The 229,489-nt window shown below is 35.3% G+C and overlaps 3 protein-coding genes across 3 annotated transcripts; 1 reads left to right on the top strand and 2 right to left on the bottom strand.

The window, feature by feature from the left end:
- Nucleotides 1-14,126: 14,126 nt before the first annotated feature.
- Nucleotides 14,127-30,881, bottom strand: LOC149803286 (uncharacterized). Its single transcript, XM_089952974.1, has 2 exons — nucleotides 30,852-30,881; nucleotides 14,127-21,830 (listed from the first exon to the last, which is right to left on the bottom strand). Exon 2 carries the CDS (start codon nucleotides 21,828-21,830, stop codon nucleotides 20,526-20,528), a length of 1,305 nt encoding a protein of 434 aa, XP_089809100.1. The 5' UTR covers nucleotides 30,852-30,881; the 3' UTR covers nucleotides 14,127-20,525.
- Nucleotides 30,882-30,986: 105 nt separating this feature from the next.
- LOC149803287 (von Willebrand factor A domain-containing protein 3A-like) lies at nucleotides 30,987-142,785 on the top strand. The gene is made up of 33 exons (XM_089952975.1): nucleotides 30,987-31,121; nucleotides 36,174-36,335; nucleotides 36,873-36,978; nucleotides 46,384-46,511; nucleotides 49,727-49,816; nucleotides 50,953-51,007; nucleotides 53,353-53,454; nucleotides 57,020-57,126; nucleotides 59,839-59,964; nucleotides 60,821-60,929; nucleotides 62,843-62,908; nucleotides 66,693-66,824; nucleotides 68,185-68,323; nucleotides 71,305-71,408; nucleotides 72,247-72,422; nucleotides 76,508-76,627; nucleotides 78,444-78,518; nucleotides 82,965-83,059; nucleotides 83,848-84,093; nucleotides 87,116-87,234; nucleotides 90,084-90,179; nucleotides 96,031-96,121; nucleotides 96,423-96,530; nucleotides 101,866-101,963; nucleotides 106,960-107,078; nucleotides 114,381-114,523; nucleotides 115,454-115,598; nucleotides 118,338-118,482; nucleotides 119,156-119,307; nucleotides 120,722-120,848; nucleotides 121,631-121,728; nucleotides 125,218-125,267; nucleotides 132,683-142,785. Exons 1-33 carry the CDS (start codon nucleotides 31,054-31,056, stop codon nucleotides 132,730-132,732), a joined length of 3,747 nt encoding a protein of 1,248 aa, XP_089809101.1. The 5' UTR covers nucleotides 30,987-31,053; the 3' UTR covers nucleotides 132,733-142,785.
- Nucleotides 142,786-153,777: 10,992 nt separating this feature from the next.
- On the bottom strand, nucleotides 153,778-212,053 carry LOC149803288 (dynein axonemal assembly factor 5-like). The gene is made up of 10 exons (XM_089952977.1): nucleotides 211,417-212,053; nucleotides 204,171-204,413; nucleotides 185,456-185,542; nucleotides 183,124-183,356; nucleotides 177,571-177,780; nucleotides 174,037-174,180; nucleotides 172,867-173,035; nucleotides 167,183-167,481; nucleotides 159,029-159,377; nucleotides 153,778-155,597 (listed from the first exon to the last, which is right to left on the bottom strand). Exons 1-10 carry the CDS (start codon nucleotides 212,045-212,047, stop codon nucleotides 155,464-155,466), a joined length of 2,499 nt encoding a protein of 832 aa, XP_089809103.1. The 5' UTR covers nucleotides 212,048-212,053; the 3' UTR covers nucleotides 153,778-155,463.
- Between the last annotated feature and the right edge of the window lie 17,436 nt (nucleotides 212,054-229,489).

Below are 229,489 nucleotides of genomic sequence, written 5' to 3' on the forward strand. Positions count from 1 at the left end.
TTGTTGTGGTGTTGCTGTGCCTGTATGTGTTGAGGTTTGTTAGGTAGAACGTTTTAGTAAAATGTGTTTTTATTCCCCTTAATATGTTTGTCCATTTATTGATAGCTTGATTTTCACCAGTTTCTCCATAAGTCTGTTCACTTCGTGTGGTGCCTTGTGATATAGCCCTATGGTATCCACACCCACTAAGTTTGTAGTTCTTGGTCTGTATTACTTTTTATACCTATATGCAGGTGTTAAACTATGTTAGTGAGTGGTTCTACCTTTTATGTTTTGTGAATGTTAATGTTTTGTATTCCCTTTACCTTTAATGGCTATAGGGGGATATCACGACTTTGTTTCAGACTTTTTTCATGTCACTATCTTTCTCTTTTCCGGAAACCCCCCAGAGACCCTGACAGGGGGCAGCCATGTCTTAATGATCTTTCCACTTCAAAGGTTGCTGTACTTTTGAGAAGATTTTGGTGTACAATTTTGGAACTTTTACTTCGTTTTGATGATTTAATGTTTAGTCCATTTTCAGAAATTTTTTCCTTAATCAAACTTTACAAGTGCCATGTGGATATAGTTATGTTCCAATTGATCAAATGCTTTTTATTGGTCAAATATCATCACTCCATTGTCAGATATCATCACTCCCTTATATTCTTGCATGTTCAGATAAACAGTGGTGGTTCTTATCTTCAGTTTGTTGTTTTGTATATCTCTTCCCTCACCCCCCACAACTTTGGTTAATATTTCTTATTGGATTTATACCTGTTCTAATTCATGTATATCAACTCCATTAAATACAACTAAAATATTACAGTTATCTCTGATCACTTTAGGTATTTTTGTGTATCGTTGAGTAACATAAATCACATCAGTATTTTTATGCCTTCCACGGGAAAATATTCTTGCTGGATTTGTTTGTTTGTCAAGCATAACATCATCATACACAACTAAATTATTAATAAATCCATCAAGGTCGTCTACGGATTGTGCTTTATCAATATCAGTTATAAAATTAATGTCATTGCCATCTTCATTTAACAATTTTGCATTTTCATTAAAATCTTTAAGTACATTGTAACATCTCTGGTGATCAACTGACAGAGATACTAGATATAACTTGTCCCATTTGAGCCATCTCATTATCAAATTAAGTAACAATTCAGATGGACCTATTATTATCATTCTGATAGTAATGCTGAAATATGTTTTACTTGCTCTTGTTTTTGTGTCGCTGAGAAATCAATGACATCCATGCTGTAGAAATAAAATAAATAATATGAATCTATATTGTGTTCGCTATAGAGCATCCAACCCCACAAGTGGATTAACAACAATAAAGCGTGCACTTACAGGCAAATGTGTAAAATGTGGCACAACAAAAAATAAACGTATTTCTAATAATAAAATTTGTGTAGATATCGCTACTTCATTAGGAAAATTACCAGGAACACCATGGGCTATATACCCAGGAGAAAAACATCTTCCAGGATATAATTATTGTGGTCCTGGAACCCAACTTGATATTCGACTTGATGAGCGAGACCAACCAAGACCTGGTGAATATCCAATAAACGTGATTGATAAAGCATGTCATATTCATGATGTAGCTTATAAAAGTAAAGATTTAGAACAACGACATATTGCAAACGTAAAACTAATTCATGCATTAAATTCTATAAAAAAAATACGTCTTTCAGAGAATCATTAGCTAATTGGTTGGTAAGATCTGCGATGAAAGGTTAATTATTACTCGGAACCGGTAATTATTCAACCGATTATTATAAAATAATGGAATCGATTTATTATAGACCATGAGGATATTGGAGGGGTAGAGCAGCGATTAGTAAAATCGCTGCATCAGTAAACGTTACACATTTCGCTGCTGCACAATGGTTAGCACAACAAGCAATAAGGCAGATTTAACTACCACCACCTAAAAAAGTTCAGCATGCACATTTTGATGTCAGCACTCATAATGAAGTTCATAAGGCAGATATTTTATTTTTAACACATGATACTTTTCAAATTGGAAGACATCAATTAACATACAAATACGCGTTAACTGTCATTGACATTGCAAGTAGATATAAGGAAGCAGAACAGTTATCAGCTAAAACAGCAAGTTTCTTCTGCATTTGAACGAATTTATCAACGAGGACCATTACAATAGCCACAACTATTATAGGTTGATCCTGGCAAAGAATTTCTTGGTACAGTATCATCTCTGATGAAAAAACATGATGTCACAGTTAGACGAAGACATAGCGCAGTTCATCATCATCAGGCAATTGTTGAACGACTGTATCGAACACTTGCTGAGCGGTTATTTGGATATCAGTATGCGAAAGAAATAATTCAGAAAGATACGAGATCTTGCGAATGGGTTGCAAGGTTACCAAGTGTGATAGCTGCATTAAATAATGAAATTTCTCAAACAACTGCCATGAAACCCGTTAATGCAATTACAAAAAGAAAAACATATACCAATACAACGACATGACTTTTCAAAACAACCAGTATTAGGTAATATTACTGTAAGATATTAATATGAACCCGGTGAACTTGAAAGCGGTAAAAAAGAATCGAGCTACTGATCCTATTTGGAGTATCACAAAACATAAAATTTCTAGCGTGGTAAGATCCACGGGTAGACCTGCAATCTACAGATTAGATTCAATGCTCCTCAATGTGGATTTGTACACGAACACTTACAATTAATTCCTGAAGATACACAATTGCCACCGCATTCAGTTTTGTAAACTAGCACCTTGACGTCGATTACATTCATGACAGGACAGCATTACATTTTTGCGTGTATGACCAAAATTACTTGCAATTCTGTCTACAGTAATTTGTCTTGGATTATTATTTGAATACTGCTACAACATTACTGTGTTACAGCTCACACAATGATTATTTTGCTGTTGTTTCAATATCATGATAAATTCAGCATCGCGATCAAAGTTGCGCCTATTTTATTGTCACACTGTTTATAACTAATTTTTTTCTTACAATATCATTGTCAATATCATCGCTAGTACCAGTAGTTTCTGTTAAGTCTATGACATTTTTCCGCAGCTGAGATAGTCTTCTGACTGGAGACACTGCGAGATAAACAAAGTTTGACCTTTCGATACGATCATCGACTATCCAAACATTTGTATCAGAGATGGTTAATCCTTGTGATGAATGAATTGTCATTGCGTATCCTAGCATCCATAGTTAACGCGCTCTCAATAACTTAGACAGGAACTAAAACAATATCATTTAACACAAGATTTTGTTTCTGTGACGATCCTAGTATATCAACGTCAATATTCTGTCATCGTGCATCTGCTGGTAGATAACATAATGGTATGGGTATATTTGAATTTTTTTCTTTATGTAACATAAATAATTGTTGTTGAAGTGTATCAAGAACTATCTTTCTACTTGCAAATATCAAATCTTATGGTCTCCATAAATTCTACAAATTGTTAATAGGAGTTTCTAAAATTATTTCACGCATTATTTCACATTGAATTTTATTCGGTTGTAGTCAAGAAATATTTTTAATATTTCTAATGAAACAGTTTATATATCATCCCAAACAATAATCCTTGGAATATATTTCTCTCCCATTCGTTTAGGAGTGCCATTTATATCCCTTCCATCAAAAGAATTTATGATAAGTGAATGAATTTTTAATATTTCTTTCTCTCATTTCTCTTGCAAGTCTGTGTGTAAGTGTTAATACAACTATTTCTGAACAACTATTCAAGAATAATTCAATCACACAAGCTGTTTTACCACAACCTGCAGGCCTATTGAGATAAACTGTTTTATGTCTAGCTATAGGATCAAATACAGATGGTGCTGATGACAATTTTGATATTTGATTTTTTTGGTAATAAATACCTTTAATTACAATGTCGGCAGATTCAGAATAATTAAGTTAATTTTCTTGTTTTATTCTCCATTCACCCCATGATGCATAAGTGCCGATATGCAGTTGTTCTAGCAATCCTGTATTTTTTTTATTGATATAAAACGAATCCGTAGAGACTCTGACAACAAACTCAGGAACTAGATTTATCGAAACGTATGCGAGTATTGAAGATCTTAAATGAGTAAACTGCTGTGACTCACCATCAATATAACTAACAAATGTACCTAATTTAGTTCTGTTTGATAAATTAACATTACTTTGACTTACAAACGTATTTCTATTCGTTGTATCAGCAATTATAAAATCTAGTTCAGCATCATCTGTAATCAATTTTGTACAATGTCATTTATGATTAAACGATCCCCCTTGGGTGAATTTACTGATTATTTTTCTGCCAAGATCTTTTGCGATTTATTTTAAAAATCATCCAGCAAACTATGTTGCAATCTTTGGCTACTGTAAAAGATACAGAAGTTAAAAAATTGTATCTCTCTCAAGCGTGATCGGAAAAATTATATAAGAATTAGCTCACGAATACGAAACGAAGAAAATTATTAACACGATCCTGAAACAATGAGGAGAGATTGTGTCAGAGCGTGAAAATGAAAAGAACAACAAAGTTATTAGTGAAAGTAGTGACAAAAGTGAAAATAGTTAAGAGGATTTTGAAAGTATTGACAACGTCACTGATGAAAATAAAAGTTATGGCAATGTTGTGGTTAATTATCCTCTGACTTTTATTCTACCTGAGAAATAAAAAATAATAATTTGACTTGACTTTTATAATTTTTTATGGTAATATACCCATCAATCTGAAGAATTAGACAGTATTTTTAAAGCCAATCTAATTCAATACAAGAATGTGCATAATTCATAATCTGAACTCTATCGCATGTAATCATAATAATATATTCTCCCTGCAGTTCATTTAATTGTTCATGCGTCAAGAAAAAAACTCATAACCGTATTTGTCAATAATTACATTAACACTAAATTGTTCTGTATTGACTAGGGGTGGTATCATTGTTCTGATGGCGTTTTCAAGTACCCCTTTGTCGTGTATGAAAACTCTCACATGTTGGCACATTATATAAATCTCTTGATTAAATAATTAATTGTAAAACACTCTACATGATAACAAATCGTTAAGATCTTACATTTAAATTGATATTCAAATTTTCATTGCTTAAATCAATTAAGTGTCCGGATTGGTCAATAAGTTTAAAATAGATTATTAGGACATCGTAGATAAACTAGATTGATCGGTTCTTGTACGATTAAATATCCAGGGTGTACTTGCAGTGTAAATGTATATAAAATATATCCTTGTTGAGCTTGACTAGGTTTTTCAAGAGCTATTTGATAACTACCATCAGCTGCATCACATACAAGACTGACTGCAATCGTTGATGTTATATTTACAATTCCTGGTGAAATATGTCGTTTTGATCACTAACAAAGATCCAGGAGATCCACCTGACGCAGTCAGTAGATAACGTCATGAAATCGTGGTAGATATTATAAATGTTATAACACCGAGTACTGAGAGCCTGTATATACTGGTAACCTCAGCGCGATGTTTAATGGTTTTATTGAGTGGTGAGATGCTACTGTATGTACCAGGTTCATACTTTGCTTGTGGAGAATTTTAATCAGATTAATTTTTAACAATATCAGGAATTCCACTCATAACATCTTCTAGTCTTTTTCTGATATCATCGATATTACTCTGCACTATCGTGATTAGCTCTGAAAATGATTTGGGATCTCTGATAACACCTAATCTTCTATTAATCGTTTTAATGTCTGATATAGCTGTTCTAATATCGCAGAGTTTTGTTTAATATCAACGAGTTTTACGTCAACAGTCGACAGACTTCCAAAGAATTCCTCTGCGATTTCATTACTTTTTCTAACATTTCTACGAAGATTTATAAAAATACTTACGTGAGCGTCATACTCAGCACGCAGCGTGGTTAATTTAGTATCTACTGTGTCTACATATTTTTTTTGTTGCGGCATCTTCATCAGATGTTGGATCTCTTAAAACAACTATTGTTTTTCCAGTCATGCTGAGTTCACCTGTTATTATATCACCAGTAGATCGTAAACGATTAGCAACACTTTTTGCAGTTTCATTTCAAATAGTTGCGATTGATATATCTCAGTCTCTAATTCTACCGCCATCAGTAAATACTGGAATATTATCCGTAGTAGCACTGATAACTCTACGAATTATGTCATTCCATTTGATATTACTCGTCTTGAAAACACCGTATTTATTACGAAAGTAACAACTTCATCTCGGTCAACTCCAGAGAGGTTCATAATTTCGGCAAGTTCATCTTTAGTCGCGTAATTTGATAAATCAATATCATCTTTTTTTTCTTCGTGTCTTTGATAGAAGAAGATCTTCCGTAAATATCAAGCATTATACTTTAAGATCTGTTTAAAACGATTAACGGCTACTTGTATAATCATGCACGACTTGATGAGGTGGTAATGTTGATTTTGATAAAGCGTTGAGTACATTAATTACTTTACGACCGTATATTGGCGAATCAGTTAGTGTTTGTGTTGGCAATGATGAATACCAAAATGGAATGTTTTTGGCATATTTTAAAAATCCTATTGGCGGAGGAAGCCCATATGAGTCAAAATAAATAGAACTGCGTGGATCAAATGCGTATGCAACCCAATGAGTACCAGGCCCAGAATTATTATGAAGATTAATAATTCCTGTTTCAATATTATTTGGTTGTCCTGGTAATTGATCACTCCTCTAAAATTCTGTATTTTCTGTTTATTAGCTAAATCAACTAAACATGATTTGACATTGGACGGATTAACTAAGTGTTCCTGGAAGTCTTATACCTTTTCCGTATCGATAAGGAGTTCCTGGAAGTCTCAGGCCTCTTCCTCTTTTTTAAATCCTTTTCCTGTTGCTTCCTTTAGTGCCATTTCCAGCAGCAGTTCCAACAGCACCAAGTGCATTTGCTTTTGCTACAGCGGCTCTTAACGCTGGTAAAGCTGCAAGAAGTGGATTTAAATGAATTGTTAATAGCGCTGGCAGAAAGATTGAGCTTTACGCCTTTTTTTTTGTTGATTATTTGGCGCTACAGAAATGTTTAAATTGACGTTCATTGAAAGATAATTTATTCTGACCACCTGTGACTTGATCTTTTTTTAATGATATTCTTAATCTGCAATTTTTTGCTGAACTTGACTGAAGTTTTTAATCTGACCAGGAATTAGAGCATAAATATTGTGAGTGATTTAATTACATGTTTTCTATGGGAGCGTCAGTAACTCTCATTTGTCCACCAACACCTTCAAGTAGCATTGTTTTGTCGCCGAGTATAACTGCAATTGCTCTGTATGCACCATGAAGAACTGGCGGACCAGCTACGGTAATAGGAGGTTCTGTTACCTGAGCTCGAAAATCAATGTCAATAACAGATTGTCTAGATAAATCAAGATATCCAGTGAAAAGTAATAAATCAGATAAAGATTTGTAAAATCTAATTGTGATATTTGCAAACCAGTATCTATATTTTGATCACGTCCCATAAATTGCATTACCGATGATATGCACGTCCTACATGATTTTGATTACAATTTAATAATACATCCTCAGCTGGTTCTTGATGTCCGTTTATTCTTAAGGAAACTTCACTAACTCCAAGTTTGTGAAATATCATATAACTGTGTTCGTGAATGTACTCGACCAACATCATGAAAAACAATAAAAATGTGTCGTGGTGCAGAAACGCCATGCTGAGATGCTATTTGCCACATATATAAACCATCAACGTTACTTTGAACACTGTCTGTGGTTACTGTTAACACATTAACCCCTGGAGGTTTTTGCCTGAAAATCGAGTAGGAAACACTTTTTGAAAGCTATTTCTGAATAGACTCGAAAACACCAAATCCCCGGTCATCTTTCAATAACATACTGCCTAGTTGTGTTAGAAACATCGTTTTTCATTGGCTATTAGACTCGCGCATGAGCAGAAAGGTAAAAGCTGGACCTTTTTTTTTTTTTTTGTTGTGCTAAACGGAGCCATTATTTTCGTATGGAGACCACTCTTTATTCCAAATGCCCATCTTATTCCTACTTTTTGCAAAGGCTCATCTGTCTGCTTGCAGTTCATACCGGTTTGCCTTAGATCTGAGACCAAAAAGTCTAAAATCCGGACACAAAATGGGATTCCGACCACGGGCCAATTTTGCGTAAAAAAAGTCGGGTAAAAAAAAATGATGTTTTTCTATCTGTATTTTGTAGTGCAACTAGATATTCCAGATTATTTGGTATCATTGTAGAGCTACATCTGTCTACCTTTCTATAATACCATCCACTTACTGTATCTTGCATGACCATGACGCTACAGAGCTCGGCAGCAGGCTACTACCTCCTGCCCCGTAAAGTCGTCGCTAAGGGTTAATGAGTTAACCATGATAACAATGATTTACCACCTTGTTCCATAAAAGAGTAAGTTTTGTTCTTCAGCAATCGTTGGAGTCATTACAGTGAAAGTTTTGCCAATACTACTTCACTCGCATGTCGCCAGATTGCATCATTATCGGTAGCCTTTCTCACAAGCACAACTGTATGTTTCGCTCCAAAAATAACTTTTCTAACATTTCTACAGAATCCAGTAATATGTGATAATGGAGTTGAACATGAAATTATTCTACGATTTCCTTTCAGCATTAATTTACGATTAGAAAAGCCTAGGTTGTAATCTGGATTACCAATCATGAACCACCGGTCACATATCAGCATCATTGGTGTTAGCAAAGTCTCTTGGTCGTCTTATGTTACACCGTCTGTGGTCAGGAAAGTAAAAAATATCTTTGCTGAACATCATTGATGGGCTAGCCGAGTTTGTATAACCATCTGAATATCTTGCTAAATATATTATCATTGTAGCGACATCAACGTATTTTTGAACTTTTTCAATATTTCTTCCACCAATCATGTACGTAACACTGTCAAACAATGCCATAATGCTGTTATTAATAAAAGCAGCTCTAATATTGGCATTATATTCAGTATCATCTGTTTTTATAATTTCACCTTCTACTTCAATAAACGCTTCAGCAGGTAAGAAATATCTGCTTGTATCTTGAACTTGTAATTCGATTTGACCACACTGATTTGGTACACGTATGTCGTAAGAATAAACTGATAATAGCGTATAGATTCATCTTTAAGAATTGGCACATCCATATCAAACGCTGGATCAGATATACGCTATTAAATTTGCCGTTATATTTTTCTTTTTTTCTGACTGAGATATATCAGCCAATTGTGCCATATATAATTTTTCATTTGCAGCTTGATTTATTACTTTGCTGATATTTGCAGGCGTAATTTCAGTGCTTGGTAATTTTACTGGTTGATTTTTTTCCCCACACTAATTAAGCTAATCTTTCTTTGATTGCTGAAAAAACCTAACTAGCAACATTACCAACAGCACTAGTACCTTTATCTTGAATAGCCTCAATAGACTTCGTTCCTAATTGTTTTGCAATTGGTACAGCTTTTGGAGGCATCCTTCTGAATAAACCCATAACAACATCACGAAGTAAATTGCTTTGTAAGTTGGTAATTGTGAGTTTACTACTCTGACAAGACAGGTCCACATTGAGCAGTGTGTATAATCATTTTTAAATTACACACTGATTAATTAGTTGTATTAGTGGCTGTAATAATCATCGTCAATTTCATTAATAAGAGAGTGAGAAATTTTACGATCCATAAAAGTACCTGTAAATAATCTCCAACAAATATCAGATATTTCATTAATAATTTCAGGAGAATTATTTCCTGCATGTTTTTCTCCAATTAAAATTTCTAATCGATTAACATCAGCAAGAACACTGTCAGGACAAGTTCCTAGACCACTTCCTCCTGGTGTGGTTGAGTAAAAACCACTTCCTCTGGCGCTAGGAGGTGTGTTATTGCCCAAATCTTTTTTTAATTTTTCTTGAGGATTTAAAAGTTTTATTTTTACTTCTAGTTTTTCTTGTTTCTTTTTTGCTATTTATTCTTGTTCCTCTTCTTCTCTTCTCACTAGTTCTACATTATGTTTAAAATTGATAAATGCCTTGTCTTGTTCAGTTGGAATCACATTATTATATACCCCGACCCAATCTCTTTTACCTTCTATATAATCATAACTATATTCAGCTTTTATAAGCTTTGCTAATTCTGGTTTAGCACCAGTATGTACTAATTTATCATAGAGTCATTTTTTAATTCTATTAATACCTTTAGGTTAAAATCTGTTCTTAATTTCACTTACTACTGGATCGTCTTCCGCTTCCCATTTATATAGCCCCTCCGCCTTTTCATATATATCCCCATACTTCCCTGCTCTTAAAAGTTTACCTTGTAATTCTTTTTTACTGTTGCTTAATTTCAAAGTTGCTTTCTGTCTGATCTCAATTTGTTTCATTTCTTTCAATTACATTTGTGAGCACATATTTCCTTTTTTCTAACAAAATTTTCATAATTCTACAATATGGCTTTGTCAGCTTTTAATTTCCTTTTTCAAATTTTCCAATACACTTTTTGCATTAATTTGTTTTTCTCCATAAATTTTTGAAATTTGGTTTTTATCAATTCTATATATTCATTGTCTTTCAAAATTTTGTTGAACAATATTTTTTTGGTCTGGTTAACAGAAGGTTAATGGCACGGATTAGAGCAGCTGAGGTATGTAACATACTTGAAATATTATTGACTATATACTAATTATAAATGTAAAGAAAGTTTGGGAAGTACCTTGTTGTACTTAAGTGTCATCTCCATCCAGGTACAGTATACAGAGGAAAACACAATTATATAAATAAATAGCTAATTCCCAGTTGGATGATGTTGCTGTTTAGGGTCATGCACACTGATGCCCCCTCCACCTTGAAGCACACTTTCTGAGTCTCAAAAACTCCACACACTGTCTGGGAATATGTCAGGTATGATACTGAGACCTTTCTTTTCTTGCATTATGTGTGCATTGTTGTATTACCAAAATAAGTGATGTAAGAATGTTAATGCCCATTGAATGCGAAATATGTATTATTTTTTCTTTAAAATCATGCAAATAAAAAAACAATTGAGAATCTATATGATTATATGACAAAAAAATTCACTCACAAGACTAATATTATACGTGAAACCAGCAACACTTCACCTAAATAGCAAAGTCTGGAAACCAGTCCAAGCACCTCCTGCACAATGCCAAGCATTTATCTCTGCAAGTGATTTTACTACCATCTTGCACTTGAAGAATTCATCCTCTATTCTTTCACCTTTATTTACAACCAACTCTCCACAATAAATTGGACATATATTCTTGCGATAGGCTCCAAACAGAGTAGGTAAAGTCACCATCAGAAAGCACACATTTGATAATTACTAGAAAATGAAAGTATATCTGCACACAGAAACAAACTGAATTTTTTATACTTGCTTTGTAGAAACAGACCAAATGAAATAAACGTTCTGCTGAAAAAAATAATTTACTGATGCCTTGGCTGTTGGATTTTTCATTTTTCCAAAATAAAAAAGTATGCATATTTTCACACAGATTTTGGCCTTGTGGAGAAAAGCCTGATGTAATCATAAAAACTGATGTAAACTCTTATGCATAGCATTGCTGTTTTTCAACTGGCTGTGGAATTTCTTCTTCCCTGAGGTATTGTTTAAGGCTTGGTATGGAAACCCCATCAAAATGAATCAGTAACTGGTGGCACTGAGTTAGCCCAACCCAGACAAACATCAGTCAACTGGCACTAATTAATTAACATTTTTTGCACAACAGATCTTCTTCAGACATGTGTTTACTAGGGATGCTTGATCATGTTTCACACTGATGATCACAGCTGATATGCATAATGAAAGACTAGATAGTTCCAAATGTTGATTTTACTGGCTTCCTGATTGGATAATTTTTAGTGTGATTACAGATTCTGGTCATAACTCAAAGTGGAGAACTCTGAATGGCAGACATGTTGGTTCATAAATAGCAATTAAGGGTGCTCTAACTGGAGGGATCATGAGTTTGGCATGCGCTGGTTTCAGAATGTTTGCCTCAAAAACTGGTTCTCAGAGACACAACTTGCTTTGAATGGATGGGCACAACAAGAAAATATCCACATTTGAAGCTTCCTCTCTCACTGTACTCATTACCTGCAACCTTTAGACATATCTATACTTGGACCATTCAATTAAGCTTACAACAATGTGTGCTCTGAATTTTCTGCACATCCTATTATCATTATAAATAAACAGATCTTTCCCAAACTTTTTGCTTGAAAAGCCCAACGAGCATTGGTAGGGGCTTTGGCAACATTGAAACCTTGAATGGCTTTCCTCATCTTCCCCTAACAATGAGCATAGGGGACAGTTTTCCACCAGTGGCATCAACACATGCCATAATTGTGATGTTACATAGGATATTGCTTGTTTTCCCGTTTCTGGGAAACACAATCACACAATTATGAGTAAATTGCTTCCTGGTTTCATTGCTATTCCAAACTGACTCTGGTGTGTTGTGAACATTCAAGGTGTTGATGATTTTGGTGAGCTCTTTGAACTACTTGGATACAACTGTATTATTTAAATTCTAGCACAGGCATAACCTAATTACTCAGGTTGTTGTATTCATCCTCTGGATGATGATGTTTGAGGCCAATGAATCAGTCCTTTCCAGGAATCCTGTCTTTGAAAGGACTTGTAATTTTTGTCCTTTGACACAGTCACCCAGTCTTTAAAAGAAGCCATTTTCTTGATACTCCCATTCCCTTCTGAGCAGCTAACATCACTGTATTTATATTTTGCTTTACATCTACTGGCAGGACAGATTTCCTTCCAGGACATCTTGGATTATAGTATTGTGATTACTTGCAAGACTGTTAACACATTGTGATTACTTGGAAGACATGTTAGTACATGATCACACATCAGGCACATCAGTACATTCAAGACTACAGGCATATCAATACTTTCAGTGCTGGATCTTATTTTGAACACTGCTGGAATTTAATTATAACTTTATTCATTAGGACTGGTGATATAACTTTTAAAATATTCACTTTGTATTCAATGGAAGTAAATTATTTCTTGAATTTTACAAAACTTCTTGGTTTTTGCTCTTTTCTGTTACTAAATAAACTTAGTTCTGAATCATCTGCTGTCAATAAATGTGTGTCTGTGTGATTTGGATTTTTAATGTAGCTTTAAAAAAAATTCAGTCAAATCACTACAATGTCTGCAGTGTGGCAGTTTATAGTGATGTCCAGCACTGGGGCATCATGCAACAGACATGTAGCATCATGTCCCACCCAGTCACATTATCCTGATACCAGGCTGACCAGTCTTAACATTGTCTTAATGCTGAGTGCCTAGCAAGGCAGCCGTTAGTACCATTTTTATAAGTCTTTGGTATGACTTGGCCAGGGTTTGAACATGCTACCTCCTGCATCCGAGGCGGACACTAACCTCTAGGCCACTTGAGCTGTCTGTCAGTAAATGACAAGTACAGAAATGGAGTTGCTTTCTTGCATGCTTTCATGACTACATCACTAGAAGAAACATTATCAACACAGCTAATACAACTTTTAGCAAACTGCACACTTAATTCACTGACTGAGCTTGAATGGCATTTTGATACTGTGTAAAAAGAGTGGAAAAGGTAGCATCAAGAGGTTGGTCTCCCACAAGATGCAAGCCTTCCTGAGCATCCTCAACTCTTAGTACACGACGGCTTAAGCTTTTGGTGATTAGCATCTAACCAGATGGTACCAAAGAGTGAGCAGAGAATGTGGCTGTATCTCTATGTGTCTCCCCTCCTTGTAGGCTTAAATGGATGGCATTGAGAAAGAGGACTCTGGCCCATGTTGATTTGGTCATCAAAGGGGGCGTCACACCCTCCAGTAGGATGGCACCCAATCAGGGCTCATAGATCAGCAGTATGCCATGGGAGAATGCTACCCAAAGGCATCATATTCTGGCATCGGTAGGTGGCACACTGCACAGCTCAAGGGCTCACAACCTGCACCCAGTATCTCTGTGCAGATGATCAACCCTTTTTATCCTACCTTGTCGAGGGGCCCAGCATATATGAGCTTGCCAGAGACAGATTTTAGTTTGTTCTGGGAGTTGATTTACAAAGCACTGACCAGAAATAATAGGTAGGAGTTAAAATATTTATTATTATAAAATAGAAAATCAAATCAATTAAATTTAGTACATGACATGGACAGGAACAATTTAATGAAACTGAAATTAGCAAATTTCTCACAAAACTGAGACATTATGTCTGCCCTCCTTAATCAGCTTTCACTGATGGGCTGACTAAAAAATACCAGCATGAGCTGAGCAAATAAAAGTGTGGACAATTATTGTGTAATTCTAAATAGTATTAACATTTTGTACCAAATAAAAGCGTGGGACAATTATTGTGTAATTCTAAATAGTATTAACATTTTGTACCAAATAACAAAAACAAATGCTAAATGTTATAATTGTGTCTTTGTATTGCTTACAAGAAGCCAAACAAAAAGGGAGCAGAAAGAGCACTTTAATAGCTTTAAATACAAATTAAGATTTCCTACTTAAGGAAAGCAAGTATCAGTATGCAAGTAAGAATAATCGAAAAGATATAAACAGGTAAAACATCTGTAAAATGAATTATACTCAAACCCAGAAAAAAACACTTCAAACTTGTGATATAATTTGTTCACAATAAAAAGCAACATCACTCTATAATAAAATTATATATATATATATATATATATATATATATATATATATATATATATATATATATATATATATATATATATAATGGAATGTTATGTAAGGAATAACATAACAACAATTAAATAAATTATTTAACAAATATAATGAGACCATCTATGAGATTTAATCATCTGTCCAGAAGCTGACAGATTGTTATTTTAGGACACATAGATAGACAGATAGAGCATAAAGCTGATTAAGTGTGTTAGTGATATAAAATGTTTGCTAGAATCCAATGCTAAATGCTTTATTATATACATTTTGTGCTAAAAATTGTTTAGCAAAGATAATTTCTTTGCAAAAATGTTTAAAATTTTGTGCCTGCTAAAATTGTGTGATTTTTACAGTAACGGTTGTTTGGATAAACAATGTATGGAGAAAAATATATGATGCATATATTGATAAATGTTAAAACTTTTCTTACAGTATACCTATCTATCTGTCTGTCTGTCTATATACACACACATGCTTAAATGGTGCATTTAATTTGAAGTTATATATATATATTACCAATAAGCATGCATAGAATATACATGTATGTGGGGCTAAAACTCTGGGTAAAATTTCAAAATGGCATAATTTTTTAATGTTGATCTATGACATTAGTGTGACATCCTACATGTATCACTCCAGTGGAAACTGGATCCTCTAAGATAGGCACCTAAGTTGTTGCTCAGCATATTTTGTATGTACATAAGTATCATATTTAAACCAAAGTGTAATTAGCAAGTACGGACTTAGCCTCTACAAAGCTTACAGCAGTCAGCAGCAGCCTCTGCAAACCTTAATTATCATGCAGAAAATATTCAGACTAGAGAAACCTTGATCTCTGACATTTTGGTCCATGTTAAATTCATACTAAGAAACCTTGATCTTTGACATTTTCGTCCACGTTAAATTCAAAAACTAGGAAACCTTGATCTTTGACATTCTGGTCCATGTTAAATTCATACTAAGAAACCTTGATCTTTGACATTTTGGTCTACGTAAAATTCAAAAACAGGAAACCTTGATCTTTGACATTTTGGTCCATGTTAAATTCATACTAAGAAACCTTGATCTTTGACATTTTGGTCCATGTTAAATTCATACTAAGAAACCTTGATCTTTGACATTTTGGTCCATGTTAAATTCATACTAAGAAACCTTGATCTCTGACATTTTGGTCCACGTTAAATTCAAAAACTAGGAAACCTTGATCTTTGACATTTTGGTCTACGTTACAGTGCACAACAACCATAAAATAATAATATAGAAGATTCAACAATACAAAATCAGTACTCGTAGAATGAATTGATAAAATAAAAAAACTATATTTTGACTGTTTTCAACAATATCAAAGCAGAGCTCAAAAATGAGTTGACCAAACCTAGAGAGCATATTTCCCTTTTATCCCCAACAATAACAAAGCAAAGCTCATCCAATAAGCTGATACAAACAAAAGAGTATATTTCCTTTTTCCAACATCAAATCAGAGCCCACAGAATGAGCTGATACAATCTAGAGGGTATTTTTACTTTTTTTCTCAACAATATCAAAGAATAGCTCATAGAATGAATTGAATACATTCAGAGTGAGAGTGTTTCCCCGCTACCCAACCCCAAATTTTAAAAATAAAATCTGCCTCATAACATGCTTTGTGTAACTTTCGAGTGACAGTAACCAAGTATTACAAGCAATGTTCATACACATGTACACTAGTACAACTTAGGCCTCACATTAAAAGCAAGTAAAATAAAGAGCAAACCCTGCTGAGAGTAACCCATTATAATATACAATATAGAGTCATTAATATGCATAGTTTACCACAGAATAAAGATATCTGTTCCTACTTTACAACCACAGTGGTCAGGAAGGACCTTCAAGGTAGGTCAACATGTGTATGTGGTATAAAACACCCTCAAAAATGTGAAAAGGGGTCACAATTACTTTTTTTTTTGGTAAGAATGTGACACTAACAGAGATAAAGCAATCATCATCATTCCATCATGGAGAATGCCTAAAAAATTAACTTCAAGCAAAAAGTGTAAAATGGAACAGAGTCAATGACTCCTAAAATACTAGTCACAGCGAACTAATTTTTTGACATGATTATAGTACTTATCAAGCTGCATCCCCTAAAGATAATGGATGATTTTTTTATGTATGCATATATCATGCAGAATAACCCTTATGTTGACAAGAGGCCTAAGTGGTCCTGATATCACTCAGATGCTTACATTTTAACAGAACATTTCACTAAGCAGGGATATGTAGTGTGTAAGAATACATATCTCCCAAAATTTATATTAATTTAATTTACCTATTTTTCTAGATTCTGATAATAATTCTTTCTTAAGCTTTCCTTTCTTGGTATGGAACAAAATCCAATTGGAATTCAGTCTTAAAAGTGGCAACAAGTCTAGTGAATAAGATAGATTACTTAATATGCATAGATGCTGATAATAATCAAACCAATCCAACATCTTGATAGTATAAGATTATTTAACAAGTCTAATAAAAATCTGATCAGAAATACAGTCACCAGAGTGCTGACAAGTTGAGTGTGTGTGCTTTGGATTTTTAATGTAGCTTGAACAATTTTTCAGTCATATTGTTACGATGTCTGCAGTGTGACAGTTTATAGTGATGTCTAGCATTGGGGCATCATGCCGCAGACCTGTAGCATGATGTCCCACCCAGTCACATTATCCTGACACCAGTCCAACCAGTTATAACACTAACCTCTTAATGCTGAGTGCATAGTGAGGCAGCTGTTAGTACCATTTTTATAAGTCTTTGGTATGACTCGGCTGGGGTTCGAACCAGTGACCTCCAGCATCTGAGGTGGATGCTAAAACCACTAGGCCACTGGAGCGGTCACATTTTTTTGGAGATGGTCACTATTGTGATATACTGGAGGTAAGATGAGCACCATTTTCATTCAAAGGAGTTAGACATTGCTATAACAGTGTTTTAGTGAAACCCATTTAAAGAAAGACCTTCCATTCAGTAGAAGTAAGTTAACCATACAAAGATTTTCAGTATGGTCGTCATGGCAGTCAATTTCAAGGTTGGATCAGCATCATTTTAATAAACACTGTAAGGAAGAAGCATTATCATTTAGAATTAGCAAGACCTCTGGATGGATGTGTATATAAAAAATGTCATGGTAGTCCTACAAACAGTTTCAGGGAGTAGCAATAACAAAGTTATTCCAACTGATGGATGGATGACTGACAACAGACCACAGCATAAACTCTTGTGGCCTGTGACCAGTAGAACAGAGAAAAAAATCCGTCCCCCCCATAGTCCCGATAGAATATCTAATATAAACAGCCCAAATCATTAAAAAAATCAAGTTTTCCATAATTCTTTGATTTCCATTCCAAATGAAAATGACAATTCTCCACATTAGATATCTTACTATCCCTGATACAGATGTAAGTAAACTAAATAATTAACATGGACCCCTTTCATTATCTGGTTGAAATTAAATAGGATACATTTCTAAAGTGTACCTCTGGAACCAGTTTTTTATATGGATTCCATCAATATATTCAAGCATTAAGTTCTGACTGAATTTTAAGAATTACATTGGTACTTTAACAAAAAGTAATGTCCCAATAATTTACATGAAAATTTCCGAAGGAACATGGTACCAGGTACGTTTTGAACAAATATTCTATAGAGTTGTGAAACCATGGAATACAGATGTCAGGGATTTTTTCAGGGATGATTAAAAAAAACTCACTGTTTATAGGCAAAAATAGTCTAATCAAGAATAAAACATTTTAACTTTTCAAAATTATGAATTTTGCATCATCAGAATTATGTTAAATGGAACAGAGTGTGTGTGTGTGTGTGTTTGTGTGTGTGTGATTTTGATTTCAGTCATATCATTATGATGTCTGCAGTGTGGCAGTTTTTAGTGATGCCTAGCACTGGGGCATCATGCCGCAGACATGTAGCATGATGTCCCACCCAGTCACATTATTCTGACATCAGGCCAACCAGTCCTAAGAGTAACCTCAGAGGCCTACTCTCATCACCTGAAGACATGAATGCCTATGATGTCTCTGAGAGTGAGAAACTATTTAAATTGGAAAACTTAAGATGCAAAAATCTGAGTCAGAAACACAAGATCATGGCAAGTGTCTTCATAATACAATGCAGTTTGAGCAAATCTGAAAATGAAATGCACCAATGAACTTTTGTCTTTATTGTGTGCATATTTCATGACATATTCAAAATTGTCTGGCACTCATATAATTGTCACAGGACCCATACATGTTTAGTGAAGTTTCAAATACTTATTCTATACAATCTAAAACTTAGTCACTTATGGAATGTTGTTGTTGTAGGGTTTAATGCCATTTTTCAGCACATATAGGCTATTCATGGCGGCCAGTATTAATGGTAGAGGAAGAACCCGGGAAAACCCCGGAAAGAACCACCGACACACAAGAAGTTACTGGCAAGCTTTCTGCCATTGGCTGAATCTAAGACTCGAACCCACGCATACAAAGGTGAGATGGCAGTGATCCGTAATGGAGAGTGCTTCAGATCACTCGGGGCCCCACATATGGAAGGAATGAATTCAATGGACAGTTATTGCATTTTGCATCAATGCACATGAATGACCTAATACAAACAAAATTACCAATAGAAATTACTAAACTACAGGTAAAACCCATTAGAAAGCAATGGTTGGGATCAAAAGAATAACATTGCAATAAAATTTCACAGGATTGCTGTAAAATATTTTATAAAAAACTTAATATAAAATGTGCATTGAAATTTCAATGTCATCAGTTTTAACTAACCTCTTGATCATATAATTTTTTTTCCCCCGGGTTTCACCAGATATCAAATATACTTCAGTTCTGAATTGTATACATGCCAATATGGCAGAAATGGTGCATGATGAAGTTAAAGCAACATTAAATACAGTGCTGGGATTAAAACTCTGCTAGGGATACAAATATTCTGCTTTTCCAAGAGCATGTATTTAGGATGTTAAAAACAGAAGTCATGCCGCCATTGTGTTATAAGCAGAATTGCGTTATAACAGGTTTTACCTGTATTTCATACAATAGCTCTCCCCCATGATTTGTTATAACATGATTCTGTATATAATGTGGCACTAGTATGGACCCTGTGACCTAAATCATACCAATATATAACAATATTGGCTGAAAGAAAACAAGGTGAAACTTAGTCTTATATCTTCATTTCCTTTTCAAAGCAGCATTATTTGTGAAATGTTGATACTGCCCACTGTACTACTGTTTGATATATTACACTATCGCAGTTACGTACATATTGTGATTCTCAATATAATGTGTTTGGCAGTTATGGGCCCAGACTACCATGTCATAATGGGGGAGATTCGAACATGTACTAGCAGGAACAAAAATAAGTTTTTATAACCATTCTGGTAATATTACATGCCAGAAGATGGTCTGACAAAGAAAACTGTTTGGATGAAAATATAACAAAATATCCCATTTTTTTAGTCTTTCTCAACAATAAAACCTATGAAATTCATTCAAAATAAATTTCAAAATGTAGGAATAACTCTTGTATCTGCAAAACTTGATCAGGTTCAGTCTGAATGAGTTTTTATTCTCAGCCAATCAAATATGATAATACAAATTTAAAGCCTTTGATTATTGGCCGAGAAAAGTCTCAGTCTGAATTTCAAGCTTGTAGTTTTTTACTTTATAGACCTGGAAATGTAGAATAAAGTCAAAATAATGAGTGGTCATTATTATGCTGCCAGTCTGGTTAAACCTATAAAACAGAAAATCAAAGTTCAGATAGTCTTGGATGTCCACAGAGTTCATTCTTAATCTCTTTCATGTTGGAATCAATAATGCTTCGAGGAATGTGAGTGTAATAATCTGGAAATTCATTGGCTGGATCTTCATTCATCCAGTAATGGTACTTCAGTTTGCGCCAGCGAGCAAAGGCACAAAAATGTGCCTGAAGTCCCCAGTAGTTTGGGAATAACTCAAATAAAACTGCATGATGTGGTAAGAACATAGTAAAGGCATTCCCTGCTCCATGCATCGCTATTAAGATGTCTGTCTTGACCACAAGCTCAAGCTGCTGTTTGAAGGGCATTTCTTCAAGCACAACGTCATAAATTGTAGCACTTTTAAGATTTTTTTGAACTTGCTCCAGTACATCTGCTTCATTCTTTATTTTTCTGAATATAGTTCTTTTATTCTCATCGGATACAAAGTTTTTATGATCCCTTCTCCAAATAATCAAAACTGTCAAATTTGAACACTCCAGCTGTTTATCAAGATTCAGACCAAATGACTGCACAAATTTCTCAGAGAAACCTTTGGCCCAAGGTAGATGATGTTGCCAATGGAAATTTAACGGACTTTCATAACTAAGTATGCTCCAGATAAGATGCTTATAAATTGTTGTCTGTTTCAAGTCTTTCACGAAAGAAATGTTGTGGAATAGTATGTCCCATGCTTCCTCCATGCGCCCTCTTGGCTGGTAGTTTGTGAATAAAACATTCACTTTTTTCATATCAATTTTAAACCTACGACACAGAAAATAGATGTTGTACCATTCTGTCATGGTGTGGTACAAATTGTGGCTTTCATATCTCTGAACTGCAAAGGTTACTGTGTCATCAATTGGATGCCCACTAGATTCAGGAGTCTTCCATTTAGCCCTTTCCAGGTAAGACATCCAGGATATCAAATGAGTATATTCTTTCCCATATTCAAAACTATAGGAGGGCAAGGTCCAATCATTACAATGAATAGCAAAGACTCCTGGTCGTACTGGATCTACAGTAGCCATCTTGAGCCATGCAAACTCATGGCCATAACCCATAAAATTCCCATCACAGGCTTCATATGGATTCTCCCACCATTTCCATACATCAATAAACTGTCGGGTATCACGGTTTTCAATGTTAATAAGATGATAATAGATGATGTAGGCAATGATTAAGATAGGAAATAAGATTGTGATCTTTTGACGTAATGGTTTCCGTGCAGTCGTTAGTGATAACCTAGCAATGGCACGTGTCCAAGCTTTTCCTGTTTCATATAGCATCTTTATACCTGGATTTTGCATCTGCATCTGAAGAAAAAAATACAATAAATATATGCTGGGATCAATTCTCAGTTTTCTTTTGTCAGCTATGATCAATACATCATGGCTGCCTCTTCATTAAATGTTCTGATAAGGGCTTCAGTAGATTCAAGTTATGTTAATCTTACCTAGCTGACCAACAATTTTCTCCTAATTGTGGAAGCCATTAAGATATCACAATGATCATGATTACCATGATACTTAATGTGACAAATAAACAAAAATACATACATGAAGACTGAATATATTTTACCCAATATACTGATACAATCCATTAGAAAGGCCACACATACTCACCTAAAAAAAACTAAATCAAATGGCTTTAACAATTACAAAAGATATGCAATGGAAACATTCCCACAAGGAAAACAGTTCACTGTTACTCGCTTTCCTCAATGATTATTTGTAGCCATTCTAAGTATGCGATAAATATTGCTTTGCATATTTAATCTGTTGGCTTTTCTCGGTGATGATATGTTATATAGGTATATCTATACTGTGTGACTAACCTTGATTAGTAATAGAGTTAAGGGCCTACCTGACTAGTGACATTTATTTTGCAAACAACATAATATATTAGCTAATATTTCTCAATGATTCTGAATTATATATTCAGATCATTATTACTGGAGGTAAACATGTTTGCTTGAGCTTGAAGTCCTGGTGTACCTGCTGTTTTACATGTTCTTTTCTAAAATTTTAGGAAGAGACCTGACCATGTATACAACTTAGAATATGGAAAATGTCATAAAACAGTTTCACTCAAGTGCAATGCTTGTCACAACTGCCCTAACATTGTGAGCCAAAATGTACCGGTATAGCAAATTCATGTGACTCTGGTGTCACTTCCAGGTGTGCAGAAGAAAGAAAAAAACATTTTATCCAGGACAAATTTGTCTGTACTGATATGTTGTCCTTTCCCTCTTTTTGAGGGATAAGAATATGAATGATCTCACTTGATGCAGTCACTTGGTCCTTTTTAAGTACCACTTTGGACCTCACTCTGGGTCATGTAGATGACCTTGAGATGAATTGTTCAAAGTAGACGGGGATTTCACTACAAAAGTCTGATTCCCTATGAATGGAGCCTGTTCTTCACAATGATAGCAGGGCTGTCATGAGTGCTACTGACCCATCTTGTTGGAACTGCATGTATTTAAAGTCCACTGATATAGCAGTTATTTTGCTGATTCTGCCTGCCATTGCTAATGCAGTAGTGAGACAAGTCTTATATGAAAGGTGAACCAACGAGGCCATTGAGAGCAGTTTCAATGGTGTAATGTTCAGCCAGATGAGTACCCATAGATTTCACTCTGGGCACAGAGCCAATGTCTTTGGACATGTGTAACTGAAACTGGACAGAAAATTGGATGAGTCTTTGTTTTGTCAGATATCCTTTTTTGTGATGATGCACTGTGTCAGAGATTATGAAATGTTAACTTTGATTGTGAATGATGCTAACTGTTTCTCATCAGTCATACTAGGAAGTGGGCTATCTGAGGTGTTGCCTGCATCATACAATGTCTTCTTGGGCACACCACTGCGTAAAGATTTTCCATTTGCCTTCATCTGCTTTCAAACTCTATCCAACACTGGTTGTGAGAACTGTTTGTTCTCGAGGTTTGTTTAATATCAACCAGATGTGTAGGTTCAGCAACTCTGGGTTGTGATGAAACACCTGTCATCTGGGTTGTGATGAAACACCTGTCATCTGGGTTGTGATGAAACACCTGCCATCTGGGTTGCTTGAGCAGATGAGGGTATACTCTACTTTTCCTGGTGATTTCCGTTGCAAAATTGATGAGGTCATTGATCTCATCTGAGTGGAGCAATCAGGATAAGGTGACACTCCAGTTCTCTTGCCTTCTTTATCACCATCAGAATCAGAGGTGTTAGAGGGTAAGCATTTGCATCCAGGCCACTCCAATAGATGGAATGATTATTGATTGCACAGGCTTTCAGATTTGGGACGATGAGACATAGGTTGGGAGTCTGGCATTTGACCTTGTTGCAAATAGGTCCACCACTGGTCAATACCATTGGCAAACATCTGAGTGAAGACCAAGGGATAATGAGACCATTCCATTTGTGTGTGTATGTTTTGGATTTTTATCGCAGCTTTAACACTTTTAGTCATATCGATCTGATGTCTGCAGTGTGGCAGTTTATAGTGATGTCTAGCACTGATACCTCATGCCACAGACATGTAGCATCATGTCCTACCCAAACATATTATCCTGACACCAGGCTGAAGAGTCCTAACACTAACTTCTTAATGCTGTGTGCCAACTGAGGCAGCTGCTTGTATGATTTTTATAAGACGTTGGTATGACTAGACCAGGGTTTGAAACCCTGACCTCCTGCACCTGAGGCAGATGCTTTTATCACTTAGGTCACCATAGTGGTGACCATTCCATTTGTATTGGTTGATTCTTCTGAGACAGTGAGTCTACTAATAATGCATTTAGTTGGTCCTGGAATATCATGGACAAGGATGTGGATTTATCATTGAAGATACTACTACTAATACTTGTATCATGGTGCCCAAGCTTTTCTAAAGATAAATTTCCAGGTCATTTCCAGGGTTTTTCCAGGATGAGATTACTTTTTTCAAGATTCACGTGTGACCATGCATTTTCTAAATCTAAAGATGTTTCTCTTTCAAGACTCTCCAAAAGCATCAAAGTCAGAAAAGATGATCATATGCAAAACCACAAAATGTATCACACGAAACAAGTTTGATTATATTCCTATAAATTGGCATGTTAAGTCATTTCAATGTACAGAATAAAAATTCTAACTTTATTTTGCTGCATTATGTTGCTAAGTGAGAACAACATAATGAACATAAATTATGTTTTGTTTCCTTTCAAACCTTTAATTCTAAAGAATTCTAATGCAATATATATATATATATATATATATATATATATATATATATATATATATATATATATATATATGCATGCATCTCATGGAAAGTAACATTTCCTATTACAGTATGAAAAAAATAAACGCAAATAATTAGAATCTTGCCTTGTAATGAAAAGAGTTTAACCCTGAATTTATCTGTGCCAATAAAATCCCAAACATGATTTTTCAAACAACGTAATCTCCTTAAGATGATCTGGTTAAAAATATATCATTTAAAAAACAATTTTAAAAGGGTTGATTTAAATTTTGATAAAAGACCTTCAAAATTATATACTGTTGTATAAACAAGGACTGAATTTTCTGTAAAATCAACTTGTCTTCTTGTAATTCCTTAAACCAGTCCCCAAACATGTATTGATGCAGGAGCTCGTATTGTTTTCTTTTTCATATATACAACACTGTTGGGCATTTCTGTGCACCTAAGGTTTCCGTCTCCAATACTGAAGCAGAATGCATACCGAATTCAACTGATTGACTAAAATAAAATAATGCAATGCTTACCACAATATTCTGTTCAAAATAATATTAATTTTGGACACACGGGATACCACCACCATGTTTTCATGACTCGCGATATGTTTTCCAATTCTGCGCACAGCTTTGAAAAGAAGTAATATTTATCCATTGGGCTATAGAAATGAAATACATTACTTTAGACTGTTTCTGTCAGCAGTTCAGTCGAGGAATTTGATCAGGTTTATAGCTAGTTTTACAAAATTCAACATAACAATGCCAATAAATGGCAAGTGATATTAAGCCAAGTAAACCGATCTTGTAAAAAAAAAATATTAAAATTCAATATTTTATACTAATAAGAAAGCAAGCTATTATGTGGAAGAGAAACAACAATGAATAGGGTGTAATGTATTTAGAGCTTCTTGTTTATGGAAAAATTACTAAAGAATTTAGAAACAGACTATAGGCCAGGAAATTTTGTGAGAATCCCTTTCTAGGGCAAGATGGCATGTTGGGTAGCAAACGATTTTGTACGTGTGAGACAATTTCTTGCAAAATTGGAAACTTTGATTAAGATGCATAATTTCTGTAAGGTATACATTTCCATCTTTTATAAAATGTATTTATTTGTATGATTCTAACAGATACATAGTAAATAGGATTTTCTGGGTTACAGGTTCAAGGAGGTCATGGAGTGGGTCTTCATATTGACATTTAGAAATCACATTTTCATATGCATTTTGAGATATTTCTGTACACTTTATGAGTATCAATTTCTTAATTAAAATATGATCTTTCTTTCTTGATACAAAATGAACTTATGGCAACAAATAACATGTGATCCATGTTTACAGAAAGGATGTATCGTTGCACAGAATTACCAGACGCGCAGAACTGGCCGAAGTGGTGGTAATATAAGGGATGGCAATTTCTCATTTCATCTCTGAGATTCAACAATCTGGACTACAAATGTGGCTTAAAACGATTAGCAATCCATTTTTTAATCGGTTTCCTCCGAATATTCCCAACCCAACTGTCATATTTGGATGTTTAGGTTGGGGTGTCTGGTCACTGCAACTGCATATAAAATTACTTTTTTACTTTGCCGTCACCGTGCTTTAGAGACATATCGTAGTCGCTTACCTGCAGGCCTAGAAAATTTAAACTTTTGTTATATCAACTCATGCCTGCACGAAATCGATAGGAAAATTATTTATTTTTTTCAGAAATGGCAAGTATTATAATCGTTGTCATTAATCCGCAGTCAAACAAGATGAAACTACAGCGTAGATGAAACCTGACCCAGTACTCGCCATTTGCATTACTAGTCACATGATTTCACAAATCTCAAATGAGCACATCGGAAGTCCAATAGTCATGTGATATCAACAAGAAACTCCTTTATAGTGTTGTTGTACAGAAATTCAATTATATTATATGAAAGTCAGATACTTTTTGTAAAAACCAGCAATCTGGCCAGTCTGATTTATCAAGCAGAGATCACATGTCAACGTGGTAGTCACATGATGCAACAATACTCCAAAAGATGTCCTCGGAATATATAAATATGGAGAATTTGGTATTCTTTCATTTTTGTATTCTTATTACAACCAGTATACAACTTTCATTTAATATTTTTTTAAAAAATTTTCTCTACAATATTTGAAAAGGTGGGTTGTTAGATTTGTGTACTGTACTCATGCGACTAGCAATGCAAATCACGAGCACCAGGTCACATTTCATCAACAACATGGTTTTATCTTGTCTTTCAGCAGATTAAAGACATAACGATTTTAATACTCACAATTTCTGAGAAAATAGGCAATTTTCATATCGATTTCATGCATGTATCACTCGATCTAGGAACATTTAAAGTTTGCAAGGCCATCCTGTAAGCGGCTATGCTTTGCCACCACCATGTTGGCCTCTTTTGATGCTAGATTGGTTTTCATAACTTCCATGTAAGGAAAGATATGGATATTGAGCTGACTTTGAAAATAAAAGTCTACTAGACGAATCTAATCCACTGGTTATTTGGAGTGACTCAGCATATATGTTTACTGCAAGCAACCAAATAAACCATTCTGCACCCTCCGAATATTCTGGTTAGAACTCGATAAATTTAACTCACGATCAATTTAGTTAAGACTCAGTTATGTAATTGTTTTGGGCCTCAATTGGTGGTGAAAAATTCCTGGGTTTTTCCTGCCTTTCATCAATATTTGCAAAATTCCAGGACTTTTCACAGTCGAGAAAATAACTATCATTTCTCCCGACTTTTTCCCGGTAGCGTGGGAACCCTTAGCATATTAATTTCTTTTCATCAGTCTGTCAGTTAACTGTTAATTTGAATAGGTGTCCTTCATTTTTTTTTCTAAATAATTTCTGACTGACCTCATATATATATATATATATATTGCTCCAGTGGCCTAGTGGTTAGAGTGTCCGCCTTGGATGTGGGAGGTCGTATATGTAGTTTCTAAGAAGTAATCAGTAAAACAAACAACAGATTCAGATATGGAGGCTCATTATGCAATGAAAGAATAAGGGTCTATACCGCTTGCAGATGGATTCGACTTATAAGCTGAGTACAAGCTGTAATTTCCTCATGATCAAGGTATCCCATGATTCAGTTGTTTTGCTATTTTCTTCTACTTCTTTCCTGGAATGCATTCTATCACCCCATCTGTTTTTACTGGCTTTGATGTATCTAGTCTTTTACTAATTACAATGGTAATGGCAGATCTTGGTCTGTGCGGTATGCAGTTGGACTCAACTCATAAGTATAAATGGTATGCTAGCACACATTGCCTGTAGAATAATTTTGAACACTCTTGTCTATCTTCCCCCAAGAGACTGTATTGCATGGTAAGCAGTTACTCCTGTAATAGCAACAAACCCAGCCGAGTCACACCAAAGATTTATACAAATGGTACTATCTGTTGCTTCACTAGGCACTCAGCATTAAGAGGTTAGTGTTAGGACTGGCCTCCCAGGTGTCAAGATTGTGACTGGGTGGGACATCATGCTACATGTCTGCAACATGATGCCCCAGTGCTAGACATCAATATAAACTGCCACACTGCAGACATCGTGGCGATATGACTGAAACATTGTTAAAGCCACGTTAAAAATCCAAATGACACACACACACACACACACACACATATATATATATATATATAGATATAGATATATATATATATATATATATATATATATATATATATATATATATATATAACCAGACAAGTAAATTTTTATATAGATTTTATGGGATTTTTGTCTTTGATACATCAGACAGTTTAAATGCATATGATTAAATAAAATTCTTTTCAAGTGGTGTAATGTTGGTCTGCATGAGCAATTGTTTTATTTTGCTAGATCTCAATATATCTTATTTACAATTAGACTTGATTACAATTCAAACACAAGGGTAACCAAATACATCATTTCTCTAATAACATAATAGCTTTCAAAAAAGAATATTCGACTGAACTGGTCATCCGTTGTAATTTCCAGGGTTAATCTGTGCAAGATGAGGATGATCAATGGAAAGATTCTAGATATTACTGTACTATGCAGACATGCCATCAGATGAAACACACTGAAAACACTATGTATCTGCTGCATCGATATACAAGTGTAGTAAGGAGAGTGAGTGCAGCAGGGAGCAGGTTTTTTGTGGGTTTTTTTTAACGGAATCTTCGAATGGCAAAGATGTAATGGAGCTGCACGAATACTTAAGATCAGAGATTTCCTATCAGACAGATCGCAGAGAGTTATAGAAGATGGAGCAACATCAGACCCAGCACCAGTTGTTAGTGGGGTACCTAAGGGGAGTGTTTTGGGTCCCATACTCTTCCTGTGTTCATCAATGATCTACCTGCAAGCGTCAAATCCAACACAAGACTTTTTGCAGATGACTGTATAGTCTACTGGGAAATAAATGTCTTCAAGGTCTGTGAGATCCTTCAAGAAGACCTGAACCAACTGGCCCTCATCGTTCCATCCAGAAAAATGCAGCATCCTAAGAGTTTACAGGAAAAATCACCAATCTTGTCCGAATATACTCTTAAGGGGCACAAGTTAGCCAATGAGCAGGTAACAAAATATCTTGGGGTGGAATTGTCTAGAGACCTCTCTTGGAAAATGCACATAGACAAGATAGTGAAAAAAGTGAACAGTAACCTTGGTTTCCTGCGCCACAACCGCCAAATCAACAATGAAGAAGTAAAAAGTGCGGCATATTTCACTCTGGTTCGACCAGGTCTTGAGTATTGCTCGACTGTGTGGAACCCACATAGTAAAGATCTAACAAATAAGATAGAGATGGTTCAGAGGAGAGCGGCTAGGTTTACCACAAATAAATATCGTAACACTAGCAGTGTCAGTGCAATGCTCAACCATCTCCAGTGAGAATCACTCGAATCCAGGCGAACCAAGGCCCAGCTAACCATGATGTACAAGATTGCGAACAACCTTGTGGACATACCAGCAGACAAATACCTGACCCTGGCATATAGCCAAACTAGGGCAAACCACAGGAAAAAGTTCCAATTAAAGTCAGCATTGAAAATTGTTTCAAGTTCAGCTTCTTCCCATGTACAATAGGGACTTGGAACAAATTACCATCAATAATTGCAGAAGCTCCTGACTTGGTATCTCACAAGCAGGAGCTTTCCAAAATCACATTCTAATGAACTAGTCAGCTACAAGTAAGACCTAGTGATTCTCAGGGCTATGCCGGTTGAGGTTCCATATCTCATTGCCGCTACAGTAGCCAGATTGGTCTGAGTATGAAGGGACGAAAATGTACACTGACACACTTTTACTTATTTCTGCCTTTCCTATCATTACTCTTCTGGGGGCCCCGAGTGGTCGAGTGGTCTAAAGTGCTCACCGTTCCGGATCACTGCCATCTCACCTCTGTCTGCGTGGGTTCGAGTCCAAGGCTCGGCTAGCGTGGATACGTGGGAAAGCCTGCAAGTAGCTTCTCGTGGGTCGGTGGTTCTTCCCTGGGTTTTCCAGGGTTCTTCCTCCACCAGTTATACTGGCCGCCATATATAGCCTATCCTGTGCTGAAAAATGGCGTTAAACCCTAGATCAACAACAACAATTACTCTTCTGACTGTCCTATCACTTCCATCTTTACTTTATCTTTGACCACATACCACCCGTTGCTTAATAGTTAAGTGTGACTGCGTCAACGTATTTATAGACAGATAGATTAAGCTGGTCGTGACTAGCATAACCTCGAAAATATGTAACACTCAATGACACGACGCGCACTTCAGACTTTTACATGAAGGCGCCGCACACTGATCTCAAATATTTCAGTCTAATATTAACTTGTACTATTTGCTTATTATTCACCCACAACATACCAGCATAAAAGACGCTGGACTCAACAAGGAAAGTTCGGAATGCTAAGTAAAAATTACTCATAACGTAAATCATACTTAACCATTTTCTTGATTAAAAACACAAATCAAAGTAAGCTGACTTAAGTGGCTGTGAACTGTTATACCTTAAAATACTTCTTTTTTAAGTATGTGCACGTACATGTGATCCATTTATGCCAACAGATGATTATAAAATTCATTCGAAGAGCCTTACCTCTATATTCGGGATGTAAATCAAACAGAAGAAAACAACTACGTCACAAATTTTAAGCCGGTGCTCGGAATTTTAGCCAATCACAGGCGAACATTACATTGCTGCAGCGCACTGGTATTGGCAACAATATCAACAGTTCATAGAGCAAGACTATGAACTGTGAAGTTAGTCTTTTTTTTAATGAAAAATTGTATTAATCAGTATGGAAATATTTGGCAGAGGCTCGCGAGGACGAAACTCAAACTTGGATGGTTTAGAGGAGGAGCACAGGTAACTGTAACTAATGTTTGAAGCTTGCAAGCCGTCAAGAATGCTGCTGTTATTCTCCAGATCTAGACTGATCGTCCAAAATGTTGCTGTTTTATTATCGAGTTATACTGATGAACCCGTCTCGATAATTAAATTTGCATTTTAATGGAAGTTATGGATTTAACAAAAAATTGTTATTGAGGTAGATTTGTTTGTAAATCCTTGGTTGAAAACCGTTGATTAACTACAGTATTTAGTCCTACAGTGGGTCGACCAAAAACACAAATGCCAGAGTAGACGTCTTACATTGTGGGATTACAGTATAGTATGTAGTTACGAGTTACGAGTGATTGCTCCCAAATACCCTTCCCCAACCTGTTTTGGTATTAATGAATGCTGATACAGGTTTGTGGCTTGATTCATCAGACTAATATTGGGTACATACCATTAGCTAATTGTAGTGTGATTTAATTTCCTCCTATACGTTGACAGGGTCCCAAGTGGCCAAGTGGTCTAAAGTGCTCACTGTTACGGATCACTGCCATCTCACCTCTGTCTGCGTGGGTTTGAGTCTTGGGCTCGGCCAATGTCGGTGTGTGAGAAGCTTGCCAGTAGCTTCTCGTGGGGTGGTGGTTCTTTCTGGGATTTTCCTGGGTTCTTCCTCCACCATTTATACTGGTTGCCATGTTTAGCCTGTCTTGTGCTGAAAAATGGCATTAACCCCATAACAACAACAAAAACCCATCTGTTGACATTCTTGATGTGCTGTCAGGGATTTACACTCCAAACATATCATGCCTGAAACAATAGTCAAAATGTGCTCAAGTCAAAATGTAACCATGTCAATATGTACCCACAGAGCCAAAACATCACCATACCAGAACATAAATGATTCCTGTGATTTATTACAAAATAAATTATAATATAACATTTTGCAGTTCATCCACCAAATGAAATTAAGCAAAGTATATTATTACAGATATAAAGTCATCATCATCATCAGTCCTATAGTCTGGAAGACCGTTGGGGCACCACACAAGACCTAACAACCAGCTTCCTCCATTCCTCTTGATTTTCTGTCTTTCTCAGTGAGTCGCTCAATGTCAAGCCTCTGTCCACTCTCGAATGTTATCTTCCCACCTCTTTCTTTGCCTGCATCTCTTTCTTCCTTGTACAGTGCCTTGTAGGATTGTCTTGGCAAGGGCGGAGGTGGAAAGTATATGACTGGTACTCAGAACAGCAAGATTCGTGTCAAGAACAACATCACCATTGGCACCTGGAATGTGAGAACACTGAGAGCAACAGGAAAGCTTGAGGAGCTTACATATGAAATGAACAGATACTGCTGGAACATCCTAGGACTCTATGAGAAACGATGGAAGAACATTGGAGAAGACAAACATGAGCAGGGAGTTGGGCTCCTTGTACACAAGGACAGTGTGAGTACTGTCATGGGATGTCGGCCAGTATCCAGCTGGCTCATCATCATCCGCCTCAAGGCAACTCCATTCAATATCATAATAATACAGGGATATGCCCCAACATCAGACTATGATGACGCAGATGTGGAAGACTTCTATGACCAGCTACAAGAAATTGTAGATAAAACACTAAAAAAAGACATTGTGGTTGTGCAAGATATAAAGTAAAGATTTGGCCCAATAATTGATACAGTTGACCATTCTAATCATCAGTGATGATTTCCTTCTACATCTCGAGCTAGCATACTTAAGGAGTAATATAAAATATTTTGTTACTTTAAAACCAACTTGTTAACAAATTGATTTGTATATTAATCAGATTAGTGCTTAACAACAAGTGAACTGGAGAAATATAATAACATAACTGCAAAAATCCACTGTAATCCAATTTAACTTGTAGCATTTTCTCTGTTCTCAATCTTTTCTGATCATGAGTAGTTAACTATCATATTAATTGAGTGTCATAAATGACGTCAGTATCATAACTTCACAATGTTTGATCATTGTAGAAAGCTAAATATCATAACAAAGCATGATAACAGATAATCATCTTGTGACAGGAAGTCTTGCAAGTTTTGCATGGCAAACTGGTATAAGATATATAATTTACAAAATTATCCTTCAAGATTTACAGGTTTAATGTCACAATGCTGCAACAATGGATGGCATAAAATATTGAAGCTATTAATTTTAATATCATGAAAATCTGAGTATAGTTGTACACATCAATTATTATTACCAGGGTATTTCAGATAAAATGTTTATGCAGTTTTATTTATTAGATGCTTGGAAAATCTAATTTGTTTTCATAAATATAACCAAGTTTATGTCTTTCAGATTAAGTTCATCTTATTAACTATTCTGGGAGGGATCGTCACCTGTACATGGGTTCTTAATTGGGCACTTGGACTCTTCTGCTTGACTTCACCTACAAAGTACCACTCAAACACTTTGTACATGTTATTCAAAAATAAAATTAACCTATTTTTGACCAATCTACAGAACTTCTCCAAGGTATAGATAAATCTGAATTATAATAATTTTTGTAAAGATATCAAATGGATTTTCCAATACTTTGTTAGTTGTGATTAGTAACTGTGGTAATAAACTCCATTGCATCATTTGTTTGCTGGAGAAATGTCCAATTATTGATAGCTGTGGTAATGATAATCTTTCTGTGGTTTCAATTCAGGATTTTTTAAACTGGGTTTTTATTGTTCACCATTGTTAAAATTCCTTTGCAGGTTCTAAATAGAATATTTGCACAAATTGTGTATGGCTTGATCCAGTTAGCATTTGAGTTAATTTCAACAGAGTGTAGGAAAATTGGCATCAGCATTTGAGTTAATTTCAACAGAGTGTAGGAAAATTGGCATCAGCATTTGAGTTAATTTCAACAGAGTGTAGGAAAATTGGGATCAGAAAACCCTTATTTATTGTTAAAGGAGACATTTCTCTTTTCTCTTACAATTCTTTTAAGTTTCATGATACAGTATTGGTTATTTTCTTGGCAGTTAAATTCCAGACTAAAACTTCACCTTTTGAAAATATTACTCTGAACTGACTACAGCTTAAACAAAGGCAGAATTGTTCACATGATCATGTAAAAATGGGTAAACTGTATGACATTGTTAAGATAATGATTGCAGTTGTTAAAACTTCTGCAACCTGACAAATTTTACTTAAAACAGAATTTAAAATAGTAATTATTCTATAAATTAGCTCTTTATGTACCCATGCAAATCAATCAAATGTTTCAAACAAACTTTATATAACTGTAACTTGATCATTAGGGCCCATGCTAGATATAATATTGGTACATAATTATCTCTCTCTCTCTAGCTAGAATTTGGCAAAAGTTGCCAAAGGAAAATGTGAGTGTAGAAAGTCCAAAATTTATAATGTTCAAAATAGTTGGTTTTAACATTTGTTTTAGGCATACTTGAGTGCAAGATGATGAAAGTACTGATAAAATACTGTTACAATTTTTAAAGAAATGTTAAAACATTCATTTTCTTATTTTTCTTCACTGCTGTTGTTGTATAACATAATTATAGCAAACCAAAAAATAGGTTACAATAAAAAAACTGCACCTGTTTCAATTGAAGAAGTGATAATCTGATCATTTCATCTGTTTAATGGATGAAATATTGAATAAAATTATTAATGTTATTAATAATGGACTTGGATACATCCACTGTGTCATAAGTTTCTTCTGACTTTGATACAAAAAATTAATTTGTTCTCTTGTATTTTCTTAAGAACCATGTTTCAATTTCAGAATGAATTCTGAAGATAGCAGTGAAATTTCTACCATTTATGATAATCAAATTAGCACCCAAATTGACTGGTGGATAAAATTTTGTTCTCTCACTTTCCACCGTCTTCTCTGGAAGGAATACAAAAGTCAATATTGTACCCTGATTATTATTTCATTGTCTTGAAGCAAAAGGAGTTGGAAGAATGGCATTAAATTAAAGCAAGGCAAAGTGAACTTCACTTTTGGGGCATATTTAGGTGAAATGACGTACTCTAGGGCAAATATTTCTTCTAATCTCAATCACCCCTAAGCAGATCATGTAACTGCAAGTTAGACTAGTTCGTATTTAAAATGTCCACAGTTTAGCGAAATTTTCAGTAGGGTATTGTTTCAGTTTCAGTTTGGGACTTAGCTGCAAAATCAGTTCCAGTGTTAACTGGGCCAAATGCAAACAATAATTTTGAATTTTTGTTTAAATCCTGTAATGAGTGAATAATACTAAAACTAATCCCTAATGAGATTATAGTACAAATTAATGCTGAATAGATCTAAGTGTATACCAATGTTATACATACAAGAAGACATGATATGAAAGCAGGTCAAAACATACCCAAGTCAAAATGCACCCATTGATTTTGTGAAATAACTAAGGAGGCAGGGCCTAAACAACATCCTTAGAAGTCCAGATTTTTGGAAGCTTGAATATACCTTAGCTCCAACCCCTTGCCAGTTATTGGGTACAGTTCAAGTGTACTTTAACTATAGTCAGCAGCACTATATTACAGATGAACTAGGGGATGAAAGAATCAGGATTAAAACTAATGGAGTTATTTGCCTAGAATGTAAGATATAAACAAATTTCATCAATGAATAAGTCTAACTCGCATCATTCTGATAATAAATGATCAAAATGAATACATTAAAAGAGAGAGAGAGAGAGAGAGAGAGAGAGAGAGAGAGGCAAAACCAAAATAATACATATTTTTTATATTTTCTTACCAAAACATTTATTTAAAACATGCATCTGATTGCCACTTTGCTAAGATTTTTATGATATTTTAGGGCTTAATTTATCATCAACATTAACAGCTTCAATATTTTATGCCATCCATTGTGGCAGCATTGTGACATGAAGCCTTTAAATTATGAAGGATAATTTTGCAAAATATGAGGTTAATTTTCATAAAGTTATAACTGTCAAAAGCGATGATTATTTCACAGTTATATATTTCATCTTAGCATCTAATATTTGTTTCACTTCTCTAACTTTTGCATATTATCTTAGTTGCATACTTCCTGCTTCTGACCAGAGACATTTGAAAATAATTTTAGAGAACCTTTATCTCGACAAAGAGGGCATGCAGCAAAAGAGAAGGCTGATGAAGATCAGGAGAAGGAAAAAGTCTCTGACAAAGAAGAGGATGATGATGATGATAAAGTCTCTGATAAAGAAGAGGAAGATGATGACACAGACACAGATGTTGATCTACCTGAGTAAGAAATATCACATCTTTTCATTTCTTAAAACTAATGCCTCATTCATCATAGTGAATATACTTTGTTTACTATATTTTACCACAATAGAAAAACCAAAACAAAAAGAAAAGAAACTTGAGAACTTTGTTCCTGCTTTAATGAAATGTTTCAACTCTTTTTCTCTTGTATTTGTGTTGTACATATATGCATAGGGTTTAAAGGTACATCAGCACTATATTGGCTATACAGTGCAGAATAATGTTCGCAAAAAATGTAATTATAAAGAATTCAGAAAAAACAACTTTAGAAGGATAAACCCTTACAAATAAATTTAAACATGTTAAAAGATAAAAGGTAAAGATGTTCAAATTCTATAATAGGTATATAAAATAAAAGATAATAGTTGATGATAATAACAGTGATGGAGCTTGTAAATGGGTCATTTTGTCAACTCTTATTCCTTCTGATTGATAAAATTAGTGAAATATGTATTGCCCAGTGACAAGCTAGTTCTAAGTTGATGTCTTGATTATTGTTATATATATTCCTTTCCAGCAGTCCAACAGATTCTCAAGTTCCTTGGCAGGATGTCCCAATCAAGGGTGCCCGTCCCCCTCATCCATTGATGGTCACTCATGTGAATCAAACTCATGATCTTCAGGTAACATTTCTGTTTTGCAAGAAATTGTAAAACTCTTGCATATTTCTTCTCCATATATTCTATTGCTGAAAGTCCTAGAGTGTTGGATGATTTAAATTGTCCCACACTTTAAACAAAAAAAGGAATTATCATATAGCATCACATGTAATCTAGCTTCTTATTTAAACACATTACCCAATCATAAAATATCTTAGGAGAACTACTACCTCACAAATCTGGCCCTCCTAGCTGAAAACCTTTAGGTGGCAGTGAGGTAGAGTGATTTTCTTCTTGGTACAGGGATTGGCACCCATACATGCCAACCATTACACTTTTGGCTTAATCAGTAAGATTTTTTTTACCAAATTATGTCTTACACTAGACTGTTTATGGATTACGCTTTTCTCATACAATACAAAATTTAAAAAATAAAGTAATAAAACATTGTTTTTGTCATTTTATTATCATCTCATTAATTCCACTCATATAAATTTGAGAATATTCTTAAAAAGGTGACTGCTGTGTAAGGATATTGTAAGAGTACTTTCCTTATTTGCTATTTATAACAACTGTATATGACCCATTTCTACAAAAACAGATGGGTTTCTTTATAAGTTAACTTTGCCTCACAGATTCATTTTATTGATAAGCTAGTTAGGTAGTGATCCAGTCTATACTTTTAAAGAAAATGGCCCCAGATGTTAAGAGAAATGCTTTACATTGTGAGTTGTGAATGTTCTATGACAGAATATGGCAGAGCAGATGCATCTTTTCAAACTTTAAAACATGTCCAATTAGAAAAAAGGACAAATCAACACCACTTTATGAACTCTTAAAGAAGAATTTGAGAATAATGTATTACAGCACTCTGAGCCCCTGACAACAAACATTACAGTTTTCCAGATCGCGATCATTCATCAAAAGTTACACATGTAGACTAGTTACAGTGAGTGCTGAATACAAATAATTTTTCAGTATATTTTGTGCTTATATTCTGATTTTAACCCATATGGATTTTGCCATTTCTGACAAGAATTTTGACCAGCTGCACAACCAGGTTAGTCGTAACAATGTATCTATTCATCCTTGCTCTAAATTGTAATTCTGGCTTTTAATATATTGATTACACTTTTTATGCCCAAAGTTTACACTTTTTGGCCACTTATAATAGCAATAATTATGCTTATGCCTCTTGGGGGTGGGGGGTTGGCATGTGTGGACACTAAATCTATGAATATATCAGTTACTTCTTCCACTTTTGCAAAGTATCACACTCTTGTCCTGAATGACCTCTACCAAGTTTCTGGAAGCCCTACACTCACAAGTTGGAGGAGTCTTCACTTCAAAGGGAAGTACACTGTATACTCATTCTACATTCCCAGCTTTTCTTTCTTCCTATAACAACAAATTTCTGCCTTTACATTAAAGCACATTGCATCACTTGCTGGTATCTATGTACTTGCACCAGTAGCCTATTAGAAAACTCTTAATGTGTGTATAATATCCGCTATGACCGGATACATACAGGTAAGTTTTCTATACCAATGCAAATAGCATCTGGGCTCCAAGCTTCAATGAATTTTCCTGTGCAGGCCATTATAAAGAGCCTTCCTTCAAGTATTATTGTGAATTGTTATTATATATTGATGCTTCATTGCCTTCATTAGGCCATCTGCTAGCACTTTATTATTGTTACTTATAGAATATCATGGCCCTATTCCTATAGGTAAATTGTCTCAAAATGAAAATTGTAGTACCTATGTTGTATGGTGACTCATTTCCTTTTTATATGCAGGTTTTTTTGTGTAATATAGAAAACTTGTTTATATTACTGTACATCTTCCTTTAAGTCAAATAAGTACTACAGGTCAGTATATTACTGTACATCTTCGTCTAAGTTAAATAAGTACAGGTCAGTTTCAAAGCATGGTTTACTCAGCAGCATCCAGCTCATGCAATGTTACTATAATCAACTCTTTAGTGATTTTTTTAAATATCTGAATTTGGTATCTAAATAATTGGCCTTCCTACGGGTAGATTGTTACTAGAGTTGATATTTTGCTTTCTAGTTGGTTCATGCAAATACTGTAAGCAACACTTCAGTGCTTCTACTTGCCAGGCAGTCTGATTCATATGCCTACAGGTCATTTGGGACTCCAATTGTTTGTTTAGTCTCCACTTCTAATTATTAATACTGATGATATTTTTCTACCTGTACAGATCAGACGCATCACTCTACAGGTGTTTGTCATAGTGGGTAATCCTGCACAGATTGTCACAAGTTCAAAGCTGGACACTCGTTCCACTAAATGTATATAGGTCTGCTCTATTTTGTCTTGCATGTTTAGATCATGGCTAGACCTGTCTGACAATCATTCAACATTGTGTAATTTTCTCTGATTGTCATTCCTGCAATACATGTTGGTCTTGCCTATTGAAGTCAGTCATAGCTTGAGGGATGAATACATTGCTTGCAACCAAGATGAAGAGCAGCAACAAGCACCAGTTACAATATCTCCTATTGGAATTTATGCTGGATACATGTTCCTTCATGACTAGACTTGGTCATATAACTAATCACAATGGGCCATGACAACAAATGATCATACAATATCAGCCACCAGAAAACAAATTTGTCCAATTCCACAACTTACATAATATTGCAACACTCTTCCCGAGTATGATGCCCAGTTTAGTGCCATTATACCAACATCCACTTCAAGTACATGGCTTTGTTTAACTCGCACAGTGATGCTCGACACTTCCTGTGGATGATGCCCAGCTTAGTGCCATTATACCAACATCCACTTCAAATAACCAGTTATACATGGCTTTATCTAACTCGCACAGTGATGCTCGACACTTCCTGTGGATGATGCCCAGCTTAGTGCCATTATACCAACATCCACTTAAAGTAACCAGTTATACATGGCTTTATCTAACTCACACAGTGATGCTAGACACTTCCTGTGGATGATGCCCAGCTTAGTGCCATTATACCAACATCCACTTCAAGTAACCATTTATACATGGCTTTATCTAACTCACACAGTGATGCTAGACACTTCCTGTGGATGATGCCCAGTTTAGTGCTGTTATACCAACATCCACTTAAAGTAACCAGTTATATATGGCTTTGTCTAACTAGCAAAGTGATGCTAGACACTTCCTGTGGATGATGCCCAGTTTAGTGCCGTTATACCAACATCCACTTCATGTAACCAATTATACATGGCTTTGTCTAATTCACACAATGATACTAGACACTTCCTGTGGATGATGCCCAGATTAATGCCGTTATACCAACATCCACTTCAAGTAACCAGTTATACATAGACACCCTCATGGATCAATCTTACACACAGTAGTACCTCAAAACACTTCTGGCATATGATGTTCAGTTTGGGGCCTCCATTTTCAAGAGAGGTCTCTTTACTTGCCCTCAAGCCTCTGCCACCCAAGAGACTCTACTTACTAATATGTTCAAAGTATCAGGATTTTTCTCATAAGTGCTGCAAGCACTTGAGACATTGACTTCATTACCTCAATCTTTAGACAATGAAACGGGCATTCTTCTTCATTAATAGATCTTACTTGGATGAGTTCTGTCCTCATTTTTCTACCTCACCTGCTGGGTCTACAGTTCTGACATCAGGTAAGAATTATCTGTGAAGATTTTACTTTCAATTGCTTTCACAACAGGAACAGTTATTGATATTTTGGGACAGAGTACATCATCAACTATGGGTGTATTATATCACAGATTCCTCCTGTTTTCCATCTGAATACTCATGAGTTGACTTGCAACGCCTGACCGTGGACCTTATATCCAATATTTTGACAATCCTCATTATGCTGACCACATCATATATCCTTCCAATGTGAATCTAATTGGAATAAGTAGGAGCATATTTATAGGAAGGCCCACTTCATAACAAAGAGGTACAAGATACTATAGCCATAATAGCAACTATTAAATTAAAACAGGTGAAAGAGATTCAGTGCTCTATACCCCCACCTTCCAGACCAGTCTTGGCCCAAGTTATGCTTACAACCTCCATCAGTCTTACATTTATAGCTGTGGGATTTACAGGATAACCATCAAGGTTGAAGGGACATCTCTAGAGTGCATGCCACTGGGAAACAGTCATACAACTACTGAATTAGGTGGAAGAGTCAGAGAGGGAGGTCCATTGTTTCCACCAGCATTTCCACAAGACCATCCCTATCAAAATGACATTCATGCAGACCCCCCAACCCACCCTTATCTTACACCCCAGTAGGAAGAAGACTCCAATCCTTCATGGTTAATTGGGTTCTGATGTCAAACAGAAAAGCAGAACAAGTACCAGGACCTTTGTTTTCTTGTTTGAGATTTTCTAAAGCAGTGTCTTCAATGGCAATCCAGGTTTCTGTTAACATATATCATAGGCTGACTAATGTATTGACAGACTTGAATTTCTGCAAGCAGGAATGTGTACAGTGGAATGGCCTTTTCATCCCTCAGTTTCAAAATATATGTTTGACTGGATCGACTTATGATAGACATTAGTGACAAGGTGGAATGACAGCACTCCCAACCTTTGTCACACCAGTCCTGGTCTCAAGGGCCAGGCTAATTGCTGCTCCCTATAAAATGGAATGGCTGAATGTATACACATCTAAACACCTTGGGTTTTGAACAAGATGCAGGGACGAAAAGTGTCTAAGTCTCTCTACTTCCTGATTACTAAAATAGGGAATACAGGACCAACCGGGTCAATATAGGGAGGCAATGGAATATAATCTCATTGGTTCATGCCAGAGTACTTTATTCCAATCAAGACATCCATACCACAAGAGCTAACTTTCTAGGCTCTTCAGTGAGAAACAGTTAGCACCCATCACATTTAAACTTACTCACTAGCGCACTTTGCTATCATGGAGAAGAGGATATTGCATGAAACATAGACCTGTATGATCTTCAATTTATTTGGATTTCACTTGGACAATGGCTCTGGACCATCTGTCCTTGTGGACTTTTCATGGGGATTAACATGGCTGAACAAGACACCAACTGAACTGCTGTCAAGAGCTTCATTTGTTCATCTATCATACAGATCCTGCCTCTCACTGCTTTGGCAGTTGGCATCAATACATTTCTTGGTGGACTCATCCACTTTCAGTACCAACATGATGGATCAATATCAAATGAAGCCCCCAACATGCATGGGCATGAATGACTGATCTTTCATATAAGACCTGCTTCCTCATTTGCATTAGCTATGAAAGGCAGAATCAGCAAAATATATGCCATATCAATGAACCCGAATTAAATGCAGTTCCAACAAAACAGGTCAGTTACACTCCTGACAGTATCCTGTTTCATTGCCAAGAGCTCCCTTTCAATGGTTATCAGACTTTTGTAATGAAACCTCTGTCTGTTTTGGACACTTCAGCTCAAGACCACCTACAAAATCAAGTATGAGCTTTGAAGTGTTATCTTAAAATATCAGAGCCATTGTGTTGAGGGATATCACACTTATTTTGACCTCTCAAACAAGGACAGAATGATGTAACAGCACAGACCCTTTTATCCCAGATTAAGTGGATTATTCACTCTGAATAATGAGAAATAACTCCAACTCAATGAAGTTGTTACACAAGGATTGAGCAGTTTCCACAAGCATAGCCTTTTACACTTGAGGAACTGTTCTCTGACATTATCCACACCATGGGATGAAGATCGGAGTCCATATTCTCTAGCTTTTACCTTCAAGATATTTTGTTCCAAAGGGCTCAGATCAGTCTGGTGGGACCTATAGCAATGACACAACAGGTCATCTTTCCAGGTCATTTGACAACTTCATAAGATATGATTTCTGCTGGATTTGCAGGAGGGAAAATATTCCCTTTTTGAAGCCACTCCTTGACAATGGAATCTTCTCCAGTTGGATTATCTAGTAGCTGTCTCACTAACTTAAGGGGACCAGAGATGGCATCTCCAGGGTAAGGGGATGTACCTCCCTTCATCTCTTACCTATTCTTCTCAGATGTTATGAGTGGGCAACGTATTTAAAGAAGGAACTAATTTTTTCTAGTGAAATATATTTCTTTGCAAATACTTACCCAATCATAATACACATACACCCTCACCCACCCATTCCAGCCTCCCTGCAGTTACATCCATATAGAGATTATGCCTTCTGCTCCAGTAGAAGCTGATATATTCATGGGATTTGTCACCCATCACTGTACTAAGGGGATATCACTCTGCCTGACCACCACAATGGTGGGCAGATAAATTTTAACTTTTTAGCTAAATGTTTTAACCTGGGAGGGCTGGATTTGTTAGGTAGTAGTAGTTCTACTAACTTAAATTTATTATGATAGGATTAATATTCATGAAGAAACATATTTTACTAGACAAATTAGTATCAAGTTCATTCTTAGGAGAAACTACACAACCACCATTAGGATTAACTCTGAATATTGACTATCACTAGAACCCATATAACTATGCCAATAATTAGCCTGGGTTTTCTTTTGAAAAGGGGACTGTATAAATTCACTTATATAGGTAATCAATGCTGTTTCATTTTAATGATTACTCGTGACAAACTGTGTAGAACCAGATCTGCTGACACTATGTGATGTCAGATCCCGATCCATACAATTTGCAGCTGGACCTAACTTGTAAGCAAGTATTCATGAAAACCAGTATGAATCTTACAACTTTCAGATATTAGACATAGAACCTTATTATTAAGTCCACATTCATGGAATAGCGAAATGTAAAAGTCATTGTTAAAGATGCAAAAGTCAGTAAACATTTGTTGTTCATTTGCTTCTATATTTTTTTACTCTTTTATGGATTTGTTTGGGATCTCTCATGAGCAGCAAAGATAAGTTATTCTGTAATACATTTACTCACGCCTTTGACCCTGGGGTCAAGGTAACCAAATTTTCAGAAATGTTTTCACATATAGCATAGCACTTTACCATCGGTTGCTTTTTTTTTAGAATCATATGTGTGTGCATGTACTATCATTTTTCAATTACAAATAGTACAAGGCAAGTGCAGGCAGAATGGCAAGTGCTTCCATGACCACACCACTAATTTGCCACCACACCCCCTCTAATAGTATAAAAATAAAAAATACAAAACTAATAATAAAAATAAAATAGTGCATGCCATCTTATATGTCCTCCTTATTGTTCATAAAATACCTTTACTTCACTGTACTCTTTATATTAGGCATAATTTGTTGTTGGATTAACTGATTACCTTGTTCAGTGTGATTATTGCCCCTTGTTCATGTTTACACAAGAAGCATTAGTGGCTGTATATGTGACACATTTTTAGTAAAAGAGTTGTTGCATCAACAGATGGTTGTTATGCAAACAAAACAGAACTTAAGCATCCCTGGCATTTTATACGCCTGACTTCTTTTGTGGGATGTCCAGAATTCAACCACTAACAGCCTGTGGACTTCTGTTTCTTATACTTATATGCTCAAATAATATACCTCTGTTGTCTGAACTGTTAAGCAAATAACAGTATAAACACAAAAATCTAAACAAAATATATCCTTTTATGCTTTTTGGTTATGTTAGTATTTTATTCTTTAATTTTGTTTTCAATAACATTAAACATTTTATACATGTTTTCAAGTACCGGTAAGTGCAGCAATGTAACTCACTAGCTTGAGGTATGGGACTTGCAAACTTCAAGCCAAGAAAGTCCAGAATTTCCAAAAATTAGATGTAAATGGATTGACTTCCTTTATATTACTTATCCCTTGGGTTTTTTCATTGATACTTCACACTTTTACAACTGTTCTTACACTTAATAGTTTTTTAAATGTATGTCTGCAATTATAACTTAAATTCTACTAGAGACTGCACAGACCCAGATCTGCCATCACATTATCTGCTGGCAGATCTGGATCTATGCATTTTATTAGGAATATTCAGTAGAAAAAAAACAACATAGACCCAGATTAGCTATCACATAATAACTGTCAGATCAATGTCTATATTGTTTGCAGTTGGACTTGATTTATACACGATGTATATGTAGTACTCACAGTATTTTACATCAAATACTTTTGAGTAAAAGTACACATGTTTCTATCAAAAAAAAGTTATGAGCTGTTCACCAGTGTAATAATTTCCAGATATATATTTTGTATCATGCACTATGAAAACACTTTGAGTAACGTATGCACCGTCTGTGATGGATGGACTGTGCATTACAATATAAGATGTTTTTAAAACCTGCCATGGTGGAAGCTCAACATAAGGATCAATTTGACATGTGTACATGTCTGTCCATATGTCTTTACATCCACAATCTAGATTAAGGTCAATGTTAAAGTTGTTTTTTTTTTAAATATCTGTATGCAACAGAAAACATGTCTGCAGACATACAACACAAACACAAGAAATATGAATGACTCCAAAATTGGAATGATGCTGATTGCTCAGTTCTCTCTTTATATATACTGTACTGTCTGTTGCAGCTGTATTTTGTAATATTCCCCATGTGACAGAATACACTACTCATTTTGCATCAAATTGGCCTATTCATGTAACCTAGCCCAAGCAATGGGAAGTTACTGAATTATTCTAGACACATTGAAACCTCATCAGCCACTGAGAAATTAAGCCATAACACCATTTAAGTCTTATTATTAAGATTATTATCAATTGTGAACACATATGTTATGATCTATTTATAGATCCTATGTAATATTAAACTCTTAAGATACCCATGTCATGTATGCAAACTTTCACTAAAGATATTCTGTAGAATTAATAATTTACAGCCATGAATAAAAAATTTAAAAATTAAACAAAATCATGCACCAAGAGTTACAAAAATTATAGATATACATAAAAGTATTATTATTATTATTATTATTATTATTATTATTATTATTATTATTTGTCAAAAGGACTCCATGAAACAAAACTGAGGTGAAAAATGCTACCGGTATCAGACAACTGTAATGTATGTTACGATAAAGAAATTTATTATAAAGTGAGGAAAAAGGCTTTTCTCGTTCCATCTACCAAATCCAAAATAATGCTTTGATGACCACACCACCTTTTAGCTGCCAGTGATGGGCATGTAGTAAGACTGACCAGTGAGAACATTGGCTACTTCTACTTTTTATCAATTCTGAACAGACATTATAGTTCTAACCATTAAGTCCTAAAAATTAACCTTCTAACTTTGACTTGCTGTATATTCTAAACAGAACATATTTTATAGGCTAAAGCTTGTGTGGGTTAAATTTCACTGTACCAATTTAGAAAACATTAATATTAATCTAAAAAAGTATATACCTGAGATTATGATAAATCTGTACTTAGTCATTCTTTACATGTTACCTATAGTCCCAATGATTTTTATGATAAGGATATTTTTCACCATTATAGCGTCTAAGGCATGCTGAAGCAGCCATCAATGCAGAATATCAGACTTCTGAGGAATGGCTTAAAATCCATAGTGTTGAATACATGAAACTGACACTAAAAGATCTGATAGACAAAGGAAAGATTGGAAGGTAGGTTGAAAAATTTTCAAATACATTTGACTTTAAATTATAGTTTCAAGCCAAATGAGACACAAAAATGTGGGTTGTAAAGAGGGAAAATTTGAAGTTAACTCACTGTGCAAATTATAGTGCACAACTTTATAGCTTTGAAGCCTCTTTCAGTACATTTCTAGAATAAAGTCAAAAGAACTTTTCTACCCTCTGTCTAACAAAGTTATATGTGTGTGTTGGGGGGGGGGGGAGGTATCCATACATACATCCAATTTCATTTCTGAAGCATACATTTGAACCATTTAAGATGTACCTATGAATTTTGGTGCACATATTAGTCTAGTAGTCCAGATATTCCTTTTTGCTATAGACAAGTTTTGGGCTTCAGTATTTTTTCTCCACCCATCCATCCATATCTAAAGTTTCTTTTTTAATTGGCAAAACTTCTGTATTGTTCAAGATAAGAAATTTGGTATGCTTATTAGACATGGTGGAGAAGTGGTGTATATATTCCTTTGCTGTTCATGATTCTTTATGTTCATCCATTCATCCATCATTCACACTTTCATTTCTAGTACATAACTTCAAACCTGTTAAAAACATCTTTATGAATTTACTTATATTAGACTGGGTGTGTAACTATGCCTTTATGAATTTATACATATTAGACTGGGTATGTAAATTTGCCTTTATGATTTTATACATACTAGACTGGGTGTGCAAATTTGTCTTTATGAATTTTTACCTATTGGGCTGGGTGTGTACATTTGCCTTCATGAATTTATACATATTAGACTGGATGTGTAAATATGCCTTTATGAATTTATACATACAAGAGTTGGTGTGTAAATTTGCCTTTATGAATTTATACATATTAGACTGGGTGTGTAAATATGCTGTTATGATTTTATACATATTAGACTGGGCGTGTAAGTATGCCTTTATGAATTTATGCATATTAGACTGGGTGTGTAAATATGCCTTTATGATTTTATACATATTAGACTGGGTGTGTAAATACGCCTTTATGATTTTATACATATTAGACTGGGTGTGCAAATTTGCCTTTATGAATTTTTACATATTAGACAGGGTGTGTAAATATGCCTTTATGATTTTATACATATTAGACTGGGTGTGTAAATATGCCTTTATGATTTTATACATACTAGACTGGGTGTGCAAATTTGCCTTTATGATTTTATACATATTAGACTGGGTGTGTAAATATGCCTTTACGATTTTATACATGTTAGACTGGGTGTGCAAATTTGCCTTTATGAATTTTTACATATCAGACTTGGTGTGTCAATTCGCCTTTTGCTTTTCACATTTTTTTCAATACCAATGTTTTAAAAATGTTTTGAACATCTTCTAATTCATCCAGCCATCATTCACACTTCAGTTCCAGAGCATAACTCCAAAGCTTCTCAAGACATCTGCATGAAACTTGGTATTAAACTTGTGGTAAAGATGTGCCTATTGCAAGTCATCTATTTTTAATATTTTTGACATTTTTGTCCATTTGTTCATCCAGCCATCAGTCATTCACACTTCTGTCACCAAATCAAATTTGCAGTGCCAGTTACTTTCCTGTGTACTTAACAAATGTAAATGCATGCACACACACACACACACACACACACACACACATGAAATCATCAGGAAACCCTTCTGTTTCCTAAAAGACACTTTGGCAAGTAGGGAATCTTGTTTTGGATGCTTATGGGAACTAGCTTTTTTCAGCTTTGATTTTTCATTATGAAATTCCTTAACTTTGTTCTGTACCATTGAGAATAACAGATAATTTTTTCTTCTTGCCTACAATTTATTTACAGACCTAAATTTCAATAAAGAATAGATTACCATATTTGTTTCAATTTTTATCAGACCTGGCATGTTAGCTTATACATAGTGTGACAGAACCAAGGTATCAGCTAAGTAGATTTCAAAATTTTTATATGTAGATTGACTTGTAAATCAGTAGGATTTCTTGTGACATACATTTGACATGTTTTATGTACATTGGCTTCTAAATCAGTAGGATTTCTTATGACATACATTTGACATGTTTTATGTGCATTGGCTTCTAAATCAGTAGGATTTCTTATGACATACATTTGACATGTTTTATATGCATTGGCTTTTAAATCAGTAGGATTTCTTATGACATACATTTGACATGTTTTATGTGCATTGGCTTCTAAATCAGTAGGATTTCTTATGACATACATTTGACATGTTTTATGTGCATTGGCTTCTAAATCAGTAGGATTTCTTATGACATACATTTGACATGTTTTATGTGCATTGGCTTCTAAATCAGTAGGATTTCTTATGTCATACATTTGACATGTTTTATGTGCATTGGCTTCTAAATCAGTAGGATTTCTTATGACATACATTTGACATATTTTATGTGCATTGGCTTCTAAATCAGTAGGATTTCTTATGACATACATTTGACATGTTTTATGTATATTGGCTTCTAAATCAGTAGGATTTCTTATGATATACATTTGACATGTTTTGAGGTGATTGAAACAAAAATAGTTGCATCATTTTTCTTCATCTACACTGTTTGCGATTGCATACAGTCATAAATATGGTGCATTATGATTGAGGATACCAGATGTTTTGTTGGATTGGTTAGTTGGTTAGTTTCTTGTGTGTTTTCAGGGCACAGCAACACATGAAGGTTATTTAGTTCCAAGTCAGTTGAGTAAAGTGCCTTGCCCAGGAACACACCTTGGTATCCAACCCAGGCTGATCTGATGTTATTGTTTGATATATTTAAGGCACAACAACACATGAAGGTTATTTAGTGTCAGTTGGAGTAAATTGCTTTGTATATGTAGGACATACTGGCATCCATCCCAGGCTGATCCATTTTGTTACTGTTTGCTGTTTTTAAGACACAGCAACACATGGCTTACCCAAGAACATATTATGGTATCCAACCCAGGCTAATCCATTGGTAGGATTTGAACATGTGCCATTCAGGTTGCAAGTCATGCATGCAAACCACTGAGCCACCATGGTCTCCGAATGTTTTGGTTGGTTATTGACAAGATAGGTGTAAAATTCTCAATCGATTCCTGATCTAAAAGTAAAATTGGCATAAAGATAGACTGGCCTACTCTAGTTTGATTGGCAGTTCTTTTTCAGTATTACCGTTGATCCAGACTGTATAATGCTTAATTTTTCCTTACACTTATTATTCCTTGTTTCAGACTTGAACCAGACCACCGGACAGGAAAAGCTTCACAGCATATCCAGTTTGATGCCTATGATGTGAATGAATTTGAATATAAACTTAACTTGTAAGTTATATGTCAAATTACAATGTCTATATTTGTACTTATTGACACGCATAACTCTTGCATTTTGTGTGTAAATATGGAGATGGTGATCTTGTCTGTCAGTGTATACCACTAAATATGTAGATATATTTATAATGTAGTGATGTTGCACAAGTTCATCTACATTATCTGAGAAAATTCACCTGTTATTCCATCAGTATTTTATGTACATGATAGGATACCTATTGCACACCTGTCTTCTTGGTGGAATGAGGTCAAGTAGGAGGTATAGGTATTTTGTCATGCCAGTTCTGTGTGAATATTCATAGTTTGTTAGTAAGATGACTGTGATTTAAGGTAGAGATCTTGAACTGTAAAACTAGGATTAAATTGTTGAGTTTCCTAAATGTTCAAATTCTTATCCTTTCCTAATGGAATGGATTGGGATGACGATGAATAATTTGAAAAGAGCATGTGCACTCCAAGATTGTTGCAGGTTTCTAGATGTATATACCTATTTCTGGTTCTTTATTTAGAATATTGAATAAATTGACAAGCAAGTATTTCAATGTTTTTGTGTCAATATTTGTGTTATTTTGATGTTTGCTTGTTTGTTTTGTTTACATTTAACTTTGGGAATTTATTCTTTTATCCTCATTTGAGGGATTTTTTGAATGTTTTATATAACTTGTTATAATTGTGCTAAATAGATTTTATAATTTGATTAATTTGTAATGAGTTTATGAATATGGCTATCAAACTGACCATTTTCAATGGAGATAATGGATATACAGTTGATTTGGCTTCAGTGGGGGACAAACCCAAATACTCATGTAGCACATATTGGGGACAAAGTTTCTTCTAAAAGCGTATTCCCATATTCCACAGCATGTAGTCCAGTATGATGGCACTGCAACCAGATTCCAGCTACATCCCCTGTCCATCTTGTTAACTCACTGGGATATTGTGAAACCTTTCTCAGATTTTCATTACTTACATATTTGTTGCCGCAAAAGAAATCTTTCCTACTTTCATTAATCACACAATAAAAATACCAGTAAACCAGTATAAAGCATGATAGAATAACTTACATTTTCACTTAAGTTATAAATATGCTTTCTGATATTAGTTACTAATATGATCAGTATTTTTTTCAGAGCAATAGAGATGTACACCAAGAGAATAAAATGGCTTCTGCAAGGCAGCAAAAGGGTGAGCCCTGGATGCATGCTTTAAAATGCTCATAAATACTGTGAACTTATTTATTTTACCAGTTTCATTTTTCTTGACTTTATAGAAAATGTAATTATTGTTGGACCTTAAAATCTATGGATGTGTGTATGACACAAATGGCATAAATGTAATCATCAACAGAACTTAAAATCAGTGGATATGATTATGACATAAATAGTTTTAATGTAATCATAGATGGAAAATAAACTCTTTGGTTATGCTTATGACAGAAATGGCATTAATGTAATCATGAATGGAACATAAAATCTGTGGATATGCCTTTGACAGAAATGGCATTAATGTAATCATGAATGGAACATAAAATCTGTGGATACACCTTTGACAGAAATGGCATTAATGTAATCATGAATGGAACATAAAATCTGTGGATATGCCTTTGACAGAAATGGCATTAATGTAATCATGAATGGAACATAAAATCTGTGGATACGCCTTTGACAGAAATGGCATTAATGTAATCATGAATGGAACATAAAATCTGTGGATACACCTTTGACAGAAATGGCATTAATGTAATCATGAATGGAACATAAAATCTGTGGATATGCCTTTGACAGAAATGGCATTAATGTAATCATGGATGGAACTTGAAATCTGTGGATACACCTATGACAGAAATGGCATTATGTAATCATGGATGGAACATAAAATCTGTGGATATGCTTATGACAGAAATGGCATTAATGCAATTATAGATGGAACTTGAAATCAGTGGATATGCCTATGACATAAATGGCTTTAATGTAATCATAGATGGAACATAAAATCTGTGGATATGCCTTTGACAGAAATGGCATTGATGTAATCAGTGATGGAACTTGAAATCTGTGGATATGCCTATGACAGAAAAAGCATTAATAGCAATAAGGTTTTATGCTTGGCATTTCAGTTTGTAGTTTGAAGCAATCTCTGCACAGCCATTACAATTTTTATCCTAATATATAAAGTGAATTATGTATGCACAGTGAACCTGCTCCTTACAAACATCCTAGTTTTAAGGCCATCCTCTTAAAGTGAAAGAAAAATAAAAGAAGTGAATTATACCTTTAATACTGAGTAAAATTCATTACAGAGATCAACTCAGTATAATGACCAGTTTGCAAAAGTTCATGGGTGGTCATATTAGCCAGGTCTTACTGTACTTGGTCCCAATTCACACAATTACCAAAATATTCTTTTGACTAAAATAAATATTAAATTCATTTTGTATGGTAGCATATGTACTTGCTTATAAGTTGAGTCCAGCTCAAAACTAAACAGACCCTTATCTGCAGTTACATTATATGTCATCAGATCTGAGTATATGCAGTTTGTTAGGTGCAATTGGAGGAATAAGCAGCTAAAACTATGATCTGCCAGCACATTATGCAATGGCAGATCAAGGTCTATGTTGTTTACATTTCAACTTCTAAGTCTGTACATACAGCATGTACATTAACTTGCTTCTTTTTTGTTTTTCTTATGGATTATCAGATTTTCATAACTTTTTATTTACCTTGACGAAATGTACAGTGGTACCACATTTATAAGGGTTTCTTCTTGACGAGATGCTACCTCACTGAAATGTAACATTACTTTTTTTATCACACTCACCAGAGACCACCTTTTTGTATGAGGCTTTTTTTTCATTGCAGAAGTGTTGGCCTCGTGAGAGAAGTCCAACTATAATTTTGATATAACAAGTAAATAAATATTTTGTGGTATAACACAACCACACATGCTATATATACATGCTTACAAGTCAAGACCAGCTGAAAGCAACATGGATCTTCATCTGCCATTACATACTGTGCTGGCCAATGAGAGTCTATGTTGTTGATTCTACTGATTACTTCTAATAAACTGCATTGACCCTCTCATACTTTATATTATGTGATGGCAGATCTAGGTCGATGCAGTTTGCAGTTGGACTCGACTTATAAGTGAGTATTGATTGTATTTTCTATATCAGGGGTCAGCAAACTATTTTACATATCATGCCACTTTTTTCCAGATTAAATACAAAATGAATGAGCATGTGCCACCAAGAGAGTAACACTGTTACAGTTGAGATTTTTGGCTGCCCTTCACATGCCACACAAAACCTCTTGATGTGCCAAATTGTGGCACTCATGCCACAGGTTGCTGACCCCTGTTCTATATCATTTGAAAGGTGTGAAGTTTAATGCTCTTTAACTTTTAAAAATTAATTTCTAAAAACTTACAACCAAACTATTCTCCAAAGTAGATTTTAATATCAAAGACCTATATCTGTCTACATTGTAATGGTTGATATATACTGGTAACTTTATATTTACCTGCAGGTGTTTGGGAATATTCATGCCAACAGAATCGTGATACTTGCTGATTCATCAGATGCCAATACAGGCTTTGGAAGATTGACTGCATTTCAGGAATCTCTTCTTGTAAGTTAATTTTTTTTTAGGAATGATCTTAGGGGTCCACAAGGACTGAAAATGAGTCCTAAGTTTGATTTCAGTTAGACTTGTCCCAAGATTATCATGCAGAATTCTTAATCTTAGCAATATAGTCTGGAAATTGTTTCCCCAGAGGAACCACAGACACCACTTTGATTTGTTGCTTATGTGCTAATGAACTCAAAAATTAAAAGACCTTGTTTCAGTTTCATATAAATTCACTCATGAGCAAATAAATTCATAAATTTGAACCAGACAACTTATGGTTCACAGACATCTTCTGCAGCAATGATGTGAATTAGTTCCCCCACCCCAAACAATTGATGGCCTCTCATTCCTCCTTTCCAATTAATGTGGAAAAATGCCAGTGTCCATAAAAGCACGACACATTTCATCTCAGTCTTTTTTTCAGAGCTAGAGCAGTTAAGCTCCATTTATCTCTTGTATAATCCATTCCAATGCATATAATTCTAATCCATTTATCTCTAGTATACTCCATTCAAATGCATATGATTCTAATCCATTTATCTTTAGCATAATCCATTCCAATGCATATGATTCTAATCCATTTATCTCTAGTATATTCAGTTCCAATGCATATGATTCTAATCCATTTATCTCTAGTATACTCCATTCAAATGCATATGATTCTAATCCATTTATCTCTAGTATACTCCATTCAAATGCATATGATTCTAATCCATTTATCTCTAGTATACTCAGTTCCAATGCATATGATTCTAATCCATTTATCTCTAGTATACTCCATTCAAATGCAGATGATTCTAATCCATTTATCTCTAGTATACTCCATTCAAATGCATATGATTCTAATCCATTTATCTCTAGTATACTCAGTTCCAATGCATATTATTCTAATCCATTTATCTCTAGTATACTCCATTCAAATGCATATGATTCTAATCCATTTATCTCTAGTATACTCCATTCTAATGCATATGATTCTAATCCATTTATCTCTAGTATACTCAGTTCCAATGCATATGATTCTAATCCATTTATCTCTAGTATACTCCATTCAAATGCATATGATTCTAATCCATTTATCTCTAGTATACTCCATTCCAATGCATATGATTATAGTCCATTTATATCTAGTATACTCTGTTCCAATGCATATGATTATAATCATACAAGAGATATATATATATATATGTGAAATTCCACTACATTGGGAACAAAATTACCCTTAATGGTACTTATATGCCACACCCAGAAAAATATTTGTTCAAGGGATGCACAGGAGGCAATTGACTCTCCTAAAATGCCAATTTTACAGTGTTATTAATAGGTTAAACCAGCAGCATGTTTTACTTTGAGCTTTCTGTAGTCCCTACTCAAGACCTTCCAGTTTCTAGTCACAGACTCACATTTACATTTAGTCTTTAGATTTTCTGTTTTTGTAGAAATTTGGCTCCAGGCCACAGTTTTCAAAATTGCAATAAAGCTCTCAGTAAGAGCATGTACTTGAATATGTGAATCCTGTTGCACTTACTAATACATTTTTTAAACTTTTTATCAGTTATTATAGTTTATTTTGGAATTCAAAACACTTACCGTATATATTTACACATAAATCATTAGTCCAACTGCAAACAGCCTAAACCCATACACCCTGATCTGCTGTTGCATAATGTGCTTGGAGATCAAGGTCTGTGCTGTGGGTTCTGATGATCACTCCTTGCAAGTGTTAGATACCCAGATCTGCTGGCATATTATGCAGTGTCAGATCTGGGTCAGTGCAGTCTGCAGTTGGACTCAACTTATAAATGAGCATATATGGTAATCTCTAAAAGCTGTTGGATTTTCTTTAAAGAAAAACCTGAAGAAAATTGACATGAAATATTTCAGCAAGAATATGGCCTTACTGTCTGTATGAATGTTTCTGAATACTGTCATTATTACTGTAAACAATCTACAAACAAAATGTTAGAGCTAATGAAGTGAGCAAATGTAGTCATCATCATCACTTAATAGTAATCTACATATTTCACAGAATTCTTGAAGTCCTAAAGCGTGACAATTTGATTGCACAGTGCATGAATGTTTCTAGCAAAGTGATGGCTGTTGCATGGCACAGTAAAGGCTGTTGTTTCATCATGTACAGTTGGTTTGGAAGTTTCATGAATTCATAAATCCTGTAAACTATTGAGGTCAAGGAAATAAATAATAGAACTATATTTTAACCATTGTCAAAGTACACAAAAGCATTTAAATCCACATCATTATGGCATTATGGGAAACTAGAAACTGCACAGGTTTACATGTTTGCACAAATGCATCATTTCTGAAGATCTTGAAATCAACAGTCTACATAAGTTTTTCTGTGATGTTCATGGTAGGACCATGGGGTGATTGGACTAAATATAGAAACCCAGAAAACCTGTAGTGAAACAAATTCCTTGCTGGTGTTACAGATTAATAATTTTTAGTTTGCTGTGTCACATGATGTGATTTTCACCAATCAAAGTGCTTTATTAAGGCTTTGAAATCTATACTACAAGTCATATATTCTTCCAACAATGGATTATTGTTCAAATGTATGGGGAAACTACTAAATCTGAGCTTGACAGGATTTATAAACTTCAGAAACGAGCAGCACACGTAATTTTAGATGCATCTATTGATTATCCCTCAAAAGCATTATTTACAAAACTCAAATGGTTCACAATATATGACAGGATAGATTTTCACAAGCCAGTTCTTGTATATAAATGTCTACATGGAACTGCACCAGAGTATCTTCAGGACTTATTCAGGCCTTTTTCAACACAATACCAGTTGAGATCAATATCACATGGAAACCTTCTAGCACCAAAACCAAGAACAGGGCAATTTAAAAAGAGCTTCCAATACTCTGGTACATTCTGTGGAACAAGCTTCCACTACATGTAAAATCTGCTGAAAATATTAGAGTATTTAAGAAAAGATATCATGAGCATGTATGTGTTTCTAATAGATAATGGAATTATTTTAATACTAAACATGTTAAAATAAACACTAATTATGCTATCTTCATATAATGTGCATTGTTATACTCTCCTTAAGAGGATCTCAAGGGAGAATAGTCCTTGAATAATGAGTCACCCTCTATAAATAAAGCATTATTATTATTATTGTAATTTTTTTAAATATGTTGGATATCAGTATGAAAGAAAAAAACACCAAATTTTTACCAACTGACTATTAATTGGCATACTTGTTTTAAATCAGATTTCTGATAAAAAATTAACATATATTGACAACACTTTTGTTAATGCCTCCTAAGTTTAGTGAAAACTATACCCAAGGTACAGCTTTATGAGACTGGATTTCATGAGAACTGCCAAGTTTTCTGGTCCAGATTTTTGCCAATGTTTGATATGAGATTTCATTTTGATTCAATGTTTGTTAGTAATTTCAGTGGTCCACAGTCCAGTGGGATCTCTGATAGGCTGTAAGTGATTGATACGCCAATTTATATATCATCTGTTTGAAGTGTTAATTTTTCCTTTGTTACATATTAATATGTGTAATGATTTTCACATTACAGCATTTAATTGATGAGCAGGTCTCTCAAAAGAAGGGTATGTACCTGGTCTCTTTTGGAACAGACATTGACCCTTTGTGGCCCTGTGTGAGGGATGTCAACTGTAGAATGTGAGTATTACAACTATTCTTTATGTGGTTTTATTTCACCATCATCATACGACTGAGATAGACATTGGGTGCATTTGTATGCATCATACACTTCATTTGTTTGTTTCAAAGTCACCGGAAACAAAAACAGTGTCATATACTTTATTCTTACTACACAAAGTTACAACCCATTATAACGCGATGCTTGTGGTCCAAAGAATCATATTTTGATATAAGCAGGATCGCATTAACAAATTTTTGAAAAACTTCCTCATAGAAAATGTGCATTGAAATTTCAGTGTCATCAGTTTTAAGTAACCTTTAAATCATATATCATTTGTTTTGGAAAATTTCAGAAGTTAAGCCAAAATTAAACGCAGTGCTGGGATTAAAAATCTGCTAGGGATATGAATAATTGGCTTTTTTGAGAGCATGTATTTCGGACGTTAAAAAGAAAGGTCACTTTAAATAAAAACAATGGGATCCATGCTGCCATTGCATTATAAGTGGAATCACATTATTACTAATCAGGTTATAAAGGGTTTTACCTGTATAATCTATATGCAAAGAAAATAAGTTGGCTTTAGTATCATGAAGATTTTATGGTCCTGCCGTTTATAGTGGTGTGGAGAGATTTGGTCTGATCAATCCATCTGTAAATCCAACCATCTGTAGAAGCTCATTTGTCTATAAATTACTTGGCAAAGAAAAAATTAAATTGGCAGGCATATTTAAATACATGTGTAGGGACTTAATTAGATTTTTAGGCCAACAAACCTATTTTTCCAATTTTTAGAAGTTTTAAATCATGTTTGGTTTATAAATTTGTTTTTTTTTTTTAACAGGAAATCTTTGTAGATTCTTGCATTTGCATTATAAGTCATATTATGGAATTAGTGTGTATTACTGTCGTTAGTCAGCATAGTAGTGTAGCACATTAGTTGTTCAATATATTTGGTGGTAAAACTAAATAGACTGAGGAAGTGCTGTACTATAATGATGCTTTAACAGTTAAATATTTAAATTACCATATATACTCACTTATAGGTCTAGTCAAGCTGCAAACTGCATAGACTTAGATCTGTCATATGATAATATACTTGCAGATCTGGGTCTATGCAGTTTGTTCGGAGTTATCAGTAGAACTGACAACATAGACACTGATCTGCCCATGCATCACGCATAGGCAAAGCAGAGTCTATGTTCTTTACAGTTTGACTTGACTTATAAGTAAATGTAATATGGTAATGTATTATTGGTAATGATTGAAAATTCCCATCTTGTTTGCTAACAGGATGATCTCATTAAAAGTGAAACTGAAAAGTGAAGGTATCTGTAACATTGTTCTTAATGGAATTCATTGGATATTGTAATTACTGGTCTGTGTTGATACTGTGTCTTTGTTCAAATTATTGAAAAAAGTAAACTTCCATGATCATTCAGACCAGGAAAGTGACAACACAATCCCAGTTTACTTAAAAGTAATAACTACTGCACAACGTGAGCAGTTACACATATTTGGTATTCAAGCCTTTAGCAATAAATGAATTGTTTCATGTAGTCATACCCATCAGTAGCAGTCACCCATGGGAAAAGGTGAAACTAGCATTTGTACACATGACATCCAATTGCAGGCTCACTATTCAAACTTTGTCCTGAAACAAATATCTGGCACAAAATACCATTATTATTATTACTGTTATTGTCATTATGGTTGTTGTTGTTGTTGTTGTTATTATTATTATTATTATTATTATTATAGGTAATCAGCATAATTTTGGATCTAAAGAATTTATGGTATAATTTATTATTCATAAATTCTGGTAGAAAAGGGTTTCATTCATAGACTTCTTTAAGCTTTCCCAAACTGTTTTGTTACCTAAAATGTTTGGTACAGAACACGGAATGTATATTGTAGATAGCATTCGAAGTCACAGTAGTAATAGACCATGGTCAGATAAAGAAAGTGCCAACCCAATGATTGACAGGTCATATTTGTTCAAAAATTTGTTATTGTTTTAAGTAGAAACACCGTTCCAATCATATATTTACATTTCGTAGTCATCATTTCAACCTTTCCTACCAAACATAAAAGTGGGGGAGTAAGGCTTACATGATGATTATCTCTATTGAATATTTATTCCAGCAATGAATTTGTAAGCAATATTGAAGGCTTTATTCAAATTCTTAAAATAGCAATGAAGAGATTGGCCAATTTAAATGTTACTCTGATAGAATGGCATGATTGCAGTACATAAAAGCAACATAAGGCATGTTTACACATCAATTCCACATGACATGTCTTTACTTTAATAATGCCTTTCTCAGCAAACCACTTCATTGGTATGTTCTCTGTTTTTGAGTGACCACATTAAAGAGCAAGAAACTATCTTTAGGATGGGAAATGCCTGGCTGTTGTTGACAGAAAACATGTGACCATGTAATACATGACTTTTATAGTGTAAATGTTATTGGGGTAGGGGTTAGAAATGGGAATTACCATTGTAACAAGTTGACCACTAAGAAAAGGTGACTATTAAGGTAGGTTTGATTTATAGTTAGTTACTGTGTTGTTTTCACAATATTACAAGTACAGTACACCAGTCCAAAAAGTTAACATCAGATTTAATCTTCACAACTCTCCATTATCAAATTTTCAGTATACTGTAAAACCAAGCTTATAAATAATACAAATCTTTTATAAATAGATTCACATTTATTCTTATTTTTCAGCATTGAAGAAGCAAAGGAATTTGTGATGAGGATGTCTCCCAAAGGAGGATGCAATCTTCTCAAAGCCATGAAACATGTGTATAAGCTTGAAGATATTGATTCCATCGTCATTATACTGGGCAGTGTGTATGTATTTAATTAGGACAAAAACAATTAAGTCAGCTGATTGCAGTTATTATGTATTGGTGTCAAACTGTTCTTTTTAAATGTGCAAGCATATAATATAAAAATTGTTGCAATTTTCCTTCTTTATTTAAACCTTAGTAAACTGATGTTAATTAGTTTGGTCTGACAGATGTAAGTATATGCAGTTTATTGGGAGTATTCAGTAGAACAAACAACACACCCTGATCTGCCAGTGCATTATGTGATGGCAGATTAGGGTGCATGTTCTATGCAATTGGACTTGTATGCAAGTATATACAGTACTATATAGGTACCGGCAGTGTAAATGCAGACTTTTTATTGTCCTGCAGTCAATCAGCCACTTGAGGACTGAAAAACTTGGTTGAGAGAAAAGGTCCTGTTGTATCCATTAGGCAAGTGTTTATTGTCAAATGAGAGATTAACTCTAACAACCTCAGCAATTCCAGTAAGAGATTGGTATGGATGTACAGCTCTGTATGCTGGCGTATTTGATTTGTTGTGATTGCAGTTTCAGGTTTCATATAACCTGTTACAAAATACAAAAGCAGTGGCTAATTGGAGACGCATGCACATTTTAGCCACATGTGCTGGTGATGTACAACTTAAATTGTTTTGTGAATCTTCCAGTGAAATGAGGAATATAGGAAAATATATATTTCATTTATTATTTCTTGTTTTATATCTGTAACTGCTTTATAATGAATGGCACTGTAATAGAAGAAAGCTGTATGCAATGCCAGGTCTGGATCTGTGCTGATTGCATTTATATATGCTTTATAGACAAGCAAATAAAATGTTGATCATCCATTTGTACAATGTGTTAATTTTTTCACAGACCTGATCAATCAGCAGAACTGTTATGTGACTACATTTACCAGATGGGTGTTGGGCGCAACATACCTCTACATGCTGTAGCGTACGACTGCAGCAACCATATGACAAATGTGAGTACTTTTGTTCTTTTTTTAGCTCAACTGATCATAGACCAGAAGAGCTTATGCAGAATGGTGACAATCGATGTTTTGAATGGGAGCTATTGTTTGCATTGCATACTGCAATTGATTAATCAAGACCATCCACTAAAATACTGATGACACCTGAGTGAACTTGAGTTTGGTAACATAGAATTTCCTGTACAAGTTACTGACATTAGTAATTTTGAGTGAATCATAGCCTAATTATTAAACCTGTTATGTTTTCAAATAATAATAACCTGTCATGATGTGAAGGTTGTTCTTTGCTCGTGAAATGATTGCAGGGTCACATTTAGGATTTCTCAGTGACAAAGTTAGCTCGAATTATTCCCATGTGGTTGACCCAAATGTAACTTAATCAGGTTAATTTGAAAGAACTCATGACATTAAGATTGTAAATGTTAGAGGTATCACAAATACAGAGGACTGGTGGTAATATTCACATTTCTCACAGTCATTTCAGCATTGTTTGGAGCTGTGGCTCCCGTGGTTTCAAAAGAGGCTGTTATTGGCTCTTGGAACTGCAGTTAGGGGACACAGCCTCTCATAAAAAATTGAAAAAGGAAAAAATCCTTCCATTATCACACTGACCTCAAGAGCAGACTTGGCAGTCAAGGTCATCAGTTGTAACCTCATTTACAGTTTGACCAATTTACTAGCGATGGTAACATCTGTCAAACACATCTGAGGTGCCTTTATGCAGGATGAACTTGCATTGATGATTCCACACACATGAGGAACTGACATCAACCTTGATTTAACCTCTTGACTTGTATGAGTTTGCACTGCCACATGAAGTTGTTGATTGTTGACATAAATGACAAAGTCATCATCTGCTGTTTTTTGCAAAGCTGCACTTGCAGACTTGTCTGAATGATTTTATATATGGATGTTTTTTTTTGCTAAAGCATTTGTATGAACTTGAGGATTCACCAGTCCTGCAAATGATGTCAAGCTGGATCAAACTGAAAACTTCAAATGTCTAATGTAGATATTCAAGATATTGTTTTAAAGCTCTGAAGTGCAGTCACAAAATACTGGTCAACATCAACAAAATAAGGGGAATCAGAAAGTTTGGTATGTCAGTTGCATTTTTCAAATGAGGAACCCATGATGAGCCCTGAAATATCAGTACAGTGCTACCTCACGATAAAACATCTCAGTACAGCACAGTTATTCATTCAACACAGGTGAGGTCATACGTCACAATTTTGGAATAAATGTAGTTTTGGTATTGAACCTACCTCAGTATAACATGACCTCACTTATGGTTCCTCTGAGCAGCATTATCATGTGGAATCAGTGTATATACAATATGTACTTGCTTTTACATTGGGTTCAACTGCAAACAACATTGACCTTAATATACCATCTCATAATGCATTTGCAGATCAAGGTCTGTGTTGCTTGTTCTACTGACTGCTTCCCACAACCTGTATAGACCCAGGCCTTCCAGCATATTATGCGATGCAGATCTGGGTCTATGCAACTTGCAGTTGGATCCAAATTTTATGCATGTATGTATGGTAGATATCACTTAATATGGCAACATCTTTATATCAACAATGTTTAAAATTTATGTTTATATACATTTGTTTCAAAAGTTATGTAACTTTTTCATTTAGTATAGTTGTTCTATGGAACTATTACAGTATGGCTAAGGTTGATTTGATTCCAGTCTTGCCCGGTAGAAATAATGTTATATTGTTATTATAATCACTTTGAAATTAATCTTTTATTCTCTTTTATCAAAGCATTTCCCATCCTGTTCAAAGCGATATAGTTAATTTTCAAAACAGATTTTTTGGGGGACAGTTTTTCCCAAAATTTTACTAAATATGTAAACATAATATATGGACATATATGCTTTTGTTCCTGCACAGTTAACACTGAGGAGTCTGGCAGAGGCCTCTGGGGGCAGATACCATTGTTACACAGCTTCTTGTGAAGTAAGTACAGTAAATTGTATCATTACTCTTTTGTTGTCTGCAGTCTTCTTATCTGACACCCTACATTTCCCTATCTCTCCCTTATTTCAAGTGCATAGTGTTTCATTTTTGATTGCCTATCATGCTGTTACAGTCAGTATTCAGCTGTTTTTAAAAATGAAATCATAAGAAAATGTGAGAATGGATGTTCAACATACCCACAGTGAATGCCTGTGTCTTCTACCAATAACATGACCGGTTGGTGACCTTTCTATAGACTCATTAGATCTCATTTTGACACAGTTGAGAATACAGTTCTTATACATACCAACAGATGTGTAGCAGTGTATGTCTCTATGAATTATTGTATCATGAATATAGGCCAACAGATGTGTAGCAGAGTATAGATCTTTATGAATTATTGTATCATGAGTATAGGCCAACAGGTGTGTTGCAGAGTATAGATCTTTATGAATTATTGTATCATGAGTATAGGCCAACAGATGTGCAGCAGAGTATAGATCTTTATGAATTATTGTATCATGAGTATAGGCCAACAGGTGTGTTGCAGAGTATGCTTTTACCAATTATTGTATCATGTATACAGGCCAGCAGATGTTTAGCAGAGTATGCCTTTATGAATTATTGTACCATGAGTAAATGTCAACAGATGTGTAGCAGAGTACACCTTAATGAATTATTGAATCTTGAGTACAGGCCAACAGGTGCTTGGCAGAGCATGCCTATATGAATTGTTGTATCATGAGTAGAGGCCAACAGATGTGTAGTAGAGTATGCCTTTACCAATTATTGTATCATGAGAACAGGCCAAAAGATTTGTAGCAGAGCATGCCTCTATGAATTATTGTATCATGAGTACAGGCCAACAGATGTGTAGCAGAGCATGCCTCTTTGAATTATTGTATCATGAGTACAGGCCAACAGATGTGTAGCAGAGCATGCCTCAATGAATTATTGTATCATGAATACAGGCCAACAGATGTGTAGCAGAGTATGCTTTTATGAATTATTGTATAATGAGTACAGGCCAACAGATGTGTAGCAGAGTATGCCTCTATATGAATTATTGTATTATGAATACAGGCCAACAGATGTGAAGCAGAGTATGCCTCTATGAGTTATTGTATCATGAGTACAGGTCAACAGATGTGTAGTAGACTATGCCGCTACATATTATTGTATCATGAGTACAGGTCAACAGATGTGTAGCAGAGTGTGCCTCAGTGAATTAGTGTACCATTAGTACAAGCCAATAGATGTGAAGCAGAGTATGCCTCTACCAGTTATTGTACCATCATTGCAAGTCATGGGTGACAATCCGCTATACTTCTTCTTAACCTGTGGCTGCCTAAGATGAAACTTCCTCATTTTTTCCTGGATATACATAAACAAAAATACATCAACAATACAATGTAACAATCTTCTACATATCAAAGAGAAGTGCCTATTTTAATGATAGATAAGTGACTGCATTTGGAAGATAATCTTTAATTGGCTTATTCAGTCTGGATAAATATCAACATTTCAAGAATATTTTACTTGCACTCAAAATTATTAGTTAAATAGATCGATGGAAATTTATTGTAGGCAACCAAGGATGATAAGTATTTGCTTGTGGCTTGTGCACACTTGTAAGAAATCTGACATGAATCAGTCAAATTATGCCATAGAGGCATCTTGATTTGCTCCTGTCCTTCTGTTCATGTGTCGGTTCTTCCAAGTCCAACTTGTGTCTCAGTTCTGAGTGAGAAATATTATATAGAAAGACCCCTTCTTGCAGGAAAATGAAATCTTATTAGCTTGGGCATTATGCCGTTTGCAGTATGACCCAACTTGATAAATTATTGTATATGGTAGATGATCTAATTAGATTTTTGCGGCATTTAAATTTTTTAAAAATTTCAATTTCTATCTGTTGAAATGTCTGGACTTCAACCTTTCTGTCACAGTGGGGATATTTTTACAACCACAAATCAAGTCTTTATTATAAATTAATTAGCCATGCTGTGCAAAAAGTTCATGTCTTACTTATGATGTAATAAGCCATTACTTATGATGTAATAAGCCATACCATGAGCATTATGTCATGATTTTAATTCATAATATCGATTTTTTTAAGAAAGAAAAAGTAAAGACAACAAAGAAAAGATTGGAATAGACAAAAAAAATTTTTAAAATTTCTTAAACAGAGAAAATCAAATACCTTTTTTTAAGGTATATTGTAATGTCAGAAAATAAAAATATATTTTTGTTAGTATGGACCTTTTTTGCTTGGGACAGGTATTAAAGGGGACATTTGCATGTGAAGGATTGGATATTCTTGAACAGTTTTACAGTGCCCATACAAGATAATAAATACACATACGAAATAAATCTCACAATCTTTAATAAGAGGAGACAGAAAGTATGGAGGGCATTTATTGCATGTCTTAAGATGAAATTAATGCCAATTAAATAATCACAAGTATTTGTCCCTTATTTGAAACTTCTACAGGAATCATCCCTGTTGTATTTTTGTAACTTTCATTAATGTTTTGGTTGAAATTCGTCAAAAGTAAAATTGATTCAAATCTGATTTGTAACAGAATTGTACCCTTTTCCACATGGGACATTTTTGTTAGAACATGAGTGATATCATGTAAATGAACTTAAGATCTTGTTCATTAGTTGAAAGTCTAAACAGGGTATGACTTGCATAATATTTTCTTCAAAATACATTACCCAGTCATAATATGTTAGGAGAACTGCTACTACCTCGCAAATCCAGCCCTCCCAGGTTAAAACATTTAAGCTAAAGTGCTAAATGTTATCTGCTCACCTAGGTGGCAGTTAGAGTGATCTCCCCTTGATACAGGGATTGGTGCCTGTCTATTCTGGACACTTTGTATCAAAGTCATCTACAAGACCTAGTGCAAGCTCTGAAGTGGTATTCAGGAAGACTAATCCATTGCATCAAGGGATAACATTTTTGCCTTTAAAAGATGGGAAGTATGATGTATCAACACAGACACTTTCATCCTGAATAAAGTGAAACATCTGTTCCACATATCAGACTAAACCCACACCAGTGAATTTGCTTAGCATATCAGCTCAAACATTGCATATGAGTGAAACTAGCTGTAATTGTTCATGCCGTGGGATGGAGATCCAAGTACACTTCTCCAGTCTTATCAGAGATCTTTCATCCTGAAAGGTTCAATTTGATTGGGAGGAACCTTTACCCATGGTGCAAAAGGTTACTCTCTAGGTTGTTCAACAACTTGATAAAGATACAGCTTCATGACTTCTGCTGGATATGTGGGAGATAAAATATTTTCCTTTCGATGCTACTCTCTGACATGTGAGAAAATCACTCTATCTAACTGCCACCTAGGTGGGCAGATAACTTTTAGCTTTTTTGCTAAAAAGTGTTTACCTGGGAAGGCTTGGCTTGTAAGGTAGTACTAGTTTTCCTAAGGTACTATATGATTGGGTAAGTATTATTGAAGAAACATATTTTACTAGAAAAAAAATTGGTCTATTATTGAGTTTTAAACTTAAATGGTCAGCATGATTGACAGTGTAAATACTACACATCAGATGTAAGGAAACACCATATTGTACTTGTCAAGGAACTTCATGCAAGAGGTTTAGTGAATTTAACATAATATGAGCTAGTGGTTACAAAGTTTCCAATCTCTGTGCATTTATAAAAAATAAGTCCCTGTTATTATAAAAAAAAGTACTGATCAAGCTTAAAAACACATCACTCACATGATTAACTTATTTGTAATTATTTGGACAGGAGCAGATTTACACAGGTACAGACATCAGTATCATCCTGAAGGAGATACAGAAAGTACAAGACATTATCAACAGGATCAAGGAAATGAGGCAGGGAATGATGGGAAGTGCTCTTATCAGCATCATGGATGAGGTAAACTAGTATTGTGATCATTCTTACATTATTGTTAAATTAGAACATTATATTGAAATAATATAGTTTCTTTTGGATTAAACCTTTTTAAAAAATACTTATCATACACAGTTCCTGAAGTAGGTGTGCACCCCAAGTTGTATATTTAGTATTGCAGTATAGCTGAAGTGTTGATGCATAAATAACTTACAGATAGTTCACAGTCTTTTTTTTTAGTCTTTAGACCAAGTTTCCTCTGACCTTTTTTACCCCATCTGAGATATTTTCACATACATGTTTGGATGTGAGGCCGGAGTTCATAGCTTATTAACAAAAGTTGGTATTTGTTGAAACTGTACCCTGTTGGTATAGGGTAACCACTTACTACCCAGCCTATCAGATGTAAACAGTCTTGCATCAAGCCCTGCCAGCATGAAATTGATAGAAAGATGTGCTTTGACCTCACACCCCAACATGTGTCATGAAATGGAATAGGAAAGGTCACAGGAAACTCAGTCTTTGACATATAAGTTTGCCTTTTAAATCTAACAAATTTGGAAAAGATATATAAGGCCTCTTTTTGAAATAAGATTTGTAAATATCCTCATTTGTATTAACCCTCTAGAGGACCAAATGAATATCAGGGATATATATGACAAGCTCATAGAGAACTTGGATATCGTCCAGTCATTCAGACTTTCAAAAATTACATATGACAGCGTAAATAAATGCTGACTGGTGATAACTGAAACATTCATATCCTTCAGACTATTGAAACTACTTCAAGTCTGATGGTAAGTTTGCTAGTCTGACAGCAAGTTTACTAGTCTGACAGTAAGTTTACTAGTCTGACATAAGTTTACTAGTCTGACAGTAAGTTTACTAGTCTGACATAAGTTTACTAGTCTGACAGTAAGTTTTCTAGTCTGACAGTAAGTTTTCTAGTCTGACAGTAAGTTTACTAGTCTGACAGTAAGTTTTCTAGTCTGACAGTAAGTTTACTAGTCGGACAGTAAGTTTACTAGTCTGACAATAAGTTTACTAGTCTGAAAGTATGTTTACTAGCTTCAGAGTAATGAACTACTGCTAATTTCGAGCCTTGAAAGACTACTGTACATATTCACCTATAAGTCAAGTCCAGCTGCACTGACCCAAATCTGCCATAACATGATGTGCCATCAGATCTGGGTCTGTGCAGTGTGTTTGGAGTTATAAGTAGAACAAACAACTTAATGTGACATCAGATCAGAGTCTATGTTGTTTGGACTTGACTTGCAAGCATGTATATGGTATTTTTATGTATAGATAGAAGTAATCCTGCATGTTTTTTATCCCACACACTTCAAACACTGATTTTGGCAGTAATTGTTTTGTATTTCAGATATCCACTGAAGTATCCAAGTTGCCACAGTCCAGATTCTTGCCCCGACCTCCAGGCCATGACAGTCCTCTGAAGATAGAGTTTCAGAAATTCCATCCCAAAACTTCAGTTGAATGGATCAGACAGCATGGATTGAAGGGTAACATGCTGTAAATTGACTAATATAGATGACAACAGTGCCCAGTATGTACTAGGATAAATGTCCACCAACATTCGCGTTAGGTTTATTTAAAACATGCTACACTTTGTTGAACACATGCTAAATATATTCATATATAAAAAGAAAAAATTAAGTATTGCCACTGGCACATTTTTTATGATATGGTTTAGTTAAAATAAATATAGGTACAAGTCACATAGGTCATGTAAACGCAATGACTGATATAAATTTAGAAACTAATTTTTTAAAATAAATTTAATCATAACGTAGTTTTGAAAAAGTTTATTCAGTCGTGATTTTTTAGTGAACTACACATTAATTGTCATAAAAAACTTTCTAGATGAAAATTATCAATCGTCATGGACTTTTTTATTGGCAGTTCAGCATTACACTGGGTCAAGAATGTTGATATTAGATTGAACTGTTACTAGTGCAGGAGGAATCAAGGTATGATCATGTGAACAAGAAGTTGCATGCATTTTCATGCATTTCTTGTATGGATGTTCAACTATGAATGGGATAGATGAATAACATACAATGTTTTATTCTTGGTTTGTACATGTGACAGTTCTTCAAAATGATTATTAAGCATGTTGTAAAATTTAACTAAAATCTGAATCAGCAGCTGTTTCTGCTGTCTTTAACATGTATGAAAGAACATATTTTTATGGAAAAAATAGGTATTATATACAAATTGAAATAAAAGACATGACATACCATACAGAAGATATATACGAACCTGTGTGCTGTTTTGTTTTTCCCACCGGTGTTTCCCGGGCTCTGTTTATATTTGTAATACAACTTCTTCCCAACCATAGGCTCATTCCATCTTACATCATAATACATGAAAAAAACTGGTTTAAACGGGATCACCCTGCTTGCTTGACTGTGCCTAAAAATGTCAAAATATGTTATCATTAAATATGCATTTTTTGAGGAAATCATACAATAATCTTCAATGGAATTTTGATGGACAAGGCACAAAATAAAGTGAGTAATCACCATTTAAAAGTATGTGTAATCATATTCTCAAAAATGACACCTATAACTGCAAAAAGTGACTCAGAGCACATACATGAACTGTGTGTGCTGTACTATAATTACATGACAACTGCTGAGTATTCACATTACTTCTCATGACAGTCAGTCAGAACAATAACTCAATGTAATTAAATTCAAAACTGATTAAAATTAATGTTGCAGCCTTAGAGCATATAACATGTAACAACTAAATTAGGCTAATGTCTGTTTACTTTCTTGAGTAAACTTTGCATTAATTTTAATCTGTGCTTAAAGGCCAGCAGGTGCAAGAGCTGAAAAGTTTAGTTTTTTAACATTTGTTATCCCTTTGATTGACAGGTCTGACCCTGTTATGGAATATATAGAGGATCATATGAGATTAAATATAAGATTTAAGATATTAATGAGTTTCATAAATTTCATTTGAAATGAAGACCAATGTAAGATCCAATTTATCACATGAGGAAAAATAGTGATTTTTTTAAACAAACTTCAAAATAGTATAGTGAAATTACTTTGAAATACATTTGGATGCTATAGTAGTTACACCTTTCCATGGCATGTTATTATGACAGCGTATGTGATATCACGAGGTTACACATATAAAAAGTATTATATCTGTAGATTAAACTAAATAACACAGTTGACATGTGATAATTTGTTATAACAAACATCTTGCTCAGTAATCAGTGCATCACAGAAATTATTTTTCATAACTATGAACAGTTGATAAATTGCGAGTAAGGTAGTAATGGTTGCGAAAGTAGCAGTGAAGAACATTCCACTGGTACAATTTTTTACATTTTTACTATCAGATTATTTGAGGCTGATTGTAAAATTGATGTTATGTAAATGCTATTATATACCCAATCAAATATAAATTCTCTGGTTTTATTTCAGTGATATGAAAAATTTTGTTGGATACAGTTTTGTCTCATTTCCATGTCCCATGCATGGACCTCTTAATTTTGTGTGTGCATTGGAACTTTAAAAAAACTGGTGCTAGATAATGTCTTCCTATTGCATTCCAAAATTATAATAATTAAATCGTTTGTGCACTAAATTAAAAGCCTGATGTATAAGTAAAGCCCAAAAGGTTGTTCCACTTATGTTTATACTTGCGACACTTGTGTCTATTGCTTTGTATATCTGTGTTGTGTGCTCAAATTTTATCCATGATTGTAAGTTGTACTTTAAGCTTATGGTCATTTGTAAAGAATATGTTTAGATAGCTAACTTTTATCCATACTTGTGAGTTTATAAATAAGTTGTTTGCTTATATTTTTAGTTCAAGGTCTGACTTTATGTAAAAACTTAAATGTTCTGGAAGTGATCTTGTGACCTATATCCTGGTAATTTATTGTGTCTTTGGTTTTATATGCTGTTCTGATAAACAGAATTACTCATTCTTGTTTTAATATCAGTCTGTGGAATTGCTTTCAGTTGTGTTCAGATATAAATTGAGAGGAATCATTTTTTTGAATTATACATTGGACTTAAAAAGTGATGATTGAGTCTTTTGACTAAAACTACTTTGGGATTATTGAGGACTCATTCAAAGACATTCTGGATTATATCGTTGTGGCACATCATGACATTTAGGACTATATGAACTCATTAGGAACATTCTATACTTTTGGACTTGTGGTTGAACATTTAGTATTATTTGGAATTTAATTCACAATACTGTAAGTTCCTCATAAAGGTTTTACTTTGTAACTTAGAGAATTAAATTGATTATTGAATTTTACAAAACTTGTAAGTTTTACTTCTTTCTGTTACTTAGTTTAAGATCATGGAGTCACAATACTATGCTTGTTACACTTATGTCTATACTTGTTATACTTATGTCTATACTTGTTACACTTATGTCTATACTTGTTACACTTATGTCTATACTTGTTACACTTATGTATATACTTGTGTATTTGATTTCACAGCCAAAAAGCTTGATCTGTACCAGGTTCTTGCGCCTAATGCATACTCTTACAAGGAAGAATTCATCCCTATAATCAAGAAGGCTGTTCAATCCCAAGTCCATGAGGCAAGATTTTGTGTTTTCCTGTTTTTATTTGTATCTGATCCTTGTTGTTGCCATCTTAATATTATATCTCTCCCCCCTCTCTCTCTCTCTCTCTCTCTCTCTCTTTCAACCACTCCAGTGGTCTAGTGGTTAGAGCATCCGCCTTAGATTTTGGAGGTCGTGGGTTCGATCCCCCGGCGAGTCGTAACAAAGACTTTTAAAAATGGCACTAACAGCTGCCTTGCTTGGTGCTCAGCATTAAGAGGTTAGTGTTAGGACTGGTTAGCCTGGTGTCAGGATAATGTGGTTGGGTAGGACATCATGCTACATGTCTGCAGCATAATGCCCCAGTGCTAGACATCACTATAAACTGCCACACTGCAGACATCATAGTGATATGACTGAAAAATTGTTAAAGCTACATTAAAAATCCGAATCACATACACACACACATTCTCTCTTTCTCTCTTAGAACTGTTATTGGAATCTAGTGTATGGCTTTTGTTGTTTGGCATTGGGTTTTTATAAGTTCTTATTTATCTCATTAAGATTATTTCAATGCTAATGCTTGAGTTTATAAGAAATTTACCACAATCAGTGCTAATCCAAATGTCAGGAGCTTACTTCAGTAAAATTATGTATATTACTGTTACCTTTTGTATGCATACATGATATATTTGTACATTTTCTTTCTTTGTATTTCTTGAAGTAAATGGCTGAGTTTTGCAAGAAATGAAATAGTAAATCTTATGGAAAATTGAATCCTCTTGCTTGATCTGATTTATATTTGATAAACATACACATGATAATTAGATGGAATAAAACATGACCTCACATTTTTCTCCAATAAATTTTCCAGAAAGCCATGGTTCAGTTCCAATGGCATGATGGCTCGGTGAAAAACGTTCATGTAGACATGAGTCAGCTGTTTGAGTATCAGAAACAGCTGGCTGCTACAGTCTCCCTCTATGAAAGTCGTATTGACTGGTTGGCGTCGGGCAGCAGACGAATCTTTGGAACTGTTGTCGAGAAAAAGTGAGAACAAAAATTATAACATTGAAGCTCTTTACTAAATTTGTATAGCTGACACAATTACTAAAACAAAAAAATTATGAAATTTAGTTAGTAAATTACACCTTGTAAAATGTATTGCCCTAAGAAAAAGATAAAAAAATATTAGCACTTTTAAATTAAAAAGTATTATCATTTATGTTTGTATACCTAAAAAGAGAATGAACTCAATTTAAATGATACCAAAAATCAATGGAAATGTATCATCATTGTATTATTATGTTACAGCATGACAGTGGTAATGCATATGGTGTTCCCTTTGTCCATTGTATTATTATGGTACAGTATAACAGTGGTAATGCATATGGTGTTAACCTTGTCAATTTTATTATTATGGTACAGTATGACAGTGGTAGGGTATATGGTGTTATACATGTCCATTGTATTATTATGGTACAAGATAACAGTGGTGATGCATATGGTGTTACCCTTGTCTATTGTATTGTTATGGTACAAGATAACAGTGGTAATGCATATGGTATTACACTTGTTCATTGTATTATTATGGTACAAGATAACAGTGGTAATGCATATGGTGTTACCCTTGTCCATTGTATTATTATGGTACAAAATAACAGTGTTAATGTATATGGTGTTACCCTTGTCCATTGTATTATTATGGTACAAACTAACAGCAGTAATGTATATGGTGTTACCCTTGTCCATTGCATTATTATGGTACAAGATAACAGTGGTAATGCATATGGTATTACCCATGTCTATTGTATTATTATGTACAAGATATGGTACAAAATAACAGTGTTAATGTATATGGTATTACCCTTGTCCATTGTACTATTATGGTACAAACTAACAGCAGTAATGTATATGGTGTTACCCTTGTCCATTGCATTATTATGGTACAAGATAACAGTGGTAATGCATATGATGTTATACATGTCCATTGTATTATTATGGTACAAGATAACAGTGGTGATGCATATGGTGTTACCCTTGTCTATTGTATTGTTATGGTACAAGATAACAGTGGTAATGCATATGGTATTACCCTTGTCCATTGTATTATTATGGTACAAGATAACAGTGGTAATGCATATGGTGTTACCCTTGTCCATTGTATTATTATGGTACAAACTAACAGCAGTAATGTATATGGTGTTACCCTTGTCCATTGCATTATTATGGTACAAGATAACAGTGGTAATGCATATGGTATTTTTACCCATGTCTATTGTATTATTATAGTACAAAATAACAGTGGTAATGCATATGGTGTTACCCTTGTCTATTGCATTATTATGTACAAGATAACAGTGGTAATGCATATGGAATTATCCTTGTCTATTGTATTATTATAGTACAAAGTAACAGTTGTAATGGATATGGTGTTACCCTTGTCCATTGTATTATTATGGTACAAAATAACAGTGTTAATGCATATGGTGTTACCCTTGTCTATTGTATTATTATGGTACAAAATAACAGTGGTAATGGATATGTTGTTACCCTTGTCCATTGTATTATTATGGTACAAGATAACAGTGGTAATGCATATGGTGTTACCCTTGTCATTTGCATTATTGTGGTACAAGATAACAGTGTTACACTTGTCCACTATATTATTATGGTACAAGATAACAGTGGAAATGCATATGGTATTACTCTTGTCCATTGTATTAGTATGGTACAAAATAACAGTGGTAATGGATATGGTATTACCCTTGTAATGCATATTGTGTTACCCTTGTCCATTGTATTATTATGGTACAAAATAGCAGTGGTAATGCATATGGTGTTACCCTTGTCATTTGCATTATTATGGTACAAGATAACAGTGTTACCCTTGTCCACTGTATTATTATGGTACAAGATAACAGTGGAAATGCATATGGTATTACTATTGTCCATTGTATTAGTATGGTACAAAATAACAGTGGTAATGGATATGGTGTTACCCTTGTAATGCATATGGTGTTACCCTTGTCCATTGTATTATTATGGTACAAGATAACAGTGGTAATGCATATGGTATTACTCTTGTCCATTGTATTATTATGGTACAAAATAACTGTTAATGGATATGGTGTTACCCTTGTCCATTGTATTATTATGGTACAAGATAACAGTCGAAATACATATGGTATTACTATTGTCCATTGTATTAGTATGGTACAAAATAACAGTGGTAATGGATATGGTGTTACCCTTGTAATGCATATGGTGTTACCCTTGTCCATTGTATTATTATGGTACAAGATAACAGTGTTACCCTTGTCCACTGTATTATTATGGTACAAGATAACAGTGGTAATGCATATGGTATTACTCTTGTCCATTGTATTATTATGGTACAAAATAACTGTTAATGGATATGGTGTTACCCTTGTCCATTGTATTATTATGTACAAGATAACAGTGGCAGTGCATAGTGTTATACATATTCATTGTATTATTATGGTACAGATAACAGTGGTAATGCATACAGTGTTACCATTGTCGATCTGTGTAGTACACGTCCATTCCTGGTCCACCAATCCAAACATCACTCATATTTTGAAGTTCTGCATTTAGGTCAGTTTCAATCACTGTCTCACTGCTCCAGTGGCCTAGTGGTTAGAGTGTCTACCTAGGATGTGGGACATCATGGGTTCGATCCCCGGCTGAGTCATACCAAACACTTATAAAAATGGTACTAACAGCTGCCTTGCTTGGTGCTCAGCATTAAGAGGTTAGTGTTAGGACTGGTCGGCCTGGTGTCAGGATAATGTGACTGGGTGGGACATCATGCTATGTGTTTGCGGCTTGATGCCCTAGTGCTAGACATCACTATAAATTGTCACATTGCAGACATCATAGAAATATGACTGAAAAATTGCTAAAGCTATGTTAAAAATCCAAATCACACACACACACAAGCACTGTCTCGTGGTGGGGCATCCATGTTTTTTAAACACAGTTATTAGTTGAACATATTCTATTTTGCCTGTTTGTGACATAACACTTTCATTGAATGCAAATAGTTTGTTGGGTATTTTATGTACTGCATTTTAGATTCTACATGGAAATTTAGATTCAGAAATAAATTTGTCAAACTTTTTTGCTGAGTTAACTTTTATGCCGAGTTAATGCCGAGTTAACTTTTATGCTGAGTTAACTTTTATTAATTAAGGGAGCCACGGTAGCTAAGTTGGTAATGTTCTTGTTGTTGTTGTTGTTGTGTTTAACGCCATTTTTCAGCACACGATAGGCTATGCATGGTGGCCAGTATTAATGGTGGATGAAGAACCCGGGAAAACCCTGGAAAGAACCACTGACCCACGAGAAGCTACCGGCAAGCTTTCTCACATACCCACACTGGTTGAATCCGAGACTCGAACCAGCACAGACAGAGGTGAGATGGCAGTGATCCATAATGCAGAGCGCTTTAGACCACATGGCCACTCGGGGCCCCCAAATTGGTAGTGTGTCAGGCTCATAGTTCATGGGTCGTATGTTCAATACCTGCTCAGGTCATCCAAGGACAGTTGCCTCGCTGTGTTTGGGAAATACACTGAAGTTATATTTTCTTGGTATGATGTAGACAAGTATATATTAAATGTGTTGTTAAAACTATCAAAACAAAAGAAATAGACTCTCTCTCTCTCTCTCTCTAAACCAATAATATATCTTTGTTGGTTACTGTATATACTTGCATACAAGTCAAGCCCAACTACAAACAACATAGACCCTGGTCTGCCATCACATAATGCATGGGCAGATTGGGCTCTATATTTGTTCTACTGATTAATCCTAGCAAGATGAATATATCCATATTGATTTGTTTTGTTTTGTTGATTTTCAGTATGATTATCTTCTAAGCACCAATTAGTTTTTAAAAGACTACTAGTTTGTGTGTGTTCTAAAATATTTTTACTTTATTATTGTTGATATTAAATACTGATAAAGTTTTATATATATTGGTAAACTCTCTTTCCTGTGATGAAATGATGAAAGAAGTGAAACTTTATTTTCCACACTTTAACTTTATTCATGATTCTCTTTTTAAAATCTTAAACCATTTCTGTTATTACATTTGCCTCAAATTCCAGTATTGTAATACTTGTGGATGTGTCAGTCTCCAATGTCAGCTACCTGGTTCACATTCAGCACTCGCTTAGACTTCTTATGGAGCATCAAATCAGCAACAAGGAGTTCTTCAACATCATTGCGTAAGTTTTTGAAAACTTTAATTTTCTATCATTATGCAGCAAGTTGTCATATGTAATCTGGGTGATTTACATGTTGCTGAAAAGTCTTTTAAGTGAAGAAAATTATATGACAACATGCAGAAAATCAGAATTTGAATAACATTATGCAGATCAGATCCAGTACTCAGAGATGTAAAACAAATATAATGCCATTGAGTTATTCAGGCTCTGAATTACTGTGGTATATTTCACAGAACAATATTCATGTGTCTTGCTACATTGTACAACATGCTGTAAATAGAACAGCAAGCTGCCAGCAGACAGTATCCCATTATGATTGGTTGCATAAAAACTGCACATTGATGTATACAACATATAGCCTTCAAGTTCAATATTTAGTGCTCATTGTTTTGTTTTTCTATAGTATAAAATGATTAAAAGCAGCATTATTGCTTATGTATACTTGAATGGTGAATCCCAGATTAGTGTGATTCCACTCAGTGTTGTGCTTTATTACTGTATTGGATATTTAGGCTTGTTTTATTCTTTGTTGTTTATGAGATAGTTTTAATACTCAGAAATAGACCTGATAATTTGGATTTTATACTTCTGAGAAAAAATGATGGCAGTTATCTAGCATTGTGGAGGAATTGCCAATGTTCTTTTATCTCTGATTACTATAATACTCTAATAAATGACGTAGAAACTTCCAGAAAGCCTATTTTCCTGAAGGGATGTTCCCATCAGGTGATACTCTGAAATGACCCAGCAAATGGCATTTGTTTACCTGGGACATCCTGAAGAAAATGTATGGAGATATTGATGTGGCATACAGATGAGCTTAAATTGAAATGTAGTAGAAGCAATGAAGTGTGCTTGAATTGAAATGTGATGGAAGCAATGAAGTGTGCTTGAATTGAAATGTGTTGGAAGCAGTGAAGTGTGCTTGAATTGAAATGTGATGGAAGCAATGAAATGTGCGTGAATTGAAATGTGATGGAAGCAATGAAATGTGCTTAAATTGAAATGTGATGGAAGCAATGAAATGTGCTTGAATTGAAATGCAGTAGAAGCATTGAAGTGTGCTTGAATTGAAATGTGATGGAAGCAAAGAAATGTGCTTAAACTGAAATGTGATGAAACCAATGAAATGTGTTCAAATTGAAATGTGATGGAAGCAATGAAATGTGCTTAAACTGAAAAGTAAAGGAAGCAATATGCCTAAAATGAAATGTGATTGAAGCAATGAAATGTTTGAATTGAAATGTGATAGAAGAAATGAAATGTGCTCAAATTGAAATGTGATGAAAGCAATGAAATGTGCTCAAATTGAAATGTGATGGAAGCAACGAAATGTGCTTAAACTGAAATGTAATGGAAGCAATGTGCTTAAAATGAAATATGATGGAAGCAATGAAATGTGTTTGAATTGAAATGTGATGAAAGCAATGAAATGTGCTCAAATTGAAATGTGATGGAAGCAATGAAATGTGCTTAAACTGAAATGTAATGGAAGCAATGTGCTTAAAATGAAATATGATGGAAGCAATGAAATGTGTTTGAATTAAAATGTGATAGAAGAAATGAAATGTGCTCAAATTGAAATGAAGTAGTGGCATTAAGATGTACTTGTATGTATGAAACACTTAAAGTTTATTGTCACCTCTAAATTTGTTATTGCTTATCTGTTCTACATATATGTAAGAAATATATCAAATTTTATGTCTCTTGTAAACATTATTTTGTCCTTTGCTGTACATGAACTCCTACACAAGTAGTGAGATTAAATATGATGTAGAATATAATATAATGCAAATTTCTTTGGTATATTTTCAAGTTTTGGGAGTGCCACTGTAGCCTGGCGTCCTACAATGATGAAACCAACAGCCAAGAACCTACAGGATGCTTGGAGGTAATTTGGAAGATATTTCTTTAATCACAAAAATAGACATCAGAGACCACATCCTGAGTACTTCAAGTGCATTTCTTTCAGATTGAATATATTAGTTTACACCTTTCCCTCAATAACTTGTGAGCTCCATAAGTAAGGCAAGTGATAGTAAGGTAGTAGTTAACCATTGTGTTTGTTAGCTACTCTCATTGATTCATGAGAATTATAACTTACGTTGTCCTTCAGAAATATTAGTCCAATGGATTTAAAAATTGATGGATATTAGTTCTTAAGAAGTCAGTTAAAGTCAGCAAATTGATGACAGACTTAATGTAATTTAAGTTAATATACAGTACTCAAAAGGTCATGCATCAGTTACAGTGGAGTTGCCTCCTTTTCAGGATTAGAGTGTGTATCCATCATAAGCAAGGACAAGTATTAAATTAAAGCTTCGTAGTTTGAATTCCGTTCACAGACTGGTACACATAAACACATTTGCACTGATTAATTTCTCAAGATAACTAATTTAAATGTCAGAATAAACTACTCTGATATCACATGCCAAAGTACTGAGCACAACTCTATATTGTGTTTACTAGAAAACACAGTCAGCTACTAATAAACACAGTCAGCATGTGGAAGTTGCTTTGTTATGGAATAGACATTCAAATCAGAAAACATAAGAAATGATAAACAAAATGGAAAAACAAAAACCTGCAAGTTATTTTCATAATTATCACTGCAGTTTTTGAAGATCAGTTCACAGATGAATGAAAGGTAAAACCTTAGGACATGTCAGCAGTTTTGATTTTAACAAGATGTATTATAAATGGCTGGAGATACATTTATCTTTTAATTAACTTTCTTCATCATGTCAGATGATCTTTGAAGTCATCAAGATATAACTAAATAAAGCCAGGTTACCCCGATGATGAAGCATAGTTGCAGTAGTTTAACTGCTTGTTGGGTCTTTATTATCCCACCTGCTCATAAGGCAATGTGAGCTTGTGGTATGGCAATGTGTTCAGCATGCTTTGTGCATGATCTGTCAACACTGGTATATTTTTACTTCTTCTCTAGGACCACTTTGGTGGCCTAGTGGTTAGAGCATCTGCTTCAGATGGGGGAGGTCGCAGGTTCATACCCCAGCAAAATCATACCAAAGACTTATAAAAATGTTACTCACAGCTGCTTTGCTAGGCACTCAGCATTAAGAGGTTTGTGTTAAGAATATGAATGGGTGAAACATGATGCTACATATCTGTGGCATGATGTCCCAGTGAAAGATATCACTACAAACTGCCACACTGCAAACATCATAGCGATATGACTAAAAAAATGTAATGCTATGTTAAAAAATCCAAATCACACACACATACACACACATGGTAGGCCAGTTTCAATCAAAGTTTGTGGGAACGTTTCAAAAAAATTTTCATGGTGGCTTCTCTGTTAGTGTTGTGGCTTCCATAGCAAACAAAAAGAAACCTAACTTTGACTTCTTCTGCAGAACGGCTCATCCTATTTTGATGAAACTTGGTAGGAATGATTTTAGCACTTCCTGTTCCAAAATGTTATCTGGGTTTGCTCCCCAATCGGTGGTGAGGCTTCTTTAGCAAGCACTTGGCAAACCTCTAGACTGGCTGTGTCAGTTTTGATCAAACTAAGAATAAGGAAATGCTTTTAAAAAAATGTTGCCCAGGATGGCTCCACTAGAAATGGCATAGTTTCCATAGCAACCATATGGACAACCTGTTTTCATTTTCTTCTCCTGAAGAGTTGATGTAGTTTTAATCAGTCATGATAGGTGGCGCTATACAGTTTCGCATTTTCCATAGGGTTAGGATTTTAAAGAAAAAGAATTTCCCCGGCTTTCCTCACTGGTTATACTGGCTATTTAAAAAAGACCTTGTATATCTTAGGTATAATTAAAAGAACCTTTAATTCCCTTTATTTTGGTGTATGATTGATGGGTGTATTATGGGTTATAGAGTATACAGCTTGGCCTTACTTCAAATGTGTACCTTTCAAAAAAGTGCTAGCTCTACTTGGTCATTTTCACTTCCTGAACTTCAGAGGTAAATTGTATAAAAAAGAGCCGTTTACTTTTTCTTACATTTTATATATAATTGGTAATTCATTCATTGCACTTTCAAAAGCTGGTATTGTCTAGTCTGGCAAAATTCATTTTCCCTATTTTAATAGCTGCTATGTATAGTGTACTTTAGACTAATTCAGGCTGATTTTTTAACACAAGGGAGCAGTCATTTTAGTTAGCAGTGTGCTTAAATCATGTAAAATTTCCAAAAGTACAACATCCAAAGAAATATCATCCACATTACATTACTGTAGCATATAGGTATGCCAACATTCTCTCCATTGTGCATGTTTTAAATGGAAACTACTTCACCTTACATGCGTCACTCTCTCTAAAGTACATATTAATTGGTGAGCACCCCCATAGGAGTCTATGTAAGGGTATGCTCAGTCAAAATTGTTTTCAGGGTGATTTCCCTTGTAGCAGTATGGCTTCCTTAACAACCTTATGCAAAATCTGTTTTACTGGCATTTTCTCTACAATAACTGAACCAATTTGGTAGGAATGTTTTTAGGACTTACTCTTTCAGAATTGTGTAGGGTGTCGCTTCCCCAGCAGTGATGTGGCTTCCATAGTAGCCATAAGGAAGACCCATTTTAAACTTCTCCAGAACAGCTCAATCTGTTTTTTAATCTTATTTGCTAGGAATGTCAGTTGGGCTGTGCAATTTCAAAATTAACTCTTGGGTGGCTGCCATAGCAATATTGTGGCTTCATTGGCAAAGCCTATTTGACTTATTCTCTTAAGAGAAAGACTGAGTCATTGTTTATTAGATGTGGTAGGAATGTTTCTTGGGATATGCTCTCTCTAATTTATGTTGACTGGGGTGGCTTCCTTTACAGCCATATGCAAAACCTGTTTTCAACATTTTATCCAGAATGGTTTAAACATTTTTTATCAAACTTTTTAGGAATATTTCTTAAAACAAACACCCCTATCAAAATTGTGTCTGACATCACACCTCTAGCAATGGTGTGCCTTCTATAACAAACATAGAAAAGCTTTCTTCAACATTTCTTCAGAATGGCTGCATCATTTATGAGTTCTTTGGACAACTCTGTCAAATTTGTGTCTGAGATGGCTGCCATACAACAATATGACTTCCATATCAATTGAATGGAAAACATAAATAATAATTACCTTCCATCAGGTGAGGCCAATGGTTGTTAATTTACATCCTTAAAAATAAACTATAATAAAATAACTTTCCAAACCTGCCTTACCATATCAGACCATGTGTACTATGTAGAGTTCTAGCATGAATACCTTTCACATTCATGCATAAAAGATGCCATTGCACCATCTAGTCCATCTGAAATTACTCCAAGTAGAATCACGTTTAGCCTTTTAAATCCATGTGAGCAGTATCAGGCCCACTTGGACCTCATGTTATCATTTTGATCTCATGACATTCTCTGTGTCCAGTTCATTAGTCTGGAGATTTTGCAGCCTCATGATACAAAGCACAATTGTTTGATTCCAATATTTTCATTCTTTTCTAATTCACATTATTGAAACATAGATTAACATTTAAAATACGTTAATATTGGACATATGATTGGACTGTAGCAAAACAGTCTTACTTTGTCTTTGCCCTTTTCTTTATTTTTTTGCCAACCATTAATTAGTGAATTAATGAGTCATCAATGTATAGTTTAATTAGGGAGTGGTTTATGTAGACAACTATCTATCACATTTACTTAACTTACAATGTGGCAGCACTTAAGGTTAAATTTTGAGCTGTAGTGATGTAGTTGGTTGTATGATTTGATTAGCAATCAGATTAGTTTTTCTTTTAAAGGTTAAATTTCTTATGTTCAATCAATTTGATATACACCTACTTTCTGCTGTTTTTATATGATTTTTTTGACAGAATATGGTTTATACATGTCTTATGCTTTTCTTGCATTTACAAAGCTTTCAATAAAGAGACAAGAAAGAAAAAAATCCCTGAATATGGGTTTGCATAGATTTATGTGCCATTTCAAAATGTTTAAAATTGATTTTTGTAAAAATGTTAAAGTTTCATATTATTACAGAAACATGGGTAACACATTTTAACATAACTGAAAAATCTGTTAAGACCAATGTAAAATACAAACAATTATAACATTATATAAAACCATAAACCAAAAGTATTAAATATTTGATGGAGCTGCTCCCATAACATTGTGGACATTTGACTTAGAAACAATTTCACCATTGTTTTGTTTTTCTTCTGATGTTAATGAGTTTATTATGATAATAAATGTTGTCATCAGGAGCATTTTGAAAGCACCTAAATCTCATCACATTGTGTCATAATGAATTTTGTTGGGTGTAATTACACAGGTTTCATTGTATGAAATATTAATTTTCTCTACTACTAGATGGGTACTGGATCTTCAGTGTGGAGGAAGTAGGAACTTTCTGTCAGCCTTCAGAATGGCTGTAGAGAATGAAGAGGAACTATCTCACAAAACAAGTAAGTAAAATTTCATGTTGCTCTGCATTTCCTTTGTCACCAATTAGTAGACTCATTAAGGCTTGAGCCAGATATGAGAATACCATATTTGTGACATGACTGTGAGGAAAAGTTTTACAGAACTGATTCTGTGTCACAGTCTCCCATTTTGAGGTATTTATGATTAGTTGATTGACTTGTGTTTGCATAAAATTACTCTAGTTAAAAACCTAATAACCTTGCTATGGTTGTTCTGTTTCAAAACAAGTAGTAAATCTGGAAATGCTACATTTTTTAGAATAATCAAATTAAGGATTAAATTGATAATTATTATTTGCAAACACTATGTAGTACTGGATTTGGTAAATCAAACAAAAATATAATAATCTTTATGCATTTTGGACAAAGATTTGCTTTTGTTTGGTTTTACCGACTTCAACACTTAAAGATTATATTCTGCCATGTCAAGTAAAGTTCCTTGCTCAAGGATACATCATGGAAGCTGATCATGGCTGATTTAATGGTGGGAATTGAACCCTTATCCTTCTGCTCACAAGTCCAGTGTACTACCCACTGAGCGACAGTGACTCCTTTGCATCTAGGATAAGTGTACATGGAAGAATTTTGGATAGAAATCACAAAAAGTTTTCACAAATCTTACCAAATATCAAAACTCAACCAGAAAATAACATGTACAAGTCACACTGATGCAAACACTGCAGGAGAATTTGAAGAAACTAAAAAAATCAGTAAAATAGATATTGAGCAAGTGCATGCATAACCTCAAAAAATTCTTTTTTCTATTTCAGCTGTTGAAGGTATCTACTTATTCACTAGTGGAGTCCCTGACCAACATATTGATTTGTGTACAGCATACATTGAAGAATGTACTTCAGGACAAGGGATCAAGCTCCATGCGATTCTCTTCAATGTGGATGATTATGATGCTAATGGGGCCATCCCTGGACGATATGCTAACATCACCCGAACAGCTGAATGTCTCAGGAGCATGGCCCACTGCAGTGGGGGCAGATTTCATTGGATCAGAGAGACAGGTAATATTGCACATGGAATGAAATAGTCGAGTACAGTTTTTAGATCAAAGTGATAATTAGGTGGAAACATAAAAGACTTCGGAAGCAACTGGACTAATGTCACCTATGAAGCTGACAAATTAACAGATAATTAAATAAAATTCCTCAAGATCATGTTTCTCCTATTCTAGTAAAATGTATTCGGCATAATTAATAAACATACCTTTTGGTATATGATTTATACTATAGCAGTTGGTAAAGTAACAGTTCTTTCATTGAGAATGTTCATGTTAATTTTGTATATATTTATTATTGATGCTATCTTTGGTTTCTACAACCAATATTTACAATGCATTTATGTATGTTCCCACTTTGTATATGTATGGGTCATATAGTGTGTGCATCCATTCTGTCCCCTGTGTCCTATCTCATGTCCAACACAAATTTTATTTTGGCTCAGTAACTTTTAACTTATTGGATTGAAATGAAATATAGCATGAGGCTTTACATTAAGAAGACTTAGGTAGTGTTTTAAGAATGAACTCTTTTTTAGCAAACTTGAATGGGATTATGGCCCGTTTGATTTAGAACAGTATCTTTCAATTTTGTTACAATTCAAGAACTTTTGTAGGTATCATGGATTGAAATCAAATTTGATATTAAGTTTTACTCAAAGAAGACATAGATCAAGCTTGATTTTTAGCATCCAGCAAAATTTTATGAACTGTTTGTCTTTGCCCTACACTATTTACTCAGGAACTTTTGAAGGACTTAAGCATAAAATCAAATTTGAATTGAGGCTTTATGTTAGCAATGCCATGGTCAAGGTTTGGTTTTAGTACTTTCTGGCCAGATTTTTTGACATTCTGGCCCCAGTTTGATTTAGAACTTTGCCTTAATACTATCATACCGGGGGTGACATCTGTATTGTATGAACACACATCTTCAAATATGTTACCTGATCATGATGGCTTAGGAAAACTACTATTACCTTGCAAATCCAACCCTCCCAGGCAAAAACCTTTTTAGCTATAAAGGAACATTATCTACCCAACTTGGTACCAGTTAGTTATAGTGATCTCCAGTGTGATACAGAGTATGGCATCAAATCCCATGAAGTCTTCAGTTATTACTTCCGTTTTTGCCATGTAGCAGCAATCTCTGCAGACAGAGAGCTGTTACAATCCACAGACAAGCATTATGAAAGTTTTCTACCTTATAGCAAGTTGAATGAGTATATTCCATGTATAAATTTCCAACTTTAATGTTCTTTCTTTCTTCAACAACAAAGTTTCTGGTTTTTCTGTGTCATCACTTTGCCATCCTCACACACTTAGGTGCCCTTGGTATGTACCTGCATGGGTCACAATGGCATCCCTCACATTGCTTTAGCTTTGCTTTCTGCTCCAATAGTAGCTGAAGAATTCATGGGATTTAGCACCAATCCCTGTGTTAAGTGGAGATCACTCACTCTAAATGACACCTAGATGGGCAGATAACTTTTAGATTTTTAGTTACAAAGTCATGTGAGGACTAGATGTACAAGGTTACAGTAGTTCTAAGGTTTTATGATAGGGTAAGTATTATTGAACAAACATAATTTATTAGAAAAAATTGGTTTCTAGTTATCTTTGATAATTCATTTATAAATGTTTTGATTGTATCTATTTAACCAATTTATTATTTTACAGTTCAGCAAATCTATTCAAAATGCTGTAGCTGTTATATTCAGATACATACTTCTTGAGATGACCATGTTGGATTTCTTGATCAATTTTCTATGCAGATAGGTGGAATATAGCATTAACAGGAATGCAGAATTCATATACAAAGAAATAGCATTAATGGGTATGCAGAATTCACACAGAAAGAAATAGCATTACTGAGTATGCAGAACTCACACAGAAAAAGAAACAGCATTACCGGGTATGCAGAATTCATACAGTAAGAAATAGCATTACCAGGTATGCAGAATTCACACAGAAAGAAATAGCATTACCGGGTATGCAGAATTCGCACAGAAAGAAATAGCATTACTGGGTATGCAGAACTCACACAGAAAAAGAAATAGCATTACCGGGTATGCAGAATTCATACAGTAAGAAATAGCATTACCAGGTATGCAGAATTCACACAGAAAGAAATAGCATTACTGGGTATGCAGAATTCACACAGAAAGAAATAGAATTACTGGGTATGCAGAATTCACACAAAGAAATAGCATTACTGGGTATGCAGAACTCACACAGAAAGAAATAGCATTACTGGGTATGCAGAACTCAAACAGAAAGAAATAGCATTACCAGGTATGCAGAATTCACACAGAAAGAAATAGCATTACTGGGTATGCAGAACTCACACAGAAAGAAATAGCATTACCAGGTATGCAGAATTCACACAGAAAGAAATAGCATTACTGGATATGCAGAATTCACACAGAAAGAAATAGCATTACTGGGTATGCAGAATTCACACTGAAAGAAATAGCATTACTGGGTATGCAGAACTCACACAGAAAGAAATAGCATTACTGGGTATGCAGAACTCACACAAAAAGAAATAGCATTATCGGGTATGCAGAACTCAAACAGAAAGAAATAGCATTACCAGGTATGCAGAATTCACACAGAAAGAAATAGCATTACTGGGTATACAGAACTCACACAGAAAGAAATAGCATTACTGGGCATTACCAGGTATGCAGAACTCACACAGAAAGACATAGCATTACCAGGTATGCAGAATTCACACAGAAAGAAATAGCATTACCGGGTATACAGAACTCACACAGAAAGAAATAGCATTACTGGGTATGCATAACTCACACAGAAAGAAATAGCATTACCAGGTATGCAGAATTCACACAGAAAGAAGTAGCATTACCAGGTATGCAGAATTCACACAGAAAGTAATAGCATTACCGGGTATGTAGAATTCACACAGAAAGAAATAGCATTACTGGGTATGCAGAATTCACATTGAAAGAAATAGCGTTATGCAGAATTCACACAGAAAAAAAGTATAATGATTTCGCTTGTTTCAGGAATCATTGAGAGTGATGATATTCAGTATGTTACATCAGAGGTAGATAAATGTCTGAACTTCTCCAGGAAAGTCCAGATGCTGGTCGATAGTGTCAAGAAAAAGTACAGAGAGCGATATGTAAGTGATTTTATTGAAACAATTTATTCTGCAATAAATGAATTTCATAATATACACACGATTGTCAAAAGGTGAATTTATGAAAGTTGACTGTAATTGAGTCATTCAGAGAATCCAGAACAATCTGCAATATTTGGATGCTGTGTAACCTCTCTTTTTCAGATGCATATGGGTTGGATCAATTTTTTTATGTGTCAGGGAGATGGTTATCCATCAGGCCATTTTGTTTATAGAGGTCAGAATGGCCCATCAGTTGTAGAAAATTGGGATAATTTTCTCATGATTGAGGCCAGTGATATTACAATAGAAAACAATACAGTAAAAACTGAATCAGACCAATGTATGAATACCATCTCTACTTGCATGTAATTTGAGTCCAACAGCAAACTACACAGACCCAAATCTGACATCACATACTGTACTGGTAGATCTATGCTATTTGTTAGGAGTAATTAGTAGAATAAACAATGTACAATATGAGATTACAAACCAGGGTCTGTGTTATTTTTTGCAGTTGGACTTGACGTATCAGCAAGTGTATATGGTACATTGCACTTTCAACAGGATCACTTTAACAATCTGACTTACATTCAGACTTATTTGACTTTAAATTTGATGTTTTCTTTCTATTTTGTCCCCAAAAAGCCTTAGAATTGCTGCTGTCATCTGACCCAAAAGTGCCAAAATATAGAACTCAGTTTTGTTGCAAACAACATGTTTGTTATACAGCTAGTAAATATGTCTGTCTATAACTAATCAAAAGCATTATTATATCTGTACATTACTAATGACTAGGAGTGAGTGCTGTCAGCTGATATCATATTGCTCTTTTTACATACCCATTTAATCTTGCATGCTTCATCCGGTATTCAGTACAGATGTTTAATCCATATTTCTCTATCACATGCCCAGCTTGCAACTATTTATGTGTCTTCCTTGATGTCCGCACATTGATATTTTTAAGTATAATAAATCTAACTTTTGTAAGTCCCAATTAGCTTTTGAATTTCATTCATACAGTAAAGCTAAAATTATTTTGAAAGTGTAAAAGAGAAGGTATGTAATAAATGCAAAACCACATTTATTTTTTGTTCCAAGTTGGGGGTAGAAACTCATTTGATAATGCTAATGAATATGTTTTGGTCTGACACTCTCAGCTTTCCTAATGCCATATATCAAACTTGTTCTGTCCACAAACAATTTTGTGTATATATGCATTGATAATTATTATTACCAAGCTGACCATTTTGAAAACTAATGTAATGAGATCTGATAACATGACTTTCTGAACCTATAATTATCATTATAAAAATATCATTTGCAGGCTGTATTTTTCCTTATTTGGGAAAGAAGGGATAAGGATTGTGTATATGGCTAGGTAAGAGACAAGAGTTTGCAGTCTAATAAGTACTGACAAACTTTAACAGATAGATGTTGTTGGTGCATGGTCATGGTATACAGCTAATGATTTAGCAATTTCATTTCTAGACAGAGTGAACTCAAACTGCTCTTTGCCTGCTTACTGAGTACAATTTCTGGTTCAGGTTGTTTCAATAGTAACTGACTGTCAGCCATTACTAAACCACATTTGACTGGTTATGGTGTTAGTTCAAAATTTAAGAAATGTTTGGAGTAAAGAAAAATAGTTCCACAACCAGTCTAACCATTAAACAGTTCTGGTTAAACTACTACTGCAGAATTGCATTATACTAATGACTACAGCATTTGACTGGATCATGAATCTGCTGCTATTTTCATAAAAGCATTTTACAGATTATAAATATCTGCTTAATTAGGATGTGCATAAGTCTGGTTCCTTGCTTTTATTAAGCTGCAATTTTCAGACTTGTGAAAGGAAACGTAACAGCAAATATTGACTTATCTGTCTTGAGTGGCCGAGTGGTCTAAAGTGCTCTCCGTTACGGATCACTGCCATCTCATCTCTGTCTGCGTGGGTTCGAGTCTAGGATTCGGCCAATGTGGGTATGTGAGAAAGCTTGCCAGTAGCTTCTCGTGGGTCGGTGGTTCTTCCCTGGGTTTTCCCGGGTTCTTCCTCTGCCATTAATACTGGCCGCCATGCATAGCCTATTGTGTGCTGAAAAATGGCGTTAAATCCAACAACAACAACAACAACAACTGTCTTGAGACTTGATTTTCACTGATACATTCAAAGATGGTCAATAATTGTAGTTAAGGGATATTCAATCAAATATACACATTTTATTAGGTGTTACTACAACTTGTCAAAATTAAGGACATTGCATCATCTAAACAAATGTAGTACAAATGGCAAATGGGTACAACTTTGCTTGAACACTAAAATATTGTTTATATATAAAAAGAAGAAGCAAGAAAATCAGTCCTAGGATGAAGAGGAAAGGTGACTAGCTATTGAGGTTATTCTTTCTAGATGGGACCTGCATGTGTATCTTATATTGATTGAAAAATAGCATAAAAGAAAATATCACACTATAATATAATTAGCAATAAACCAAATTCTCTGGTCCCAGGAGTTTTTGATATTGCAAGGTTTTGTTTGATTTTGGTTAATTGGAATCATTAAGGAGCAAATACAAACCTATTCATCCCAAAATATTCACATCTTAATTATTCTTAAAATTTTTTAGATAACACACAGTTAATATTATTTTGGCAATTTATAACATAAGGGAGTTTTTTAAATTTTTTTAAAATATGATATATTGGTTTACATAGAAACCGTGAATATTGGTCCACACAGAAGCCAGGAAATATTGGTTTACAATGAAGCCATGAAATGTTGGTCTACTTTGAAGTCACCTTATGAAGACAATGTCTTTCATTACTGACTTTATTTGTTTCTTTTTCAGCATCACTATGAAGAAATGAAAGCCTTGCCAGCACCAGAGTATACCAAACTGAAAGCACTGCCTCCACCCCCAAGACAAACACTTAAACAAATCAAAGTAAGTATTAAGGCTGGCCAACCAGATCTAAAAGTGGTATAGATAATCAGCCTCATGTTGCTTATAAATTAACAATGTATACCCTACCAACATGTGCAAAAGGACTGGTGGGGGAGGGAGAGTAAACATAACAATACTGGACATTGCTCTTCTGATTGACATACACATGACTTAACAGGACATATGCATATAACAAGAAAAATGTCAAAGGTGGATTGGCTTTGTTTTGTCTAAATAATGTAATACTTCTTTTAAAGCATCCTATGTATTTTTAAATTATATCAATGTGCATTAATACTATCAAGAAAGAGACCTAAACACATATATTTTGATTGGAAAGCACTTCTCAATAATCATCTACATTCTTTTTTTTACACAACTCTGCAGGCAGTAGTGTCTGAGAAACTGCGCCCAAAACACAACGGATAATGCACGTCACTGTGGTGGAATCATTATCATTCAGTTTCCTCAGTAATCATTGTTATTTAGAATGAAATGTATTTCCCTTGGTTGATGGTCCTTATTTTCCTGTTACATCTGAGATAGTGTGATTGTCATTAGATTTGATCATGCATGGCCAATGCTTTGTTCAGTGTCTAATGTACCTGGTTTTTCATTCATATTGCTCCCACATTATAAGCTAGTTATTGGGTTATGCCATGGCATAAGTTTAACAAGGATTGTTGGAAATCAAACAGACTTAGCATGCATCTTTTTATTGATGAGACCTTGATTGATTTTCCACCATTCCACATCATTTAGAAGAGTTATGGCCCCTGATTGCCCATTCTCCTGAATTTGGCTTCTGTAACATTACTTTATCAAAGATTTTTAGATTTCAACCAAATTTAGCATGCTGCTTTATATTTATGAGGCCTTGAATTAATTGGATTTTGAGCATTTGACATAATCATTTAGAGGAGTTATGAAGTAGAAAATTTTGCTGCAATTAGCCAATGGTCCATTGAGCATATATACAATATTAACTTGGATAATGTTTAGAAAAATGATATTAACTTGTCTACATTGAAGGCAGGGAGTTATATCTGATGGTTCATTCAGTATTACAGATTTAGATATTCAGATGTTTGAGATACATTATTGGGAATAAAGCTATTCCATCTTTAAAAATAAACAATGTAAATTACAATAATATATCTCAGCTGTAAAATAATCACAATAATTTCAGATAGGGATAAAGTAATGAATTACAGTTCTTCTGTTCTCTATTAAATGCATTACTCAGTCACACTAACAATGAAAATTACTTCTGTTACCTCTGGAATCAGCCCTCCCATAAATGTTTCTCTATGTCTAATTTGTATAGATAAAGGGAAGTAACTCTTAAAGATTATCTCCCCTGAACTCGTTAGGTAACACTCCATATACTGGATATCGTCATTTGTAACTTTTGTCACAAACTGTCAACAGACCTCAGAGAATCTGTGGATTTCTGTGGTTTTTTCTTCTATTTCTACTAGCCATCCAGTAATCTTTTTGGTGCTACAGCAAGTCAAACAATCGTACAGTGTGGTGTATAATACATTTTCTTCTTCACATATATTACCTGATCATAATACCTTAGGAAAACTACTACTGCCTTGCAAATCCAGCCCTCCCAGGTTAAAACATTTAGCTAAAAATGAGCTAGAAGTTATTGGCCCATCAAGGTGGCAGTTAACTAGAGGTATTTCCCCTTCACACAGGGATTGGCACCAATTCCTGTGAATGTCTCTGTTGCTACCTCCACTTTTGCTGAGTCTCACACTTTCACCAGAGAAGCCTCGCAAAATCCACTACCAGTTTCTGGAAGTAATACCATATACAAGTTGGAGTAGTCTCCATTTCAAAACAGAAGTATACCCCATGTAATATTTCCAAGTTTTCTTTCTTTTGCTGACGACAAAGTTCTATATTTACAGTATTATCACTTTGCCATCATCACATACTTAATAGTATTTATGTATTTGCATGGGTAACCTATGCATCTCCTCGCATAGTTATGGCTATAGTTACATATTATGTTTCTGCAAGTCTGTTGTAAGCTAGAGAAAATTCTTAAAATATGTATAATTTCCACAATGGCTTGTAAATTTTCTATTCCAGTGTAGTCTCAGCATCTGAATGCCAAACATCACTGAATTTACCTGTACATGTTGTCACTGGACGTTCCTACAGGAAAAGTTATTAATTGATATTATTGTTCTGATGCTCCTTTGCTTTCAGTAGATCAGCTGCCATTTGACCCATAGTCCAGTTAAACAGATAACAGATACCATTTGAAGCTGTTTTCAAATGCCTCATTGGTTCACCTTTCATAGAATACCTCTTTCCTCAATGTATTTGCCAAGGCAGACAGAATCAGCAAAAGACATGCCCTATCAACGGACCCAAACCACATGTGGTTCTACAAGACAGGTCAGTTTCACTTATGATGGTATTGGCTTTCATTGCCAAGAACAGGCTCCCATCCAAGGGGAACCAGACTTTTGTAATAAAATCACCGTCTACTTTGGACACTTCAGCTCAAGGCCACCTGCATGACTCCTGAATTAGTATTTTAAAAAGGACTGAGCCATTTTGTCCAGGGAGATCAAGCCTCTTCTTACATCTCAAAAAGAAACTGGTGATTTATTAGCAGAGACACATTTTCATCCTGGTTAAAGAGGGTCATTTGCTAAACATATTGAAAAATAACCCCAGATCAAATGAATTTACTACAAATTTTGGTTTACAAGGTTATAACAGTTGCCACAAGCATAGCATGTGAGTGAAACTTTTCTCTAACTGATAATATCCATGGAGTGGGATGGAAATCGGAGTGCACATTTTCCAGCTTTTCTCTGAGACATCTTTTGCTCCAAAGGGCTCAACTCATTTTGTTGGGACCTATAGCCATGATGCAACAGGTCACCTTACTGGGTCATTTGACAGCTTCATGAAGATGTAGCTTAACAAGTTCTGCTAGATTTGTGAGACGGACAAATTGTCATTTTTCAAGTCAGGATGAAAATGTGTCTCTTACCTAAGATGGAGCCTATTCTCCAGTCAGATTATCTAGAAGATGTCTCACATACCCCAGGGAATTGGAGAGGGTTATGCTGGGCTAATGGGATGGATATCCCTCCACCTTTTGATATTATAATCAGGTAATGTATTTGAAGAAGAAACTAATTCTTTCTATTAAAATGTTTCTTTGACAGTACTTATCTAGTCATAATACACATACACCCTTCTACTCTACTTGCAGCTACATTCAAATAGAAAGTGTGCTTTCTGCCCCAGTAGTAACTTAGGTATTCCCTGGATTTGCTGCCAGATCCCTGTGTCAAGGGAAGATCACTCTAGCTGACTGACACCTAGGTGGGCAGACAACATAGTTCTTTATATATAAGTTGTAATCTACGAGGCTGGATTTTTTAGGAAGTAGGGTATTATGGTCAGGTAAGTATTACTGAAGAAACATTTTACAGGAAAAAATTAGTTTTGTGAAAATCAGTCAAATTTACGATACTTTTGTAAATTTGTTACCTCTTCATATTCATTGCGTAAAAAGGAAATTTAAGGTGGTAGAAGACAGTCATGAATCCTGCCTTGCTTATCATCCAAAACCTTCAAGGTATGCTGTATTTTGTCAGAAGATGTATGGTGCAGTTGTCTTCACAAACAGCTGAAGGGGAAGACTTCATATCGAGGAAATATTGCAGAACAGATGCCAGCAGAGGTTAAGAATCAAGGATGATCAGTATGATTCATCAAGCTTTTTATTGGAGGCATGGTTACGTACTCCAAATCTATCAGAAGAAGATTCTTACTCAAGAAATACAATCTATTTTGACAAAACATGCACTTCAACACAATGCCTCAATTAAAGATATCATGGAATCAGCTGGTTGGCATGCTCAGTATACTTTCTTCACTATTTGTGTCACATGGCCTCACAAAAGAAGGAGTTAAATCTTACTGGGTCTCTTGATTGTTGCCCAGACAGTCACCTGTCTGTGACACTCCTGACACGACTGCATTCTCGTCTAGGATATGTACACAATCGCTGGATTTGCCCAAGAAGTCATTTCATTGTAATTATTTGTCATGTGCAGGAGGCTACAGTGTAGTTCCTTGCACACATATATTACCTATATCTGGTTGTGCCAACTATCGTTAGGAGAGTGTCACCCTTCAAAGTAGAGAAACTTTTTGACCATACAGGTTGAGGTTGGATGCTCAGCACTTCCTCATCCATTTACCTATTCTCCAAAGATTAATGTGATTGTATCTGACAGAGAAGGGAAATTTGTACAGAAAATTATGTTTCTTCAAATATATTTACACATCTGCATGACTGTAAATTCTTCTCAACCTTGCCCTGATGATATTAACTATATACCTGTGGGGTAAAGGCAGGTAATCTGTAGCAGTTACTTCCCTTTTGACCATACACAGTATAGACTAAGACTTTTTCAACTCAGGAGGTAACTAATTCATACTGTTAATGTGATTGTGCAAGTATTTTCCGAGAAACAGACTTTACTATAAAATTTTCTTTTTTGCTTAAAGTTAAGGCTCCTAAATGCCTATTCATCTAACTTTGTTTTCCGACACAAGTTCTCTGTTTACGTCCTTGCTAAACATTTTGTAGTTAGCAGGTCCCTTCATATGATGCAGCCATCAGTGATACCTCAGATAGGTTCTCATGAGGCAAGAACTAGGATCAGTGAAATAAGGTGGAAATAATCTAATTAATTAAGCTTATTTAATGACATCAGTTATCATGAGTTCTTTATATACTGACTGGCATAGAGGGACCTTACAGTGAAGAACAGGGCATGTAGGTACAGTAAGTGATTCTCAGATTGTCATCACTTTTTTTATAAATATGAATAGGAGTGTAACAATTGCATGTAAGGGCATTTACCATATGAAACAATATGAATCAGAGTGTAAGAATTGCATGTAAGGGCAATTACCATATGAAACAATATGAATCAGAGTGTAATAATTGCATGTAAGGGCATTTACCATATGAAACAATATGAATTAGAGTGTAATAGTTGCATGTGAGGGCATTTACCATATGAAACAATATGAATCAGAGTGTAACAGTTGCATGTAAGGGCATCTACCATATGAAACAATATGAATCAGAGTGCAACAATTGCATGTAAGGGCATCTTCCATATGAAACAATATGAATCAGAGTGTAACAGTTGCATGTAAGGGCATCTACCATATGAAACAATATGAATCAGAGTGTAACAATTGCATGTAAGGGCATCTTCCATATGAAACAATATGAATCAGAGTGTAACAGTTGCATGTAAGGACATCTACCATATGAAACAATATGAATCAAAGCGTAACAATTGAATGTAAGGACATCTACCATATGAAACAATATGAATCAGAGTGTAAGAATTGCACATAAGGGCATTTACCATATGAAACAATATGAATCAGAGTGTAACAATTGCATATAAGGGCATTTACCATATGAAACAGTATGAATAAGAGTGTAACAGTTGCATGTAAGGGCATTGACCATATGAAACAATATGAATCAGAGTGTAACAATTGCATGTAAGGGCATTTACCATATGAAACAATATGAATCAGAGTGTAACAATTGCATGTAAATGCATTTACCATATGAAACAATATGAATCAGAGTGTAACAATTGCATGTAAATGCATTTACCATATGAAATAATATGAATCAGAGTGTAACAATTGCATGTAAGGGCATCTACCATATGAAACAATATGAATCAGAGTGTAAGAATTGCACGTAAATGCATTTACCATGTGCAGTAATTTAAACAGTGACAACAAGATAATACTTTTTTCCTTTAAGGCAAAAGAAGATGACTCTGATGATGAGAAGAAAGTTTCACCACAAAGATCTTCGAGTGCCAAGTCTCCTGATAAACCCTTGCTCTCCCTCAGTAAGTCAATTTTAAAAAAGGTGAAAGCATTTTGAGTTATGATAGGATCATAAAAACGGTAATTATAAAAAAAGTAATTAATTAAATTTCATGTAAAGATTAGAAAAAAGTATTAAATAAAATGATAGTCTTAACTTGAACTGCATTTTCTTTCTTTCGCTGCAAAATATTACTTTGATTAAAGAAGTCTAACTTAAGTTCATATATTTGTTGATAGCACCTTTGTTCCCTGACTTTATAGGTATCTGTGTAATATATCATATGATTTTTTTTAAAATCAAGAATTTTTGTTTCATTGCAGGAAGACCCATTTCAGCTAAGGACCCAATGGAGAGGGTGAAAAATAAGAAAATACTAAGGTCCAGTTTCTTCATGGATGCAACAAAAAATAAAGTTGGTGATGGAACAGGTGAGTGCGTTTGGTACAACACACATCCAGCTATGCATTAGACTTGTTTGCAATTCTCTGTTTAGAATTTTAGAAAGACTGATCTTTGTTATTTGAAAACAATGTCACGACTAATTGCAGATAAACACAGTTTGGAAACACAATCAAAAATCAATTATTCATACTTGATTAGAAGTTTAGATGTTGGAGACGTAAATGACATTTAGGCTCAATAATAACAATAATAATAAGTAAAAAAGTTACATTTTAGGTCTAGCGTACATTCCATTGGTCTTGGTAAGTGAACACTATGGATAATTGATGCACAATTAATGGATAGTTTACGTCTGTAGTTTACATTGGAAATAGACCTCTTACATATCTATATATCTATATTATGTGTATTATTTTCATCATAATAGCTTTTGTAAAGGTCATTCAGTTAATGACATTTTAATACTAATATCGTATGTTTGTAGTTTACAATTTAAAGATGAGTTATGTATCAAGTTCATTGATTTATTCATAAAGTTCCAAGGTTGAGATATACTATAATTCAGGTAAACATGACGTGATCCACCAAGGATATGAGTTCTAATGAGAGGTCAAGCTGACCTAATTCCTTGTTAGTCAGTGTTAAACTTCTGAGCTGCCCATGGATGATCGGTTTGAGACCACTGGTCTACAAGCAAATGGATATTGTGTTAAATCTTCTATCGGAATAATTCTGGAGAGAATTGCTGCTGAGCTATTAATTTTGTTATGGTCTTAAAATCAGAAGATGACATCTTTGATTTCCTTTCATTTTCTTTACTTCGTTTTCTCCATGCCAAAGATTTATTAAATTACTGTTGACATTTCTTCCTGAATCACAGTTATTCAAATCTTCTCGCTGGATGGTGATGTGAGATCAAGGTAAAGTAATTCTCTCATGCTAAGTACATGCTTGCTGGCAAGCTCATTCCCCAACCTGCCAAAAATTTCTCACTGGGTGGGGGTTATGAGTTCAAGATACTGTTATTCTCTCAGAATAGGGGCATGCTTGCTGACAAGTCCATCCCCCAACATACATAAAAGTTCTCACTGAGTGGGAATGTGAGATGAAGTTATGATAATTCTCTCATGATTGGTTAATGCTTACTGGCGAACCCTTCACCCAATATTTAAAAACATTTCTGACTTGGTTGGGATGTGAGATCAAGCTATGGTAATTTTCACAAGATAGGTGCATGCCTGCTGACAAGCCAGCTCATCACCCAGCTTGAAGAAGAAGAAAAACTGCACAAATTCTTATGTAAGAATGCTTTTTCAGTGATAAACCCACTCTCTCATTTAAGAATCATTACATTGTGGGCCCACAGTATTTACCAATCAAAAATACAGTATAAGCCACTAACCAATGTTTTAAATAATGGCAAATTACCTTCTCTTACCTCATTTAAACTATTTTAAGAAAGAGCATTATTTTTTAAAATTGTCCTTTTGTCATGTGTTAAAAACTTTACCTTTCATTCAAAGATAGAAAAAATGGTATATGTTATTTTGAATGTTCGTATTTTGATAACTGCATGCCAGATTTACAGTAATTCACCTATAAAACCCAGAAAAGAGTTGGGGTATGCTGAATAAATTTTTCTGTGAAAGTAGGCTGGACTTCTCATATAGGTAAAAGCTGTCTTTAAAAATAAAAATTCCAATATTTTGTCAAAACAGGGTTGTTGGCTTATCATGGTCTTAGTTTAGGACAAGTATAGTACTTGGTAATTTAAGTCTACTATCAGTTTAGATTTAACTTTCTTTCCTATGCACATTCTATCTTCTAAACTGTTTAGGGATTTTCTTACCATTTCTGAAGTTGCATCCAGTGCCCTGGGTTTTGTTAAAATTTGCACACAAATAAGCTAAATTTAAAATGTATGGAATAAATGAAACAAAACTGTTTGTGATTTAGTTTGCAAAGCTAAGCATATTTTAATGCCTTAAAGCAGTCATCAGCATTCAATTCATTTGTAAAGCAGTCATCAGCATTCATGTGCAGTTTTAAAGCAGTCATCAGCATTCATGTGTAGTTTTAAAGCAGTCATCAGCGTTCATATTCATTTGTAAAGCAGTCATCAGCATTCATATGTTGTTTGAAAGCAGTCATCAGCATTCATGTGCAGTTTTAAAGCAGTCATCAGCATTCATATTCATTTGTAAAGCAGTCACTAAGCATTCATGTGTAGTTGGAAAGCAGTCAGTTAGCATTCATATGCAGTTAAAAAGCAGTCAGTAAGCATTCATATGCAGTTGGAAATAGTCAGTAAGCATTCATATGTAGTTGTAAAGCAGTCAGTAAGCATTCACATGTAGTTGGAAAGTAGTCAGCAAAAGCATTCATATGCAGCTGGAAAGCAGTCAGCAAAAGCATTCATATGCATTTGTAAAGCAGTCAGTAAGCATTCATATGCATTTGTAAAGCAGTCAGTAAGCATTCATATGCAGCTGGAAAGCAGTCAGCAAAAGCATTCCTATGCATTTGGAAAGCAGTCAGTAAGCATTCATATGCAGTTGGAAAGCAGTCAGTAAGCATTCATATGCATTTGGAAAGCAGTCAGTAAGCATTCATATGCAGTTGGGTAGCAGTCAGAAAGCATTCATGTGCAGTTAAAAAGCAGTCAGTAAGCATTCACATGTGGTTGGAAAGCAGTTAGTAAGCATTCACATGCATTTGGAAAGTAGTGAGCATTCATAAGCAGTTGGAAAGCAGTCAGTAAGCATTCATATGCAGTTAAAAAGCAGTCAGTAAGCATTCCTATGCATTTAGAAAGCAGTAAGCATTCATATGCAGTTGGAAAGCAGTCAGTAAGCATTCATATGCAGCTGGATAGCAGTCAGTAAGCATTCATATGCAGTTAAAAAGCAGTAAGCATTCACATGTGGTTGGAAAGCAGTCAGTAAGCATTCACATGCATTTGGAAAGTAGTAAGCATTCATAAGCAGTTGGAAAGCAGTCAGTAATCATTCGTATGCAGTTAAAAAGCAGTCAGTAAGCATTCATTTGCATTTGGAAAGCAGTCAGTAAGCATTCGTATGCAGTTGGAAAGCAGTCAGTAAGCATTTATATGCAGTTGGATAGCAGTCAGTAAGCATTCATATGCAGTTAAAAAGCAGTCAGTAAGCATTCACATGTGGTTGGAAAGCAATCAGTAAGCATTCACATGCATTTGGAAAGTAGTAAGCATTCATAAGCAGTTGGAAAGCAGTCAGTTAGCAATCATATGCATTTGGAAAGCAGTCAGTAAGCATTAATATGCAGTTGGAAGCAGGCAGTAAGCATTCTTATTATATTTTCATTTTTTTCTCCGTTAACTTTACATTGTCAAAATCGTGCAATATTACCTGATACTGAACTCGTGTGCAAATACACATATTGCATTCACGTGCATAAAGGAACTACTTTCTATTGTAAACAAACAATGGACGCAGATGCCAGCACTTTTGATTTGTAGGTAGGTGCTTTATGTTGTGGTTGTTTAAATTTATTTATTTGTTTCTAAATGAACTAAAGCAGATGTTTCGTGGACTGCCTCATACCAGCTGCTTTGGCACATTCTGCATTAACTTTTTTGATACAATGTATCTGATTTAGGCTAGCTATACAACAGATGCAAGAATGAGTCCTTACAAATAACATACAAATGATGAGTCATATACTGTCTTCTTTAGCTGGTGATAAAAATGGCAAAAAAATATACTTACAGTTTTACATCCTGAATTTCCTCAAAATGTACTTTCTTAGTTCTGCAAATCTGAATTACATGAGTCATGTCATAGGTTCTCAATCTTGATTACACATTTCGAAATTGTACTGTAATTTCGAATATAAGTGCAATTACATCCTCCTTACTGCACTCAAAATGAAATAAGTATTAAATTCCATAGCATCTTTTTGATAATTGCAATTGAAACACTTCATATTTTTCCCACATTATGATTTCAAACATTCAGTGACAGAAACAGAAACACATTTGCAGATGTCAACATGATTCTCCCTCACTTCTTCAATCTGATGTATTTCACGTGGAATTGTCACATATAAATCCAGTCCATAATCATGAAATTTCATAGAATAAAAAAAAATACCAAAATCTGTTCATTCCAGATCAAATGGAAAAGTTGTTGCAATGCGCATTCATTCACAATATGACTCCAAATTTCAATTTTAACTAGACATGCCATTTTCTTTCGAAAGTTATGTCGAGCGCGTGACTTATTCCAAATTTATCTGGGCAGAGATATGTGCTCAGTAATATTGTCGTTGTTGTGTAATGATGAACCTGCACTTGTGTATTTAGTTTGGAATATGGCATACATTCAGTTACTTTGTTTCTTGTAGTGTTTTTAGTTAATATAATTAAGCATTAGGTAGAATTAAAAAAATGAGCATATAATAAAAAGGTTACTTCATTTGTATGGGAAAATATGAACTCGTTTTGTCAGATGGATATACTGAACTCCCAAGGTCATGCAGTATTTTCAGCTGAAAAACTCATTCATATTTTCCCATACAAATGCAGTAACCTATAAATATACAGTTGGAATGCAGTCAGCAAAAGCATTCATATGCAGTTGGAAACAAGGCTGAATTGTTGTAATGGATTTTATAATAATGTCCTACCATCCATCACAGCTAATTTATTTGACTTTCTGATAAAATTACTACAATCAGTGTAGATTATTTTACTTTCCCATAAAAAAACTACCACAATCAATATAGATTTTTTATTTTCCAATCAAATGAGCACAATCAATGTAAACTATTCTTTACTTTCCAGTAAAATGATCATAATCAGTGTAGATTATTTGACATTCCCATAAAATTAGCACAATGTAGATTATTTTACTTTCCCATAAAATTAGCACAATCAATGTAGATTATTTGAACTTTCCCATAAAATGACCACAATGAAATTTTTTTTACTTTCCCATAAAATTACCACAGTCGTGGAACATATTTTTTTCCCCATAAAATTCAATCAGTGCAGATTTTTGTTTACTTTCCCATAAAATGACCACAATAAATGTAAATTTTTTCATTTTTATTTGTTCATTTCACATTTTTCACTTATAAAAGCAATAAGAGGACAAAGATTTTATAATTTATCTTATCAGAATCTCCAGTCTAGCTCCTCTCAAGTAGGAATTTTAAGTTCAAATACGAGACAATATACACAATTTTTGGACTGGTAATAGGGATGAAATTCAGCCTTCCCAAAGGCTTTGTGAAGTCTCTGATATTTTACTTCATTTCTTCAAAAAGAAATGTTAATGTGTTACAATTAACCTATTTATTTTCTTTTTTGGTATGTTTTAGGTACAGTCTACAAGAAATACCCAGAAACAAAGTCTGTTAGAAAAATCGTTGCACGACCTACGCTACCAGATCATGAGGATGTCATGACAACAAAGGAGGTAATGTTTACTTTATGCTTGATATGTCAGCACAAATATCAACATGAATTTCAGACATTTTGTGGGGAATATTATACTTTATTTTTGTTGCAAAATGTATTAATGGAACAGATAATGGGCTTAGGTAGAATTAGGTTGGTAATACAACATATACCTATTTGTGCAATGCAACTTTTGAAGAAGAATGTTAAGTCAAAATCTTTGCTGGAAAAAGATTAACAAGTATATAAATGCATTCAAAAAGAATAAAAATGCTTAAAAATATCCAGTACCTGTTTAGTTTAAAAAATATTTATTTCATATATGACATACCCTGAAGAGAAAAGGACATTAAAAGTTCAGAAACCTTACAGATAGACTTATTAGTAATAATGCTTATTTGAGTTATATATATCTACTATATGAGTATATACTTCTCTTATGATATTATTGTTTTTATCACTCTAGGCCTTAAATTTAGTAACAGAATGAAGTGAAACCAGCAATTTAAGTAAAATAAGAAATTAAGTTATGTATTTCTCTACAATTCAAAGTGTAAATTCAAGAGAAACTTACATTATTGTGAATTAAATACTAAATAATCCTAAATGACCTATCACAATTAAAAAAAAATATGGACTGTTCAGAATAAATTCAAATAGTCTTGAATGTTCTGATGTACCATAATGATGCAATCCAGACTGTCTTTTGGATGATTTCACCATAATTCCAAAATATTGTGTAACTCCAAATTCAATGAGCACTTTAGAAGTTCCACTGAATAATCTTCTTGAATTACTGACAGATCTAAAGCAAGAATGAATTAATTATCAAATCCATATTTATACACATTTTCACTTGACCTATAATGTAATAGGATTTGAAGATTTCCAACAGAAAACATTGCCTAACTGTAAATAAGACTAACATTACAACCTTCAATCATGGACAAACGTTAGCTATGTAAACATGTTGTTTTCAACTTATAACCATGGATGAAAGCTAGGCACACAAAATAAGTTAAATATGCATAGCAATTTAGGTAGATTGTTGTGCCTGCAAAATTGTACATCTGATTCACGTAATTTAATTTTAATATCCTTGAACTGGAGAATTCAATATGATGATGAAATACTCCATTTGTCAGGAATAATGCATTGATGGCCATCATCTTTTTGCTTTTTTGTACATATTTATCAGTAGTTCCATCAGGACAAGTTAAATATTTTAAAAATAAGCAATAACCAAGATAGTGAACTGTGTATTAGAGACTAGTCACACCTCTCTGAAAATTCTCAGCTGCATGAGTAGTATTGTAATATACTCTTGTATTGTCACACTTTTAAACAGCAATTCTAATAGGTCATAGAACACCCTACTGTTCCTGCATATTTGACTAGTTATACATTTCCAGTTACAAGTTAACAAAAGGTTACAACTGATAATATTGCTTTACGTCAAGTAATATCTATCCTGAAGTCTGCAACACCTGGCTAAATTAAAATGGAAATTATTATTATGTTCCCAGACAAGTCATGTTTAAGAATCAAAATATCCTAAGATTCTTTTTCATGTTTACATTGATTATATAATACTACATAAATCTGATAATTTCTGTTAAAAATATAGATCAATAATTTAAGATACCGATCTATTTTCTGAGTATGTACTTTATGTAGTACTAATATTAATACTTGACCAACCCAGATTTTCCAGTTGTGGCTATCACATTGTAACTAGGAAAATATTACTTTCTAAACTAGATATTAGATAGAAGTGGCAAAACTATAAAACTCCATAAATTGCATTGCATAAATAGATATCTGTTATATTACGAGCTTTATTCCACCCAACCGACTACAGTATTTGTTCCATTAATGTATGTTAAAATGCAAGTACTTCTGTTGTCAGGGTACCAGGCTATTATTTTGTTCTGCTATGCATCATTGCACCAGTTGATATATTGGTGGAACATTTCTGGTCCCCAGGAGATTGGTTGTGGCTCGTTTCTCAAAAAATTCTTTTAATTTTCAAAAGAATTAGATTTCAGCTATAAAGTGGCATGTGTGGGATATGGCCTTTAAAACCATATTTTTGTCTTCCAGTGGTAGAATCACATGTCTGACTTGTAATCCAAGGATTATAGATTCAATGTCTGTCCAGGTCATCAGTCTAAGTGTGTTGATGAGAAAAGCACGTAGGTCCCATTTCCTTGGCATGATATAGACAATAATATGTTCAAAGTGCCATAAAAAACCCAGCAAATCAAACCACATTATATAGTGGAAGAAATCATTTTTCCCTCAGCACAGGATTGGTTGAAACTTTGTCTGAGCAAGTAAAATGTATAACATGCCAGGATTTTATATAAAATATAAAGTAAAAAGCTAGAATTTTGTGAAAGTTCATACAATTCTTCCTTACCTCAAGGTTGGTCATTTTAGGATTTTTCCTGTTCTGTTTATACATGCAGCAATAACAAGAAGATGCATAGTATGTCACAGATTTTTGTGTCATGACCCTGGGTCACTGACTTGGGGAGAAGGTGGGTATTCATTGGAGTTATGGAGAAGTTAGAATATGCAGTGAAAACTAAGGGGATTGGCCATGGCAATCTATTGCAGTTACTTTAACATGTGGTTGAAATTGAACCTTGTAATGCACATTTTGTGTATTCTAAAACAAAGAATAAATACAGTTTTTGGTAAGTCTTAGGAACATTACCTGAAGAATTAAAAGGACTTTAACTTTCATTGAGAATTAGCAAAAGCTATTGAAATTCTAGTTTAAATGCCCCCCCATCATATTTTTTAGTGTTTGAACATACAGTAGATTTGTCCAAGTTCTTTTATGTATATGGTTGTATTTATTCAAGTCCATTTATTAGTGTTATTCCGTATAGTCATATTATTCAAGTCCATATAATAGTGTTATCCACAGCCATATTGTATAATGTTATCCAAGTAAATGTATTGTTATCCATGTCCATCTGTTTTGTTGCTTCCCATCATGTACTCTACATTCATGCTGTCCTATTCATCCATCCTCCATTATTTTGGTTTTCATTTAATGAATTTGGAAGGACTTCTTCAATTGCAATGATGTCAATATTAAGAAGACTTTGCTTGGATTAATTTACATCTTTTTCCCTTAAAATTTTTGAGGATTGAGTTATAGTCCCAGTTTGATGCATAAGTCTTGTTTCCACTCTTTAGCGTTTGAAAGACTTTTTTGATTAAAAGAAATTAACATGCAGCTTCATGTGTTAAAAGACCTAGCTCAAGTTTAATTAGCTCTGTTTTCTTTAACATTTTCAATGAGTTATAGATCCATAACATCTTATTAGCTTGCATGTATTATGAATCTTGTTTCTACTCCACATGTCTTTTCAGTAACTTCATTGATTTAAATCAGGTTTTTTTCTTACAATTGAGAAAACCTAGCTACGGTTTTATATACATCTTTTTACATCACATTTTTTAATTAGTTATGTTCCCTGTTTTGCTTCTTCGTTTGATTGAAAATAGTTTATTTTTGTTCAATAACTTTTAAAGGACTCTATTGGTTAAAATCTAAATTTGAATTAGGCTTATTGAAAAGACCTATCTTAAGTTCAATTTGCATGTGTGTCACGAAAGTTTGGCACCTTTGTTTGACTTCAGATATTGCCATTGCATACTGAACCAAACATTCTTCATGCAGAATGCTTACAGTTTGACTCAGTTAAGGTTTCAACAGTGATACAGAACACTGACAATTAGACTAAACAAGTCTCAACAATGATGCAGAACACTGACAATTAGACTAAACAAGTCTCAACAATGATGCAGAACACTGACAATTAGACTAAACAAGTCTCAACAATGATGCAGAACACTGACAATTAGACTAAACAAGTCTCAACAATGATGCAGAACACTGACAATTAGACTAAACAAGTCTCAACAATGATGCAGAACACTGACAATTAGACTAAACAAGTCTCAACAATGATGCAGAACACTGACAATTAGACTAAACAAGTCTCAACAGTGATACAGAACACTGACTATTACACTTAACTAAGACCTCATTAACAGCAAGAAGCATAGCAAATTTGGTTGAAATCTAATAATAATGATTTGAAAACAAAAGTGAGTGTGTCAACAATCATTGTCAAGTACAGCTTAACCAGTAGTTGCCAGCCTAAGGTCATGACCAGACAGGGTCATGGGTGGTCCACAGCAGGGTCACATAGTGTCATCAGAAGAAGTTTTTTAAATCATATCGCAAGCCTGAATGTCAGGGGGTCCTGTTGGTGGCCAATTTAGGGTCATAGCAAACAAAGGTAAACATTGACAAAGAATGCTAAAATTGGGACCACAAGAGGTAAACACTGACACAGAATGCTAACATTGGGACCACAGAGGTAAACACTGACACAGAATGCTAACATTGCGACCACAGAGGTAAACATTGACACAGAATGCTAAAATTGGGACCACGGAGGTAAACACTGACACAGAATGCTAACATTGGGACCACAGAGGTAAACACTGACACAGAATGCTAACAATCAAACTCAGCCACGATCTTATCAATATCTGTACCAAATTTACATGAAATCCAAGGATAATTATGGGAGTTACTGTGTGGAAACTTGTGGAATAGACTAATGGATAGAAGGAACGAATGATGGGTGGATATTTCAAGGAGGAGATTGGTGTCTCATGAAAAAGTTGACACAAGTCAGCTTCAATGTATATTTCTTAATATCAAACACCTTTTTTGATTTTGATAAAAGTGTTCATTTGGCATATTTACAGGTAGATATTAAAGTAGCAAATGCAATCATGCTATGAAAAGTGTCAACCCAGATCTTCCATCTCATGACAAATTAGGGCATCCTTTTTGTTGGAAATAGAACCAACAATAGAACGGTATAGGCACAGACCTGCTGGCATATTATGTTCCAGCAGTTCTAGGTCAATGCTGTTTGCAATAATTGGATAAGAATTATGGTTTTGTACATTTACAGTGGATCAGGATTTACAGCCTGTCCAAGCTTAAGTTGGATCTGAACAAACTGGTTGCAGGCCCTGACTGTAAACATCAGGAAAACCATGTCAAGTCGCTCTCCAAAACTGTCTCTGCCAAGTAAGTGTCACATTACTCTAATCATATACTATTTAGCAGACTGTTTTCCTTCAGATATGTTATACAGTATCATATTACTTTAGATATCCACTATCATGCACATCCAGTCCTCTCAAGCTAAAATAGATATATTCACCACATGTTTTGACTTCTTTTAGCAACAGAAATGATAAAAAGTCATTTGGGCAAGCTGAGGTGGAAGTTCGATACAAGTGGTCTCCCTTTGGATAGAGAGTTTGGTGTCCAATTCCACCAGTCATCAATTACTGTTGTATTTCCCAATGTAGTTTGTGTGCCTCCTTATTTCACCCCACCCCACACAAGCCTTTTAAGTTCATGTACCTTGCATATATGTTATGCATCTCTCAATTCATCAAACATAGAGCTCATAAATATTAAAAATGTTGATCTGATGATAAATGGGAGATCCGTGATTATTGCAACAGTCTGCATTTGGACAAACACATTGTGTGTGTATACAGTAATGCCATGCAAAGAATGGAAGGGTTGGCATTAGTACATTGTCTTCTGAAGTGAATCATTTGTATTATGAAATGTTGTTATTCATGTGAGGCACTGTGTTAGAATGAAATAGACTTAGTATCTTGACTAAATAATACTTTAATTTGCTTAATTCTTTCTCATTCCAGTTATTTTTTAAAAATTATTCATCCACTGATTGTAAACTGTGGTCACATGAATAGCATGGCTTATTAATTGTATTCACTAATGATTATACAGCACATAGTGAATATCAGTCAATGAATATTGAGGGACTAACCCAGGGTAGTGATTGTACATGAGTTGTAATTAGTGCAAATATAAATACAGTGATGACTGACTGATGTCTAGCACTGGGGCATCATGACACAGACATGTAATATGATGTCCCACCCAGTCACATTATTGCAACACCAGGCCAACCAGTTAACCTCTTAATGCTGAGCACTAAGCAAGGCAGCTGTTAGTACCATTTTTGTAAGTCTTTGGTATGACTCAGCCTGGGTTTGAATCCATGACCTCCTGCATCTGAGGCAAACACTCTAACCACTAGGTCACCGAGCAGTCGATGTCCAGCTGAGAATAATTGAAATAAATGTGAACAGTTGGACCAACAAGTTTTGGGGTTTTGTTCTACAAATACATTACCTGATCATAATATCTTAGGAGAACTACTATTACCTCACAAATCCAACCCTCCCAGGCTAAACCTTTTCAGCTAAAAAGCTGAAAGTTATCTGCCCACTAAGATGGCAGTTAGAGTGACCTCCCCTAGATACAGGGTTTGGTGCCAGGTCCTTTGAATAATTTGGTTACCACTTCTGCTCAAGCTTCCCACCTTAATGCAAGTTGGAGGAGTGTTTTCTTCAAAGAGAAGTTTACTCCATTAAAAAATGTCCCACTTTTTTGTTCTATTATTCTTCAACAAGAAAGTTTCTGGCTTCTCAGTGTCATAACTTTGCAATCCTCACACACTTAGTATGTACCTGCACAAGTCACGTATGTGTCCCCTCACATTGTTAAAGCTGTATTTAAATAGGTGCAGGTGTGATAATATTGCTGTATAATTTTTACTACAGTCGGAAACATACAGTTAAGTTTCTATATTAGTCTAGTCTTAGCATCCAAAGAAGTTTTCCACCTTCTGTCCCCCTGCAACAACTGCCTAGTCTAAAGTTCCAGCTTTAGCTGATTATTAACTAAAAAATAAGAATCTACTTTCAAATTACTTCCTCAGTCTAGCCGAGTTACTAACATTTTGGGCTACATATACCATAAGTCAAAAGAACCAAGCACCAACTGACTCTTATGTTCACAAAGACACATTCTCTTGAACTTAGTCAGCAATTCTGTAAGTTCCGTACACCAGTTTTCCATTTGGATACCTCAGCAATCAACTAAGATATCATAGTTTTGGGGATGACAAGCTATCCACTGTATACATGGATTGAAATCTTTTAATGATGTTGGATCTAGTATCTATGGTAGTCTTTCAACAAGCAGAACACAGCCTATCTTCTGCAACCTCGAATCTGACATGATATGCAAACCATTCCCCAGATCATTTCATTCTTGTCTGGGATTTTCTAAAGTAGTGTTTTCAATGACAAACTCAGGTTTATGTGCATCATATTCAAGGCTAACTAAATGTATTAGTGGACTCATTATCCCAGAAGAATCAAATAATGCACATGAAATGATCTATTCATCTCTGTTTGCACTCAAATATGTACCCTATCAGTTTGACCAATGGTTGACTTACTTGCAACAAGGCAAAATGCCTTACTCCCAACCTTTGTCTCACCTTCTCAGATCCAAAGGCATGGGCAGTCAGTGCTCTTTCTATAGACTGGAACAGGCTGGATGTACATGCTTACTCTCCAACACCTCTGATTTCAAAATTTGTTATCTATATCTATATTGTATGTTTAATTTTTGGCCATTATTTTGTATATTGTAAAGGTCATATTTAAACAACATATTTACATGGATAACTTTTGTCCATGATTGTAAATTTTACTTTAAGATAATGATTATTTTGTTAGCAACATGTTTACTTGGATTTGAGTTCAGGACATTTGGTTTCTTGTAGGAAAAAACCATAGTCTTCCTGATGTTTGACAAGATATTGGTTAAGTAGACAGACCTTACCTTTTTACCAATTTGATGGAAATTTCCACATTTGACAAGGAATGTTTGGCTTTGATATTGGCTTTGCAGCACTTTGAAGTGTATATTAGGTCACCTCATTTGCTGATTATTGTATTCAGTGACCTCATTACTTTCATTAACAAAATTAAAAAAATCAGAGATTGTTGAGATTGAGTTTGATGTTGCAGGAATACAACATTGCCATTTGGCACATCAGGGGTTGGGAATAGATAATCTGATTGCACATGCATTTTCATATATATATATATATATATATATAGAACTGCTCTGGTGGTTTAAGTGCTTGGAGTGTCCACCTTACCAGTTATTATGTACTTTGAGAGAGTGACATATGTAAGGTGAAGTTGTTTGCATGCAACATGTACAATGTAGAGAATGTTAGCATACCTCCATGCTTCTTTCTTGTACTGTAGCTGAAATTTCTTTGGATATTGTACTTGTGGAAATTGTACATGATCTAAGCACACTGCTAACTAAAATGACTGCTCCCTTGTGCTAAAAAAAATCAGCCTGAATTAGTCTAAAGTACACTATTTTTAGCACCTATTAAAATTGGGAAAATGAATTTTGCCCAAATAGACAATACCAGCTTCTGAAAGTGCAATAGATGAATTACCAAATAAATAAAATGTAAAAAAAGTTATGTTTTTTTTATATACAATTTACCTTTGAAGTTCAGGAAGTGAAAATGACCAAGTGGAGGTAGCAGTTTTTAAAAGGTGCTCATCTGGAGTAAGGCCAAGCTGTATAATCTATAACCTATATTACACCCATCAATCATACACCAAAATAAAGTGAACTAAAAATTCTTTGAACAATACCTAAGATATACAAGGTCTTTTTTAAATAGCCAGTATAACCAGTGAGGAAAGCTGGGGAAATTCTTTTTCTTTAAAATTCTAACCCAATGCAAAATATGAAACTGTAGAGCACCACCACGTGAGGTCACGGGTTTGAACCCAGGCAGAGTCATACCAAAGACTTGCAAAAATGGTTCAAGCAGCTGCCTCACTTGGCACTCAGCATTGAGAGGTTAATGTTAGGACTGGTCAGCCTGGTGTTAGGATAATGTGACTGGGTGGGACATCATCCTACATGTCTGCAGCATGATGCCACAGTTCTAGACATCACTATAAAACTGCCACACTGCAAACATCATAGTGATATGACTGGAAAATTGTTAAAGCTATGTTAAAGTTCCGAATCACACACACACACTCATATGTTTAGAAGTACAATATTGCTTTTTGTATATTTTGTGACATTCATAGAACCTTGCATTAGTAGCAATGAATGCATATGTAAGCTCCATGACAAATAGGCAGCCATCATTCATATGCAATGCAGTAAACTGATCTAGGAAATGAAGATATATTGCTTTACAATCACAGTCAAAGGAAGAAAACATTATTTACTTCTCTTAAAGGTGTTTGTGTACCAGACTATAGATAGTAGTGGTGGTAATCTCTCCTGTTGGGAGGCATCTATCTCAGTCACACTTAAGGACTGTCATTTTCTCAATGCTGAATGTGATGTCAGTTTTAACCTAAATCAAACCCCCCATAAGTTCGGATGATCCTATGGACACAGTAAACCTGGAACTAGTTCTGTTATGCCCAGTACTGGCTATGGTAACTCTCCTTTTCCAGTCACCTGGTACCTGTCTCAGACCTTTGATGACATGCATAGTGAGATCAATAGGTATCAGCATGGAGAGATTCCAAGCCTTGTTCACCATCCCTAACAAGCTGCTTCACTACCTCACTTGTGACAACTTTTGCAGGAGGCTTCATTATCATCCCACTCTTCAGATCTTGAAAACACACAAATGTCATCTTCATTCTTCAATCGGATAATGGCTGAAGAAGACAGTCTTCAGTACATCAGATCTTCTGGCCACTGCCTGCAGAGTTATGCCCTCCTCCTACTGCTCTGCAAATGTTTCTTCATGGAATTACTGCATCCATTGACTTCCTTACCATGAAAGACTATCCTTCTTTCAAGTACCTATCAGTCTGGTCAAGTCACTGACCTCCTACATTGTTTACAAAGGTAGACCCAAGTATCAACAGGCTTTTATTTTCACAGTGCTGAAACTCATCCTTTAGTCGAGTTTTTGTTAAGACACACTTACCAGTATTTTACAATAAAGTCCCATCAGTTGATGGTAACATTATGTGACTGGGACGGGTGAAACCATCCTCTATGCACATGGACTGGAATACATTTCTTGTCATGCGACAACCAGTTTGAAATATAGTAACAGTTGAATATAGCACAGACAAGACCCCTCAATTGAGAATCCTACTGTCAGTGAATCAGTCTCATGGACATATCTCATACTGAAGAGGGGAGCTCAACACACTCTGGTATCCTGGCTGACTGCATACATTATCTTACAGTTCACAGGAAGAGATGCATTCCTATCCATGTCTATGCTTTGAAAGACCAGCATAAGGACATTCTCAGATTGTAACTGCTATCCCCAACCTATTATTCCATTGCATATACAGGAGGTCAGGAAACAGGTCACCATTGAGGAAGATGTCTTGCAAGCTCAGCGACCTAAAACCCAGCCCTTATTTCCTAAGAGAGCTCAGAGAAGTAGGAAAGATTCATTTAGGCATGCCAAACAAGAAAACCTTCTCCCAGGCCCTTTCCCTTGGTGATGGCCCTGTTTTCAAGAGCCACCAGTGACAAAACATGGGAAGATAAGTTCTTCTAACATCATCTTTTGTTGCAGAAAATGATGCCATGCTCATGCCATCCTTTTCTGACATCCTGGTGAGTGGGAGGTGGGAGAAGGAGATGACTTGAAGACTTTGCCATATACATTGCTCAAATGAGCTATGGATCTTGCAAGTCAGATTGACTCTAGATTATGTGCAGCAATTCTTCCCTGCTTTCAAGAGCTCCTTTCATCACAGATGTTCCAAAAGATCCATATAAATCCAACATTCTTCAGCAAAAAGAAAGATGTTCGTTTTGCAAAGGATGATAACGATTGTTCACAACATGTCTTCATTGGGATTTTACTTTTGCTAGTCAAAGATCTTCGCTCTCTCAACCAACACATTTGGACAACTCAATTCAGAATTGAGATGCATAAGTTCAATCTCATTGCCTTTAAGGACAGAGATTTTTCAGTCAATTTAGACCATATAACCATTTGCAGGTCTTCACAAGATTCACACCATGGTATTCCTGTTCAGTCTGAATCTCAGTCCCTGGGTCTTCACAAGAATAAGACTGAGTCATATCACATTTTAGGACCACCACCATATCAAAGACATTTCCTTCTCACAGTTACAGTCTTCTACAAAGACGAGCACATCCACACTAGCAGTAGATGACAATTGATGGGATTTTGCACCAGACCTTCAATCCAAGAGGATACCACTATTGTCTGTCTTCTTTCTTGGCAAGCCAACAAATTTCTGAACTTTTGTAAAAAAAACAAGCCAAGAGACCTGGTTAATTCCTTTTCTAACTTGTAATGACTAGATTTGTGAGGTAGTGGATGAATTCCCTCATGTATTATCTGGTTGGCAATATTGAAGAAGAAAAAATCATTTTATCCCACAAATCAGCTTTAGAGACATAAAATTTAGTGCTTTTGTCAAAAAAGTTATATTTTTGTGATTGCATGTACATAGAGGTTTTTGTTTAGCAGGGACAATCAACAGTAGCTTTTTCCCTAACAGTTTGTCTCTTTGAGAATGGGACATGCATTCATTGACACAGTACATGTTTTCACTTTGCTTATGAAGTCATGAACATCAGCAATGTTTGTCACATTTCTTAGTACTGAAATGACCAACTTAACTGGCCTTTAAAAAGTAATTTGTGTTGAAACGAATAGTGTATGTTCAAATAATTTCAAACTGTTTTGAAAATAATCTGTATTTCTAAAGCTATATGTATATAGATAATAAACAGTATTTGTATATAAATAATATACAATATTTTTATGTATATAGATAATAAACAATATTTGTATGTATATAGATAATAAACAATATTTGTATGTATATAGATAATAAACAAAATTTGTATGTATATAGATAATGAACAATATTTGTTCCCTCTGCACTTTTTCTTGTGAAACCTGAGAGAAAAATAAAGCATGATATGTGTTTTGCATGGGATATGAGAATCCTACATCTATAAATGATTGTATTAGTCCATCATAGGTTATCTATCTGGAAAAATTCCATGGGAACTTTTTATAGCATAATAATTTGCCAAAAAATAAGCAAAGGACATGAAAGTTATTATTTACCAGGATGAAAACAACTTTGATGAATTTATCCCATTTAAATCCCAGAACATGTTCTATGCAACTGATGAACAGGTGTGCATTAAAAAGCTTCCATGTCAAATGTCATATTATGTATTGGACAATGTACAGTTTTCTGTATATGCATTGAGAAATAGCATTTAGGGGAAAAACAAATTAGGTTTGCTTCCATGCTGGAATTTCTTCTTTCTAAAAGGAGCAATCAGAGTATATTGGAATTCCTTGTTGTGTATTCTGTGGACAGATATCTTATATGTAGTGAGTTTTAGATGAAATATTACTGCGTATGATTTGAGTTAATGATGTGTTTTCTTGGTATCCATTTTCAGATACTGTGACATATTTCCTAGCATCAATGTGAAGGGAACCATCAAGCACCTGCAACTGTTACCACATGAGTTAGAGGAATATGAGGTTCAAGTGGAGCGGGTCCTGAGGAGATATCTAAAGCGACTTCAGTGGTTACTCAGTGGTATGGACTTATAACATTACGTTTAATTATTTCATTGCAAACATGGGCAAGGGATTAGTATCAGCTTTGATTGTTCTGGTATTGTTGTTTTTGTCATTGTTGTGTTCAAATGCATCAACATTACATTTTTGTATTTTGCCCAATTTCTCCTGCAGTGTTCTTGCAAGGAACAGACATGTATTACTGTTAGAGATGTGAAACATGATCAGAACATTTTCTCCAAAGGATCTGCACTAAACCCCATGAAATGATGGTCACTATTTGAACACAGTTTCATCTTTTCTTATTCAACTGATTGTTGTTGACTGTGTTAGGTTTTAAGATCATGCACTGCCAGAGCAGGTGTGAGACAGCATTCAGTGAATACTGTCTCTTCCTTTCCCTCCCTCTCTCCCTCTCCCTCTCTCTCTCTCTCTCGTCATTGATGTACGGGTGCATTATGCCTGTAAAATACATGTTGTCCATTGTTGAATTAATAATTTTTGTCATCTGAAAAATTGCAGATTTTTGCCTGAAGTCTTAAGTCTTACTTAAAACTTTAGGAAATGCATTTAATGTCAAAAATGAGAGTAAGATAGATTTATTTCTTCTTTAAAAATTACTGTAGTTTACACTCTTATTTTTCTGTTTTGAATTGTGTATTTATAATAATTGTATAAGGGTTTACACAATTAGTCATTACACAAATAAATAGATGAATCCTGAAAACATAAGTATTTTAAGCAATAATGTGCATCTTGAGCATTTTTGCAAGAGTGTGCCATATTTTTTATTTACCATAGAAAATCTATGAAGTTCAGACTTTGTCATAGAAAAAACATTTGAAAATATTTTCTGTCTCAGAAACATACACAAACACACACATGCACTCAAATATATAAACAGACTCATGCATGCAAATAAATGTACATCTTGGTTGTGTTTTTGCAGGTAGCAGACGTGTGTTTGGGACAGTGGTTCACAAGAAGTGCATTTTCCTTATTGATACATCAGGCTCAATGGAACCCTACATGGAGGAGCTGAAAAGGGAGCTGGCATCCCTTATTTGGGACCAGCTTTACAGGCAAGGAGTCAAGTAGGTTTAATCTTTTATTTTACACTGATTGCATTCTACGCATTCTCATCAATAAAACAAACATGTCACTTTATAAAATTTATTATTAAAAATAGTTTTAATATCAAAAGATTAAAATTAATTTACTTCTCTTTCAGAAAGAAACTACTTATAAATTTTTCTATTGCAAATAGCTTACCTTGAAAGCCATTGCTACAAATAGACTAGTTGGAGCAGAAGCCCTGCATTGCTAAGCCAGTTATTATCATCCACCTTTACAGTGTCGTTATAATTTAATTATTTGTTTTTTGTCAGTAAGTGCACATCTTTTTAAATTTTCATACCTAGTATCTTGAAAGCGAATACATTTCAATAATTAATCTAGAAATGTAACAGGTTGCATTGGCGGTTGTCTAAATTTTAACAAACAGGTGGAACTCAGAATAACATCAAGTTGATGTTATCCATGAAATAAAAGCAGTTGCTTGTCCCTGAAGAGTGAAGTAAACAAGATGGATTCGTTGCAATTCAGGCTCACTTTTTGATTAAATGTATTTGCAAGATGATTTTAATTGTTGCTCTTCAAAACTTGCTGTTAAGTCGACAATGGTTGACACAACACATAATTATTGGCACAATACATAATTATTATAAAGGGGTAGGTATGGTAAGAGTCATTTTTGGCCCATAGTCGGATCCAGATGAAGAGTAAATAGACAAAATATGTCTCTTCTTTAAATATGTATTTGATTTTTATCAAGGACTGCTTTTAATAAAGGAAATTAACAGTTAATTGACTTAAGGTTTTCTTCTCTGTTCCAGAACATATATTAGTGGATTATTTATATGTAGGTTAAAAAGCTCCTATCATGCATGTTGCCAAAAAACCTATATCCTCAATTGTGCATTTTAATGCAATGTACATAACAGTCATTGATAAGACTTATAAAACTTGATTTTGTTTTGAAACAATGTATAATTGATGGATATATTTCCATTATGTTATGTTGATTATCTCCGACACCTATTTTTGTTGTCATTTAAAACTCTTTACTCATATATATTTGTTTAGTGCTGATTTTCTGTCATAATCTGGCCAGAATTTGACCCAGAAAAGGCAATTTATGTATTTGTTGACCATTTTCCACCCAATAATATAGTAAAGACACTTTGTGTACTAATAATCTTGGTTGTTGATAGTGTGTATAGGGAACAATAAGAAATGTTTAAAATGTCAGCAAAAAAAGCTTTTAAAAATTATGCATCATTCATGGACAAAGCTTAGTTTATATTAATAATAATTTGAACACAAATATTCCCATTGATGATGATTTATCCTAACATTTCATATATTTCTATCAATTTAATAAGAGAGAGAGAGAGAGAAAATACAGGATTGGAGGCACTCATATATAGAATGGTTTTATTACTTTACCAACCAACCAAGCATATCAGCTGTGATACATTTATTGTTAAGACATTGAGTCCACTGGCATTGGTTTCTTATGGGTCTCCAGAATGGAAGGTGTGAAAAAAAGTTGCATTAATACAAATGTATTTATTCCAGTGTGCAATGCTCCCCCTACTCAAGATCGTTTCACTGAGATCATTACTGGGGCATACCCAATTAGAACTCAACATTATCTCATCATGTTTGTAATACATGGTATTTATCCCATAAACTCCTGTAAATTCAGTGGTTAATTTAATCAAGTAACAGCTTTTTTTGGTGAAAATTGTGCTATATTATTGAATTTATTTCCCTGGAATTTAAAGCTTTTATGTTAAATGATTTTGAAATTAACTATGGTGTCTTATAATTATACAGTTAAACACTATAGCATTTTATCAATCCTGAGCCCTTGTACTTCTGATAAGCATAGAACTAAACTTTGAAAACAAATACAATCCTTTTATAGTTGAGTTAGAATGAACAATTAAACAGGAAAATCAGCAAAATTTCTCGCATGAAAAATGTTATTTTTTTATATGTGCATCAATATGGAGTTCATGCATAAGAATAATTTATGTACATTCATGTGTATCTGGCTGAGCACATACACACACACACACACACACACACACACACACATACATGCATGCATACACATGCACGCACACATACATCTAAAGTCCAGGGCCATTGAGATTTTGTAAAAGAGGCTGTTTTCTCAAGGATAAGGAGACTTTTCTACCAGTGATGAAGCCTGAATTCAAACTGCCCATTAATGATAGCTATGGTGGACCATCTTGCCCAATTTTGACAATCCACAAACACATATGCAACATGCATATATGTTTTAAGTTATAAGGTACACCATGACAAGTATATCAAATTCAAAATCCAGCAACTGAACACTGTCAGAGATGTGACAGATAGCACCCAAACAGCTCTATTCCTTCCATTTCTTTTTTTATTTTATATGGCCATTCTTATTGTACCTCTTTCTCTCTCTCTCACACACACACACACACACACACACAAATATGCATGGTCATTAGCAAAAGATTTATACCTTGGGGCCTGATTCAACCATAGTGAAGTATTTCCATACATAATCTTGAACGTATGCATCACATATGACATGATATACCAGGATGCAGTTCTTACATTGCTGGACATCACCTTGTTTTATACTTCTACCAGTTTTATTTTTGTGGCTGGAAATTGTATTTTCCATTCATGTTGTTGAATTAAAACAATATTCTGTTAATATGAGTTTGATTTGCAATACTATACTGTGTTTCCATCTGTCATAGGTTTAATATGGTCCAGTTCTCAGGTGCTTGTGAGGCTTGGAAGAACAATGTTCAGCCAGCTACACAAGAGAACTGTCATGATGCAATCAAGTGGACATCCAGGTTAGAGGCCAGTGGCAACACCTGTACACTGGAGGCACTGAAGGTTTGTGACAAAGTATTTTGAGAGAATTAGGTTTGTGACAAAGTATTTTTGAGAGAATTATGTACTTGTTTTATTTATTCCATACCATGAGTAATGCTTGAGTATTTTGCATCATCAGTTGCTGGTTGTCCATCATTCCATAACCCTGAACATTACAATGTTTGTCTGAAAAATCTTTTTTCACATATTGGCTTTGAATTGGTTGAAAAATCAGATGAGTATCAAACCTCAGACCACAATTAACTTCCATCAGTTTTATGTATAATTATTTACTTTAGCATACATTTGTTACAATAACTGATATTTCTTTGTAACATTCTGCATTGATTAACACCTTTTTGTGCATTAAGTCCTCAACATTTAATTCAGGGTCTGACCTGCTTGTTTTAGTGTTTTAATACAGTAATCATATTGATTCAGGAAAAAAACCAGAAAACCTCAGTGACATGTAGTTAGGTGACACTATGTATCATTGTGTTAACTGCACAGTAAGTGATTTTAACAATTTATACAATTTTGTAACCTTTGATGTCAGTCCTTTATTAGGAACATATCTTGTAACATTTAGTAGTTAGTCAGCCATGAAACACACCATTCAAACATGGTACTATTTTTGGGGATGTCTTCCTGATTTCGGTCAACCTCATTAGAAATGTGTGCATTTCCATTTCAGATGGCATTTGCTGATTATGACATAGATGCCATTTATGTATTGACTGATGGAAAGCCAGACACCAGTACCTCCATGGTCCTCCGTGAAGTATCCAAAATGAATGAAGACAGACATGTGCAAGTGAATGCTATTTCATTCAATTGCTCTGACAAGTAAGTTCAAACATGCTGCAAAACAGACAAGCTTCGAAAGCAAGAATGTTGTTCTCTCCAGGCCAGCAAATTTCACAAGACCTTTATGGCTTCCCGTCAGCTTCACTGTTCACCCTACACCATCTATTCCACTATACCTTCATTACATTTATGAATATTACTTGTAACGTGGTGTTGTGAGCATTTTCAAGAACAAACTGCCAGTATATTTACCACTGCAGGTGGTTTTAGCTCTTTTAATACATTCTTGGCTATATCATACAGATGAAATGGGAGCTTAATTGCCTTTCCCAAGGATACGTAGATGCCGCTGACCAGGGATAATATCAAACCCATGACCCTTGCATTACAAGTCAGAGGCTCTACCACCTGAGCTAGTTGCATCAAAGGCAGATATTTGCTAAATGAGCAGATAGCAAGAACTGTGTGTCACAAATTTATAGAATTTACCAAATTCGCAAAAGTTTCATGTCATAAATCAAATGATGCTTTTGCAATATTTCCATTTATTTTTTTAATTTCTCTGGAAAATTATGTTCAGGTTCTACATTTTTACGAATACAGAAAAGAATTGTCATTCCTATTTTCTACTCTTTGTTACTTAAACAGCGGAGCAGTAGCTAATTGTTTTTGCAGAGTTCTTGATACAGATAGATCACAAATTAAAACAAGGCTGAGCTAAAACTTTGTTCACAATATCATAAAAAGACAATAAAATAGTATAAATTACCATATATACTAGCTTATAGGTCTAGTCCATCTGCAAAGCACATAGACTCTGATCTGTCATTATGTAATGTGCTGCAGATTAGAGTCTGTTTAGTTTGTTCTTCTGATTATTCCTAACAAACAGCATGGACCAGTATCTGCCAGCAAATGCAATAGCAGATCTGTGTCTGTGCAGTTTGCAGCTTCACTAAAGTTATAAGCAAGTATTTACAGTCATTGGGATCTGTAAACCATCACACAGTTGTTTATTACTGCCTACAGAAGATGAGTAAAGAATTAAGAAATTAAACTCAAGCTGTGCATTTTATATCTTACCAATTTTGATCATGATCTTGGACCCAAAGCTATAGCTGTGAAGTTCATAATTTGTCATAGTTGAAAGAAAAAGGCTACATATTCTAAAGTTTTGATATTCTTTACATGTAATTGTAAAGGCTGTTTAAAAATAAATTCATTTAATTTTTAGAGCTAACTGTATTATGTTCACTGTAATTGCTTGTTCATCATAACTAATTTAAGACTTTTAAAACTTTGCAGAAAAGAAGAAAGGAAGCATACATTTATCGCTGATTTTAGATAGAAATAAAATCATATTTTGGATTGATACAATTATGAGAGTGCCAGTTGTAGATAGGAATAAAATATTAGGTACAATATGTTTCTAAATGAATAAGTAATTTTTCAGTACAGCAAACAACTTCCTTCGTCTTCTGGCAACTGAGACAGGAGGACGCTATCATCGCTGTCAGAGTGACTTTGATGCACAGCTTTTTGCTCACAAATTGTTGTCTGAAGGATTTGCAGACACGGAGGTAAGGAAATGTTATAGTTCAGGTTGCTGTTTACCAAATCTTTATACCTTAGTGAAGTGATTTCATACTGGGGATAATTGTTAAATACCGGATTTATATTTTTGTCATCTTCATACTCATTATTAATATTTGCTTTCTTTTGTTTATTTCTGTTTCTTGTATTGACTTACACAAGCATATATTAAGAGAAGCATACTAAGTAGAGATATTGACTGCGAACTGATATACCTCTGGATTACATACAGATTTACAACCATTGTGACTGATGTATGTATGGTAAGTGGAATGGTACCCATGATATTTGGTAAGAAAATTGGTCCAATTAATCTTCTGGATCTCTTTTTCATAAAACAGTAGATAGTAACATTGGTGCTTTTTTCAGTTTTAATTTTTTGCATTACCAACAATAAAATACTAAATGTATTTTTTATGAAACTGCTAATGAACAAGGACATGTTTTACTTCTTGGATTTATTTTTGTCACTACCCAAACTTTGTCAGTGACAATAAATACACAAGTCACTACAATAACATATGTGACACTGATCATGATACAGCTATTTCAGATTACAAATAAAAATAGTTCTAAATATTTTTTGAGAAAATAGTCCCATTCCAAATGTATGATTTTGTACTTGAATCAGTTACTTACCAAAGTTGTGGAGTAGCACCACTATAAATATATTTACCCTAAAAACAGATGTTCCTTATAAAGCCACAAGTTATAAGATGGATGGGTGGGTGTACTAGTATATACATGTGTAGTTTCTTTCTCTCTGCAGTATCCCCACTTGCCTGACTTGGAAGGTGATGATCTGCGCAGACTTGGAGAAGAAATTGCTTTAGCCAGGAAATATATAGCACAGGCCAGACAATACCGGTATCATATAAAACAGTGCAATCACTTTCTGAAGCATTTGAATAAAATCAGTTAATTTGATATTATCTCCTTTATGTAATTGAAAGTATTGGCAGATAGCAATTGAGTGATCACTCATAAAAATCTTGCTTTTCAAGGATCAGATGCTTGTGCATTAAAAGCCCAATTTGGGCCCTACATGCTTATGAACAAAGATTTAAAAAGTGAAGGGTAATATAGGTTTTGCATTTTAATTGCATTTCACAATTGATGAGTGTTATAGAAAAGTGAGCACACTGAATGGGTAAATTCCCTTATCTTAGACATGAGTGAATTATTAAACGTAATGGCTGTGGCAACAAACATAATATTAGTCTGTTTATGTTCTGAAAAATATTTATTCAAAGTTTTATGATTTATAGTTAAGAAAATGAAATAATTATTTACATTCATTATATGTTGGTAATTGAATACACATACCAATGCAAATTAAAAATTATGAGTGAACTACAATGTCGTATTGGATGAAACATAAAAATATATTTGATGTGATATAATAAGTTTTACTGTCTTTGCTGTGTCTGCCACATTTCAACTAATTCCTGGTGGAATATACATAGGACACTTTCATTTAACTAATAATTCATGAGTAACTTATTTTCAGTAATTAAATGAGGGAAATTCTTATATGTGATGGGGAGAAATTTGCCAGTAAAGCTTTATATATTTGAATAGTTCTTAATAAAGACCATTTATCTTTAATACGTTTTTCTTTTGGCCCAATAAACAGTCGTTGTGGTGGGAGGCTAATGTATAGTATATTTTGAAGCAATAATACTTTTTTCATTGCTTTTGGGTTAAATTTATTGGTGTTTATCAACAGATTTTCTTATACAGTCCTACCCGTTTATGTTGACATTCTCAGGCCCGAGGAAATATTGTCGACATAGGTGGATGTCGAGATAATTGTTGGGGGGTTGCAGGTCTGAAGAAAAAAAAATTTAAATTCATCAATAAGGGGTGACCTGTCATCAGTGAGTATCATTTACACTTTGAGAAAACAAACAATGGAAATTTTGAGTACATGAAGACAAAACTAGTGTGAAATACACTTGTATATTGACAAATTACATTTTGGTTACCTTTGTGTAATAAAATCCACAATAAAATATTGCATCGGTCACATTCTGATAATGAAAACATTCACTACAATATTCAATGTCGGCATTAGCACATGGTTGTTATTTACATGCTTCAAGTACATGTACTTAAATTGGCCTAGATTTTGGTCAGTCTATTCCCATCTTATTGAGGCTACCAAGGGGATGGGGCTATTTGCAGGGAAATGAAAACCTGCCAACAAGTTGGTTTAAACAGTACATGTATTTAGTTTCAGAAGTCATCGTGAAAAGTACATAAAAGTGAACAAGAGATATGCGGCTGATATGATTAATGAAGGCATAATATTGTATATATTGCACATGCTAATGAGATATTGAAAGAAAATGATTCTTACAATACAGTACTGTAACAATGTCAGCTCAAGTGGTATACATTTAAAATATGTCCCAGAGATAACAAGTTATAAATTCTCTCAAAATATAAGTAGCCGTCAAAGATTTTAATGGCAAATACATATACATGTAATTGAGATTATTATCTGTAGCATAATCAATGCATGAAATTACAATAAAATTTAATTTAATTTCAATTTAAATTAATTAAAATTAAATGTTGTTAGCACAACAAGTGGGCATGTGAGATAACGCAAGTACATGCATTCTGAACTTCATGCAAGCTTCTTCTGTTTGAGCCTTGATAGTTGTTCTCTCTGGGGAAGATGCTGCAACTTTTCCAAGTGACCATGCACTTCTTCCAATATTACCAATGAGTTTGATTGCGCAAAAAATCTTGTCAACCATCGCACATTGAAAAGGCCTTTCTGCATGAAACACATGGCAAAGGTAGTGTTTCCGATTCATCATTAGCATCAGTATCAGTTATGTTGTCTTCCATGCCGTCTTCTGAAATGTAATCGATTCTTATGGCAGCATTAATGTCATCATCTGCTAGGGGTGCTTGGCATTGTTCCTTGTTATCTGTTTTAATAACCATCTGAACAAACTCATCCATCGGAATTCCAGTACCTTCATATAAGCCATCTTCTTCAAGACTATGTGGGATATCTGATGGGGAGAATCCATGAAATTCCTCGTTTTCAGGAAAGAAAGCTTGCACTTTCATTTTTCTCTCAAGTTTCTGTATCCACTCAATAAAAATGTCCGACATCATCCAAGCTTTTGTGTTCGCATAATAATCCAAGAAGATTGTGCACATTTTTAAAACAGTGAGGCTTCTTAGACTTGCCAATAACTAGAAGTGGCATTTTATCATTGCCAATCATGTTTGATGTGACTAGAACAGAGATGCAGTCTTTAGGCTGTTTCCCACCAACACATGGTTGACCTTTGATGCAGTATGTCTTGTCTGGAATACACTTAAAGAATAAAGCTGTTTCATCCGCATATATATATCCTCAGACTTATAAATCTGCAATATATCTTTAAGTTGGGCTTTCCATCCATCAAGCTCTGATGTGTCTGCTGATTTGGCTTCTCCACAAATCCTTTTGTATCTGATGTTATGATGAACTTAAAGCAACTGAACCAACCACTTGTTGCAGCGGAGTTCTCCACACATAGTTTTTTTCGCAAATTCTTTCGCTTTTTTGATGATCATATCACGATCTATGGATAAGGTGGAATGTGCAATGCAGGTTTAATTGAACCATTTTGCTGTGGCCTCCTCCATGTCTTCAAATTTAGCAGTCTTCTGCTTCTTTCTTTGGGGAGCACAGTTTCCATCAACGTAGTCTTTCTTTATAGACTCAGCAGCTTTCATCCATCCTGACGGTGTTATGTTTAAGAGAAAAGTTTCACAGACATCTTTGCGAGATGCTCCATCCTCCACTTCCTTAACAAGCAGATATTTAGTTTCCAGACACTGTAAATTTAATCTGCGTTTTACACTGCCGTTGGTAGCCATAATAAATATAAATAAAGTTAAAAAGGAAACTTTCACAGAACAATAAACTTGTTTTAATCACTGATCACTTTGGAAAATGCAAGAATCGATCAGATTTCATTACTTTTATTTAAATCGCCATGAGAGGCCAACTTTATAGGACCAAACAAAAGCCTGTTTTTTTAATCTGACTGTGACATTTTTGTCAAAATAGGCAGCATGTCAACATAAGTGATATTGATATAAGTGGGTAGGACTGTATAAGTTAATTCTGGAGTTTTTTGTTTATAATACACAGGATTATTGTAACTAATCAGCATGTCAGTATGTTTTGGTCAGATATTTTATTTAGACATTTTATCATGAAGTCTGTATTAAAATTAATTTGCAACATTGTGGACCAAAAATATAATGTAGCATTGCTTGTTGAAAGAATCTGGATAGCTAGAATTCACTAATATGTGCTTATTTTTCTTTTCAAAACAGATCTTTATATAACACAAAAACTACCTCAACAGAGAAACCACAACCAAGAGGTAAGAAAAAATATAAGTGTATTGACATATCTTTAGGAGCAATTTCAAGAAATAAGGAAGTATCACTTCTCAAGACAATGCAAAATCATGAAGTCTTAAGTGTGGCACATATACTATAAGTGTTCTAAGAGCCATGCCTTTACTTGGAATGATTTTTAGCTCAACTGGTCATAGACCAGACGAGATTATACCATGACCTTTCAGTTGATACAAGTTTATTATTGCTACTGCTTCTAAACTACTTGGAGAATTGGTACCAAACTTTATATATTGATGCAGTGGCATCACTAGGGGGTGCGGATCACACCAAGTGACACCATCAGAGGGGGTGACACCAATATAACTGTCTATAAAAGTTTTGAATTTTTGTGCAGGAAGGGGGTCCATGGAGGTGATGCCATGAGTTACTGCACATGACTGTCTATAAAATTTTTGAAATTTTGTGCAGGAAGGAGGTCCATGGGGGTGACACCATGAGTTACCGCAATGGGTGACCAACCCTAGTGATGCCACTATATTGATGTGAGGTTTTCAGCAAAATGTATCTTATGATGCCAGTGGTCCCAAATGAAATGGTGCCAGAAAGAAATATTTTATGTAATCAAAAAATGTTCAAATGCAAAGGTATAGCAGACAAGTGAACAGTTGCATCACAAAGTGTTTTTGGTGAAATTCTTTGTTAGGATTTCTTCTTCAAAAATGTTACCCAATTATAATACCTGAGAAGAACTAATACTACCTTGGAAATCCTGGCTGTAAATTTTTATTTCAAAAACTAAAATGTATATGCCCACCTAGGTGTCAGAATGATCTCCCCTTGATAGAGGGATTAGTACCAAATCTTGATAATTCTTCATTTACTACTTCTGCTTGTGCTGACTAGCACATTCTCTACAGATGAAGAGCTTTTACAATTCACATGGGGCCCCGAGTGGCCGAGTGGTCTAAAGTGCTCTCTGTTATGGATCACTGCCATCTCACCTCTGTCTGTGTGGGTTCGAGTCTCGGATTCGGCCAATGTGGTTATGTGATAAAGCTTGCCAGTAGCTTCTTGTGGGTCAGTGGTTCTTTCCGGGGTTTTCTCAGGTTCTTCCTCCACCATTAATACTGGTCGCCATGTATAGGCTATCGTGTGCTTAAAAATGGCGTTAAACCCAACAACAACAACAACAACAATTCACATACAAGTACTTTGGAAGTTTTTGACCCAATAGCAAGATGGAGGAGTGTTCTTTTTTAAGAGAAGTTTACTCTGTCTATAAATTTCCAAGTTCTCTTTTCTTCAACAATGAGGACAAAGTTTCTGGGTTTTTCAGTTTCTTGGTACGTACCTGCACAGATTGCACTTATGTCCCCTTACATTATTATAGCTATATTTATGCCCTTTTACAGGTAATTGTTATAGTGTGTAGCTCTGCACATACACTCTCTAACTTTGTAAAGCAGGATGTTTACTGTGCTGTACCTGTAAATCTTGTTACAACTCTAGATCTTAAACTATGTAACAGAAAGAAGCACAACCAAGTTTAGTAAAATCAAGAGCTGATTTATTTCCTAAGTTACAAAGTGAAATTTAAGAGACAATTACAGTATTGTGAATTAAATTCAAAATAATCATAAATGTCCAATCACGTATTCAAATGTATAGAATATTTGGAATGAATTTCAATAGTCTTGAATGTCCTGATATACCAATAGTCATGAATGTGCTGATATGCCAATATTCTTGAATGTACTGATATACCAATAGTCTTGAATGGCTGCAAAAGTGATGTAGTCTGGAGTGTCTTTGAATGAGTTCTCAATAATCCCAAAAATAATTTGTTAATCCAGTCACTGAACACTTAGTAATTCCAATGAATGATTTTAATAAATAATTCTTCTAGAAATATATTTGAACACAACTGCAAACTCTGATCATAGATTCCCAAAGACTGATCTATGAAACAGGAATGAATTGTTTATCAAACCTCTATTTAGACATATTTAAATTGACCTACAATGCAATAGTATTTTATGGAAAATGAATGAAAAATTACTAATTCATAAACAAGATTAGGTCTTGAACTCAGAATTTAATAAACTTCTTGTTTACCTCTTCAAATTATAACAAAAGTCAGAGATGTAAAACTCTATCCACAACCCTCAATCACAGACAAAATGTCAAGCACACAATATATACAACACTTCCCCTCATAAAGAAAATAAAAGATCTATACATTAAAGTTTTCATCCCAGAAGGCACATCTTAACCTGGTGGGACCAAGAGTCATGACACAACAGGTTACATTCCTGGGTCATTTGACATCTCCATAAAGTTGCAGCTTAATGACTTCTGCTGGATTTGAAAGAAGGAAAGATTTTCTACTTTGTAGTCACATCCCCAGAAGATGGAGTCTGTTCTCTGGTCACATTACCTAGAAGCTGTCTTACAGACCTTAGGGGCCTCTCCAAGACAGACTGCTCTGGTGGCCTAGTGATTAGAGCATCCACCTTGGATGTGGGAGGTTGTGGGTTCGATCCTCAGCTGAGTCATACCAGAGACTTATAAAAATGGTACTAACAGCTGCCTCACTTGTCACTCAGCATTAGGAGGCTAGTTGTTAGGACTGGTCGACCTGGTGTAAGGATAATGTGACTGGGTGGGACATCATGCTACATGTCTGTGGCATGATGCCCCAGTGCTAGACATCACTTTAAACTGCCACACTGCAGACATCATAGTGATATAATTTAAAAATTGTTAATGCTATGTTAAAAATCCACATCACAAACACACACTGTCCAAGATTAGGGAATGTAACTTCCTCTAAATATTACCTATTCTCCGAAGGTATTATGAATGTTTAACATATATGAAGAAGAAACCTTATTTTTTTTAACAAACATTTTTTCCTCAATAATATTCACCCGTTATAATACACATACACCATCCCCACAATTACAGCCATATTGGAGGGCATGCCTTCTGCTCCAGTAGTGATTATTTTGTCATGGGATTTGGTATCAATCCCTGTATCAAGGGGAGATCACTCTAGCTGCCTTTCATCTCAGGGTGTCTATAAATGGGTCTCATGGTTTGTTGATGCTATTTATGATTGTGCTAGAAAGCAAATTTTACAATAAACTGTATTACTTACCCCAGTCACATTAACATTAGGGATATAAGCATGCTACTTGCATGAATCCATCCCTACTAAAAGATGAAAATTCTTTTTTTTTCTCTCTGTCTCATATAAACATGAGTCAGTAAATTGTCCATCATCTCCCCTTGCCACTGTTAAGTGTCTCTAGTTTGTAAACTGAATGAACTACCAACAAGGATACTTGCATAGATGGTTGGTTGGGAGGGTCTTAAAGTAATCTTTTTTAAGCTGAATGAACTATCAACAAGGATACTTGTATAGATGGTTGGTTGGGAGGAGCTTAAAATTATCTGATCAGGTAAGTATGCTTAAAGAACCATCATTTCCTATAAAATTTGCTTTCTCCTTTGAATACATTCCTGGATCACATTAACATTAGGAGAATAGGTAATTGCATAGGTGTATGGAATGCTGAACATCCTATCAATACCTTGGGTATCTATTTAGGAAAGAAAGATTGGATTCCTAATGTAAACAATAACCCAGTCTCCTGCTTAAAGCAACACTGCCTATGGTCACTTGATCTGAGACTGCTCTGTTAGGTTAAGAACATGATTACATGTATTGAAATCTTCGTAACCTCAAAATTCACCAGTGAATCCTGTGGAAGCTGTGTTGGTTTAATTAGGTCAGGTACTCATCTGGGCCACACCAAATTCAGATTCCAAAGCTAAATCCCTGCATGTCAGCCAATATGATGTCTTGGATTGAAATGTTGCATTCGAACATGTGACTCATAAAGATCACTATAAATTCTTGAGGTGAAATCCTCATGTGATCACTTATGATCTTTTGAGAGATCAGAGTACACCGAGCATATACTCCACAAAGACAAAGCATGAAAGGCAATATCCTGCTTTCCCACCTTCATGAGAAAAAAGTCATATGTGCTTGCCACAACTTGTCTCTGCACTTCAAGTAGTATGTGAGGGTGTGGACAGGATCTTGCTTGGTCGCTAAACTTATCTTTCGATGAGAGGAAACATATGATGATTTTCGGATTACCCACTGAACCCCAATTGTGTCATGAGGATCACCAAATCATTCAATCAGATAGTTCAGGTAGACTTTAAAGGGCATGTAACTCACTCACCCTACAAGCCAATGCAAAAGCTATCAGGAAAAAGGTATTGTATGATAACAGCATCAGTGAGGTTTGGCCAACGGCTTGAATGTCTCGAGCTGAATTATGTTAGGACCCAGGACAGATTCCATTTTGAAAACAGGCTGAGAGAATTTGGTCTATTCAGATCAAAATTGGCTAATAGATCTTTATCATGACCGATATCTCCTCTACAATGGCGCCTGAATGTGTCAGATATCATGAAACAGTATCCTTTGATGGCAACTGCATAATCATTCCTTCAGATGGCCTTGCCATTTCCATCTTGAATCTCAGAAGAATGAATTTATTGAAGCAGCTTAGATCTATGATTTGCCTTCAACTTGCTTTTGGCCTTTTTGATAATTAACAGCCATGAATAGAACCCCCAGGTGATGTTTTTGTACAATCTCCCCCCCCCCCCAATTGTCAGTGAGCAACTCCTGCTGAAGAATATGGTCCTGATCTGATGACACATCTGTATGAAGGAGAGAGAAAGAAAGTGGAGGGCAAACAACAAAATCCAATGCCCCTCCTTAATAACTTGGGTTACCTATCTCTTTTGTGGAAATAGGTTGATTCAGCATGATCATAACTGCAGAAGTCTTTTGCTCACTGGTATGGGTGGAGGGGGCATGGCACATTTACAAGTATCATTATGTATCAAGTCTAATGAGAAATCCATGTGTAATGTGTTATGGATATTTATATCATAAATTATTTTATAATATAGCTTTTTATTCAAGTCTTTAAGGTTAATGTCATTTAATCTTTTAGTTCTTTAATTTAGTGACTGACTATTTTAGAACAGTAAATGTACGTATTAATAATAATAATAGTAATAATAATAATGCTTTATTTATAGAGGGTGACTCATTAGTGAAGGACTGTTCTCCCTTGAGACCCTCTTAAGGAGTGTATAACAGTGCACATTATATGAAGATAGCAATAATTACTGTTTATTTCAACATGTTTGGTATTAAAATACTAAATTCCATTATCTATTAGAAACACATGCATGCTCATGATATCTCTTCTTAAATACTCTAATAATTTCAGCAGATTTTACATGTAGTGGAAGCTTGTTCCACAGAATGTACCAAAGTATTGGAAGCTCTTTTTAAGTTTGTCTGTTCTTGGTTTTGGTGCTAGAAGGTTTCCATGTGATATTGATCTCAACTGGTATTGTGTTGAAAAAGGCCTGAATAAGTCCTGAAGATACCCTGGTGCAGTTCCATCAAGACATTTATATAAAAGAACTGTCTTGTGAAAATCTGTCCTATCATATTGTGAACCATTTGAGTTCTGTAAATAATGCTTTTGATAGATGATCAATAGCTGCATCTAAAATTATGCATGCTGCTCATTTCTGAAGTTTATAAATCCTGTCAAGCTCAGATGCCAAGTTATGACAACAACTATATCAAAGTAGGCCAACAGATTATTTGAATGAAGGTCACATCAGCATCATGTGATCCTAGGATTACATTTGACCTGTAGAGATATCATGCATACCCTAGTTGCTGATTTGGCTGTAATAATTAAAAAACATGAGTCTGTGACTTAAAATATTTCACAATAAAATGATTTAAATGTTCTTGAATCTCTTCTAGTGATTCAGATTTGTTTATTTGATGCATACATAGTGGCTATATAAAGGAATTCAGTACATGGCATTTAATTCTTCAATTATATTCCAGTTTTGTCAGAGGCATGAGAGGAAATTAATTTGTTTATAATTTGTTCATTAAAATTACAGAGAGGAAAAGCCATTTATTCTAAACAGGCATTACTTTGCTATATTATTGTGGATATTATTAAAAGACTTGGATATTTAATAGTTTTGTTGGATTATATTAAAAATTCAAGGACTTTAGTGACATTCAACTTTCACTGGATTACCTTGAAGTTAACGCTTTTGTATATTAGATCAGTGTTTCTTCAGTGGTGCTAGCATAGAGCATAAGCACATTGGAACCTTCATTTGGAATACCTTTGGATCATTTCTGGAATACATTGAAACTGATAGTACATTTAAGAAATATAGGAACTTATACAATACATTATTTTTAATTCTTTCACTTTCTTTGATTTTTTTTATTTTAGGAAATTAAATGTATATTTTGGAAAAATGAATGCATGTTGGGTTTAACCTTGTCTTCTTACATAGTTTAAGCTCCTAGGATGTAAAAAATGGTAAACACAACAAACACTGTTATCAGATATTGGCAAAATGTTATAAAATGGTGGAGCAAACATATTTTTTTATCCAGTGCCAAGAGTTTGGTGTGATTAAAACTTTGACACCTGGTGGTGGGAAGGGGAGGTAATGGGTATGAGTTACTGTCCTTTGTCTATATTGTATGGACAGAAAAGATGAATTTTCATCTTTTAGTAGGATTGGATTTGCAGAGGTAGCAGGCTGATATCCCTTATGATAATGTAATTGAGGACTATTCAGATTAGAAAATATGATACATTATTATATACTCAAAACTCGAATCCAACTGTAAACATCATAAACCCTGATCTGCCATCATATTTTGTGTCAGCAGATCAAGGTTTGTGCTGTTTGTTGTGCTGATTACTCCAAACAAACTGCATAGACCCAAGCATATTGTGGCAAGGGCAGATTTAGAGCTGTACAGTTTGCCTTTGGATTCAACTTATGATTATATATGGTATGTTTTCTTGATATAAGCTACATTATGACTTTCAAATACAAATTCAACACTGAAGTTGATCTTAATGATAAAATTTATTTCTGATAAAAATGCCCATAATGCCATGCTGTTTTATGTAAACAAGAGTCGGATATCATCATTACCTTGTATATATCAATTAGATCAGGGTCTGCAACCTATGGCACATCAAGAGGTTTTGTGTAGCGTGTGAAGGGCAGCCAAAAATCTTGATTTTAACAGTGTTACTCTCTTACTGGTGGCACACACTTGTTCATTTCATCATTAATACAGAAAAAAGTAGCAAGTTATGTAAAGTATTTTGCTGACCCCTGAATTAGATAAATATGAACCCATCTCTTTTACTTTCATTAGCATAGAGGGGTAAAAAAATGTATTGCATCAGATTTATCATGCAGTGGAAATAAAGTGTAGAAATCTATTCAGAGTTGAAGAACTATTAAATTCAGTAATCTTACTTTTCAGAAAAACTGACACCATTCCGTGCTGGCAGACCTAGAAGCTCAGAACGATAGAAGCAAGAATGCTCATCACAAAAATATCTGATAGACTGCCTGATGTTAAGAGCCCGATTGTATGGTCCTGTGTGAGCACATTGCTGCCACTTTTCTTGGTAGTTATATCTGGACAGTGAGGATATTGTAATACATAGTTAGCATAGACAGCTAGACTCTTCAGTATTGCCTAATCTCTTTATGGAATTTTTTATAATAGCGGCTGAATGCTTCTACTGAGTTGGCAAAACATTGAAATTTATTTACTTATTTATAAAGTGTGTCTTACATCAGTTTACTAACAAACACTGCTTGAACATGCCTTTTGAAATTTTTCATTAAAATACTCTAGTTCCCTAATGAGAAAGTCATGCTCAATCCATCCAGCACTGTTACCGGATATTGGTAAGTTCTCATTTAGGGAAGACTTATCTAGTATTAGGCCTACCCCCAGTTTACAAGACAGACCACTTGAGTTTATCATGATAGAAATACTATCAAGTAACAGTTTTTTAATACACAGTGGAATATGAATGATGTACACAATTCTATGTAAATTTTACTGTGTATTTAAATTCTGTCAAGCAAACAAGCTCTTCTGCAAGCGAATAATATCTGCATTTATTGCTTGCAGTGAGCTTCCTGTCTCAACCTTTAGCTTTGCCAACTAATGTCACACACTGACATACAGTAGAATTATGAGCAGGGCACTATCACTGAATGAAGCCAAGATAGACATAGTAACAATAGGCAGGGTACATGCTGCAGTTTAGAGTTCTGCAGGAAAGGTAACATGAAGAACTTGTGGAAAGAAGTTTATCACATCTGTAGCATTCATCATCATATTTCATATATAGATGGGGTAGCCATAGCACAGTTTGCAAGCCGCATGTGGCTCACACAAATGTGTGCTGTGGAAATCTTATGATTGGAATTTTGAAATTTTTTATTTTAGTCAAAATTCTGCTGATGTTCAAGAAAAATTATTTTACATTACCACTACTCACCAAAAAACAAACTCCTCTTCCCACTCTGTCTTAAATCCTCTATTCTTGTCTTCATATTTACATTTTCCTAATGTTTGCAAAAATATATGGATAACTTTTCTACAGATCTTTTTCTTTAAATACATTATTCAATCATGTTACCTTAGGAGAACTACTACTAATTTGCAAATTGAGTTCTGCCAGATAAAACTCTTATCTTAAAAAAGCTAAAAGTTATCTGCCCATCTAGGTGCTGGTTGGTCAGTGATCTCCCTTTGGCACCAGGATTGGCACCCTGGCCAAGTCATACCAAAAACATATGAAAATTGGTATTAGCAGCTGTTAGGCACTCAGCATTAAGAAGTTAGTGTAATTTTGTCACAGTGGACTTAGCAAGTGGTTTCTGAGGGACTCCTCATCACTTTCAACACACTTTCTTGTTAGTGTTAGTGGTTAGACCAAAGACTTATAAAAATGGTACTAACAGCTGCCTTGTTTGGCATTCAGCATTAAGAGGTTAGTGTTAGGACTGGTCGGCCTGGTGTCAGGATTATGTGGCTGGGTGGGACATCATGCTACATGTCTGCAGCATGATGCCCCAGTGCTAGACATCACTATAAACTGCCACACTACAGATATCTTAGCAATATATTAAAGCTATGTTAAAAATCCAAATCACATCACATCAGCACACTTTGTCCAGAGTCCCGTCAGCTACAAATATTTCCACATTCAGAGCCAACACCTTGCAGCAAGAAATAAACAACCTTCTGCAGAAAAGGGCAGTAGAAATTATTCAAAATATGAATTCTCTGAGTTTTTATTCAAGACAGTTTTTGGTCCCAAAATCAAAATGCACTCTGCGCCCTGTTGTAGACTAAGCACCCTCAGTTAGTTCATTCATGCATTTTGAAAGCTGTACATTGTAATCAGTATGGACTTAAAAAGACAAATATCCCTATTTACACAACTTCCAGGAAGTTCCTGCAATTTGCCTACAAAGACATCATGTACCAATTCAGAGTACTTCCATTTGGACCCAACATTAGTCACTGGGTCTTCACTCGTCTGATAAATCATAGTGGCAAATCATGTCTGGACCATCTCTATGGTGGAACATCAAGTTGAGGAAAAGTTGAGGAAAACTTTATCAGTTCAAGAATTCCTTTGCCTACTAGGCTGTCCTGCTTAGTGTGGCAGAAGACCTCATCATCCTAGGTTGGTTATATAATTGCAAATGATTCTTTTATCACAGTGGTTGCCAAAAGTTTGCCCATTTGATCAACCTCTCGCAAGCTGCATAAATGAGGTACCATCTCTGTAAATGGAGCAACCTAACTTGGCTCACATTGGGTATACCTCTGCAAATACAACTACCAGAAGTCAGTCTGTACAGATGCAAGTACAGAGAGCTTGGGGGCACACCTACTTCCATCTTTTTGGGAAGACAGCAAAGTTTGGTCTCCCCCGGAATGGCGTCTACACATCAATCTATTAGAGTTGAGGGAAAGCCATTTTGAAAGAATTTTACTAATGACAAAAATACTTAAATGGGAATGGAATTCTCATCCTATTTGACAACTTTATGATGGTGACTTATTTCAAATGGCAAGGGGAATCCAAGTCCCCATTCCTGTGCATGCTGGTGTGGGACTTTCTGAAGTCATGGTGGTGTCTTGAACAACAAATCTTGCAACAGAAATTCCCAGGAAAATCTAAATAATTCCCTCATCTGATCAAACAACCACATTGGTAGTTGTTTCATCCAGTGCTACTGAATCTGCACATCTGCATCATATTAAACAGGCCCTCAAAAATTAACAGTTCTCGTAAACACTCATGGAGATAATCGTCCATGCAAGAAGGCCCTCCACTTAGAAAGCATGCTAAGACAAATAGCAAATTAACACACTGGTGTACACAAGAACATGTTATACCTGTGCAGGCATCTATATCTCAGATAGCTAACTTCCCCCTTTGAAGTGAAAGAGTAAGCACCAAGTACAATAAAAAGTCCACAATAACTGACACTTGGCATCATCATGGAAGACAAAACAAAGACTTATCTGACTTACTCACCAACTTTGATTATACAGTGCGACCCCACTATAGCACGCTCCGTTATAACATGAATTCAGATATAACACAGTCATGGTGTGGCTCCTGAAATTTCATATACATGTATTTTTCTCGTACACAAAAAAAAATCTTTCTTAAAAGTACCAAAAAAACCCCGTAAAAGTTTATTATCATTTTGGGGAAGAGATCGCGTATGAATAATACAAGACAATCGTGGCATGGCTCCTGAAATTGTATATGCATTTCTCTCATGCACAAAAAAATTGTTTTTTCTTCTTATAATTATGAAAAATAACTTGTAAAAAGTTTATTCTGGAATCGCGTAGGGTTTCACCAATGTCGCTAACTTGGATTTTTTTTCCCTTATTGGCGGCAAATATACCATCTGGCATTTTTTTTACTGGTGACATTGCTGGCTGTTTAAACTTGTATATACAACCATTGGTTTGGAGTGCAGAAATTCAGAGGCCCCATGAAAGGAAACTGCAAACTTGATATAAAATGCACTGAAAGCTATCTATTGTTATATAAACAAATTCTTTGTCAATATTAACAAACAATCTAAAGAGTGCATTGTTATATCATAATCTGCTTATCTTGACATCAAGCATGAACACTGTATGTTGTGAGATATTCGCTTTTTTTGTTGTTGACATTTCTGGACGTGGAGATCAATGGAAGAGGCATTATCTCATAATCTATCTTTTGTCAGATTTTTGGCCGCTTGCTAGTAATTAATATATTTTCTTTTCACTCAGATTTAAATCCTTCAGAACACTCACATTTTCCATAATAATCCCTGTCATCAGACCAGAACACCTCTGTCTCTATCTTCCATTGACCCATTGTTAAATTTCTGACGCATGCATGGAAGGCAGCATCACTCTGCTACCACAAATGTAAACAAAAACAAAAAAAAAACAACAACAAAAACATCTTGTTTGTTGGTCTGTTCAATAGGCAGGAAGGAACCATAACTAGAATAGACCAAATGACGGCTGATTCCTTTTGTACCCATATAAAATAGTTTGCTGAAATTTCAAAGAAAACAGATTACCTTTGAAGGACCAATTGTTATGAAAACGTGTGCAGCAAATGGAAACAAAAATCAGTCTCAGTCATGCAGTACAATTATTTGATGTTGCCACCACAATAAGAAATGGCCATTTCTTTGGTTCTTCAAAGCTGTCCTTAAGCGGTGACTTCAATAATGCATGTACCCTTTAGCAAAGAAAGCTGACTACAATCTTCAATAAAAGCAAAGAACCTTTCTTCAAAGGAAGTCAGTACCAAACTTAAATAAAAGCAATGGAATCTGATGGATTTTTTCATTTTCCAACGTGACTGGAACACATTAACTGTGCCGTGAAGGTTTCCTTTTTGCAGGGAAAAAGTCTATGCTTACGAATGCTACCAAAAGTGGCTTAAAATGCAAACTAACTTTACCAACTTGGGATGTACTGAAAAGTAAATGTGCTTCCTCATTCGTTACATGATTGTGCTGTTTTTCCACTGAATTAAGACCTATAAGACCTGTGACAAAATTATTGAATATTTTATATCTCTGTGTGTGCTTATTTTCAACGGAATTGCTTGTATTGTGGATTCAATGTATATGATGAGATTCGCGGGTGAGTACACGGTGTTGATACTCTATTCATGCTATACATTAGACATGTATATATAAACAATATGCACATATATGTACCAATTCGTTAATCTCTAAATAAAGTAAAATATTATATATGCCTTCTCTGTTTTCACTACAGGTGTATTTCTCATTCAATATGCATCGATTTAAGATGGTAATTGTGCTGATGAAGCACATATCTTACAGTCCGCATTTATTATCTAACCCCACCCACCCCACAAAATTGTTGGGGTACATGCATCATTTTCTTCAGCTAACTGACCTGGTTGCTTATAACACTGTTCGGTCCATAGCATGGATGGGTTCTGTGACTCCCAGCTACTGTGTTATAGCGGGATCACACTGTACTTCTCTCCAACTTTGATTATACTTCTGTCCAACCTTAAATATATTTCTCTCTGACTTTGACTATACTTCCCTCCAACTTTGATTATACATCTCTCCAACTTTGATTATACTTCTCTCCAACTTTGATTATACATGGCTATCAATGTTGGCTCTATGCCCAAAATGGAACCTATCATGGGTACTAACTTTGCTGAACAAGACACCATCTGTACTGTTTGCAAGAGCATCACTGGCTCACCTTTCATCTACTTCTCACTGCTTACAACATAGGTCAGTTTCACTCATGACTGTACCATCTTTCATCACCAAGAACAGACCTTCATCCATAGGTAACCAGACTTTTATAATGAAATCACTGTCTACTCTGGACATTTCTGCTTAAGACCGCCTACTATACTCAGTGCAAACTCTGAAGTGGTATCTAAAAATAACAGAGCCAATGTGTTGAGGGAGACCACTTCTCTTCTTATCTCTCAAAAAAGAACAGCACACTTTCATCCCAGATAAAGTTTGTTATTCACTCTGCATATTGAGAAATAACCCCAGTTCAAATGAATTTCTTACATAGGAAGTTAGATCAGTCAACTCAAGCATAGCATTTGAGTGAAACTGTTCTCTAACTGACATTATTCCTGCTGTGGGATGGAGATCAATGTCCACATTCTCCAGCTTTTATCTCAGAGATCTTTCATGCCAAAGGATTCAACTCCATCTGGTGGGGCTTATAGCTGTGGTACAACAATTCAACTCCATCTGGTGGGGCTTATAGCTGTGGCACAGCAATTCAACTCCATCTGGTGGGGCTTATAGCTGTGGCACAGCAAGTCATCTTACCAGGTCATTCAACAGATTCATAAGGACAGGGCTTAATGACTTCTACTTGATTTGTGGGAAGGAATTTTTTTTCTCCAATTTGAAGCCACTCCCTGACAGATGGTGTCTATTCTAATAAGGTTATCCAGTTATATAGAAGCTGTATCACATACTTTAGAAACCAGAGATGGCCTCTCCATGGTAAGGGAATGTTGCTCCCTCCACCTCTTATCTGTTCTCTTAAGGTATTATGATTGGGTAACATATTTAAAGAGGAAACCAAATTTTTCTTGTAAAATATGTTTCTTCGATGGATGCAAAACCATATTTTACACATATGGTGATAATGTGTATTTATGCAGCTCAAAAGGTAAAGTAGATTCTCAAGTATTGTCATTAATTTTCAAAACAAATATTTTACTTATGGTATTTCTGCTGTAATAAACCTAGGGGGACAGTATTGTAAATTTGCAACATCATGGAGCAGTTTAATAGCATAAGGGGACATATTGTTTTGCTGCTGTCCATCCATCCATTGTGAATCCACTTTAGTGTGATAGCACACATTATTTAACTCAGAGCCATGAAATTGGACAAACTGTAAAAAATGGTCACAAGTAGCTGATCTGATTAGACTTTCAGGCCATTACAGCATTTTTTAAATTCTTTAAACATTTGCTTTCTTTGTGGGCAAAACCCTGTTTGTATGATTTAAGTAAAAAGAAACTTGAGACCAAACTGTGTTGAGAAAATTAGCATTCATTTGAAGATGACCTGAATAGATTTTCTGGGCATGACAGCAGTCTTGTTTTTACAGTTTTAGCTATTTTTTTATAAGCAGTTGAGATATATGCTTTTTAGAAACACAAATCTAGTATTATTAGTTAATTTCAATACCCAAAACTAGTAAAATTAGGGAACATCCTAGATATAGGGAAGATAATGACTGTTTGGATGTGGATGCAAACCCTACCGTCTGCTGGGGTGTCATAGTATACCCCTGTACCGGATTGGTTTCATTACTGTTGTAACTCATCAGAGGAAATAATAAAGGTTTATTCAATTGTTCAGTCATTTTTAACCTAACATCCTAGATATAGGCTAATCACAGGAAACTTTATGCTATGTTTTTTGCATTGTACAGACATGCCAACCCTTCCAATTTAATCTTAAGTCTCCCAGTTTTATGTATGAAACCATCCAGTCGTGAGCAGGAACAAAATTCTCCTGATTTAAAAAACATTATTAGAATTTTTTTTAGTCATTCCGTGTAGACCAGAAGTAATCAGGGCAATCATCTTATAGAAGTGAGAGTCCTCCGTATACATGCAATATTTAGGCACAAATTCAAAGACTTGCCAGTTCTGCTTCAACCACCTGCTGAGTTGAAAAATGTGTTGATCACTTAATCATTTTAGCTATGCTGATATTTACAATGACAGAATTCACTGACTGAAAGGCCCCCAGATATACATGTTGTCATTATAAGAGTACATCAAAAGAACATGACACAATAACTGGGCAGCAAGTTCAAAGATTTTGACTAGCTGCTGAGTGGAAAAATGGTCTGATATTTACAATGACTGAATTCAGAGGCAGAAAGACCCAGTTTGTGGTCATTATAATATAAGAGTACATCAAATGAATAAATTTAGCTTTCATTATTGTGCTTGTTTCCAAGCATAGCTGAATAAGTAGTGCATGTGACTTCAAAGTCAAGACATGTTGAGACTTAGATAAAATGCTGTTTGCAAATTTGGATAAGTATTTTGGGTTAAAGGGCCAACTGATGAAGATTATAATGAGATTCAGAAGAGTGTTAAAGTTGCTAGAACTGACAGTTCAGATGGAACAGTAGCCAAGTGTAAGAAAGTGTGTGATGACTGGCTTAATGTTTGGAATAAAACCTTTCCTTGGATTGACAAAATTCAGTTTCACTCTGATGCACAAACAAGAGCCATATGGAAATTTTCCACCACCACATGATGCCTGAAACAATCGTGTAATTGAGTCATAACTAAACTTATGATGAGTTAAATTTATCGAGTTCTAACCAGAATTTTCAGATGGTGCAGTATAGATCATTTGGATGCTTGCTATAAACATATGTGCTGAGTCAATCCAAATGCTCATTGGATTAGATTTGTCTAGTAGACTTTTATTTTCAAAGTCAGCTCAATAGCCACATCTTTCATGGAAGGTATAAAAACCAGTCTACCATCACAAGAGGCCAATATTGTGGTGGCAAAGCGTAACTGCTTACCAGATGGCCTAGCAAACTTTAAACATCATTACATCGAGTGATACATGCATGAAATCTATATAAAAATTACTTATTTTCTCAGAAATTATGAGTATTAAAATCATTTAGTCTTTAATCTGCTGAAAGATGAGATAACATTACGGCATTGAGGAAATGTGACCTGGCACTCGCACTTTGCTTTGCTAGTTGCATGTGTACACAAATCTAACAACCCACATTTTCAAATGTTGTAGAGATAAAATAAAATAAAAAATTAAACGAAATACGTATACTGGTTGTAATAAAAATACAAAGATGAAAGAACACAAAATTTTCCATATTTATATATTCTGAGAACAGCTTCTTGAGTTTTTGTTTTATCATGTGACTACCATGTTGACATGTGCTCTCTGCTTGATAAATCAGACTGGCACAATTACTGGTTTTTACAAAATGTATCTGACTTTCATTTAATGTAATTGAATTTCTGTACAATAACATTAAAAAGGAGTTTTTGTTGATATCACATGACTATTGGAATTCAGATGTCGTTTGAGATTTGTGATGTTATGTGACTAGTAATCCAAATGGCAAGTACCGGGTCAGCTTTCATCTATGCCATATTTTCGTCTAGTCTGTCAGAGGATTAAAGACATAATGATTATAAAACTTGCCATTTCTGAGAAAATAATTTTCCTATTAATTTCAAGCAGGTATAAGTTGATATAACATAAGTTTATATTTTCTAGGCCTGCTGTTAAGCCACTACCATATGTCGCTACCGCACAGTGGTGGCAAATTCCAAATTTTCGATAGTTAATTGCAATGATCCCACACCCCAACCTAAATGTCCCAATATGACAAATTGGATGGAAATATTCAGAGGAAACCCGGATTAGAAAACGGACTGCTGTTCTTTTTAAGCCAAATTTGTAGTCCAAATTGTTGAATTTTAGAGCTGAAATGAGAAATTGTTATATATTAAAAACAATACGAGCCCCTATATCAATACAGGTTTGGGGACTGATTTAATGAATTCCAAGAAAACAAGTTGATTTTACAGAAAATTCAGTCCATGTTTATACAACAGTATATAACTGTGATGGTCTTTTATCAAAATTTATATCAGCCTGTTTTGAAAATGTTTTTTAAATGATGGATTTTTAACCAGATCGTCTTAAGGAGATTAGGTTATTTGAAAAATCTTGTTTGGGATTTTATTGGCACAGATAAATTCAGGGTTAAACTCTTTTTGTCACAAGACAAGATTCTAATTACATGTATTTGCCTTTTTTGTTTTTTTATACTGTAATGGTAAATGTTTACTTTCTATAAGATGCATATATATATATATATTGCTATACAATTCATTAGAATTAAAGGTTTGAAAGGAAACAAAACTAACTTAGGTTCATTATGTTGTTCCCACTTAGCAACATAATGCAGGTCAGCAAATTAAAGTTAGAATTTTTATTCTATACATTCAAATGACTTTACATGCCAATTTATAGGAATATAATCAAACTTGTTTCATGTGATACATTTTGTGGTTTTGTACATGATCATCTTTTCAGACTTATATGTTTTGGAGAGCCTTGAAAGAGAAACATCTTTAGATTTAGAAAATGCCTGTTTTATAATCTAAAATGTTCTTTAATTCCATTCATTAATGGTCATATGTGAACCTTGAAAAAATATAATTTCATCCTGGAAAGACCCTGGAAATTTATCTTTATATAATGTGCTCTCATTATATGGCGATGTAATCCATGACTGTCACGGACAACATTATAATGATGGAATACTGTATTTTTATAACATATTTATGACATACTACATCCCTGAATTTTGTCCTTTGTATTGTTAAACTTGTTTTCTGTTCAAATTTTCAAATATACAAAAGTCATGCAATATATTTTCATGTAGAAAGACTGAATAAAATATGTCATCTCGTAGCTGTGTTTTTACATTTGAAATTCACAACTTTGAATTGCAATTTAAGAATAAACAAAATTTCCACAAATGTTAGATTTCAGTTTCTTAAACCACAAGACCTTACTGGTGTCAATAAAAGTTTTCTAACTCTAAATTTGTGTAACATCTTTTGCAGACATTAACAACTATCATGCAGTATTCTTTATATGATTACATGTGAGTGATAACTGCCTCATCAGCTGGAAGACTTCCCTTTCTTAACTCTAAAATTAAAAAAAATAAAATCTTCCCAAAACTTGTCATTTTATATATATATATATATATATATATATATATATTTGGAAAATCGCCTGGATATGAAAAGTATCCCAGAAGTATCACATGTATGTGATCTGTTTATCAGGCTATTGCTGTAACTTGATTGTGTTTGTGACTCGTTTATCTGACTACAGCTGTAACATAACAAGGGATGAATGAGGCTCCCATCTATCAGACTACACTGTAACATAACAAGGGTCGAATAAGACACCAATTATCTGAATACAGCTGTAATGTAACAAGTGATGAATGAGACACCTGCTTATCATACTGCAGCTGAAATTTAACAAGGGTTGAATAAGACTCCTGTTTATCTGACTACAGCTGTTACCCATTCTCAGACTAAAACTAAGAAAATAAAATGTAAAAGTATGTATGGCATTCACAAAAGTTGGGTTAATTCAGCAATCAGTTTTCCTAAATGGCAAAAGTTCAAGATTGATGAGTCTAGATCAAAAATAATAAATGGTACAGTCCCAGTCAAACTGTTTTAGAATTTATAAATTTATGTGCAATAATTACACTAGAATCAATCCTTCATTTACTCATGCGTCAATTGGCTTTTGAAAAAAGGAGTTACTGAGCCATGATCTAGTCATACTGGAATCGAGCCAAAAGTAGAGGTTCATCATGGTTATATTTAGGTCTTATTTCAGTATGACTCGATTACAAGTATATATTTTTCCAGAGAATAATATATCACACCAAACTGCTTGCCATGTTTTTATTTGTTGGTCACATAAAATGTAGGTTACAGTTACCTTATTAAACAACTGGTTAGAGAATTTGCATTAGGTGGATGAAATGTGATATATTATTGTATTGTGCTTCAAAAACATGGAACAAAAAAAATTTAAGGAGAAAATTTGGTGGCTAACAGAATATGTCATACATATAAATTGACAAAATGAGTAGTGGTAAAATGAGGTTTTTGCCTTCTTTTTGGCCATTTTGTGTCCCTGACACCCATAGCCTCTACCCCCATGACATTTTTAGCCCATATGCCACCCATGTTTGTTTAGTAATATGACCAGATTTGGTTGCACATGGTATCGATCAATCCACTTGCAGACCTACATAACAATTACTGAATTTACTTTAGCAGCACCAGCTTGTGTTTTCGATCGATAAACCAATCCTATGCTTTGTTTCATATTTGTGCTCTTAATTGTCAGTAATTTTCCGTTTCTGCCAGCAAATCTCAAACTCAGCTGAACTGATTATTTTATCCTCAGTTGCCAATAAATATAGTTTACTGATCATATTGAGGCTACTCTGAGCCGCTACAAGCAATTCTAAATAGGTATAGACATGTGAATGCAGCTGCATTAAAATTCATGTGCTAGCACCACCAGAGACACCAGTTACTATTGATAACAATAATTCCGATTGGTGCAACTACTGTGGTTGATGCTGCCTTGATTCCAGTCACACCAAGATCAACAGTTGTTGCCACAGCAAGATTGCAAAAAGCATCTATGACCAAACATATGCTTTTGTAGTTTATGATCAGCAGAGTTCTCTTGGTAATTTCATCTTGCACCTGTTGTTCCACTTCGATTATTTTTTCACATCATTAAGAATGAGGGTCTGTTATGTTCCTTTTATTGATAATAAAATCATGTGGTTTAGTTGTTTTACTAGCATACCTTGTTTGGTCTCATCATCATGTGCAGGTGTACTTCTTATGTTTTACTGGTATAAATGTCATACAATTGTAAAGCCCTTTTTGGTCCTTAAGGGTGCTTACATTTAGTGTTATGTTAGAAAAGGTCAAAAGCTTGGGGTTGGGACAATGGAAGAGGGGATATATCATCAACATAATATTGAGAACAATTTGACAATGTTTAAAGAATTGTAAAAATAAATAAATATGAGCTATAGTTATTGTGTACAACCAGGTTATGTAATTCTAATATTACAAACTGGAAATGGGGCTGTCAGGTGTGGTGGGAGACAACTGTTACAATCTATTTTTGTTGGAATAAATATATTATTCTTGTTTATTTGATATTGTAAAATGTGCTATTTTTAATGATCCAAAATGTACTAACTCGACACTCTGCTTTTTCTGTCACTTTGAATTTTGGCGCTGACTGTACTCGTCATTTGTCTGACCAACAATGACAGTTTATAACCTGCCCCAGACACCATGTGAGACAATTCAACCAATCGCCGAATGCACAGCAACCCATGTTGTTGTTGTTGTTGTTGTAGGGTTTAACGCCATTTTTCAGCACACGATAGGCTATACATGGCGGTCAGTATTAATGGTGGAGGAAGAACCTGGGAAAACCCCAGAAAGAACCACCGACCCACGAGAAGCTACTGGCAAGCTTTCTCACATACCCACACTGGCTGAATCCGAGACTTGAACCCATGCAGATAGAGGTGAGATGGCACTGATCCGTAACGGAGAGCACTTTAGACCATTCGGCCACTCGGGGCCCCTAGCAACCCATGTAACCAATCAGTGTCTTGTATTGTGTGCCGCGTATTGCATTGTAAACAATACAGTTTTTCATGTTATACAATGTCAGTGTTACAAATACATAAATTATATAACAATATGTATTTGAATACTGTAGGGCTTGTATACGAAATGAATAAGAACATTTTATGAGTTCAAGTTTATGTGAAATTAAACTTTATGATGATAACTTAAGTCTTGAATAATTGAATCGATTCATGTAGACGCAGGTTCTGCACTTGATGCAGACGACCGCTATTGTTACATCAAAACATGAATTGCATACATCGATACAACGGTATTGCAATGATGTTATCACTAAAACATTCAAATTACTTTCTTTTCAGTACCCTACTATCATTAGAGAGAATAATTGCAAGTGCAAAAGTATAGAATCTCTAAATAAGAAACTCCCCTGCTAATCCAAAATAGCGGACATCATGATACAAGGATATACATGGACTTTTCTTGTCATGATTTTGTGGGTATTTTATATAAATTACAAACAGTAATAGCATAAGAGCATAACTTGTGTATCAGATAAGCTAAAATGTACACTGAAAACTTTATGACAGACTTTCAAAGACGTTTTACCGAAAGAACCTCTACTTCGAAAATAGATTACACATGTTAAGAATGGTTGCCAGGATTGGCTGCTAGTTTAACAGCCCATAGACATTAGATATAAATATAATTGCTATGCTTTGTAAGTGAACATTCTAATTCATATTCATATGTACCATATTTATAAAAACAAACTTAATAGAAGCAAAGACTGAAAATAGTGACTCAAGCCATGGTCATTACACAATTATAGAAAACCTCTGCCTCGGTAATAATTAATTCTCTGGCAATTGTGCGTTCTGATGGTCTGGTGCCCCTCTCATACAAAACACACCGATTACACCAGAACCTCTTACATCTAATGATTGTCTTTGCGCAATAAATGTGACCCAAATAAGTTTGCCCATGCTAAATAACAATCCGGATCTTTCTCTTTTCAACGGAGTCAATGTTGATGTAAAATATTCATTAGTGAACTTAACCAGGTTGGACACATCAATGAATACCATTTGGCTATTGTAGAAACAATTCTGGAGTGTTTTTGCACCTGGTGGTGCTGTCAACATTTCGTCATTTTCACATACATGTGTGATGGTCCAGGCTGTCCAAGAGTTGGCATTGGTACGTCAAGGTGATACCAGCGACCAATTTCTGTATGCCATAACATGATTATATTTGAGGGTAAAAGAGGGGCTGATAACACTACTTTGAAGCAGATTTCCTACAGAAGACGAGCAACATTGTTATTGATGTTAACATCTGCTGCCAGTTTGTCCATTACCCCATCAGTAAATTCCGCTACCTCATCACCTTGGTCAGATTCCATTACTTATATATCATGATAAAGTCTAATCTTAAACACAAATGCCAAAGATTGTTATGTATCTGTCAGGATAAACAGTGATTCCTTCAAATTGAATTTCATCTCCAGCAACTAATGTTGTTGAAAATGCAACTGTGTTAAATTCTGAAACATTGTCTGGTTTAGACAATTACCCTGATAGTGGCATCTGACAACCAAGATGCTGTTCATCATTTTTTAACATTATTATTTTACTCCACCTAGTTATATTTCTGGTTATGATAAACAAGTATGATCCAGACCTTTAAGATGTGATGTTTAGGTCTATCAAAGCCATTTTCATCAGAAGTTAAAATAAGCAGGCCATGTCCTATGAGTATGTCAGATTCTTCTTCTCCCTATTCAATTAAGAATCCTACCATTTGGAACCTAAAAGTTACTACATGTGGTGGTGCGGGCACACTTGCGATTTGATTAATTATATATTGTCTTTTTGCTGCGGGCACACTTGCAATTTGATTAATTATATATTGTCTTTTTGCAATATTAGTTGTATCAACATAGTCTTTCATAAACATGACAGAAACGCTGCTGTCTCTGGTTCCACAATTGTCAGTGAACTCAACCAGATTCTTTACCACAAAGTCGCCTTTCAGCTTGACAATACTATTCTGAATATCAACATTAGAAATGTTAAGTTTATCAGTTTGATCTTTCAAAACCACAAGCTGAACAGGATCGACACCAACCTGTAAACTCCAACAACTCAGCTTTGGTGGCAAATCTGCTAAGATCCACATCAGCACCATGTCATTGCACAGAGTTATATCCATAAATGTTAACATTGACAATGCCAGTTTCATTTCACCCGAGCATTTGTGCGAGAGAAATTGCCTCTTTTTTCCTGCAACTGAGGAACTGCCAACCACGATCGAGTACATTTTAGGTCACAATCCCCCATATTCTTCGATACGTTTACCTGAGCATTCGTCTTTGAACTTGCCAACAACCTTTTCATTGATGATACTAAAGAACAAATGTTCTTTCAGATACTGGCTGGTATCAAATTCGTCAACCAAACTTGATTGTGCCATGTCTGCATATACGTTATCAGTGGTGATATGCATCATTCCTTGACGAAGAGTTTCCATGGCTTTCCCAAACAATGCATTATTCATGAGCTTGAAAGAATCATTTTCAAAGTAACTGGAGGCCTCAGTTTTCAGAGTCATATTCGTCCAAGTTCGCTGATGAAATTCAAGCACTCAGTGGATCTTAGTTACACGTAAAACCAATCCAGATACAGCTGAAGATTTCATACATGCAGTACATAATTGTGTTTTGTTCTAAAACTTGGTACCAGTTTGGTGCATTCAGTGTATCTGCGACTGGATTCATCAATGATTGAGCACTGTTATGGTGACAACCATGTATCAGACCCAGACAGCGCTTCTGGTGGCAGCAGATAATCATTATGCACATCACTGTAAATGTTCAAGGTATTCTAGATCAACTTCAAAGATGTATTATTGGTTACTGATGATGTTGTAATAAATCATGTGTCTTTGAAGGTCATATGTGCAGGATTGATCCACTGAAATCCCTAACTGGAAGCGGTTGCATCATTGGCCACCCTTAAAGGTTAGTTTTTGTCCAGATATATGATGTAACTGTTGGCGGCACTGGGGCCATGCCCGTCCATGTTTGACTTATTGGCACGAGCGTATCTGTGACTTGACATTGATATGCCACCATGAAGTGAGTGCTCGATAAACAGATGCTGGTCAATGTCAGTGATCAATTCCAGCTCGATTTTGGTTTTGGACAGCAATGCATCCCGTCTTATACAATGTGACTAGAAGTAATGCATGGGATCGAGCTTGTAAACGTACATAACAGTGTCATGAAATTTCTCAAACACATCAGCCAACAACAAAACCTCAGTGCGCAAATAGTGATTGTGATAGTCACCAAGGCTTTTTGCATTCAAATGCTGTCCAAACTTTCTTGGCATGTTCGTAATCTTTTTCTGAGATACCTTTCTTTGACAATCAGTGGTCACCAAGTTCTGCAAATTTGTCCCTGTCACTCATGTACTTGTATGGATACACACCAATTTCCGTTAACAAATCTGTATTGATTGGACAGTATCTTCAAGTGATTACAAAGTTCTACACCTTTAGATTTTATTTGCTAACTTATTCAAGGATGAATTCATAAACTGTAATGAATCGATAAACTGCAGTTGACCCAGCCTAAATGTCATGTATTTTTCCAAGTTGCTGGTGAGTCTGATGCTGTGGCTACTGCTTGCAGTATTAAGTGGCCATCGTACTCACACAACTTATGAAGCACCACTGGATTTTTGTTTTGTTGGGAAAATTCACAACTGCAAATTGCATGCTTTGTATGCGGCACCTCTCTATGTACCAGTGATGTTGCAGTTATCACAGACTTTGGAACTTCCAGTTCTATCAATGGCTGGCAAAGCCGTCTCGATAAAAGTTTTTTCACAAATCCAGCAATGAGTGGCTGCGGCAAACTCACGAATGTTATCATCCATCATAATCATGACTGCTGATGAATAGAGCTGTTGTCAAATCCATTTAGCCGTAACTTTGACAGATTTAAGAAATGTCTCAAATGTTTTTAAAGCGCTAGTGCTCTGGGCACGATAAAGGATTGGTTGTGCTATTTCTCCATCACATCAAACTACTTACATAACAGAACCCACATGGGATTTGTTCAGTGACTTGTGCTCTTTGAGAGATAGCAGACACATTTGTGTCTTCGAAGGCAGTGCTGTCTGCTGAAATGTCCATTCAAATTAACGTAAATGATATCAGGGATTTACTTTCATTGCACTGTGCTAAATTTAACAATGTTTTTCCCATGTTCTGATATTAGTTCACTACTGTTTTTCACTGATACCACCACATTAAATGTCATGGCTGGTGAGCAGGTGATATGTCTTAAATACATGCATGCAACATCTCCATGGATATTTTTTACCCTTGTGCTTACTGTGTCTGTTAAATAGCCAAGAAAGATTCTCAATCCATATGTAGTGCGATATCAATTCTGATTCTTTCATTTCACTTAACAGCAACAAATCTGAGTTCATCCATGCTGTTTATGTAGCAAATATGCAAGCGGATAAAGGCCTTTATCATTAGTGAACATATCAACAGCAATAAAAAGGTTTAGTGTTTCAGATTTGTTCAGTTTGGCTTTGACAACCTGCACAAGAAATGTATTATCACCAAAGTTTAAGTTCACCCATTCAAAACAACAATTGTCAAAGTTTTTTTGTTTATAATTTACCTTGTCATCACCCACATTGGTGTTGATATGTAACTGGATCCATGAATCGCCTGATACGGTAAGATTTACCTCGACTTGGCCATATCTTTCGAGAGTCCATCCCGATCCTACATTGGTGTATTTCTCCCACTTTACAAAATCTTTTCAATGCCTTTGTCAATTTCATCGCTGATGGTATGACTGTCTTTGCGGTTAAGGATTACACAGACACTGCTGTGAAACCAGGGTATAGTAATCTTAAATCCTTCCTTGTCATGTGGCATAACCAAATATCCACCAAGTACAATCTCTGCTTTTAAAGCAAGAGTGACCAAAGTTTTGTAATACAGCTACGATTCCAGGAATCACATTTGTATGTGGGTGTGATAATTGCCAAGTATTTTCTAATTCACCATAACATTTTTAAAATTTGAATTCAGGTATATGTGCTTGCTTGTTTTTGCACGAATATACTCAGCCGCTTCAGTAGCGATATCAGATGCAAGATGACGACGATGGTTTTCTTCATACCCACCTAATATCACAAGGATCAGCTTTTCTTGAGTCTCTTGGTATTCACATATCATGTTCATGTTCAAATTGTTTTAGTTGTTGAACTGTTGTTTTATTAGTAATCATTGATGTTGTTGTTGCTGCTGCAGTGTCATTAGCAACCAGTGGTGGTGGATTCAGTGTAATTATGGTTCTCAATAATTTAAGTAAGCAGGCCTTTATCATACAATTTGGTATTTAAATTCCATGCTGCTGGGCGAACTGTAAGACATGGTAGGCATGCTCATACAAGAGAAAAATGCGACTCTGATTAAAAATTTGTAAATGGCTTGTTTTAATTTTTGTATTTTATCAGGATCAGAATATGCAATCACTTCAATCCTAGTTATTATTTTGCTTATTTATTTTCTGTATCCGTACAAGCACATGTGCTGGTGCAGCTACAGGTGTTTATGCTGTCAGTTTAATTTTTGCACCTGAGAGTATTCATGCGCAGATCCACATCATCTGCAAAGTTGATTATATGACCCGACTTCGATGCCACACGGATGTGAACCTGGACCATGGTGTAAGACCATCATATGTGTTTTACAGAATTCATAATGACATGTTCTTCTGCTGAGTTTGTATTTTCCAAGGCAGACAGTTTTACACTTATTACATCCCAATGCCATGGTGATTCATATGCAAATATACAAGCATTTATCTAATTGGTGAAACACTGCCACAGTTCAGCTGTATCCATGTCTTCAATGGGCACATAAAGGGCTTCATAACCTCCCCTATTTTTAACCTGATTGAGTATGGATACCTCTCACCAATCTTTTATCTCCTCCTCCACACCAAATAGTACAATGATACTGAGGCCAGGCAGATTGTGAGCCACACAGAGTCTATTACGTGACGTTATGGTAACTCAAAATATTAAATTGGGCCTTCTCAGATACATTTGTTTTGGTATCAGTATGAAAGTTTGCAAACACAGGTGTAAATTCACGGAAACGTGGATAAGATAAATTCCAGCTTAGTAACTCAAATGACCCATCATGACAAAGTCCTTCTCCAACTCGTGTGTGGCAAAACTTTGTGCATTTATATCCGAAAACATCAAATTTCTTAGAGTGCTGGTGAATTTTCCTAATATTTTTTGCCTTGTTGCTTTTGGTAACAGCTTCTAATAATTGTTGTCTGTGTCATTCTAATACCTTTTGTATATCCACTAAATAGTGAGTTAGGATGTCATACCTATATTAATGGCCCAAAAAGCATTTGTTTAATTGGCCTGCTCTTACAGCTAGAAAAAGTCTCACTAAAATCATCAAACGTCTCACTCACTTCAGAAGTTTTGGGCAAATTATTCTTTTTCTTTTGCAACTGTACTTTTTCCTGCACAATGTGTGAGTGTATGTGTGACTTGGATTTTTTAACGTAGCTTTTAAAAAATTTCAGTCATATCGCTAGAATGCCTGCCATGCGGCAGTTTATAGTGATGTCTAGCACTGGGGCATCATGCCATAGATATGTAGCATGATGTCCCACTGAGTCACATTATCCTGACACCAGACCAACCTGTCCTAACACTAACCTCTTAATGCTGAGCACCAAGTGAGGCATCTGTTAGTACCATGCTTGTAAGTCTTTGGTATGACTCGGCTGGGCATTGAACCCATGACCTCCCGCATTTGATGCGCTTTAACCACTAGTCCACCAGAGTGGTTTCCTGCACAATAATATAGATTCCTTTTACTTTTATTTTCCTCAAAAGCCTGCACAAGTTTATCTTGTTCCATTTTTAAGGTCACTCCCAAGTTAATCAATTTATCAATGTGTTCTGAGTATGTCTCTATGAACACATGTAGCATCTTTTGTGCCACTTTGATAACTCTGTATGATACATTCCATCAATGAACCATTCTCATTTTATATATTACACTTTTGATATTCCAGTTCTTTGGCAAATTAATGCCAGTGTCAGAGGCCTCCATAAATTTTTGTCAAAATATTTTGAGAATACAATTTTTTGCCATTTATATATCATGGTAATTTGTTTAATATAAAAGGAGATTTCTTCATCCAAGCTGTGCTTGTTTGAATGAGATCTTGGAATTTATTTTAACACAATTCTAAACATTGATTTGCATGAGGTTTTTATGGTCAAGTAATGAGTGCAGTCCAAATTAGTTTAAGTTATGATTCATTACAATTCAAAGATTATGCGTGCCACATATCCATCACTGATATTGACTTTATGATGATCAATTTGACTTTCATTTTCACATTTGACCCAGCAAGGACTAGGCTGTCTTCCATTTATTAAAGAACAGTTTCTTTTCACTCCAAAAATTAGACTTGATCCACCAAAGTTGTGTTTCAATGTCGGATGCCAAGACCACTGCTGGAGTTGATTTTATCAGCTTATAAGCTGAATGAAAATTCTTGTATTTAATGTCAAGAAATTGCCTGGAGAAATATGTAGTAGCCAGTCCTGTAATGAGCCAATACTGCAAGATATCACATTAGACTATTTCCAGCATGTTCACCAAAAATAATCTTGGATATCTTACATTATTGGCACATTCTGTTATCACCAGCATAAACTGAGCTTGTATATAATGATTTTGCTTTGAATTTTCTTGGCACACCAAGATCAATACCTCTAAACAAAATCAAAACAGCATCTCTCTCTCTCTCTCTCTCTGAATTTAGAGATGACCTGTTCTGGTTTTTAGTACCAGTGCATTTATATCCCTTATGCAGATATTACTTAACAGAGACCTGGCTCGTTGATCGAGAACACAAGCTGCTGCTGCTGCCACAGTAAATTCATTTATCATTGTGTAGGTCTGCAGTGTATCGATTGCCCCTGTATGCGACATCTAGTCATATGCATAGATAATTAAACTGCTAAACGTGAATGCGTCACATATGCGCTAAAAATGTCATGGGGCAGAGGCTACAACAGGTGTCAGGGACCCAAAGGAGAAAAAAAAGGCAAAACCCTATTTTACCACAACTATATATAGAAAAACAAAAACAAAAACATAAAGCTTTTCAAAATAATTTAATAATATATGCAAAAATTGCAACTACAAGATATGTACACATAAAATGAATGATCAGTTTATAAAGCATTCTCTGCTAACAAATCCAGACTTTGTGAACAAGTCAATTTATGGTGGATGGTGTGATCATCTGGTTCTAAGAACAAACTTTTTATGCGATATGTCAAAACAGGAAAGTCATAAATGAAATTGTGAAAAAGAGGGATTCACAAATATTCTGACCCATACATTTGAATCAATGTACAATGCAATCTCTAAACCAAATGATACAAGTGCTAATGGCTGGAGGCAACATATTTTGGTCATTAAGAACAAGAAACATGAAATGAATGATTAGAGAATGTTAGGGTAATTTCTGCAAACAGCAAATGGCTGTAACCATATCACAATGTCTATATTTAAACTTGAGAGAAAGCAAACAGCAGCTATTCTGGTACTGCTAAAATCTAGTGGAGATGGTACACTGGCAATAAGTATAGAGTATATGTCTTCCTAAGCATTCAAGTGGCTAATTTGTCCAAAGCTTAACCTAATTTCTTGGACATTAAGTGATTCTGTTAGTATTCAGAATACCTTCTCAATTAAATGTTTACATTCCAGACCAAACATAAACACAGGCTGCAGCCTCTTTATTGCTGGACTGATCGGAGCAATCAAAGTAAGTGTCCCGATTTAAAGGCAGAATTGCAGCAACAGATGACCTTTAACCTGTGGCCATTTTAATTTAGAGTCTGGAGTACCAATCAAGATCACACAGATTCTCTAAGAGTACAATAGCATCTTTACATAGATACACCAGCAACATCACACAATTACTAGCAGGTTACAAAATAATTACAAATCTTAATATACATGACACATAATTACAAATGTTGCTAACACTTGCTGACAAACTAAAAAATCTGTCAGATTTTGATATAAAGCCAGTTGCATTCTTGAAGATTTGCAAGTTTGTGTGAATTTTATGTTCTTTTTTTCATGGTTGATCAAGTTTGTGCATATTTTTTCTCAAGTAATTTGTTCAGATTAATTTTAAATTCATTTTTACATCAAAATAAACCAATATTGATATAATTCAGGTCTTCTGAGAACCAAAAATATTTTGATGCCCATTATGATTTTGAGATGACTGCCATTTTCAGGATGACATCATGTAAGACTGCTACAAGATACTACAAATTGTAATATCATAAAGCCATCAAATTTTCAGCATAATTCACCAAACAAAATTTTCCTGATTTGTTCCTTGGCAATGCCCATATCATATACATTACTACAATTTTCATAAATTCCAGTCAATTCCTTTTTATTATCATTTAAACAAGGAAGACATGATAGTACAGTTGGTAGAATGTTGGACCTTTGGACCTGCAATCCAAGGATCACAGGTTTGATAACATTCCAGGTAAGCTGTCTAGGTGTGTGCATGGGTATAGCACAATAAGTTCCCATTTCTTCAGCATAATATAGCCAAAATAAAGTGCTCAAGTGCCATTGCAAATCAACCCAAAACAACATAATTATTTTCAAAAAGGTGTATTGCTAAATTTGTAAATACTATCTACTTTCAAAAACTTTGTGATTTTCAGGACATTTTTCTAGTGTACTGGCGATGAATAATGCCATTTGTTGTTTAGATCTGCAGACATGTATAATTCACTCAAACTCAAGAAGCTTTAAGCTCCATCATTTGCTGCATAAGCTCATCACAATACTTTACTGAGCGATGTTTGTGCTTCACATTCTCCACCTCTTCCAGCATCAATGTCGGTTTAAGGCAGCCTGCTTTTTTCAGCACACCTGAAAAATATTTAAATTAAAATTGTAATGCAGCAGAGCAAACTCATAACTTCACAGAACAAATGACCATGACTAATGTGTGTGTGTGTGTGATTCGGATTTTTAACGTAGCTTTAACAATTTTTCAGTTATATCGCTATGATGTCTCCAGTGTAGCAGTTTATAGTGATGTCTAGCACTGGGGCATCATCCTGCAGCCATCATGCAGCATCATGTCCCAACCATTCACATTATTCTCACACCAGGCAGACCAGTCCTAACACTAACTTCTTAATGCTGAGTGCCAAGCGAGGCAGCTGTTAGTACCATTTTTATAAGTCTTTGGTATGACCTGGACGGGGTTCAAACCCACAAACTTTCTGCATCCGAGGCAAATGCTCTAAGCACTAGGCCACTGGAGCAGTGGATTGTGACTAATGAATAAAGAATAAGACAGTGATGAATAAACAAAAATGTAGTTTTGGAGGGATAAAGCTAATTGAATTAAGCAATATTTAATTGCTATCTCTTTTCTGGCACTAGTCCCCAGTCCATGGTTAACATTCCCCCTCTCTCCTTGTTGGTCTGACATGATTGGACCTAATATGTAAATACCTTCACTCTGCTGTAGAATGAAGAGAAGAGTGAGACTGCAAGAAGACAATTCTATGACATCATCCATAAATGAATGATTAAAAATGATCCAAGATGCAGCTATTGCCCTAACCTCGTGAACCATCATTCTCATAAGAAAAAAATCTTTTTTTGTGTGAGAGACTGATAAGCTCTTTTGATGGTCACAACAATCCACCTTGAGATGGTGGTTGGCAAAATATTAAAAGGACCTTTGGGTGGGGAGACCATTATGATCCTTTCTTTTCCCTTCTGATTTGTCCAAATAGAAATGTAAAGACTCACTGGACAAAAAAGTCATCATTATCCTCAACACAGATAAACATGAGACTGGGAATGTTAGCAGGAACCAAACGAAGTTGATTCTTGACCAAAAACCCACACTGGCAAAAAGAGAAACCAAATCAGAGTTACCACTGAACTGTAAACAATCTTTTCTCCTTTCCAACAATGCAGAGAGAAGGAAAACTGTTATGGGTAAGGTTGTTAAAGGAAAATTCACACAAGGGTTCACAAGAAGGTTTAGATAATAACCAAAGACGAGAAAGATTCCAGTTTGGCAGTAAAGAGAAAAGCACACAGTACCTAATCAGTTCTAAAAGCTGAGGGTCCAACCATACAGTGGAGTCCATAAAGAGCTTGAGTGTATTGGAGAGTGCGACCTGTATTGGTTAATGAACTGTCTTTTTCTTTGAAATGAAAGAGCAGAAATAATGCAATTGCTTAATGAGGACAGATAGGATCAAGGTGTTTCCTAACACACCAATCAGTTTCCACTTCGCATCATAAACCTTGGAAGCTGATGACCTTCTAAACTGGGCAATGCTCGTTCTTCTAACCTAGGCAAATGGAGAGTTTGTTGTTCAGCCTCTTAGCAAACAAATCTATAAATGACTTCCCCCACAGTTGGAAAAGTGTCTGCTTCCAACTGGTGTAATAAATCTATTCTGTGAATACCATCTGACCCTGTCTGGACAGGCTGTCTGCCAAAATATTTCTCTTGTCCCAGAATTTTGCAAACCCTGTGAGTGATATCCAAGAAGAAAGACCAACAGAGGCGATTCCAGATTTAAATGGAGAGCAAATGACACTTGAGCTATGCTATGACATATGCATCCATGGTGACCATGACTCAATATCTTAAAGAGCAGATGCTCCGTTTAAGTAGTAGAAACACAGCCCTCATTTCTATGTCACTGATATTAAGGGAATATTAAGGGAAGATTCCTCCCAATACCACAAGAACTGCATTACTACCCATCTGTGTATAGAAAGGAGTGAGGCTCTGGTACACAAATCATGACTCCTGTCCCAATTTTTCCATCAACCCAGGTGGTGTTGAAAATTTTATCCCAAGAGGATCCAAGCAAATAAAGGGTCCCTTGTGTAAGTAGCAGGAACTGGGTAGGCCCACAAATGAAGTTTTCATGTGATAACTAAGTCCACTGCTGCACTCAGATCCCCATGGTTGAAGCAAGCAGACAATGAAGTCTTCTTGGACAGACTTGCTGTAAAGGAAACCCAAAATGTCCCTTGGCAAGTGAAGACATCTGTCCTTGTGTAAATAATATCTCCATCCCAAAATGCTCTTCCAGCTGAAATTTGTTTAATAGGGAAAGATCAATGATGAGTTGAAACTGTTTCCACCTTTTTTTTAAATTTGGAAGATCCCGGAATAAAATCCCAACTTTGGATGTTTTTTGTATTCTCTACTGTACCCTTCCCTGGAAAAGTGTACACCTCTTCCCTCATGGATACCAAATGGGACAAGTGGTAACAGGGGTCACTGATAGCTAGTAACCTTCCTTTATTGTGGAAAGGACTATAGCACTGCTGATGAGCTCTAACCAAGCCTATTAAGAAAAGGCCCACCTGGCACTTACTGGAACACTGGGAAGTAGAGGACTTGCCAAGAGAGGGTGTGACTCCCCTAGTCTCACTCCCTCCCTCCTAACGGAAGTAGGAAGGGTCTGTAGATGTGAAAGATGGACAGTAGTGACATCAAAATTAGGTGTGAAAGTTCTGCTGGGACCCCTGCTTTAAATGCTTCAGAGGAAGATCCAACAACCTTTCAGGATGGGGGCATTTCTTGATTGGCTTTGTTTGGCCTAGTATCATAGCCAAGGACCAGTGTTGTTGATCCCTAAAATCTTGCTATGTTACTGTAGGAATTTAACCTCAGAATAATGTCTCTACATAAAGCTGTTTGGCCCTCAAAAGGTGTTTACTGTGCTACAGCAAAAACTTTGACATCTACAAAGTAACATCTCTATGAAGATGGAGAAGCTTGGCACAGCACACCATGGATATTGATTGCACATGTCTCAAAGTCTTGGCAATAACACAGGAAAGGGGGGGGGGCACATATCAACAGTGCCTGGTCCAAGGACCATTGTCCATTGGTTCAACCTGATGCTCAGTGCTCGGTGACCAGTGACAGACAGTGGGAAATGGGTATCAATCACCTTAGCTGGTGAAAGATGACTGGTACTTGACAAATTACTCAGTGACCAGTGCCTGGTTACCAGCATTCATGTACCCACTGACAACTAGTCAGGTGATGATGACCTGATGGGGCAATCTTCATTTGGGAACTCTAGTCTGATGAACAAGATCCTCCCAATCTGTAAATGGATCTACTCAAGAGAAAAGACCACTCTGGGAAAACTTGGACAGACTATGAGTAATATGCTAAGCCACTGTACTAAAAGTATTAATAGCCACTGTACTAAAAGTATTAATTTTGGCAAATGGTATGTTCATATGTGACAGAAATGTTAAAAGATTACACATTATTCTGAAGAAATACACATATTTACCCAATATGGCCTCCTGTATTTTGGGCTCTGGATCATCGAGGTGAATCAGTAGACCCCTGTAGAGAGTTTCTAGATGAGCTCTATACAAGTCTGCATCATAAGGTTTGGCAAAACAATCTAGATATGCCAGGAAAGTTTTTGCTACTGTGACACGAATCTCATCATTGCTGTCATCAAGTCGTTTCAGAAGGTCCAGATAAATGGAGTGAAGCCTATCTTGATCTAAAGATGTCCCCATGAGGTCAAAAATGCGGGTCAGCACACGGCATGTGACCAGACGTGTCATCTTGTTTGAGTCATCAAGGAGACTTATCATCTGTGTCAGCAATTCATCTACCACTGGCTCCAACTAAAACAAACAAATAGTTCCAGTATATTTACAAATGTAATGCACTTTTTCAATGGTCCAAAAAGTCGTAATCTCTGTCAGTAAAATCCATGACTCAGAAATTTGGACACCAATGTGACATAAAGATTCCTATTTGCTTAATTAGACAGTCCCCAAATAATGCAATTCCATAAAAGAGCACAGAAAATTTTACCCATCATTAAATACCCATAAAATAATCATTGAACGAATATTTAAAAATTAAACAAAATTTTATAAATTTTTTTCATATATATTGTTGTTGTAGGGTTTAATGCCATTTTTCAGCACATGATAGGCTATACATGGCGGCCAGTATTAATGGTGGAGGAAGAACCTGGAAAACCCTGGAAAAAACCACCGACCCACGAGAAGCTACTGGCAAGATTTCTCACATACCCACATTAGCCGAATCCGAGACTCGAACCCACACAGACAGAGGTGAGATGGCAGTAATCCATAACGGAGAGTGCTTTAGCCCACTCGGCCACTCGGGGCCCCTTTTCATATATATAAAAGTGTACAATGCTGGGTGAATACATTTTCATCGACATCTGACAGCAAATTAGTGAATATTATTAACAGCTGGCTGTTAATTTTTCATGATCACCAGAGGTTGTACTCTTTTCACTTAATTTCAGCAAGTGGTCACAGAATTGTTGTTTCTGTGATTAAAACTGCATATATTTTTTTTCATTGTTCAATAAGAGACAGAACGTCAAAAGTACATCATCATATGTCGGACCTTATTCTGAGTTCAAAATGGTATAATCTATGGAGGCAATAAGTGATTCTTATGATATAATAATGCAATGATCATGTCATTTTGAACTGCACAGTAAATGTGTATATGACCCTAACATATATTTATAGGTTACTGCATTTGTATGGGAAAATATTAACAAGTTTTTATAAGCAATACTGCATGACCTTGGGAAAGCAGTATCAATCACACAAAAAATGAGTTCATATTTTCTCATACAAATGCAGTAATCTTTTTATCATACACTCATTTTGCTTATCTACCTAAGAAATAATAATAAAACGAATAAACAAAGAAGAAACAAAGTAACTGAATTTATGCTGTATTACAAAATAAACACACGACTATACATGCATCAATACACCATAACAATATTAATATGCACATAACATGCCCAGTGACCTTTGAACTTTGTTGCTCACTAGACATTAGTTTTTTTTAAAAATGTCATTTTGGTCTAATTATAATTGAAATTAAGAGTCATATTGTGAATGAATGCACATTGCAACAACTTTACCAGTTGGTCTGGAATAGATGGATTTTGTTTATTCGTCAATTCTACTCAATTCTGCTTTTCTGCTTGTAATTGACTGAATTTATTAGCTGTAACAATTTCATACGATGTACATGTGATTTGAGCAGGGAGGGACTTACCATGAATCAGCTGCATGTGTGTTTCTGTACTGTCAACGATTGGAATCATGATGTAGGGAAAAAAAGAACTCTTTCAATAGGAATTTTCCAAAAAAAGACACCATGGAATATAATGTTCATTTCATTTTGAGTGCAGTAAGAAGCATGTGACTGCAGTTGGAAATAGTCAGAATTACAGTACAATTTCACAGTGTGTAATCAAGTTTTATAATCCATGACATAGCTCATATAATTTGGATTTGCAGAACCAAGAAAGTACATTTTGAGGAAATTCAAGATGAAAAAATGTAAGTATATTTTTTGCAATTCTTATTACTGGCTAAAGAAGACATGTTTATGCTTTGTCACTTGCATGATCTTTGTAGTGACCCAAGTTATGTAATGACCTGAATGGCTTCTAATGCTAGCCAAAATCCAAAACATTGTATCAAAAAAGTTAACATGGAAAATTGCAAAGCAACTGATATGTGACAATCCATCATGGTTTATTGGTGCTGATGCCCTTACTTTTCTACCAAAACCTTTAGCTGCATTTTTTCTAAAATTTAGTGCTTTGACTTGTAAAATGGTTTGTCTCTGATAGAGATGTGATAGCTCTTGGCCTCAATATGTTTTTCTATGATATTTTTATGTACCCCAGAGCGCACTGGCCATCGTCTGAGCCATTCTATTTGTGAGAAGTTACAAACATTTCTCCTAAATAACTGTTTCAATTATTAGAACGGTATTTTCAATACTGTATCTCTCATGTTTGTTGTGGACACTGCGAATATCATGTTCATTTGTTTGCTTGTTTGACAGTGTTACTGGTATGTCAGTAAACTTGTCCATATTATTTACTTTATCATCGCTACTTTCAAGTGGACCAAACGGCTTTAGTTCATCCACAAACAAACCTAATAAACCAAAAGCTAAAGTGTCCGCTACATAAGCATACAGTGTTTCCAATCAAAGTTTTTCCAATACATGATACAATTTTTGGACACATGCAGTGAGATGATGTTCAGTATTGAAAAATACTGCACGATTCTGATAACATCAAGTTAACAGGGAAAACAATGAGCATATAATAATGTCAAGTACAAAACCTCCAACGTGGGAACAAAACAGAATGAATCAAATTTTTAAGTTCTCTAAATCAAAGGAACAAGCTCTATTTATAAATGATGAGTGCTCTTACAACATTTGTATGTTTGACTGCAAATGGTACACGCAAATAGATTAATGTCAATATCATATAAGATTTTCTGTTATAATTTAGCAATAAAGAGAAGAGTTTTATTATTTCATTTGAAATTTGAACCAATATACTACTATACTATAATTATATTTACCGCATGGCTTTTAAATACATTCCAATGCCTTCCCCCTACATAACATCATGACATCATTTATGATGACAGGAGGTATTATTATAATGTTACATGTGTGAAAATTATGATATGGATATATTAACACAGCAGTCATGTGTTAATAAAAGATATAAATATTTAGGACATGTGAAAGGAAAAACTATTGTCCAGAAAACAACACTTATGGCTGGCTACAAACTAAATAAACAATATGATAAACAATACAATGGATAATAGTCATTTTTCTGCTTTACAGCTTTTAGTTCCATGTATTACTTTGTTCACACAATTAAAATAAGACTCTTTAATCTTTTCTTCCATATACCCTACTAACAAGAGACTGGTGCTTTAGTGGCCAAAAAGAATTTCAACGAATTCAAGATTAGACCATTTCTTTCTTTTAACTGCTAAGTGCTGAAACCCTCCCTAATAATGATATTCTTTAGCAATAAAGAAGACTTTCAAAACAGTTGCTGTGGTGGCAGAGGTCTCGCTAGGTTTTTAAAACTAGGAGTCCAGGACTCCCATTTTGGTAAAAATAGGAGTCCCACCATCAAAAGTTGCAGTCCCTTCTTTCCTACAGAATCAACACAAATGTGAGTGCATCTATTTTTAGATGGAGAGGTTTTTGTAATGTAATCACTAACTATAATATAGTTTCATTACAACAGTCCATTGACAGGATCGCAATTTATGGTTTATTTATTTGTATACATACTTGTAGTAATTTTAGGTAAATAAGTAGCATCTGATTTGCTGTTTTTCCCCCTGTATTTTCACAAATACGTGTCAAGTCAGAAAACAGCTTAGACCTTAAAACGCATCTTGCGAATTCCACTACATAGCATTGTCCTATACGTTTCTAACATACATAATTTGCATTTGAAAGTTAAATCTTCAAAAAAATAATACATGTACCTAGGCTTTGGTTTCAATGATTTGTATATTTTTTCTGAATATATTTGCCTGATGATTTAAGAAAACAGAAAATCTAATAAACTGGTACATCCCAGACTTAGCGAAGTCCGCCATTATTTCCCGTTAGGCCTACTGGTTCACTTACACAGTTTCAAACTAATTTTATGACGAAATAGTGTATAAGAGGCAGTTAATATATATCCTGATCACTGATTCTGATCTTAAAACACAAGTTTGTATGTTTTATCATCAAAGGATAGCATGAAGGAAATTGATAGTTGCTACCTTACTCAGAAAAGGGTTAATGGTCAATCAGCTATCAAAACATAATGCTTGTAAATGGGCAAGAGTTTGTTTGTCAATGTAACTGATATAAAAACTAGGCTCAGTTACTGATGCCTTGATGAATACATTTAGCTACAACACTAGAACTAACCAGGCTAAGGCAAGGGGCATTTTAAAAAAATATGGTATGGTCAGTCAATGTACCTCTTATATAATCACAGAGCAAAGTCATTTTCGCTTTCCTAGCAGAAGAAGGCAACGTTTACATTTTTAGGTGACTTGTCACCCACTTACAAATGGCATTTTGTCTAAGTCTCAACATGTCTTGATTCTGAGGTCAGGTGCACTGCTTATTCCACTACATTCGGAAATGAGCACAATAACTAAAGCTAAAGTTGTTTATTTGATGTACTTTTTTATAAATGACCACATGTACATCTCTGGGTCTTTCTGCTTCTGAATTCAATCACTGTAAATATCAGTACATTTTACCACCCGACCACCAGACAAAGCCTTTGAACTTGCCGCCCAGCTATTGCATAATGTTCTTTTTTATGTACTCTTATAAAATGGCAACATGTATGTACATCAAGGGGTCTTTCAGTCACCAAATTCTGTCATTGTAAATATCAGCACATCTAATTATCAACACATCTTCCCACAAAGCAGGTGGCTGAAGCAGGACTGGCAAGTCTTTGAATTTTGCTGCACACCTATTACATGTGTACGGAGGACTCCCACCTCAGTGATTTTCTGCATCCCAGATAAAAAATTGGCATCCAAATACGCGTAATTAAGCGTTTCCGAGATCTCTGGGTGGATACATTGGATGTCAAGATGGTACCATTTTCATTTATGAACAATAACACGTCATTTAGGACAGACAAGACATTGAAAGAAGTCTTCTGGCGGAAACCCCAGTCTGATATGACCTTCCAGTTTAGAGAAGTGTTAATAAACAAATTTTCAAGACATCTGCCATGGCGGCCTAATTTGATATCAGATTGGTTCAATTTTTATTTATGATCAACAAAATAGAAGAAAAAAAATCTTTCAGTAAAACCAGATGCCAATATGACCATTACTTTTGTAGTAGTGATAGCAAGATTTTCAAGATGACCACTATGGTGTCCAAGTTGGATGTCTGAGCAGCACCATTTTCATTTCTGAATGACTAAACATTATAAAAAATGGTTTTGTAAAAAAAAAATCCATTCTCATATGACCAGGATGTCACTGCAAAGGCAATATTAAACTACTGTGCTTGCCATCGGCAATAACAAGATTGTCAAGATGTCATTGCGAAGGCAATATTAGACTGGCATAATATCATTTAGAACCAACTAGACATCATAAGAAAACTTTCAGTGAAAACCCCATACTAATATAACCTTCCATTCAGGAACTCTAACAATAACAAGATTTTTAAGATGGCAGCTGTGGTATGCATATTGGACATCAGATTGGCACTATTTTCTTTTGGAACTTAGTAGACATCACTAGACGTCTTTTAATGGAAACCCCATGTTGATATGACCAGTCATGCTGGAGTAATAGTGACAAGATTTTAAAGCTGCTGTGGTGGCCATATTGGATGTCTGAGTGGAGCCAATTCATTTTAGGACCAACTAGACATCACAAGAAGTCTTTTTGTGAAAACAACATGGTGCTATGACCATCCACTCAGGAGGAGTATCAACAAAAAAGACTTTCAAGATGACAACTGTGGCAGCCATATCACATGTTCATGTGGCACAATGTGTGTAAAGTTTCATGGTAATCATTCAAGTAGGATGAGTACCGATAACAGAATATGGATGATGGAAACAAACTGTTTCTAGTAAAACACATTTCTTCAACAATACTGAACATATCATACTACCTTAGGACAGGTACTTCACAAATCCAACCCTCACAAGTTAAACATTTTAGCTAAAAAGCTAAAAGTTATCTGCCCATCTGGATGGGAGTAGGAGTGATCTCCCCCTCATACAGGGATTAGTGCCAAATCCCATGATTACTTCAGCTGCTAATTCTGCTTGTGCCTCGCAATCCACATACAAGTATTTCAGAAGTTTTTGGTCTTAAGAAAGTTGTACAAGTTTTCTCTTCAAAGGGATGTATATATACGCCATCTATAAATTTCCAGCTTTTCCTATGACAAAGTTTCTGGCTTTTCAGTATCATCACTTTACCATCCTCACACACTTATGTACCTTTTGTATTTACCAGCATGGATTCCTAGTGTGTCCCTCACATTGCCATAGCTATATTTTAAATATGCATAGGTCTCATGTGTGATACAGAAAACTCATGAAATATTGCTGTATAATTTCCACTTTGTAGTTATATTCATTTTACTGATTTTACTGGTATAGACCATCTTTTGGTCTTTCCTACAGGTAATGTTGATATTATAGCGTCTATTCTTAAGTATCAATAGTAACACTTCAGTGCATTTTTATGTGCATGCATCGTGTGTACTATCGAAAATTCAATTATAGTACTGTATAGTTCCCACTGCAGTTGGACAAGTACAGTAAGTTTTCTATATATAGTTTAGTCATAGCATCTATTTCACAGATACTATATGTGACATGTTGGTGATTTTACTTGTACAGGCAGAAAATTGGCCTTTCCTAAAGGATACTTTAAAATGAAATGATATTTTAGTGTCCACTTCATAAGTATTAATAGCAACTCTCCAATACTCTACCTTTGTTGGCAACCACATGTGCCTGTTTACAGGTAATTGTCATAGCTTTGCACCATATACTTTGAAGTTCTTAAAGCTGGATGCTCTACACCTGTGTCTTAAGCAAATATTCATGAATCTTAAGGAGTTTTTTATTCATGGTTTGTACTGCCCTGTAGAGGTATTTTTCAATGAGAACCTCTAAAAAATTTCAAGGAGTATTTATTCTTGCATAAAATGAACTTCTGCCATATCTCACCTTGTTTATTAATGAACAAACAGGTACAAAGGTAACAGAAAAACACATAATTGTGCCTATACAGCAAAAGGTTGCTACTCCACCAGTGTCATGACTTTTCTGAACCACCCAATTTTATCGAATCTTTTCAAATATTATAACTAACAAAACGTATGAATTAAAAATAAATTATATATATTTTACTTTGCTCTAACCTCATGCATTCCCTCAGATAAATTCATGAAGCTGTTTGACCAAATTCAAGGAAAAAACGTTTTTTATTTCAGCGAGTTTTTAAGAAGCCCCTTAAATTCAAGGATTTTTCATGGTTGTATGAATCATTTTAAATAATAATCTTAATATTGAACAGGATACACACACACATCAATGTGATCTACTTATTTAATCTTTAACCTGGTATACTTGCAATGCAACTTTCCACATTAAAATCAGGGATAGTGGTGCACATGTAATTTTGTAAGCTTGGTAAGAATGGTACAAGCAGAAATTTTTTCCATATAAAGCATTCATGCACACAAACTTTTACTTGTAAAGTAGAATAGAGCCTAGTAAATTTTCTCAGGTTACCACTTACTCACCTATCAGTTGGGTCCAACTGCAAATAACACAGACCCAAATCTGCAACTGCATAATACATCAGCAGATCTGGGTCTATGCTGTTTGTTCTAGTGATTATTCCTAACAAATTGCATAGAACAAGATTTGCTGTTGCATTATGAGCAACTTTGAGTTAATTGGCGGTCTGCAGTTGGACCTGACTTACAAGCAAGTATATATTGTATTTGTTGCTGACTTATAAGCAAGTATATATTGTATTTGTTGCTGCATCTACAGTGGTGTATAAACTGTACAGGTTTTTACCTTCTCCTTAGTGAGGATCCCACTCTTGAGCAATGCCCACATGCAGGAGACAGCTGTAGTTCTGATGGCCTCTGCCACCCTGCCAGCCTTCCACACACAGTTTGGAATTATCATATCCTTTACCACCATGACTGCAAAGTCTCCAAACTTGTCAGATGAATCAATGGTAACTTTGGAGTTCATCATTAAGTGAGAGAGAAGGGAGAAGAACTTGAGTCGGACTTCTGCATCTTTTTCTGGCTTGAGGTTGACCACTAAAATTTTCATGATCTCGTCAAGGTGATCTCCAACAACTGGACCTGTTGAAAGCAATTTACATTTATGACATGTTTACTTATTATGCTTAATGATGGACTTTATATCAAAGAAAAAGTTAAATAACAATGAAAATATAACATTCAAATAAAAGCATAAAAAGATGTTCATTGATGATAAATGTAACTTGAATTAAATCCAACAATAGAATTAAGAATTATTTTAGGTCTTACTGAAATACTCAACATTTCTGGCAGTGAATTTCAAACTTGTTTCTCAAAGATTTCATAGCTATGTCATGCTGCAAAGCACTATCCAATCAAATGTCATGCTGCATTCACAAAAACTTTCACTTCTACAAATCAACATCAGGGGTAAGTGAAAACATTAAAGACAAAATTACTAACTGCTTCAAGACTTTTTCAAACATTATACAGATGCATTCAAAGCAACCACTGGCACAAAACAACAGACAGCATTAATAGAACACATGAATAAGCTATCCACTTCATCCATGGCGTGATAAGAAAGATCTGGTACATTTTACATTTTCAACAAGATAACTATTATGAACACATTTGTTTTGCTTCCACTCCAGGGTTTTGGGGTAATGTGCAAAGCAAAATCTTTTGTAATAAACTCTCACAATGCAGTCTTTCTGGTGGTTCAGACAAGTCTTAGCCAACTGTCCTGAAGCTTTTCCAAAAAGCAAGAACAATCCAGATAATTTCAGGACAAATTAGAGAATGCCCATGACATTTAGAAGTAATAAACCTCTGATTTTTTGTACATGTAGTAGAGAATGTACCAGTAATTGACTTTATGCAAGATGATAGATCGCTCTGCCTACCAAATCACATAACATGATGCCCTGCTAACCTATGACAAACATGCGGATTTGCAAAGAAATATGTTTCAGCTTAAGTGAAGTGTTTATTAAAAATGATTTGTATTATTCTTAAAAATGTAAAATTTCAAAATTGCATAAATTATATTGCTGTAGATAATATTTATATTTGTAGTTCAAGTATGTATAATAAAAATCTAAGTGTTATTTCAGTAAATAATAAAAATCAATTTTAAAGCTGCTCGAGAACTTATTTATGTACAAGGAAATTCACTCCAAAAGATGCTAATGTATTTAGTATATAATCTTATCCTTATTAATTTTATCTGGCTTATGTTCATGCTGCCTTGCAAGTAAATGAATTAAAAATTAATAACAAAATTGTAAATAATTACTGTTTAGAAGTATACTGTGAAATATAATAATTTTAAAGTTCTACTGTTTTCATCAGATGGAATTTTAATCAATGATGTCTGTCAATGTAGCATCTAAATGCAAGCTTAATATATGGGACGATAATTATCTGAAACCACTGTTTTTGTATTTCTTTGTTATTGCATTTTTGTATCCCCACCCCTCCTTCAGCCCAATGACAAAGTAAAGAGTCACTCAAGTGTCTGAAAGATCGAGACGATAAGTCATTGTTTATGGGACAAGCCAACATTAAAGTGTACATTTTCAAACTTTAAAATAATGCAGTCTGGGGTTCAGTGCTTCCTGGACAATAAAAATAATATACATCAAAGCCCGAAAGTTGGGGGATTCTCCACATATATTCTAGAAACCTTTATTTTTACATATATTTTTAAAGTCAATTCTTTTTTTCCCTTCAAGCCATCAACGGGACATGCTTTTCAACATACTTTTATGCAAACAAACATGTTGTAATTGCCATCAGTTGTTTCCATATTAAGCTGATGGTACATGCGACCACATAAAAGTCTTTATCCATCCAAGTTCTGTATGTTTTGGGGATGGAATAAATCTAATTCCTCCATTTAGACAATCAGAATTACAAGGCTCACACTGATTTCTTTTTACCTTTATCAATCAAGAAATCAACAAATCATTGCAAAAAAATTGTACATACTTATCATAATCAATTCATTATTGGCATAAGCAGCTTGTTGGAGGAAAATGGCAGATGTAAGCAATGCCTGGAGGTGTGTCTAATTCATGCTCACTGATGGGTTAATTTATCAACATGATTGACAAGTGGCAATAAGTCAACTGTTAATTAAATGTAATTTCCTCAGTAAATAAATCAATTACAATTTCGTCTTTTTGTATTATTTATTTTTTTAAAAAAATCAAAACAAAAACAATGGAGCAATTAACTCTAATAGGCAAATGATAAAAAAGAACTCATTCATTATCAGCATGATGCATTAATTATTTTACTGCTTTCCTGCCAATAATACCTCCTTCCTGGTGTCACTGACATTTCTATATAAGTAACATCTGTAAAGCATCACATATATAACTATGAACTAGACAGTAAGATAGTATCAAAATCTAACTTACCTGTATGTATCTGGACATAGTGGAAATTATACAGCAACATTAAATGAGTTTTCTACTTCAAAGATGAAACTCCGCCAATGTCTTTAAAGGTATAAAACTTCTTATATGCTGTTGATTTTGTAAGGCCTCTCTGCCAACAGAGAGAGTACCACTCTGCACAAGTGAAAGTTGTAATTTCACAGATTTTGATGCCAATCCAGGTATCAAGGGAGATCACTCTAACTGCCACCAAAGACGGAACCTAACTTTTAGCTTTTTAGCTAAAAAGTTTTAATCTGGGAGGGGTGGATTGGAATGGTACTAGTAGCAGTTCTCCTAAGATATTATGATTAGGTAATCTATTTGATGAAGAAACAGGTGCAAACCTCTAGTGAGATATGGCTTAGGGTTATCACAAGGTCAATGCATGGGCATAATGAAGAGAAAAATGCTGGCTCCACAAATCCTAATGCACTACAGACATAGGCCCCACCAGGTCAAGCTGAGCATTCTAGGATGAAACATTTCTGAACTTCCATCATCTTGCTTGGATATGTCAGACAGCAATTATTCTCACCCATGCAACAGAGAAATCTAACTGTTTTGCTAACCTTACTTTTCCTATATCAGTCTGCTTTTCAGTCTGTTCAGCTCAGTCATGGTGTACACATGCTGGAACTAATTTTAAAAGACGAAACCATTATTGTCTTCTGCTGGGCCTGATAGAGTTGTTATTAAGTCCAATAAGAGCAACATAAAAAACATATCAAGCAAAAACAAATTCACTCATAAAGCAGTCTCTACAACTTTTGATAACATATCATACAAAACATTTTGACACACACACAAACACACACAAGTCAAACTATCTGATAGAGCTCCAGTCATGCAGGCAATACACATCACTGGCTACACAAATCCAAACTCTCTCAAAAGTAACTACAAAGCCAGCAAAAAATTGAAATGTGTTATGTCAAACAGGTTTCTTCTTTGTCAAACACCCACCATCAGTCCATGTTGAATATAAAAATTATAATGGAATTGCAAATGAAAACTCCTGCACTTAAAAACCAGAGTGGTTTATTCATCAGTCCACACACTATTCCACAAGAAGATTTCCATGTAGTGTATACTGGGTGAGAAAAAAATCTATGTCTCTGTGTTTGTACCAAGACAAGGAAATCCTAGTTATGGAGTTACATTATTTGTGTCCCCGCAAGGCTATAACACCGTGTCTTGGTTCAAGCATAAATTCTACTGAACTTGAATGCTATTCTAGTGATAAATGCCAGGACCTCATACACATATAGGTTCCATGAAGGCCAAGTGGATAAGTAAATGTATCAATGGCAAATGTGCCTGAGTGTTAGTATTGTTCCTTACTTCTTAAGATCAAGCAAAATTCCCTCTCCTGACTGGCTTGTTTCACTTGACGTACAACTTCAAAGCCCAGAATGGGTCCTTGAGATGTCTCTGAATAAGTGGTTTAATGAGGACAGCAGCTATGAAACAAAGAATAAAGAACCAAATCTGGAAATGACACAATGGACATAGTTTGTGTCTTGAAGCAAGGACTGGATATACCAGGAAAATAGAATCACATACAAGTCATGCTAGTGGAAGCAAGACATTCAAGTTATCCTGGCTATCCCCTAGTCCATGTCTGGTTGACATCTGCAGCAAATGTTCTTACTGGCTATATAACTGGAATGATAACCAAAGCAAGTACCTGGGTCTGCAAGTGATGATGGAATGTTCATGACTGGTCCAGCTGGTTATCATGGCTATTTAAAACAGAAATTGTATATCTTGGGTATAATGTTAAAAGAACATTTAATTCCCTTTATTTTGGTGGATGATTGATAAGTGTAATTTGGTTTATTGAGTATACAGCTTGACCTTACTTCAGATTTGTACCTATCCACAAAACTGCTAGCTCCACTTGGCCATTTTCACATCCAGGACATCAGAGGCAAATTGTAGAAAAAAAAGAGCTGATAACTATATTTTTATACTTTTTATAGATCTGATGATTCATTCATTGCATTTTTGGAAGCTGGTATTACCTACTCTGGCAAGGTTAATTTTCTCTGTTTTAATAACTGCTGAAGTTGGTGTCCTATGGACCAATTCAGGCTTTATTTTTCTAGCACATTATAGCAGTCATTTAGGTCAGCTGCATGCTTATAGCTCATGCACATTTTCCACAAGTATGTCAAGAAATTTCAGCCACAGTAAATGAAAGAAGCAGAAAGGTATGCCAACATTCTCTACACTGTATATGTTGCAAATGCAAACATCTTCACCTTACACCTGTCACTCTGTCAGAACTATTAAATATCTTTAGAGTGCCACTAATAAGAGAAAGCAAAACAATGGAATATACAGGTGAAATTGTTTTGCTGGGCATATAGTGAAGTGGGTGATATATTAAGACAAATGATGGAGATATAATTGAAATGACCATTTTAATTAGAATAAATGATCATTTTCATGATATAACATAAAACAGGTCGAGTACTGAGATGAACTGTAAGTACTATAAACCACTGAACAAGCAGTGAAGATGGCGCTGATTAATTTATTGTACAGTGAAAAAAGTTAGAGAACTGAAATGCAAGAGGATACAAAAAAAAAAAGAATAGCATACTTTCCCAAGGTAATAAAATATCAAAGAATCACTGAAACTAATATAAAAAAAAACAAGTGGGTGGTATTTGTGAGGCTTTGTGAAAGAGTAGGCTTACAAGGCATAAGTGGAAATAGTAAATGACAACTGATAAGACTTGATACTGATCTTTCAGTCTGAATAGGAAGATCACTCTTGTCTGACTTCTGTCTTGGCGAGCAAATAACTTTTTAAGTTTTGTTGCTAGAACAAGGCAAAAGATGTGATGGATGTCTTTCTTAGCACGGGATGTTCCAAAAGTATTATAATCGGGTACTGTACCACCACAAGAAAAGTATATCCTCAAATTTCTTAACATATTTCATTTTGTGAGTCTAAACAATCAAATTAATCACTGATAAATGCCACATATAGAGGCAACTAAGTGAAAATTAACTACAATAAACTAACCAGCTTCCTGAAGTAGTGTGTCCATGATCAGTCTTTCCACGGAGTATGTGTTCCACATAGTGTATGTGTCCTGGAAACTGTCCAGCAGAGGCCTAGTGTAAGTCCTGTACAGCTCCTGCTTACTTCCAAACTTCAAGGTTAAAGCCAACTCATCAAGCATTTTGTAGGCCTATGGACAAACAGCACATAGTAAAGGATAAAGCACTTTCAGCACATATATATATATATATATATATATATATATATATATATATATATATATATATATATAAGAATATCAGTCAATAAATATTTCAGCATTCTACATTTAAAGCTAAAAATGTTTGCCATTAGAATTTTTATTAAGACATGGCTAGTGTCAGTTGTTTTTGGCTTGGCAAGATTATTCAATTAAACAGAATCACCATTTAAAAGATACTGACATGGATGGATAGACAGAAAAACAAATGCATGCATACAAATGTACATGCATGCATATGCACACACATGTAGATGGCTAGATGGGGGATATATTTATTGTTGTTAGTAACCTAATTAGACAAAAAATGCAACTGAGAGTTAAATTCTTTATGAATACTGCTAACAGGTTTTGGAACAACTGTACAAATTAAACCTTGAACACCAGAATGATTTAAAGCTAGGTAAGAATGATATAGAGTTACATCAGTATAAATTTTGTTTCCATTACTTTCATAACATACTGTACATCACAAGATGTTATCATCATGAAATTTTTCACAACGTTGTAAATTCCGTATATACATGACACAATTTTTGCAAATAAGAACTCTTCAATATTTTATCATAAGCTCTCTTTAATACTGTTTCACATATTGTTTGGTGATAAATATTTTTTTGTGAATTTGCTTCCCTCAAAAAAATTTGCAAAGCCTTTATGCTCACTAAAATTGTCTGATTTTCAGCAGTATGTTCCATAGGTAACTTACTTCTTAAGAAAACATACATTATACATCCACTAAAAGTGCAAAAAGACTGGAATACCTGTGCTTGTTACTGACACTAGATAAAGATTACATATTTAACAGCATATCCTTTTAACAATTTAACTTCAAACAAAACTTTATTGGTCTCAATACTACTTGTTGCCATGCACACACACAAACACACACACACACACAAAGACAGACACACATATACACACTCTTTTACCTTTTCCTTGATAACTTCCCCTTGCTGAATAGCTAGGATTGTGTGGAGAAGATTGAACAAATACTGACTAGTATCAACTAAGTCTTCCTGGGCTACAGTGATCAGTGATTCCACACAGGACAGTAGGTTAATCTGCATCTTGGGCTGAAATTATGAATAAATAGATCTTATACAAAAAATTGGACCACATGCTAATCATACCATTATGATTTATATATCTGATATATATTTAATTCTTCAACAATCAATACAAATTTAAACAGTATCAACAGAGCTTACATTGTATTTGATGAGTCCAAGTGCAAAATGCACAGACCCAGATCTGCTGTCACATAATGTGCCACCAGATCTAGGTCTATGCAGTCTGTTTGGAGTAGTCAGTAAAACAAAGAATACAGAACCTGATCTGCTAGCACATTATGTGATGGCAGATCAGGGTCTATTCTGTTTGCAGTTGGATCCAACCTGTAAGCAAGTATATACAGTAACTGCTGTAAGAGTAAAAGCATATATTATCTGTTACAACTTTCTGCAAAACATAATGTAAGACAAGAATGTAATGTAAGCAAGAAGTGATTGCCAATTCAAAAATGCCTACATCTATATTCTGAACACTGGCATGACAGTGAAAAATAAATAAAAGACCAAGTTTGACCAATATAAATATATAACCAGGTAACTTCTGCTAGACCAGATTAAAATTTAATGTGTTGACAATAATTCAGAATATTTCTTTCATTTGTTTTTCATTCTTCCTTTTTGTGTGTCTTGGACACTGGTATCATTAATGCAAGACTCTAGTATTTGTGAATGTTGAAAGAAGAGGAAATCCTTTGTGAAGATAACATATATATATATATATATATATATATATATATATATATATATATATATATATATATATATATATATATATATATATATTCGGGGTGCATGATAATATCAAATACCAGTATATTGTGGTATTAAACCAACAATACAATAATTTCGACATAGCTTTCTTATATCGATATGGTGCAATATTGAAATATATTTTGATAAGAAGCAGCAAATGAACACATTATTATTATAAATTAATATTAGCCATATTTCACAACTTATAATAGTTTCTGACTGACACTGACCTATTGAATTCCATACCTTTACCTCTGGTAATCAGCTTCAGTAACATTTCTATTTCCTGAGCAGATGCAGCATGGGTAATCAGAAGTTACATGTCTGTGAATCTTCATCCTTTTTAAGCTGTAACTTATCTTTGTCAACAAATAAGCACCTTGCTGACATTGCTGACTAACTGACACTGACCTTCAGCTACACGTATTTCAAGTATGGCTGAGTATGACCTGGTGCAAAATTTAAAAGTGCAGTCTGCCATATGGAATCATTTTGCATTAAGAAAGAGTAAAAGGAATGGGAAAATTGATGAGGCAATTGCTGTGTACTGACTATGTGATGCTCATGTTAAGTTTTCTGGCAGAAATACTAATCTAGTGTACCACATGAACAAGAACCATCCCGGGAAATGTGATAATTACACTGATCCCTGCTAATGCAGTTTGTCATGTGAAGACACTTCCGATCTTTCTAAAGCTAAAACATCGCAGCCAATCCAGAGAACCATACCAGGGCTCATTGGTGCAAAATACCCCTTGCATTCTTCTTGTGCCTTATATATAACTGACAAAGTGTGCATATTTATAATAAAGGATATGTGTCCATACTGAATAGTGGATTCGCCAGAGTTTAGAGACCTTTTACATACCCTTGACCCCTGATATATATGTTCCAGATAGAAAGCAGTTTGCAGAGGTGATCATTCCTCAAAAATATGCTCAAGTCAAGGTACTGGTATCAGAAGACCTACGAAATGCTGAGAAGGTTGCTTTGACAACAGATAGTTGGACGTCGAGGTCAAATGAATCATATCTGACAATCACGTCAACTCACATTGATAAAAATTGGAAGCTGATAAACTATGTTCTTCAAACGCGGCCCATGTAAGAAGGACACACAGGTCAGAATATAGCTGCTGTGGTTCATGAGGCCCTCAGAGAATGGGAAATACAGTCTATCCCCATATCACCTATTGTATCAGACAATGCATCAAACATGAACAAGGCAGGTACTCTTTTAGGATGCAACTTTCACATCAAGTGTTATGCACATATAATTAATTTAGATGCACAAAAGTGTCTCAAGATCAGACACATCGAAATTCTCCTCAGCAGGATTTGTCAAATAGTTGGGTTCTTCCACCGAAGCACAACTACAGCAGCTAAACTGAGAAGCCAGGCTGAATTGTTGGGTCTACTGGATCATAAGCTTATAGCTGACATGCGCACTAAAACTTCTTAAAGTGGTGACAACCACCCTTTGTGCCAAGTCAGTTCCAACCATTTCTGTTATCATGCCTCTCCTTCGCAACCTTATTGACAGCATTTTCCAACATAGCAATGAGGACTCTCCAGTAATAGCTCAGACGAAAAGGGCTGTGGTTGATGATCTTCAGGATAGATACACTCATCAAGAAGAAACTACCATTGCTGCTGCCTTGGATCCACGTTTTAAAGCCTTACCTTTCCTCAGCAATGCATGAAGGAATGAAATCTTTACCAAAATTTTGCAGAATGCATCAGAAATCATTGTTAGAGTGAAGGCTGAACATGACACTGATCACTCACCTGTGGGTGATACTGGGCAGCCAGAACTGCCACCTTTACTACAGCTAACCGAGCAGTTATGTGTGTCTGCCAATTCTGCTGCTAAGGATACTCAACCAGTTTGCAAGAAGCTCAAGTCAGACATTGGTCAGAGTGATGATAGATAAAGGTACCTGTTGTTCTGGCATGCAAGAACTTCTTGGTGATGTCTACATAACTGGTGTTGAGACTTCAAAAACAAAAATGGAAGAACTAGATGAAGAGCTTAAGAACCATAGAGTGTTTCTGCCAATTCACTTGACTTAAAATCCTCTTTCATGGTGGAAAAATCATGAGCAAAGATTTCCTAGATTAGGTAAGCTTGCTAAATCCTTATTGTGCATCCCAGCAACAAGTGTCCCTTCTGAGAGGGTGTTCTCCACTGCTGGAGACATAGTAAATGCACAATGTTCAGCCCTAAAACCAAATAATGTTGATGCTCTAATCTTCTTTAAAAAAAATACGATGTAAGTTCCATCATGTGATTTTCAAGGCAGTTCAGTTTGAACTACACTGGGTAAAGTGACAATGAAAAGACCCACCTGCAGTTTTATACATTTTATGTTTTTCAAATAGTAAACCACAAACTGTGAACCATTCAGACAAAAGACTTAAATTGTAACTCTATTTCTGTGTTAGACTGCAACTACTGTAGTGCATTTTATTCATTTTCTCTACTGTATTTTAATTATGTCACTAAATAATTTTAAGTAATTTTTTTGCAGTTTGCATTCATTATATTTCAATAAATAGACAGTAATCTGTAATTCTTCCTTAAATCAATATATTGCAATATAATTTTTAATTCAATACCCACCCTAATATATATATATACCTGTAAAGAGTGGCAAATATCTGGCAGTGTGATGGCGTCACAGATCATGGGTAAGTACGGTCTCAGTTTTGTCCTCTCAGAGCCATAGATGACAGGGGAAAGAACCATAAGTCCAGTGTATGACTGGGAACTCTTCAAGTAGGAAATAATCATTTTGCACCAGACCTCTGGCTCAACAAAGTAACCAATCAACTCAGCTGCCTTCTGTATCTGAAAAAACAATTATTTAAAACATAAGTTCTATGACTCTTTATGGTACAAATGACAACAAATTGAAATCCAGTGACCACAAATGGAAGTTCACATTAATGTCCTAAAGATTAGTAAATGTAATAAGAAAAGAATACCAAAGTGATCACCATTAATCCTATGTCTACTGACTGGTATATTTTCCATACTGTGGAGAATTATGTAGGAGCAATAACAACAATATTGTGTCATGTAATGGAAATGGGCTTTACAAAAAGGCATTTGCACATTCTTTGCCTGTGCAAATGGAGTGGTTTTCTATTGTCTGATTGAAATATTTATTTCTTCAGTGAATATTTAACAAATATTTTATGTTACGAAGATGTCATAAGGAAGAATTCTACTTCACTGCCTTCTTTAATTTTACTGTTCTGAAATTTCCATCTGCTGTCTAAATACTCATATGCAGTAAACCATGAGGAAGTAAAAAAATAAACTGAAAATGAAGGATTTTCAGTTGGTCCATTATGAAGATGATACATATTACAATGGAAATTTTCTTCACAAGTAGTGCTTTGCACAGCTGAAGCTGCACTTGCTATAAACTGACTAGAAAAATATTGTGCAATTGACTCACATAATTATACCCATGCTTTTCCTGCATTCTGTCCCACCTCTACCCCCACCACCACAATGGAAATAATTCTACAGTCAAAACAATGAATAAACCCTCTGAAAATTGTGTGGGTATACAAAGAATGATCAAGATGCATATCTACTGATAATGACCATATTATGTACACATTTTCAAAGCAATCATGTACACATTTTCAAAGCAATCAAATAAAAATTGCAATAGTTACATTTGCAAAAAACTGGCAGTATACTGCACCCAGCTACAAGTAAAAAAGGTCAATAACCTGTACAAAATAATGTGGGAGCACAATCATGTGGCAATATGCATACCTTTTGATGATGAAAACAATGGGAACATAATTTCAAAGTAACTCATTAAAATAAATTTCAAGGCACACTGAGTTTGCAAGATTCTGTCTTACATTACATTCAGCAATTAGGGCAATTAACTCTGACAGAAATTATGAGAGCACAGAGATTTGCTGATATAAGCATTTCTAGAGGAGGACAATATCATGTTACAAAGTTTCATGGTGATGAAATGAAATTTATGAGACTATTGACATTCACAAAATTCTGTCATACACTACAATCCAACTCCAAGTCAAAAAGACTAAAAACTTGGACAAAAGTTATAGGAACACTGTGATTTGTCGACATGAACACCTTCAGATGCTGACAACAATATACACCAAGTTTCACAGTGATACATCAGAAACTGCTGGGCTAGTTGCATTCACAGACTTTGTCATACACCTTATTTAGCTGCAAGACAAAAAATGTAATAATTCCAATAACAAGAGTCCCTCAAAGGGACTGACACTCTTCTGGCCACAAAAAGAATTTCCAGCATTTTAAGGTAAGACCATTTATTCTTTTTAATTGCTGAGTGTTCAAACCATTCCTAATATTGCGAAGCAATAAGATTTTCAAATAAGCCACTGTTGCTGCCTATTGGATGTAAGATCAGCACCATTTTTATTTAGGAAACTGGACACCATTAGAAGACTTTGGTTGAAAACTCCATATTGATACAGCCCATTCAGGGGAATTAGAGACAAGAATTCCAGCATATTTGTTGAGACAATCATATCTGAGGTCAGATCCGCATCATTTTCATTCAGGACCAACTAGATATTATAACTAGTCTTCTGGCAGCCAGTATATTTGGTGGGGGAAGAAACCAGAAAAAAAACCAACAAACCACAGGAAGCAACTAGCAAGCTTAATCAAGTATCCACATTTAACTGAACCAAGACTCAAACCCATGCAGATAGAGGTGAGATGTCAGTGATCTGTAAAGGCAAGTGCCTTACACCTCTCTGCCACCCAAGCCCCAAATAGTCTTCCAATCAGAAGTAGTGACAAGATTTTCAAAATGGCTGCCATAGTGGCCATATTAGAAATGATACTGGCACACTTCTGATTCAGGACCAGCAAGGCATGATAAGTAGTCTTCAAGGAAACCCCATGTTGATATGACCATCCATTCAAGAGGAGTAGCGACACTCTTTTAATTATGGACCAACTAGATCTTGGGATGAATGTGTGTGAAGTTTTACTTAAATCCTTCAAGTAGTTTAGAAGCAGTAGCAATAACAGACAATCAACCAACAAGCCATCCCAATAGTTTTCCTGGTCTATAAACAGTGAAACTAAAAACTGGAGGTCAGTAACTTCTTGACATTTACATCTTCACAAATGGTAATTATCGGTAAAAAATTTGGTAATCCAATGAAATCTAAGACCATTAAAATTCAACAGATTCTTCATACACTACATTGTGCTTCAAGCCAGAAAGGGCAATAACTCTAAGAAAAATTGCAATAATTTGTTGATGTGTACATCCTTCAATGATGATCATTTACCTAGTTTCTTGAAGATCCAATGAAAAATGTGAGACAAGTTGTATTCATAAAACTTTGTCAGACTGTATTCAACTGCATGTCAGAAAAGCCAATAAACCTTATACAAGACAATGGAGCATAGTGACTTCTTTATTTATATATTATATACATCTTTGTGTCATGACCTTAATATTAACCTAGTTTTATCACAATCATCCCAATCCACCAAAAACTTGTCCAGTTTGTTGCATTTTACATGACTGGAAAGACTGATACTTGAATAAAGTTATTCTATCCAGCCAATTTCTTCACTTCATAAATTCCTAACAGTGTCCCAAGTATGTTAAAATCTTGATTGAGTTCCAAGCATTTATTCTCTTGGATACTTTCAATGATACCTTAATTATTAATGTATGACAAGGGGCCTTAAATTAATCAACATTAATTTATGTAGCTTTTTATTGAACATTTGTCAACCAATGAACTAAACTATACAAGGTTTCCTTGTCATGTTTGATTTCATCTAGAAAAATGAGACAATGTCAACACAAATCACAGACTGCATTTGTTCAGGACAAGTTTGTGAAACAACAACCTCCCTGACAAATTTCCACCATTAAGCTTATGAATATTCCTTGTTTATATGTTTAATTATATTGAATTTATCACTCCATGAAATGGTAAATATGTCACTTGTGATATTCTGAAATCATGCAGCAAGAACCACTGTTTTAAATTTAAATACAAATTGTTTTTATGATCCATGTTATAATGTTTTTTTTTTGTAATTATTACTAACTTACCTTTATAACTTACTAAAGCCCAGGGAAAAAAAACAACAATAATTTAAACAACATGACCAATTAAATATATACAGGATCAGTTGCTTTTCAAAGTTACTGCAACTGCTGGCCATTATAAGGTTTTCATCAGTTTCACATACTACAGAGACAATCCAAATTTTGAACTGTGAATCTAAAACAAGGCACCAGAATTTTAGAAGAAGGGATTCTACAAATTTTATGCAACAGATTCTGTAAGAAACATGATTTTCAATATAAGCTTAATGTATATATAAGTGTATACAAGCACTGTGGGCAATTTCTGTACTCATGCATGACATGATTTGTATAAAGCAAGTCTCAAAATCTGTTCAGATCTCCAACATGAGTTTCTCATACACAATTCATTTGGCATAAAAATATGTCTCACTACTTAAAATGCTATTTTTTCAAGGAAAACAATACAAGTTGATGTAGTATTTATAGGTTCTTGTAAAGGAAAATATGAACAAGTTTTTCTGAGCTATACTGCACAATGTCAGAAATACAGTATTGCTATAATAAAAAAAACAAGTTCATATTTTCCCACCTTTTATTATATACTCATTACCTAAGACTGAATTTCTGCTATGTTCCAAAGTAAATACAAAAGCTTAGTTTGACAAATAAAAAGTAACAGTATTCATGTGCACATAGCACCACCCTGTGACCTTTAATCTTGGTAGCATACCACACACTGAGCCATTCGTTACAAAAAGTAATCTTACTCTCATTTGCTCAAAACTGAAATTTAGAGTCATAATGTAAATGATTGCAACTTAAAACAACTTTTCCAGTTGCTCTGGAATGAGGGGAATTTTATTTTTCTAATGATCCTGCAAAATTCTGCATTTTTAGTTGTGATATATTCAAGTTATTAGCTGGATCGACTCCAAACAATGTACATGTGGCAGTGGCCTTGATTCAAGCACATTTCTATTCTGTCATTTACAGTTTAGAACCGTAAGGTGGGAAAAATATGAATTGAAACACACAAGATGCAGGATTAAATATTGTTTGTTGAGGAATATCAGATTAATTTAGTTTTGGAGTGCAGTAAATTTTCTTTTGGAATGTGATTTGTGTTGGAATCATAGTCTAAATTTGCAGTTCTGTGCTGTGAATCAATTTCTGTAACCTATGTCATTCTGAATAACAGAAATAACCTAGAATGTATATCTTGTGAAAATTCAAGATGCAAAAATGTAAGTATATCTATTGCCATTGTTATTACCAGCTATAGATGACATATTTTTGATACCATATCAACTGCATTCTCTCTGTTTGAGGGATCCCAGCTATTTACGTAATGTATGACTTGTACTATAACTCCAAACATTTTCTCAAAAACAAGAAAAATGGGGAAAAGTGCAAAGCAGCTGGAGTGTGACAGCCCATTTTGTCAATGGAAATAAGGCTTATTTGTCATACTGGCTTACTGGCTCTGAGGCACTTGCTTTTCTGACAAAATCTGCCTCCTTCAGTTGCATATTTTTTTTAATTTAGTGCTTGGACTGACTTGTAAAATGGGACATCTCTGAGGGATGACAGGATAGCCCTTGGACTTACTATGGTATTTTGTTTAGCCTGAACCATTCAATCTGCAAATAGTTAAAACAGTTCTCCTAAATAAGTGTTTAAATGATCATAATGGTATTTTCAATACTGCATATCTCAAATTTATTGATGACATCACGAATATCACATTCAGTTCTTTGCTTAGTTGAAAGAATCTTTCAACACTCAATGAACTAATCAACATTGTCAACTTTATCATCTCTACTTTCAAATGAAGCAAACAGCTAAAGTTCATCCACTGACAAATCTGATAATTCAAAAGCTCTGGCATCTGCTGCATGAGCATACATTTTTTGTTCACATTCAAAAGGAGTTCCTAACACATGACACTATTCTTTGACACACAAGTTGTGCAGTAAGAAACAGTGCAGTATGGAGAAATACTGCCTGATTCTGACAGTGCACAGTTAATGGCATAAAATAATTGCAAACGAAGAAGGAAAAAGTCAGGATAAATTTACATAAAAGATACCATTACATACATCATTAGTGACTCTCTGATCTTCATCTGCACATGCCTTGTACATGCCTGACAGCAAAATCTCCATGTGCTGGGTTATGTACTCCTCGGAATTCAGCAGTAACATGTACAACAGTGAAGCAGACTTTATGCGTGTCTCCAGGACCCAATCTACGACATCCTTCATTAAACCAGGCAGAATACGTGACACATTGCGGAACATCAAGACCCTGCATCCTAGATTGGGTCTTTCAACTGAAATATAGAGAATTCGTATCAAAACTCCATGAATTCTTAACTATATTACTTGCCTTAGAGTAAATCAGAATACCTGGACATCATTCAATAGTAGCAAAAGGCAGTAGTGATCAGGAACAAATTTAATGTGAACATTTTCAAAAGAAATTCTTTGACATAATCATTATTCTCATATCTGTAACTGTTTATATTACTTTCGATGCATACATTCAGGATATTACATGAGTACTAAACTGTAATTTCAAACTAAATTTATGAAAAGAGACAAATAATTTCTATATTTGGCAAGCAAAAAGTTGAAATTATTTGAGTTTCATAAATTTCATCTGAAATGAGTGAAAATGTTAGAGTCTGCTTATATCATGACGAAATATACTTATTTTATTTGACTAAACCACAGAATAGTATAATGAAAATTACTTTAAAATACATTCAGATACCTTGAACATTACAACTTTCCTCTGGATGACATAACATCATTTGTAATGCATGAGGTGATATGACATTGTTAGAAATATGACAATTATGATATGGGTATGTTAACATAAATAACAATGCAGTCATGTGATAATACTTAAGCAGGTATGCTCCTTGCCAAATTCATTAAAATTTCTTCCTTGCTAACATTTTTTGAATTTATTTAGCAATATTATCTCACATTCAAATCCCATCATTACACTTTTACCCTGCTGTTGTTGTTGTGGGGGTTTAACGCCATTTTTCAGCACAAAATAGGCGTTACATGGCAGCCAGTATGAATGGTGGAAGAAGAACCCAGAAAAACCCTGGAAAGAACCACCGACCCATGAGAAGCTATTAGCAAGCTTTCTCACATACCCATATTAGCCAAGCCCGAGACTTGAACCCACATAGATAGAGGTGAGATAGCAATGATCCGTCACTTTTACCCTGAAAAGTCTACTTAAGGTACATCAGCAAATTTACTCTCATTTAGATATTGATTCCAATATATGATGCTAGAATTCCAATTTTACAGTGCTCCCTCTAATGTGTGGATCACGGGAACCATAAAAAATGCAGTTTTATATGTAAAGTCACCTTATACTTGCACAACTGACTGATATAAAGGAAGGCTGCACTGCATAATGGAATCTGTTTCTTCACAAAACCAACCAAAAGTCACCATTTAAAATGAGGTGAACAAAAATGTAAAACTAAAAGAAATTTCACAGCTGTCAGCATCAGCAAAGACCTACATGTGACATCAAACAAAATAATCAAACAGCAATGAAAAAAGTAAATTAGTCAATATCATTGATGCACTGAAAATACCCAAATTATATGAGGTGCGATGGTATACTTAGAAATTTACAATACCATGGAACTATACTGTAGTAGATAAAAATATATTTCACATTTATGCAACAGATTTTTGTTCATCAATTAGGTAAAATTAGAACCAAGAGATAAATTATGACATAAAAAAACTTAAACTACAAGAGCGGCTAGAAATGTGTCCATAAAACAAAAATGTCCATGCCAAAACGATTTAAATAAATGGCATATTTTTAAGTCAAATAGGGGCATACATATAATTTGAAAAATGGTGAAAATCACACTTCACCCAGACCACTGTAATATAAAGCCTAATATATGTGTGAGTGTGATTTGGATTTTTAACGTAACTTGAACAATATTTCAGTCAAATCACTACAAAGTCTGCTGTGAGCCAGTTTATTGTGATGTCTAGCAATAGGGCATCATGCTGCAGACATGTAGCATGTTGTCCCACACAGTGACATTATCCTGACACCAGGCTGACCAGTCCTAACACTAACCTCTTAATGATGAGTGCCAAGTGAGGCAGCTGCTAGTACCATTTATGAGTCTTTGGTATGACTTGGCTGGGGTTTGAACCTGTGACCTTCCCCATCCAAGGTGGCTGTTCTAACTACTTTGGCCACTGGAGCAGTGAATAAAAAGCCTAATGTAAAATTTGCTTTAATTCAGTCCCTCACAAATTATTGAGTGTAAACTTAATTAATGACAGACATGATATGACAGACGGATATATTCTCCCTCCATATGTATAGCAGGATATAAAATTGGACATTATTTCGTCACATAAATCTTACCTTTTGGGGGATAATGTATTGGTACTGGTTTTGCAAAATCAATTTTATCTTTTAGTTCCTCTTCATTTTCCTGCTGGTATTTCAATCCTGGATAAAATAAAAGTATTAAGTAAAGATAATACCAATGCTGATCTCTGAAATACTTTGACAATAAAATACTGATCTGTGATGACATTAAACCCATATACCAGTATCACCATACTGAGCAAAGTCAAAAACATTGGAAAACATGACGTGTATGTCCTCTATAATGTAGTATTATGTTACATCATATATTTCTACTGTCTGATGATGTGTTGATTAGTTAATTTAGTAATATACCTTAGCCTTAACAATGACTCAATTACCAGTACAAGTAGTGATGTTCTTGTTGTGGATTTAACACCATTTTTCAGTACATGATAGAGCATGCAAGGCAGCCAATATATCTGGTGGAGGAAAAACCCAGGAAAACCCCAGGAAAAACCACCAACATATGGGAAATTACTGGCAAGCTTTTTCACATACCCAAGACTCTGGCTCATAGAACTTTTCATTTTTAATTATGTTTAATTTTTTCTTCTTTTCACAAAAGACATTTCAACTTAAATGTAATGCAATTTGGGCAACTAGATATCAACACTAAACAGATATGGTTTAACAAGTACAAACTGAATTATGCTCAGAAGGAAAAAGCCAACTTTAAGGATGGTGAGGAAACATACATCAGTTTCAAGTCTTGCAAATGCAAGCAATAGCCCATTTGTTCATACCCTGAGAATTTGGTGGTAATGAATATTCAAAGATGGACTAGGGTTTACATTCACAACCCTAGCCATGTACTCCATCAACTAATCTGCTTTAGTCAGTGCACAGAGGTCACAAAATTTCTTGAACAAGTTCTACAACTTAATCTTAACCCAAACAAGCTTATTTACTTTAGATTTTTCCTGATAAAAAATAAAATATAAATTTCTGGACTTATTTATCTAGCTTAAAGGAATTCAACTTAAACATTTGAGTTTTATTTAATCACTAACTTTTGTACAACCAAAACTCAAATTACTATCACACTAAGGATTTGTTCCCAAACCATGGATAGAAAATAGCTAGGTACTGATTTCATTAACAGCTTATGTCAAAGAAAATGTCATACCTGCCCTTGTTAATTAATTTGGAAATATCAGATATGGGGCAATTTATTTCCACATAAATTGAGATATTTCCTCATAGGTAACAGTTTTCGTTAAAAATTAAAATGGGGTGTGTGTGTCCAGAAAACAATGTCATGAAAGTCACCAACAGCATCACTGTCATACAATATTCTCAACATTACTGAAAGTGTGATAACAGACACCAAAGAACCAATCTTACTTATTACAGTGATGACTGAGACACCAAAGAACCAATCTTATTATAGTGATGACTGAGACACCAAAGAACCAATCTTACTTATTATAGTGATGACTGAGACACCAAAGAACCAATCTTACTTATTATAGTGATGACTGAGACACCAAAGAACCAATCTTACTTATTATAGTGATGACTGAGACACCAAAGAACCAATCTTACTTATTATAGTGATAACTGAGACACCAAAGAACCAATCTTACTTATTACAATAAGATCAATACATGGAAACTGTATTCATTAAATGGTTGGAGATGTAACAGGACATCATGTTTGCTGTTCACCAAAGACTATGAAATATGTTAGAGGACCCTTCGAATGAATAATCACTAACCTGAAACATTTGAGTTGAAAGAATTTATTTGCTAATATTCTTTGCTTGGGTAATTTAAACTGTCATGTCGTTTGTTAACTTATTCAAAGAATTTTTCTTTAACATCTGACATTTTGGGAATCACCCAGTCTCATTACATCATCTAATACAATTAATGCATGATGGGACAGTATTCTACATTTTCTGTTGTTCTTACAGGTAAGTCACTGCCATTCACACTTTTTTAATTATAAGAAATGTGATGTCAAAACCACCAACACTCTATCACTCAGTGGACTGGGGACAGTGATGTACATTATTCCAATATGCCTTAACAGAACGTCTTTACTTTTATTCATTGCAAATGACAACTTCCTTCTTTTCTTTTTCCTCAAGAACTACTGTTATGAAAGCATCCTTTATCCAAAATCAAAAAGTATATTTTAACTTTAAATTTAACAAGTACCAGGTAAGTAACAATGGACTGGTTATCCAGTAGGAACAGGAACTGGAAAAACTAAAGATAGAGAAAATCAGCTGCAACACTAAAACGTTTTCTGAATAGCAGCAAGGAGGGAGAATAGACCTCTTTTTAGAAGAGTCTATTCATGAAAAACAAAACTTCCTACATAATTGAAAAATACAAGGTCAATAACACCAAACTGTCTCTAACTGAGATTTTCTCTAATTGGGTTAGCTCATTTTCTGCATCTTTGTCATACATGTTTTCAAATTTATGTGTTTTTTTACCTTTCAGACACTAATTGTTGGTCGTACTCTCCCTGCTGCTGTAGCGTGTAATTAATTCATTATTATATCAATAATGGAATCTTGCACAGCTAGATTAGCTCGAGAGCAACTAGAGGCATTTAAAAAATATATTCCAGTCCATGATTCTGTCAGACAAAAATTACAAGTGCGTCAGGAGTCTCAGGTGGAATTCGCAGAAGGTACAGAACAGGCATTCAAACCAATTGTCAAACCAACAAAGAAAATTGTTACAGCAACTGAGGTGGTTCAAAAAGCTCTCGAAACTTTGCCAGTTGATATTGCTGGCCATCTTCAAGCAGCTCAATCACCACCCCAGCAACCTCCTCTACCACAACCTCTGCCAGGAGTCAAAACTAAAATCATGGATAAATTCACACCTGAAGGTACTGCCGCTATCAAGGACGAAGACCAAATACCTGATATTGCCACATTTGGATATCGTGATAGAGATAAGTATGCAAAACCTGAATATGTTAAAACTCTAAAAGATGCTGATTGGATTAGGGATGTATATCGCGTCACTACTAATACTCACCAAATCAAATCTGAGGAAGATGTTAATAATTTTAATATTTTTAACCAGACAGTAGATGAGCATATTTGATGATCAATTTTGGAAAGGAGACAAAAAGAAGAAGAAATGAAGTTGCAGCTTGAAAAAGCAAAAGCAGAAAGAAAACAAAGTGAAAGAGAATGAAGTCAAAACTTAAAGAGGTTGAACGAGAAGGAAAACAAAAAGATTTGGAATTTGAAAAAAATTAGACAATGGATGAAATTACGTTCTTCACCAAGTAAGAAAGAAGCAGAAGAAACAACTGGAAGTGGTCTTGTTACTCGAGGAAGTAGTCTTATTACTTCAAGTTGCAATAATTTAATTGCCGATGTTGAACAGTTAGATATTCTGATGGCAGAAAATGAGCCAGCAATAATTCCCCAGAAATCATTAATGAAACAGCTGATATCTGTCAATCATTATTTACAGGTGGTATCATGGATATCAATGTTTATCGGTCTCTCATCGATGAAATCGTTGATGATTAAGGGTATGCAATTAAATACAATGACTAAAATAAGATGATCATACATAATGCTCAATGTGGACCGATCATGGTCAGGGTGATATATTCACAATACAAAGCAATCTACGATGATGGACTCGGTGATGTTGTTCAGGGTCTATTTAGAAGGATAACCCCAAAAGCAATACCGATTGCATAACAATTATCAATGAAAGCTACTGACGTTGTTCGTGATAAAGGTATTGGTACTGTTGGTGATGTTGCTAGTAAAGCATTCTCAGCAATCAAGGACAGACTAGCATGATTAATACAACGAAAAGTGCAACCAGTAAAATTGTCCAGTACTAAAGTTATGCCTGCAAATGTCAGCAAAATAATGAATCAGGCTGCAAATCAAAAATTAGCAGAGTTGGCTGGTGTACCACTATCAGAAAAAGATATAAATACAAGTCTCATAGCAGGAAATGGTCTTCGTGTTAGAAGATAGCAATCATAATAAAATGTTTAAAAGTGTATCTGATCCAGTGTTTGACATGGATGCATCAATTCTCAAAGATGAATCTGTGCGTGATTATCAGTATTATTCTTATGAAGCATGACAGCCAAATCAGCATGGTCGAATTGAGCTGCATGTTCAGGATACATGCAGTCATTTCTTACCTGCTGAAGCATTTGCTGAAATAGAAGGAGAACTTGTAACAGATGCTGTCACTAATACACCATAAAGAGCTGATATCAGAGTTGTTTTTGTTAATAATGGTATAATGGTGTTATTCAGAAGTGCTATATACATGACTGATGGAATAGAATGAATCAATTCAAGATAATGTTGACGCTGCCACAATGATATTGGGTCTAGCAAGATATTCAGATCATTATAAAAGATAAGCTAGTCCGTCAATGATGTTTGCCAAGGATAATTCTGACCAACCTGATGGCAGACTGTACAATATAAAACGACCAAGAAACAATGCCAACAATGCTGACGATTATGTGTGGCCAGTGGTTCATGGAGCCAACCCAAATTTCAACTTAGGGTTCAGAACATGTGAATTAATGTTACTGGGTGAATGTAAAAGATTTTTGTGTGTAATTCCATTGTCACTAATCTTTGGATTTTGCAGAAATGTCAGAAAGGTCATTTCTGGAGTAAAGCATACATTGTACTTGTGAGAAAGAGTAATGGTAATGATGCTATCTGGCGTGAAGGTGGCGCTGCTGCTGCTGGTAAAGTAATATTATTTAAACTTTCATTGTGGATGCCAGTAATGACTCCATCGATCGACGAAGAACAAAAGTTACTTTCTTTTATGAGTCAGCGCGGTAAATCAACATTGTCATGGTTGATGATGATCACAGACAGTACTCAAAGTGTAGTTAAACTTTTATTCATATGGCATATAGCATCACAGCAAGGTGTTTCTGCACCAAGACATATATTTATTGCTTTTCAAGATACTACATGATTAAACTCTCAAGAACACAGTCCAATGATAGTTGACAAACTTGGAGTTAGTGAAGTTTCCTTAAGATTAAATGGACATCAAGAGCCATCTGAAGAAGTGTCATTAAACTTTGCAAATAATCATGTTGCACATGCACAAGTATACAAGCAGACGGTATAATCATACACCATCGTTTTAAACAGATCTTAAAGTATAATAGTAGATCAGAGGTCTCGCTAGGATTTTAAAACTAGGAGTCCAGGACTCCCATTTTGGTAAAAATAGGAGTCCACCATCAAAAGTTGCAGTCCCTTCTTTCCTACAGAATCAACACAGACATGGGTGCATCTATTTTTAGATGGCGAGGTTTTCCTAATGTAATCACTCACTTCAATACAGCTTCATTGCAACAGTCCATTGACAGGATTACAAGTTTATGGTTTATTCATTTGTCTACGTCCTTGTAGTAATTTTAGGCAATGGTTAAATAGTATCTGATTTGCTGTTTTTCCCCTGTATTTTCACAAATACGTGTCAAGTCAGAGAACAGCTTAGACCTTAAAGCGCATCTCGCGAATTCCACAACATAGCATTGTCCCATACATTTCTGACCTATATAATTTACATTTTAAAGTTAAATCTTTAATAAAATAATAACTTTGGCTTTGCTTTCAATGATTTGTATATTTTTCTGAAAATATTTGCCCGATGATTTACAAAAACAGACAATCTAATCAACTGGTACATCCCAGACCTAGTGAAGTCCACCATTATTTCCCTGTTAGGCCTACTGGGTCACTTACAGTTTCAAACTAATTTTATGACGAAATAGTGTACAAAAAGCAGTTAATATATATCCAGATCACCGATTCTGATCTTAAAACACATGCTTGTATGTTTTATCATCATAGGATATCATGCAGGAAATTGATAGTTGCTACCTTACTTGGAAAAGGGTTAATGGTCAATCAGCTATCAAAACATGCTTGTGAATGGGCAAGAGTTTGTTTGTCAATGTAATTGATATCAAAATTAGGCCTAGCTAATGATGTCTTGATGAATACATTTAGCTACAACACTAGAACTAACTGGGCTAAAGCGAGGGGCATTTAAAAAAAGTATGGTCAGTCAATATACCTCTTAAATAGCTCTTGTTCATCCATCAGAGTGATACTGAATTTTGTCAATCCAAGTAAGGACTTGTTCCAAACACTAAGCTAGGCATCACACTTTCTTACACTTCGCTACTGTCCTATCCGAACTATCAATTCTAGCAGCTTTAGCACTCTTCTGAATCTCGTTATAATCTTTATAAGTTTGCCATTTAACCCCCAAAACACTTATCCAAATTTACAAATGGCACTTTGTCTAAGTCTCAACATGTCTCGATTCCGAGGTCATGTATATTTGGAAATGAACACAATAATGAAAGCTAAAGTTGCTTATTTGATGTACCTTTATAAATGACTGCATATACATCTCTGGGTCTTTCTGGCTCTGAATTCAATCACTGTAAATATCAGTAGATTTTACCACCCCGCCACCAGTCAAAGCCTTTGAACTTGCTGCCCAGCTATTGCATCATGGCGTCCAGCTATTGCATCATGTTTTTCTTAATGTACTCTTATAATGGCAACAGGTGTGTTCATCAAGGGGTCTTTCAGTCACTGAATTCTGTCATTGTAAATATCAGCATAGCTAACTGATCAACACATTTTCCCACAAAGCAGGTGACTGAAGCAGGACTGGTAAGTCTTTGTATTTTGCCGCACACCTATTACATGCGTACGGAGGTCTCCTGCCTCAGTGATTTTCTGCATCCCAGATCAAAAATTGGCGTCCAAATACATGTAATTAAGCGTTTCCAAGATCTCTGAGTAGATATTTACGGAATGTCTTCTCTGAGTAAGACTCAGAGTATAACTCAGCGATTTATCTAAACATGCAACCCTTGACAAGGTCAAGGATGAACTCACTAATCTTTTGAGTCTCACAAATGTGGATCAAAACGAAGTCATCGTTTATCAGGATAAACAAGGACAAATAAAGATAAGCAATATCCCGCTGACAGATATTATTCTGCGGGTTCCACATGTGACCGATGATAACTTAGTGGTGTTTGCTAAAAGCAGTAAAATTAAAAAATCGGAGGAATCAGTTCTATCGATCATGGGAGAAATTGCTGGCCGTATCAGAAGAATTGTGGATATTATGTATGGTGATCTCAATATGAGAAAAAATACAATTAATAATGTAAGAGAACCAAAATCAGATGATGCTGTAGTAACAAAAAGATATGCAGACAGCAACAACAAAATGATCAGAACTGGGATCAATGATCATTTATTAACTGCAAGTGATACAATGACTGGTTCTCATATGACAAATAATAAAATTACTGGTCTTGGAGAACCAGAATCAAGCGATGACACTGCAACAAAGAAATATGTTAATGATAGCAACATTCTGATGATGAACTTGTTAATGACAATCAATGATGGAATGACCACATTTAGATCTAAATATTCTAATCATGTACAAACATTTTTAAATTTTAGAAGAAACATAAATTGAGCCATTAATGGATTAAGTCCACCAGTCATCAACATTAAGCTCTCTGATATAAAGAAATTACCCACAGTGTCGTATATATGGTAGCATCTGGATCAACATTATTGGTCACCACTTAGTAAATCCATTAAACATCACGCTGAGGTTACCAGGTTATACAGATTCTCAGTACTCGGTACTACAATAAAAGGCAACATTTACGATATCCACCACAAAACCATGGAGTTATCCAATTAATGATTTTACTGGATGTGTGTTAGTTATATTAGATCAAAATGACGAGGGAACATTCTTGGTGGAACCCGAAGAAAAAGGCAACCCCTTGTTTTATTATTGGTGTCTTGAATTAATCACTAAACTACCACCTACTTAAAATATAATGAGCTCCCCAATCAACGTTCAACATTACAGATACAATCAAGTATGTCAGTGGCAAACCAAACTGAAAAATATCGTTGATAAATATACTGTAAAAGTATAAAAAAAATATTGCAGACTTGTAGTTGTCGTTGACATAATTATGTATTCGGCGTCTGCTGTTATTGCTGGAACTGGTGTATTGCTTTCAACAATAACAATGACATCACCAGAAGTTATAACAATTTGTGTTTTAGCTGCAACATTAATTGCTGGTGTTCTTGATATCATTGCAAAAAAAATATCTACATGTCCAAATACAAAATTGCATGAGTATACAATAAAGTTGCACACAGTAACGCTAGCATACTCCAAATTATCTTCGTTGATATCATCAGGCCTTAGTGATGGAATAATATCAGATACTGAGTTCACATAAATTATTAAAATTTACAATGAGGCAATGACTGTATCAGAATCTATTTCTGATTTAGAAAATCGGGATTAAAATCATGATTTAAATTCAGAGGTTATAAATAACGTCAACATCGAATGAATTACTAGATCACTGCTAAAAACAACTCCATCAAAAACAATGATGATATCAGCAAGCTCCACCAATCCTGAGTTAAGCATTAATTTTGCAACTGCAATTCCAGCGAAAGAAATAGCACTAGCACAATTACGAGTATATCATAGTTGGCCAAATATTAGATCAATTCATTTGGTGGGTTGCAAGCAAATAATTCACTGGTATTTGCAAATAAAAATAAACCAGATGGAACCCCTGATTGGCAAGTTGTTGGTACTCCCACAGGTAATTATCAAATTGAACAAATCAATGATGAATTCCAGTGCAGAATCAAATATATCGCGGGAAAAGAATCCAAAATTGCTATTACGGTTCACGAACCAACATTATCAGCCACAATAGAAATAAACTCTCTAGATTATGATGTAGATATATATCAATCACCAATCAGAACTGTATTAGGATAGCCAGAGATACCACCTGTTTATCAGGGACCATTAGAACCACAACGAGATGATTTCTCTATTAACAATTTTTTTTAATAAATCCTCCAGAATAGTGAAAAGGTTATCCATGGCATCCTGCTCTTTGTTATTATCTTATTCTACACAAATGTGATCCAAAAAACTGTTATGAAGATGAATTTAAATCACTGGCTGATGAAATTAAAACTGAAGATATAACTATGTCCACTACATTAGTACAGTTAATTAAAAATTATATTCTGGAATATACTAATAGTGATCTAAAAAGGAAAATCATTGAAACAATATAACATTTAAATCAAATTGTATCAGATCTTGAGTATGTTAATCAAATTATTATGAGAAGGCAAATGTTGGTACTCTGTTAAAGGCGAGGGGGGAAATAATATATTTTTAGCAACTATTTGCTAATTATTATAAAATAGCTGAAGCAGATTTACTAAATTTTATATTACCAGTACCAGGATTTAATACCAACAAACTAAAAATATGGGTCAATGATATTATCAATGAATATTTTCCACAAACCATAGAGTCATGGAGAAAAATAATCCCACCATCAAATGTTCTCAAGTATAATAATGATCCATATGGTGGAGGTCATCATATTCCACCAGCTATTGTTAATATAACAACAACAATCGCAGTTAATCTTGTATGTGATGCAACTGATGGCAGCTATCAAACTGATCTTGAAAAATCCAGTCAGGGATATATTTTATACACATTTACACCTCAAGTACCTCCTGGATATTTCATTGTACAAGAACCCATGAATCCAGTCTATCTGCAATGTCATAATCCACTATTATCAAGGATACATTTCAAACTTACTGACCAATCCAGACGCTTGCTTGAATTGAGATAAGAAGTTTTGAATTCGAATCTGTATGTAAAATCATAGATCTTCACATTAGTGATTGATTTCAATCCTGATTCCTAATCAGGGGAAATAAAATATATTATAGCAGAATTTTTTTTTTAACTGATTCTCATTCTGAATTCAGGTAAATAATACTCAAAATAACAAAAATTAGTTATATTTTAATGGGGTAAATGTGACTCAAAATAATGAAAATCAGTCAGATTTTATAATTGATGGGGTAAATGAAACTCAAAATAACAAAAATCAGCCAGATTTCATCAAATTGATGGGGTAAATAATACTCAAAATAATAAAAATCTTGTTGAAAACAGAAAAAATAAAAAATTACATAATAATTTCATCCTTGACTTTGTCAAGGAACAAATCAATATATTATAACAGAATTTATTTTTTACTGATTCTCGTCCAGATTTCAAGTAAATGGTACACAACTTTGACAAAATCAAGGCAATCAGATTTTATAATTTTCTGAGGTAAATGGTACTCAAAATTGTGAAAATCAGTCAGATTTTATAATCGGGTAAATGGTACTCAAAATTTTGAAAATCCTACTGAAAAACAGAAAATTACATAAATATTATTATTAGAAAAAATTTTATAATCAGAATAAATATCAGAATGAAAATAAATTTTTTATTCTACACTGTTTAATGAATTTGCTGAGGTAAATAGTACTCAAAATTGGGATCATCAATCACAGTTCATAGTTTGATGGGGGAAATTGATACAAAAAATAATTATAGGACTGATTTCATAATTTGCTTGGGTAAATCATACTAAAAATAATATTTATAGGACTGAATCTGAATAAACATTATAATCTGAATAAAAATAAATATGAATCTGAATAATTATTATATTATCCGAATAAATATAAATATGAATCTGAATAAATACATTATCAGAATAAATATTATCATCAGAATAATTTTTTTCTTCACTGATTATTGAATTTGCTGGGGTAATGGTATCAAAAATTATGAAAATCATTAAGATTTTATAATTTGATGGGGTAAATGTTACCAAAAAATAATAATTATAGGACTGATTTCATAATTTGTTGGGGTAAATTATACTAAAATTAACCATTATACGACTGAATCTGAATAAAAATAAATCTGAATCTGGAAAAATATTATAATCCGAATAAAATTAAATCTGAATAAAAACAAATCTCAATCAGAATATTATCAGAATAAATATTATAATCGTTTATTATTTGGTGATAACACTTTTACAATCACTAATAACTTTGTCATTGTTTTCATCAGAATCCATTACCCCAGACAAAGCTGAAACATTCGCTGTTGCTGTAACTTTCACAATCCCCTTTAGTGACATTTTCATTACTTTCACAATCACTATGGGCACTGGTGACAGCGATTTTATTTTCATGATCTGACATAATCTTTCTCAATTGTCTTATGTGTGTATTAATTTTTTTTGTTTTGTATTTGTGAGATAATTCTGATCTAATTTTTTCAATTGCACATGAGAGAAATATGAATTTCTCAACTTCTGTATTTTTGACTGTTGCCAAGGACTGAAACATAGATTGCTGAATCAGCTTAATGAATCGGTATTCTGCTGGTAGTGTATATCTATTTTCAAAACTTTGTTGTTGTTGTGATTCAAAATAATAAACAATTTTATCAGGATTCAGTTCATCACATATTTTTATCTTGTCATGTTTTAATTTTTTAATTGCAAAAATAGTAGAATTAATATTTTCAAAATTCATTATATAATAAATAGCTGTTTAAATTGTATTCCTCAACCAGGACGATATAAAATTGTACAGTATAGCGCAAACACAACCCCTAGATTACTAAATTAATGTTTTACTTACCTGTTCTCTCCCACGAATACACTTGCTGAATGACACCACGAAGAATTCTGGTTGCCTTTTTAGTCATTTAACGCATACACAGAATGTTCTAGAATGATGACAGAGTTTCCAGAAATGACTCAATCACGTGATTTTCTGGAACATTCATTACATTTGCCTACGTGGAATAATCTAGCATGACTCAATCATGCGATTTTCTAGAACATTCTCAACATTTCCTATGTGGAATTTCCAGAATAACTCGATCACACGATTTTCTAGAAGATTCTGTGAAGGTGTTGAAATGACTGTAAAAGGCAACCAGAATTCTTATGACTTTCAGCAAGTGTATTCATCGGAGTGAACAGGTAAACAAAACATTTTCTTGAATGTGTTATGTTAACTACCACAAAGATAGTTATTACTGTATATTAGTTACTGAATGATGACACAAAATTAAATAATCGCTTTATAGTCACATAATATTACGCAGTGACAAGCGGGGGAACTACTTAATTACTCTACTGGAGCAAGCTTAGCTTCACAGAGTTCTCTCCCTTCATCTATTTGTATCTAACACAATAGGGAGATACTGAAATATTATTTTTTGTTTATACTTTCTTGAATATGCCGATTTAGTAATATTATCTATGACATTGTATAGAACGCATGCAAATATCAAAATGTTCGCAGGCTGCATTCATTGATCAAAATATTATTTCTTCACCTGCCTCTGTATTTACGGATTTAACTGCCCTTTTGCAATTATTTTATAATTACCAGTACCACCAAATTTTCTATTTTGACTCTGTAATTATTCATAAATTACACAAAGAATTATTTTTCAGATCTGAATCAATAAGATCAATTACAAAACCTTTTCAATTAGTCCATGCAAACATTCGTAAATAAATTTATGAGAGAGATATCTTTTTTCCAACACAAAATCTGAGATAACCAGTATTATCAACAACACCGACTCGTTTTTTTTAGCCGACAGTTCCTGATGATACCATCTTGAGATGCTTCATAATTCTTGATGACAGAATGTTTTATAAAGTCATTTTTGCTCCATTTATAGAATAATATTATTTGTCTAAATAATTATTTTGAAAATCTGGCTAGATAATCTTCAGCATTTTTTATGACCTTATCACTGCTGGTGTTATTTTTTTAATCATAATATCGTTTCAGCTCTCCTAATTTTTACCATCACATTGCACACACAACTGCGTTTCTCCCCTAACCCCATCACCACACTTCGAACATGGTTTTGATCCTAGTCTCCCTCTTTGTACGCTTTGTAGGTGAAGCCCACCGAATTCATTTATGCAGGCTTTGTTACAGGGAGTTGCAGAACCTATAATTAATCATCTACAGCTATTCTTTTTTGAATCATTATATATATATATATATATATATATATATATATATATATATATATATATATATATATATATATATATATATATATATTTAAATATATATTTGTCCTAATTATAATATAGAAGAGTTTGAGAGATTATCTATAATCGAGCCTTCTAAATCTAGATTAGATTTTGACAAGAGAACCCCTGACTTGCGGAGGCAAGCTCTGGTTGATCCGACGGAAACTCTCATTAAAAGTATTTGTGGTGCCAAGAAAGAATTTTGCGACAATGGTGCAGCTCATGTGTGGTCAACCTGCACAATACTGAAGGTGTTGTCAATGCTACAATGAATGACCAACGAGCAGTGACAATTATTAATTATCTCAAAAATCAAAGATATTTTTTTAGAATAAAATTTATTGCGGAACTAAACAATACTTGGATTATCCATGACAAACGTGGTCGTGTTTTATTACATCACACTGGAAATATTGTTACATTAAATACAAATTCTAAACCAGGAATGTTGACTGGTATTGATAAACCATATTATGAACGAGCATATCCTGTGACTGCAGTTATTTATGCAATATATCCAATAAATGATAAACCTAGTGTTCATGATCTAAAACCAATGAAATTTTTGAGAAAAAAAATTGTTTAGCCTAGCGAATTACAGAACACTTCACAAACGCGAAACGTGGAAATAAACTAACAGATCTAAGATTTAAAAAAATAAATGAGTGGGCAGAAACAGTTAAAGATACTGGAGCATTTATCAAAGATAATACTAAACTGGGAAAGAAACTAAAATTCCCAATAATGGAAAAAACAATAACCAGAGAGATTTTGTATGAATCAAAATATAAATCGAAAGGAGCTCTGATAAATATTATTGATCATAATGCGCATGCGTGGGTGGTGACAATATTTCCTTGAGACGGAACAGTCAAATTTTATCAAGGAAATATTTTTGATTTTATTAATCAGATTAGCAAATGTGATCCTGTATCTGTGTGGTTGTTTCAAAGCTCTGAAGATGACAGTGATCCAATAAGGCCTGATGGAAGTCTTTGTTTCGAAGAAAAAAAGAAGAATTGATCAGTTTGTAAGACCTAATGGTGAGATTTACTGAACAGAGTTTCTTCAAACAAAAATGTAAGATCTTGCATTAAAGTATACCAGTGACTATGAACATTTACTCAGTAATTGTTTTACTATTCCATCAGTCATTTCGCCAGGAAAAATTTTTGGAAACCTACATGGTTTGATTTTCTTAATGTAATATCAAGTTGTGTCAAATATGGACATGGTGGAGTATGGAATACCAAATATGATTGCAGAAATATGATATCATTTGATATGGCAGTGTTATCCTGGAAGTTTTCTTGGAATGGGAGAATGTTCTGAATATTTTAAGAGATTCTGACATCTAACCCATGAAATGATTTGAGTTTCTGTATACGGACCCCTACCAGATTTTGACATAATGGGTTATGCACGAATTACATCATTTAAGCTTGCTGAAAATCTTTATCCGATTTTTGTTATGTATGGTTTGGTAAACACTTTTAGAAAAAATGTGTGCACCAACAGTATTGTTAAGATACATGCCTGATTCAGGAATTTTATCATTGCTCACAGTGAGTGAAATATTAATGTCATATCTTCCAAAAACAAGTCTGGTTACCAGAAGAAAGAAAAAAAAATCATTGGATCCATTTGATGATAAAGATAATATTGACTATGAAAATGAACAAGCAATGGATCTCGGTAGAAAGATAATTATAAAGTTTATGCAAGGTGGGTCACGTGATCACAAATGAAGCTGTTGTAGGTTAGTTATTGACGATGCGGAATTAGATTTCATCATTGCCAATACAATAAAGAAAAATACATGATATTAGCTGAGAAACAGCTTTCTTGTCAGATAGAACTAAACTAGGTACAATTGTGAGTTACACTGGTAGCGACTCACCCCAGTATACTCATTTAAGATCTTCAATGCTCACGTATGTTACAATAAATCTATTGGGGATGGTGAACAGATTCCCTAAATTAGCCATTAGAGTAGCGACGGATTCATTTTATAGCGATAAGGTGGTCGTAGTTAAATCTGCCATATTGCCTGTCATGCTAACCAATTTACAGCAACAGAACGTGTGACATTTGCTGCATCAGCAAACTTTCTAATCGCTGCTCTACCCCTCCAATATCCTCTTGGGCTATAATAAAGTGATTCCATTATAATAATAATAATCAGTTGCTTAATTACTGGCCCCTAATACTAGTTTACCTTTCATCGCAGATTTTACTAGGAAGCTAGCAAGTTTTGCTCTGATAGATTTATTTTTTATGGAATTTAACAAGTGAATCAACTTCACATCTGCAATATGTCATTGTTGTAAATCCTTATTTTTATATGCTACATCATGAACGTGATATGCTTGATCAATCGCATTTATTGGATACTCTCCAGGTCTTGGTTGATCTCGCTCATCATGTCGGGTTACAGGACCACAATAATTATATCCAGGAAGATGTTTTTCTCTTCGATACTTAGCCCATGAAGCTTCTGGTAATTTTCCCAGTGAAGCAGCAATATCACCACCTGTCTTCATACGAGACGAAATAAATTTGTACTTTTTTGTACCTCATTTCACACACTTGCCTGTAAGTGCATGCTTTTTATTTTTTGTTATTATTGTTGTTAATCCACTAGTAGGGAGGGATAAACTACATCAAACACAGTATAAATTCATATTATTTATTATAGATCTACAACATGGATATCACTGATTTCTCAGCGACACGAAAACAAGAGCCAGTCAAGCATCATCCAGTGCTACCAAATTTTATCACAGCAATTATCATCGATCCATCTGGGTCTGGTAAAATGCAATTATTACTTAATCTGATAATGAGATGGCTCAAATGGGATAAATTATTTTTAGTGGCACCATCTGTAGATGATCAGCGATGTTATGATGTGCTTAAAGATTTTAATGAAAATGCAAAATTATTGGACGTGAACAGTGATGATGTTAATTTTATCACCGATATAGATGAATCACCATCCATAGATGAACTTGATGGATTTATTAATAATCTTGTAGTATACGATGATGTGCTGCTGGACAAACAAACAAATCCAGCTCAAATCCAGCTCTGATATTTTCTCGAGGCAGATATGATTTAATTACTCAGCGATATACTTAAATACCTAAAGTGATCAGAGATAAATGTAATATTTTAGTTGTGTTTAATGGACTTGATACACATACTATGCAAAATATTCATCCGACTTGGTGTTCAGGGGATATGGATATGATTAAGTTCAAAAACTTCTTTTCACGTGTGCAAGCTACTCCACATGGGTTTATAACAATAAATTTATATGATCCTCGGTCACGATACTGTGTAGGTCTTGATAAAATCTTTGGATAAAAAGACAGCAGCAGGGATGTTCTAACCAACAATGAGTGTCCAAAAGATAAACAAAACACACATACAAATTTGAAAAAACGAACGACAAAAATGAAGTAACAAAATGCACTAACCCAATTAGAGAATATCTCGGTCAGTTAGAGGTTTCGGTTTGGTGTTACTGACCTTGTATTTTTCATTTTCGTAGGAAGTTTTATTTTTCATGAATAAACTCTTTTAAAAAGAGGTCTATTCACCCTCCCTGCTGCTTGAATTAATTTAAAGCAAATTACACTCTGAGTTAAACTCGTTCACCAATTTATAAATATTCATATCATTTTCTATCTTTACACAATAGAAAATTCCTTAAACACAAGGTTGTTTGCACAGACATAACTGTGACGAGAAAGTAGGCATACTTCCCTTTCAACAGCTACTCAGCAAAACAGCAATGTGTTGTGCATGACGTCAGCCTTTCATAAATGAGTAGGATATTTAAATGCTGTAAAATAAACACTGCCTGCTGTAGACAATGTGAGCTATTTTTCCAGTTTCTGCTAACATTTTGTAAGAATCCTTAATCAGAAACACATGAGACTGGTATAAAATTTATCCGATATTGGAATGAAACACTAAAGACATGAATGTAACATCTAAACATGGTGAAGATTAATTTAATTATTTATCATTTATTTTGTTCTCAGGATCTCTGCATAATTTTGGATTGATATAGTTATGCCTTTTTTTAAGTAAACTGAATGACTGCTGTCTTACTGAACAGCTGGTTATTTGATGACATTTAATCATGACAATCTCACTGCTGTCTTACTGAACAGCTGGTTATTTGATGACATTTAATCATGACAATCTCACTGCAGACAAGATAAAATTTGGGAATATCCATAACATTTTACTTGAAAAGTTTGTTTATATATATTTATTGACTAACAATCAATTAAATATATCAATGTTACCACTCTATTGTTGAATGTAAATGACATAAGTACCAGCTTTAAGTTTTGTTTACTATTTCATGAAATAATGCCATTATAGAGAGATGTAAATAATTTTATGACACGTAATTCTCTACCATACTTTTGGAGTCAGAAGTGCTCTTTTGAGAGGAAAATTACCATGCCCTTTTAAGCACTTGGTGAAAACGTTAGCATGATTGGCAAATCAGTTTATTTACAGATACATGCACATTTTAATAAGTAAATATTTCAGGGCACATGTCAGGAGTCCATAGAAAGAAATAATTTACATTTTAGTATACTGATATTTTAAATCAGTATACATATGTAAATGAAAATTGTAGATTTACTTCTGCACTTCTCCCCTTTCCTCTTTTCATCTGGAGGAAAAAGATCCTTCTCCCATTCTTCTGACCCGAGCCTTTTTGACTGTGTTGGGCAATAGTCGCTAAATGTTGTTCCACTTAACAGTTACATAAACTCATTCCAACAAATACTGCTGTAGCCATGTTATGTGTAAAACAACTTGTAGGACCTGGTCACTACATTTGCCCTAAGAGCTCCACAAGATGACCAGACTGTTTTAATATACTAAACTATGCAATCACGCATACCAAGCAACAATTGGTAGCCATGATATTAGTCATTACTAATGAGGCAAGGGGAGTGGGGGGCACATATCGATACTAAGGTGGCGCTCTACAGTTTCATATTTTGCATAGGGTTAGAATTTTAAAGAAAAAGAATTTCCCCTGCTTTCCTCACTGGTTAAACTGGCTATTTAAATAAGACCTTGTATATTTTAGGTATAATTCAAAGAACCTTTAATTCCCTTTATTTTGGTGTATGATTGTTGGGTGCAATATGGATTATAGAGTATCCAGCTTGGCCTTACTCCAAATGTGCACCTTTCAAAAATGTGGTAGCTCCACTTGGTCATTTTCACTTCCTGAGCCGATAACATTTTTTATATTTTATATATTTGGTAATTCATTCATTGCACTTTTAGAAGCTGGTATTGTCTAGTCTGGCGAAATTCATTTTCCCTATTTTAATAGCTGCTATGGATAGTGTACTTTAGACTAATTCAGGCTGGTTTTTTAGTACAAGGGATCAGTCAATAGTTTAGTTAGCAGTGTGTTTAGATCCACATTACATTAATGTAGCATAGAGATATGCCAACATTCTCTCCATTGTGCATATTTTAAATGCAAACAACTTCACCTTACTTATGTCACTCTCTCAAAAGTACATAATAACTGGTGAGCGCCCCCTAAGTCCTGACATAGGTCATCAATTATGTAAGCCTGTTGATTAGCCTATATCTATTAGCTTGGGTCAATTACCTATATCATGCCATAAGGTATCCGCTACTTCTCTAATTTCTGGCTGTTCATCTCGGATGCTGGTTAAAAGGAGTGGAATCAACTTGTGATGAAAGGAGTATCTGTCAGGGAGGTCCAGAAGCCAGTTTCCCACCACACGTGTGACTGCCGCTCGTACTGCTGGTGTCTGATCGAACAACCGCTGTGCTAAATGTGAAACAACTGTGTCTACGGATTTTCCATGCCCATACTGAATAACCTCCCCTGAAAAACAGTTTTTGAAACTAGAACCACCAAAGTACTATAACAGGATGAATAACTCCTTAATTACTGTTAACATGACTAATTACTTATGCGGTATACATCTGTACATCTTTATACACCTATAATTACCATACATATACCATAAAGGCCCTGTCCAAGTATGATTACAAGTGCAACTGATAATGCTTTTGAATTTTCAAGTTGTTTGTTAAATGTACAAAGCTTAATTAATGAACCAATTTAATCCTCATTTAACTTAGGCACTTGTGCAGAAAGTGTCAACATAGCTGGTATGTATTTTACATATGTCAATCAGATTACACAATTATGGTCCAATGTAGTTTCAGTGACCTGATAATTATCTGCAGAAAGGTGAATTCTCCCCAAGCTGAAATAAGTGGCTAAAAGAATGTCATTTTGGATGATGCAAATTCTGAACACAGACTTTTAGCAGGAATTTTCAAAGCAAATGATCAGAATACTTTGACTGGTTGTAAATTTATACTGACTCTATGGGTAATGTTTGCCAAGCCTAAAAAATATCAAATGCCTTTGTTGGTTTCTAATTTGATGATTTTCATGTACTTTTGTTATATCAGATGTACTGGTGAACTGTTAAATAACAATGGCTAAAAGAAGTGTATTTTCTTTTCTGTTGCAGTCTCAGAAATGACCTGCCAGTGATGACAACTCCAACATTGAGACTCCAAAGAAAAAGGAAGTTAGTGACAATTCTCAGGAGAATGAGAATAATTCAACAAAATTATATAAATCTTTAATGATGAGTGAAAAAGTGAATTTTGATGGGTTAAAATGTTGTAAAAGATGGAAATATGGTGATGATACATGACTGGTGTAAGGATGCGGGGAAAATCAAACCCATTTGTGACTGAGAGAACTAAATCAGTGACGGCTATGTCTATCTCACTTTCTGCTTGTTTGTTTCATACAAAATACTGTACATGTGTTTCTCTTTATTCTACAAGAAGCAAGAAATATTAAATATAAATTTGCTCCAGGAAAAATGAACAATCCCAGCTATCAGCCATGACTGATTCATTTTTCAGCAATTTAAAGTTTTCTTTTCAATGTTCTTATATAGGATGGCATGATAAATACAAACAGCTATTAACATCAACCTTCCATGTTATTTCTTAAATCAAAGGTAAATTTGCGTGCTTCATGAAACCGGAGAATTTCATGTTATCTGTTATGGCTAACAAAGTATGGTTAGTGAAAATATGTAAAATTTACGTATACCAAATGTTTTACCTTTTATAGCCTTAAAAGCATCACATCAACTTATGAAAAATATATCTCTACTTCGGTAGAAAAATCTGTACTAATATATCATTTTTACGTCTATAATAGTTTCCTCTGCTCAAAGAAATTTTTTTACACACGAGCCTAGGGCTGGTGACTATAAACAAATCACATGCCCTGACTCAATTTCCACAAAACTGCACTACAATTTCCATTTGCCCAAATGTCCCCTATCTTAATATCATTTGTCACACAATTGCTACACTTTAAGCATGAGTTCAACAGGGTTCAATAGGGGGTTTGAAGGTAATGCAAGTGTCGTTAATATTCATCACTACACACACTAGAGACTGGATGGTGCTGGTGCTCTAACTTCTCTGCTGGAATTTCTAAGCAAAACCTGGTCAGAACAATTTGTTCTTGACAATCATAATGTTAGCATTGTCAAAACTTTATTTGATGTAGCATGATCACAAGATCTGCTTGTCTTTCTACAAAAATGAATATACAGCCTATTTGGAACTGACCAATCCATTGGGGAAAGGGGGGGGGGTATAATATATTCAAGGTTAACTGGGGCTTTAAGGTAATACAGCAGTTATAAACACCTCTGTCCAGTATGGGTGATAATGCTGTATCTTTAACCTGCTATCAGATGAGATGATACTACAGCATTAATGAACTCTGACCTGGTATAAGCCATTTATCACATGATTACAAAAATCTGGCTACCTACATGTCCATGACATCGGAGGTCCAACAGTCATGCAATATCAACAATAAACCCTTTCTAATGTTGCTGTAGAAAAAAAAATGAAAATATTAACTGAAAGTCATGTAATGTTTTTAGAAAAACAAGAGAACACAAAATTCTCAACCTATTTAGTATCAGAATGGACAGAAACCTGCTGCTATCGCAGCCACCTGGAAAAAGCCAGATTCATCAAGCAGAGAGTACATGTCAAAGCAGTAGTCACATAATACAAACAAAAACATGCTGGACTCGCAAACGAATTTCTGGATGAGAAGTTCAGGACCCTTCACTGACAGAACTTTGGAGTCCCCAGCATATTTCTGAGAGTCCCTGGGATAAACTAAGGAGTCCCTCATATTCAAAAGGATAGAAAGAAAAATGAAAAAACACATGCTCATTATTGTCAAAATATCATGATTGAAATCTTAACCATTTATAATGACACAAGAAGAAAAAATATTTTTCAGTAAAATATTAAGTTTAAACATTATACGTGTAAAATTTTTTTTACCTTTACAACAATGCTCAAAACAAAAAATAAACCATAGAAAGAAAATTGTCAATAAGTTTCAATCCCAAAAATGACCACTTAGAATGATGTGTTAATCTGCATGTAAAATAACATCTCCAATCCAACCAACAAAACTAAAATCAGTAAACATCTCTTGCCACTACAAAATACTGTATATGTAAACATAAATATAATGAAATGAAGAAAAAAATGAATGAAAAAATATACCATGCAGAATATGTGCACAAAACCAATTAAAATAAAATTAATCAAAAACAGCAATAAATGTATGTGTGTGTGTGTGTGTGTGTGTGTGTGTGTGTGTGTGTGTGATTAGGATTTTTAATGTAGCTTTAACAATTTTTCAGTCATATCGCTACAATATCTGCAGTGTGGCAGTTTATAGTGATGTCTAGCACTGAGGCATCATGCCGCAGACATGTAGCATGATGTCCCACCTGTCACATTATCCTGACACCAGGCCGACCAGTCCTAACACTAACCTCTTAATGCTGAGCACCTAGCGAGGGAGCTGTTAGTACCATTTTTGTAAGTCTTTGGTATGACTCAGCTGGGGTTTGAATCCACGACCTCCCGCTTCCAGCGATAAATGCCTCAAGATTATACCCTAAGGAAAAATGGTGGGACATAACATGGTCTCTGCAGAAATAATGACAGTGCTAAAAAAATCTGATAGCCCAATGCCAGTGGCACCTCTAATTTTAGATCAAGCTCATCCTGTATTCTAAGTGAGGTGCCCATCGAGCTTGTTGAAAAAATTTCTAATTTGCCTGCAGAAACTGATCGCACTGATGAAATGTGTAAATGCTTTTTCAAGATGTTGACATACCTGCCATAACATGTCACAATCTAAATCAGATCACCACTGTCCTACATGAAATTGAGATCTGATTTTAATCAAAGTGAAGGATGGCATGCTAAAAATATGATTTTGTATTCCCAAACACCCTGACAGGATAGTGTGTTGAGAAAACACAATGTTCAGTAATCTTCAGAAATAGAAACAAAAAAACCCCAAAAATGTCAGTATATGTCTGTTACATCGTAACATGTAACTTGTACAAAATGGTAAACAGTTATGATTGGAGCAGTTATAAAACTATCCCTTGGGCAGTTTAAATAGCAGCAATTAAAGGCAAAGATGTCAGGTATAAATAACCATTTCATATATCATTTAAATGGCTGACAATAGCTAGTGAGATGTGTTTGAAGGCTGCAGTGAGTGAACCCATTATGCTAATTTGCATAGGTAGGAAAAGGAAGTGGAACAACCCATTATAGGTAAATCAAACAGATGCTATCATTGCCTTAAATGAGAATGTTTAAGCCATATGCATTATATTTTTGACAAGTTTGTGAACAACAGCAACATTTCTTTGAAGTCAGATTATATTAGATATATAGAATGCAAAGCATGATCATTTCAGTTGTCAGAATAGTGTTCAAGTGTAATTCATTTCTAAAGTTGATTTAGGCAGCAATTAACTATCAGCAAAGCCCAACAAAACTAAAATTCTGAACTCTTGGTTCATTGAGTTTTACTTTGTGAAGCATGTAAGCAAAAACAAAAAAATATGGGTGGGGCATGGTATAAATTCTTTGCACATAATGCAAACAACACATCAAAATACCTCAACTCAGTTCTGGCCAGGATTTACTCAGAGAATCCAGCAGAGAAGTCTGAACACCAAGACCATCCAGTCCCTACTGAGTGTAGTGATGAACACTAATGACACTTGCATTACATCCTACTTAATTTATATTTGAATTACATGTATAGCTATTGCAACATTCTGTGACAATATTAAAAAAGGAGAAATTCTGGGCAATTGGAAATTGGAGTCCAGGCTTGTAAAATTTAAGTCTGGGCTTGTGAGTTTATTTAAGTCACCGCCCTGGGTCTGTGTCTAAAAATTTGTTTCTTTGAGCAATGGATGAATTAAATTTTTTATATATGCAGTACCTAAATACATGCAGCTTCAGACAGCAAATCTGAACTGTTGTCAAGATGAATTCACACAAGCTTTAGGTACTGATACTCAAGTATCACCAGTCAAATGGAACATTCAGGTATTGATTATTTTGTTTCCTTTTGTTGGCATTAGTGCCATATTTTCATCTCAAGTCCATTTCCTGAAAAATTAACCAATTTTGCCAAATCATATTTATGAGTTGATGTATTTACCTGCACTCTTTTAAAAAGTCTCTACTGATGCACTAGTGCACTACAGTAATCACACATACAGTGGTCACCCTTCTGCACCAGGAAAGTAGCCTTATAAGATGGGTGGTATTTCCAGAGGGGGACTAATTTTTTTTGTGAGAAGTATATATAATGTACTTACTAAGAAAGTAACATACTTCAAAGCATTTAAAATCTTCATTTAATATCTTCGTTTAAAAGTAACATTAATTATTAAAAAGGTTCTTCTTGTCTCAAGAATAGACTTATTTCAACTGAATATACATTAATAATTCTTATTCTTGACGTAAGCGTGATATATTATTTTCATGCACATTGTAAAGCCATTCAAAATGTCATTTAAATCTTGGTACATACATAATTCTCTTTCCATTTGCTACATTTTCCCACTGCTGCTGAATATCTCCTGATTGGTTATGACATTGTTTATTTAAGTCTTTTCAGGATATAATTGTTTCATTCAAGTCTTTTCTACCTAAAATTGTTCTCCAAGTCCTCCCTCCCCACCCCCGATGTCGTCGAGTAGAATAACCAACTTTCTTCTAAAGCAATACGTCTCCATTTACGTGATGAATGTTAATATCTGGTAATGATTTATTCTGATATTGCTAACTGTATGTGATTTAATTACGCAGACAAAACTTTTGTAGTGTGGATAAAATGCCTTCTTCGTAAAGGAAGCAATAGATGTATTGACATGTGATTTTTCAGTCTTTGTCTGGTACCCTGTTTTGTTCAAGGTTAATTTCTGTGTGTGTGTTAATCCACAAAATCTATATTTTGCCTATGCTGACCATGTTATGATCCTGACAATTACATCCGGTCATATTCATGAAAGTGAAGAACTCGACAGATGTGTGCGGCCTAAAACTCTATAACAACATTGTTAAGTCCATTTTCTGTAAACATTGGCTTCTATAGATAACGATATAATATTAATCTTAGTGGTACATGTACTTTAGCCAACACTTCTTTCAGTAATGGAAACCTGACATTGGGAGCCAGATATCAATGGTAGAGATAATCTGATTATTTACCTTATGATATGAATTAATTTATGGTTCTGGACACATCTGAAATAAAAACTGGCAACTTGTGAAGGGAATATTTTACATTTTTTTAATAATATTACTGGCCACTGGCTGCATTAGAAGGGTAGCCATTCTTGAGGGGTACTTTTGAACACAAACTCATCAGTGCCTAGGGATTCTGGCCATAAGAAGCTTGGGGCCACTGGTCAGGGTGGGGCATTGAAAAGGGGTACCATTCTATTTAAATAGCAGTTACTAGTATGGCATATCAACAACTTGTCAATTTTGTTCAAGTAAAACTTTAATTACTTTAATGTTATATTGATGGTGTCACCAATTTAATTAAAACAATGTTACAATATATAGTGCATTGTTTACTTGCCAATCAATTGCAGGTGCTTACATGCATACCCACAAGAACATGGTGTCAGAGTGGCATTTGAAAGGGGAAGTCCTTACCACAAGATAATTATAATGATAAGGATTAACTATCATGGTGGCATCATGCCTATTAACTCAAGTCTAGCATTTAGTTATTCTGCAGACTGACCAGAAGATAAAAAGGGGCATCATCCTGGGGGAAAATGAGGCACACCAAAGGGACATACTACATTGAGAAACAGTGCATCCTTTAAGAATTTCACATGTATTTGACCCAGATGCTTGAGTTGCTGAGAGTCCTGACATGTTTTTCTCTGAATAAATATGTGGAAAATTTTGTATTCTTTCATTTATCTACAAACATTATATGACTTTCATTTAATATTTTCAAATTATTTCAACACAGCAGCGGAAAGGAGTTTATTGTTGATATCACATGACTACTGGACTACTAATGTCATGGACAGTATGTAGGATGTGAAATTTGTGGAATCATGTGACCAGCAATGCAAATGGCAAGTACCAGGTCAAATTTCATAAATACTGTAACTTTCTATCATATGTTAGTGGATTAAAGATATAATGAACATTATACTCTCAATTTTTGAAAAAATAAAATCATCTCCCTATCAATTTCATGAAGGTATTCTTAATGTAAGGTCGTTTAAATTTGCTCTGCCATGTTATAAGCAGCTATCCTATGCATATGGAAAATTCCAACTGACTACATCACCCTCAGGCTGTCAAATTTAATTACTCTCAAAGTAAGAAGACCATAACTGCTATAATCCAGTGATTACTGTTTAATTGTTAAACAAGCAAGAGAATCTATTATTTACCTATTGTTTCTATGACAACAGTTCTGACCCGAGAGTGTTGATGAGATATTGACTGTAACAAGGGTTTAATCAAATGTTCGGATTGATGATAGAAATAATCTGGAATTGATTTCCCCAACTTTGCTGCACATGAACAGCTTGTTTTCTTGACTTCTGGATAAGGGTCAACAATAGTCCTTTGAAGAATCTTAATCATATCCTCCAAATAAACGGCAATATCCTTTCTAGAAAATTCCACAATTTCTACCAGCAATTCCACCAACTCGAGCCTTACTTCTTCTGATGGCTCCGCTATATCTTGCTGTCCCAAGCGCTGTGTGATGAGAGGCATAACATATGGTAAACTATCCACCGGGTCAGGAACAACTTTCAAAAATTCCCTGATAATCTGCACTGATAGCTCTCGGCATTTTTCAACTGGATCTGAAAAACCTTTCAATAATGGCTTAAGAAGTTCATTGAAAAGAGGCTTGAGCTCTGATGTTTCCAGAGGAGGTTTTCGTCCAATAGTTTCTTTTTTGATGCTCTCCAATGCTCTTCGTCTCGACATTTTATTTTCTTCGTCTAGACAATTAATCTGTCTCGCGATTCCTTGCAGAACCGCGTTGGAATTCACATCAGTTGACGCCATTTTGTTGATCGCAACGCCTCGTTTCGGAAATAGCATCTAACACCGATTCCTGCTCTAATTCCGGAATGTCGTAATCCAAACCGGGTTATTGAATTCGCTAAATAAATAAATAAATAAATAGATAAAAGAAGATAAATGAACGATAAACGACCATGTTTAGTCGGATACATAGATAAATACCACTATAACGATGATAAAAATATCGGTGTCAAGCATAAGCTTTTCAAAGAGCTCGAAACCTCCGCAAAATTAATTCACTGTTCGGTTAGATAAAAAACACAAGCTTTTTTTTAATAAATAAAAGAATACAAAAACAGTGTCAGGAAGCAAGAGAAGTATGTCAGATAGTGATTTAAGGCAGGAATGTAATTCTTGTCATTGTTTCTTCAGATGTGAGGTTTTCCTTTAGTAAGAATATTGCTGCAACGAGGATGAGACCGCTGCCTGCTTTTCAGACTATAATCATTGGATCACATTTCTGTCTCAGCTGTACTGCATTCACGACTTCCATCGCATTTAAGGTAACTGAAATGTAGGCCATTGGAACATGGAAACACGTCCATTTTTCTTGAGTGAGAATTTGAATTTTTTTATTAAAAGTAAGTAAAGTCTGACTAAAATAGCCATTCCTTTACTTTGTAGAAAAGTGTCGATATTGTCGACAAGTATGTGAGATTTTCACGAAAAGTTTACTTCACATTACACATGCAGTAAGAACACACATCCGACCCCACCCACCCCCAATCTCCAAGCTGGATAGGTTAGTACTATCGCAAATTCTCTCCCTTATACGTCTGTTCACTATGTCATGTGATGGAAGTAAATCGTATATGTCTATTCAGCGGCAGACGAGAGAAATGGGAAACAATAATGTTTTTTTTCTTTGTTTTTTTTTTCTTTTCTTCTCTTTTTTCTTTTATTTTTATATAAGACATACGAGGGCCAGGATATTTTATTTTCAAATTATCCCCAGACTTCCACCTGGCTTCTCAAAATACAATCGTATCCTGGACCACTCACATTTTCCCAGTTTCCAACGTACTTAAAATGCAAATCGAGTTCCTACAACGCACTTTTAATATATTAGTAGTGCACTGAGTAAAGAGCAAAGTTAAGATTAAAACGTTGAGCACTAAATAAATAATGACACAAGGATAATAACGTGATAGAAATATTTCATGACTTTAACATAAAAGTAAAAATCTCAGTATAGTGGTAACATGTATTTGTTGACAATTTGATGGGATAAAAGTGTGGTCAAATCTTGTTGTGTTACAAGATACCAATCAATGAATAAAAATGTTTCTTTGTCAATTTATAATACTAAAAACTTGTTCTGCAATGTTATACCTTATATTACATTCAGTGGTGATACAGCATCGAGATACGCACCATCAATCCGGATAGCAAGACTGTTCAAATAGTATTGTATCAACAAAAAGGAAAATTAAATATTACGTATTTCGCATAAGATTGAACAAATTTATTCGGATAAATTTTCGGTATAGATTCAAGGCCTAGTAAACATTATATTGTCGAGCTACAACAATTCGGCAATATAACACAGATCAAATTTCTGGAAAAAAAAAGTTTTAATTAAAACAACCTATGCTGCTACAGTACGTGAAGTAACTTTTCTGAATCCACCGTAGGAATGGCAAAATATGTACATGAATCTGTAACCATTCATACCTTATAAAAGACTGAAGAAACAGCAAATTGCTAAAACGAACAGTTCCCGTTTGCTATGTTGCGTATATTTAATTTGTATTATTTGTTATCTTTCCTTAATAATTATATGTTATTTAATGATTATTTGTTATATACATGTGTATTTTGTACATATATATAACTCAATTAACAACGCATTCCTTATAATTCCGAACTTTTACCCATCCAAAAGTATATTACGTTTTTTGAAGAGTGGCAAAACAACAGTACATTGAAATTAGGCCTAACTGTTCCAGGCTGGATTTGGACGTCTAGGGTTAATGATGATCGGTGTAATTTTATTTGTGACAAAATATCACCGCTTTTCTCCTTCCACTGACCTCTGATTGAGACCTTCCAGGACAGCTCATAACGTTTTGCAGATCGTTCTTTCCAAGAAGTTAATTACGTTTAACTTCAAAGCGTTCTTTTTTATTTCTCTTTATCATTCCCGAGCGGCATTGCAGAGAACATATTTTGGGTGGAGTTTAGAGTGATTTCCATCGATATGGGGCCAGTTTGATTTTATTACTAAAGTTTTCTAAAATCGGGTTTGACTAAAGGACTCAAAATGCAGCACTGAATGCAACAGGTACATGTTACCTTTGGTTGTACTTTCCATCCTCATTGGGGTCTTCTCTGTTCATGATGTTTACATGTGATTGTATCTGTTTCGCTGTACCCAAAGAAGTCCGGTTTCAATGTAATTACAACCACAAGATACTTTTATGGGTGCAGTCATAAATATTTAAGGTGAATGCACATGTTAAATTTCATGACCCTAACTGCAAATTCTAGGAAACTGAGCAGCACATGTTATGTATACTTAATTTATATTATGCACTTGATCTTTTTCTGAGGTGAGAGAAGAGTTTTTGTCTACCATATTTTTCCTCGTGATTATTAGTCGCAATCAAGCTGTTTGTTTGGATTTGAGTTTAAGTCCTTGGGTTTTCCCAAGGAAATTCTGTTGTGTTTTAGGCCAAGTGAAATATATATATATATATATATATATATATATATATATATATATATATATATATATATATATATATATATATATATATATATATATATATATATACAGGATTTTGTAAACAAAGTCGTCATGCCAGTTTTATGACCAGTATATGGAATCACTTACAGTTGTATTCAGTTTTAATGTCAGAGGAATTATTTATTACAATTAATGATTGGAATTACAAAAAGCTAACTGACTTCCAATCTCTCTTAACCATTATGGACTTTATCTTTGAAACAAAATTTTCCATTCACTTGATTAATTTACACTCTGTTATCACGTTTACAAATGATAAGGAAACATTACTGATTAAAATATATACCTTAATGATGTTATGAACGTAAAATTTGTAACTAGTCAAATAAAATGGACTGACTTTTGAGACACGATAGTGATCAACAGAGCTTATGCATAGGGCCTGATCGGAGGAGGGGGTCTGCCCTCATACTGCTAAGAAAAACAAAAACAAAACCGTACACACACAGATGTAGTCTTTTGAAAATTGACCATCTTTCTATTCTCAAGCACGTTAGTAGTAAGGTGGGATACCCTAGCCTCAATGGGAATTAGCATTACAGGACCCCCTGGGACAATCTAGCCTCAATGGAAATTTAACATGGAGAAAAATCGTGGGACAATCTAGCCTCAAGGGGAATTTAACATGGGAAAAGTCTTGGGACACTCTAGCCTCAAGGGAAATTGAACATGGGAAAAAAGTTTTGGGTCACTCTAGCCTCAAGGGGAATTGAACATGGGATTTTTTTTTAAAAAAAAAATTTTTAAATTTAAATTTAAATTTAAATTTAAAAAAGGGGTAGGCAATTGAAAAGTCATTCTCTTTTCGAGAAATATGGGTGGCCCTGAAAAGGGCCTTTGGGTTTATTGTAATGTATCTATTAACATAAAGGGCACCGCATTGGTCTTCTTCTTGTCCTTAGGCTGCGTCTCACTGTTGGCCCGTAAATCAGCACTCTTTTGAGGCATCCTTGTCTTTCGACGTAGATCCTACGTATCCACAGACTGGTGTTTGTCCTGTGGACAACGGTCCACTTGGATCGGACATACATGAGCATGTCCGTCCTGAACATCATGGAAGACACAAGCGTAGAAGATTGCACATCGGTCCACATCTTGAAGCGACGAGAACAGGTGAATCAATGCAGTGAACTGCGCTTATTTATAGGTAGAGGTAGGATTGAAACGGATTGAGTTCATTCACCAATCCGAACACGCGTTACAAAATTCAGTCAGCCCGCATCCAATTCGAAGAGAGCAGTCTGTGACGTCACGTAGTCTATATAGATTCGCTAGCGCTTGTGTGCAGTCAATCTATGCGACAGTGATTCAACATGACGGAAACTCAGAAAACGATCCATTTGGGTGCACCAACAGGGGAGACTGCCCAAAGGAACCCGGACTTACTTTCAGAAGAGGTGAATTGGGATTTTGTGGATTTTCTCTCCTCGCAAGAATTTGTTCCGGAACCTTCGTTACCTTCTTCATTACCGCAAGTGGAGAATTTTAGACAGAGACAGAAAGAAGAATTGGAGAAATTTATACAACGACAAAAGGAAGCGGAACAGGCTTTTCTCCTACAGCAACAACAGCAAGAAGAAGAGGTAAGAAAAAAACAACAGCAACAACAGCAAGAAGAAGTAGCAGCAAAGAAACAGGAGGGTGAAAATCAAACGGTCACGGTACTGTTGGACATTTTAGCGGAGTTAAGAAGTCTGAAACAAATGTATCAGACTTCTTTATTACGACCGAAGAGAATACGACCTTCCCGAGCTAAACACGTCAACCCTGTGACTAAGCCTACCGTACCACCCTTAGTGATTTCAACCCAATCATCATCATCAACATTACGCAGTCCAGAAGTAGGCCTTGGCCGTGGCAAAGGCATAAGGCAGTTAAAGTTGATTGCTTAAACTCACCCCTACACCGAAATAAAAAGGCCCTTTTCAGGGCCACCCACATTTCTCGGAAAGAGATAGCCCTTCAATTTTGCCAATAACTCAAAAAAATAACCCACCCATTTTACCCTTATAGTACGTGTCTTTTTGTATGAGTGCGTGAGTGTAGCTTCTTATTTTAAAATCAAAACTCAAAGACACTTACCTTATATCATTAATTTATTCTTTTATCCATTTTTACAATCCAATTCACAATTCACAACAGAACACTTTAATTAAAAGTTCATTGACTTCTTCTTTCTCCTTATTTAGTCTCTCTGTTTTTTTAATTTCTTCACCGTTTTTTCCTCATTTTCTTCCCTTCTTCTTTTCTTCTCCTGTTTCTTTGCCTCTTTTAAATAGAATTGTCTTCTTTCTTCCTCTTCTTCCTCTGAAGAATCACTCTCTTCTTCCGAAGAATCCCTCTCTTCTTCCAAAGAATCCCTCTCTTCTTCTGAAGAATTCCTCTTTTCTTCTGACTCCTCTTGTTTCTTTTTTGGGCAATCTGGAGACCAATGTCCTTTTTCTTTACAATAATAACAGGTATCTTGACTTTTGTCTTTTTTAGCCCCTGTTTTTTTTCTTTTTTGACGGTCTGGACACTCTGAAGACCAATGCCCTTTCTTCTGACAGATATAGCAAGTATCTTGACTTTTATCTCGAAAGGAAGGAGAGTAGTCCGTCGGCTGGTCTGAAGAGAATTTTCTAATGACCCCTCGCAAAGCTCTGACGAAACGTTCGATTTGGTTAGTCTCTTCCATCGTTGTGCTCGGCTTGAGAGTGAAATGAATAGTGAAATGACAAGACACACACCCTTTTTATATACGCTGGTCTGCCATGACTATAAATTAGTCTATGGTGTTTAAACTTGAGTCATTTGACGTTTTGCACTCAAGATGAAACGATCCTATTCATTCGAGAAGAAAGAAGAAGAAAGTAAGAGGCAGAAACGTGATCTATCGCCTCGTACCAGGGCTGAAATCTTGGCACAAATTCATGCCAGTGATTTTGAAGAGGACATGAGTGAACCAGAATTTGAAACCTCTAAACCAAGTTCACCACCCTTAGTCAACCCTGAAAAATACTATTCCATTCGAGAGACGGAAAAGCGCTCCTCTAGAAAATTTAGAACCACGGCTTACACCTACACGGTGAAGTTTAAAGATTTCAAGGCCGACGTACCCTTGGAGAAAGCAGAAGGGTTTATCACCGAGATGTGGGATTCTTTGCTCACCGCACTCAAGCGACAATGTCAAGCCAAAGAAGACGATCGCTTGACACTATCCATAGATCACGACGGTTTGAAATCCCCTGTTTGGATCGAGTTTAGCAGACCCGCAGAACTAACCCCTTCCAAAGTCATGGACAAGATTCAACACGTACAACAATCTAATGACCAGTTTGACATCACCGATGGTAAAGCCACACTGAAAATGGCCCACGTCTCTCCTCCTCAAGGGACTGGACGCAAAAAGATGTTATTGGTGGACGACCTTCGCAACACCAAAACAAGTCTCGTCCGAATTAACAACCCTCAAGACCAGATGTGTTTAGCTCGAGTCATCGTGGTGGGACGAACCTATGCCAACAAGAACGACACGACAGAATGGAAAAGAGCCTGGAAAACTATTCGACAATCGGACCGAGCCAAACAACGAAACGAAGCAGAACTCCTGTTGCAACAAGCTGGTCTGTCCAAAGACACATCCTGTGGCATTCCTGAGATGCAGAAATTGCAAGATGCCCTAGCTCCACGCTACACCTTGAAAGTTCACCCTCAAGAAGTGCGTGGGCCTCTGTTGTTTCGAGGCCAAGATTTTAAGGATGGAAAATACATTCATGTTTATCATCACGATGAACATTTCGATACCATTACCAGTATCACTGCATTCCTGGGATACGGTTATTATTGTGAGAAATGTGATTATGGTTATAATAATCGAGAGCAACACAAGCATTGTGGATGGAAATGCCCAGGATGTTTGGCCTCTCCACCCTGTCTGAGCGAAGAACCAGTGCCTTGTTCAACTTGTCTGCGCACGTTTGTTAGCGCTACCTGTTACCAACAACATTTGAAAACACAAGGTTCACAGAAGAAATGTGCTTGTCAACTCCTGAGATTGTGCCCTACGTGTGGACAAGGCATACTTACCAATAATGCCAAGGCACACGTATGTCGAGGAAAGAAAAAATGTCACATTTGTCACCACATCGTGGACTTGGAACACCAATGCTACATGCAAAAATACCAACCCACACCAGAGAAAGAGGACGGTCACAAGAAGAAAGGCAATTTCATCTTTTTCGATTTCGAATGCATGCAAGAGACCGGCATTCACATTCCTAATTTTTGCGTGGCTCATCGAGCGTGCGAGAAGTGCATTCAAGAACCTATCTTCAGTCATTGCCCTCACTGCAGCAAGATTCCTGGAGGGCGTGAAAAAATCTTTCGGGGACCGAACACGTTAGCCGATTTTGCCCAATGGGTTTTAGACCCCATCGACAAGACGTGGAGCCAAGAGGACATCGAACGTTACGGAGATTGTCATCGTCATGCCACGGTGATGGCTCACAATTTCTCCGGATACGATGGACAGTTTCTTCTCAGATACTATACGGAACAAGGCACCGAACGTCCTAAAGTGACTTTGAACGGAGCCAAAATCATTTTCATGCAAGTGGGACAAGTGCAGTTTAAAGATTCGATGAGTTACTTGGCCATGCCTTTGAGTCGAATGCCTAAAACGTTTGGAATGACAGAAATGGCTAAAGGGTACTTTCCACACTTTTTCAATACGGAAACCAATCAACATGCCGTTCTACCCCATTTGCCTGAGGCTCACTATTACGACCCCGACAACATGCGTACCGAACAACGAGAAGATTTCTACGCTTGGTACCAGGCTCATGCCTCTGACTCCTTCGACTTTCAGGAAGAAATGTTAAAGTATTGTCGTTCCGACGTGGACATTTTACGGCGTTGCTGTGGAAAATTTCGAGAACTGTTCATGGAACACGGAGGGGTCGATCCTTTGAAAGAAGCTTGCACCATTGCCAAAGCGTGTTCCTTAGTGTACCGACAACGATTCATGCCTGAAAACACCGTGGCTGTCATCAGTCCTCAAACGACCAACTATGTCAAGCGTCAATACTCGGTCAAAGCCCTACGTTGGTTACATTACTTGTGCGACAAGGAAGATAAATGGATTCAGCATGCCCGCAACGGAGGAGGCGAAAAGACCATTGGAACGTATTCGGTCGATGGCTGGGACATAGAAAACCCCAAGATCGTGTACGAGTTTAACGGTTGCTTATTTCACGGATGTCCCGTCTGCTACCCTGACCGTGACACTAAAACTCAGTTTTTACAACGGACCATGGAAGACCTGTACCAGGACACTTGTCAGCGACGCCTAAAGTTGGAACAGGAAGGATACCAAGTGGTGGAAATGTGGGAACACGAGTACGATCACCGTATGAAAACCGATCCCGAGTTTAAACGCCTCGTGGAAAGTTACCAGTTCATGGACCCGCTGAACCCGAGGGATAGTTTGTACGGAGGAAGGACCAATGCCACCTGTTTGCTGTACCAAGCCGACGAAGAGAAAGGAGAAGAAATCAAATACTTGGACATGTGTTCGCTGTATCCCTACGTGTGCAAATATTGTCGCTTTCCCGTAGGGCACCCGCAATTGCTGACGGAATACATCGACCTGAAAAACATTCGACAATACGAAGGCTTGATCAAGTGTAAAGTTTTGCCTCCCACGAACCTATACCATCCCGTCTTACCTCACCATTGTCAAGGCAAACTGATGTTTCCCTTGTGCCGTACTTGTGCCGAAACGTGCAACCAAGACCAACCTTGTCAGCACAGCCAGGAAGAACGGGCCTTGACGGGAACCTGGGTCAGCGTAGAATTGTTCAAAGCTCTGGACATGGGATACCAACTGTTAGAAGTGTACGAAATTTGCCACTTTCCCAAGACACAACAATACCACAAGGGTGATCCCAGTCAGAAAGGCATTTTCGCTGACTACGTGGATGCCTTTTTGAAACTGAAGCAAGAAGCCAGCGGCTATCCTTCCTGGTGTCACACTCCCGAAGACCAAATACAATTCAAAGAGAAATACTACGATCAAGAAGGCATCTCTTTAGACCACATCGAAAAAAACGAAGGCAGGCGATCGTTTGCCAAAGTGATGTTAAATTGCTTGTGGGGTAAAATGGCACAACGACCGTGTTTACCCAAGACGGAATATTTGACAGAACCTTCCCGCTACTTCCAGATGATTCACGACAAAACCAAATACATGAAACACGTGGACGTCGTTCGCGAGGATTTAATCTTGCTCAATTACGAAGAAGATCTGGACTTTGTACAAGACGACCCTTTTGGAAATGTCATCATTGCGGCTTACGTGACAGCTCATGCTCGCTTAAAATTGTACGAAGCTTTAGAACTGTTAGAAGAACGCGTCCTGTACTTTGACACGGACAGTTGCATCTACATCCATCACCCGATTCAACATCACCCTGACATCGAAGGAGACCGTTTAGGAGCCTGGACAGACGAGCATCCCGACGACAAGATTCTAAGTTTCGTCAGTGGCGGTCCAAAAAATTACGGCTACGAATACCGTGACAAACAAGGAGAAGTGCACACGACGTGCAAAGTGAAAGGACTGACTCTGAATCATCGTACCAGTCGAGTGGTCAACTTTGGGGTATTGAAAGAAGCCTTGCAATCGGGAGAGGATGGAAACTTTAAAGTGACCACTTACCAACCGAACAAGATTGTACGTTTACCCACTCACCACATCGTCAGTCGGCCCTTGGAAAAAGTCTATCAAATCGTGTACCAGAAGCGAGTGAGACTTCCCAATCACTTTACGTTGCCGTACGGTCACGTCGGTATTGGTCTGTATATAAAAAGGAACCCTAGGCAAGATCGATAGTTCATTGGGACTACCAAGACCGAGCGAACAAGATGAATACTTTGAAAGAGACATCGTTCCAGTTTGGGGATTGTAAAAAAGTTGTATCTTCCTTTAGTGTGACTAATACTGGATGGATAAGACCCAGGCATTGCGACGGAAAATGTCCGGAAGGAAACTGCGATTGTCCATGTGGTTACCATTGTAATTGCGTAACGGAGTTTGCAGACGAGTGCGATTGTGAGCCTTGCGATGGGTACGATGCTGTACGTTGTGACCTGAGCGATGCCGTAAAGCATCATGGGAACTTTAGTGTCCCTACCCCTATCATGGAAAGTGATGCTGTGCGTGTCAAACCTGTGGGATGCTAAAGTGATGCCGCTCGTCCTCTTGGACATTTTAAAGAGTTTCGTTTTAAAGGGGAATGTTCACCTTCACGTCTACCCCCCTACGGATGTCATCCAGCCCTGAGCAAACTCCTACCCATGTCACTCAACCCTCATCGAAAGGAACCTGTGAAAGACGAATATTCGTTTCCTGTGCGTTTGTCGGAATACTGCGACTTTGAAAATCGTCTTCAATCGTTCAAAGGAAAATGGCCTAAGTATCTGGGAGGACCGACCCCCTAAGAATTAGCCAGAGCCGGATTTTTCTACTTGGGCGAAGGAGATAAAGTCAAGTGCTTCAGTTGCGGTGTGTCACTTCACCACTGGGAACCGCAAGATTCGGCCTACGTTGAACATGCTCGATGGTCACCGAATTGTCATTACTTACCCTTAGTGGGACCGAGACATTGAAGTAACTTCTTACCATCATCTGTTCATGGATACTTTACAAGAGAACATTCGTGCTTTGCCTGTGGAGTTGAGAGAACGCATTTACCGAGAGCTGGTCAAAATACAAGTGAAACGTAAAGAACAATTGCATCCGTTACGTCACCGGTGTTTGAACCACTGGTACCTGAAGGCTATACAAGGACTGATTCAATTGAAAGTGTTCCATCGGACAGACATTGATGAACGATCCTCTAGTTTTAAAAAGGATTGGTTTGGTATGGACGATTGTAGGTACATCATTGTAAACGTACTGCATCGAATTCCAGAGGAAGAGTTAACGAATTACCAACATCTTGAACACAATGTCAACTTGGTGAAAGAGGAAACTTCTAAACGAATTGTAATGTGTAGATTAGTGACTGAACGATTTAAATTCGACACTGAAGTAAAACCATGTTTGTGCAAAGAGTACATTTCTTGTGTCAGACCAAAGAGGATTTAGTATGACCTATTCATGGATACTTTGTTAGAGAACATTCGTGCTTTGCCTGTGGAGTTGAGAGAACGCATTTACCGAGAACTGATTAAAATACAAGTGAAACGCAAACTCAAAGTGATTCGTCCGTTTTTAAATTATGCTATGTTCCAAAGTACAAGAAGACTGATTATGAGTGGATATTACATTAGGCACAAAGTTAAACGAGGCTATTGGCCACCACCCAACGATTCCAAAAACAGTGTATATACTTATGGATACTTTACAAGAGAACATTTTGGGCTTGCCTGAGGAGTTGAGAGAAAGGATCTACCGAGAGCTGGTGAAAATACAAGTGAAACGTAAAGAACAATTGCATCCGTTACGTCACCAGATCTTTAACCACTGGTACCTGAATGGTATAAGAGGACTGATTCGTCAGAAATTTTTTCAGTGGTCAGACCTTGTTGAACACTTTCAGTTTGTAAATGATGATGGACCAGACGTTCGTAATTTTGGTTACTTCGAGATTCACTTACTGCAACGTATTGAGGAAGACGAGTTAAAGGATTACCAACATTTGTTAAATGGAATCTGCTTAGAAAAAGACGAAACATCTAGACAAACTCTGACGTTTCAGTTACAGTATGTAACATTTAAATTCCCTACTGGAGAACGAACATGTTTGGTTAGAAATTACCTTTATTGCTTCCGAAACAAAGACACTATAAAATCAAGTTGCCATGCCGCGGATTATGTCACATATCATTGAACAGATTCCGTGTAAGGTACTCAATGACCATATTCAAACCGTGGATCATTAACATCAATTATTACAAGAATTTTATCCATTCAATTTGGGACGACAAGTGGTGTGTGTCTTAGTGACTTGTTTTCTGGGATTTCGTTTACCAGCCGATTCTTTGTGGACTCTTTACGATCAGTACTTACCACCTCAATGGCCTTAAATGGTCACGAAAAACTCCTTTTGCTCAAAGCCTTGCGTTTTCATCTGGATACTTCTCGACCTCAACAGGAAAAAAAGATTCGTCAACATTTAGCTACCCAAGACGTGTATGACGATGTGTGTGTAGCTTGTGACTTACACCCCCATTGGACAGATGTTCGTGATTGGAAAAAGGGGGGTTTTGAGGCTTGGACCCAAGAAGTGGCCCAGTATGCACAAGAGTTGTTCAAGGAAAAAAGTAACTTTTCAACCTGTGTTAGTGACGGTGCCAGAAGAACCCGTCACCGAGAACAACCACTCGCTTCAGGACAGGACTGTCATGGACATGCCTGAAAGGTCATTCCGGGAGGACACTTGTGTGACAATACCTCATGTAGAGACTGTAAGAACATTACACACTGTCCCTAGGACATCTTGGTTACCCAAAACATGTTGTACAGACACTTGTTTATATTCCACTTTGATCGTTTTGATGTGTTTTTTATTCCTGTACATCACTATTTGGGTTTTATGTATTTTTGTCTTTCGTGTTCATATTTGAAACATTCAATAAACGTGTTCTGAAAAAAGTATATAAACTCTTGTCTTTTTTGTTTTCGTGTCACAAGTGACATTCCTCACACTATGGCTACCTCTACTGTCTCTGCTCCCTCTTCCTCTACTGTCAAAGTCATCGACGAACACTTAGATCGTGCCAGTTGGGAGGCTTTGTATCTTCGTCATCCCTTTAACATGCTCATTACTGGACCTAGCGGTTCTGGCAAAACCGAATTCGTCAAACGTTTGATCGAACATAAACATCATTTGATCGATTGACAACCTCAACGGATCGTGTGGTGTTACAAAGAGTGGCAATCGGCGTACAGCCTCTTGCGAGAAAGTCAAGGCGATTCCATCGTGTTTGTGGAAGGCATTCCTAAAGAAGACGACGGCATCGTCTCTGACTCCCGTCAAACCCATTTGGTCATTTTCGACGTCATGTTAGGAGAAGACGAAGAAGAAATTAAACTGTGGTTCACGCGCAAAGGGCATCACCGTAATGCCAGTGTCGTTTACATCACCCAAAATTTGTTTCAACAAAGTAAAGCCCATCGCACCATCAGTCTCAATGCGCATTACGTGGTCTTGTTTAAAAGCCCTCGAGATAAATCGCAAGTGCAAGTCTTAGCCAAACAGTTAGGAACGCCTTGGCTGACTCAGGCGTACGACGATGCCACTCAAACGCCACACGCCTATTTACTCGTCGATTTGAAACCTACGACCCCCGAGGATTTGCGATTTCGTACCCACTTGTTTCACCACTGGTGCCAAGACGGAGGGCCTGTCCTGTACACGTCTCCGTCCTCGACTTCATTTCACTCCCCATAAAAAAATCTATAAAAACCTCAGACCCTTTTCGTCTGTCTCACACAGTGTGAACATGACGTCCCTTCAGTCGCATCTTCCCGTCAAATTGATTCGTGCCTTGTATGGCATCAGTCGAGAAAAAAATCCACAAACACGAGCCCGTGTCTTAGAAGCTAGTCTCAAAGAAGTCTTACGATGGTTCACGGTGACGGCACGTCAATTACTCCAAGGAATCATTCAGATTCCTCATCAAACCAAACGCTTTTTGGATCGAAACAAAGTCGCTTTGGTCCAACTGGCCGATCCCCGCATCGACACTCAAACCAAAAAACAAATCATTTTGAAACCTGGAGGGAGCGGTACTCTAGGAGGGGTCATCATTCGCTCTCTCTTAAGATGGGATCCTAATGCCCCCAAAGTTATCCCCAAGAAGAAAGTCCAACGAAGCCCCAAGAAGAAGAAAAAGACCAGGTCCCCAAGGAGAACTTCTCCAGTGGCAGGACCCTCCTCTAACCAGACACCACCCCGGAAAAAGAAAAGAAGCCCCCACGAAAAGAAACAAAAAAAAAGTCCCCAGAAAAAGAAAAGTCCACAGAAGAAAACTAGTCGCAAGAAAGGTACTTCGGCCAGGACGCAACCTTACACTCGCAAACCACGACCTGCCACAGCGGTGACTGCGTCTCCGGCAGCCTCACGTTTGTCCACTTCTCCGTTAATGACACCCAGAACTGAAGAGTACTTGGAGACGTTGATCACACCAAGAACTTCTCCGTTAATGGCCCCCAAAAGAACTTCCCCAGTGGCAGAACCCTCCAATTTAGCGGCAGTGGCTGCTGCTCACAAAGTACCTTCTCCCAAAATCAAAGTCCATGAAAGATCGGGCATGTTACAAAGTTTACTGGATTTGTCCAAGCAAGAACTGGCTCGATTTAGTCCGTTGCGTACCCCTGCACGACGTGTCATGCCTGTCCTCAAACTGATACGACGTAAAGACAACCAGTGGCGACGCGTTCCAGTATAAAAAAGGCCTGTGACCAAGTAGGGTATCAGTGTTTTTTTGGTGCTCCTGAAGACTCAAAGATGTCACCCTCCAGAAAACCCCAAGGAAAGAAAAGGAAAGGACTGCCACCACGTTTAGCTAAACATGGGGACATGTTATCTGTCCTGTCCAAAGCTTCTCCACCCCTACGAAAAAAACTCATTCAAACGGCCTCCAAAGAGGTCATCGATACCGTGTGCGAATGTTGTTTGAACGTTTTGAAAGGCACGATCCCTTTGTCCAAACACCAGAAACAATGCTTAGGCAAACATCGTCACGTTCTTCGCCAAATGGTTCAAAAGAAAATTCCCATTCGTCAAAAAAAGAAGATGTTGGTCCAACGTGGAGGCATTTTGCCTCTCTTGTTGGGCCCCATACTGAAAGGAGTCTTGGGAACCATGTTGGGAGGACTGGTGGGAGCAAGATAAAAAGGCCCTCGGAAGTCCCAAGATCTCAGAATCAACCCCTGACAACCCCATGGAAGGACGAAAACTAGCTTTAGTGCCTTACAAACGATGGATGGAATACCATCGGTGGCAAGAACAACGCACCCCGCATTTACCTCCCAATCCCAATTTGAGCGAGATGTCCCAGTTACAACACGAACTGCAGTCCTTGATGGATCGCCAAGATTTGTCCGAAACAGAAAAATCGCAAAAGTACGGTCAACTCTTGCAACGACTGCAACTCTTTCACCAGAAAGCTTTAGACGAAACAGCTTTACCCACTCTGAAAGATTTCAAGACCTTAATGAAAAGTCCAGCACCATCACCAGTACCAGTACCATCACTACCCGTGACCAAGACAGAAAAAGAAGAAGAAGAAGGGTTTCAAACTCCACCAGAAAAAGTACGCAAGTTAACAACACCACCTACCTCCAGAATTGGATGGATTAAAAAGATGATGGCCACCCCTTCTTCATCACAAGAGAAAAAGAAAGTGAAGACAGAAGTGAAGACAGAAGTGAAACAAGAACCGATATCCCCCGCTCAGACATCCTCCTCTTCAACACCTATTGCCGGTCGCAGACGCAAAGCATTGCAATCCAAAAAAATACCCCAAGAGAAAAAGAGTAGCATCCTCCAAGAGTGGGTGCCTTATTAACACACCAACCAACACAAAAAAATGGAAAAAGTCTTAGCCAGCATTTACTACGATCCCTCGCATTCTGCAGGTTACGCAGGAGTTCAAAAATTGTATCGTGCTGCCAAAACTCGACTGAAAAGTCTCCGTTTACCTCAAGTGCAACGATGGTTACAAGAACAAGCTACCTACACTTTACACAAACCCATTCGACGCAAGTTTTCCAGAAGTCGCACCCGAGTGGAAGGCATCGATCATCAATGGCAAGCCGATTTAGCCGATGTCTCTCATTTGGCCAGCTACAATCGTGGCTACAAATATTTGTTTTGTGTCATCGACGTCTTTTCCAAATTTGCCTGGGTCGTGCCCTTGACTTCCAAATCGAGCAGCGAGTTAGTACGAGCCCTGCAACGGGTGTTGAAACAAAGCGGTCGTCACCCTCTTCTATGGCAAACGGACAAAGGCACCGAATTTCTGAACCAAGCTTTCCAAAAAGAATTAAAGAAACGTGACATTCATTTTTTTACCACCGAGAATCCCGAAACCAAAGCCAGCATCGTGGAACGTTTTCAACGCACTTTGAAAGAACGCATGTGGAAATATTTTACGCATCACCACACTCTGAAGTACATCGACATCTTACCGCACCTGGTGCAAGCGTACAACCAATCTTACCATCGAAGCATCGGACGTGCCCCGCAAGACGTGACTCCCGAGAACGAAGTGTTGGTGTTTGAGCGCCTGTTTGGTATGTCCCCGACGAGGGCTGTCCCCAAGAAAAGTGGAGAGTTGACCGTAGGAGATTGGGTGCGCATTGGCAAAACCAAACGCACTTTTGACAAAGGTTACTTACCTAACTGGACGACCGAATTGTTTCGCGTCACTGGACGAGTGCATGGCCGTCATCCTGCCGTCTATAAATTGGAAGACATGAACGGAGAAGTGCTCAAAGGAACGTTTTATTTGCCCGAGTTACAACGTGTCACCAAAAAAGAAGACGACGTGTACGACATCGAAAGCATTCTCGAACGCAGAACCCGTAAAGTGGGCAAACGACGTGTCAAAGAAGTCAAAGTACGTTGGAAAGGATATCCACCCAGTTTTGATTCTTGGATCGACGCTTCGCAAGTCATCGACTATAAAAAGAAGTGACCATCATGCCTTTTCACACAGCAGACGCAGCTACGTCGACCACTCCTCCTTCACCTAGTTCTTCTGTGCAAGATTTACAAAAACAACCCTTGTGGGTGTGGTGTGGAGAACGTGTGCCTAAAACGCAAATCGTCTTTTTCTGCCAAATCTTCGTGGTGTATTGTGTTATCGGGGCAGCCATCGCCAATTTGAGTTTGCAACAAGGAGACAAACAATTGTGGACCATTTTATTGAGCAGTTGCATCGGTTAGATGCTTCCTAATCCCTCCCTGAAATTCTCTTCCAACGGGAACCTTGTGTCCAGTGCCAGTGTCAGTCACCACTCCAACCACAACCAGAACCCCATTTTGAGCGGAGACACGCCTCTGACGTCCAGTAACCCCTCAGACAGCCACAGAACTCTGGAATTATGAGTCACCAAAACCAATTTTACTTAACCTTACCCAGTGACAGTTCCATGGAGGTGTTTCCCAACAACACGTTGTGCTGTTACACGGCCAAATTACCTCAGGCCATCCCCTTAGATCACGAAGCCCATTGGGAAGTGGCTTTAGTAGAAATGATTCACCCGACCCAAGTTCTCAATGTCCTTCCCAATCAAAAATTTTTTAAGGTGGAAGTTTATGACCCACAATTGCAACAGGAATTGAATAAGAGAACCATACCTGACAAGAAAACCTATGATGAAAGCACTAAAACGTGGACCTACCACTTGCTCATTCCCGCAGGCTATTATTTTAGTGGTCATCATTTGGTCAGCGCCATAGCCTCCAGGTTTAATGGCGTGTTCGGGAAAGCTTTTGAGCAGGTCAACAACAAAAGTGTCACCATGGAGTACCACAAAGTAGCTCGTCGCTTCTTGATGAAATTTGAGCGGAGTAAAATCGTGTCCATTTCATTTTGTCCTGAATTGTTTGACATGTTGGGCGGAGACATGGAGCTGAGGAAGAAAGTAGAACAAAAAGGACAACCCGAATCATCAG

The sequence above is a fragment of the Sinohyriopsis cumingii genome, chromosome 3 (assembly GCF_028554795.1).
Source record: "Sinohyriopsis cumingii isolate HCF-2022 chromosome 3, ASM2855479v2, whole genome shotgun sequence".
Lineage (NCBI taxonomy): Eukaryota > Metazoa > Mollusca > Bivalvia > Unionida > Unionidae > Sinohyriopsis > Sinohyriopsis cumingii.

Bases quoted from the DNA above. Each gene is read 5' to 3' on its own strand.
- LOC149803286 (XM_089952974.1), bottom strand. From the start codon at position 21,830: ATGCAGATGCAAAATCCAGGTATAAAGATGCTATATGAAACAGGAAAA.
- LOC149803287 (XM_089952975.1), top strand. From the start codon at position 31,054: ATGGAAATATTTGGCAGAGGCTCGCGAGGACGAAACTCAAACTTGGAT. The intron at 51,008-53,352 runs GTGAGCCCTGGA...ATTTACCTGCAG, and splicing joins TTCTGCAAGGCAGCAAAAGG to GTGTTTGGGAATATTCATGC. The intron at 87,235-90,083 runs GTAAGTGATTTT...TTTCTTTTTCAG, and splicing joins AAAAGTACAGAGAGCGATAT to CATCACTATGAAGAAATGAA.
- LOC149803288 (XM_089952977.1), bottom strand. From the start codon at position 212,047: ATGGCGTCAACTGATGTGAATTCCAACGCGGTTCTGCAAGGAATCGCG. The intron at 185,543-204,170 runs GTAATTGACCCA...TATTTTATCCAG, and splicing joins TACCTTATGGCATGATATAG to GATTGAAATACCAGCAGGAA. The intron at 159,378-167,182 runs GTAAAAACCTGT...TGTTTGTTTTAG, and splicing joins GGATCCTCACTAAGGAGAAG to TTGGAGCCAGTGGTAGATGA.